The sequence below is a fragment of the Bos javanicus genome, chromosome 7 (assembly GCF_032452875.1).
Source record: "Bos javanicus breed banteng chromosome 7, ARS-OSU_banteng_1.0, whole genome shotgun sequence".
Taxonomy (NCBI): domain Eukaryota; kingdom Metazoa; phylum Chordata; class Mammalia; order Artiodactyla; family Bovidae; genus Bos; species Bos javanicus.
In genome coordinates, this window is record NC_083874.1 from 4,260,085 (window position 1) to 4,532,451 (window position 272,367).

The 272,367-nt window shown below is 54.6% G+C and overlaps 8 protein-coding genes, 2 long non-coding RNA genes and 1 other non-coding gene across 18 annotated transcripts; 6 read left to right on the top strand and 5 right to left on the bottom strand.

Moving 5' to 3' along the window:
* The first annotated feature begins 24,251 nt into the window (after positions 1-24,251).
* HOMER3 (homer scaffold protein 3) lies at positions 24,252-32,473 on the top strand. 2 transcript variants are annotated; one of them, XM_061421497.1, is made up of 10 exons: positions 24,252-24,373; positions 26,063-26,144; positions 26,230-26,386; positions 26,825-26,956; positions 28,618-28,725; positions 29,787-29,908; positions 30,391-30,547; positions 30,876-30,986; positions 31,096-31,179; positions 32,005-32,473. In XM_061421497.1, the coding sequence occupies exons 2-10, from the start codon at positions 26,131-26,133 to the stop codon at positions 32,194-32,196; spliced, it is 1,077 nt and encodes a 358-aa protein (XP_061277481.1). In that variant the 5' UTR covers positions 24,252-24,373; positions 26,063-26,130; the 3' UTR covers positions 32,197-32,473. The 2 variants fall into 2 exon arrangements, with proteins under 2 accessions (XP_061277481.1, XP_061277483.1); XM_061421499.1 differs by lacking the exon at positions 24,252-24,373 and adding an exon at positions 24,516-25,052.
* Positions 32,474-33,023: 550 nt separating this feature from the next.
* Positions 33,024-40,771, bottom strand: DDX49 (DEAD-box helicase 49). 2 transcript variants are annotated; one of them, XM_061421491.1, is made up of 13 exons: positions 40,493-40,771; positions 39,291-39,414; positions 38,568-38,653; positions 38,357-38,478; positions 37,597-37,784; positions 37,337-37,477; positions 36,300-36,375; positions 35,900-35,976; positions 35,655-35,752; positions 34,573-34,647; positions 33,875-33,963; positions 33,695-33,766; positions 33,024-33,596 (listed from the first exon to the last, which is right to left on the bottom strand). In XM_061421491.1, exons 1-13 carry the CDS (start codon positions 40,605-40,607, stop codon positions 33,408-33,410), a joined length of 1,452 nt encoding a protein of 483 aa, XP_061277475.1. In that variant the 5' UTR covers positions 40,608-40,771; the 3' UTR covers positions 33,024-33,407. The 2 variants fall into 2 exon arrangements, with proteins under 2 accessions (XP_061277475.1, XP_061277476.1); XM_061421492.1 differs by lacking the exons at positions 33,024-33,596; positions 33,695-33,766; positions 33,875-33,963 and adding an exon at positions 34,295-34,446.
* Positions 40,772-40,889: 118 nt separating this feature from the next.
* Positions 40,890-59,150, top strand: COPE (COPI coat complex subunit epsilon). The gene is made up of 10 exons (XM_061421500.1): positions 40,890-41,123; positions 47,969-48,031; positions 49,602-49,702; positions 53,403-53,555; positions 54,680-54,733; positions 55,192-55,273; positions 56,266-56,421; positions 57,616-57,684; positions 58,727-58,801; positions 58,950-59,150. The coding sequence occupies exons 1-10, from the start codon at positions 40,998-41,000 to the stop codon at positions 58,995-58,997; spliced, it is 927 nt and encodes a 308-aa protein (XP_061277484.1). The 5' UTR covers positions 40,890-40,997; the 3' UTR covers positions 58,998-59,150.
* Positions 59,151-61,737: 2,587 nt separating this feature from the next.
* Positions 61,738-81,016, top strand: CERS1 (ceramide synthase 1). 3 transcript variants are annotated; one of them, XM_061421494.1, is made up of 8 exons: positions 61,739-62,209; positions 64,397-64,556; positions 69,455-69,635; positions 71,733-71,894; positions 72,382-72,529; positions 72,746-72,855; positions 79,194-79,360; positions 80,944-81,016. In XM_061421494.1, the coding sequence occupies exons 1-8, from the start codon at positions 61,973-61,975 to the stop codon at positions 80,952-80,954; spliced, it is 1,176 nt and encodes a 391-aa protein (XP_061277478.1). In that variant the 5' UTR covers positions 61,739-61,972; the 3' UTR covers positions 80,955-81,016. The 3 variants fall into 3 exon arrangements, with proteins under 3 accessions (XP_061277477.1, XP_061277478.1, XP_061277479.1); XM_061421493.1 differs by lacking the exon at positions 80,944-81,016 and having other exon boundaries at positions 61,738-62,209; positions 79,194-79,744; XM_061421495.1 differs by lacking the exon at positions 79,194-79,360 and having other exon boundaries at positions 61,747-62,209.
* A 98-nt stretch (positions 81,017-81,114) lies between these two features.
* GDF1 (growth differentiation factor 1) lies at positions 81,115-83,499 on the top strand. The gene is made up of 2 exons (XM_061421496.1): positions 81,115-81,652; positions 82,270-83,499. Exons 1-2 carry the CDS (start codon positions 81,328-81,330, stop codon positions 83,052-83,054), a joined length of 1,110 nt encoding a protein of 369 aa, XP_061277480.1. The 5' UTR covers positions 81,115-81,327; the 3' UTR covers positions 83,055-83,499.
* UPF1 (UPF1 RNA helicase and ATPase) lies at positions 83,425-117,032 on the bottom strand. Of its 3 annotated transcripts, none has more exons than XM_061421490.1 (24): positions 116,544-117,032; positions 104,613-104,755; positions 102,885-102,974; positions 100,401-100,568; positions 99,828-100,008; positions 98,548-98,709; positions 97,839-97,923; positions 97,558-97,656; positions 96,999-97,107; positions 96,684-96,843; positions 96,462-96,580; positions 95,878-96,042; positions 95,670-95,784; positions 94,724-94,867; positions 94,136-94,349; positions 91,047-91,164; positions 90,495-90,651; positions 90,186-90,328; positions 88,623-88,797; positions 88,031-88,112; positions 86,679-86,840; positions 86,329-86,546; positions 85,868-85,990; positions 83,425-85,290 (listed from the first exon to the last, which is right to left on the bottom strand). In XM_061421490.1, the coding sequence occupies exons 1-23, from the start codon at positions 116,763-116,765 to the stop codon at positions 85,871-85,873; spliced, it is 3,351 nt and encodes a 1,116-aa protein (XP_061277474.1). In that variant the 5' UTR covers positions 116,766-117,032; the 3' UTR covers positions 83,425-85,290; positions 85,868-85,870. The 3 variants fall into 3 exon arrangements, with proteins under 3 accessions (XP_061277474.1, XP_061277472.1, XP_061277473.1); XM_061421488.1 differs by having other exon boundaries at positions 97,806-97,923; positions 116,544-116,864; XM_061421489.1 differs by having other exon boundaries at positions 85,847-85,990; positions 97,806-97,923; positions 116,544-116,864.
* An 80-nt stretch (positions 117,033-117,112) lies between these two features.
* On the top strand, positions 117,113-128,719 carry LOC133250363 (uncharacterized). The gene is made up of 2 exons (XR_009737316.1): positions 117,113-117,381; positions 128,326-128,719. It is a non-coding gene; the product is annotated as an uncharacterized LOC133250363 (long non-coding RNA).
* Positions 128,720-171,115: 42,396 nt separating this feature from the next.
* COMP (cartilage oligomeric matrix protein) lies at positions 171,116-178,950 on the top strand. Its single transcript, XM_061421510.1, has 19 exons — positions 171,116-171,232; positions 171,484-171,569; positions 171,992-172,043; positions 172,470-172,639; positions 173,335-173,472; positions 173,740-173,814; positions 173,908-174,066; positions 174,154-174,258; positions 174,345-174,452; positions 174,659-174,818; positions 175,352-175,470; positions 175,695-175,747; positions 175,844-176,025; positions 176,226-176,404; positions 176,526-176,574; positions 176,790-176,986; positions 177,696-177,868; positions 178,527-178,666; positions 178,750-178,950. Exons 1-19 carry the CDS (start codon positions 171,154-171,156, stop codon positions 178,794-178,796), a joined length of 2,271 nt encoding a protein of 756 aa, XP_061277494.1. The 5' UTR covers positions 171,116-171,153; the 3' UTR covers positions 178,797-178,950.
* A 3,523-nt stretch (positions 178,951-182,473) lies between these two features.
* On the bottom strand, positions 182,474-264,295 carry CRTC1 (CREB regulated transcription coactivator 1). Of its 2 annotated transcripts, XM_061421511.1 has the most exons (15): positions 264,093-264,295; positions 212,596-212,712; positions 211,403-211,450; positions 209,752-209,889; positions 208,616-208,677; positions 206,721-206,815; positions 204,691-204,776; positions 201,362-201,402; positions 200,683-200,903; positions 195,923-196,056; positions 193,454-193,765; positions 191,351-191,455; positions 187,217-187,303; positions 186,480-186,660; positions 182,474-184,677 (listed from the first exon to the last, which is right to left on the bottom strand). In XM_061421511.1, exons 1-15 carry the CDS (start codon positions 264,216-264,218, stop codon positions 184,466-184,468), a joined length of 1,965 nt encoding a protein of 654 aa, XP_061277495.1. In that variant the 5' UTR covers positions 264,219-264,295; the 3' UTR covers positions 182,474-184,465. The 2 variants fall into 2 exon arrangements, with proteins under 2 accessions (XP_061277495.1, XP_061277496.1); XM_061421512.1 differs by lacking the exon at positions 211,403-211,450 and having other exon boundaries at positions 264,093-264,280.
* LOC133250367 (uncharacterized) lies at positions 190,075-191,344 on the bottom strand. The gene is made up of 2 exons (XR_009737317.1): positions 190,419-191,344; positions 190,075-190,380 (listed from the first exon to the last, which is right to left on the bottom strand). It is a non-coding gene; the product is annotated as an uncharacterized LOC133250367 (long non-coding RNA).
* LOC133252185 (U6 spliceosomal RNA) lies at positions 204,225-204,326 on the bottom strand. Its single transcript, XR_009737815.1, has one exon. It is a non-coding gene; the product is annotated as a U6 spliceosomal RNA (small nuclear RNA).
* Positions 264,296-272,367: the final 8,072 nt, after the last annotated feature.

Here is a 272,367-nt window from a genome sequence, read left to right on the forward strand (position 1 = left end):
AGGTCATTTCTAGTCTCTTTTATTATCATGCACTTCCCACTCATCTCTTTGGACAAAATTCCTAGAAGTGGAGTTGCTGGTTCAAAGGATAGATGAACATGGGACGTTCCTGGTGGCCAAGTGGTTGAGAATCTGCCTACCAGCGCAGGGGACAGGGGTTGGGTCCCTGGGCCAGGAAGACCCCACGTGCCATGGGGGAACTAAGCCTGGGAACCACGACTACAGAAGCCCACATGCCTAGAGCCTGTGCTCTGCAACAAGAGCCACCACAATGAGAAGTGTGAATGCTGCAACCAGAGAAAGCGTGTGTGCAGCAGCAAAGTCCCAGAACAGTCATAAATTTACTGCATACTTCCACCATGCCATTATACTAGGCTACATCCCCACCAGCAATGAACAGAAGTACCTATTTCTTCACAGCCTCACCAAGGATGTAAGGTCGTGTTTCTATCTCTGTATATTTTCTTCCCCAAACAAAATGGAAATTTATTTTCTATCTTGTAAAAGTCCAGAGATAAATAGTCCAGGGCTGGTGTGGTACTGCTCTACAAAGTCCTCTGGAATTCAGCCTTGTTTCCTGGTGGCCTCCATGCCTAATGTCTCATGGTTCAAGATGACTGCCTCAGCTCCAGCCATCACACTTGCAGTCCAGGTATAGGAATGATGAAGGGATAGAGAAGGATAAGAGAAATTGAGATTAAAACTTTCCATTTCTCTTATGAGAGCAAGGTTGAGCATGTTTTCAGGGCCAGTGTATTTTTTTAATGGGATCTCTTGTCCATTTTTAAACATAGGGTAGTTGACTTTCTTCTTTATCTCTGGGAACTCTGTATTAGGTATATATTAACCCTTTGTCTGTGATATAAGTTGCAAATATTTCATCAGACTTGGAAACTGAGGCTTAGAGAGACCAAGGGGAGTGGGGCTCAGACAGAGGGTGGGGATCCCACTTCCTTGAAGAGCAGCTTAAAGTGGCAGCCCCTTCCCCACCACAGTGCCTGGACAACGTGGCCCTGCAGGTTCTTGCTGGAGCTGCCAGAGCAGACAGCACGGTCTAGGCACAGACACGTGCAGCTGCTCTGCCGAATCTCGCCCGCAGCCATTCAGCACACTAATGCCCTTCTATAGAACAGAGGGCCCAGCCCTGCCCACGAAATGGAGGGATCTGCCCCTCCCTCACTCCATGACTCCATCCAGCTGTTTGAATAGCCTCGCCCCACGAGCCCCTTTAAGCACATCCTCCAAGGGGCGCACAGGTGCATCCCAGATGACCCCTCCTGTGGGGAGCCCTGCCCCCGCCAGGAGTGCATCCTCAATGCTGGCATCTAGGTGTCCTCCGGCAGCCCACTGACCTCTGTGCCTCCCCCCTTTCCCCTCTGTATGGTGGCCTCAGGAGTAGTCTCACCTCAAAACCCGCTCCTGCACGTCCTTGATGTGTGACCTTAGGTGTGTTACTTCACTTCTGCACACCTCAGTTTTCCTCTCTGTACACTGAGCTCCCTCCTCCAAACCTAGACCCTCATTTCCCAGCTGGGCAAGGACCTTGACTGCTCTGTGCCCCAGTTTGCCCATTCATGATGGGCTGTTGAGAGAACTTTGAGGAGTCACACTGGGTGCTCAGCATACAGCTGGTATTCAATAAATGTTTGGAGTTGTTCACTTAGTTCTTCCAGGTAAGGAGATGTGGAAATAAGTGGTGGTTGGAGAGGGTCGTGGCTGAGGGAGAAGCCAGCAAGTGGAGGGGAGCCCAGGGTCAGCACTGAATCTGTTTACCTGCAAGGTGGGCTTGTGAGACTGGTCAGGTCAGGGGGGAATTACCAGCCTGGGCTTTGAGACAGAACAGAGTAGGTGGTTTACAAATGAGGGTTTGGGGACTTCCCTGGTGGTCCAATGGTTAAGACTCCGCACTTCCACTACAAGGAGACAGGGTTTGATCCCTGGTTAGGGAACTAAGATCCCACGTGCCGTGTGGTGTAGCCAAAAAAATGCCTAAAACAAACAAACAGAAACAAGGATTTCCCGCTGCTGGTAGCTACTCACTAGTGATAAAGAACCTGTCTGCCAATGCCGGAGATGTAAGAGACATGGGTTCGATCCCTGGGTTGGGAAGATCCACTGGAAGAGGGCATGGCAACCCACGCCAGTATTCTTGCATGGAGAATCCCATGGACAGAGGAGCCTGGCGGGCTACAGTCCACACAATTGCAAAGAGTTGGTCACCACTGAAGCGACTTAGCAAGCAGGCAGTAACCACTCAGTCGTTCCCGACTGATTCCACCCTTACTCCAGGAACATCTAGGAACATCTATGGCTGGTTTCCAGCAGACCCCAGATGTTCCCTTAGAGAACACTGCCCAAGCAAAGGCATAAAGCCTGGAATACGCCTTTGAAGATGAGATTGTTGAGGGTGGCTGGAGTGGGGAGGGGCAGGTGCCTGAAAGCTGAAGACAGTATGTGGGCTGGGGGAAGCGAGCCCAGATCCTCCTGTGAGCAGGACATGCTCTGGAGGAGGAGAGTGCATTAAACCTGTAGTTTCACCGGGCACGTGGCAGGGAGGGGCCAAGCAGCCAACTCTGGAAGTTGAGTCCTGGCCTGGAGTCTGCCTGACTCTCCTCAATCTGTCCCCCCTGGAAAGATACCTCACCCCACCTCACACCCCAAGCCCCAGACAAACTGAGCCACTGGGAAGAGCTGGGAGGATGGGAAGGGTTTGGAAGCCCACGTCTGAAGCCCTGCACTGCTGCTGTCTCTCCTGCCCTGTGGGCCCTTGGCCATGGCCATCACAGTCTTTGGGTTTGATTTCTGCATCTATGTCATGGAGATGATCACACTGAACTTGGGAGGTTCAAATACCCCGGAGGTGGGGAGGGTCTGGTCAGGTGTTGGGGAGTGCGGGGCCGGGGGCGGGGTGGTTCTCTTTAAATGGCTGTAGAACGAGCAAATCCAGTCCATTCAGTTCAGTCACTTTCATTATCAGTAGCCTGTTGGTGTTGTTTAAATCCTAAGTCATGGCTGACTGTTTTGCGACCCCATGGATTGTAGTGTGCCAGGCTCCTCTGTCCATGGGATTCTCCAGCAAGAATACTGGAGTGGGTTGCCATGCCCTCCTCCAGGGGATCTTCCCGACCCAGGGATCAAACCCATGTCTCCTGCATTGGCAGGCGGATTCTTCACCACTGAGCCACCTGGGAAGCCCCAGCGGCAGTTTGGGGGCCCCACAGACTGACTCTAAGACAAGGACTTGAGGGTCCCTGGATTACTTGGGAGGTGACCCCAGGAAGAGCTGGTAGGGAGTGAAGAGCTAGGATGCAGTAGCCGGAGGATGGAATCGTGCAGGCAGTGCTGTGGGCAACTGGGTCTTGTGTCCATTGGGAGTCTCGCAAGATGGCCTAGAGCACACCTCGGAGCCGTGCCACCCGAAGGCTGACGTCAGAGTGGCCTGGGCTGATCTGATACCAGGGGCCTGGCACTTCCAGCTGGCTCCCCAGGTAGGCAAAGAGAGCCATGGCCAGAGAAACGGTGCTGGGAGCTGAGCAGGAGCAAGGGGTACACAGGACGCCCCATCCGCAGTTTCTCTTCACATCTCATCCCAGTGAGCCCTCACCCAGCCCTAGAGCCTGGTGTCAGTGCCCACTGGTGTAGCTGAAGTGAGTAAGGCCCAGAGAGGGTGTGCACCTGCCCTTGTCACACAGGCTGGACAGCCGAGCTTCCCCCGGCCCATACTGTGGGGTCCCTATAGCACAGACTGGCTCTCAGCAAAGCCCTGGGCACTTCCTCACGGCTCTATCCTGCTCCCAGAGGACAGGTACCCGCACAAGCTCACGGCCACCATTCAGAGACCGTCATCATGGAAGAGCCTCCTTAATCCCCAGTCCATGGGCTCTGTGGAGCTGTCTCCCAGAAGAGAAGGCCACCCCCTCCTCGGTCCTTGGCTTGACCCATGGCCAGCTTCTCCCTCAGAACAAGTGACTCCTTCAGACACCTTATCCCCACAAATGTCTTATACCGTCAGCCCTCTGTATCTATGGGTTCTGCTTCTTTGGATTCCTCCAACTACAGATCAAAAATATTCAAGAAAAAAATTCCAGAAAGTTCCAGTAAGCAAAATTTGAATTTGCTTTGTACCAGCAACAACCATTAACATTTACATTGTATTAGGGATTATAAGTAATCTAGAGATGATTGAAAATGTACAGGAGGATGTGCATGACTCATACACAAATACTACACCATATTATATATGGGACTTGAGCATCCACAGATTTTGGTATCCAAGGGGGATCCTGGAGCCAATGCCCGCATGGAGACTGAGGAACAACTGTAAGACATCTTCTTATCCCAAAGACATCCCGAGTCAGCCTACTTCTCTCCACCCTGATGCCCCCACCCGAGCTGCCCCAGTCTCTTCTGGAAGGCCCCAAGCCCTGCTTCCTCCTCCTCCTCACTACTTCTGCTGCGTGGTGCTTCTCAAAATCCTCCTGTGTGCCCCCAGCCCGCTAGGGATAAAACCCCAGCTCCGCATCAAGACCCTGCCCCTCCTTGCCCCTCCTGATGGCCCCAGCCCGGAGAGTTCGGGCCACGCTCTGCCTCCCTCTGGTCACATTGACATCTACCTCATCCCCACTCCTAGGCCTCTGCACACGCAGCACCCTTCGTCAGAAACACCTTCCCCTGTGCCTGCCTCTGTCACTGAGTTCTCCTTGCCTGAACGCCAACCATCCTCCAAAAGCCTGCCCCAGCTCCCCAGCCCAGCTTAAGTCACTGATAAAGCTCTCATGGAGCTAATTCTTTTCTTTCCAATAGCTGCATTCAAACTTAGACATTTATTTCTCTGACTATGTCTTCTGTGGGCTTCCCCGGTGGCCCTAGTGGTAAAGAACCCGCCTGCCGATGCAGGAGACATAAGAGACATGAGCTCGATCCCTGGGTCTGGAAGATCCTCTGGAAGAGGCAATGACAACCCACTCTAGTAATCTTGCCTGGAGAAGTCCATGGACAGAAGAGCCTGGAAGGCTCTGGTCCATAGGGTTGCAGAGTCGGACACAACTGAAGTGACTTAGCACGCACGCACAAGTATCTCCTGCACTGAATTGTTACTCCGTGATAATAGACGCGGGTCTCTATTTGTCCCCAGTGGCATCCCAGGCTCAACCCAATAGGATTCAATGCATGCTGAATAAACCTCCTCTGCACTCCCCCCAGGCCTGGACTTCCCTGTGTATATAGCTCTCTTCACTGTCTCCCAGCCAGTGTTTATTGAGTAACGACTGTGCCCCACATGATTCGCAGGATTGCAGGCTGGGAAAGGACTTGCATCCCAGAATCCCAGGCCAGAAGTTCCCTGGATGTCCCTCTCCCGATGACATATGTCTCCAAAGCATCCTTGGTGTCAGGCCATCGTCCTCATCCACTCCAGGCCCCTGAGACCAAAACCCTTGATGCCTCTCATGCCCAAACCCACGTTCACTCAGACCTCTAGTCCTGACAACTCTCCCTCCTCAGTCCTCAGCTCCATCCTGGTGGCTGTGCCTCAGCTCCTCCCCACACCCTGCCTGGGCTCACCCTGGAGGGTCACGGCTCCCCAGCACCCTCAAGCATTAGAAGGGCGCTCCATCTCGGCCCTGCCTAGTGTGCAGAGCCTACTGGAGGCCGGGAGGCCCAGGAGGAAGCCAGAGAGGAGACTGCGGGTTCCTGCAGGCTATTTGTCACCCATCGACTTCATCCCAGGGCTGCTGGCTCACAGAGGGAGCTTGTTTTTGGAGGTCGGAGGCAGGCTGCAGCTCAGGGGCCCCCAGTCCTGGTGGCCCGAGGCCACCTATTTGCGTCCTTATGGAGTTGCACAGTGATTCGGAGCTGCTACCAACTCACCCTTGACTGAGTCCCCTCCCTACTGTTCCAGGGCCCTGCACTTTGCCCACTGCACTCCCCTGGCCTGGCCGCCTCCCCTATTCTGGTTGGCCCACGGAGGCAGGTACCAAGGGTATTCCTTGCTCCCTTTTCATAAGCAAGGGAATCGCGGTGTCATGGCACACTAGGATAGGAACCCTAAATTTAGGGTCCTCAGCTATCTTAACCACTCTCATATAAGCCCATCACAAGAATTCACAATTGCTGGGACTTAGCTGGTGGGAGAAGGCAACGGCACCCCACTCCAGTACTCTTGCCTGGAAAATCCCATGGACGGAAGAGCCTGGTAGGCTGCAGTCCATGGGGTCTCTAGGAGTCGGACACAACTGAGCGACTTCACTTTCACTTTTCACTTTCATGCATTGGAGAAGGAAATGGCAACCCACTCCAGTGTTCTTGCCTGCAGAATCCCAGGGACAGGGGAGCCTGGTGGGCTGCTGTCTCTGGGGTCGCACAGAGTCGGACACGACTGACGAGACTAAGCAGCAGCAGCAGCAGCTGGTGGAAGACTTAGCCTTTCAATGCTAAGGGTTTGATCCCTGGTCAGGGAGCTAAGAATCATGTGCCTTGGGGCCAAAAAACCAAAACATAAAAAACAGAAGCAATATTGTAACAAATTCAATAAAGACTTTTTAAAAAAATTCACAAGCATTCAGTTCAGTTCAGTTCAGTTCAGTTGCTCAGTCGTGTCCAGCTCGTTGCGACCCCATGAATCGCAGCACTCCAGGCCTCCCTGTCCATCACCAACTCCCGGAGTTCACTGAGACTCACGTCCATCGAGTCAGTGATGCCATCCAGCCATCTCATCCTCTGTCGTCCCCTTTTCCTTTTGCCCCCAGTCCCTCCCAGCATCAGAGTCTTTTCCAATGAGTCAACTCTTCATATGAGGTGGCCAAAGTACTGGAGTTTCAGCCTCATCATCAGACCTTCCAAAGAACACCCAGGACTGATCTTTAGAATGGACTGGTTGGATCTCCTTGCAGTTCATGGGACTCTTAAGAGTCTTCTCCAACACCACAGTTCAAAAGCATCAATTCTTCGGCGCTCAGCCTTCTTCACAGTCCAACTCTCACATCCATACATGACTACTGGAAAAACCATAGCCTTGACTAGATGGATATTTGTTGGCTAAGTAATGTCTCTGCTTTTGAATATGCTATCTAGGTTGGTCATAACTTTCCTTCCAAGGAGTAAGTGTGTTTTAATTTCATGGCTGCAATCACCATCTGCAGTGATTTTGAAGTCCCCCAAAATGAAGTTTGACACTGTTTCTACTGTTTCCCCATCTATTTGCCATGAAGTGATGGGACCAGATGCCATGATCTTCGTTTTCTGAATGTTGAGCTTTAAGCCAACTTTTTCACTCTCCACTTTTACTTTCATCAAGAGGCTTTTGAGTTCCTCTTCACTTTCTGCCATAAGGGTGGTGTCATCTGCATATCTGAGGTTATTGATATTTCTCCTGGCAATCTTGATTCCAGCTTGTGCTTCTTCCAGCCCAACATCTGCTGGATCATCAAAAAAGCAAGAGAGTTCCAGAAAAACATCTATTTCTGCTTTATTGACTATGCCAAAGCCTTTGACTGTGTGGACCACAATAAACTGTGGAAAATTCTGAAAGAGATGGGAATACCAGGCCACCTGACCTGCCTCTTGAGAAACCTGTATGCAGGTCAGGAAGCAACAGTTAGAACTGGACATGGAACAACAGACTGGTTCCAAATAGGAAAAGGAGTACGTCAAGGCTGTATATTGTCACAAGCATTGAGTCACCTCAAAACCAGGGACATCCTGTCTATTTAAAGAGCAAGCGCTGAGTGGGTTCAAAGACTGAGCACGGTTTTGCAAGGAGGGAGGGGAAAGGGCATTCCAAGTGAAAGGCAGTGCATGGGCAAAGGTCTGGTGGTGGGAAGGGCTGGGGGGGTTCTGAGGCCAGGTAATCGGACTCATGTCACTGCACTGGAAGAAACGGCAGGAGAGAGCAGAGCTGAATCACAGAGGCTTCTGAGACCTGCAGGATCCATAACCACTACCGGAACTGACAGCGCCCACTGCACACAGGCCGCTGGGCACTCAGTGCTGTTTGTATGTGACGACTTGGAAGCCTGTGCTCATCCTCACTTTTCCTTCCTCTTTCTTTTAACTTTTATTTATTAACCTTTGGTTGCCCTAAGTCTTCATTGCGGCGCCCAGGCTTCCTGTAGCTGCAGCGAGCCGGGGCTGCTCTCTGTTGCTGCGCTGGGCTTCTCGTCGCAGCGGCCTCTCTTGCTGCAGAACAGGCTCAGGGCACTCAGGCTTCAGTGGTTGTGGTGCCCGGACTTAGTTGCTCTGCGGCATGTGGAATCCTCCCAGACCAGGGATCGAACCTGCGTCCCCTGCACTGACAAGCAGATTCTTATCCACCGTGCCACCAGGGAAGTCTTTGTCCCCACTTTCACACAAGCCCACGAGGCTGGGAACACAGGGTGGAAAGGGCGGCCTGGCAATGGGGCCCTACCCCTCAGCCTGCTTCCTCCCTGTTTTGTGTGTGTGTGTGGGCAAGGGATTAATTCAGAACATCTAGCTGAACTAAGTACTCTTGCCTGGAAAGTCCCATGAACGTAGGAGCCTGGTGGGCTGCAGTCCATGGGATTGCTAAGAGTCGGACACGACCGAGCGACTTCACTTTCACTTTTCACTGTCATGCATTGGAGAAGAAAATGGCAACCCACTCCAGTGTTCTTGCCTGGAGAATCCCAGGGACGGGGGAACCTCATGGGCTGCCGTCTATGGGGTCGCACAGAGTCGGACACAACTGATGCGACTTAGCAGCAACAGCAGCTGAACTAAGGGAAGGATGTCTGGCTGTCCAACAGGTAGTACGGGACACACGACGGAAAGACTCCTCTGCTATCTCCACGCAGCTCTCTAAGCAGAGAGTGTAAGCTCTGCCCAGGGACCAGGAAAAACAATCAAGGTGCCCCAGGGCTTGGGCTTTGTGTGGGGGGGCCAATGTGGGCATCGTCTCAAGCCCTGGGAGAGGGGGACACTTCTCCCTCTGGCCACTGCCCCCTGGTGAGCCCCGCTGTCCAACCACTCAAGACCCAGCAGTCCCTCCCTAGGGCCAGGGTCCCCCAACTTGTCACCAAAGACACCGTCTTTCCTTCCCCTTTAACCAAGGGGAGCCACTCTAGAAAAATTTCTCCCATCTCCCATACTCTATGTGATGAAACACACACAGTTCGTTTTCCCTTTATAAAGACAGACATGCGGAAAATACATGAGACTTCCCTGGTGGTCCTGGGGCTAAGATTCTGCATTCCCAATGCAGGGGACCCAGATCTGATCCCTGGTCAAAGAACTATATCCCAGGTGCTGCAACTAAAAAATCCAATATGCCCCAACTGGACTCGGCACAGCCAAATAAATTAATTTTTTTTTAAAAAGAGGAAAGTACAATCAGGGAGGGCTTAGAATTGTGCGCGCCAGCACCTCCACTCCCTTGCCTCTCCCCCATCACCCCTCCTAGCCTGAATGACCTTTTTTGGGTGGATTGTGGTTTTTCTTGCCTGGGTGAGATTTCTCTGTAGTACACTGTGTCTGATCTTTTTGCCCGGCGGGGTGACAATAATTGGGTCATGGATACTATTTTCATAAACATTGATTTTTACAAATATTCCCTAAGGACCTACTGTGTGCCAAGCACAGGTAGTGAATGAATAAATGAATGCCAGGAAGTAATGAGAGCTATGAAGATAAAGAAGACAGATGGAAAGTGCTGGAAGAGGTGCAGGGGCTTGGATGTGGTCGTGAGGAGAGGCTTCCTGGAGGAAATTTGAGCAGGGTTTGGGGGACTTTCTGGAAGCCACAGACTCCAGGTTGGGGGTTCTGGTTTGTTGGCCAATTGGTTGGTTTTGATGTAAAATTCACATAACATGAAATTATCCATTGTGGGGCTTCCCTGGTGATCCAGTGGCAGGAATCCACCTGCCAGGGCAGGGGGCACAGATTCAGTCCCTGGTCCGAGAAGATTAACTATGCCCAGGCAACTCAACTACCGGAGCCCGTGCTTGGCAACAAAAGGAACCACTGCCATGAGAAGCCTGGGCACTGAAGCTAGAGAGTAGCCCCGGCCCTCTGCGTTAGAGAAAACACAAGCGCTACATCAGCAGACTCAACACAGCCAGAAACAAAGCTTAAAAAAACGCAACAAAAAAGAAAGCAGCCGTTATAAACTATACAATCCCGAGGCGTCTGGCACATTCACAGTGCTGTGGACCGTCACCTCTGTCTAATACCAGAACATTGCTGAAATCACTCCCACAAAGGAAACCCCATACCTATTAAGCACTCACTCCTCAGGTCCCCTTGGGTCCCATTGGGCGCCTCTGATTTTAATCCACATTTTGCAAAGTAAACGTCTCTAATATTTATTTGTAAATGTCAAATGTTCAAAGAAATGGACAATGTCTCCCCAAACACTGGCCAAATTTTGGACCAAGAGAAGGAACTGAGAAATGGACTGTTTCCTGTCAAATCAATCAACAAAGATGAGTCATCAGCCATTCCAGTTCTCCAATGTGAGCTGGTGAGCCCTGAGGGCACTCAGGAAGGAGAATACCTCCCAAACTCACATCCATTGAGTCGGTGATGCCATCCAGCTGTCTCATCCTCTGTCGTCCCCTTCTCCCACCTTCAATCTTTCCCAGCATCAGGGTCTTTTCCAATGAATGAGTCAGTTCTTTGCATCAGGTGGCCAAAGTATTGGAGTTTCAGCTTCAGCATCAGTCCTTCCAATGAATTTTCAGGACTGATTTCCTTTAGGATGGACTGGTTGGATCTCCTTGCTATCTAAGGGACTCTCAAGAGTCTTCTCCAAAACCACAGCTCAAAAACATCACTTCTTCTGCGCTCAGCTTTCTTTAAAGTCCAACTCTCACATACATACATGACTACGGGAAAAAACATAGCTTTGAGTAGATGGACCTTTATTGGCAAAGTAATGTCTCTGCTTTTTAATATGCTGTCTAGGTTGGTCACAGCTTTTCTTCCAAGGAGCAAGTGTGTTTTAGTTTCATGGCTGCATTTACCATCTGCAGTGATTTTGGAGCCCCCAAAAATAAAGTCTCTCACATACATAGAAAGCACTAAATTCCTTAACTTGGGATATCTGGTTTTCTTTTTTTTTTTTCAGATTTTCTTTTTTTTGTTTATGCTGTGCTGGGTCTTTCTCTCATTGCGGTGAGTGGGGCTGCTCTCTAGTTGCGGTACCCGGGCTTCTCATTGCAGTGGTTGTCTTGTTGCGGAGCATAGGCTCTAGGCACAAGGGCTTCGGCAGTTGTGGCTCACAGGCTCTGAGGCACTGGTTCAGCAGTGGTGACCCTGGGTTTGGTTGCCCCACGGCATGTGGGATCTTTCCAGACCAGGGATTGGATCCGTGCAATGGCAGGCAGATTATTTAACCCTGAGCCACCAAAGAAACCCCTGGTTTTCTTTAATTGGCAATAATCTTTTGACATTCAGACCACCTGCCCTTTGTTGCAAAACTTCTATATAACCTGGCTCTTCTCTTCAGAGCAGTTCTCTCAGGGTTACTTGAGATGCAGTCTCCTCAGCTTGAACTCCTAAAAATTTCTGCTGCATAAAACATAACTCTCAAGAAAAAAAAAAAGACACACTCACCCAATGGTATTGGAATGAGATATGGGTACCCCTATGGACATACGGAAGCAGGGTGGCTCTCAGTATCCATAAGAAACCCTGAAAAGTGTGCAACAGAGTGATTCCACTTTTAAGGCTTTCTCCAAAAAGCACTCATCGAGGAAGCAGCCTAGATGCCCAACCATCGGGGATCAGTTTAGTAAATCATAGATGAGCCTTCAGCTGGACAATGATGATGTCTTTCAATGTAAGAGAGTCTAATGGTACTGACTGGTGTGGGAAGTTGACTGACAAGACGTACAGCGTACATACACAGTGTGATTCCATTGTAGCTGAGAAAAAAGAATCTGGAGTGAAACAGACAATCATGTTAGTAACAATGGTTTCTGAGTGTTTATTTTATTTTTTAAATTTCATTCACTGGACTTTCCTGGTGGTCTATTGGTTAAGGATCCGCCTGTCATCTGCTGTATAGAACAGGGAACTCTACTCAATATTCTATAAAAGTTAAATGGGGCAAGAATCTGAAAAAAAATTCTATATATAATATATATGCATCTTCATCACTCAGTCTTGTCTGACTCTTTGCGACCCCATGGACTATATAGCCCACCAGGCTCCTCTGTCCATGGGATTCTCCAGGCAAGAATACTGGAATGGGTTGCCATTTCCTTCTCCAATATTATATAATCTACACATATACATAACTGAATCACTTCGTTGTACCACAGAAACTAACACAACATTGTAAATCAATTATACACCAATAAAAATAAAAATTAGAAAAATTAAAAAAAAATCAGCAAGTAAAAAAAGAAAAGGAATCCACGTATCAAACGGGGGACATGGGTTCGATTCCTGGTCGGGGAAGATTCCACATGCCGCAGGATAACTAAGCCCGCGAGTCCCAACTTCTGAAACCTTCGATCTCTAGTGCCTGCGCTCCGCAACAGGAGGAGCCACCGCAATGAGTTGCCCACCGCGCACGCGCACGGCAACCTCGCCCAGCAACAAAGACCCAGCGCAGTCAAATAAATAAATAAAAATGTCATTCACTCAACACTTTGCCAGTGTTTTTTTTTTTTTTAACGTAACAGTGAGCACTGGGCATATCATAGGCACATAATAAAAATTCACTCAGGAAATTAAATGCTATAACAAAGGACCTATTTAGATTATTTATGTTATGCTTGTTGCGTTTTCTGAAACTGTTTTTACACTGAGCATATTACTTTGGCAATCAGGAAAGAAAATACATAAAGCTAATTCCATTAGAAAACGTATGCTGACATCTTTCACCCCCTCCTCACCCAGCATAACCGTTGTTTATCTTCCCAGCCACCCTCTCCTTTCCTCCAGTCTAGTTCTTCCTGGCCTCTCATCCAGAGTAAAGTTGGTACATCCCAGCTCCTGGGGTCTGGGGCTGTGCTGGGACTTCTAGAAAATATGCAATTAAGATGATGGACATGGAATTCCCTGGCAGTCCAGTGGCTAGGCCTCTGAGCTTTCACTGCTGAGGCCTGGAATAAATCCCTGATTGGGGAACTAATACCCCGAAAGGCTCGGGTTGAGATGGAGAAATTTTCAAATGGGGGAACTGAGGTTCAGAGAGGTAGTCTGACCTGTTCAATGTCACACAGCACATAAGCGTCAAGGGAAGCTTCTGCTCCTAGAGCTCCTTCTCCCTGGAAAGGACTCAGGCCGAGCCTGGATTCCTTCCTTCCCTGCAGCCATTTTATTAGGCTTATATGATGATGGCTTTATTATTGATAGAGGGAATTGTAGCCCACAGGGAATTTGATTTCTCAGTGGGTCATAAGCAGAAATTGCTGGTCTTTTCCATCCCCGGTGTCTTAGTTGGTAAAGAATCAGCCTGCTGTGCAGGAGACCTGGGTTCAATCCCTGGTTTGAGAAGATCCCCTGGAGAGAGAAATGGCAGCCCACTCCAGTATTCTTGCCTGGAGAACCCCTTGGACAAAGGAGCTTGGACTGTAGCCCACAGGGTCGCAAAGAGTCGGACACAACTGAGCAACGAACACTTTCGCTTCTACTTTCCTTCGTCAACACCTCACACTGGTACTGCCAATTCCCTGAGAAGCCTCAGCGCCAGGCCTGGGGGTGCCAAATCAGATACATTTGCTCTCTGCTCCATGGGATCAGGCCTGGGCCAGATGCTCTGTCTGAAAAATCTGGAGGGCTGCATAGAGGAGGGGACGTAGAGTTGGGGCTTGAAGAATGAGTAGAAGTGTGCTCGACTGAGAAGTGGAAGGCTGGCTGGATGGATGTGTGGATAGAGGAGCAGGGGGTGGATCATGGATGGTGGATCATTTCTGGAAGGTAGGTAGGTGGATGGATGGATAGATGAATGACAGGATGGACAGACAGTGAGTGGATGGGTGGATGGATGAATGAGACAAGGCAGGCCACTCCCAACCACTGACTGACCACCTGGCCAACACTGTGGGGGTCACTCAGCCCCTCCTCTCTCATGTCTCTGCTCTTCTTCTCCCTGGAAGTTGCCCCCAGAACAGCAGAGACACCCCCAAGGACTCAGTCCAGCAACTAGACACATCCATGGTGGTGGTGGTTTAGTTGCTGTTGTGTTCAACTCTTGCAACCCCATGGATTGTAGCCTTCCAGGCTCCTCTGTCCCTGGGATTCTCCAGGCAAGAACACTGGAGTGGGTTGCCATTTCCTTCTCCAGAGGATGCACTGAGACCCCAAGTCTTTTTTTTTTATTTTTTTATTTTTGGCTGTGCTGGGTCTTAGGTTGCTGCACGCGTGATTTCTCTGGTTGCAGTGAGCAGAGACGACTCTTCATTGCAGTGCTCGGGCTTCTCATTGCAGTGGCTTCTCTTGTTGCAGAGCATGGACTCTAGGCACTTGGGCACTTGAGTGGTTGCCGTTCCCAGACTCTAGAGCATGGGCTCGGTAGTTGTGGCACATGGACCTAGTTGCTCCGCAGCATGTGGAATCTTTCCGGACCAGGGATTCAACTCTGCACTGGCAGGGGGATTCTTATCCACTGTACCAGCAGGGAAGTCTGAGAGACCTCAAGTCTTGATGTGGCAAGACCTCTTTCCCAGACTCTGAATTCCCCACTCAATTTGGGAATTGTAATAGTAGAGAATTAAAGGATTTTGAGAAGAACACCACATCTTTAGGGGTCTCCAAGATGTGACAAGAAGGCTGAGTCTCAACTGCCTCCGCTACACTCATCATGCTTGTTACCATTTCAGGAGGCTGAGGGGGTCAGCTTCCGAGCTTACGGGTCTGAGGTTACAGTCTTTAAAGATCTGACTAATTTTTTGACAAGGGGCCCTGCACTTCCTTTTGGCACTGGGTCCTGTTAAACCCCACAGGCTAACGTAGCAACGTGCTCCCGCTGCCTCAATCAACAAGCATTTAAGCTGTGCCAGGTGAATGCAAGCAGAGCCAACCCATGGTTCCCCTCCCCGGAAGCATGTGGCCGCTACTCTCAGGCCTCCCAGCCAGAATAAGACAGAGAAAGATTCGAACCCAGGCTTCCCAGGTGACGCTTGTGGTAAAGAACCCACCTGCCAATGCAGGAGACATAAGAGATGTGGGTTCGATCCCTAGATTGGGAAAATCCCCTGGAGGAGGGTGTGGCAACCCACTCCAGTATTCTTGCCTGGAGAATCCCACGGACAGACAAGCCTGGCAGGTTACAGTCCATAGAATCGCAAAGAGTTGGACATGACTGTGGGGGCTTCCCTGATGGCTTAGACGGTAAAGAATCTGCCTGCAACGTGGGAGACCCAGGTTCAGTCCCTGGGTTGGGAAGATACCCTAGAGAAGGGAATGGCAACCCACACAAGTATGCTTGCCTGGAGAATCCCATGGACAGAGGAGCCTGGCGAGCTACAGCCCATAGCATCGCAAAGAGTTGGACACAACTGAAGTGACTCAGCATGACACGTGGATTTGAACCCAGGCCCCTGCCTGCAGCCAGGAGGTAGTGTCTCCCCTATATGTGGTTGGTGTCCAGTGTGTGACCCTTTCTCTGTCCCTTAGTGGTCCCCCTTCTCCAGCCCAGGGTAAAGCAGGCCCCTCTGTGACCTCCCTTGGTACTAGAGGATCTGTATGCTCCGGAAACCAGATGTTTCCGGCCTATTGGAGGCCTGGGATTTCAGTGATAAGGCCAGAGCCAGTGTGAAGAGTTTTTGAGAGAGAAAGAGGAAGGCCAGACAAAGCAGAAAGGGGGTTGCTGAGATGAGCTTCCTCCTCAAGGACCCGGGAGGGACATGTGCTCAGAGCCTGTGGCCATCCCTAAAGATTTAGTGATAGCTGATAACAATGCCTCTTTTTATCAAGCACAGTCCAGGATGCCCTCTGCTTCATGATAAACGAAGAGGAAAGTATTAGAATCACCCTCCTCAGTCCATTTGTGGTGAATCTTATCTCAACCTATAAAAGCGAATCCTGTCCCTCTCCTGCTCAAAAGTCTCCCATGGCTCCCCAGTCTCCATTCTTCACTGGGGCCCAGAAGGCTCCTTCTGACGCCCAGCCCACACGGCCCCCAACTGTGCCCCCACTCACTCTGCTCTAGCCACACCTGATGCTGCCCCAAGAGGCGGAGTGCGTTCCCCCCTCAGGGTCTTTGCACATGCTCTTTCCCCTTGAATCATCATCTCAGAGCAGCCGTTGCCTACCAGCTGTCTTTGTCCGCTGTTTTGCTTGGTTTTCTTTCCTTCTCATAGTGCTGACTGAGGCCAGCCTGCTCTGCCCTTTGCTTGCCATCCATTTCATCCACCCGATGGCTCTGAGTCCCCGAGGGCAGCGCCTCCCAGAGCACTGGCATACAGTAGGTGCTCAATAAACATAAGTTACAAAGAGAAGGGACTTCCCTGGTGGTCCAGTGACTAAGACTCTGAGCTCCCAACGCTGGGCCCAGGCCTGATCCCTGGTCGGGAACTAGATCCCACATGCAGCAGTGAAGAGTTTGTATGCCGCAACTGAGACCCAGCACAGCCAAATCTATAATTTTTTTGGAAAAATGAAGAACCTCCTTCTTAAAGAGGAGGAAGCAGGGAATTCCCTGGTAGTCCGGTCCAGTGGTTAAGACTCCAAGCTTTCACTGCCGAGGGCCAGGTTCAACCCCTGGTCCAGGAACCAAATCCTGCAAGCTGCATTAGTTTAGTTCAGTTGCTCAGTTGTGTCCAACTCTTTTCAACCCCATGAATTGCAGCACGCCAGGCCTCCCTGTCTATCACCAACTCCTGGAGTCCATCCAAACTCATGTCCGTCGAGTCGATGATGCCATCCAGCCATCTCATCCTCTGTCGTCCCCTTCTCCTGCCCTAAATCTTTCCCAGCATCAGGTGGGAATGATTTTTCCAATGAGTCATCTCTTCACATCAGGTGGCCAAAGTATTGGAGTTTCAGCCTCAACATCAGTCTTTCCAATGAACACCCAGGACTGATCTCCTTTAGGATGGACTGGTTGGATCTCCTTGCAGTCCAAGGGACTCTCAAGAGTCTTCTCCTACACCACACTTCAACAACATCAATTCTTTGGCACTCAACTTTCTTTATAGTCCAACTCTCACATCCATACATGACTACTGGAAAAACCATAGCCTTGACTAGATGGACCTTTGTTGGCAAAGTAATGTCTCTGCTTTTTAATATGTAGTCTAGGTTGGTCATAACGTTCCTGCCAAGGAGTAAGCATCTTTTAATTTCATGGCTGCAATCACCATCTGCAGTGATTTTGGAGCCCAGAAAAATAAAGTCAGCCACTGTTTCCACTGTTTCCCCATCTATCTGCCATGAAATGATGGAACCAGATGCCATGATCTTAGTTTTCTGAATGTTGAACTTTAAGCCAACTTTTTCACTCTCCTCTTTTACTTTCATCAAGACGCTCTTTAGTTCTTCTTCACTTTCTGCCATAAGGGTGGTGTCATCTGCATATCTGAGGTTGTTGATATTTCTCCCGGCAATCTTGATTCCAGCTTGTGCTTCCTCCAGCCCAGCGTTTCTCATGATGTACTCTGCATATAAGTTAAATAACCAGGGTGACAAAATAAAGCCTTGACGTACTCCTTTTCCTATTTGGAACCAGTCTGTTGATCCATGTCCAGTTCTAACTGTTGCTTCCTGACCTGCATACAGGTTTCTCAAGAGGCAGGTCAGGTGGTCTGGCAAGCTGCATGGGTATGACCAAAAAATAAAAAAAAGAGAGAGGGAGAGAGAGGAGGAGGAAACAGAGGGCCAGGGAAGTCCCCAGGGTATCCATGGAGATGGGACGATTTGGAACGTTTGAGTCTGAGCCTAGATTATGCCAAATCTACCCATAGGCAAGTGAAAGCCCTTTGGGTAAATAAGACTCTGAAGGTTGCAGGGAGCAGAGTCTGGCCTGTCAGATTCAGGTTTCAGGCCAAGCTTTTCCACTCAGCTAGCTTTTAATTTGGGGAACTGGCCTGAGTCCCTTGAGCCTCAGTTTCCTCTTCTATAAAAACAGAGTTAGAGGATGAGATGGTTGGATGGCATCACCAACTCAGTGGACATGAGTTTGAGGAAACTCTGGGAGACAGTGAAGGACAAAGAAGCCTGGCGTGCTGCAGCCCAAGGGGTCGCAAAGAGTCAGACATGACTGAGCGACTGAACAACAACAAGCGGGACTTTCCTGGCGGGCCACTGGTTAAGAGTCAGCTCTTCCACTGCAGGAGACGTGGGTTCAGTTCCTGGCCAGGGAACTAAGATCCCACATGTCACACAGTGTGGCCAACAACCAAAAAAACGAAGTTAGAGATCAGATCAAGGAGGCAGCCTGTGGGGTCCTGCCTTGGGCTGCCACGGCCGGTGTCTCCCTTTCTCTTTGTACCCCACACTGGGGGACAGTGGAGCCCCTGAGAGCCCTTTGCTCAAGTCAAGACTCTGAGGGACTCCCAGTCTGGCGTAAGGGCAAAGCCAGAGAGAGATACTCCTGTGTCTTGGAGGGTCAGGCTTGGGGTAGTGGAGGGAACCTGGAAAGGCTTCCTGGAGGAGGAAGTTTAGCACAGCTCGTATTCCAGGCCATTGATGGGGTCAAGTACAAAAGCTCAGAAACGAGGCCAAGTGCAAAAGTTCAGAGATGGGGTTCAGCAGCTTGGCCAATGGAAACGAGGTGCTAGATTCTCTCTCTGAAACCTCCAAGAGACTCATGGAAGTTGCTGGAGCAGGAAAGTGAGCCATGCCACCAGTTAAGGGATCCTGGGGGTGGAGATGCTGGTTTGGGGGTGGCCCAGAGGGGTGAATCCTGACTCTAGCCTGTGCCTGGGGACCAGGAACGACGTCCCCTGGCAGACCGAGGGAGGATGAGGCATCTGAGTCACCCAGTTCCTGCAAGAACATTCGGCACCCAGCGGCCTCATGTGGGCTGTCACCAAGCGGGAACACGGCCCCCGGAGCCCCTCCACGCAGCCTTCCCCGAGGCCTCCCGCTCTCTGTTCCCGCAGCTGTTCCTTCACGGCCACAGAAGGCGAGTAGGAGGAGAGGGCAGGCGGAAGGGAGTCCATGTAGGCTGCTTGGCCGGAATTTGGGAGCTTGGGGTGGGGGGAGGTTCCCTGGCTGAGAGTCCAGAGTGCCCTGGGGCTGCCAAAGCCTCTGGACTCTGTCGGACTGGGAAACTGAGGCCCAGGGTCTGCCGCTGTTCTGCACACTGCATAATGTTCTGCATGTGTGCTAAGTCACTTCAGTAGTGTCTGATTTTTGTGACCCTATGGACTGTAGCCCACCACGTTCCTCTGTCCATGGGGATTCTTCAAGCGAGAATGCTGGAGTGGGTTGTCATGCCCTTCTCTAGAGGATCTTCCTGACCTAGAGATCAAACCCATATCTCTTGTGTCTCTGGCACTGGAAGGCAGGTTCTTTACCACTAGAGCCACCTAGGATGCCCATAGAGATACCTAGTTCTCTCCTAAGAGTTGAAACCCTGGAAAATTCTCCGGTCATTCAGTGGTTAGGATTCTTCACTTTCACTGCCAAGGGCCTGGGTTTAATCCCTTGTAGGGGATCTCAGATCCTACCAGGCTGCAATGCACATCCAATCACATCTTTCCCTCTCTGGCTCCAAACTCTCCCATGGCTCCCAAGTACCCTCAGAAGGAAACCCACCTACCTCACCACCACCCATGAGGTCCCACCTGGCTCCTGTGGCCTCCTTAGCCCTCAGCCTCCCCCTGCTTTCTTCCTACTCACTCTGTTCTGACCACCCTGGCCTCCTGGCTGTTCCTCCAACACACTAGTCCATCCTCACCTCAGGGCCTTTGCACATGCTGTGCACTCTGCCCAGAGCACTCTTTGTAACTTATGATCCCTGTTTTATCCCTCAGGAAAGATGCAAAGAGAGAGGGTCAGGTGCCCAGGAACACATATCAAGTGGGGATGACTCAGGACTTAAACCCAGACCTGTCTGACTAACACCCGCAATCCAAGCCCTCTCTCACCAATTATTTCACATTCAAAACAGGCCTCCAGACCAATCCACCATGGAGATGAATGAGTCTCAGCCTCTCCAGGTTTTGCTGCAGGTAAGTGCCAAAGATCCTCAGCTTTAGGCCCAAATCCCCTGCTCAAGGGGCTCCTAGGCCAACTTGACTCTCAACTCTCCCATTGTCTCTCCTGATGTGGTCCTGGTTTTTCTGCCCCACTTTCTGCCCTTCACACGAATGGATGGTAGAGCCTTCAAGGACGGCACAGCCAAAAATAATCGGGCCCCGACCTACCTCCCGAAAGTGGGGCAGCCCCGCCCAGCCACCTGGTACAACGGAGGTAATTAGTACATGTGGCAAATGAGGGTAATTAGGTCTGTGGGAACCAAACCACGGATCCAGGTTTGGAGTTTGGAGGGGGCTCAAGTTCTGCTTCCCTAACCCCCAACCCACCCTGGTCCTGGGAGGTCTAGTCCATAATCCAGTGCCAGAACCCCTGCCCCAGCCCCTTCGTGCCAGGGCTGGGGTGGGGTGGGGTGGGGGAGGTGGGTACCTGTCTTCATTACTTCCTGGGGGCTGTTGTTTAATGAATTAACCTTGGCCTTTGGCAGAAATTGAAATAGATCTGAATTTAAGGTGGGGTCAGTTTTTGTGTGTGAGTTGAGAATCATCAAACTTTCCTCTGCCGTGAATCCCATGCAGCTAACCCATGCTGGAAGATGCCAAATCCAAGAGATGCCACGGTTGAGCCCTTGAGATACCCTCGGGCTGGGGGAATCAGCCCTGAACACAGACACTTCCACCAGGAGGGAGGGTGTAAGGGAGGGTTTAGCAGGAAAGAAGCCTTCTTAGAGAAGAGGTCATGGGGGTGGTGGGTAGGGGTTTGAGGAATGAATAGGAGTTTGCTAGGAGGATATGATTCTGTGGCTGTCCCAACTGGCAAACTTGGGGGCATAGGAAGTAGGAGAAGGAGGGTGGTTAGAGAGGCACATGAAGGCCCCAGAGCTAAAGATTTAGAGGATATCATGCCACGTTGGACCCATTTCTGTCCTCAAGAGCTCACATCTGGTTGGGACCCTTCAAACCCTGAAAGTCTAAAGAACTTGGCTCAGTATCAAAACCGCCTGTCCAGATAGCCAAGAATAACTATGATGTTTATAACTAGCAGACACTTATTAAGCTCCTAGGGTCATGCCCTCTTCGTGCCAGGCCATATTGGAGCCTTACAGGAAGCCTCAGAAGTGGGTACCATTCTTAATGCATGTTTTATAGATGGGGAAACTAAAGTACAGGGAGGAAAAGTGATTTCTTTAAGGTCCTCCTGCTGGTAAGAGGCACCCTGGCTCCTGTGACATTGAAAGCCACCAAGGACCTAGGAAGGGCCCTTGGGATCCCTTCCTTCTGGCAACATTTACAGAGTTCCTGCTGCAGGTCAGGCTTGCTCTAGGTGGTGGGACAGAGGCTTGAACAAAGTAGGCAGTAACCAAATCATGACATAAACAGACCTGAGTGGTCCCTGTAATCCATGCCATGAGGTTGGGCATGTGGTTTGGGGGAAGAGTACAGACACTCTCCCCGCTTTGCTGCTGTGGTGGGACAGGAACCCTCCAGGGAAGAGAGACAATATAACTTCAGCGCAAAGTTTGGGTCGGATTTAATGAGACAGAGGCCCAGAGCCTCACCTATAAGAGCTACTCTGGAGTGCTGCAGTCGATGGGGTCGCAGAGTCAGAGGTGACTAAGCAACTGAACTGAACTGAGCTGAGAGCCGAATGAGCTGTTCTATTTCCTGCTTGGTTCCTCCTATGGCAGGAAGCGCATTCCCTCATGTCCTTCCTCAGCCCCAAGAGGAAGCTGTCGTTCCTAGTCAGCCACCTTGGGTTGGTGGCCTCTGTTCGCCCCTCAAGGACATTCCCAGTCCTTTGTAAGAGAGGCCCAAGGGCCACGCAGAAGAGGGCTCAGGCTGAGGTGGGAGTGGCCGCTCAAGGCAGCCTCCTACTCATCTATGCCCAGGGAACAGTGAGAAGTTGATGGTGTTGCCTGGATTCTTCCTGCCTCCTCCCCCCACCCCAGCACCATGAGCATCAGCCCCATTCTCCAGGCAAGAAGGCCCAGTCTTCACTGACAGAAATCATTCTTTCAGTTTGAACTGGACTAAGACAACTTCAGGTCAGGGCTGCTCAAGGCCAGCTCCATCCCAGTCCTTCCTGGAGACTTGAGAAAGGACCCCATTCTCCATCACGCTGTGGCCTCCTCGCCCACCCGCCCCCCCAGAACAGCCACCTGACCCCAGTTCTACATCCGGCCAGTACTCAGCACATGCTGCGTGGCCTCCAAAAGCCTCAGCCCTGCCAGGACCTTTCCAGTTACATTAAAAAAAAATTTTATTTTTTTTTTTGGTTATAAGGAAAAGTCACTCTGCACGGAACAGACGGTATTTTCTTTGTTCCCTACAGTGTTCAAGCGTTTTGTGGCTTCGGGCCTGAGAGCGAAGCCAAATCCTTTGCTTATGCAGATGCCGTGAAGTTAGAGGCAGGTGGAGAAAGTGAGTCTGTGGCTCTGTTTCCTGAGCTGGAGTGATAGTCCCTCTCACGCTGAGTGAGGTTCAGGCTCAAGGATGGGTCAGTTCTGGCCACAATCAAACCAGTAAATAAATCAGGGACCCCAAAGAAAGGGATAGGGTGGTGCAGCAGGGGTGTGCGAGGTCCCTACCAAGCTCAGGACAGTCAGAGAAGCATCTGGGAGGTGAGGGGGCAGTGGAGCTGAGCCTAGAAGGACAAAACAGAATATAGGACTTTGAGAAGGGCATTCTAGGTGGAGGAAACAGCTTCAGCAAAGGCTGGGAGGGAGGAAAACTCAGATCTTGGCCTGGGATGAAGGCTCCAGAAACAACGTGACCTAGGATTCACCTATAGGTAATTTGAAGGGAGCAACCAGCTCAGATGTGGGGAAACAGACAAGAACAAGCAAAGGAGACAGAGGAGAGAAAAAGCAAAAACCTCAAATGTGGGGTTCCCAGGTGGTGCTAGTGGTAAAGAACTCACCTGCCAATGCAGGAGACATAAGAGATGCAGGTTCCATTCCTGGTTGGGGAAGATGCCCTGGAGGAGGGCATGTCTACCCACTCCAGTATTCTTACCTGGGGAATCCCATGGACAGAGGAGGCTGGAAGGCTACAGCCCACAGGGTCACAAAGAGTCAGACACGACTGAAGCGACTGAACATGCATATACGTGAGGCTCAGAGCTTCATGGAAGTGCAGGCAGGCCTTCCTTGGTTCAGTGCCCCTGTCCATGAACTGATGGCACTGTGTGGCTCTGGAGGAGTTTCCAGAGAAAGGGTGGAGCTGGGACTGGCAAGGGGGCTCCACAGGCTTGGACCAGGAGATCCTGGGTCAGCTCTAGAAGGCCTGTCTCCCAGAAGTGTAGGAAGGAAGTAGTGACAAGCCCAGGCCTGTGGACCTCCAGGCAATTCACCCATTCAGTGGCAGGTGGACATGGACAGTCCCCCAACCTGGGATTTGGGAACACTTTAACAGCAATGATAATCCTAATCCAACCTCATCAACACAGAGACAGCTGTTTGGGGAGACACAGAAGCCCCAAGGTGGACAGAAGCCCCCACCTGGGGATCAGAGTGGGGTGGGAGAGCAGGCAGGAAGCAATCTGAGCAGCGCACCTGGGATCAAGCCCCATTAGCAGCAGCAGCATCTTCCAGCCTCCTCTCAGCCAAGGTCTCTTTCTTCATTTTCTGCATACGGGCACTGAGGACGAGCCACGCCTGGGCCCACCAAGGGGCAGATGTGCCCTGCACCTGGACTCCCTTCGGGTGAAGAGGGACCTGACTCCCCATGACAGACAAAAGCAGCCGTGGCCCAGAGGATCGGGGACACACCCCCGACATACACCCTTGAAAGGAGGATGAGGCCACATTCTCCTTTGTCCGCCTAGGTCTGTCTGCCTGTCGCCTGTGTCTCTGCCTCTCTCCTCCGTCTCTCTGTCTCTGGGTCCGGGTCTCTGGCTCTACCCTTTGACTGTCCCCCTCCGCACCCTTCTTAACCTCTTGCCCCCCACCCTCCCCCTCTTCCTCCCTGCTCCTGCCCCTCCCTCTCTCCCGCCCCCCCGCCGCGGAGGGCCGGCAGGGGGCGCTGCAGGGCGGCCTCGGCGGCCCGGGGAGGCGGGGCGGGCGGCGGCCGCGTCGGGACCCGCCGCGATGGGACCGGAGGCGGCGCGGGCGGCGGCGGCGGCGGCGCAGACAAAGGCGCGGGCGGCGCGGAGGGCGCGGGCCCCGGAGCCAGCGAGCGAGCGGGGCGCCGGGCTGCGGGGAGTCGGCGCCGCGGGGCGGCACCCGTCTCGCGCCCGGACACTTGAGGGGCGCCGAGCCGGCAGGGTGAGCCCGGCCAACCGAGCCAGCGCTGGGGGTGCGGGGGGCCCGAAGTTCGAGAGCCCTGGAGAGGGTGCTGGGGGGGTCGCCGAAGTTCGGGATACGGAGGCTGGGGGCGGCTGGGGGAGCCCCGAAGTGCCAGAGCTTGAGAGGTCAGGGGACCCCGAAGTTCCGGAGTCGGGGTCAGGGAGGGGACATTGGGAGGGGATCCCGAAGTTCCGGCCCCGTTGTTGGAGAAGGCTGTGAAGGTGTCTCCGAAGTTCCGGACCTGGGGTGGAGGGGCGACCCGAGGGAACCCCGAAATTCCCGACCTGGGGATGGAAGGGTGGCAGGGGGTCCCCGAAGTTCAGGAGTCAGGGACAGCGCGAAGGATCCCCTAAGTTCTGGACCTGCGGTTGCAGGAGGTAGATAACGTGTCCCCGAAGTTCTGGACCCGGAGTGTTGGAGGGCCGTGGCAAGGGATCTTGGAGTTCCAGGGCTGGGGGCGACACTTCCCGAAGTTGGGGCGTCCTGGTCGTGACGCGGGTGGGGTCTTGATCCCGAATGAATATCCGATCCCCTGGACTGGGGCTCGTGGGGTGGGGCTTCGACCACCAAACGCAGTGTTGGATCCCAGACACCGGGCGGGTAGGGCTCCCCTTGGGGAGCCCCGCGGCCGGAGGCGTCCGAGGCGCATGACTAGTTGGTGAGTAACTTGCCCCAGTGCAGCAAGTCGTGGCAGGAGCGTCCGGACGGGCAGGAGGGACCTGAGTGTCTGAGACCCCTGCGCCCCCGGAACCCCGGTTCGACCCGGGACCCACCCCCAAGGCCGGCCAAAGTCACCGCCCCTCCCCCAACCCGAGCTCCGGTTTCAGACCCTGTGACCAGGACAGCAGCTGCCCAGAAGGGAGGGGGTGCACTCCCCTTTCTGACCACGGGGGCTACGGAGTTCAGGCCTCTCTTCCCTCCGTCTGCCTGCCCTCCCCCGGGTCTCTCCAGGACCTGGTTCCCACCCAACCGCGCGCGTACTGGGATTCAGTGGTGATGGGTGGCCACCACAGTGGACCTGTGCAGCTGCATCTTGTCTCTTTAACTAGGCTGCAGGCTCCCTGGGGATTTTTGGACTTTGACTCCAAGGAGTGCCTCTGCTCTAGAGTGGAAGCTGAGGGGTTTCTTTGGCGGTCCTGTGGGGGACGGGTCTCCCAGTAGGCACCCAGTAACGCCTCACTCTTTTGGTGGCGGCCCTGCTTTGAAGAGTACTGGATGAATGTCAGAAGGTGCTGAACAGGAATTGGCCTTGGCCTCCTCAGCCTAGCCCAGAGATAGAGAAGACTTCACTGGGAGTCCTGTAAGCAGGAAGATGCGAGGTTTATGCCCGGGATGCCAGGTGCCTCCTGTCAGAGGCCATCTGCATCTGGAGGATGTTCCTGCAACACTCAGGACAGAGATGGCCTCTGGGGGCTCAGATGGTAAAGAGTCTTCCTGCAATGCAGGAGACCCAGGTTTGATCTCTGGATTGGGAAGATCCCCTGAAAGGGGGAATGGCTATCCACTCCAGTATTGTTGCCTGGTGACTTCCATGGATGGAGGAGCCTGGCGGGCTACATTCCCTTCACTTTGGGGTCGAAATTCTGTGAATGGTGTACATGGGGTTGGACATGCTTGGCCTCCCTCATCCTGGCCTGGGGGACACTCACAAACCCCCTCTCCCTCCAGAGGCCAAACCAGCAGTTCCCACCATCCCACTGGCTGCTACTTGGAGCCCACCCAGACCAGCCTGACCAATGTCCACAGCCAGGTGAGCCCCTGCTTCTGCCAGCTTGACCCTGAGTCCCTGGGGGTGGGTGTGGGTGGCCCCCACTGAGCACCCTCTCCCCACACAGGGAGCAGCCCATCTTCAGCACACGGGCACACGTGTTCCAGATCGACCCGGCCACCAAGCGGAACTGGATCCCCGCGGGCAAACACGCGCTCACTGTCTCCTACTTTTATGATGCCACCCGCAATGTCTACCGAATCATCAGCCTTGGGGGTGCCAAGGTCCTGGTGGGGCCTGGGTGGGGTGGCAGGTGCCAAGGATCCCAGGACAGGACTGGGTCCATTTGCTGCCTTGCTGTGTGTCTTGGGGGCCAGGGGATACTCTGAATGTTTCTGGGTCTCCATCTTCCTTCTGAAATGGCTCAAGCCAAGTGGTGCTAGTGATAAAGAATCCACCTGCCAATGCAGGAGACGTAAGAGACATAAGTTTGATCCCTGGGTCAGGAAGATCCTCTGGAGGAGGGCATGGCAACCCACTCCCATTCTCTTGCCTGGAGAATCCCATGGACAGAGGAGCCTGGTGGGCTACAGTCCATAAAGTTGCAAAGAGTCGGACAGGACTAAAGTGACTTAGCACAGAAGGACTAATAGAAGGCGATTTTCTCTGGGGGTTTCCTATTGATTATTACCAGTTCCATCACCCATGAACTTTTCTCCCAGGCCATCATCAACAGCACTGTCACTCCCAACATGACCTTTACCAAAACCTCCCAGAAGTTTGGACAGTGGGCAGACAGTCGCGCCAACACTGTCTATGGTCTTGGCTTTGCTTCTGAACAGCATCTGACTCAGGTGGGCCTGCGGGGGTACATGGTGGGAGGAGCAGGGCTGGGGTTGGGTCTTCTCTTGTGTGTACTGGGGGACCCTGGACAGATGCTGGGCGTCCATCTTCCCAGCTACAGAATGGGCATATAGAGTTGGACCAGCCTATAGCCCCTTCCCACTTCCCTGATCCACATCCCAGCTCAGTTGGCCACCTGCTTTCATTTTGAACACACCCTGCTCCTCTCTGGGTGCCTTTGATGGGCTGAGTGCTTCCCCACACCCCTGGCATTACCTTCATCACCACCTCCCTCCACCCTCTGCTGTTTCTAGAATTCGGCATTGTCTTATTAATTGTTTCCCTGTATGGTTCATGCTCTCCGAGATGCTTTTCTTCTCTTTTCTTTTAGAAGCATTAGTTTCCCTTTCAAATTTAGATCTTTAATTAATTTCCATGGGCGGTATAAAGTAGGAGTATTTTTTTCACATATGAGTATTCAGTTGCTCTTGGGACTTTTTTTTTTGGCCACGCCATGTAGCATATGGGATCTTTGTTCCCCAACTGAGGATTGCACCCCCCGCACTGGAAGTGTGGAGTCTTAACCATTGGACCACCAGAGAAATCCTGGAACAGTTTTTGAAAACACTACCTACCACCAATACCCCCAATGAATGGCACTGGCCACTTTGCACAAACCAAGGGAGTGTATATCTGTAAATATTTTTAAAATTACTTTCAAGCTAAGAAAATTTATTTTAAAATTTAAAAAGGTTGGAGGCTTCCTTGGTGGCTCAGTGGTAAAGACTCTACATGCCAATGCAGGAGAAACAGGTTCAATCCCTGGACTGGGAAGATGTTAGATGCTGCAGAGCAATGAAGCCTGTGCGCCGTAACTATGGGTCCTGTGCTCTAGAGCCCAGGAGCTGCAACTGCTGAGCCCACGTGCCCTAGAGCCTGTGCTCTGCAATGAGAGAAGCTGCGATGGGAAGCCTGTGCACCACAACTAGAGAGGAGCCCTTGCTCACTGCAACCAGAGAAAAGTCTAAGCAGCAATGAAGATCCATACAACCAAAAATAAATAAATACATAAACAAAAAAATTTTTTAAAAGGTTCCCTGGTGGCCTAGTGGTTAGGATTCCAGGCTTTCACTGCCATGGTCCAGGTTCAATGCCTGGTCAGGGAACTGAGATCCCACAATCCGCTTGGTGCAGCCAAAAATAAATAAATAAAATGAAAAAAAAAAAGTGTATCCTACTCTAGCTGGAAAACAGGTATGGGAGATTAATGTAAACTATAATATAACAAAAATGAGAACAGGGTGATTACTTTCCCACTGGCTGCAGGTGCCTGTCAGAGGCTCCAAGTGCAAGACCTGCTTTCTCTTTGTCACAAAGGATATTCACAAGCTCCCAGGCATGAAAGACAGATTAGCACCCACCTGAGGCTCTCCTTACTGAGATAAGCTGATTGAGAGGGAAAGGGGATCTCTTTCTCAAGGTGGCCTCCGTGAACATCCCACCCCTGCCCTCTAGCCTGATACCCACTCTGCTCCTTGGGCATCATTTTCCCAGCCTTCTTCCTTCTCTTCCAAAGTGACAGAGCTGGTGCTGGGTGGGAATCGTGTGGTGGGGCCCTGGTGGAGGGGGCTGGGAGTTTGTTGACTGTCTGTTCCTATCCCTCATCCCTCAGTTTGCTGAGAAGTTCCAGGAAGTGAAGGAAGCAGCAAGGCTGGCACGGGAGAAATCTCAGGATGGAGGAGAGCTCACCAGTCCAGCGCTGGGGCTCACTGCCCACCAGGTCAGCACTCCTTGTCCCAGGAACTCAACTGCTATGGAGGGGAGGGGTCTAAACACTCTGCCGGTGCTCAGGACCAAACGCTCACTGATGATGTAAAACTAGATCCATGGCAGGGACCATGGAAAAGGGTTGTGGGTGCCATGGGAGCATGTCACAGGCCTGTCTGAAAGTTAGATAAAGGAAGGCCAGAAAACCAGCTCACGTGGCAGAGGTGAAATGGCTAAGTAGCGGTGCGTGCTTGCATACTGTCATGCCCAACTCTTTGTGACCCAGGCTTCTCTGTAGTAGTCCGCCAGGCTTCTCTGTTCCTGGGATTCTTCAGGCAAGAATACCAGAGTGGATTGCCATGCCCTCCAGGGGATCTTCCTAGCCCAGGGATATTGAACCTGCGTCTCTTATGTCTCCTGCATTGGCAGGCGGGTTCTTTACCACTGAGCCACCTGAGAAGCCCTAAGTAGTGGGGTGGGGTAAAAAACTGTCCCTGAGCATTTCCCCCCACTAACTTATTCAACATCATTTATTGACCACCTACTGTGTGCCACACCCTGGACTGGGCACAGGGCTTAAGAAGATAAAAAAAGTAGGCTGGTCCCTGCCGTCGGGACTGTGGTCCAGGCACCAGGTGGATTCATAATGAATTTAGCCTAATGGAGTAGATTTCCCATAGGAATTTTAAATAGCTGTTGAAATTTGGCCCCAGGAGAGGTCACTGCGGTGAGGGAACAGCACCAAGGCATCAGATTGCTCCCCGATTTGCAGATTATGAGTATCTGTCTCCCTGGGTTTAGGCTAGCCTGCATTAGGTTTGTTGCTGGTGGGTTGGTGAGAGCCCAGCAGGCAAGGAGGCGGGACAGGGCGCCAAACTACAGCCCAGGGGCCATGTTGGGGCCACGGATGGTGGGTGAGGAGGGGAGAGGAACGATTGGATCCCAGTGCTGGGAAGGACCTCCTGCCCCCTCTCAGTCAGGACCCTTGACATCAGCCCTGACCCCAACCATGACCTAGCTGGCCCTTAACTGAAACCGCGCCCTACTTGACTTCACTTCTATCATTGCCCTTAGGTGCCTCCGAGCCCCCTCGTCAGCACCAATGGCCCCGGCGATGAGAAGCTATTCCGCAGCCAGAGCGCGGATGCCCCGGGCCCCGCTGAACGCGAGCGGCTCAAAAAGATGCTGTCCGAAGGGTGAGGGGGTAGCAGAGGGTACGGGGCGTGACGGGACGAAAGGTGGGGGAGGCGAGAGGAATTTCTCAGAAACTGTTGGGACTCGTTCAAGTGGCGCAATCTGACAGTGGATCCACGCCCGGGATCCCAGTACAGGCCTGGGTTGGAGAGGAGACACCCAGATTACGCCCCTTCCAGAGCCGACCCCGCTTGCCTCATCCATTCCTCGGGGCTAACCCTAGCCCGTCCTCACCTCCCCCAGCTAATTCTAAACCCACGGGTGCCTCCCCACCACCCGGTTCTGTCCACATCCCATGGGTTGATACTGCCCTCCATGCGGACTGTGTCTCGCGGAGCGTCCCTCCCCGGGACGTCCCCACCCCATTGTCTCGAGGTCTCTTGACCCCGCCCATAGCACCGCCCCAGACCCAGCACCGCCCTAGCCCCGCCCCCGGCCCAGTGAGGCCCCGCCCTGCCCTCTGCTGACCCCGGCGCTCTCGCAGCTCCGTGGGCGAGGTGCAGTGGGAGGCCGAGTTCTTCGCGCTGCAGGACAGTAACAACAAGTTGGCCGGTGCCCTGCGAGAGGCCAACGCGGCCGCCGCCCAGTGGAGGCAGCAGCTGGAGGCCCAGCGCGCAGAGGCTGAGAGGCTGCGGCAGCGGGTGAGGAAGCCCCACCCTCCCAAAGACCCTAAGTGGCCCAAGGGTCACTGTGAAGGCCCTGCCTCCTATTTGTCCTGGGTTCAACTGGCTGGATGTGTGATCTCGGCAGGTCACTTCCCAGAGAGTTTCTTGCTCTGTAGTATGGGTCTGAAGTAATGTCGGCCACACAGGGTCGTCAGACCCTAGAGTCCTACCTGCCAGAGGTGAGGTAGTGGCCCAGATTGAAGGGATGAGTTCCCAGTCACGGGCTTGACTGATCAGGAGGCATATCCCCAGGGTGAGGAGGGTACAGACTGGGTCATCAGGGACTGACCTTCTGTCTGCACAGGTGGCTGAGCTGGAAGCCCAGGCTGCGGCAGAGCCAGCTTCCGTCAGTGAGAAGGAGGGCCCCAGCCAGTCATTGGAGCAGCTGGAGGCACTAGTGGAAACCAAAGACCAGGTGTGTGAACGCCTCTGTGTGCCTGTGTGCTTCCTTGGGCCTTGCCTGCCTTGCTCTCCCCCAGGGGAGCCAAGGACCTCGGAACAGATTTTGGGAACTTTTCCATCAGGAGATCCAGACGCTGAGGAGCCAGACTAGTGGGTCCCGTGAGGCTGCAGACACCGAACGTGAGGAGACACAGCAGAAGGTGCAGGTATGTGTGGTTGCTGTGGGGTGGGGTGGGGTGGGGTGACTACCGGTGGCAGCCAGCCCCTGGTACGGGACGGACATGATCTTCCCTTCCCACGGGTTCTGGGCAGCCGTGGGCCTTCCTGAACCTCCGTTTCTTCACCTATAAATGGAGTCAGGAAGACATCTAAGGTTGTGAAGGATTCACATGACCAGGTGCATGGAAGGACTGAGTCAAATGATGGTTATTAGGACAAGGTCTCATCTTCTTCCATTCATTCAACAAGCAGTTTTTGAGTCTCTGTTAAATTTCCATTCTTGACCCCTATCAAATCCTCACACATCCCTGTCTGAGGCCAGAAGCTTGTATTTGTACCCAGATGTAGCTGGCCTGGCTTTCACTGAAGACTATCTGAGGAACGTTCATAGGGGCATGTCCTGTGAGTCCAGCAGGTGGAGAAGTTAAAGGATCTGGTGCCCCCAGAGAGAGAGTATTTGAGGGAATGCTCCCTGTTTTCTCCTGGGCAGCGTGCACAGCAAATGCAGAGGCCCTGAGGTGGGGAGAAAGTATTCAAGGAACCACAGGAAGCCAGAAAGGCTGAGCAGGAATGAGCAAGGAGAGGGAGGGGTTTGAATTTCATTCCCAGAACAGGAGGATTTTGAGGAGGAATGTGGTCAGTTCAAATTGGCTGGGGGACCAGGGAGATCTTGGGTACAGGTAGCTGGGAGAAAGCCAGCAGACAGGGAGAGCTTGGCCCAGAGTGGGGGCTGTGGTCCCCAGCACCCGCTTTGAGACGCTGGACCCTTGAGACTCGCTGGGGCCCCAACACCGCCTGCTCTCTCCCTGTAGGACCTGGAAACCCGAAACGCAGAGCTGGAGCACCAGCTGCGGGCCACGGAGCGCAGCCTGGAGGAGGCCCGAGTCGAGCGGGAGCGGGCACGGGCCGAGGTGGGCCGGGCCGCGCAGCTGCTGGACGTCAGGCTGTTTGAGCTGAGCGAGCTGCGGGAGGGGCTGGCCCGCCTGGCCGAGGGCGCGCCCTGAGTCCAGCCTCCGGGTCTGCATAGAGGAAGGGGCCTGTGGGAGCTGGTTTTACACAAAGGGTTCCCGCCTGGGGTACAGGCCAGGCCGCAGGCGGCACAGTGGGCCAAGCCCCCTGGCAGCAACTGGGGCCCGACTCAGCCTGGGGAGGGCTTGTCTACAGGACTCCAGCCAGCCCTGGCTGTTCACAGCTCAGAGGCTGTTTTTGAGCTTTTCATTGTGTAGAATTTCTAGACTCCCCAGGGCATGTGCTGATGCCCAAATTACATTTCTGAGCGTGGCTGTGTGCGTGGTGTCTGAGCAGCCTGGGTGTACCCAACCGCCAGCACTGGGCCCTCCGTCCATCTGCCCTCAGCCTGGTAAGCCACCTGGAGGGCGAGGTTCAGAAAGCCTGAGGGAGCGCGCCCAGGACACGTGGCTCTGCTTCCCTGTCTCCTTAAGCCCTGCCCATGTTGTCTGGACCACCTTGGACTAACGTGGACCCTGATTAATCCCCCCGCTTTCACTTCACTCTAGCCACAAACCCCAAATACAACCAAGTGGGCAAGGGGGAAAGCTCCTAGAATGTGGCTGTGTTCACTAGGCATGGAAACGATCTCTCCAAAACATCATGTCTACATCTGGGTAGTAGAGCGGTTGCTATACCCATTTTCCAGATGAGGAAACTGAGGCCCATATAAGGGACTTCTCCCACCCAAGGTCACTCGGCTGGAATGGTCAACACCACAGTCCAAGGCTTTGGGCCTGGCCCAACAGGAAAGGAGAACTAGTGGGTGGGGTGGTAGCATGACATTCCGGGGGACTTGAGAAGCACAGGCAGCCACACCCTCTTCTCGCTGCCCCTGCTCCCCAGAGCCAGGCTGCAGAAGCTAAAAGCCTCATTTATTAAGCACCTCCTGCAAGTGACACACCTCTGCTCATCGCACATCCAGGGTGAACCTGGGCTGGGGTCACTGCGTCCCAGGTGGACCGGGGCCCAACCTCACAGCCAGTGTTCTTTCTTCCTCAGCAGCCCGCCTCCCAGCCAAGGCTCTGAAAAGGGGCCACCAGAGGCTGCAGGGTGGAGGGCTGTGCGCTATACAGCGTGTGTGTCAGCGGGCTCTGCTGAGGGGCACTGGGCAGGCTGGCAGAGGGTTCTGTCCTCAGGGGAGGGCGCGCCAACCCTCAGCTTGATGAAGGAGTCCCAGGCTGGGCAAGTGGGTGCTGTGAGGAACTCAGGCTGGACCCTGAGCGGGTGCTAGGGACAAGGAGGCCTCAGGCCGGGCCCTGGGTGGGCGCCCCCTGCGGTCAGTCCTGCTGGCCTTCTGCCGCTGCAGTGTCTGCTCCACTTTCTCCTTAAAGCGCCGGTTCTTCTGCTTGATCTTGGCCAGCTCGGCCTTGCGCTTCGCCTCCAGGTCGGGGTCCTGGCATGGGCAGGACCAGAAGGTGGCTAAGCTGAGCGCCCTCCCTGGGGACCCTTGTGCCCTGCCCCTACCACATAGACGGCTCAGCCAGCCCTCACCTTCCCCTCCAGAATCATCTGCTTCCGCTTGTTAATCTCCTTCTTTTCATCGAAGTTGGCAGCCTCCAGTTTCTGGGCAGGGGGGGAAAGAGTAGGGGGAGGGAGAGACCATCACAGGGGTTGCCACCTTCAAGGAAGCACCCTGGGTCCCCGAGGACGAGCCCCTTCCCTGACACTCACAATCTCACACTCCCTCCGCACCACGTTGACCTGTGTGAGGATCTGTAGGACCTGGGCTTCCTCCACTGGGAACTCCTCCAGCTTCTTTTCTGTGGGGACAGCAGGGGCCTGGGGTTGAGAGGGGGCAGGGAAGGGCAGGCACCACAGAGAGAGATTTCAACCATGTAGCTCTCCATGCAGCAGGGCACGCAAGGCCATACAGAGTCATGTCAGATAAAGATCAGGTTGGCAAGAGCTGGGTACAGACTGCTCTCTCTTTCTGGTTGTTAACAACACTATGAATTTGATTAGGAGTTGTTTTATTTCTGAAAACAGTGTCCATTAAAGTCAAGACGTTTCTAAATCTCAGAACAGTCTGTGCAGTAGTTGGAGATGCCCCAGAGCTGGAGATCCCACCCAAGGGGATTTTTAAAAACCTGCCTAGGCCACAGCCCTGGGGCTTCTGACTCATCTGCAGGGACCACCCACACACTGTGGTCTGAGAAACCAAAGTCCCTTCCCATCAGATGTGGCTTTCGGCTGCTGGAGGCCACGACAGAGTTTCTGCTTCAATTGCTGGGCCAATGAAACTTCTATGGGGGTTGCGTAGGAAAGAAAGTGCAGTTTAAGCCTCCTCACATGAGCAGACAGGCAGGCATTGACAGGGTGAGTGGACGTCTCACCCGGAGGCATCACCCTCCCTTCCCCACACCACTCACTGATCTGCTCCTCGATGGTGTGAACCAGGTGGATGTCATACTGCGTCACCAGCGTGATGGCCTGTCCCTGCCGCCCTGTGGGGACACACCCAGATTGTGTGCTGGAGGCCAGGAGAAGGGGCCGATACAAGCAGGTCCTGACTGCTAGGCAGCTCAGAGCTCCTCCTGATCAAGGGGAACTGTACAGGAGCTCAGTGGGTGGAGGAATGAGTGGAAACGAAGGAAGCTTAGAGCGTCAGGTCTCAGCCCCCTGCTTGACCTCTGTGTGGCAGGCAGGTCTGTCCCAGGGGAGCAGCAGGATTCCAGGGAGAGGCAGCTGTCCTGCCAGCTTGGCCTTAATCAGGGGCTGGTGATGTGGCTGATTTCCCTTTTTGGTGTGGCTGCCGGGGAGCTCAAGCCCAGTCCTGTCAGCAGGAAGCCCAGACAGGCTTCAGCTCCGAAGCCTACATGCCACCTTCTCTGTTCCCGGCCTCCATGAGACAATGCGCTAGAACAGCCCTGGGAGCTGACCAGGCCTGAGGCCCTCAGAGCGGCCCCAAACAGGCGTCACATTCTTGTTACCCATTGTTGGACGGGGTGGTGGGGGCCCAGAGAGCTGATGTGACCGACCTGAGGCCACAGGGCAGGAGAGAAGGGCCAGTCTGGCCCCAGAAACCATGGCTCTGCCAACTCCAGGTGTGAGAAAATCTCCCGGATTCTGTGCCCCTTCCGGGTGGGGCTGAGGAGCAGACACAAGGCTCCTACCAGGAGTCACAGCAAGTGGTTGAACTTTAACACTGAATCCCACAGGGCAGCATCTTACCCATCAGGATCTGTATACCTGTTTGCTGCTGGGCTAGGACGGCCAGCCCTGACAGGTGAAGGGGGCTCGGGTGAGGCAAGAGGTGGTGGTGGGGAGGGGGTTGTGTGCCGTGTCCCCAGGGGACAGCTCAGTGCTGCCTGGGTCATGTGGAGAAGACAGCACCCGCACCTGTGTCTTTTTGGTTGTTTGGGGGGGGTTTGGCCGTAGTGTGCGGGATCTTCCCCAAGAAGGGATCAAACCCGTGCCGCCTGCATGGGTAGCGCCTGCCCTGTCTGCTCACCTGCGCGGGCTGTCCGGCCAACGCGGTGGATGTAGATCTTCGGGAGTCCAGGGGTGTTATGGTTGATGACCACCTGCACAGTGGGAATGTCCAGGCCCCTGGAGGCAGAGGTCACTCAGCGCCTCTGTCCAGGTGGGGAAACCGAGGTTGGGACTCACCCAAGGTCACTCGGCGGTGAAGCTGGGGCTGCCTGAAGCCACCCTCCCTCTCTGGCCCTTTTGTAGAGGCACCCTGGAGCTGCTCACCGGGAGGCTACATCTGTCGCAATCAGGATCCGGTAGATGCTGGACTTGAACTTGGCCAGGGCGGCAAAGCGTTCTTTCTGTGCCAAATTGGGAGAGAATTGGGGCGGGAGGATATCAGGTAGCATCCCAAGAAATGTTTCAGAGTGTATGCTTACTGTGTGAGGCCTGGAGACACGCACAGCAGAGGCCAGGACAGTCTCTGCCCTCAAGGGGCTCACAGTCCAGCAAGGGAGATGACCTTGAGGGAGATGACCTTGAGGAGGCCAGAATGGGGCAGATGGGGTGGCAGGAAGAGTGTTCCAGGCAGAGGAGAGGGCCTGAGCAAAAGCCCTGGGGCCGGGAGGGGTCCCCAGGGCGAGGCTGGTCGGGGAGGGCTCCGGGTGGCTGCCTGGCGCCTCACCTGTTTCATCATGGAATGCAGAGCCACGGTGGGGAAGTTGAACTTGCGTAGCATCATGCATAGGATCTGGCAGGTCCTGGTGGGAAGGACAGGCTGTTGGTCCATCTAGTGCTGGGGTCCTGGGAAGGTGCTCTGCCCCCGCCTTCCCGCCCCGAGACCCCGAACAGTGGCCCTGCGTGACTGGGGAAGGAGAAGCAGGGGTGCCGCGTCCTGCCTGCTGACCCCTTCCCTGGCCTAAGCCTACAAGAGAGTGCTCTAGGTCCAGCCTGTTTTCTTCTGGTAGCCCAAGAAATTCTTGGTGGGCAGTGGTCAGGAGGTCTCCTCCACGTGCTGTGGGCTGCCCTTCTACGCTGGGTCAGGCTAGACCGGCCTACAGCTCCTTGATGCTCTCCCCAAATACGTCAAAGGATTTTGAAATCCCTGGGTCTGTGGAGAGGACAGCCGTGGGGGTGATGTGCTGGAACTCAGTGACCCCCTGAGACCACAGCGAACTGGCTGCTCCAAGGCCTTCCCAGCTGCTGCAGGGGTCTCCTGGGGAGAGCCCAAGGCCCTCAGCTCTTCCAGTTAAGGGCAGGTCTCAAAAAGTGAAAGTGTTAGTCCCTCAGTCTTGTCTGACTCTTTGCAACCCCATGGACTGTAGCCCACCAGGCTCCCCTGTCCATGGAATTCTCCAAGCAAGAATACTGGAGTGGGTTGCCACTCCCTTCTCCAGGGGATCTTGCAAACTCAGGGAATGAGCCTGGGTCTCCTGCACTGCAGACAGATTCTTTAGCATCTGAGCCACCAGGAAAGGGCAAGTTTGAGGACCCCCAAATCCTGGCTCAGTCTTCATGGGAGTGACCTTATTAGCAAACTGCTTGACCTCTCTGAGCCTCCTTGAGTGAATCCTCTGAAACTGCTGCTCGGAGCAGAGGCCCTGGAGTGCCAAGACTGGCCGTGTGCCTGACCCCTCCAACCACAGACCACCTGCTGGACCTCCATGAGGCGCCAGGGGCGGGACACCCGGGGGACGGGAGCGGCAGGCCCGCCGTGCTCACTTGCACGTGTTGGTGAAGATGATGATAGACCAGTCCTCGTGCTCGTCCTGGAAGTTCTGGATCAGGTGGACCAGGTAGGCATCCTTGACCTTCTCAGGCACTAACAGGTAGCGCTGGTCCAGCTGTTCCACGGTGCGCACCCTGGGCACGGGCAGATTTGTTTCCCCTTCTGTTGAATGAGGTCAATGACCTCTGTTGGACACCCCCGCCTCCCGCTTGCCCTGCCCCATCCCCCTGCCAGAAAGTAGCTACGGACTCACGGGGCCTGAGCCTCCCAGAAGAAGGGCTGGTTGGTGGCCAGGCCCTGTAGCTCCCTCAGTGTGTCGGTCAGCGTGGCGCTGAAGAGCAGCGTCTGCCTGCGGGCGGGCACGGCTGCCAGGATGACCTCCAGGTCGACGGTGAAGTCAGTGCAGCCCTGCTCCAACAGCCGGTCCGCCTCATCCATCACCTGTAGCATCAGCCGCAGCAGGCAGGGGGTGGGGACCTGGGGTGAGGCTGCTGTCCGAGGCCCGACCACCAGCCCGGGGCCCAGCCTACCTCCTCCATGTGCCTCCTTTCTGGGCTCAGACGTGCACCCTGGAGCACTCTCCCTTGAGGTCTTGGAGGCCTGTTTTCTTGCCCATCTCAGCTTCAACGTTAACTCCTCAGAGAGGCCCTGCCCTCAACTAACTTTTTTAGTGTGTGCATGCACGTGTGCTCAGTTGTGGCCAACCCTTTGTAACCCCAAGGACTGTAGACCTCCGGCTCCTCCGTCCATGGGATTTTCCAGGCAAGAATACTGGAGTGGGTTGCCATTTCCTCCTCCAGGGAATTTTCCCCACCCAGGGACTGAACCCGCATCTCGTGCATCGGCAGGCGAATTCTTTACAACTGAGCCACCTGGGAAGCCCATCTTTTCTAGTACAGGCCCCCTTTCGTTGGTCCCTGAGATGTCACTGTCACCATTCCTAACTCGGTAACGGATGGCCAATGGGACGCACAGTTCCCAAATGGATGAATCAGGGCCCCAGGCTGACTCACCAGGAAGCGGATCTTCTTTATGCTGAAGGTGTTGGAGCTGCGGAGGTGGTCAGCCAGGCGCCCCGGTGTGGCAATGACTACGTGTGGTTTCCGGGAAAGCTCCAGGGCCTGGGCCACCATGTCTGTGGGTGGAATGCGAGAGGTGGGGCTAGGTAGATGGTCTGAGGCTGCAGCAGTCCCCTGCCCAGAGCCTCCTTGGGTTCCCCCATACCCATGCCGCCAACGATGATGCAGTCTTTCAAGCCCAGAGGCTTTCCCAGGACCCGGAACTGCTCTGCGATCTGATAGGCCAGCTCCCTGTGGGCATGAAGGGGCCAGCATGAGTCAGATGGGGGTTTTGTGCCTGCCTCCATCAATAGGGCCTCCTGCTTGCATCTTTCCTGTTGATACACCCTCCATGGCTCCCAGTCCCCTTTGGACAAAGGTTCTGATACTGACCGTTGGAAGCCCGTTGTGGCTCCTGCCCTCTCACTAGGCTGGGTGCCCGAACAGAGTATGGCTTGTCCTCGGCCAGTCCCACCCAAACTGGCCTTTCCTCATCCCACATCCTCAGCAATGGCCTTGACACCACAGCCATCAAAGCCCGAGACCCAGGTGTTAACCTGCCCACCACCCGCATCCCCCTGCTTCGAGGCTGGTCAGTGGGTCAGTGGCCAAGTCCCCTCCTCTCTGCCCCCAGCTCTGTCCAGGCCTTTCCTCTGCCCATATGCCTACTTCCTGGCCTTCCTGCTTGCCCTGAGTCAAGCCCTGTGCTCAGCACTTTTCACACACCATCTTGCTAATTCTTTAGCACCTCTAAGGGTTGGGCTAATTTCTGTTCCCATTTTGCACACATGGAAAGTGTATTCAAAGAGGTAAAGGCACATCCCCAAGACCACACAGCTGGTTCACTCACCCGAGAGGCATGTGTCTGTACGTGGGGGGTGGGACTCACCTGGTGGGTGTCAGGACGAGGCAGAAGATGCCATAGGGATCCTCAGACAGCTTCTGCAAGATGGGCAGGACAAACGCTGCTGTCTTGCCGCTGCCTGTCTTGGCACAGCCCAGGCAGTCCCGACCTGGGCAGAGAACACAGCAGCGTCACAGGTGCAGACAGGTATTCCATCAGGCACAGCTTACAGCAGCTAACATTTAACGAGCAATGACTATATGCTCAGGCTTCCCTGGTGACTCAGTGGTAGAGAATCCACCTGCTAGTGCGGGAGACATAGGTTCCAGGGTCGGGAAGATCCTCTGGAGAAGTAAATGGCAACCCACTCCAATACTCTTGCTTGGGAAATCCCATGGACAGAGGAGCCCAACGGGCTACAGTCCATGGGGTCACAAAAGACTCGGGCATGACTTAGAAACTTAACAATAATGACAAGAACTATATGCTTAGTACCAGCCTGTGCCCTTCCTGTTGAAGACATTACGACAACTTTCCATTTAGAGTAATCGACACATTTAAGGAGAGTGAGGCCATTATTGTCCTCATTTAACAGAAGGGGAAACAGAGTCAAAGGTTTGCCCAGGACATACAGCCAGTAACAGCCTGGACTGGAACCCACATCCATGTGACCTGAGATACTTGCTACGAACCACAATCTCATTTTGACTCCTTCCCTGGGATCAGAGCTTGGGAAACTCAGAATACCCTCCCCCAACCTGAATCTTATTCTCCCTACTGACTCTTCATCCCTGTTTATTTAATGCCTTAACTTGTCACATCCTAGGCTTCCTGAAGGCGTCTCTTTAATGGCAAAACTGGGCTGGTCCAAAGGGGTGGAGAGAAGAGCAGTCTAGGGACCAGAGTCCTGGAATTACCAATAATCTTGACAACCTCAATTGCCATTTGTAAAATGAAGACAGTAAAGCAAGTTCTATCGAATTTTCCCAGCACTATCTATTAGGTATTCATCAAACCCTCCCAGTGATGAGGCTACGAACGTTTCAGAGATTATATCACTTGTGCAGGCGAGTCAGTCGTACAGCCTAAACGCCAACATTACCTAGTCGTTCTCCGGAACCCAGGATCGCCCGTAAGGGCCAGGGCTGCCCCTTGCCTCACGGGACCCGCGTGGGCAAAAAGCTGAGAGAAGGCAAGAGAAGCGACAGTTGCGGGGAAGCCTCCTGAAGAGACCAAGCCACACTCACCCTCCAGGATGGCGGGGATGCAGCCCAGCTGCACGGGCGTGGGCTGCTTCAAACCCATCTGCCGACACTGTTCCACGAGCCACGAAGACAGCCCGAGCTCCGCGAAGCCTGCCATCCTCGCAGCCAAGGCAGTGTGAGCGCGCGTGTGAACGGTACTTCCGGCGCGTGTCGATGACGTCAGAAAGCGTTCCCGTTCATTGGATCTGCCTCCCGCTCGGTCCCACTTTCTCCAACTCAAGGTTCAAAGCCTCCACCACATCCTTACATCCTTACCATGGTTTCCCGGAATCCCGCGGGATCTCAGCATCGAATTAAACTACAGTTCCCAAGATGCCCTGCGAGACGCACTTGCGTCTCCCGCCCCTCTAGTCCGCTTTAAGAGTCTTCTATTGGCTCATCTCCAGGGAAGAGCCAGTAAACTACATTTTCCGGCGTGGCCGTAGGTGGCTGCCTCCTTCCGGCCGACGTGTCTTTCAGGAAGGGGAGCGAGTGAGAGGGCAGCGATATGGCTCCTCCGGCTCCTGGTCCGGCTTCTGGAGGCTCCGGGGAGGTGGACGAGCTTTTCGACGTGAAGAACGCCTTCTACATTGGCAGCTACCAGCAGTGCATCAACGAGGCGCAGCGGGTGAAGGTGCGGCGGCTCCGGGGCTGGGAGACGCTGGGGGCGGAGACGAAAGACGCTTCCTGGTGGCCGCGGGTCGGGTTCTGATTTTAAAAACCCTACCTTTTCTCCTTGCGCCGTTTCACCCCCTACATCTCTTCAGAGCGCGGTGAGGAATTGTCTTTGTCCCTTGACAAAACTCAAAGCAGTACCATTTCGTGATAATTCTTTGACCGCTTAGTCTGCACCTTAGTAGGCATTCGAGTAAGAGAGAGGTTCATGCTTCTATAGTAGTAGTAACAAATATAATACTACTCTGCGGTAGTAATAATAGTAACAACAATAATAGCTCTCATTTGTTTCCGCCATGCCCTCAATACCCCTAAAGTAGAGACTGTTATTTATCCTCATTTTACAGGAGAGAGAACAAGGAGGCTCAAGAGAGAAATGACTTCTCGCCTGTTACCCTGCCCCACTAGCCAGTTTATTTCTCCCCAGACTTGCTCATTCATTCATTCCTCACTGATCATCTGTATGGGCCAGGCCGTGTATCTGTGCTAGGCTCAAAGCTGTGACAAAATAGATAAACCTCCCATCTTTCTTGGAAACCTCAGCTCCCAAGGGAGGCAGATAAACAATAAGAAAGTAAATAAAGTATCAGGGGCATCCCTGGTGGTCCAGCGGTTAAGCCTTGGCATTTCCACTACAGGAGGCATGGTTCCATCCCTGGTTGGGGAAGTTCGGAATGCCACGCCAAATACAAATACAAATAAATAAAAGTAAGTTATTTAAAAGGTGTCAGGAAGTGGTGTGATGGAGAGTGGTGGGAGTGAGCCTGACTGAGAGCTAGAAACTGCAGCTGGAAAGACCCAGGCAGTGAGTGGGTGACAGGAGAGGGGGCAGCCGGGACTGCTAGCAGCACCTTTTGGGAAGGAGATGGATGGTACTGTCTGTCACTTTGAGAGTGAGCTATTGGAGACTTTAAAAAAAACTTTTTTTTTTGTATATTTATTTTTGGCTGTGTGGGGTCTTCATTGCTGCTCAGGCTCCTCTCTAGTTGCAGAGCACAGGGACTACTCATCACATGAGCTTCTCACTGCGGTGGCTTCTCTTGCTGCAGAGCACAGGTTCTAGGTTTAAGGGCTTCAGTAGTCAGAGCTTGCAGGCTCTAGAGTGCTGGCCCAGGGGTTGTGGCACATGGGTTCCGTTCCTCCAAAGCATGTGGAATCTTCCTTGACTCATCACTGGCAGGCAGACTCCTTCCCAACCACTGGACCACCAGGAAATCCCGAGGATTTTTAAGAGCCGTGAATGTGACAGGGTCTTTGCCTGCCCTCACGGTCTAGTGTTCTGAAGAGAGTAAACAAGTAAAGAATCGAGTGACTACGTAATTACAACTTGAGCCCTGCAGGGATAGGAGATGGAAAGTGCGGATCAGATATTGGGGGCGGGGCGGTGGTGGCTGCTTCATGTGGGAGTGGTCAAATCAGACCAAGCTTCTGTGACTGTCATCTAACCCTGTGACCAAACCTTGAGAAGGCTCTCACTCCATAGGTGAGAGTCCCAAAGGTACTGAGGCAGGGGTGAGCTCTGTGTAGTCAAGGCCTAAGAGGCTGGGATTGCAGAAGTGGGGCGAGCGCAGTTGGGGAGATGAAGGATGAAGTGAGCAGAGTGAGAGGGAGGGCCTGGGGGGGTGCGCACAGCAAGGGTTTGGAGTTTTTCCCGAAGGTCTGGGAGGCCATAGGAGCACCATGCAAGGGAGTGGCAGACGTCTTCACGGAGGCAGCCGAGGGGTTGGAAGAGTTTGGATTCTGAAGTGGAGAAGGCTTGCTTTCCCTTTTGGCCTTTGGCAGTGAGCCCCATGTCCCTGAGTGTCATCTGTGGTATGGAGGGTAAAACCTCAGACTTCAGTAAGAGGTTCGGATTCGTTGAAACCACGTTTGCATGATTGTATTAGTTTTCCATTGTCAGTGTGACTAAGGACAGCTCAAGGCAACACAAGTTTACTATCTTGTAGCTTCTGTATGTCAGAAGTCCAACCCTGCTCTCACTAAGCTAAAATCAAGGTATCGGCTCGGCTGTGTTCCTTCTGGACATTGTGGGGAAGAATCACTTTCCTTACTCATTGAAGTTGCTGCTTCTTGTCCAGGGGCCACCCTTAGCTCCTGGAGGCTTCTAGATGCTTCTCTCCAGCCCTCAACTTCCCACATCACCCTTCCATCTCAGAATCAGCCATGGAGGGACTTTTCTGGTGTTCCAGTGGTGAAGACACTATGCTCCCAATGCAGGGGGCCCAGGTTCAATCCCTGGTCAGGGAACTGGATCCCACATGCTGCAATGAAGATCTCCTGTGCCGCAGCTAACATCTGGTGCAGCCAAATAAATTAAAAAAGAAAAAGGATCCAGGCATGGGGGTTCTTGGAATCTTGCAAGTTTCCTCTTCCCCTTCATTCCTTTTGTCTAAAAGTCCTCTGTTTTTAAGGGGTTCTGTATTAGACTGGACCCTCCCAGATAACCCAGCATGGTCTCCCCATGTTCAGGGCCATAATCTTAATCACACCTGTGACGTCCCTTTTGTGACGTAAGGAAAGCTGTCCCAAGGGCTCGTGGACATCTCTCGGGGCCTTACTGTGCTCAGCGTCACAGTTGTTAACGTGCCTCCCTGCTGGGTAAAGCAGACCACAGGAAGGTTTAGACAGGCCTGGCTGCCTCAGGTTCTTGCTCTTCTGTGTTCTCCCTGCAGCCAGGGCTGTCACAGCACCCCTCTGAGCCTTGCTCTCCCCTCCTGTCGGACGGGAGCCGTGACTTTCATCTCAGCAGGGCCCCGTGAGGTTCCGCGTCACACTCGGCGACCCACCTTCTGCCTTCTGTTGTGTGTCTGTTCTGTTTATGTTACAGCAGTGTGTTCTTCGAGTCTTTCTGGGTCATAATATGCAGATTTTACCTCCCTGCTGAAGGAAGCAGCGCGAGCTGCTGTATGCAGAGAGCTGTGGAAAGCAAGGGAAACCAGATCGGCTGGCAGATCACTGTTGTTGGAGGCAAGGCTGTGGCGCAGCCTCTGAGCTGGGGCCTGGGTGCCCTCTCTGCAACATGGTAAAGATGCACTGGCACCAAACCAAGAGACCCTCCCTGGCACGGCCAGAAGCATGGGAGTCCTTTCCCTGCTGAGCCCTTTGACGTGCGTTAATTCTGGTCCACAGGCCACCTAAACCCTCTTCAGCAGCCTGTATTGGGTTAAATGGTGTCCCTGATGAGATGCGTCCACTCAGAACCTGTGACTGTGACTTATTTGGAAAGGGGTCTTTGCACACTGCCAGGTGGTGCATGGTAAAGAATCCGCCTGCTGATGCAGGAGACGCAGGAGATGGGGTTCAGTCCCTGGGTCAGGAAGATCCCCTGGAAGAGGAAATGGCAACCCACTCCAGTATTCTTGCCTGGGAAATTCCGTGGACAGAAGATTCTGGCGGGCTACATCTATGGGGTCACAAAGAATCACACACTTCTGAGCAAACACACATGGAGCTGTAATCCAGTGAAGGATCTCTGGATGGGATCAGCCAGGATTTAGGATCGGCCCTAGACAAACCTAGACAGCATGTTAAAAGCAGAGATGTCACTTTGCCAACAAATGCCCCTGTAGTCAGAGGTATGGTTTTTCCAGTAGTCATGTATGGCTATGAGAGTGGGACCATAAAGAAAGCTGAGTACTGAAGAATTGATGCTTTCAAATTGGGGTGTTGGAGAAGACTCTTGAGAGTCCCTTGGATTGCAAGGAAATCAAACCAGTCAATCCTAAAGGAAATCAACCCTGAATATTCATTGGAAGGACTGATGCTGAAGCTGAAACTCCAGTACTTTGGCCACCTGATGTGAAGAGCCAACTCACTGGAAAAGACCCTGATGCTGGGGAAAGATTGAGTGCAAAAGGAGAAGGGGATGACAGAGGATGAAATGGTTGGATGGCATCATCAACTCAACGGACATGAGTTTGAGCAAAATCATGAGATAGTGAAAGATAGGGAAGCCTGGCGTGCTACAGTCCATGGGGTCACAAAGAGTCGGACACGGCTTAGCACCTAAACAGCAACTAAATCCAGTGACTGGTGTCCTTCTAAGAGAAAGGCAGAGAGAGGCTTGAGGCAGACAGAAAAAGTGGAGGCGGAGGTTGGGGTGACACAGCCGCCGGCCAAGGATGACCCAGAGCCGCCAGCAGCTGGATAAGGCAAAGGCGGATCCTCTCGGCTTGTGGAAGGAGCACAGCTCTGCTGACACCTTGATCTCGGACCTCTGGCCTCCAGAACCACAAGAGAATGAGTTTCTGTTGTTCTGAACCCCACCCTAGGTGGTGGTTGGTTATAGCAACTTCAGACAGGCACCCCCAGAGGTGGCCCCAGGCGGAGCCCCTGGTGTGTTGCGGTGCTGGCACCGTTGTGATGTCTGTTTCCCTACTTGGCCGTTTCTCGAGTGCCCACAAGATGGCAGGCACCGCACAGGTGTTAAGGATGCAGCAGCTAAGAAAGCCTCCAGGAGGTGATGGTCTAGTGTGGTCAGGTGACACTGATGGCCAGTCAGAGGATGGGATGTGGTCCCCTTGCCCAACCCCACCCCTGGCCTCCCTGGACAGTTCCCCTGGCTCTCAGCGCTGGCTGCACCGCTGAGCCGTTTGCAGGCAGTTTGAGGCCCCCCTCCCTGTGGTTGGATGTCACTGGTGGACGTGAGCCTCCTGGCTTTTGGGATCTTTGAGCTCCCAGCTGGTGCTGATGAGCCGTCAGGACTAGGCACCAGGGCACTCCGCTGGTGGCATGCTTCATGGTTCCTGGGGTTCCCTGGTCTGTACAACTGTCTTCGTTCTTATGCCTCCCAGAAGCTCTTCTCTTTGGCTGCTTGGGAAAGTCCTGAGGTCTGCATGTGGGGTCTCAGTGACCCCCCCTCGGCCATCCTGCAGGGTCGGTGGTGTGCCTGTTTGACGCAGAGGGCAGCTGAGGCTCAGGGTGGCGTCTGGTCCCTCACAGGGCATCTCACTGTGTCACTGCTTCACAGATACCAAGAGCCAGCATTTGTGTCTCTCTTGTTTTGAAGAAGATAATCTTATTTATTTTACTTTTGGCTGCCCTGGGTCTTCGCTGCTGCACGCAGGCTTTCTCTAGTTGCGGTGAACGGGGGTACTCAGAGTGTGGGCCTCACTGCAGCGGCTTCTCGGGTAGAGCACGGGCTGTAGAGTTGGGGCTTCAGTAGCTGTGGCGCACAGGCTTGGTGACCTTGCAGCATGTGGGCTATTCCCAGATCAGGGATTGGACCCGTGTCTCCTGCATTGGTGGGCGGATTCTTTACCACTGAGCCCCCAGAGAAGCCCCTTGTCTCTCTCTCTCTCTCTTTTTATACTGCAAGTGGTGTGGGGACCCCAGCTGGGTTGTCCTCCCCAGTGTCCAGCTCAGGGTCTTTTGAGAGTCACTTCTTTAGGAGACACTGTGTTCCAAGTCCTGGCCAGATCCCGGACTGGGATCTGTGGCTGGAGCAAGCTACTGAGACCCCGTGGCGAAGCTGGCTGGAGTCCAGCTGGGGCCAGGAGCCAGGCTTCTTGTTAGCAGTCTCCGGTGGCCTGAGAGGAGGACACGTCCACCTCCCTCACACCCTCAGGCTGGGAAGAAGGCCTGAGCACTTGGAGTCTGGTTCTCAGCCTCGGGGGAGGGTAGTTCTGGCATGCGCCCACTGGTGGGGCTCTAGGCCATTGTCCCCCAGCTCGGGCAGCTTGGCAGGCCGTTCTCTCTGTGGGTCCCCAGGCCCCGTGGTTTGGAGTGGCGGCTCCAAGGTGGCCAGGCCCGCTTGCCTGGTCACTTTCCTCTCCCGGCCCCCGCGTGGCCTGTCGCAGCACCCCCACGCCCTCTGGGCTGAGTTGCTCTGTGCCTGCCTGCCCCAGGCACCGTGGGGCCTCCAGGAAGTCGGCCAGCACTCCAGGGCATGGTCCAAGGCTGTTCCCCCAAGGAGGGGCCCTCGCGTGCCCACAGCCGCACGGGGGCCCTCTTCAGGGTGCTGCAGTGAACTCTGCATGAGCGCCTTACAGCTGCTGCTGGGTTCTGTGCGGTGACTGGGCTGACTGAACGTGGCCTGTGGACCTCGTCCCCACGGACACGGCAGTCCCCAAGGACTCCCCCCGCCTGCTAGACCCCAACATTGCTGTGCTGGGGCAGCCAAGCTGAGCTCTCCCAGAAAGGTCCTCTGAGTGAGGCGAATCTTCGTCTCTCCTGTTTGTCACGTTTAAAGAGCATTTTGAAACCAAAGCAGCATGGAAGGATCCGCTGCAGACCGTAAAGTCTGCTTTGCACGTCCCGCACCAGGTCCCATCCCTTCTCCAGCATCAGCCATCCATCTCCAGATAGGAGTCTTCCCAAGCCTGCTTTCTGGGCTTGTACAGACTTAGGCATCAGTGCACGCCCACCCCCAACCCCACTGCAGGCGTCCTCAGACCACCCGGACTGTTGAGCTGCTTCCATTTTGGTCTGCTGCACTTCAGGGTCCTTCCCCATCGGCATGAGCAGCCGTGTCCCGTGATCAGAAACGTGGCTTCTGCCCTGGCCCCTTCTGTATGGCTGGGGCCGTTTCAGCATTGTTGTCTCCCTGTCTCTCACCCAGCCAGATGGGGGTGACAGTCGAGCCTCCTTTCCCAGGGGGATGTCCTGGGGAGGACAGAATGGGGTGCCCAGCATGCTGCGTGCCATCCGTGGCGGCTGCTTTCCTGCGGCCGAAGGTCCTAAGGCGGCAGAGAGCCAGGGCGGGGACTAGGGCCCAGGCTCCTGGGAAGGCTGCCCGCGGCTGGCCTCTGCGGGCCTGCTGGCTGCACGGCCCCCATGAGTCCTTACCTGCCTTTGCTTCTGCAGCCATCCAGCCCGGAGAGAGATGTGGAGCGGGATGTCTTCCTGTACAGAGCATACCTGGCCCAGGTGAGCGTGGGCCCTTGACCATGACTGCCGGGGCCCTGGGACAGGAGAGTCAGGAGCAGTGTCGGAGGGGGCGGGAGCCACGCAGCCCGTGTGGCCGCCCCAAGTCGGTGCAGGTCACTGAGGCCCTGCAGCACCAGCTCAGGAGACCTGCGTTGGGGTTTCTTGCTTTGCTTTTTTTTTTTCCCACTTAATCAGTAGATTTTACTTGTTCAGTATGGTTCTGGGTTTACAAAATAACCGAGCAGATGATAAAAAGAATTCCAAATCCCTAGCCCCATCCCACAGGCATTTTCTCTCATTAACAGTTTGGGTTCGTGGGGTGCTTTTGTTACAACTGATGCACTGGTATTGATACTCTTATTAACTAGAGCTAGCAGTTTAGATGCTACAGTTAAATTTTTAAAAGCATCATTACATGTTGTGCTCAGTCATGTCCAACTCTTTGTGACCCTGTGGACTGTAGTCTGCCAGGCTCGTCTGTCCATGGGATTTTCCAGGCAAGAGTACTAGAGGGGGAAGCCATTTCCTACTCCAAGGGATCTTCCCACCCAGAGATGGAACCCACATCTCTTGGCATCTCCTCCATTGGCAGGCAGGTTCTTTACCTGGGTCTTAAAAAGCAGCATTCCCCTGGGACATGATACAGTGAGAGTTCATCCCCCTGTTGTAAAAACAACCCGGACTCTGCAGAGGATTGAGCTGTGCCCGCCGGGTTCCCACCCCAGGCCCACAGCACGGGTGTGGCTGCCAGCCTCGTGCCCTTAGAGCAGCGGGGAGGGGGCAGGCCTGGGCTGCCGTGTGGGGGGCACGTGGCCTCACGTCAGGCCTCAGGTGGCTTCCCAGGTCTGTTTGCCTCTTTCCCTCTGCGGAGCATTCTAGAACCTGAGGGGACTTCCCCCTGTGGCCCAGGTGCTCCTCCCTGCCACCTCCCACCTCCAGGGTATGTGTGCCCCCATCAGAGTAGGGTGCCCAGTGCACTCCAGAGTCTCCTTGGATATGTTCACATATACGTGTGTGTCTTTAAAAGATAAACGTATGTAGGGACTCCCCCGGTGGCCCAGTGGTTACGGCTCTGTGGCTTCCATGCAGGGGTCACAGGTTTGATCCCTGGTCGGAGAACTAAGGCCCTACATACCATGTGGCAAGGCCAAAAAATTCTTTTTTAATAAATTTTTAAAAACTAAAGGTGAAGACATGTAGAAGGCAATGAACACACTGAAACTGCCTGGAAAGCAACAGGAAAATGGGTCCCTGATTGCGGTTTCCCTTGGCAGTGACCTCCCTGCTGGGTGTCTGTGGGCGGGGTGAAGCACGTGCCCAGATTCCCTGATCCTGGTGACCCCCTCCCCTTCACCACGGGGTGCTGCACAGTGACCGGCCAGGGTCTGCAGCTGGAGCAGCGGGCAGCCTGGCTCCCGAGGGTCAAGGGGCGTCCCTGGGAGCGGTAGGTACTGGGGCTTCAGCAGGGCGCTGCTGGCACCAAGCAGCCCTTGTGTGTTCCACGGGGTCTGGGACACAAACCGCACCGGGAGGGCGGGCGGGGCTGACAGCGTCCGTGTCCTGCCCGCAGAGGAAGTACGGCGTGGTGCTGGACGAGATCAAGCCCTCCTCCGCCCCGGAGCTGCAGGCCGTGCGCATGTTTGCTGAGTACCTGGCCAGCGACAGCCGGCGGTGAGGCTGGGGCACCGTGGGCGGGCCTGGGTGGGCAGGGGCTGTCTGGTCGGCATCCCTGCTGTGTCCCTTCGCCTTGCTGAGCCTTGGCTCCCCTTACCCGCACAGCGGGGGCAGTGAGGGGCCCTGCTTCAAGGAGGTCTCTGCAGGGGTGGGGGACCAGAGGTGGGGACTGCACAGCTGCCTAGGGGCTGCGGGAGCCTTGTTGCTCAGAGAGCTTCCCCGGGACACACTCGGGGACCCTCCCACCTTCCGTTGCTGCTCGCCTGCCTTGCGGGGAGGCGCTGGCAGCTGCACCGCCTGTCATTCATCTCTGCAGACGGGTGGGAGGGTGGACGCTATGTCCTCACTCTGAGCTGCATGTCCACCTCGTGCCGCTGATGAGCAGTCATCAGACTCCCTCAGGCGGTGGCCGGCAGAGGCGAGGGGCAGGGCTGTAGGGACCCGGAAGCGCTGGGTCTTCCAGGACCAGGCCCGCCTGTTCTCTGCTGCCCGGCGTGGGGTCTGAGACCGCTCACAGTCCGGCCATGCTGGCTTCGGGTGGCTCCTGCTCAGGCAGGTCTGGGCTGGGATGCTCACCCAGGTGCCTGTGAGCTCAGCCTCTGGCTGGGAGCTGTGTGGCCCTGCCTCACCTGTGCACGGAGCACCAGCCTGACCCAGCAGGCCCTGTGGTCCCCCTGCATCTCGGTTCCCCCTACCCCCAGAAATGGACTGCTCACAAGCCCCCTGGGATTTCAGAGGTGAAACACCCACCAGAGGGTGGCTGGGCTAGAAGGCTGGGGCAGCACAGCCCATGACACGGAGACGCTCTGCTCTGTGAGCCAACTCCAGCTGCCCGTCTCAGCGCCGGGGCCTTCTCTCACAGCACTGTGATGCTTTGGGGGATCTCAGGGAGGTCCTCTCCTGAACTCTGCCCCGTGGAGCTTGTTAGACCAGGATGAGGTCATGACCTCGTCGATACTAGCTTCCCTCATGGGCTGCTGCAGCCCTCTGTGGGTCCCAAGTGTGGATATCTCCTGTGACCCCCACTCTGCTCCTCATGGAGGGCAGCACCCTGTGCGCAGCCTACTTTGATCTGGCTCCTTGGTCCACAAAGAGACCTGAGGGGTTTCTTCAAAGAGGCTTAAGCGGTGGCAGCTGAATCAGATCAGATCAGATCAGTCGCTCAGTCGTGTCCGACTCTGCGACCCCATGAATCGCAGCACACCAGGCCTCCCTGTCCATCACCAACTCCCGGAGTTCACTCAGACTCACGTCCATCGAGTCAGTGATGCCATCCAGCCATCTCATCCTCTGTCGTCCCCTTGTCCTCTTGCCCCCAATCCCTCCCAGCACCAGAGTCTTTTCCAATGAGTCAACTCTTTGCATGAGGTGGCCAAAGTACTGGAGTTTCAGCTTTAGCGTCATTCCTTCCAAAGAAATCCCAGGGCTGATCTCCTTCAGAATGGACTGGTTGGATCTCCTTGCAGTCCAAGGGACTCTCAAGAATGTTCTCCAACACCACAGTTCAAAAGCATCAATTCTTCGGCGCTCAGCCTTCTTCACAGTCCAACTCTCACATCCATACATGACCACAGGAAAAACCATAGCCTTGACTAGACGAACCTTTGTTGGCAAAGTAACGTCTCTGCTTTTGAATATGCTATCTAGGTTGGTCATAACTTTCCTTCCAAGGAGTAAGCGTCTTTTAATTTCATGGCTGCACTCACCATCTGCAGTGATTTTGGAACCCAGGAAAATAAAGTCTGACATGGGGACCCCCAAAAGCTGTGAACCTGACCTCGTTAGAAACGGGGTCTCTGCAGATGTAAGTGGTTAAGGACCTTGAGCTCATCTTGGATGTAAGGTGGGCCCTAAACCTAGTGACGGGTGTCTTCAGAAGAGAGGGAGAGAAGATGCAGACGCGGAGGCCACCTAAAGACACAGGCAGAGATCTGGACAAAGGAAGACACAAGCCAAGGACTGCCACAGCTCTGAGAGCTGGCGGGGCGGTCCTGGACACGCTGTCCCTTGGAGCCTTGCAGAAGAAACCAGTCCTGCCAACAGGTTTAAAAAAAACCTTAAAAAAAACAAACTATTTGACTGCACTGAGTCTCAGTTGCCACATGCAGAATCTTTGATCTTCACTGCAGCATCTTTAGTTGTGGCATGCGACATCTTAGCTGTGGTACTTGGGATCTAGCTCCCTGATCAGGGATTGAACCAGGGCCCCCTGCCTTGGGGGCATAGAATTTTAGCCACTAGACCACAGGGAAGTCCCCTGATAACACCTTGATTGCAGACTGCTGGCTTCTAGAATTGTGAGAGAATACATCCTGTTGTTCCACTGCTTCCTGGCACCTGGTGCTTTGTGATGACCCCCGGACAGTTAAGACAGGCGCCCTCTCTGCACCTCACTAGCCTGGGTGATGAGCCCTTTGGGAAGGGGAAGGAGCTCCGGGACTGCTACAAGCATTACAGAAAAGAACCGACAGGAAGCCCAGGGCGTGGAGCTGGTGCTCACAGTGCGCCCGTCCTGACAGTGCAGACTGCCTGGGAGCAGGTGGTGGAGAAGGCACCAGAGCCCACGGGGTGACCACAGCACGTCCCAGTAACAGCCTACAACACCGATGTTAGGAGGACAAGTGCAGGCTGCGTGTTCACCGCCTGCGCGGGGAAGCAGGCAGGAAGCTTTGTGAGGTGGCCTTGGGGCAGCTCATGCCAGCCCCGTGGGATCCCTGCACAGTCCTGCCGCACGTGCAGTGGGCAGCACACTCAGCTGTGAAGTCACTGGTCCGTCAGGCCCCTCTCTGGTGGGCGTGGAGAGGCTGAAGACATGTCCCTGGCCTCCAGGGGCCCTGGGGTGCACAAACATTTGGTCACCACCCCCCAGGAACCCACGTGAGATGTAGGCGTTTGCTGAGACGACATCGGTCCCGAGCCACAACATTTTCCAGTAGTGACACAGGGCCCTTCTCTCATTAATTGCTCAGCAGCCCTTTGAAACAAGAATCCCAACTCCTCAGTTCAGTTAAGCACTTCATTTCTGTGACGTGTGGGTGCGCCCAGCTGGTCCTCAGGCCAGCCTGGACTCTGGCCTGGCGCCAGCACACCACCCACCTGTCGGAAGCAGTCAGGCTGGGGAGCCAGGGACAGCCACCTTGGCCGCGGGGCGTCCTCCCACACAGCCGCCCTCAGGACCCAGGCCCAGTGCTGACCGAGGTAGACCTGGACCCTCTGCTGAGACCACCAGCCTCCTGGGGAAGTTGGTGGCGTCATGAAGATGGAGTGCACCTGTGTAGCCTCATGTCCCTGCCGTGGGAGGTGCCCCCAGCAAAGCCAGCCCACCCCTCTGCACTGGGGTGGTGTGGACACCTCAGCCCTTGAGCACTGATGCCGGGGTAGCGCGGGGCCTGGGTGGTCATCTGCGGGCAGGGCCAGGCATGACCCTTCCTGCACTGCATCTCCCCACGGGGCCTGGCGCACCTGACCCCACTTCTGGCCTCGGTTTCCCCGTGTGTGTGAAGCCTGAGAAGTGCCTGATGAGGTGGGGAGCCTGGCACCCAGAGGGGCTCTTGGTGCAGACAGCTGGGCCCATCCTGCCTACTGCTGCTCTGTGCCCGCGGGGGCCTGACTCGCCGTCTCTGGGCCTGTCTGTTCCCCCTGGGGGTGCGGCCACCTCCTGCCCCTGCCTTGGGCCATGAGCAGCTGTGTCTCACAGGGATGCGATCGTGGCCGAGCTGGACCGGGAGATGAGCCGGAGCGTGGATGTGACCAACACCACCTTCCTGCTCATGGCTGCCTCCATCTATTTCTACGACCAGAACCCAGATGCAGCCCTGCGCACCCTTCACCAGGGGGACAGCCTGGAGTGGTGAGTGGCCATCCTACACGGGGGTTTGGGGGGTGCTGCCTGAGAGGCAGCTTAGAGCCTCATTAGCCGTTGTCATAGGAACGGCGAGGGGGGCTGCTTGGAAAGTGGGCCTGGGGTGGGGTGCAGGCCTCTCGTTCCAGCTCCAGCTCTTGTTCCCAGTCCCAGAGACACTCTCTTCCACATGGCTGGGCTGCTGCTCTGAGGACATGGCAGCCTCCGCTGAAAAGCCTCTGTTCGCAGCAGCAGAGCTGAAAGCACCTTTGTCTCCGCCTGAGGCCTCTGTGCCCGCCCTCCCTCCACGAAGCCTTGTGCTCCTCTGTCCAGGGCCCTGGCCTGTCCACCTCTTCCTTGGGCCCTCACCACCCTCCACTGAGGCCGGGCCTTGGGCACTGCAGGCCTGGGCCCTGAAGCCCCGTGCAGCCTGAGCTGGCTCCACCCCCACCCCAGGAGGCGGCTCTGGGCTGTGGTGTGATCCTTGCTCTGGCCAGGGCTCCACGAGCCCTCTAGTTGCTGCCTTGCCTTGGTTAGTCTTCCTTCTCGCCCATTTATACCCCACCTCAACCCAGAAGGGGGTTTGCAGTCGGCCCGGTACGTGGCTGCGGTGGCAGTGGACCCACGAATGTTCCTCATGCCCCTCCCCAGGCTCTTCTGGGCACGGGGTCATTCTGGCGGGAAGGCTCTGGAACAAGAGGCCACATTAGTGATCGCCGGTCCCAGCTGTCTAGGTCTAAGAGGGGCTGGTGGGTGTGGATGCTGAAGGCAAGGAGCACTTGCTTACCTGCAGCTCTTCCATCTGGGAAAGAAGCGGGTGCAAACCTGGTGGCTGGCCATGGGATGGGCAGGGAGCGGGCCGCAGGCCTGGGGACCCCGTGGAGCTCTAGGCCTGATCCTGCTCGACGGAGGCACGGCCTGGGAAGCGATGGGGCGCTGGTTATGGCGAGCAGTGCCCACAGAGTTTGATTCTACCGGGCTGATGGTCAGCTTCAGTTTTCCCCTCTGCAAAGTGGGACTGGTGGCCCGAGCACTAACAGGAAGTTTCGGGAAGGTGGTGCTTACACAGAGTGAGCTCCCAGTGGGAGGGTACGGTGGGGTGAGGGTTCACGGACCACATACCTTTCCTGCAGCATGGCCATGACAGTGCAGATCCTGCTGAAGCTTGACCGCCTGGACCTTGCCCGGTAAGCCCGTCCCCACCGGGGGCTGCTGGGCAATGGCCTGTGCCTGGGGGTGGGAGGGGAGGGTATCTTAGCCAAGGCCAGGCTGTGCTGGGACCCTGAATTCTCCAGAAACCAGTCCTCTGTCTTCAGTGGGGACCACCTCGAGCACGCACCCTGGCTCAGATCATCAGCAATGCAAATGTTTCTCCATGTAGTGCGTTCTGGTCCACAGGGGTGACGGCACCACTGCTTACCTACCCGTCCCTGCGTGGTGCTGCCTGGGACAAGGGATATCGCTGCCGGTGCCTCAGCTTCCTTCTGTGAGGCCGGCAGCAGGGCCCGGCCTACAGGGTGGGAGCAGGCTTCGGGTGTGTGCAGCCGCAGGGGGGTGCTAAGGCCTCATGAGCAAGGAACTCAGGCAGGGGTGGGGGACAGCAGCCTGGCCCCACAGCCACTGGGCACCTCTCCTCCGCCCCCAGGAAGGAGCTGAAGAAGATGCAGGACCAGGACGAGGACGCTACGCTCACCCAGCTGGCCACCGCCTGGGTCAGCCTGGCTGCGGTGAGCCCCTGCCCAGCCTGGGCCGGAGCACGAGGGCAGGAGCAGCCGGGTGCCCCGAGGCTGCTGCTGGGCTTCATGGACACCCCAGGCCTCGTGCTTTCTTGGGGGCCGGTCACCCGAAAGAGCGAGCCCAGCACGTTTTCCCCATCACTCAGCCTTGACCCCTTCTGGCTTCCTATAGGCCAATAGCTTGGCCAGACCCAGGGTGAACCGACTGGGGGGCTCCAAACCGGACTCGGCATGCTCTCCCTGCACGCACTCACACTCTGGGGCCTGGCCCCAGGCTTGGCTGCTGCTCAGCTTGCTCTCCAGCTCCTGGCACAAAGCTGGGGCCCAAGTCCCTCCTCGAGCCCAGCCCCCTACCCCCACATGCCCGGGCACCCCTCTCCTGGCAGCAGCCCTGTTTCGGTCTTGGGCTTTTGACTTCCTTTCTCTGAGTTCACGCTCTTGTCCAGGCTTTTTAAAGTGTGCTCCTTGTCTGCGTGTATCTGCATGTTGTTTTGCACGGCTGAGGCCTCACCCCATAGGATCCATTCAGTGCAGGGGACACACCCCAACAGTCCTCTCTGTAGCCTTGCATTTGTTCACAAGTGCATCTTCGTGTCAGGCTCCCCGGCCAGCGTGACACTGTGTCTCTACCAGGCAGACAGAACCTGCTATTCAGAATGCGGGTGGGCGGGCTCAGGACCGACCATGGAGCAGAGGCCGGTGGGCCCTGTGTCCCAGCCCAGACCTTGGCCCAGCTGCCAGTGCGTTGATTCCTCCTTGAAGCTGAGCCTTTCAAGTCTGTAAACTGAGGGCTTGAGGGAGCCGGGTTTGAGGGGTCTGCACAACGCCTCGGCCCCTTCACAGTACAGGCTGCTCAAGGGCTTCTGTGCGGAAGGTGTCGGTGTCCCCAGGGTGCCTGCCCTGAGATCCTCCAGGAGGGAGCAGGCCGGGGCAGGGCAGGGTAGCAGGGTGACAAGGCGGTGGTGTCCCAACTGTCCCCGCAGGGAGGTGAGAAGCTCCAGGACGCCTACTACATCTTCCAGGAGATGGCCGACAAGTGTTCGCCGACCCTGCTGCTGCTCAATGGGCAGGCAGCCTGCCACATGGCGCAGGGCCGCTGGGAGGCTGCTGAGGGCGTACTGCAGGAGGCACTGGACAAGGTAAGGGCAGGCCCAGCCCCACCCCAGAAACAGGTGCGGCAGGGACCCTACGGCCTGCCTGCTGGCCAGGTGGGGATTCTCACGCTGACGCAGCTAAAAGTCGGGATTGTGAACCACAGTCCTCATTCTGACTTCTTTTGAAAATGGGAGGATCCAGTCAGCCCAGGCCTGAGCTAAGCAAACACGCCCCGTCTCCTCCTCACTGATGCCGCCCCTACCTGGCCTGGGGCGTTTCAGGGTGATGACCCCTGACCTGGATCTGTGCTTGAGAGAGACCCCTGCCGTTGGCTGCTGAGGAGCGAGCAGAGCGCACACAGACGTGTCGCCTGTGCCCGTGCTCACCGAGCGGAGGGCCTGAGCGTGCCGCCCGCGGAGGCTGGGGGCCGCTGCAGTGGCCTGCCTTCTCCCGACCGACAGCTGAGGCAGTTTCTGATACAACGAGAAACTGACGCCACTGGGCAGCCCCTCCCTCTTCACCTCTGCGAGGGGCCGGGCTGTCACAGCAGGCTGTTGGCCGCACGGGGACAGGCCAAGGGCGTGGTGGGGTCATCAGGCTGCGTGTGTGGAGCTGTGACCCATGCCGGTGCCCAGGGTCCATGCGGCCCCTTGAGCCTGTGACACCCCGACTGGCATGTCGCCACCATGTCTCGCCCCCCATCAGGGCCTTTGGGCTGGGGTTCCTGGCCAAGGCAGCAGCCGAGCCCATTCCCAGGATTCCCCGGGCTTCAGCGCCCAGTGTGGGCGGGTGAGGGGAGGTCAGCTGCTTGGAGGTTCTGGTAATTTTCTGCAGTTTCCTGTCAAGTCCCCTGGGGAGTGGGCGGGCCCTACCCCACGTTCTCAGGCCTCACAGCTGCAGCAGGAAGACCAGCTCGCTGGGCTGTGATACGCTGAGGCTGCCTTGGCCTAGACTCTGTCACCTTAAGATTTGTGATAAATAAATAGGCCCCTCGGAAACTGCAGCAAGCGGAGTCTTCATGTCAGTCTGACCTGTTAAGGAAGCACCAAGCCCCTGGGGAAAGCAGCTGGTGTGGGGAAACAGAAGGGAAGGCTCCGAGGTCTCCACCTGGCCAAGCATCCAGTCACGGGGCACACTGCGTCTTGTAGCCCCAGCCCTGTCTGAGCTGGCCCACCCCTGTGAGTGGGCCAATCCACTGGCCTGGAGAAGCTGACCCTGCCCATCCCCTTTGTTGTCAGGACAGCGGCCACCCTGAGACGCTGATAAACCTCGTTGTCCTGTCCCAACACCTGGGCAAGCCTCCTGAGGTAGGCCCCTCCCCGCCCCCAGCAGGTGCAGCAGGGTTTTCTGGCCCTCGCAATGCCAGCCTGTGGTGGGCAGGGGTCTCCAGTGAGGCCCCGGCTCCACAGGGAGCTCGAGGTCACGGAGTCTGAACTTCAAGGCTAGCCTGGGGTTGCGGAAGGAACCTGCTCCCCATGAGTGGATGCGGCTGCCATTGACCCTGGGAAGTTGGTGGTACAGTCACTCCCCCAGGGCCCCCACCCTGCCCAGAGCTCAGAGAGTCCTGTGGACACGTGAGCTGAGGCTCAGGGCTCCCACGGTGGGAGCCAGCCTGTGTCATCTCACAGTCAGGAGCAGGCAACAGGACAGAGAAATGGGGCCCAGGGGAGCCATCCCAGTGAGCCTGTCTCATCTGAGGGTGCAGGGGGAGGATGCGGGGCACTGCCCATTAGGTGCCAGGCCCAGGCGGCCAGGGGCCCCCCACCCCAGGGCTTCATGGGGGTCTGTCCCCAGTGCCTGTGGAAGGGCCCCTGGCAGCCTCAGGGCTGGGGTGGTGTGGGACAGATAGGACAGCGCCCCCACTCAGCACAGAGACACCCCCAGACTACCAGTTTGGAAGAAGCAGAGCTGCATAGACGCCCACAGCCCCGTATGTCAGGGCTGGGTGCGAGGTTCTGTCTTGGCCCCAGTTCCCATCCCCAGGCCTCTGGGGTGTCTCCATACAGTGTGCCCAGAACAAACTCACCTCCTTTCCCAGCCCCATCCCCCTGACCTGCCGTCCACTCCGTCTGGCCCCCTGCCTCTCCCCGGGCCTGGGTCTCCACCCAGCCCCCATCCCTGAACCTGGTGCATCCCTTCAATCATGTGCAAGTACAGGCTCCCGGCCCCGCCCCCCAGGGTCCCCTCTAGTTCAGCATGATTCCGGGGTGTGGGGTGATGGAAAAACGGAGGGGAAATCGGGGCTCTTGCCTGGGTCTGGCTGGGTGGCCCTTGCTTCATCCCATTCTGCTTTCCAGGTCAGAGCCAACGTGGGTCCCCACGTTTAGCTAACCTTGCCTCCTCCCACAGGTGACAAACCGCTACCTGTCCCAGCTGAAGGACGCCCACAGGTCGCACCCCTTCATCAAGGAGTACCGGGCCAAGGTGAGCCCTTGGGGTGGCCCAGCTCTGCACCCCAGATCCCGCAGGCTCTACTAGGCAAGGTGGGGACTCGGGGCCTGGCTCACAGATTATCCCGTTTCTCTGTCTCTCTGCGCCCCCCCCACTCCTGCACCCCCAACTCGCATCAAAGGAGAACGACTTTGACCGGCTGGTGCTGCAGTATGCCCCCAGCGCCTGAGGCCTGCCCCAGATGCACTTCCGGAGGAGCCGTGGGAATGCGAGGCCAGGGCTCTGCTGCCCTCTCTGCCGGGCACTTGCCCTTTGGCTAGAAGTACAGGCTGGAAGCCCATCCCAGCCTGCCGTTTTTCAATAAATGTCTCCATTCCAGGAATCCCCACCCAATTTGTGTTTGCTCCAGCCACTTTGAAGGGGCAGATGGGAGGGACCCCTGCTGACCAAACAGCTACCCCCACGCCCAGTTGGCATCCAGGGAAACTGAGGCACAGGAAGGTCACAGCCATCACAAGGGGTACCAGGATTTAAACGCAGCACCCCTGGGGGGTCTGGAGGTGGTGAGGGTGCCGGAAGTACTCGGGTCTCAGCTCAATTGAGTGGGGAGGGGGCGTGCCGGGTCCTCATAGGAGGAAACATTGCCCTACCGCACCAGCCCCTGCTCCTTGCTGCCGTGTGGTGAGTCAGGACAGGCCCGCCATGATGGGGGCGTGGGTGCCAAAGCACCGCTGTGGCCGAAGCACTGAGCTCCTTGCCCAGAAAGGTGACTGCCTAGTGAGCACCCGTTGATAAGTAGAAGCTGGACAACAGAGGGAGGGGGAGTGGCCGGGGTCTCTGGGATGAGGTCACCGTTGAGCTGTGTCCGCCTGAACAAGAAGGATCAGTCAGCCCAGGTTCTGGGAGGTCAAGCCTCCTGGGCAGAAAGAACAGCCTGTGCAAAGATCCTGGGGCCTTACTAGAGTCAACAAGCCCGATGGGGCTTTGTCTCTGGGCCCTTGCCTGGGGAGGGAAAGAAAAACGATACTTGGCTTCCCTGAACCTGACCTCATCTGTCTCAGAGGTGGCCTTTGACTGCCGAGACAGGACAGAGAGCAAGGGACCCCCAGCCCCTCCCCGCTAGGTCAGCAGGGGATTGAGGTGGCAGAAGCCTTCCGGGGCAGGGGTGTGTATGAGGGTGAGGGCTGGGGTAAGCTCCCTGGGGAAGAGGAGGCCTGCTCTTTCAGGAAGGGCAAGGTACAGGTCCCTTTCTTGGGACTTCAGCAGCCCCCCTCAGAGCCCTCAGTGCCTGGGAGCTCTGGTTCCCAGCTGCCAGCACCAGGAGCCACCTTTTGTTTCTGCTCTGCACCCACCCGTTGGCAGCCTCCTACCTGGGCCGTGCCAAAATGAAACTTGAGGCTGGGCTGGGGCTGGTGTGGGGGGGCAGCTCTCCCCTTACTGATGGGTGCCATAGTGACCAGATAGTGCCTGGAGGGGTGGGGGCAGAGATGGCTGGTTGGGGCGGTGCAGGGCTACCCAGCTGGACTTAACAGAGGCATGTCCAGCAGCCTGGGACCCCTTAGCTCCCCTCAGCTTGCCAGGCTGGCTATGGAATTGGGTATCTTTAATGGACAGAATCCTTGCCCACACGGAGAGCACATTAAAAAATAGTAGGAGGCAGAGCAGGACAGATGGTGACATGTGCCAATAAGAAGGCTGATGGGGCAGGGGGATCCGGGAGGTGCAAGGACCAGCTGACGTAGGTAAAGCCTGAAGGGGAAGGAAGAGCCTTGCCAATACCTGAGGAAACAGCCAGTGCGAGGACCCTGGGGCGGAACTGCTTGCTGTTGGAGAGCTACCTCCAGCCATGAGGCCAGTGCAGCTGGAATGGAAGGAGCAAGGTGAAGAGAGGAGGCCGTGAGGGTGGGTTGTGAGTCACAGTGAGAAGGTGGGCTTTTACTCTTGGTGATGGGAGCCATGGAAGGCTGTGAGCAGCGGAGGAGCAGGTAGGTTTCCTCTGGCCTCTGTGTGGGGTGAGGAGGAGGCACAAGGGTGGCCAAGGGTTCAGTAAGGCTGTACAGATGCAGAGACTTGACTGGATTCTGGAAATGTCTGAAGGTGGAGTGAATTGGATGTGCTGGAAGACTAGGGGTTGGGACAGGCAGTAAGGGAAAAGAAGAGGGATGGGGGTCCTCTTGACCCCTCTCTCCTCCATTTTCACCTGTGTGCTTGAAGGCCAGGTCAGGCTAGTGGCTGTATGGAACCCAGCCAGGCTCCTGCAGGGCCCACACTGATTCCTTAACTCTACCTTGAAAGGTGGTGGGAGGACTCCTAGGTAGGGGGAAGGGAGGGGCACAAGTGTACAAGAATCCCCGGGGGCTGGAATGAAGGCTGTCAGTGGCAGAAGAGACGATGTCCTCAAGAGGTGACCTTTGGGGGCTTTGGACACAGGGCCTGGTGGGTGGATAATGGAAGATCACCAGGGGTGGTCCCAATGAAGCAGTGGTTTGGATTCAACCCAAGTGGCCCCCCACACACCTTGGGGCACCCACTCCCTTGGCCTCCCTGAAGGTCTGTTAACCTGCTGCAGTGGCCTGCCGGGTCCTCAGGGGCATGGAGAGCAGCAGGTGGCCCTCAGGCCAGGACGTGGTGAGGCGTGAGTGTGGGACAGGGCAACAGAGACAAGCTGGAGGGCCTGGGAAAGGGAACCGCGGGTCCCGGGTGCGGCCTGCTGGTGTTCGCTGTGCCCCATGTCGGGGACACAGCCTGGTGGGGTGAAGGGGCCCAGGGTGAGCAAGGGCATGCGAGCGGGGACGAGAGATGGGGGCACAGGGCCGCTCCGGACCTCTTGGGTTCAGGCCTGGCGGGCGGCAGGCCAGATGCCCGTTCCATCTCTACCCCGCCCTCCCGCGCCTGGGTTTCCTCCACTGGAAAATGAGCCAGAGCGCTGGCCCGCCTCCAGGACGCGGCGCGACAACGCCGGGACTTGTACACCGGAGGTCGACGCCGCCGCTGCCTCCGGGGGACCCAGCTACCGCGCGCCCCGAAATCGTAAACGCCGCGCCCCGTCCCTGCGGGGCGGAGCTAGCGCCGGTCCCGCCCCTTCGTCCCAAGAACTCCCGCCAGCGCGCCCCCCGGCCCAACTGCAGCGCGTGACGCGGGGCGCGCGGCTCCGGCGGCCACCGTGGGCGGGCGCAGACTGCCGGGGCGTCCGGGAGTGGCGGCATGGCGGCGGCGGGGTCGGCGGGGCCCGAGCCCATGCCGAGCTACGCGCAGCTGGTGCAGCGGGGCTGGGGCAGCGCGCTGGCGGCGGCGCGGGGTTGCGCGGACTGCGGCTGGGGGCTTGCTCGCCGCGGCCTGGCTGAGCACGCGCACCTGGCGCCGCCCGAGCTGCTGCTGCTGGCCCTTGGCGCGCTCGGCTGGACCGTGCTGCGCTCGGCGGCCACCTCGCGCCTCTTTCGGGTCAGTGCTGCTGGGGGTTAGGACATGGGGGCCCCCGGGCTGGAGGAGCTCGGGCCGCGGAATCGTGGGCCGCCGCGTGCCCTATCGGTCAGGAAGGGGTGGGAGTGGGGGTGGATGCGGGGGTGTGACTGGGCCGGGGAAGCGTGGGACGTGGGGACCCCGAATCGGGTAGGGTGTTCAAGATGGGGAACCGATTCGGTCAGTGAGGCACAAGGAGGCCCCGGGAGGTGGGAGGGCCTTGGCTGCTGCGCAGTCTTTCGGACCCGGTGGAGCCGGAGACCGAGGAGCGGAGGACACAGGAGGAGAAGGTTCGGCGCACAGGGGCCTTCTGCGCTTTGCTTCTCCGGGTCGTGGGGGGTGCTCTCCGAACCGTATTGGTGTCCTGGGTCGGTGCGGCGGTGGGACTGGCTTGTCCGCTGCTACGGGGAAGAGGCCGGAGCTGCCCGGTCGCTGTAGCTCGTCTCTCTGGAATCAGCGCCACCCTCTGATCAAGGGCTGCAAAACCCGGGGCTCCCTGACGACGCCGCGTTCTCAGTCTTTGGGAGAGATCGCGCGGCCTGGGTCCTCAAAGCTGGACTGTATGGCCCCCAAGGGGTCGCGACCGAACTACTGAATTTCCGGCGAGCCTGGGAAGGCCACCTCCCCCACCTGGAGAGTGACCGGGGGTGACATTGGTGCCTGGACTCCCTCCCTTCCTTGGGGAGGGGTCGCTGCTGTGGGAGCTTGTGGGAAGGCGTTTGGACTCATCGCTGGGCTGTGACTCCCCTGAGGACCAGCTAGGATCACTCCGCCCGTCTGACCAGAGCTGGCAGGGGGTGCAGGGACAGAGTGCCCAGAGCCAACAAAGGGGCCTTTCTCTGCTGGCGGGGAAGAGGCTGGCCCTTGTTAAGTCAAGGCTGCTTGTCCCCACCCCCATCTGACCCACATGATGGGTAGAGACCCCAGCCACCACCCTGCTCCAGGGAGGGGGCGGCAGGCATGACGAGAGCCCCTCCATATGTAAGCTCTGGTCCCAGTCTGGCTTTGCGGCTTCCCCCACCTTACTAGTTTCCAGCTGGGAGGTGGGAGGTCCAGGAACACCAGAGCCTGGGAAGGGGATACGGTCCGTTTGGGACTACCAGGCTGGAGCAGGCTTCCTCCTCACTTACTGAGGGAGCTGGGCAGGGGACAGCAAGGTCACAGCGCCCCCACTTTTGGAATCCCCGGAGGTCTGGCACTCACTCCAAATTTGTGGCTCGCCCTTCCCCAGAAACGGGTGGAGGGGCTGCCTTGTCCTCCAAAGCTCATCTTTTTGGCAGTTGTCTGGTTGCCAGGGGTTACTGGAGCTGGCTCCAACTGTCTCCATGGCGACTATTGGTGCTCCAGCCCCCTCAGCCTCGCCTCCGGGAAGGGGGCGGGGCTTGGCCGGCCGCTGTGGAGCCCCGCCCCCAGGGAGATTGAGGCTCTGCTCCCAGGACTCCAGGGGCTCTGAGCCCCTTAGATTCCTCCACGTCTCACCGTTGCATGCCCCCACTTCTCTTGTGCCTTCCCCGATGTCCCTTCAGGTCCCATCTTTGATGTCCTTTCCCTCACCCTCTTTCTTCCTCTCCTGCATCCTCCCTTCCTTTGTCGCCCTGCGTTCCCAGGTCTTGCCCCACATCCCTACGCCATCTTCCACAGCCCTTTGTTCCTCTCAGGTCTCCCCAGATTCCACCTCTGAGGCACCTCCTTCCCCTCAAGTTTCTCCCCCTGGCGGTCACTGGATTCCAGCCTCCTGTGTCCCCTACAAATGCCCCCAAATTTGCCTCCATGCTCTCTTCACAGGTTCACCCCCACCGCCCCTTCCAAATCTTCTCTTTAATCCTCCCTCCTCCCTGTCATACCTCCAGCTCCTATTGAGACCCCCCCACCCCCAGTCCCCTGGACTGACCCCACGATCTCCCTGGCTTTACACCTACATGTCCCCTTCCTCTGCTCACAGCCTCCCCTCACGTTTCCTCTCAGGTCTCCCCCATCACTCCCCTCCCCAGGCCACTGACTGGACAGCTGGGCACTAAGTTTAGCTCTTGGCAGGCACTCATGGGCTCTGGTTACGTTCCAGGAGGCTGTGGGGACCTGGCCTGGAGTCCCTGGGCTTCGGTTTCCCTTTCCTGGAGGAGTGGACCTGGGCCCCCAGTGCTGATGGCCCACCCACCTTCTCACCCATAGCCCCTAGCCAAGCGGTGCCGCCTCCAGCCTAGAGATGCCGCCAAGATGCCTGAGAGCGCCTGGAAGTTTCTCTTCTACCTGGGCGCCTGGAGCTACAGCACCTACCTGCTCTTCGGCACTGACTACCCCTTCTTTCACGACCCACCCTCCGTTTTCTATGGTAGGGCCCCTCCCAGGGTGGGGCAGGTTGGGGGAGGGCTCTATTCGGGACATGGACACTCATGAGACTTCCCATACTGGACATCAGCCCTGAGACAATGGCGATCAAGGGGCCTGTGGGCCAGGAAAGGGGGCACCTGACCCTGTGTCAGGACACAAGGAGACATCCTAGAGGAGGGGTACCCCTTGTGTGGGCCCTGGCAGTCAGTCCGGCAAGTGGAAAGGCCCTGGGGCATGCATGAGCTTGATATGTAAAGATGAGAGGAGGATGGGCAGGAGCTTGAGTTTCATCCTAGATGGGGTGGGTTTGTGGATTATAAGAAACTTCTGGCTCCCAGGAGATGAATCCTGGGTAAGAAGGGGAGCCGGGCCCAGAGGGCAGGCGAAAGACCAGTGTGGCTTGGACCAGCTTGGCAAGGAGGTATAGGTGAGGAGAAGTGGCTGCATCCATTGGGTGGATTCGATATGGAAGTCTGCTGGCCTGAGCTCTGGGTAGGGGGTGGGCAGGAAGGTGACTGCAGTGTCGTCTGTCACCAACCGGCAGGCTGATAGAGAACAGTCTGCAGTGAGGGTCAGACTTCGCTCCCCTTGTGCTGACCACACAGGCCATGTGTCTGGGACACGCATGGGTGTGTTTCCTGCCGTGTGATATAAACATCCTGAGAGGGTTCCTGTGGCACCAGGGAGCTGAGCATGGAAGACCCTGCTGTCCACAGGGCCACTTTTCCCATGTCATGCATCCCTGGGGGGAGGTTTTAGTTGTCATTTGATTTTCTGAGAATGAACTGTAATTGAACTCTCTCAAAGTTTTGGGCATGGACTTGCCTCTGGCTCCTCCTCATAAATTATTCTGTGAGACCACACTTGCAATTTAGCTACTTGTTTGGGTGCCCATTTATTGAGCACCTACTGTGTACCAGGTGCTGTTCTGGCACAACTGGGCAGGTCAGAGAAAGGGCCCTACCCCTGTGTTTTGGGGTAGCAGACCATGAAATAGCAAGTCTGTTAATGGTGACAAGTACAGACGAGAAATCTTGAGTGAGGAGAGGAGAGGGGATATGGGGTGTCTGGGAGGTGGGAAGAAGGGCATTTTCTACAGGGATGGGGAAAGCGTTAGCTAGTGTCCAACTCTTTGTGACCCCATGGACTATATATAACCCACCAGGCTCTTCTGTCCATGGAATTCTCCAGGACATTCCCTTCCCCAGGGAATCTTGCCGATCCAGAGACTGAACCCAGGTCTCCTGCATTGCAGGCAGATTCTTTACTGTCTGAGCCACCAGGGAAGCCACAGGGATGGGAATGGTCCCGCCAAAGGTGACTTCTGTGTGGGGACTGGGAGGAGCCGGGGGCAAATAGGAGATGTAAAGGCTACTGTCAGACAGACACGCTACTGGCTAATCAGAAACAGCAAGGAGCCCAGTCAGCTGGGGCAGGGGCACTGGGGGCCTTAACCAGAGGGCGGAGAGCAGAAGCGGGGGCATCGAGGATGCCTTGAGGGGCTGAGGGCGGGAGCTGGTGTCTGTGGCCAGAACAGGGTTGAAGCAGGGAGAGAAGTGGTTAAGAACTGTTTTAAGGGGATTCCCCCTGGTTGCCCAGTGGTTAGGACTCTGCTTCCACTGCACAGCGCACAGGTTTGATCCCTGGTCGGGAACTAAAATCCCGCATGCCGCTCAGCATGACCAAATCTAAAAAAGAGAGAGAGAGAGAGATCATATCATTAAGAAATTTTTTGAAAGCAGAATTGATAGGATTCACTGCCAAACTGGAGGTGAGTGTGAGAGCGGAGGAAGGTGGGGCTGATGCTGGGGTCTAGTGGGGTGGAGGTGGGGCAGGTTTGGGGAGACCAGGAACTGATCCTGGAGATCGAGGAGGGGGATGAGGCGAGGGTGATGTGGAGAGTCCAGAGCAGCAAGGGAGTGTGTGTGAAGACAAGGTCAGAGGTCCCTGGACTGCCCCCCTCCAAATGTGCCAGGAGGTACAGACGCAGCCCGGATGGGGAATTATCTGCTTCCCATTTCCCTCTACCCCAGATCCGGGGCCCAAGGCTGGAGAGGGGATACTCGCTCCCCACTGTACCAGTCTTGCCTATGCGATAAGTGGAAAAGTGGGTGTCCAGTTTCCACAGAGGGCGCCTCTATGTCCCTTCCTTCTCAAGAGGGACAGAGGCACCTGGCAGGTGCGGGGTGGGGGGCTCCCTCTGCTGACTGCAGCGCTGCTACGTGCCTGCACCCACAACGTGCTGAGAGAGCCTCCTAAGACTGTGAGTTCGGCTGCCGAGTCTCGGGAGCCCTGGGCGTGTTAAAGTTGAGGGTGAGTGATCTGTTGGGTGTTTGGCATTCTTTTAATTAGTTACACATAACAAAGAATCAACTATTTAATTTTATTTATTAATTTATTTGGCTGTACCATGTGGCTTGCAGGATCTTAGTTCCCTGGCCAGGGATTGAACCCATGCCACCAGCAATGAAAGTGTAGAGTCCTAACCACTGGACTCCCAGGGAATTCCCAGAATCAATGGATTTTAACCAGTCACAGAAAGACAAATATTGTGTGATTCTACTTATATGAGGCACTTAGGGCTTCCCTGATAGCTAGGTTGGTAAAGAATCTGCCTGCAATGCAGAAGACCCCGGTTCAATTCCTGGGTTGGGAAGAGTCCCCTGGAGAAGGGATAGGCTACCCACTCCAGTATTCATGGGCTTCCCTGATGGCTCAGATGGTAAAGAATCCACCTGCAACACGGGAGACCTGGGTTTGATCCCTGGGTTGGAAAGATCCCCTGGAGGAGGGCATGGCAACCCACTCCAATATTCTTGGCTGGAGAATCCCACGGACAGAGAAGCCCACCAGGCTCCCGGGCTCCTTTGTCCATGGGGTCACGAAGCATAGGACACAACTGAGCAACTAAGCACAGCACAGGATTGTCAAGTCCACAGAGACAGAAAGTAGGATGGTGGGGGGCAGGGGTTTGGGGGAGGGGAAGCAGTGGGAGTGTGCAGTGGGAACAGAGTTTCAGTTTTACAACATGGAAAGAGTTTGGGGATTGGTTGCACAACACTGTGAATATACCTAGTGCTACTGAAATTAAAAGTGGCCTAGATGGTACATTTTATGTTATATATACTTTTAGCACAATTTTTCAAAATTCACCATTTTGAAGTGAGCAAGCAATTCAGTGGCAGTTACACAGTCAGTGTTGTGCAAGCACCATGTCTGTCCAGAACATTCCATCTTGCCCCAAAGGAGACCCATCCCCATTAGCAGCTCCCCATCCTCCCTCTCTCAGCCCCAGGTAAGCACTAATCTGCTTTCAGTCCCTACGGATTTGCCTGTTGTGCTCATTTCTTCTACATGGAATCATTGGTTTGTGATTATCTGTGACTAGTTTGTGTCTGGCTTCTTTTACTCAGCATAATGTTTTTGAGGTTTATCCACATTGTAGTGTGTTAATGTTTCTTTCCTTTTTGTGGCTGCACAATATTCCACTGTGTGAATTTATCCCATTTTGTGCATCCCTTCACCTGCTGATGGGCACTGGGGCTCCTCCCCTTTCCTGCCATGAACATGGGTATAAAGGGCCCCTGTCTTCATTTCCCTTGGCCGTAGGCCGAGTGGGCTTGCCAGGTCATGGGGTCTGTGTATTCCCAGCCATTGAGGTGGCTGCGGGGAGAACGGACCGTCAGGCAGTCAGGAACTGGCTCTGGAGGCCGGGAAGCTGGGGCAGTGCTGGGAGGAGATGGCAGTGCCTGGTCCAGGGCGGGGGTGGGGGCAGGGACCAAGGAGGGACCCTCCGAGAGGGGCCCACGTGGATCTCTGTTGCACGAGGGGCTGGGGCACAGGCGAAGGCTTGTCACTGGAGGAGGCAGCAGAGGAGGCAGCTAGGGGATAGGGCTCCAGGGGGACCTGAGTCTAGCTCCAAGTCATGGAGGCAGAGGGTGGGAACAGGAGGCCTGGGATGGAGCCCGCGGTGGCCATTTCAGGGGTGCGGTGAACAGAGGAGGAGCTGCAGACAGCACGGCACAGCCCGGAGTTCTAGGTCAGATCAGGCAGAGACTGGTGATGGGCTGAGGAGGGGAGGAGGGAGCTGGTAGAAGTAGCTGAGGGTCGGAGTCACCGGGAAGGCTCAAGACCGGAGTGTGGGTGGGCGCATGTGTCGGGGGTGGGCGGGGGGTACTACAGGAGGAGGGGAGGTGGAGCCGGGCCTGCTGTGCGGGAGCACCCACACTCACAGGCACTGGCCGGCACAGCGAGGCAGGGGCACCTCCATCAGTCTGGATTTGCTGAGAGGGTCTCGAGCAAGCCTGGTGAGTAAGAGAAACAGGAAGGGGGCCTGGGGCAGAGTTGGAAATTCTGCACAGGACTGATTCCAGGGCTGCAGTTCAGTCGGTCAGTCGTGTTCAACTCTCTGCAACCCCATGGACTGCAGCACACAAGGCCTCCTTGTCCCTCACCATCTCCCAGAGTTTGCCCAAGTTCATGTGCATTGAGTCGGTGATCCCATCCAACCTTCTCATCCTCTGTCACCCTCTTCTCCTCCTGCCTTCAGTCTTTCCCAGCATCAGGGTCTTTTCCAATGAGTCCGTTCTTCACATCAGGTGGCCAAAGTATTGGAGCTTCAGCATCAGTCCTTCCAATGAATATTCAGGATTGATTTCCTTTAGGATGGACTTGTAGGAGTCAATTTGAGGGTAGGAGCACCTTTTTCTGTAGATCTAGAATTGGTCTAAAGCGTAATGCCTATTCTTAATGACGGGTGGAGAGTGCGTAACAGAAGGCCAGTGACCAGCACACCTACAGAGACACGTGGCACCCCCCTGGCGTGAGGGGGTGCGTGGGGTCACTTGGGGGTCCCAGAGGCCCTGTGAGTCCCTGACGGCACGGTGCGGCCCTCCCCAGACTGGAAGACGGGCATGGCGGTGCCACGGGACATTGCAGTGGCCTACGTACTACAGGGCAGCTTCTACGGCCACTCCATCTATGCCACACTGTACCTGGATGCTTGGCGCAAGGACTCAGTGGTCATGCTTGTCCACCACGTGGTCACCTTGGTCCTCATCGTCTCCTCTTACGCCTTCCGGTGAGTCCAGGGGCAGACAGGAGGGTGGAGGGTGCTGGCGTGAGCAGTGGCAGGAGGCTGGCACAGGACAGAGGCTGATCCTTGGGTCAGGCATGGGAGTGTCCATGGGGGAGGTTTCTGGAGAGAGGCTCTAAAGTGATGGGGTGAGACAGGTGCAAAGAGGCCCCCCTGCCCCCACCCCATCTGTGCCACTCTGACCTCTCCTAGATGGCACCCTTGGCCAGGTCACAAAGCAAGTGTTTACTGAACACCTGCCATGTGGCAGGTGCTGCTGGGGGTGCGACCATGAGCCCGACAGACAGACCCTGATCTTCCAGAACCCGCTGTGGCCACCACATGTGGTCACGGTGCTTCAAGGCAGAGCCTGTCCAAGCCACAAGCTGCTGTATATGTAAAAGCCACTCTGATTCCAAGGCAAAGGAGAGTGAAAATACCTTGCAATCCCCTTGTTACCTCATTTACATTTTGAATGACAATATTTCAGATATACTGAATTATTTAGAATATATTATTAGAATTCATTTTACCTCTTCCACTTTATTTTTTTTTAACGTGGCTGATAGAAAATTTAAAACGAAATTGGGATTAGCAGATGTAAATAATTACATATAGAAGGATTACTACTGTATAGCACAGGAAACCATATTCAGTACTCTGTGATAAATCCTAATGGAAAAATATGGAAAAGAATACACACACACACACACACATACACATATATATGTGTAAGAATGTGCTTAGTCACTCAGTTGTGCCCGACTCTTTGCCACCCCATGGACTGTAGACTGCCAGGCTCCTCTGTCCATGGGATTCTCCAGGCAAGAATACTGGAGTGGGTTGCCATTCCCTTTTCCAGGGGATCTTCCCAATCCAGGGATCGAACCCAGGTCTCCTGCATTGCAGGTGAATTCTTTACCAGCTGAGCTACCAGGGAAGCCTTTATATATATAAAAATACATATATATATATAAAACTGAACCACTTTGCTGTACAGCATAAATTAACACAATATTGTAAATCAACTGTACTTCAATAAAATTAAAAAATGACGACATATACAGCTCATATTCTATTCCTACTGGACTAGCCATGCCCTCCAGCACAGTAGCTGCTGGCCACAGGTGGCCTTGTTAATGTTAATTAAACAAATAAAATCACACATTCTGTACTTCAGCGCCAGTATGTGGCTGGTGACTCTGTAGCTGGTGACTGGGTCTCAGACAGTGCAGGTTTAGAACATTCCTATCATTCCTGAAAATTCTATCAGACAGCCCTGCTCTAGAGGGTAGAGTCAGATAACATCCCCTCACCCCCCAAAAAAGCCCCACATTTATCTGAAGGTGATAACTGGAAAATTCGAGTGGAAAGATGAGGACTGCTGAGGTGGTGAGGTTAGGTGCAGGGGGTTGGGGGTGACAGGTGAGCAGAGACCGAAGGGCGGTGAAGGAAGGCTCCAGGAACACCAGGGATGTTAGGTGGTGAGCACAGCCTGTGACTGTCGGGAGCCTGAGCTGTCAGGAGGACAGAGTGGGGACAGAGACGTGACCGAGGCACACGGCCACATCCAGGCTGGACTCAGGCTGCTGGGCCACGCAGCTGTGAGGGGTTGGGAGTGGGGCTCCAGGCTTCTGCAGATCCTGGTGGGGACCCAACCCGTCTTAGGCAAGCCTGCAGATTGTGGCCGTGTTCAGGTTAAATGTGTAAACCTGGGAACATCAGCGAGGCAGTCGTGTTTAAAGTTTGAGGGGTCCTGGACATGTGAGGGTTAGGGGTTACAGAGGGGTCAGGGGTCACGGGTGAGGTTACCCGTCAGGAGGTGAGGAAGGATCAGAGAAAGTACTTCCAGAGAGGTTCCTGAGTCACGAGGGATAGGGTGAGGGCCTGGGTGGGGCTGCCACAGGGTGGACTCGGTCTGGGTGCTACTGCTGACCTAGCCCCGTGAAGGGATGGGCAGGGCAGCCGGGCCAAGGAGGATGGCTCTGAACCCGCCCACAGGAAGCCTGAGGGGGGCGGCCAAGGGGGCCTGTGCTTGGGAGCCTGGGTGTGGGTAGGATCCTATATAACTGGTCCTCTCTGCTCTCCCGCTGTCTTCCCCAGGTACCACAAGGTGGGCATCCTTGTGCTCTTCTTGCATGACATCAATGACGTACAGCTGGAGTTCACCAAGCTCAATGTCTACTTCAAGTCCCGCGGAGGCGCCCACCATAGGCTGCACGCCCTGGCTGCCGACCTGGGCTGCCTCAGCTTCTGCCTCAGCTGGTGAGGGGAGGAGGCGGGCGAGGTCAGGTCGGAAAGGGGGTGGGGTTTAGATGAGTGGGCGTGGCCAAGCCAGAAGAAAGCGGGTCCCAGAGACGGGGTGGGCCCGGCAGGGAAGAGGGTGGGGTTTAGAAGGGTGGGCGTGGCCGAGCAAGGAGAATGCGGGTCCCAGAGACGGGGTGGGCCCAGCAGGGAAGTGGGTGGGGCCAGTTGGGGACTGGGTAGGGCTTGTGGGAAGGGACAGGGCCAGGCCGGGGAAGCAGGTGGGGCTTGGTGGGGTGGGCAGGGCCTGGCAGGGCAGTAGGCGGTGAGAGTCGGGAAGAAGCAAGTGGGCTGGAAAGGACAGAGCAGGAAAGGAGACAGATGGGCAGGAATGAACAAGGGTGGGGTAAGGAGACAGGGACAGATGGATGATTCCAGCCGGGACAGGTCAGGCACGGGGTGGGGCCATCCTCCGCTTCTCCCCCACAGCCTCCCCTCCCTCCTGCAGGTTCTGGTTCCGCCTCTACTGGTTCCCGCTCAAGGTCCTGTATGCCACGAGCTACTGCAGCCTGCGGTCGGTGCCTGACATCCCCTTCTATTTCTTCTTCAACGTGCTCCTGCTGCTGCTCACCCTCATGAACCTCTACTGGTTCCTGGTGAGTGGACGCCCACAACGCCTCCCCACCTGGCCCTCCTCAGACGCCTGTCCTGTTCCGGTCCCCGTCCCTGAGGAGCCCTCCAGGTGCAGGCCCTTCTCACACAGGTCCAGTGAGAGGGCCACGTTAGGCAAGGGGCAGAGGACCTGTGGCAGGAGCAGACAGCGGTCAGGAGGCGCAGGGCTCTCTTTTCACCTCTGCCTTCCCCTCCCACAGTACATCGTGGCTTTTGCTGCCAAAGTGCTGACGGGCCAGGTGCGGGAGCTGAAGGATGTGCGGGAATATGACACGGCAGAGGCCCCGAGCCCCAAGCCCCGCAAAGCTGAGTGAGTTTGGAGGGGCCGGCGGCCCTGGTTCATTCCTTTAGCTACTACCTCTGTCTGACAGAGCGCGCGCTGAGGGCGGGCCCTGGAGACGCGGCGGCGGATGAAGCCCAGGTGGACGCTGCCCCCCACCGGGAGCCTCCATTCAAAAGAGAGACGGCAATAAAGGCATGGACCATGTAGCTACAGAGTTAGACGCTGTCGGAACAGACAGCGAGGAAGGTGGGGGCAGAGAGGTGCCTGGTCGGGGCAGAATGGTGAGGGGTGAGATCAGGGTCTCAGTGGTGGGAGCTGTAAGGGCCAAGCCCAGTGGTGAGGGGCAGCCGTTGGCCAGGACTGACAACAGCCTCTAAGCAGGTGGCACTGGAGGTGGGGGCAGGGGGCGCTGTGGGCGCCAGAGCCTGCACTCTGTTCATGCTGATACTCCCTGGCTTCAAGGTCCCTTGAGGCAACCACTGGTCAGCCAAGCAGATGGGGCTCAGGGTTTGGACCCAGGTGGGAGCCATAGGGATGGAGAGCAAAGGGGACCTCTTGAAGCTTTCTGGAGGTGGGCCTGGGGACTTCCAGCCCTGGGATGTGAGCCAGATGGCACCCAAAGCCCCTGGCCTAGAGGGGCCCCAGGGGTGAAATGGAGGCAGGCTGGGGTGACTAGCCAGGTCAAAGGCATGCAGCACCCCACAGGCAGTGTGAGGAGTGGTTGAGCAGCAGTGAGGTGGGGGAGAGGGGACCGCTGAAGGCCCCCAGGGTGCTTCCCAGCAGACCTCTGATTTGGCCCCTGGGAGATTGTGAGGGACCAGGCTGGGGAAGATGGTTCCCAGGAAGCAGTGGGCTCAGAGTGCAGTGATGCATGGGTCAGCATGGGCAGTGAGGAGAAAGAGAAAAACAGACCTGAGAAGGGGAGCAGAGAACTGGGGGATGGTCAGAGCCCGGGGTCGAGAGAGGAGTCAGGCCAGGGAGCGGGGATGGTGGACACGAGAAGGCTGGGCAGCAGGTGAGGTCATCCCAGTGGTCAGATCCCAGCTGTGTTGGAGAACTCACCAGACTTGCTCTGGATGTAGGTGAAACAGAAATAAAAGAATCAAGGACGATCCAAGACCTCTGGCTTGAGCTACCGTTTACCGAGATGGGACTCAGGGCAGGGCCGTATGCACCCATCGGGGTGGGAGCTGGCAATCTAGTTCTAAGGGTGTTGGATTGTCTGTGTCCAGCAAATTTTAGTTGGGAATTACACATAGAGATCGGTGAGGTCTCACCAAGCAGTCTGATCAACCCTCAGAGGCTTCTGGAAGGAAAGCACTTGCTTGGCCAAGTTTGAAACTCTGAAAGCTCTTTCTGCTGTAGGACAGTGAACTCCTGGAGAGCCCAAGGCAAAGGGAAAGTCAGACCCCCTAGCCACACCCCATTCCCTGCTCTGTTTCCCCCAAGAATGTCCAGCCAGAATGTGGGTTGGGAGGCTGGCACCTCCAGCCCCAAATGACAGCATTCCCACTAGGATGGCAAAGAACAAACTCCATACAGAGATGACAGGGGACCCGGGAATGCTGCCTGAACCTAATCCCTAAGGATAACTAGAATTAGCACAGTTGAGTACAAAACAAGATGGGATAAAAAGCAATGAGAATGTGGGATGTGCCACAAAAGAGCTGGTCGGGACACCTCAAAACTGTCAGGTCATGGAAAACAAGAGACAGGAGCTGTCCTAGCTCAGACTGACTGAATGCAGTTGTGGAATCCTGGACCAGAAGAGACATCTGTAGAAAAACTGGTGAAAGTCAAATAAAATCTACTGTTTAGCTCATCGCAGTGTCCCCAGCGTTGGTTTCTTAGCTGGGACAGATGCACTGTGGGGATATGAAATGTCAGCATTTGGGGAAGCTTGGACAAGGCCTGCCCTGGAACTCCTGATGCTATCTCTGCAAATCTAAAAATTATTCTAAAGTTGAAAGTTTATGAAAAATGTAAAAGACCCGAGAGACCAGTCAAAACAGCATCGGACGTTCTGTTACTTTCCTGGGTCTGCTGTAACAAAGTGCTGCAGACCAGGGGGCTTAGAACAACAGAAGGTTCTTCTCTCACAGTTCTGGAGGCCAGACGTCTGACATGAAGGTGTCAACAGGAACCACAGACTCTCTGAAGGTCTAGGGGAGGGTCCTTGCTCGCCTCCTGCAGTTTCTGGGGCTCCTCTTGGCTTGTGGCTGCATCCCTCGAGGGTCCATTTCCTGTCTCCACAAGGTCTCTTCTCTCCAGCTCTTCTCTTCTAAGGACATTTGTCATTGCATTAGACCACTATCATCTCTTTGCAGTTTCCTTCACTTAATTACATTTATAAAGACTCTTTCCAAATAGTCACATTCACAGTTCCAGAGATTAGGATGGGAACTTTTTATCTTTTTAGGGACCACTGTTCAACCTACTGTAGAAGTTGTCTCCAACAATTAGATACAGCTTAAAGGAGAATCAGTAAATTGAAAGCTGTGGAGAAATTATCCAGAATTCAGCTAAACACATGGAAAATATGACAACTCGAATGGTAAGAATTACCTGGCTGAGTTCTAAGACAGACAGGGAAAGAGAACAATGAGAAGACACAACGCTGAGAATTCTTCCAGAAAGTGACAAACCATAAATCATCAGCAGGATGAATAAAAAAGCGTCCTTGCCCCAAACATGGGGCTTCCCTGGTGGCTCAGATGGTAAAGAATCTGCCTGCAGGGTGGGAGACCTGGGTTCAATCCCTGGGTTGGGAAGATCTCCTGGAGAAGGGAATGGTTACCCACTCCAGTGTTCTTGCCTGAGAATCCCATGGGCAGAGGAGCCTGGGAAATGTGAAACAGCCACAGAAAAGAAGAGATGACCTACAAAACAGTGACGGACTAAAGCAGCAAGGGAAGCTGGAAGACTGTGGAGTCAGATACCACCTCCAGCGCTGAAAGAAAGTAACAGAAAACCAGGGATCTTGTGTACAACTTGAAAAACAATTACTCAAGAGAAAAGATACCTGTTGGCTTGAATGAGATCCTGGGTTTTGTCCCCAGCATGCCCATCAAGAGAGAGAGAGAGAGAAAAAGAAAGAATATCCACAGGAACAAAAATTAAGAATGCTTACCACTTGCAGATCTTCTCTACAAGAATATTTCAGAAAACAAGAAAACTATACCCAAGAGATACATCAGCAGAGAAACTGACACATATCTGGGTAAAATTCTTTTAAATGCCTAATCTCAGAGATTTAAAAGAATTAGAGCTGGGACTTCTCTGGCGATCCAGTGGTTGGGACTCTGTGTTTCCACTGCATGGTGTGAAGGTTTGACCCCTGGTTGGGAACCAAGATCCCACATGCTGCACAGCCAAAAATTAAAAAAGAATCACAAAGATGCCATGTTTGGGTCAAGCTTAATAAAATAAAAATAAATGCCATGCCCTCCTCTGGGGGATCTTCCCAACCTAGGAATCAAACCTGCATCTCTTATGTCTCCAGCATTGGCAGGTGGGTTCTTTACCACTAACGCCACCTGGGAAGCCCCAGGGGATTACCTTTGGGTTATCTATGTTAGTCGCTCAGTCGTGTCCAACTCTTTGCAACCCCATGGACTGTAACCCATCAGGCTCTTTGGTCCATGGGATTTTCCAGGCAAGAATACTGGAGTGGGTTGCCATTTCCTTCTCCAGGGGATCTTCCCAACCCGGGTGTGCTACATTGCAGGCAGACTCTTTACTGTCTGAGCCACCAGGGCAACCAACTATAGTGAGTACTTATGTTAACACTCTTAGAGTGTAGAGGGGAGAATGGAACAAAAAACAGGCATAACAAATACAGAAAAGGAAAGTTAGAAAAAGCAGAATAAGTAATGCAAAATAGAGCTCAGAATCTCAAATAATAGGCATCCAAATAAACCCTTATGGACTCATCAGGACAGTTACGAGACTGGGCTTTTAAATAAACCCACTTCTGACCTGGTTAAAAGACTTCAACTCCAGGATAAAATGCAAGTTGCAAGTAAAGGACAGGAAGAGACATTCGGGTGTAACCTTTGATCTGGAGGAATCTGCACAGTGCAGCCCTAAACCGTGGCGAGAGGGGACCCCGGGAGGTTAAGTCCGTGCTCCCCAGCAGGCAGCTCAGAAGCAGGAACAGGCGTTCTTTTCTGTATTTTTAAACTTAATGTTTATGATGTATTTTTGTCCGTGCTGGGTCTTAGCTGCTGCTCGGGCTTCTCTAGTCACGACGAGCAGGGGCTAATCTCTAGTTGTGGTGCTTGGGCGCTCGTTGCGGTGGCTTCTCTTGCTTCAGAGCGCGGGCTCTAGGGTGCACAGGCTCCGTAGTTGGCAGTTTCCAGGCTCTAGAGCACAGGCTCGGTAGTTGTGGTGCGTGAGCTCAGTTGCCCTGAGGCATGTGGTATCTTCCAGTTCAGGGATCGAATCCATGTCTTCCTGCACTGGCAGGCGGATTCTTTACCACTGAGCCATCAGGGAAGCACAGGGACAGATGCTCTTTTAAAGCACAGAACACTGATCAAAATTCAAAACAAAACAAAACAAAACAGGCCACAGGAGCAACCTCAGTTACTCAGAGCCGGGATCACGCAGACCACGTATGATGAGAAAATTCAGTTAGGTCTGAAAACAGTAAGAAAACGGCGACTGAGAAGCACTTTGAAGGACTCCGGAGTGGAAGAGCAAATCATGTGGCAGGGTGGCACCGATGCCTCCCTTGCTCCTGCTGGTTCTCTCTTCTGACCCGCCTCCACGGGACCCCTCCTGGGCCTCCATCTTCGGGCCCCTGCAGTGACCCCCGCTCCCTGGGCACAACCTCGGCCTGAAGTCCCCGTCATCCTCTCAGGCTGCTGGGAACGCCGTTCATCCAGGCCCCTCGCCCCACTCTGGCTCTGCTGACTTGCCAGCCCCACCTCCCCAGACATTGGCCTTTGCCGCACTCTCAGCAGGCCCTGCTGTATCTTAAGAGCTGAGACCCACGTGTCTGGCCGCAGCAGCCACATGGGCCAAGGGTCCTAGTGATGCCGGGGTGGTGCCTGCGCTCCTGGGACTCTCCCTTCTCGGCCACCAGTGTCTTCACCATCGTCCCCTCACCTGATGACTAGCCCCCGTGTCCCCGGGAGGAAGATGTCCACCCTCTTGCCTGGCTGGCTGTTTGGTAGCTGGTCCGTCTCCTGAAGCCACCGTCTGGGCCACCGATGTCTACCCCCTTGCCTGCTCAGGGACATTCTGATCAAAGAGAGAAGCCGCCTCTCTGCCCTTCTCTGCCAGTCTGGCCAGCATCTTCCCCACCCCATCCCCCTTTACAGCACAGCGCCCCCCTCCTCTCCCTTCCCGAACCCAGCTCCCTCTGGGATCTTTCCCCCGTCACCTGCTGAGACCACTCCTGTCTGCTCCACTGATGCTAAACAAACCTGGTGGTCCCTTAAACCCCTCCCCTTTTTAAAAACAGTTTTATTGAGATAGAATTCACACACCATGCAGTTTGCCCATTTATTATGTAGAATTCAATGTTTTTGGTCCATCCACAGGGTTGTGCAACCCTCACCGCGGTTTTAGGACATTTTTGTCAGCCCCCCAAAAGAAACCCCATACCCAGCCCGACCCCTCCTTTTGCAATCACCAGTCTGCTTTTGCTCCCCACTTCACTTTCTGCCACCTTCCTGCTCATGTGCCTGGCTTCTCCCCCACCAGGGTCACTGAATCCAACCCGACTTCCCAGTGCCTCTCCCAGCTCCCAGTGCTGCTCTGAGCGCCATTCTCAGCACCTTCTCAAATATCCAAAATCAACCCCCAGCCCCACTCCCAAACTACCTCTCCTGTACATTTGCCCATCGCAGCTGATGGCAACTTAAAGTGAAAACCTTGCAAAACCCTCGAGAGATCCCCTTCTCTTCCTTCTTATCCGCAAGGAAATATCCAGAAACCCCCTGGGTCCCTGCCTGTCCACATCTCCCTCCAGCTTCCACCCTCACTCTGATTTTTTCTTTCCCTGCAGTGTTGCACTGAGACTAAAAAAGTGTAAATCTGATACTGCAGAGAGGCCATCCTGCCAGAATTGGGTACTCCCCTCCCCCCACAAATACTAACACTGTTTTTGAGGAGGGAGGGGACACTTGGAAGCTTGCGCAGAAAAACAAACCTGAATCACCCCAGGAAAGCTCTGATAAAAAGGTCCAGGGCAGGGAATACAGATCCTTGGAGGTATTAAACCTTCTATAAAAGTATAGGAATTAAAAACAGCAGGAACAGAGCTGAGGCTATCAAACTTTAACAAAGAAGGAACCCCGGGAGGGAAGAAGTGTCAGTGGGACGCTTCCTTGGTAACCATCTTTATCTCACATCAGCCCCCAGCACAGACTTCCAAAAGGTCAAAGATGTCGGTGCAGAAATGAAGGCTGTGCAATCGAACAAGAGCAGAAACGAGAGACTGTGTCGTCCAACAACGAAAAGAACTATGAGAAGACTCGAGAAGCCAGGAATCCCACCTATGCTCTGTCTGAAGGACCAACAGGCAAAGCCAGAAGCTATGGGACAGATGGGCGGTCCACAGGGGGCTTATCTCTGATCTCCTAGATAAAGGACTCCTGCGGTGGCAGTGAGAGAGCAGCAACCCACGGAGAAGTGGGCTGAGGGGGAGAGACGTGCTCCCAGGAAGGGCCAAGGGAAGAGCGAATCACAGTGACTGAGACCATCTCCTCGGGAAAGTGCTCATATGAAAGGGTCTGTGGGCTAGGGTGCTCCACACACCAGAGAGCTGCAGGGGACAGTAATCCACATATGTCTGTGAGGATTCTCAGGAAAACTGGTGGATTGTTAGGAGTCATCCAGTCAAACTGAGTTTGCTGTGCTTTCTGATGTCTAGATCATGAGAATATATTTGTTGTTTAGTTGCTAAGTCGTGTTCGACTCTTTTGCGATCCCCTGGACTGTAACCCACCAGGCTTATCTGTCCATGGAATTCTCCAGGCAAGAATAAAGTGGCTTGCCATTTTCTTCTCCAGGGGATCTTCCCAACCCAGAGATTGAACCCACATCTCCTGCATTGGCAGGCAGGATCTTTACCACTGAGCCACCAGGGAAGCCCAAGAATGTATTACTGGCTCAAAAAAATACATTTGTGTGTAAGCTGGACTGTAGAACTCACTTCAGCAGAGACTGATGGATCGATCACGTGCAAAGGCATGAAGAGTTCTCATGCGTGGGGACAGGAATGGCCAATGGCCATGACCATTAGGCTGCAGTGAGGTCCATCTTGGCATCAGCAGACTGGCAGTTAAACAGGGTGTAACTCTAAGCAAGGGCTGGCAGGAGCAGTGAGGAGCAGGGCAGACCTGCTGGGTCCAGTAAGGTGGGCCTGGGTAGACCCCTCAGAGCACAGGTCCCCTCCCAGTGGGGAGCCCAGAGATCTACCACTAACACAGGCAGGGAAGATGGAATTAAGGAGAGTGCCAGGGCACATGGGTGCCATCTCAGCTGCACCATTTGGAAAATTGAAGTGCAGGAGCACACATCTTTCTAGACAGTTCAAAAGATGCAAACCATGCACATTGTTAGAAGCTAGGGGTCTTTCTCTGGGATCTCAAGCTGGGTACTTATAGTATTGAATCTTTTTTAAAACACTACATAACTTGTTTTAAGGACATGGAAGCAAAATAGGGGCTGTGGCAGATGTAGACAGCAGGCAGTGGGTGGAGAATCGTGGCCTGGGAAGCCTTTCTTGGTAAGGCTCCTGGAGGTGGGTAGGAGCCTGCCCCACTCCAGTGGGGTCGCAGGGGGCTGTGGTCAATTCTGCCTCCTGTGGAGGCAGAGGTCCAGGTCCTGGTTCAGGCAGAGTTGGTGGGTAACTTGGCCTCCAGCAGCCGCGGGTGGCTCAGGAGGTGGGGAGGGGAGAGAAGGGTTTAATTGTGGGGAGGAGCGGGGACCACTCGCCCAGCAGGCAGATGGCAGGGTCTTTTGGCCTTGTGGGCTGGGAGGAAGGGTGGAGGCGGAGCTGGGAAAAGAGATGTGAAAGGCCAGGAGGGCGGGACAGGGGTGGGGGGCGCTCCGCAAGGGCGTGGGGTCCCCAGGCTAACCTGGGCCGGTTCTGGCTCGCAGGAAGCCGCTGAGGAATGGCCTGGTTAAAGACAAACGCTTCTGAACCCCTTCACCCCGGCCTCGCCGCCCAGGACCCAGTCCCGCCCAACCTCGCCCTCGGAGACAAACCACGCGGCTCCCCAACCCGCCCCAAGGACCCTAGCCCTACCAGGCTCCGCCCCCTCTCCCACCCACTCCTCCTTGGCCACTCCCTGGACCCCTGCCCCGCCCCCTGGGGACCCCACCCCCGCAATTGGTCCCTATTCAGCTTCAGGACCGCGGCCACACCCCCCGGGACCCTGACCCAGCCCAGATCTCTCCAGGGACCCCGGTCCCGCCCCCAGCCCACAGGTCAGGGAGCCCGACAGGCCCTGAGCACTCGCCCGGCCGCTGCCTGTGAGGAAGATGCCACCTCTGTGCCGCCGTCCGGGCCGCCGAGTCCTTCTCCTCCTACTGGCCCTGCTATTGCCCTCATCACCCCCGGCCTGCGCTCCCGCGCCCCCGGGCCCCGCCGCCGCCCTGCTCCAGGCCCTCGGATTGCCCGACGTGCCCCGGGGCGCCCCCGAATCCCGGCCCGTACCCCCTGTCATGTGGCGCCTGTTCCGGCGCCGGGACCACCAGGAGGCCAGGGCGGACCCGCGGAGGATGCCCCCGGGGGCCACCTTGCGGCCGTGCCACGTGGAGGAGCTGGGGGTCGCCGGAAACATCGTGCGCCACGTCCTGGACCGCGGTGAGTGGGGTCTGCGCTGGCGGCGTGGGTCTGGGAGGCCGAAGAGCCCTGAGAATCCCCACCCATCCCGTCCAGCCTGCAAGCAACCTGGGCTTCAGTACTCCATGCGGTCCTGGGCGTGGACACCTGTGGGGACAGGGGATGGGGGACAGCGAAGGGAGCGGTCCGAAAGCCAGGCTCTTCTACTCAGAGCCGGGCCCCCTGGCTTGCAGATGAAGCCCTGCCCCCACTCCATCACAGCCCCTCTGCCGCTTCACACCACTTGATGCCTTCCTGCTGATGCCACCCCGCCCCAGCATCGGTTCCCCTGGCCCCAGGCGGGCTTTCGTTCATCCCCCACTCGCCGATCTCCACCCCCCGCCCCCGCACGCGGCCTCCTGTCTGCCGAAATCCCCAACCGCGGGTTGACCCAAACTGGGTAGGGCCTCTTCCTCGTAAGTGATGCCCTGCCCCCACCCCCTGGCGCTTCACAGCACTTGACGCCTTCTAACAGACGGTGCGCCCCCACCTTCGGACGCTCACCTTTCTCTGCAGTCCCCAACCCAGGCCCCCCTCGTGGGCCAGCCAGCACCGCGAAGGGACCCAGCGCCAGCCAAGCCCTCTCCCTTTCTTCCCAGGAGCCGCCGCCCGCCCCCCGGAACCCGCCTCAGCTGCAGGGCAGTGCCCTAAGTGGACCGTCGTCTTCGACCTGTCGGCCGTGGAACCAGCCGAGCGCCCGAGCCAGGCCCGCCTGGAGCTGCGCTTCGAGGCTGCGGAGGCGACAGCGGGGACGACTGGCGGCTGGGAACTGAGCGTGGCGCCGGCGGGAGCGGGCCTCGGGCCGGTGGGGCTCCGCCAGGTGGTGCCCACTCTGGGACAGCCGGTGCGTGCTGAGCTGCTGGGCTCCATCTGGGCCCGCAACGCCTCGGCGCCCCGCAGCCTCCGCCTGACGCTGGCGCTGCGTCACCGGACCCCCGCGGCCTGCGCGCGCCTGGCCGAGGCCTCGCTGCTGCTGGTGACCCTCGACCAGCGCCTGTGCCACCCCCTGGCCCGGCCGCGGCGCGAGGCCGAGCCCCCAGTGGGTGGTGGCTCTGGGGGCTCGTGTCGCGCACGGCGGCTCTACGTGAGCTTCCGCGAGGTGGGCTGGCACCGCTGGGTCATCGCGCCTCGCGGCTTCCTGGCCAACTACTGCCAGGGCAAGTGCGCGCTGCCTGCTGTGCTGTCTGAACCTGGCGGGACTCCCGCGCTCAACCACGCGGTGCTGCGCACGCTCATGCACGCGGCCGCCCCCGGCGCCGCCGGCCTGCCCTGCTGCGTGCCCGCGCGCCTGTCGCCCATCTCCGTGCTCTTCTTCGATAACAGCGACAACGTGGTGCTGCGGCACTACGAAGACATGGTGGTGGACGAGTGCGGTTGTCGCTAAGGGGCGGGCGGGGCGGGGGGGGGGGGGGGCGGCGTTAATAAACACTCCGTGGTCCGCACAGCTGGCCCCTCTGCTCTTGTTACCTGGCCCGGAGGGTGGGGGCTGGCAGCCACTGACCATCACCATTGACCACGAGGGTAAAGGGTGGGGGTTCCCAACAATGATGCCATGGGAGAAACCATCCCGGAGCCCAACATCTAACGTGCCCGAAGCCTAGGAACCGCCGGACCCAGGCCCAGGCCCATGCTCCCCTTTTCATGCCCTGTCTCAGCTTTGTCATCAAGGTGGCTCTGAACCCCACATCCCCAACCAGCCAGACCCCCAGGGCAAGTGCTCTGCCACACACCCCTGCAGTTATCCAGCCCCAGTGTGAAAGCAAGAGATGTTTATTAAGATTTTATTGGTGACAAAAGAGCTTAAAACAAATTGACCAAAAACCAAAAGTTACATTGCCTTGGTACAGATGTTTTTCTAATTTGGGGAACTTATAGTAACTGCTGCTAAGAAGGTGGAGAAAAAAAGCAAACAGCACAAAGCAGAGGCAAAGCATTCCAAGGAACAGAACAGGGTGGGTGTGTCACCCGCGGGGACGGCGCACAAGGGGTCACAGCAGAAACCTATCCGAACTATGCAGCTACCAAAAGAAGTGGGGGCCGAAGGCCCTGCAGCGAAGGTGATAAATAAGAGGCCTGCCAGACAAGGCGGCCTGTGCCCCCAACCCTGTGTGCCAGAGGAAGGGGGCCTGCGTTCCCTCTCCCCCGTGTGCCAGCTGGAGGCTGTGGGATAAGGCACACTGGGAGGGGGATGGTGGGGTCAGGGGCACCAGGGCCTGGACAGGCAGGGTTAGGGCTAGATGGTCCCCAACCAGGGCCGGCCAGGGAGGCCAATACCCCACCGTGTGCAAAGAGCTGGGCGTGGGGGCCTCTGCCAGCAACAGTAACTTCAAGTTGCAGTGCAGACCCAGGCAGAGGCCCTGTGTAACGCCTGATGTGACAAACTCTTTCAAGCCCTTTAGCACAAAACCAACGTATTTTGGAAACTTACTCCCTTCTCCCCCCACAAATGACCCCAGCTCATCGAAGCTGTGCCCACGTGTAGAGTGGCTCCAAACTAGTGGGGCAGGTGAGGAACAAGGTGGGGGTGGGGGGCGTTCAGTGACTCCCAACTGGCCTCAGGGTGGTGGGGGCCTCCCTGGGGTCGGGGACGGGTCCGCCTGACTGCCGCCTTTCACCAAATCCTCAGGAAGGACCCTGGGGAAGAAGCAACTGGCCGGGGAACAGCCACCTTCCGGCCTTCCAGCCTCACGGCCAGTCCCGCCCGAAGCCCCTCCTGTGGGGCCAAGTCCATGGCGCACCGGAGCGCTCTGCTTCGTGGGAGTCCAGCAGGGCCCTCGGAGCTGCCTGCCCGGCCCAGGACTGTGCTCCCTCACTGCCCTGATGCGCTGGGAGAAGCTGCTGGAAGCTAAAAACTGAAAACAATCCTCGTCCCATTGCAGGTGTTGATTCTAATCTTGAGTTTGTGTTGGCATGTTTAAACTTCGTTTCTGGAAGCTTCTCACATCTCCCAGGCCCACCATTAAGATTTGAGAGACAAACTCAGGAAAGTATATTTTTCAGTACTCCTTAGAAAGAATTTTTAAAAAACAAACAGAAAAACACAAACCACCATATTTTCTTGAAATGAAAACCCTCCTAGAACGCAGGCAGCATGAGCGCGGCGGTATCAGAGCCGGTGTGGACAGAACCCACACTCTGTGGGGCTCTCCCGGCATGGCCACCACTGCAAGCAGCCTGCTCAGCACAGAAACGCGAAGTTTTTTCCTGCTAAAACGTAGTCCCCTTTCAATAAAAGAGAAAAAGAAAGAAAAGAACAGAGGAAAGGGCTACTCTGAGATGAGGGTCTTCCTCCCTCCGCCCTGGTCGCAGACCCAGGTGTGGATGCGGCGGGCGAGCTGGGCTCCTCGCGAGCGGGGCTGGCGGGGCTCGCTGGCGGCGGTCCTCCGTGGCCGCCCCACCTCCCGCTCTCCCTTCGTCTCCTTGCCGCCACGTGCCAGCAGTGGGCGCTCGCTCTGCCTCGGGCTCCTCTCTCCCTCGGGTGCTCCTCTCCCTCTCCTGTTGCTCACAGTGGTGCTTCAGTTTTAGCAGTGGAAAACAGGTATCCATTTATTTTTATTTTTTATTACCCAGAATAAGATGCTGATGGACTAAGCCACATAGCTTAGCTCTTCCGCTGCCACCTGTCAGGGAGAGAGGGAGGGCAAGAGGCTTTAGAACAGGTGGGAGCCAGGGCAGCTCGTGGACCTGGCCCGGAAGGCTCCCCCATTCCAGTGGCCAGCTGGGGGCCCCGACCACCGACTTCCCACCCAGAGACAAGGTGGCTGAGAGTCACGGCTGCTGGGCCTGTGCAATCAACAGCCCTGCCCCTGCTCCCAGCATCGCCAGCTCCCGCAGCCCCTGGTCACGGGCGGGTGGGGCAGGCCCAAGGCCTTCTAACTCCACTCTGGCCTTGTTATGGGCAGACAACCATGACACAGGGCCCCGGAGGGACCGAGACGCACACCCAGAGGCACGCAGGCACCTAGGGGCTGGGCCCTCTCCACCCTCACGACCGGCCTCGTCAGGGTGAGGGGACCCTCTGCCTCCTGGCTGCCCACCAGAAGCAGCGCTAAGACCCTCTGGAGAGTGGCAGAGGAGCGCGCCTGAGGCTCATATCCCCCGCAGCTGAGCAGAGGTACCGGGACCCAGAGTGGCAGGGACAGGGTGGGCGGCCCCTGGAGGACTCGAGACCCACACCTCCTCCAGAGGCCAGCTTGCCTTCTAGTACTGGGACAGCCCCGTCACTCCACCGTGCTGGTACGCCCGCTCGCCCTGGTATGTGGAGTCTTGCGACAGCGCCACGTCGATCTGTGACTTAAACTCATCTCCAAGGTAGCTGTCCTGCGAGACAAGGTTGGAGAGATGAGCACTGAATCAAGAGGTGTACTCGTCCTCCCGGCCGTGAGAACCTGCTCTGTGTCCTACCCGTTGCTACCCCCAAGGAATCATCTGGAAACTTACCTCGAAGCCCACGTGGCAGGAAACCTACACCGGTTACCTCGCCACTGGATATGTGCTACCCAGGACAGCACTGCATGTGGGGTGTTCTAGACCCACAGTCCCTATGCTGAGGTCGTTAGGGGAGAGTGTCACCGGGCCTGGGTGTGCCAAGAGGGCTCCCTGGGCTGCTCTGACCCCACCGTGGGTGTGCTGCTTCACGCTAAGGGGCCAGGGCTCACCTGGGACAGCTCAGGCTGGGAGAGGCCGGGCTGGCTCATCTGGGAGGGCTGGCTCATGGAGATGTAGCCTTGGGTCAGGGCGCCCTGGGAGAAGGGCTGGGACGCCACATCCTGGCTGGCCTGGCTGTTGGGGAGATTCGTCTGACTGGGCCCAGGAAGCCCAAAGCGGTTCTTCTGGCGCCCCCCACGACCAGTCTTGCCTTTCGGGGTGCCTCGGCCTGAAAGACAGCAGTCCAGGGTTCCCTGAAAGAGGTTCTGAGCCTCACGGACAAGCACGCCTGCTCAACCCTAGGGTGTGAGTCCAGCCCAGGCGAAACCGGCTTCCCACGGGACCCCGGCTCAGCGCTCACCTGCGGCTGGCCCATTAGCTTGTCCAAAATACCCCGGTGGCGGCATGGGCGGCATGACCAGGTTGAAGGGAATGGGGATGTTCATGGCAGCCACGTGGCTGGGGCCGGCGCTGATCATGCCAATCTGGTCGTGGGTCTGGAAGTACATGTTCGAGGGCCGGCCTGTAAGACACAAGGTGAACGGCAGGCGTCACACCGCATCCAAACGAGCCCTGCTCTGCCCACAGCGGGAGCATCTGTCTTGTCCTCTCACTGCTGTCTGTCCCAGCGTTGCCTGGTGTGCTCCGACAGCAAAGTCACCTGATGCCGAATCGTACAACACATCCTCCCCACCCGACAGCCTCCTGGGGCTGGTGTCTGGGAGTGAACTTTTTCTCCTGGGGGATTCTGGGAACCACTGGCCTACGGGGATGTGAAAAACGGAAACCATGCTGCATTTCTGATTTCTTTCAATAGCCCTTTTTACTGCAAATGTTACATTACATGCTCCCACCGCCACCCCTAAGAAAAAGCCTAAGCCTGATACACCAGTGGATCTCAGGGAAGACAAAAGCCCCCAGGGCAACCTTCGGTCAAGGCAGATCCACGGGGGCCTCAGGGATGAAGGATGGACCCAGGACACCCTCAGCTACACAGGTACTCATCAGATATGGTGACAAGATCTGTTGTTATTTAAGAACACAACCCCCAGTCTGAGCCTAACGACCGGAAGGACACTGCAGCAGGGAAAGGGTCTCTAACAATTTCCTGTGGAAGAGGAGCAGCTGGGGTCCACCTGCCCTGGAGGGGAATGGCAAGCATGCAGAAGGCCAAAGGCAGCTGCGAGACTTGGGCAGGTGGCAGAGCACATGGGCGAGGTGCTGGCCCTCCATGACAGCTGGCTCGGGGAAGGGTCCCGGGAGGCAGGGACCTTAGTACACAGTACACAGAAGCCTCACCCAGCTAGAGAGGCGGGGTGCCCAACCCTGAGGTCTGACAGATGGAGCTGGAGTTCAGGGAAAGCAGCAAAACCTGAGACGAGGCTGCAGGTGTGCCCCTCCCACGGAGAAGGAGAGCAAAGGGCAGGCAGGGTGGGGTGAGGGCGTAGAAGCAAACTGACCGAGCTACAAGATTTGCTGAGACACCACTGCGTACGCAGAGCTGTATTATTTTAAAAACATTAGTCTTTTGAGAAATTGCCCAAGACCAATTATTTGATTTCAAACAAGCAAAGCTGAGAAAGAACGCTCACTGCCAGGCAGGTTTCTGTGGACAGAGGCATGAGAGGTCAGGCAGGAGTGACAGGGCTGGAAGGTGTGGGCGTGGGAAGAGTCAACAAGTGCGGGGCCAGGCGGTCCCCCGCAGAGACTCACCCTGGCTGCTCCGGTCATAGACCGACCCTGGGATGATGGCCTCCCGGGCATCATACATGGCTGTCGTCATGAAGCGGGCTCCCTGCAAAGGGTTTAGGTCAGTGAGGAATTTATCATGCTGACACAAGGAAGAACTTTCCAAACATCTGGTGGCCTGGGAGGTGGCCAAGCTGCACACACAGAGGCTTGCCATTCATGCGCTCTGGCCTTTGCCCACCTTTCCTCTCCTGACCCTGCCTTTGATGCCCAACAGCTCGGGCAGCACCCACTCCTTAAGCCCCAGAGCACCATGGGTTTACCACGCTCCCAGCTGCTTGGGTCTGACTGCGAGCTGCTGGGTGCCACCGTGACACCGTGCTCCACAAGGGCCAAGAAGAGAAAAGCCTCAGAACAACCGAGACGCCTGGCGTGGGAGCTCTCGGGGACAGGCTAGCATGCACCGCTCGTCTTCACACACTGACGCGCTCAGCCCACCCCAGCTCGTACTCGTCACAAGTCCCACCTGCCATCACGCACTGCCACAGGCCCAGAACACCGGCCTGGGGAGGAGGGGGTTCCCAGCAGTCTCTCCCCGCCCGCGGCGGGCACTCACCGGGTTGATGGTGTTGACCAGCTTCCTGGGCTTGCTGAACTGCATGAGGCTCTCCCGCAGGTTGTTCAGGGGTCCCTCCACCAGCACCTTCTGCTCCTTGTAGTAGTTCAGCAGGTGGTTCCATAACGGCTGCTTGGACAGGGCCTTCGGGTTGCCCACGATAATGACCCCGTATCTGCAAGAGGTAGAAACCAAGAGTTTAGTCAAAGCCATGGCTTTCCAGTAGTCATGAATGGATGTGAGAGCTGGACCATAAAGAAGGCTAAGCGCTGAAGATTTGATGCTTTTGAACTGTGGTGTTGGAGAAAACTCTTGAAAGTCCCTTGGACTACAAGGAGATCAAAACAGTCAATCCTAAAGGAAATCAACCCTGAATATTCATTGGAAGGACTGATGCTGAAGCTCCAATACTTTGGCCACCTGATGCAAAGAACTGACTCATTTGAAAAGGCCCTGATGCTGGGAAAGACTGAAGGCAGGAGGAGAAGGGATGACAGAGGATGAGACGGTTGGATCGCATCACTGACTCGATGGACAGGAGTTTGAGCAAGCTCTGGGAGTTGGTGATGGACAGGGAAGCCTGGCGTGCTGCAGTCCATGGGGTCGCAAAGGGTCAGACACGACTGAGAGACTGAACTGAAAGTGCAAGGTACCCAGGCAGCTCCCCTGGCACCCTGCCCACCATGCCCGTCTTCTCAGCACACAGGAACATTGAGAGCCACCCTCAACCTCCTTGCCTAGATGCCCGGCCTGCCTATGCAGCACCCTCTGGGAATGCTGGGGATGGCTGGGTAACTGCAAACTGAGGTGACTTTCACTGGAGCCCATCCTGTAAGCTGCCAACCCTGCACTTGGGTTTATTTGAGGGCAGGTTTCTGTTGAGCCCAGATGTCAAAACATCTCTGTGGGAAGATGTACTCAGAGACGAGTCTCCTCATTTGCAGACCTGAGTCAGCCTCCTGGGCAACCAAGTCACACGTGGCAGAGGCAGATTCCACAGCTGCCTCAGGCATTCTGACGGGCTGGGCACGCCACTTGGTGCCCAAGCCAAGCTTCTGGGGAAAGTTTACATTCATCAGCTGTTTCAGGGCTCCCCTGCCTATGCTGGCTACCAAAGGAAAACCAAGGTGCCCTCAGTGGGGAGGGAACCAACATGTGCACGTGAGTCCCGCTTCCAGCTGGCACAAGGGTGGCTGTTGCTGGTTTCCTGTGGGGGTGACATGGGGTCCAGCTGATTCTCTGGGTCACTCACTACTTCAAAAGCTGTATTCCACAGCTAAACAAGGCAACCGGACAGAAAGCCACCAGGACGCAGAAGCAAAGACAACTCACGGGCCAGAGGTTCTCTCCAGACTGCTGCTGGGAGCCCTCTGCCCTGGCACTGCCGAGGCCCCTCTACCGTGCCCCGTGCCACAGCCCAAGGCGCGGCTGGGGTGCGAGAACTGACAGGAGGAGAAGCAGGCAGGGAGCAGCTCTCGGGCTAACCCCTCCCAGCATCTCAGAAAGCCTCCTATGCAAGAGGGGCCGCCTCTGCAAGGCCCAGCGAGACTCAGCTCTCCGTACCGTGCTCTGGTCAAGGCCACGTTGAGTCGCCTGGGGTCATTCAAAAATCCAATGCCTTGGTGCTCATTGGCCCGCACACAGGAGAGGATGATAAAGTCCTTCTCACGCCCCTGGAACGCGTCCACGCTGGCAATCTCCACCTCCTACAGGTGCAATAATCACGGTCAGCCCGCAGGCTTCCTTCAAGGAGCTCTCCGCCCGCACACAGTGTATCAAAATGCACCACTGAATCCCACAGATGGGCCTGGGACCTGAAGCTGGCAGAGCCCCCTGCTGCCAGGCGGTGGAAGGGCAGCGCCCGGGGCGTACCTGGTAGAGCTTGGTGTGCAGGGAGCCGCTGAACTGCATGTACTGCACCAGGTAGGAGCGCTGGCCCTCGTAGGGCGTGATGATGCCGATCTGGTCCGGCTTGGCGCCCGCCTTCAACAGCTTCGTGGTGATCTTCTCCACGTTTGCAGCCTCCGTCCTAAGAAGGTCAGGCTTTCACTTCCCAGGCTCCATCTCTGGGCTCCTGAGACCCCCCCAAGGCTAGAAGCTGTGGAAGGCTCAGGGGCAGCCTCGCCTCCAGTGCAACCCTGTGGAGGCCCTGCTTGGCACACCCATGGCTGGGCAGCCCAGCATTTACCAACGGAGTCAGGAGGGACAGAAAAGGCTCACATGGGGGCTCCTAAAGGATCTGCTCAACAGGAAACATACACTGAGAAGATGAGGTTGGACCTATGCTGCTGGTCTAAGTGTGTGGACAGAATGAGCACAAGGAAAACAAGGACAAGTCTCACCACGTTAAACAAGACCACAGGTGCGCAGCCGCTGGGAAAGCTGTCACCGAGGCCAGCAGGCACCACAGACAAGTCTGCTTACCTGTTCAGGTAGGAGGTGCCTGAGCTGGCAATCTCCTCTTGGCCCTGGGTCACATAGAAGAACATTGGTTTATCCGGTTGGGGCCACTGAAAGTCAAACCCCTTCTTTACACGATCCGCTGGCATCGTGGAAGAGAAAAAAGAAAACATCCTGTTAGAGAAGAAAAATGCAGCGGGTCTGGGTGAGCTGAGGTGGAGAGCAGAGTGGAGGCCATTCCATCCTGGGTGGAGGCACACGGCAGAGCAGGAAATGACAGGCGCCAGCAACTGACCCAGGTCTGTGGGTCCCAGGGGAGGCCATTGGCGGGGGTCCTCTGACCGAAACTCCCAGCAACACTTAGCACTATAGCTGGTACAAAGCTGGCTTACTTGCGGAACAGATCTCACTGTTAGTGTTTCCTGCGGCCTATGTCTGCCCCAGGGTAAAGAAGACATTCTACCTCCTTCCAGAAGGTTTATGATGTACTTTAAGGGACTCGTGTGTACCCACACCTGGCCTTTAACAACGACACTGCTGACCCCCACGCCTTGTCCCGACCAGGGCGTGCGGACAGGTGCGTCTGCCTCTCAGGCCTGTGAGCAGCGCCTCTGGGACTGCAGCTGGACAGCAACTCGTGACATCCCCGAGTAGGAGCTGCCACCGTCCTCAAGCTCTTTTATGTTCATCTTAGGTGCTCAGCCCTCTGCAAGTCCTTACGATGCTGAAAATCAGTCTGTCCAATCAGACAGTCCATCCATTCTTTTGGGAATTTCTGACTGGAGTTACGCCTAATCAGATTAATGTAAAAAAAAAACTGGAATTTTTGCACCAAAACAGACTACCATAGATGAAGGAAAAGCCTGAGCTGTGAGGACACATGGTATGATCCCTTTTATGTCAAGCTGAAAATGAGGCAAAGACTCAATGTTTCAAGTGAGGGCAGTGGCTAGAGCAAGCTCGGGGCTGGCAAACATTTAACCACCTGCGAGGGACAGGGCAAGGGCTAGCAAACAGTGCCGGCTAATTCCCATGCTGTAGACACGCCCCCACCACTGACATCGGCCACCCTGGGGCGGGGCGCCCGCACCATCCCAGACAGGGCTCGCTGCTGGGCTGCAGGGTGCTGGTGAGGCGGGGCTTCCAGGTGCAGGTGCTGGTAAGACACGGTCCCCTCGTGAGAGCTCACTAAGCCTGGGCACTTCTTTACACTTCCTCAGTTTTTAAAAAACTTACTTCGGGGGTGCCATGTCCCAGACAGTGACAGTTCAGCAGTGAACCACCGCCAGCAACCTGTGGAGCCGATGCCATGGAGAAGGTGGAGCAAGGCCAGCGGGAGTCTGTACCAGTGCTGAGTGGTGGCTTTCCCAACAAGTGTCAGCTGCGTCACCAACAAGCTCCTCGTGACCTGGCCTTTTCTAGTCTTACCACCCGGCAGACCAGCAGCTCCAAGGGTCAAGACTGTATTGCACAGCAGCCGTGTGGCCGTGGACAGGCACTCACACTTTCCGCCTCAGTCTCCTCATCTACAAAGTGGGCTAAACAAAGCTGATGTGATAGGCTGCTGGCATTAACAAGACTCTAAATCAGCAGCTCTCAAACGAATGCTGCTCTCAGCGTCTCTTTACACTCTGAAAGCGGAGCAGTCCAAACAGCTATTATTTCTGTGCATTACATCTACCGATATATATTGTATTTTAAAACCCCAAAATTTTAAATAATTTAAAAAATTCATTGAAAGATGAACATATTAACTTAAAAATATTTTTATGAAAAATAATATTTCACTAAAATATATATTTAAGTGAATTTTATCAACTCACTTCACTCTCCAGCTTACTCGAGTCCTGCTCCCAGTCTCCTGCGAGCCCTCACAGCATGTGAGGCTAGAAAGGCCTCACAGATGCAAGTGGTTGGAAAAGGGACGCATGTTTGTTTTCAAACATTTATTTCGCTGTGCTAGTTCTTAGTTGCAGCACTTGAGATCTTTAGTTGTGGCACATGAACCCTTACTTGCAACGTGTGGGATCTTAGTTTCCTGACCAGGGATTGAACCCAGGCCTCCTGCACCAGGAGCACACAGTCTTAGCCACTGGACCACCAGGGAGGTCCCAGGAAGCATCTTTTAAGACCTTTCCCACTACTGTGGCATTATCTCAATTCTATCTGAAAACCAGATGGGAGGCTGCCCTGTAGCTCAGGGACGATGGCCTTTCTGCTCTGCCCTGACTTGCATGGCCTCTGACCCCCAGTGACATGGAAGCACCTTTGCTGCCTGTTGGAATGGGATGTGCTGCTCACCCTGTCAGGCAGGGCTTCCAAAGGCTGACACCCCTGACACATGTCACCACCACGATCTCATCAGAAAATTTACTCGGCACCCGGAAGACATGGTAAGCTCATACTAGGGGACACGCGTTTTCCAAAACCCTCATTTTGGAGTGAAGTCTCATATTTTATCACTGGTGATGAATACTGTGAGTTGTTTTCCTTGAAGCCACAGGCCAGCTTTGATCCCTCTGAAGAAAATGCCTGTGAGCTGTCCAGTCTGTGTAACTAGCGTGTAGGTCCTTCCTTCAAGCACCTCACACACCTGCCAAGCGTCTCGGGAGACCATCCTCTCCCACCCCACACAGAATCCCAAGGATGCGCCTCAGGGACCAGTAAACGGAGGACTCTTCACTTTGAACTCAGGACAGGGCCTGCCACAGGTGTGTGGCGGTGCCAATTCACAGCAGCCTGGTCGCACCGCAGGTGTCAGCACAGCCCGAAGGCGCCCGACACCCCAGGGCCACTGCCGAAGTCTGCTCTCGGGCGTACACAGGCCTTGAGAACCGCTGACAGAGGAAGGAGTGGGGCAGGCAGTTGTCTCACCGCCTCTTCTGTGTGTGATGCACCACTGGCGGGAATCCTCACAGCTGACTCTGCAAATCTTACCAAGATGCGGGCTCCCCTTCTCCCATGCCCAAGAATGTCCTGCACTCTAGAGCATACGTTCTGCCCACTGCACCTCTCTGAGGGGCCCCTACACACACAGTCACCACCTAAGGCCACTTGAGAAGGAAGCGAGACCAGGCACTGTCCCCAGACTCCCAGCACTGGGCCGAGCTTACCTGCGGTAACGCCATTCTGGAGAGAGCCCTCGTAGAAGATGTTGGACGGGAAGGCGCTGAGCGCGGGGTGCATCCGGTACTGGACCTGGAGGCGGATGGGGCGGATGCCCAGCACCACCAGGCGTTCAAAGAGCGACTGCGACAGCCCGGCCTTGGCCGCCTTCTTGCACATCACCACAGGGCCCAGCTGGCAGTGGTCACCCACAAGGATCAGCTGTGATAAAGAGGCCCGCATCACAGTTCAAACATGGACAGCCTACATGTCCACTCAGGGACTAAGAGGACTGGGGTCCATACAACCACCCAACTACACTAATTCAAGTGGCAAGACACTGACCTGGAGTGGGAAAACTGCCCACCATACACATGGAACATGCTCTGAACCTTCACGAAGGCACTCTGTGCCGCACCCACCCTTGGAAGACCCCCTCAAAGCCTGCTGTGCACCCCTCTGTGCTCTGCCAGGGCAGGAAACAGAGCCTAGGACACTAAAGCAAACCTCCAGCACTAAGTACCACACAGAACTAGAACAAAAGAGAGTGTACCCAAAACGTCAAATAAGACTGTGATGGACGTGCTCTGGCCCACCTGCTTGGCTCCAAGGACCACAGGGACCATGCACTCTGGCTCGGTGGCCTGCGTGCTTTCGTCGATTAAAATGGAGCGGAACTGCATCTTGGCAAGCCTCGGGTCTCCTGCGCCCACACACGTGCAGCAGATGACATCTGCGTTCTGGGGAAGAGAGCGCCAGGCCTCAGGGCACCTGCAGGTGAGGGCTCCCAGACCCCAAAGGGCAGGCAGGACGGGACGCAGATGCCACTCTGGTCCACACCCTTCCTGACAGAATCTACAGTCCAGGCTGTGGTGATCCTAAGTGCTTGCGAGTCATGCCTAAGAAAGGGCGTGGTGCCTCACGACAGCCTCTGAGGGGCAGTGCCGAGCCAGGGAAACCATGGTTTCAGTTGGTTCGTCACCTAGAGTAGGAGACAGTGCTCTGGACCTGCCCCGGGCTCCAGGCACAGACCAGGACCAGGCTCCCAAGAGTCCAGCCACAGGGAGGCTGGCAGGGAGTGGACTCTACCGCAAACAATTGTCATTTCAGACAATAAGATGTCTCTGTGTGACCTCAGAGGAAGCACACGGAGGACGGTATCAGAGTTCTCTCCTCAAATAGAAAAGAACCCACTACAGGCGCTACACATGGACTTAATGTATCCAAACTGTTCCTCTGGCCCAAAGAACATGTGAAACTCCAAGTGTTGCTCAGCCGTGTCCCACTCTTTCCAACCCCATGGACCGTGGCCCGCCAGGCTCCTCTGTCCATGGCATTTCTCAGCCGAGAATACTGGAGTGGGTTGCCATTCTCTTCTCCAGGAGAATCTTCCCAACCCAGGGAGCAAACCCGGGTGTCCTACACTGCCAACAGATTCTTTACCGTCTGAGCCACCAGGGAAGCCCAAAGTGAACAAGTGAGGAAGATAAAGCCCAAAGGCCCAGACCCGTTCCCGGGCAGCAGGGCAGGTGAGGAGCTCACCATGAGCAGCTCCCTCTCGGCAGTGCGCTTCAGGGCTCTGTAACGCTTCTCGTCCGCCGACGACAGCTCCCCAGTCTCATCCTTCAGCTGCTGCAGCTTTTGGAGCTCTGGCATGCTGCAAACACAGCGTGTGAGCAGGAGGTGGGTGCCGCCAGGGCCTGCCCCGGGGAGACGTGCCTAGCCTTAAGGCCAGGGACCCGACACCCACCTGTCCATGTTCCTGATCTGGTTGTGCAGGGCCAAGAAGGACACCGGGGAGTCTATGGCCTCGCGGCTCTTGGCGCAGAGCCGCACGACTTTCAGCCCGGTCTGGTGGATCTTCTCAGTCAGCTGATCCACGGCTATGTTGCTTGGAGCACAGACCAGCACAGGCCTTCAATAAAATGTGAGCGCAATGTCAGTGCTCGCCCAGAGAAGAGCCCAGAGCAAGACCACTGTTTGGATCACAGGTGGCAGGGGAGCCGACTCAAGCTCTAAGACTAAAGCCAGGAGTGACATGGTGCTGAAGGAGCAACAAGGTGGATGGTCTGAACTTCCTGATCTTCACACTGTGCATGCCACTCCCCACTAACTCCTGATTCCGGCGTCATCACCTCGTGACCACACTGCTGAGACTTTCCAAGCGCTGAGGTGCACACAGGCACAACACAACCGAAGATGAGTCTACCCTGTGCAAGCTCACTTGTTAAAAGCGGCCACAGAGGCCAGACCTACTACCAACGGCGTAGGAAGCAGCACGCCAGGTATGCTGGGCCCCTCCGTTTCCCCACCCTGGGCTGCACAGAGCCCTACCCGTTGCCTTGCCGAGCCAGGTGGTAGACGATGGTGGCTGAGGTCACGGTCTTTCCTGTGCCCGGTGGGCCCTGGATCAGACTCAGTGGTCTCTGCAGCACAGTCTTCACGGCGTAAACCTTCGGATACAAGTAGCCGTTAGGGGTGCAGACAAGGCGGAGGGCCGCTCAGCACGCAGGCCCTGGGGCCTGGGACCCTCCTGCCCGCGGGACAGGTGAGAACCTGAGAGTGGTTGAGGTCGGGGAGCCCCTGTGCCGTGAAGCGCTTGGGCAGCTGGCACTTGATGATCACATCCTCCACCTCATGGCCAAGCAGTTTGTGGTAGATGTAGCCCGACACGGAGGTCTCATCCACGGCAAAGGTTTTCAGTGCACTCTGCATTCTGAAGGGGAAGCTCCAGCTCAGTGGCGGGCACACGAAGCTGCCAGGCAGCCTGGCTCCCCACAACACGGAGCAGTGGGGAGACTGCAGCCACACCGAGGGCCAGGGCCTGCCAAGCAGACGCAGGCAAGCGCGGGGGGAAGGGGGTGGGCATACCTGTCGAATGAGGTTGACTTCCACACGAAATCCACCTGGAAGTTATGAGTCACCTCCACAGGGGCGCCCACGCTGCTCCGAAGCTCAATAGCAATCTCATCGCCATAATCTACACCGCCGAGTTAAGTCTCATCCTTGTCAAAGCCTTCACTCACTGAGGAGACAGCCCCTCCGCACCAGACACAGGAAGCACAGCGAGAGGCCCGTGTTCTCCATGGCAGGTTCCGGCCACTGCAGCCAGGGGCGTCTTCCCCACGAGCCTAGGGTGGCATCCAGCAAGGAACAGCCAAGCCCAGGGCCCAGGCTCCACAGAGCCCTCGGGCACACGGTTCGGAGTACCCTGGTTTCTGCCTAAGCAGCTCTGTATCAGCTAGGACAACTAGAGCCTGATGGCTTGAAACAAACCAGAGTCAAAGGGGCTGCACACAGCCTTCCCTGCATTTGAGGCCTCAAGACCGCTCTCCATGGTGGCCCACACAGGTCTCTTGTACTCGGGACAAGCCCGTCGGAGACTGGGGCAGAGGGTGCCTGGGCCGGCCCTTCTTTACACAAAGGATACTATCAGGGACCTTGATGACGTGGCCGATCCCTTTCCAGAGGGGCGCCAGGTCCCCTTTGTACCGCAGGCATATCTCATCCCCTTGCATGAGCCGCATGTCTTACAGAGAGAAGACAACAGGAAACCGGCGTTTGCACACGCATCACAGACACCACCACCAACAGTTCAAATTCAGGGACACTTTACAAGGGTGAAACTAGGAATTTTATGCTACTTAGAGTCACAAATATTTTAAAACTTAAAATCACCTCTTAACCAAATTATGACTAAATCCTCATTACCAGAGTCAGTCTTGGGCAAAGTGAAGTAGGCGATTCTCTTCTTGTTAAGGCCCAGGTCCCACCTGACCGTGATGTTATCTTGAGTCTGAGCATATAAAAAATAAGAGCCCTGTTAGCCTGCAACACAGACACGGGTCTGGGCTCCTCGTGTCTGTTTTCCATAGGTAGGTGCCTCTAGGCGAGCAGCACCAGACAGCCTGAAACACCAACCAGGGCACATCCGGGAGAGAAGGCGTGAGGACCCCAAAACCTGCAGAGGACAACCAGAAGACCCCCCCACACGACGTTTGTTCTTGGAGACAGCTGCTCTGTGGGTGGTGGAGGGAGAGAAGGAAGCTGACGGCTGAGGACATGGCCCGTGAGCCTCGGGGCTCCCGATTCCCGTGCAGTTTCCGAGGAATGGGCACAGGAGCGTCCTCAGGGTGCTGCGGGCTCCTGGGGTCTGACTCTCCCCGCTGAGGCAAAGGCTACAAACCCAACTGGAAGCAATGTTTGTTGGACTTTAGGTCAGACAGCACCTAGATGGATGTTTGGCCGTGAGTGGCAGGGCACCTGCCCACAGGCCTGTCCTTATCCACGGCTCCGCCTCTCAGGGGCTACACCGAGGCCCAAGTCAGCATGTGCAGTCTGCAGAGAAACCCACCCTCCGCAGACCTGAGGAGAGATGCTCTGTTAAAATGAACAAGCCCTCGTGCACACACCACATCACCTGCGACTCTTTCAGCTTCTTGTCGTAGTCAGCCTCCAGCTTGACCAGAGGCCCAAATATGTTCTGGTACTGGTAGGCGTCCTCGTAGCGCAGGAGGACGTGCTGCGGCTCCTCGTCCACTCCGGGCTTCTCCAGGTCCTCCAAGGTGGCAGAAGGGTTCTCCTAGAGACAAGAGCCGGCACCACGCTCTTCCCCATTCTCACCTCTACTTAAGACGCCCTGTATGCGAGTGCACACCCGTCATCACTTCTCAGGACGAGCAGGGCTCCCAGTGGCCCAGCCCTCTCATCAGGAAGCCCACGTGACACACAGAGGGGAAAGCCCCAGGAACACAGCCTGACACACTTATCCCACCAGGTGGGCACGTTCCTCAACCAACACCTAGCCCCTGACACGGGAGAGGTTATTCTCCCCAGCTGCCAGAAAGAGCACTGGATTCCCCAAGTGTGTAAACAGAAAGGAAGGCCCGCCTCCCCGTTTCCTCCTGATCCTACTACGCTGCACCAAAAGGAGAAACACACTCTCTCTTGGCAGGTAAGTGGGCTGTTTAGATATAAACAAGAAGAGTGAGATAACTGCGGCAACCTGAAAATCAAGGTGGAGAGGGTCCCTGCTAGCCAATGCTTCACAAATATTTTGCCCTGCAGCTGAAGAGAAGATAAATTCACATTTTTTAAATTATATGGGTGCCTAATTAAAATCTCTAGCCTAATTAATTATAACAGCAATTAGGAGTTCTCGGCTGTTCACTAGTTAAGATGCTGAGCTTCCATTACAGGGGCTGCAGGTTCAATCCCTGGTCAGGGAACCAAGACCCCACATCCTGCACCAAAAATAAATAAAATGTGTACATGTGTGTGTGTGCAAGCAGCCAGAACCAGAGGAGGGCTTCCCTGGAGAACGGCCTGTGGGCAGGGCAGGAATCTTGCGGGCCCCCAGCCTGGTGTCGCCCTGGCTCCAACATGTCACACGTCTCAAGCCCAACCAGGTTTCACACAGTATACCGCAGTCCCGGCTGTCTGCTCGGGCCCGGCTCCTCCTGGCGTGTCCAGCTGCAGTCGCTGACCACCAGCTCCCATCCTCCTCCTTCCCACCAGCCACCCCTGCCCTCAACAAGAACAGAAAAACTCCACTGGCCAGAGCTTTCCTTTCCCAGAGGCCTGGCAGGAGGCATCCCTGGCACCCTCCTTCCTGTTTCTGAGGACCCCAGCCCCGGTCCCAGCCCCCTCCCCCACCAACACGTGGCACGGAGCGGGACGTGCTTTGCCACAGGCCCTCACCTTCCAGAGCTCCTCCAGCTTGTTGATCTGCTGGGCGGTGATCTGCCGCGCCCGCAGCTGCTCCTGCTCAGAAGGGATCTTGACCAGCCAGGACAGGAAGCACCGGTCCTGGATCAGGGGCTGCCACTGGGAGCTGTCCCAGTTGATGTCCTTGAGGCTGCTCTGACTGGCACAGGGCTGCCTGCAGAAACCCCGAGGGCGGGGAGAGCCCAGGTGAGGATGACCTCTGCCCCTGCCCCAGGCTTATTACCTCTTACTTCAGAGTGGTGCTCCCTACATTTTACTGTATGATCACAGTGCCTTTAAATTGTTAGCAATAAATGCATCTCCTCATGCACTTCAGGTCTGAACTCTTAAAACTTTTATGATTTAACCAGAAGACACCCCAAAAGGGTCATATGACATTCCTAGCTCTGTAACAAGCCCCAACCCTCCAAACCTCCTTAGACCTCGCCAGTTGGCAGAAACCACTTAAAACTATTTTAAAGCTCCAGAGAGTTGGCACTGTGGAGAGACTGAGTCTTCGCCTGAAAGGCACCCCCCCAAACAAGGGAACTGGGGCCCTGCCCTCACCTGCACAGCAGCACCACAACCGAGTCGGCCTTGGCAGGGATGAAGCCGAGGAGGAAGACGTTGCGGCAGCCGCAGTTATAACACTCCAGAACCGTCTCCCCTAGGGGCCCATCCTTGTGCAGAGTCACCTCTTTGCATTTTGCCCTCACAAGGTGATTTACAATGTGGCTGAAACCAGGAAATGATCAATAGTTAACACCCAAAGTTTGGCTTTTCACCACTTCCAATTTTCGAGCTCCGTTAAAAGTTCCGGTACCGTTCACGGTCCATTAGCAGGAATGGTCACACCTCATCCATCTGGCATCCAGAGGGACCGGCCTGCCCCTGAACTGGCTCCCCACTGAGCGCAAAAATCGATCTGACTTGAACCATTTCTAAGGAAAACTTCCCTAACATGCTTCACACAGTTCCCTCTTGCCCCATTCCTGCTTTCTTAAATTCAGCTTATTGGGCCTGACTGAATCTAACTCGGGTGCCAAGGCTGCTGTCTTGGAGAGGAAGGCTCGCCCCTTCACTGCTCCTATTCACTCAACGTAGTTTCTCCGCTGCTCCTTTCAAAGTCACTTCTGCTGGCCCCGCGCCTGCTTCCAGGAGCAACACCCCTTCTCATTTGCTGCAGGCCAGGAAACCTGATAACCAAATGTACCAGAAACCTGAGGACAGCAAAAAAATACGGAGCAGGGGGAGGTCAAGGCTACTCTCCGGAAGCACAGGGCCAGCTCTGAACTGTCTGGAAGCCCCGCTGTCTCAGCTCTTTCCTTGTTGCGCGTGGCCAGAACTCTTGACGCCTTTCTCATTTCCGGGACACGGCTCACCTAAGCCAGGCCCTGAGTCCCTGGTTTAGCGCTGAACTCGCCCTCCCCAACACCAGCCTCACTCGGGGCCCCAGGTAGTGCCTGCTCCTGCCTCAGCTCTCCCAGCCTCCCCAGCAACCCCCAGCCTTGCTGTGCGTGTGTCACACGCTGAGTGCGCCTGCTGGGCCTCCAGCCTTCCCTGCTGCTCCCCTCGCGTCACCCTGGGAAACCCCTCCTGTGCACGCTTTGGCTCAGAGGCCAACATCCTAATCCTCTCTGGCCCCACAAAGATTGTCAGATTACCCAGCTAATCACCACTACTCTCTGTACCTCCAAAGCCCCCACCCCTCCTCCCCTCCTGGAGCTGCCACCCCTAGGTATTCTACCGGAATCAGTGATTTCCTCCTGTCTTTTCTAGGCCCACCACGCTCTACCACATTGGAAGCTTCCTGAAGGCGGGTTCATCACCTTCACAATTTGACCTTGCACAGAACACAGTGCTGGCTGACCAAGTCTGTTTTCTCTCAGAGGTTCTCTGCTCACTTCCCTGACCTTGGCTCTGCTGACCTGAAGATGGGGTTGCCCACTAAGGCAAGTTTTATTTAATTGCTTTTCCTGCAAGAGAGGAACTAATGCAAACACAGTAACACTTAAATTACCCAGAACATTTGGAAAGTGAGATACCAGCCTCTTCTGGGTACCCTAAAGACGCTTCTCCTTTCATATCCCTAAAAAACCCAGCTCCCTTTCTTGCCTCACTCAGAAGCCCATAATTTGCATTACTGACTCCAAGATGACATGAGATGTGAGCACTCTGCATCCTGCACGAGGTCGTGAGCCCGCGTCCGGCTGCCGAAGACATAGGAAGGGGGCTATGTATGAATAAAGCCGCCTACGGAATTTCGTCACTTTATTTCTATAAAACAGGAATCTCAGAGGAAGATGCTGCTTCCGTGCTGGTGACCTGGGAGCCCTGTCCCACGGAGACTCTGCTCTGCTTCTCTGTGGCAATGGCCTGAGTCCTCACCTCACGGTAGCCTCAGAGAAGCCAATAGAACTAGACCCGTGCCAGTGGTGGGGGCTGAGGAATCTCACCACTCGAGCCTAGATAAACGGACTCTCCCTGGAATCTGAGTACCCGCATCATGCTGGTCTCACCTAAACCCAAAAAAAAGGGACCTAGTCACAGCTGCTGCTGATCAACAGCAGGAAGGGAAGCCCAGAGTCGACGGTCAAGTGAACTTAATTTAATCTGATGATTCAGGATCTGGCCCATATTAGCCTCAGGACTGCTCCAATGAGCTAAGGCCAGAGGGAGCCTTCTCAGGAAGCAGCTCCCATGGATGCCCATGACTGTCTTGGGAACATCCTCCCCAGGCACCCAGTAATGAAGATGAACGGGCATGCCAGGAGCTCATCTTGCAGAAAAATATAAATAAAAACTGGGAATGAGAATTAAACCAACCCTACTTGCATAATAAAAAGAACCGCAGAGAATAAATCAAGGGTAAATACATTAAGGCATTCACACACCACCATCTGTTTCAAGTTAAACCAGTCACAGAGGAGGGGAAAAAACCAGGTTTGTTAGCGTGATTTTATATTGTGCTTCGCTTCAACATTTCCATAATTTACACACAAATCTGAGCACAGCACTGATTAAAGACACATGCGCGGTTTGATTATCTACCTGCCAGAAGTATTTCCACGTCCATTACAGAACCACTTCTTGCTGGTGTTACAGTAAACCACGCAAGCAGGATCGTGTATTCCACAGTAACTAAAAAAGTCAAAACATCAACAGTTAAAGTTGGAAGATTGCTCTCTGGTTTTAATTTGGCAGGATGTAAAATTCTTTCCTCTTACAACATTTTTAAGTTTTTCATTAAACACATACTCAAACCCAACGATCCCACTAACAAAACCCAATCAGTTAACTGCAGAGGCTTCCTGACCCTGTGAACACAGGGAAGTGGTTAGGGGTGCTGTGGAGACCCCTCAGATGGCAGCAAAGACCCTTGCAGGCAGCGTTGGGGGTGTGGGGCACGAGAGCAGTGCAAGGTGCCAGGTGAGCCCAGCAACGTAGACCTAACACCCCCAAGGTGACAGAGTCATTTCCCTCGGTCTCAAGTTTCAGGAACTGTGACTTGTGAGCAGGGAAGTCAACATCCCTGGCTCTGGGCACACAGAAGGTAAGCTGAGACCACGCTGCATTCAGAGCCTCACACGCTCCGGCAGAGGGCGCCATGCTCCTGGGAACACTCAGCTCAACCCAGCAGTGGAGGGTCCCGCAAGGAGCACCTCGGGAGAGCCCCCGGACTCCCTTTTCTGAAAATCAATACACCAAAAACAAAAGCACTGGCTCTGGCTCTGCACAGAGTAAAGTTCTGTATGTGAATAAAGCCAAGACTTTGTCTCAAACCAGAATGTGCTCTGGCCAACAACCTTCCCCGCGGCACCTCGTGCCAGGACAGCTCTCCCTCCTCCGCTCCAAGCAGGCGGCAGGAGTGCGAGGGGGTGTGCAGACTTTAACCACTGCAGCTTCACTAGGCCACTTCACAGGCCTGTTGAGAACAGGAACACTACTACAGATGTAAAAATGTACTGGGAATGAGAGGGAGCACAGAACCAACAGAGCAAGACAGTCTGCCATCAAGCAGGGAAGCAGCAGCCCTCTGTGCCGTCACGGGTGCTGATCGCGGAGGGCCGCGCGCCCGAGGGTGGGCAGGGCCGAGAGGCCCAGTGCGCTGACTGGCAGAGTGCCCCGAGCAAGATCATTTCACCTCTTTTGGTCTCAATTTCCTTGTGTGTATATAACAAAAAAGCAAGAGAAAGTCCAAACACAAGGGATGGGTCCTCCTCTAGATCAGAATTCCAAATTTGGTCAACACGCAGGTCTTTCTATTATTATTATTTTTCTTTGCTGCCCAACACAGCCTGCGGGATCTTAGTTCCCTGACCAGGGATGGAACCCATGCCCCCTGCTCTGGCAGCATGGACTGCCATGGAAGTCCCCAAGGCAGCTATTTTAAAGAAGCCTACAGGAACCTCGTTGTGAGCGAAGTCTCAGATGCTCTCTTCACCCTCTGGACTCAGATGCTCAGCCGATGTGCTGAGTTCTTTCGGATGAGTGAGGGGGCAGGCTCCGGGGAACAACCTTAAGGCCCGAGGAAGGCAGAGAAGGGGACTCTTTCTCCTCCAGCTGAGAGAATCAGGGATGACAGAGGGTGCTGACCCCACTCTCCTGCCCAGGATGAGGGATTTATGTGCGTACAAGGGCTTGAGCAACCTTATTTCCAAGGACAGTGTTTCCAAGTGTCACAGTCCATGGTCTTAGACGGGCCTCTGTAAAGTTGGAACTTCCATGTGGAAGGTGGATGCTCTGGGAGGCGAGTCCCCCCTCTGCTGAAGCGCTCACCTGCAGGCATGTACAGGCAGATCCTTTGTGTAATAGGTATCTTCTTCATCTTCTTCAAAGTTCAATTCGGCCAACAACTGGCTGGTCTTGGCCACGCTGTCGTCCACGGCCCCGTTCTGCAGGATGCCCTCAGGGCCACCAACCTACGGCAGAAGGGCAGCATCACCATGAAAGGCCGCAGCTTCTGGGTCTCAGCCCAGGCACCTGGCGTCTCCCCACATGAGCAGCCATGGCAACCTTCCCGTGAAGCACTGGCCTGCTCTCCACTGTAAGACAGTCCAGTTTCTTCTGCTGTGACTTTTCATACTCTCCTATCAAACCTGCCTGGCCAGAAAGAGGGCACGCGCAGCAGAGGTCACCCGCCTCGCCACGTGCATACCCCAGCAAACCCCATCTAGCCACAAAGCCACACCACCACCAGGGTGCGGAGGGCCACAAGGAGCAAAAGGACCGCTCACAAACCAGGCATGGTCCCCCCGAGGACAGATGTGCAGCGCCAGACCAGAGGGCCTGGAACCCCACCACGGTGAAGGGGTCGCCCCCCCATTCCTCTGCCTAGGCACCAGAAGCAAAGGCTGAGACTCCTGCAGACGTAGCAACGTGGTTCTCTTGCTAGTCCACAAATGTTCTTCACTGTCAGTTCCCCTCTCCGGAAGGCAGCCCTTAAGCAGGAATTAGAAACTGAATGTTAAGACAATCTTCTAGTTTCAGGATACAATCGTACTAAATATACTACCTTTTACATGTTGTAACAGCAAAAACATACAAACAGGCAGCTTTAAGTAACTAAGCAGTGAACTTCAGGCACTTCTGCTGAGCTCACACATCCATTCATGGGTACACGGACAGCTCATCCGAGGGGAAGAGATGCTCCCCTCAGATGGCAGCCAACAGTCCCCATCACCCCCAGGGGCCACAGCCCACACGAAGCTGGGTCAAGCAGCAGGAGCAGCCCGTGACGAAGGACAGGGAGTGACAGGAGCCCTGGGTTTCTCTGAGCTGTGAGACGGGTCAGACACTGGCCTGGCTCCCTTGCAGAACCGCTGCCACGCACAGCTGGCAGACTGAAGCTGTAACCCACACCCACGCTGTGCAGGGTCGGCCAGGCCAGCCCGTCCACTGCTCGTCACCCATCTAAGCCGGAGAGCAACACGTCTCCTGAGAAGGGCCCCCCAGAATTTCAAAGATGCATTCGGGTTGTCAAGAAAGCCAAGAACCCAGCACAGGAATCCCTGTCTCTGTAATGGTCTCACCCAGATCAGAACCCCATTTCAGTTTCTGCCACCACTTTAATATACTTTCATTTTCAGAACGTCCAGGTTAAATATAAGAAGACTGTATCCTTTGTTTGGGGGAATTTTTTTTTAAACGAAAAATCAATAACAACTTTTGGGTTTTAATGTCATGAAGATAATATTATTAACATCACCACAAGCACCTCTTTGTGAATCCCTGATCGCCTTTTTTTTTTAAGACAGCGATGGAGACGATTTATTGCACACGTTACACTCAGCCACAGCTGAGAAGAGAGCTAGTCCATAGTTGTCCCAGGTCCAGGGCAGTGGGCCAAAAGGGCCGGCTTTGATACGAGCAAGGTAGGTCTCGCAAAGGTGGTCAAGGCGATCAGAATGGCCATAGGTGTTCCGGATCCATTGATGAGTTCTAGCTAGGAGGCATGCAGTCCACACTTTGTACCAGTGTCCCTGGCCTCTGGCTTCCCTTGTTTCTGCTTCTGTGGCTTCCATGGGTGTACAAGTTTACCTGGACCTCTGCCTCATCTTTCTTCTTTTGCGCTTCAGCCTGCGCATTCGCTTCTTCCTCCACTTTGCTCTCATGGCGCAGAGGTTTCTCAAAAGATGGCGCTAAGGCCGAGAGCCCTGATCTCCTTTTTAAAAAAATTTAAATGGTTCTGTGGCATTAAGTACATCCACACAGTTGTTCAAACACTACCACCATCCACCTCCACACCTTCCTCATCTTCTCAAACTGGAGCTCTGTCCGTCTTCCCTCCCTCCGTCCCGGGCAACCTCCATTCTACGCTATTTCTATGAATCTAACTACTACTACAGGGACTTCACACGGTGGAATCATACTGTATTTGTCCTTTTGTGACTGACATTTCACTCAGCGTAAGGGGTTAAAGGTTCATCTACGTCATACTGTGTCTGAATTTCCTTACTTTTAAAGGCTGAATGATATTCCATTGTACGGACACAACATTTTGCTTATCCATTCATCTGAAAATGGACAGTTGGGTTGCTTTCACCTTTTGGCTGTTGTGAATGATGTTACTATGAAGCCCAAGTCTTTCTTCAAGTCCCTGATTTCAATTCTTTGGGGTATATACCCAGAAATGGAGTTGCTGGATCATACAGCTATTCTATGCTTAACTTTGTGAGGAAGTTACTACTGTTTTCCACAGCAGCTACGCCATTTTACTTTCCCACCCACCAGAAGTGCACAAGGGTCCTGATTTTTCCACAGTGTTGACAACACTTGTGATTTCTGTTCGTTCTCGACAGAGGCCATCCTGCTGGGCGTGAGGCAGTAACTCACCGTGGCTTCGATTTGCCTTTCGTGGCTTCTAACGATGCTAAGGATCTTTTCCTATGCTTGTTGGCCGTTTGCATATCTTCTCTGAGGAAAAGTCTGTTGAAGTGCTTTGCCCGCTTTTCATCTGCTGAATTCCTTGTGGTGCTTTGTTCGTCCAAAGTCGCCTCTCCTGCCGGCAGCACTCCCCCCGCCACGCACAGCGGCAGCACCGAGGTGAGGCTGCGAACAGAGACCAATGCGTCTCTCGGGCTGACCGCTCAGCACACACACGCTGGTTTTCTCAAAGTGTGTGGCCAGATTACGGTACCTGGATTTCACTTAATGGCAGTGGAACAGCCACATATATCATGCTACAGGAGATCGAAGGATGTGGGCCACAATCTCAAGCTCAGAACGGTATTTACATTTTAAAATGGTTGAATTAAGTACCTAATAGTAGGTATTTGCTTCTTGTCCCACAAAGTCTAGAACATTTAGTACCTAGCACTTTAAGAAAATGTTTGCCAATATTTCACCAAAGACATATAGATGGCTAATAGGTTCATGACAAGATGCTCAATATCGCTAATTATTAGAGAAATGCAAACCAAATAAGGTATCACCTCACATCAGTCAGAATGACCATGACTAAAAAGTCTACAAATAATAAATGCTAGAGAAGGTGTGGAGAAAAAGGAATCTGCCTACACTTGGTACACTGGGTAGGAATGTAAACTGGTACAGCCACAATGGAGGGTCCTCAAAAAACTAAAAATAGAGTTATCATATGACCCAGCAATCCCACTGCTGGGCATGTATCCCGAGAAAACTCTAATGTGAAAAGACGCATGCCCCCCAGTGTTCACAGCAGCACCACTCACAGCAGCCAGGACACGGGAGCAGTGTCCACTGACAGATGAGTGGGTGAAGGTGTGGCACACACACAGTGGAATACCACTCGGCCATTAGAAAGAACGAAACGACGCCTCTTGCAGCAACATGGATGGATGAGACAGTATCGTATTAAGTGGAGTCAGACAGACAAAAACAAATATCATATGATATCACTTATATGTTGGAATATTAAAAACAGACAAATAAATGATGAAACAAATGAACTTATTTACAGAACAGAAAGACTCACAGACACAGAAAACAAACTTATGGTTTCCAAAGGGGCTGAGCGGGAAGGTGTTAACTAGGATTCTGAGACTGACACATACACACGGCTGTGAATAAAACAGATAAGCAATAGAGACCTATAAGGAACTGTAACAGAATAGAATCTGAAAAAGAATATACACATATGTGTGTATAACCGAATCATTTTGCTGTACACCTGAAACGAACACAGTACTTTAACTATACTTCAATTTTAAAAATGGTTAATTTAAAGAAAAGAAAAATGAAAGTCTCACCAACTCCTAGAGGAGGAGCCTCTAAAATGTGTCATCAGGGTGCATAAACTTTTTTGTTCAAGGAAACATTAGTGATGTGAATCTTTCTTTACTTTCCTGAAATGCCAAAATTAGTATGTAGAGTAATACAGAAACCTGCATGCCACCAGGGGCCCCCAAGCTACCCATCCTGCTTCATCCAGGCCTCAGACCCCACACTTCTCCCCTCACAGAGGGAGGAGAGAGCCAGCATCGGGAATGTGTGAGGCTCTTGAAAGCAGTGATCCTTTCCCTGCATCACTGTTATGAACCCTTCCGGCTTCATAAGGAGCAGGAAATCTAAGTCTGCTCTAGGAACTCTCTTGAGAGACAATGCAATACAGACGAGACAAAGTTAGATGGACTCTCCCTCAGCCTCTAAGGCAAGGAGACCAGAGAGAGCATTCCAGATTCCCCGACAGGCTCTCAGCTTTGTGGCTGGGAGTGTGGGTGTGACCCTTCTCACAAGTACTTTTGCACACGCACACGTGCATGTCCAGCCCCTGCCCAGCCCGACTCCTGCCCTGCTGTGACCTGACCACAGCACAGACTTCCATAGCTGGGTTGTTAGTTTCTCTCTCTACTTTCTGGAAAGTTTTAAGATAAACATTAACTTCAAAAATACATTTGACCTTAGAAACTATAATTAACTGAATTAAAGCACTAAAGAGTGCCTGGCACAGAGAAGGCACACAACCCAAGCCAGGCAACATAACAGGAGGAGGGAGGGGAAGGTCCCTGTCTGGCACAGGACTGACTGAAGTTAACAACCCCTCAACTACAGCCAGGAGCCCTGGGTCCTGCTGGGCTCAAGAGGGGAAAGGCCTCCCCAAGCCTCCCCCTGCACTCTCTGAGCACACCCCCAGGCACCAGGTCACTGGGTCTAGAAAGCCAAAGAAACAGTTTCCTCTCCACCCCTGATTAAGGCCTTGCAGGGATTTTCTGCCAAGAGAGTTTCTTATGACCCACTGCAGAATTCTGTGCACATCAGAGCAGCAGGAAGAAAAGTCACTTCATTCTCACAGAGGAAACGCACGTTAATTAAAAATTACCACCAAATGTGTTGGTAAGAACTTTTAGACCACACATTACCCAAACCTTGTAAGCGTCAACCACTCACCATAAAACGGACCTTCCTCGGTCCCTGAAAGGGTCCACTCCCCAGGCCTTTGCACTCACTACCCCCTTGGCTTCTGCACAGACAGCTCCTGGTCCTTCAGTCTCCATCCACCACTGACCCCATCCGAGGGGTGCCAGTGGGGCCAACTCTGCCTGTTCTGCTTCCCGCCATGACCCCAGCACCTAGAACTAAGCCCACACCCCAGTATGCTCTCACAGGACAGGCTCAATGAACACATCTTCTCATCCAAAATATAAAGGTTGTGATGAAAAATGACTCATCATTTATTCTTTTCTTCCACCGTCTAAAAAAGAGTGAATGGGAAACTGCCTTTCCTGAGGTGGCCTGAGGCAGAGAGGAGCTGCTGGGTCTCTGAGCCCTGAGGAACAGCCTAACAGAAGATCCCTCTCCCTCAACTTTGAAAAAGTTTCAAAACTACAGAGAATGAATGACCACTCATCCCCCATTTGGATCTACCAGCCACTCACATTTTACCAGGCTTGCTCTCTCCCTCTCCTGCTCTGCACAAGCACGCACACACACAGATACTTTTACTTTCCTGATCCATTTCAGAGTCACAGGCCCCAGGACAAGGGCTTTCTCCACACAGCCACAATATAAGCATCACACTCAGGAATAATGCTAATATAACACTGCTATCCAACACACATACACACATGTCCCCAGTGCCCTAAAACATCCTTCATAGTTTTTTTAATTCAAGATCCAGTTAATGATTACACACTGTGATACAATCTCTTAGCCCTCTTTAATCTGTTTTAATCAAAAGAAACTGTTACGATTTGACCATTCTGACCTGCAACAAAGGGGACTGCACACGGCCCCACCCAGCACAGCAGCCCCTACGCTTTGAGTTAAACGGGCGCCACCTGCCTCCCCTTTTCTTGTTCTCATCGAGAGCTGAGCCCACCCCAGCTCTGGGGTCAGCCACTTTTCAGAGGAGCTCACAGACTGAAACGGGATCCACCCACACCTGCAGGGAGAAGCCAGACTGTGATGAGAGGTTCGGTCCAGGAGGCAGGACCCCCTCACAAGACAGTGACCTGGACAGGATCCTGGCTCGTGGCATGAAAAGGAGAGAGGAGCTGCCCGGGAGAGCAGGGCTGGAGACACGACAGGCAGTCACATTAACACTAGCCCTTGCAGGGGTCTGGGCCAGGTAAACAACATGACTGTGGAGAAAGGGAAGTCCAGTGTACTAGACGATCGTGGAAAGACTACCGTTGGTGCTGTTCATTTGATAACAGCAGTGAGGCTACGAAGACGCCCTTTCTCTGTTTGTAGAAATGCATTCTAAATACCGTAGGTCTAAACAGCTAAGTATTACTAACTCATATGGCTCAACCTCAGAAGAGCGAAATAAGTTGGATTTGCTTTAAAACACATCAGAGAAGGAAAAGAGAAAGGAAAATCTTCACAATCATCAAATCAAGAAGAAAGAAGGGCAAGGTTCGCTTTATTTACTTATACACGAGAGAATTCGTAACGTCCATTTTTATACAATACAGGTGGTAAAGCGCTGCCCGGACACTGTGTCAGCCCTGCAGAGCCATGCACTTGAGAAGAGGGAGGGGAGACAAGCACAGCCAAATGCCTTCCACCCGGGCACGAGCAGTGGCGCCGCCAGGCTCATGTCACCCGCGGCTGGTGAGCTACGGGAGGAGCTGGAGTAGACAGGAAGGGCTATCCTCAGTTGTGACAAAGGTCCCCAAAGCTCCACAGGCAGCCTGAGCCAACTGGAGGTCTAGAGGCCATCACAGCCCAGTCCACAGGGATCCTGAGACGCCGGGTTTGGCTGTCCAGCTCGCAAGCTGCTACTGGACCAGCACACGTTTAAAAAGGCACAAGAGGATGTGATGCCAGCCGTGGGACCCCAGGAGGAGGAAGGGCCACCTGGTACCATGAGCGTTCTCTGTCACACACACAGAAGGCCACACACCTAACCCCAGCACTCTCTACCTGAATCCCCCTTCTAGCTTCAGCCACACTCTGCCGGACCTCCCGCCATCTGAGGGCCCCGCTCACCACACTCTGCCGGACCTCCCGTCATCGAAGGGCCCCGCTCTCAAGTGAGGTCACAGCACCCTTCAGCAGCAACACAAGGCTCCCAGATTGAGCTGGGCCCCTCGGTGTAGACACTGGCCCTTGCCTGCACTCGCTAGCCCTCCATGCCAAGCCCTGTGTTCCCTGCCAAGTGGACACACCTTCCTGAACGACTCAAGGAGCACCACTCGTAAAGGCTTTCACTTTGCCGGGCAGACCACCCCCTCCTCTGGACCCTCACTGTCCCCATGGCCAACTGCAGACTGGGCAGCACCTGCCATTTCTAACACAGCAGCTTGACAAGGACTCACTCTGCCCCCCAGCAGGAGCCACCGCCCACAGCGCTCCTGGAGCACAGCAGGACGCGGAAAGGGAAGTACCGAGGGGCAGCCGTCGAGAATCAGGCCAAGGAGGGCAGCCTGGGAGCCTGTGTGGAGGGAACCGAAGAACCAGTGAACAGACACACGGGGCGCGCGGGCTCCTCACTGAGCGGGTGGCCAAGCCTCCGCACCCCGGTGCGGAACCCACACAGGCCGCACACATCCCCGATGGGCCGGCTGAAGTGGCCAAGTGTGGGCTCATCCGATTCCCTACCTCAGGGCTTTAACAAGAGACTACCAAGATCAGCAGGAGCAAAACAGAAGAGGAAAGAGCGATGGCATGAAACAGAAGATAGTGAGTGGCTGTCTGATGGCTGCACAGCTAAAAAAAAAACAAAACCCACTGAATCAAACACTTAAAAACAAGAGGACTCCACGGTGTACGACCATACCTCAGTAAAGCTGTTTGCAAGGTGTCTCCTTTTTGGCTGTGGGACCTAGGCTGATAGAGAATTTTGCTATTGTGTTAGAGTTAACTTCCCCCTCAATCATGCTAAATCTGGGTAAAGAAATTAATTGGGTAAACAGAGTTAAAAGCTATTTCAGCTATTCAGCACTAAGCCACATAAGTCCTCCCTTTTGGTTTTCAAACCCCGGAAATCCAATGAAAGACAAGTGCTACAGAATACTTGCCAGAGCTGTGAAGTTCGCAGCATCTTATCTCCAATTTTCTCAAAGCGCACTATGTCACAGTTGTACTAACCGAGTGTTCACACAACCAAAAAAGGTCCACACAAATTTTCAACTCACCACTTTCAGGAACCCTGGGACTGTAAGGAATTCAGTCCTCATCATAAGCTAAGGGCCAGGAATCAGAAGACGATCTGTTTACCTAGATAGTCAAGGATGTGTCAGAACAACCTTCCTGGACTTCTGAAGGCAGCCAGCGTTTGAAGACAAGGTAGCAGCTCTTTAAAGCTTTTAAAATCGACACACACTGATGTATGTAAATACTCATGAATCCATCGATCAAGATAACAAGCACATCCATCACCCCCAGTCTCTTCCTGCCTTTGTCCTCCCCTCCCTGCTCTCCTCCCTTCCCCGCAGCCACTGTCCTACCTTCTGTCACCACAGGCTACCTAGTCCCTTCTAGAGTTTCATATGAGAAGAATCACAGAGTATATACTTTTTTTTCAGTGCATTTTCCACCCAATGTGCTTGTTTTGAGACGCATCCACGCTGCCGTGTGCATCAGTGGTTCACTCCTTCTTTTGTTTGGTAGTGTTCCCAACTCAACATTTTCATCATCCTAAGTCCGATGTTTGGAGGAAACACGACAGCAGCACCAAAGGGAAATGTAACAACTAAGCAGACCAGAAGGCGTGTAACGCCAGCTGTCACACAAAGGACTTCTGAACTCACCTTTCCCTGCCCTTGGAGACGGTAGCAGACAGGCCCAAAAAGGGTCAAATACTTAGAAGAAAACTGTTGCCTTATCTTAGGGACATTTGACAGGGCTGTGACAAATATCAGTTCATTTCATAAATAAGAAAACAAGTTGTTACCTGAACCAACTCAGTTCAACTCAGCGTGCCATTCTCCCCGCTGCCCCAAGACACACATGTGTTACCTAAACCTTCAGGCAAAACCAAAGTTGGCAGTCAAGAGTGATATTAAAGGTGGTATCAGTGATATAGCTATACATTAGAAAACAGTCTGGTAGCCCCTGAAAAGGTAACAGGCAGCTGTTACCAGACCACCCAGAATTTCACTGAAGGCTTACACCCACACAGAAATTTGTACACAGATGTTCCCAGCAGCGTTTCCACAGTAGCTAAGCCAAAGGTGCAGCAGCAGGCAAGCGGATAAACAGAACGCGGTCTGTCCGTGCTGTGGAGCGCCATTCAGTCATAGGAAGGATGCAGCGACGCACGCTACAACGCGGATGAACCCTGAACACACTCAGGGAAAGAGCAGATGACACAGGCACAGTATGGCCACATGCAGTCCGTTTACATCAAAGGTCCAAAGCAGGTAGAGAGATCAGTGGTTGCCTGGGGTTAGAGAAGGGAGGACTGGCAGACTGAGGGGCACCCGGCTTCTTTTCATGGTGACAAAAATGTCCTAAAACCGACTGTGGGCGAGGCTGCACACTCTGCACTAAAGCCACTGAGGAGCACACTCCGATTGGCTGAAGTGTACGGGATGTGAGTTCTATCTCAATAAAGCTGTGAAACAAAAGGAGCTGCACGGCACTTGACAATTCACAGCCACTCATCCAAAAAGATAAAATCAAAAGGCACTCGGAACAGAAGCCCCACCATACATTTGGTTATACAGCAAGTCTTGAGGACAAATAAGGGAAAACCTCCCAAATGTCATAGGCAGCCAATGCCACCAACACAGGAGATAATCAACTTTTCACTCCCCTTCCCCAAACACAAGTCCAAAGTTAGGCTACAGGTGGGTGGGTCATCATCAGAGTTACCTAAAAGTGAAAAAGGACAAACCCTTTTGATGTCATAACAAGTGAGCTCAACTGTAATGTTTCCCTCTGCTGGAGTGTTCTAATGCTCTTATGCAGTACAGTTCAGTGTTCAGGTGCAGTAAAAGAAATCAATTACTGTAAAGCAATTATCCTTCAATTAAAAATAAGTAAATTTATTTTTAAAAAAAAGGAAATTAGTTACTTCAACAGAAAGAGAAAGACACGCCCCCACAATTAATCAAAAACAGAACCCAAGGGACAAAACTAGAACTCAGAGCTGACCCAAGTTTGCTGTTTTACAGTCTACAGTTTAAAAAGGATTTGCAATAAAACGATAAGGTTCCACAAAGCCTCCCTGAACTGCCACGGATCATGGCACACTGCTCAGCCAAGAGATCTTCAGCCTCCGTCTTCTGGACACACCGGACACAAATCACAGACAGCACTGTATGCTCTATTCATTCAAACGTGAGTCCAGATTTCAGGTATGTTTAAAAATAACAAAAATACAGCTGTTACTCCCATGTTATAGCTGTGGAAACAGCATCCACAGAGCATGAAACCACTCTGATAACAGGTGTTATCATGAGCTTACAGCAGCTCACTTATTTCCCAAGCACACTCTCCCTTCCCCCATGATATGTCAACAAAATGGAAAAAACAGATATGTGCACACCTGTTCTCCCTGATGCCCCACCCATTAAGCTTCTATTTTTAAGGAATCTGGGGTTAGAATGAGTCAAATGCTTTCTGCTTCTATTAGGGGCTAAAAGAAAGTCCAAGTGGGTGGTCTACCCACGGGAGTGACTCAATCAACTAGAATGCAAGCCCCCAGGAGACAGTTTCAGCTCACGCTGGCTGAGGCTGGGTTGGCTCCCCCGACTCTGGCAGTGGGTCCTCACGCCAAGGGACACCTGCGACAAAGTGAAGCCTATAGCTCTTCTGTGGCTGAGAATTCAGGAAAATAAATGAGGGAGGTGCCAGGCACAGGAATGGAATTTGAGACCCACAGGATGATGGCTACATTCCTGGGGAGCCTAGCCCAAGACCATAGGCAGCGCCCTCTCCCATCCCGGGTCAGGGACTCAGATCCAGGAAGTGTATGCCGGATACACTCTCATAACACAAACCCAAATTTAAAATAACCAAGCAGCCTTTGCTAAATGTTCACATCATTAAGAACAAAAGTTCCTGACGTGGCAAAGCCACATATATAAAACCCACTACCACTCACCCACTGGAGGAACAAACTCAAAACCAACTTTTCCAAGGCAGGGCTGCGGAGTTACGTAACAGGTCGGTTTCAGCAACAGGCAATGCAAGAAGAAAAAACAAAACGCAAACTGCCTCCTCAATAATCTTAAAAGTCTGCGAGCTTGGGGTTCTCTACTGAATGCAAAAATTCCGTTTCTGCTAGAGGAGCCTCAGCCCTCCTCTCGCCAGCGTCCGTGGGCCCAATGAAATATAAACCTACCGCACAGTGGGCATGAACGAGGGCAGGGGTGCCAGAGACTACAGGTAAGGGGGTGGGGCAGCGGTCAGATGAGACTGAGGGGGGAATCGGCGCAGATCAGGAGTTGGCTTGAGTGGGGCACTGACCCAGCTGAAGGAGAACTCGGGGACAAGTCACTCCTGCCCAGGCCAGAGACGGACACTTCGGACAGGCCCGGAAGGGGACTTGGGACCGATCAGCTAAGACTCAGTCTGGAACTAAATCCTGAGATCACTCGGGAGAGACCAGAGAAGGACTTGAAGTAGGTTTACCCGGGTCGGGCTGGAGAGCAGAAACTGGAGGCAGGTTACTCCGGACCTGTACTGAGCGGGAGATACCCGGCCGGGTCACTCTGGACCAGGCGGGATTGCAGGAGTCGAGCAGATCAGCCCCGGCACGGCCGGAGGGGAAACCCGAGCAGGTCCCCCGCCGCCGAGGCCCGGCCCCGGCTTCCGGCGCCGCCATGTGCCGCTCACCTGCGCGTCGAGCTGTCCGGCCGCCGCGCCCGGGCCGGCTCCGACCGGGGCCCCCGAGCCGCCACCTCCGGGGCCGCCGGGGGGCGTCTGCGTCTGGCTGGGGAGGGTGAAGTCGGTAAACTCGAACTCGGAGCCCTGGGTGTCGGCGCCGAGCAGCTCGGCCTCCTCAGTGTCCAAGAAGGTGAGCGTCTGCGAGCTGGGCCCGTACGCCTCCACGCTCATTGTGCCGCCGCGTAGGGCCCTACGGCCGGCTCCGCGCCGCACTCGAGCCCGCCGCCGCGCTGAGGCCTAGGCCGCAGGCCTCGGGTCGCCGCCGCCGCCGCCGCGTCCGCGCCCCTGGACCGGCTCAAAACGCCCGCCGCGGAGCGAGCCGGGTTGAGAGTCACGCGCGCCTAGCCGCTGAGCCCCTCAGCTCCGTCGCTTCCTTCGGGGCCGCCCGCCCTCGCAGCCCCCGGCAGGAACCGCCGCCACCGCCGTCGTCGCCGCCGTGCGCGTGCGTGAGGCCGGCGCAGGTGCGCGTGCGCGAGCCCGACGACGGCGCAGGCGCGCGCGCTCCTCGAGGATGCCTTCAACCGCGCCCGTACCGCCGGAGCCGAGCGGACAGACGGGACGCGCAGCGCGCACGCGCGGGGGCGGGGCTTCCAACCGCCGTCCCGGCGACCACGCGAGTTCATGGGTCCGCCTCAACCGCTGTCTGTGGCACTCGGGCAGCGGGTGGTGCGGCTGTGGTCGTCTGTGCCCCTAGAAGCGGCGATAGTGCCATGGGGTAATTGAACGCCAGCTGGATGCCTTACCGAGGTGGAACACCCAGCTGGGGAGGCTTGGCAAGGAAAGTGTGGTGCGTCCCCTTCACTCGGAGAAACTCCCTGGGCTAATTTCTCCAAATCTTTAAGATGAGGGCGCAGGGCACATAGTAGCTGCTCAGTGTGCACTGGTTGAATAAGTGAATGGGGAGAGTCCTTTCCACAGAGCCTAGCACACAGAAAAGGTGGTTGCTGCTGCTCTGGACAATGGTGTTATTCAGAGGCATGAAATAACAGCGATTGGGAGCACTGCTCTGGGTTGAAACCCAAACCTGGCCACCTACTGGCTGTGTGACTTTAATTATACAAGCGATTTTACCTCTCTGAGCCTAGCGTTTCCTCAGCTGGGAAAGGGAAATAATAGCCATTAAGATGGGATGAGGGGAACTTTCCTGACGGTCCAGTGGTTAAGAATCTGCCTGCCAATGCAGCAGACACTGTTTGATTCCTGATCTGGGGTGAGCCCACATGCTGTGGGGCAACTAAGCCCCTTGGACCACAACTACAGAAGCCCAAACCCCCTACAGCCAGTGCTCTGGAACAAGAGAACCCACTGGACTGAGAAGCACGTGTGCCACAGCTAGAGAGTAGCCCTGCTAAATCGTGTGAGGAGCATCCAAGACCCAACACAGCCAAAAATAAATAAAAAGGTGGGATGAGGAATAAATGAGCTACTCTTTACTCCCAGGTATTTACAAAGAAAAGTTCCATGTGGACAGGGGCTGACTTACGGGAAAGGTGCACAATAAAAGTTTAATTACTAGTTTATGAGCCTTAATCTCCTAACTCCTAGCCCAGAGAACCACGCCTCCCCCCCACTTCCCAAGATTCTGGGACTAAATACTTGAAGTCAGTTCACAGGGCTCCTGGTTTGCATGGCTGTTCCTAAAGTTCCAGCTGCTGCATGGTTCCTCATTTTCCAGTATTCCTGTCATGACATGATAAAAGATTCCTTTTTTCCTTCTTCACATCTTTTTTGGCTTCCTGTGCACAAAAACGTGGGAATATAAAAAATGAATAATTGGGTCCCCCCCACCCCTACAGGAAGACACAGTTTAAGGGAGAATCCTAGCAAGCTAACAGATGCTTTCAATAAAATGCAAAGCCCTCTATGGAAAGTATCCAATCGAATTGGTAGTATCATTTAAGACCAATCTGGTAAAACTTAGCAGTTTCAGTGCATGCCCTGCCCTGCCCTTGACCTAGTAATTCCACTTCTAAGGATCTCCTCTTTTTTCCTACAGAGCCTCACATTTGCAAAATGACATTGTGGATGATACACTGCTGCTGCTAAATCGCTTCAGTCGTGTCCGACTCCGTGCAACCCCATAGACAGCAGCCCACCAGGCTCCCCCGTCTCTGGGATTCTCCAGGCAAGAACACTGGAGTGGGTTGCTCTTTCCTTCTTCAATGCATGAAAGTGAAAAGTGAAAGTGAAGTCGCTCAGTCGTGTCTGACTCTTAGCGACCCCATGGACTGCAGCCCACCAGGCTCCTCTGTCCATGGGATTTTCCAGGCAAGAGTACTGGAGTGGGGTGCCATTGCCTTCTCTGGGATGATACACTAAAACATATCAATTTAACACAGAAGAAGTTAGTAATGGAAGAATTGAAAAAAGACATGACATACAGAAAGCAAATAGCAAAATGGCAGAAATAAGTCCTTATCAGTAATTACACTAAATGTAAATGAATTAAACGCTCCAGTTAAAAGGTAGAGGTTTTCAGAGGTGTTTTTCTTTTTTTTTAAATCATGGTTCAGCTATGCTGTCTGCAAAACAATCACTTTTTTTTTTTCTCTTTGCCACTTGGCATGTGGGATCTTAGTTCCCTGACCAGGGATCAAACCCATGCTCCCTGCATTGGTAGTGCAGACTCTGAACCACCAGACTGCCAGGGAAGTCCCCAAAGACTCACTTTAGATTCAGAAACAAAAAGGCCAAAAGTAACTGCATGGAAAAGGATACTCCAGGCAAATAGTAACCGAAAGAGAGCTATATTGGCTATACTAGTATCAGATTGGAGAAGGCAATGGCACCCCACTCCAGTACTCTTGCCTGGAAAATCCCATGGATGGAGGAGTCTAGAAGGCTGCAGTCCATGGGATCACTAAGAGTCGGACACAACTGAGTGACTTCACTTTCACTTTTCACTTTCCTGCATTGGAGAAGGAAATGGCAACCCACTCCAGTGTTCTTGCCTGGAGAATCCCAGGGATGGGGGAGCCTGGTGGGCTGCCATCTATGGGGTCGCACAGAGTCGGACACGACTGAAGCGATTTAGCAGCAGCAGCAGGAGCAGTATCAAATAAAACAGATGTTAAGACAAAAATTGTTACTTGAGACAAAAAAACATTAAATAATGATAATGATAAAATTTCAATCTATCAGGAAGAAATAATAATTATAAACATGAAAGCACCTAACAACAAAACCCAAAAATACTTTAAGAAAAAATGTGATAAATTGAAAGAAATAATTCAACAGTAACTATAGTTTACTATCAAGGAAATGAGTCAAAAGCTTAGGGAGATGAAAATGTCAGAGTAGATTTATCATTTAAGACCTACTCACCCGCCTAAGCTTTTGAAGACGGATGTGGTTACCATAATGGACAGCAGAGTCAAAGTAGCAATCCGGAGAGAAAAAAAGCAGCAATCAGAAGAGTCTGACTTACAGAGCCCTATGGCATTGACTAGCTGATCATGGCGTTCTTAGAAGTAAAATACTTGGGAAGCCTACTAAATTCTTACTTGATCTGTTTAAGCAGAAAAGTTTTAGGTCATGTGAATAAAAGTCTAATTTGAATCTTAAAAATGGAGTATCATGGCCCCTCAGCCTGTCACTTTCACTTTTCACTTTCATGCATTGGAGAAGGAAATGGCAACCCACTCCAGTGTTCTTGCCTGGAGAATCCCAGGGACAGGGGAGCCTGGTGGGCTGCCGTCTGTGGGGTTGCACAGAGTTGGACACGACTGAAGCGACTTAGCAGCAGCAGCAGCAGCAGTCAATTCTGACTTGATCCAATTCACAAACCCAGAACATCTTTAATGAAGAGGCTGAGTCCCCTTGAGGAAGGAGCCAGTACACTACCAAAAATTCTTATGTTAAGCTTTCTCCCAGTCTTCTCCAATGCCAAGGTGAACATGCACTAGGCTAAAGGAAATACTTGAGTCTTTCACAGATTACTAGACAGTGGCTCTGAACCAACACAAATTTCAGGACACCCCAAACATCACTGTGGTCCATCAGTCAGAGTAGGGAGTTATGGAAGTCAAGTTATTATTGGAAGTTTATCTGGTTCATTTTTCAGTGGATCCCTGAACTCATCTTGTGTTATATCTCCAGTTCTGGAACGCGTAATTGGAATAGATACACTTAGCAGCTGGAAGAATCCTCACATTTGTTTCCTGACCTATGGAGTGAGAGCTCTTATGGTGGGAAAGGTCAAGTGAAAGCCACTAGTACTGTCTCTTCCTAATAAAATGGTAAACCAAAAATAATACTGCATTCCCGGAGGGGTGGAAAAGTGTCAATTAGGGGTGGAATTAGTGTCACCATTAAGGACTTGAAAGATGCAACTGATTGCACATCCCCATTCAGTTCTGCTCCTGGGCCTGCGCTGAGGACAGATGGAGCTTGGAGAATGCCGGTGGGTTATCACAAGTAACTGGGTAGTGGACTCCAGCTGCAGCTGCCCTACCAGATGTGGTTTCATTCCTTGAGCAAATAAACACATCCTCAGTGTCTGCTATGCAAGCTATAGAGGTGGCAAGTGCCTTTTCTCCATCCTTGTCCAAGACCAGAAGTAGTTTGCTTTCAGCTGGCAAGGCCAGCAATGTTCCTTCACTGTCCTACCTCCAGGGGTACATCAGCTCTCCAGCCATAAGTCATACTTTAGTTTGCAATATCTTGATCAAATTACCCTTTCACACGATGTCACATTGGTCCATTATATTGATGACATTATGCTGATTGGACCTAGTGAACAAGAAGTAGCAATGATTCCAAACTTACTGGTAAGACATTTGTATGTCAGAGGGTAGGAAATACATTCAGCAAAAATTCAAGGCTCTTCTAGCTCAGTGATATTTTTAGAAGTCTTTCTTATATTCAGTTGACCCAAGATTTCTCTTTGGGCCTAGATTCCAGAAGATTCTGCAAAACATGCAGATCCACCAGGAGTGGACAGCTGGAAAGCTACAGCCTCTCTGTGACAGCCCTGAAGGGCAGCCATGAAGGGGAGTGCTCCCAGTGGGCAGAAGTTCAACCAGTGCACTTAGCTGTTTATTTTGCTTGGAGGGAGAAATGGCCAAATGTATGAATGCACACTGATTCATAGGCTGGATGCTCAGGGATTTGGAAGGACTGGAATCTGGGGGACTAGAAAGTCTGGGGAAGACGGTGTGGATAGACCTCCCTGAATGAGAGGGTGGGGAATGTGAAGAGATTTGTATCCCATGTGAATGTTCACAAAGGCTGAACTCAGCAGAGGAGGAGTTTAATAATCCAATGGACAAAGTGACCTATTCTGTGAATACAAGTGCGCTTCTCTCCCCAGCCACTCCTGCCACGATGCCATGGACCACATCAACAAGTGACCGTGGTGGCAGGGACAGAGGTTATGCGCAAGCTTGGCCATATGGACTTCCATTCATTAAGGCCAGTACAACTATCAGTTCATTTCGGTTGCTCAGTTGTGTCAGACTCTGCAACCCATGGACTGCAGCACACCAGGCTTCCCTGTCAGTCACCAACTCCCAGAGCCTGCTCAAATTCATGCTCATTGAGTCGGTAATGCCATCCAACCATCTCATCCTCTGCCGTCCCCTTCTCCTCCTGCCTTCAATCTTTCCCAGCGTCAGGGTCTTTTCCAATGAGTCAACTCTTCGCATGAGGTGGCCAAAGTACTGGAGTTTCAGCTTTAGCGTCATTCCCTCCAAAGAAATCCCAGGGCTGATCTCCTTCAGAATGGACTGGTTGGATCTCCTTGCAGTCCAAGGGACTCCCAAGAGTCTTCTCCAACACCACAGTTCAAAAGCATCAATTCTGCGCCACTCAGCTTTCTTCACAGTCCAACTCTCACATCCATACATGACCACAGGAAAAACCATAGCCTTGATTAGACGGACCTTTGTTGGCAAAGTAACGTCTCTGCTTTTGAATATGCTATCTAGATTGGTCATAACTTTCCTTCCAAGGAGTAAGCGTCTTTTAATTTCATGGCTGCAGTCACCATCTGCAGTGATTTTGGAGCCCCCCAAAATAAAGTCTGACACTGTTTCCACTGTTTCCCCATCTATTTCCCATGAAGTGATGGGACTGGATGCCATGATCTTTGTTTTCTGAATGTTGAGCTTTAAGCCAACTTTTTCACTCTCCACTTTCACTTTCATCAAGAGGCTTTTTAGTTCCTCTTCATGTTCTGCCATAAGGATGGTGTCATCTGCATATCTGAGGTTATTGATATTTCTCCAGGCAATCTTGATTCCAGCTTGTGTTTCTTCCAGCCCATCGTTTCTCATGATGTACTCTGCATATAAGTTAAATAAGCAGGGTGACAATATACAGCCTTGACGTACTCCTTTTCCTATTTGGAACCAGTCTGTTGATTGAGAAGCTCACTGCACAGCAAATGAAAATGAAGTGTGGCAAGGAATTCACTGGTCTTACCATATTCCCCATCATCCTGGAGCAGCAGGTTTGATAGAGTTATGAATGGCCATTTGAAGACTCAGTTACAGTACCAGCAAGGTGCAGGGCTGAGGCACGGTTGTCCAGGAGGCTGCATGTGGTCTGAATCTGATAACCAAGATTCACGGACCCAGGAACCGAGGTATGGATGTGGGAGTGGCATCATCCACTATTACCACTAGGGAAGCCTAGCAAAATTTTTGCTTCCTGTCATTGTGACCTATGCTCTGCTGGCCTAGAGGTCTTTATTTCACTTTTGTATTTATTTTTTGGTTGCACTCATGTGGCATGTGAGCTCTTAGTTCCCCAACCAGGTATCAAAGCCTCAACCCTGCACTAGGAGCACAGTGTCTTAACCACTAGACCACCAGGGAAGTCCCAAGGTCTTTATTTCAAAGAGAGGAGTGATTAGACTGGGAGAAAAACAATGATTCTATTGAACTAGAAGTTACAGCTACCTGGCCACCTGGCCATTTTGGGTTCCTCAGGCCCCTGAATCAACAGGCAAGGAAGGGGGTTACTGTGCTGGCTGAGATGATGGATCATGAAGTCCAAGAGGGAAAGTAGCCTGCTACTCCACAATGGAGGTTCGGAAGAATATGTCTGGACTGCAGGAGAGCCATGCAGGCATCTATCTGTTACTATTGTCGTTTGTCATTGTTCAGTCACTGAACTGTGTTCAACTCTTTGAGACCCCATGGACTGCAGCACACCAGGCTTCCCCACCCTTCACTATCTCCCAGAATTTGCTCAAATTCATGTCCGTTGAGTCAGTGGTGCCATCCAACCATCTCATCCCCTGTTGTCCCCTTTTTCTCCTGCCCTCAATCTTTCCCAGCATCAGGGTCTTTTCCAGTGAGTTAGCTCCTTGCATCAGGTGGCCAAAGTATTAGAGCTTCAGCTTCAGCACCAGTCCTTCTAGAGAATATTCAGGGTTGATTTCCTTTAGTTTCCTTTAGACTGGTTTGATCTCCTTGCAATTCAAGGAACTCTCCAGAGTCTTCTCCAACACCACAATTTGGAAGTATCAATTTTTCGACACTCATCCTTCTATATGGTCCAACTCTCACGGGAGTATTATCGTGGTCGTGTGATTAAGGCCAATAAAGAACCACAACAACCCAGTTCAGTCAGGACTACTAATGATCCAGACCCTTCAGGAATGAAGTTTTGTGTCACTCAATGAGGTAAAGAACCATGATCGCTCAGGTGCTTGCTGAGGGCAAAGGGAATATGGAACAGGTAGTAGAAGAAGGTAGTTAATACCAGCTATGACCACATGACCAGTTACAGAAATGAGGACTGAAATCATCATGAGTACTTCTTCCTTTCTAAAAAAAAAAATTATTGATTTTTAATTGAGGTATGATAATTGCTTTACAATATTGTGTTGCTTCTGCCATACCCTTTATTTATTTTTTTTTGCTGTGAATGTGTGTGTAATATCTATATAGCAAATATCTTTGCTTTCCTCATCTTATCCTCTGACCACGTAATGATATATTTCTTTATTTATTTGACTGTGCTCAGAGAAGGCAATGGCAACCCACTCCAGTACTCTCGCCTGGCAAATCCCACGGACGGAGGAGCCTGGTGGGCTGAAGTCCATGGGGTCACAAAGAGTCAGACAGGACTGAGCGACTTCACTTTCACTTTTCACTTTCATGCATTGGAGAAGGAAATGGCAACCCACTCCAGTGTTCTTGCCTGGAGAATCCCAGGGACGGGGGAGCCTGGTGGGCTGCCATCTCTGGGGTCACACAGAGTCGGACATGACTGAAGCGACTTAGCAGCAGCATCCAGGTCTTAGTTCTGGCACACGGAATCTTCAAACTTCATTGCTGAATGCGAGATCTTTTATGTAGGATCTTCTCACTGTGGCATTTGAACTCTTAGTTGCAGCGTATGGGACCTAGTTTCCTGACCGCATGGAATCCAAGCCCCTAGCATTGGGAACGTAGAGTCTTAACTGCTGGACCACCCGGGAAGTCCCAACGTTCAGTATATTGACTATAGCACAACGTCTAAGTAGTCCTGAATATTCATTGGAAAGACTGACGTTGAAGCTGAAGCTCCAATACTTTGGCCACCTGATTCGAAGAGCTGACTCATTTGAAAAGACCCTGATGCTGGGAAAGATTGAAGGCAGGAGGAGACGGGGGTGACAGAGGATGAGATGGTTGGATGGCATCACCGACTCAATGGACATGAGTTTGAGGAAACTCCAGAAGTTGGCGATGAGTTGGACATGACTGAGCGAATGAACTGGACTTCACATCGTAGTATTTAACTTACAGGATATCAAGGACAAAAGTAAATATTACCCAAGGACTTTGTATTCTCTGCTAGAGAAAGGGTTAGTACATTTTCATTGTACACAGGAAAGTTGTAATTGTGTTAGGTAAAAGGATGACCTGGTTAGCATCTTTCTTTGAAAATTAAGTATGGTTTAAGGAGATGTGTATGATTGCCAAGTTGACAAGCGGTCGACTTGTGATGGTTAATTTTGGGTGTCAGTTTCACTAGGCCAGATATTCAGCCAAATATTATTCTAGATCTCTATGAAGGTATTTTTTGATGAGATTAACATACAAATATTAACACTGAACTGAGTCAGGCCAAGAAGGACAAATACCATATGATTCCACTCCTGTGAGATACTGAGAATAGGCAAATTCATAGACAGGAAATAGAATGATGGTGGCCAGGATATGGGGGAGGGGGGATTGCAAAAGATACAGGGTTTCTTTGGGAGATGACGAAAATGTTCTGGAATGAGATAGTGGTGGTGGTTGTGTAACATTATGCGTATATGAAAATTCAATGAATTGTCGTATTTTTTGTGTGTTTTGTTTTTGTTCTGTTTGTCTGTTTTGGTCACACTGCATCGCTTGTAGGGTCTTAGCTCACCAACCAGAGATCAAACCTGTGCCCAGAATCCTAACCACAGGACCACCAGGGAATTTCCAATGAATTGTCTACTTTAAATTTTATGCTTCAGGATTTGAGTTCAATTTAAAAGTTGCCCTCTCAACATTTTGAAAGTTTAAAATATGTCCTCAAATTCTTTGACACTTCTTTTTGATTGCCCTCCCTTTGAGTGTAACTGGACTTAGTGACTTGCAGCTAATGAATAGAAGGCAATATAGAAGGTGACAGAAGTAATTGCATGATGCTGGAGGAACTGGGGACTCTGCCTTGCCCTCTCCTGGCCACTTACTCTAGGTTAAACAAGCCACCACGTCCTGAGGACCAGGGAGAGGAAACTAAGACCCCTCAAGTGGCTGCTAACTCACTTCAGTCGTGTCTGACTCTGTGTGACCCCATAGGTGGCAGCCCACCAGGCTCCCCGTCCCTGGGATTCTCCAGGCAAGAACACTGGAGTGGGTTGCCATTTTCTTCTCCAATGCATGAAAGTGAAAAGTGAAAGGGAAGTCGCTCAGTCGTATCCGACTCTTCTCGACCCCATGGACTGCAGCCTACCAGGCTACTCCGTCCATGGGATTTTCCAGGCAAGAGTACTGGAGTGGGGTGCCATTGCCTTCTCCGTCTCAAGTGGAGACAGACTTTATTTTCTTGGGCTCCAAAATCACGGTGGATGGTAACTGCAGCCATGAAATTAAAAGACACTTGCTTCTTGGAAGAAAAGCTATGACAAAGCTAGACAGCATACTAAAAAGCGGAGACATCATTTTGCCAATAAAGGTCTGTATAGCCAAGGCTGTGGTTTTTTCAGTGGTCATGTACGGATGTGAGAGTTGGACCATAAAGAAGGGTGAGCGCCAAAGAATGGATGCTTTTGAACTGTTGGTGCTAAAGAAGACTCTTGAGAATCCCTTGGACTGCGAGGAGATCAAACCAGTCAATCCTAAAGGAAATCAACCCTGAATATTCACTGAAGGGACTGATGCTGAAGCTGAAGCTCCCACACTTTGGCCACTTGAAGCAAAGAACTGACTCATTAGAAAAGACCCTGGTGCTGGGAAAGACTGAGGGCAGGAGAAGGGGGCTACAGAGAATGAGATGGTTAGATGGCATCATCAACTTGATGGACGTGAGTTTGAGCAAGCTCCAGGAGATAGGGGAGGACAGAGGAGCCTGGTGTGCTACAGTCCATGAGATGGCAAACAGCTGGACACAACTGAGCAACTGAGAAACGTAACTGTCAGCCAACACCTGCAGCCCTCCGCGTGTGGTGGTGAGCTCTGCAGCCTCAGGAGAGTGTCCTTTAGCTGAAGCTCTAGCCGCCATCTTGACCTCAAGCTCCTCAGAGACTCAGAGCCAGAAATGCCTGGACAAGCCACTTCCTAATTCCTGACCTATGCAAACTATGAGATAACAAGTGTGTGTTATTTTAATTACAACTTTCGGCGTAATTTGTTACATGGCAATGGATAACTGATACAGACATGTAAGGTGTTCACATGTGCATGTGCTCAGGCACACAGTCATGTTCCTCTCTTTGCAACCCCAAGGACTGTAGCCCGCCAGGCTCCCCTGTCCATGGAATTTTCAGGCAAGAATACCAGAGAGGGTTGCCATTTCCTATTCCGAGGGGTTTTCCCAACCCAGGGATCAAACTCACGTCTTCTGTGTCTCCTGCATTGGCAGGCAAATTCTTTACCACTGCGACACCTGGGAAGGCCCTGCAAGATATTTAATTGCAAGTTAGTTGGTAAAAGCAAAAGATTCAAAACAACTTAAGTGTTTGTCACTAGTAACAAATGACTTGTCCCAACCTCAGATTGGGATGTTACATCCCTAAGGGTAGGTCAGCCCCAGCTGTCATGGGCTGGAAGATATCCTGGCTGAGGTGCCTCAGGAAGGAAGCCAGCCCTAGAATGTGGTCTGGAGCAGCTGAGCCTCAAGCCCTTCCAGTGCACTTTAGTTTTCTAGGCTTTTGAGAGACATGGTCACCAGAATTCCAGACCCATGCCTTATCCATCTTTTCCCAGTCACCCCAAGACCTTCCTTTCCCTTCCTCTGATGGAGCTCTTTTCACAACCAGAGTTTGTAACTGAGCAGTACCCTATAGGACCTTCGCAGGACAGACCTCACTTCCCATGTCCTTCACCTGCCTCTCCTCTGTAGAAATAACTTTAGCCTCCTAGGCCTTCCCCAAGTTCCAAACAAATTTAATCAGAGAAGTGAGAAAATGTAGCGAGAAAGGAAGACAGTCAAGTGAGATACATAGTAACAGTTTAAGTAAACAGACTCAAGAAACTTTAGTTCTTCCTCAAGGACTATAGATAATATTCTGAGTCCTGTCCTTTGACTTATTTTGCAGATATTGAACCCCCGACCAGGCAGAAGATGTTAACTGCATGCTGCCCACAGGCACATAGACCCCAGAGCTATTGAAACCAGGAGGTTGATGATGTTTACTTCCAGTCACCTCACCACCAGCCAATGAAAAGAATGTCCACACGCTGATCACACACCCCAAACTCCCCTCCCTCACTCTGTCTTTAAAAACCTCTCCCTGAAAGCCAACAGGGAGTTCAGGCCTTTTGAGCTCTAGCTGCCTGGACTCCTTGCTTGGCGCCCTGCAATAAATGCTGCACTTTCCTCCATCATAACCCAGTGTCAGCAGATTGGTTTTACTGTGAGTGGGCAAGTGGACCCAAGTTTGGTCCCATAACACATTGATTATAATTGTGATTAAATTATTGTCAGTGTGATTTTTTGATGTACAGTATCTCTTTGGAGAGGATGCTGTAGGTGCCTCACTCAGAGCTCCTCTACTGGCCGGTGCACCCAGCTCAGCAGTTGCAAATATTGTCTGCTAACAGCTCACATTCACCCACTGTGAATGGCCCTCATCCTGACTGCCCAGTGGGGAGGTTACGCCTCCCAAAACACACACACCCTAGGCAAGCCCACACCAGTGACCAACTGGCAGGGGAACCAGCAAAATGAGACCAACTTTGCTGCTCTTCACGCTCTCGGGTCCACCCTAAAGAAGGGGAGGCTTGACTCCAGCTGAGCCCAGTTCCTTGCCTGCTCCTTCTCTAACTTGTCGTGCATTCTCTTCTCCCTCACTGGTTTCTCCCAAACCCACCCAACCTTGAATCCCTATCTCAGGCTCAGCTTCTTGAGAACCCAACCTAGGTGGGAGCAAAAGTCAGTTCTCTGAAGGCAGGAACTGTGTCCATCTCATTCACTGTTCATTCACTGCTGTATGCTCAGGGCCTAACACAAAGCTGGGTACACAGTAGGTAATCCGTAAATGTTCCGGTGGTCAAGTCACAGCCCACATTAGTGCTCGGGGAGAACAGGGAGGAATCCTCTTACCATGGTTATAGGGTAAAGGGATCAACATGCTTTGTCAAGATCTTCCATTCTCTGTTATCTCTGGCACGTTTCTCCTGCAAACTCAAGATCCACCAACACCTTCACCTGCTTTGAGGGCCCCTCAGAAAAGAAGGCGGAGAAGGCAATGGCACCCCACTCCAGTACTCTTGCCTGGAAAATCCCATGGACGGAGTAGCCTGGTAGGCTGCAGTCCATGGGGTCGCTAAGAGTCGGACACGACTGAGCGACTTCACTTTCACTTTTCACTTTCATGCATTGGAGAAGGAAATGGCAACCCACTCCAGTGTTCTTGCCTGGAGAATCCCAGGGACGGGGGAGCCTGGTGGGCTGCCGTCTATGGGGTCGCCCAGAGTCAGACGCGACTGAAGCGACTTAGCAGCAGCAGCAGCAGCAGAAAAGAAGGCACGTTGATCTACTTGTTTCCTCTGTTGCTTGTGCTGTGGGAGTCATTTCCAAGAAACCATTGCTAATCCAAGGTCATGGAGATTAGCTTCTGTGTTTTCTTCTAAAGAGAAGAAATTCACTGCAAGGAGATCCAACCAGTCCGTCCTAAACATTGGAAGGACTGATGCTGCAGCTGAAACTCCAGTACTTTGGCCACCTGATTCAAAGAACTGACTCATTGGAAAAGATCCTGACGCTGGGAAAGCTGGAAGGCAGGAGGAGGAGATGACAGAGGGTGAGATGGTTGGATGGCATCACCAACTCAATGGACATGAGTTTGAGCAAGCTCTGGGAGTTGGTGATGGACAGGGAAGCCTGGCGTGCTACAGTCCAAATGGGGTTGCAAAGAGTCGGACATGACTGAGTGACTGAACTGACTTTCTTCTAAGAGTAGTATGATTTTAAACCGTATGTTCAGGTCTTTGATCTATTTTGAGTTAATTTTTGTGTGTGGTGTGAAGTAGGGGTCCAACTGCCTTGTTTCTACACGTGGATATCTGGGATATCCACTTGTCCTAGTGCCATTTGCTGAAGAGACTACTCCTTCCCCATTGAATGGTCTTGGCACCTGTTATAAGCTGAATGTTTGTATACCCCCTAAATGTGTAATTGAAGCCCTATCCCCCAGTATGATGGCTAAGAAGTGGGGCCTTTGGGAGGTAATTAGAGTTTAATGAATTCATGAGAGTGGGGCTTAATAGTGGGGATTAGTACCCTTATAAGAAGAGATACCAGATCTCTCTGTCTCTCTCTCTCTTTCTCTGCCAGGTGAGGACACAGCAAGAAGCCAGCCATCTACAAGCCAGGAAGAGAGCTCTCACCTGGAACTGACTTGGCTAACATCTCGATTTTGGACCTAACAATTTCCAGAACTATGAGAAATCAATGCCTGTTGCTTAAGTCACCCAGTCTTCTGTTATTTTGCTATAGCAGCCCAAGCAGACTAAAATAGTACCCTTATTAAAAGTCAATTGATTGGGCTTCCCTGGCGGCTCAGTGATAAAGAATCACCTGCCAACGCAGGAGACATGGGCTCGATCCCTGATCCAGGGAGATTCCACGTGCTGCAGGGCAACTAAACCCATGCACCACAGCTACTGAGCCTGTGCCCGAGAACCTGCGTTCTGCAGCGAGAGGAGCCACTGCAGGGAAAACTAGGGAGCAGTTCTAGTTCAACTCCCAACTAGGGAGTCCCCCCTGCTCACCGCAACTAAAGAAAAGCCTGCACAACAGTGAAGACCCAGCACGGCCAAAAATAAATATTTTTTTAAAAATCAATTGATCATGAATGGAAGGCTTTATTTCTGGATTCCCAATTCTATTCTATTGATATATTTGTTTATCCTTATGCAAGTACCATGCTGTCATGATTACTGTGGCTTTGGAATAGTTTTTGAAATCAGAAAGTGAGGTTTTCCAACTTTGTTCTTCTATCTCAGGTTGGTTGTTTTGAGGAAGAAATGTCTACTCACATCCTTAGCCCTTTTAAAATTCAGTTATTTATATTTTTGTTATTGAATGGTTAAAAAAAGTTATTTTTGTATACTAAATGTAAGCCCTTTGTCAACTGTATGATTTGTGCTTGTTTTCTTCCATTCTGGGGGCTGTCTTCTTCATTTTCTTGACGATATCATTTGCAGCACAAAACTTTTTAATTATGATGATGTCTAAATTACCTGGTTTTCCTTTTGTTGCCTTGCTTTTGCCATCACAGCTAAGTAGCTAGCTAGTAGCTAGTAGCTCAGTCGTGTCCGACTCTGCGACCGCATGGACTGTAGCCTATCAGGCTCCTCCACCCATGGGATTTTCCAGGCAAGAGTGCTGGAGTGGATTGCCATTTCCTTCTCCAGGGGATCTTCCTGACCCAGGAATCGAACCCGGGTCTCCCGCATTGCAGGCAGACGCTTTACCGCCTGAGCCACCAGGGAAGCCCTGTTGCCTATTCTAAAGTTCCAGGTGGCTCAGTTGGTAAAGAACCCACCTGCCAATGCAGGAGATGCAAGAGATGCTAGCTCAATCCCTGGGTTGGGAAGGTCCCCTGGAGTAGGAAATGGCAACCCATTCCGGTATTCTTGCCTGGAAAATTCCATGGACAGAGAAGCCTGGTGGGCTACAGTGCATGGGGTCGCAAACAGCCGGACCCGACTGAGCATGAGCCCAACCCACTCCATTCTAAGGTCATAGATATTTCCCCCATATACAGCAGGTATCCAGCTCTATACTTTCACATGTAGGTATCCAGTCATCCCAACACCTTTTGTTGAAAAGACTGTTTATTTCTCACTGAGCACCCTTGTCAAATGCCTTTTTAGTATAATTGTATGCCATGCAATAATTGGACAAATTAGGCTAAAATTTTTTCTATGTTTATCTGAAATTCAAATTTACCTGGGTCTTCTGCATTTGTGTTTTCTGAATCCTGCAACTCTATACTGGCATCTAGTGGGTAGAGGGCAGGGATGCTGCTAAACATCCTACAACACTCGGGCCAGCTCTCCATAAAAAAAAAAAAAAAAAAAATGAAATCTTATCCAAAATGTCTGTAACTCTGAGGTTGAGAAACCCTGGTGTGAAGCAGACACAGGGATAGCATTGCTTGACAACCAGCACCTCAGAAATTCGAAGAGTAGGAGGGCTGCCCATCTTCCAGGAGTGGAAACAGGTTCAGAGGAGGTGAAGCAAACCCAGGGGACCCTAAGGGTGGGATTCATTTGTTTTTTTTTTTTTTATCATCCAGGATAATCTGTCCCCGAAGGGACAAAGGGGCTTTTCAAAAGGACCTGGGGTACCCGCTATGGGTGCAGGCATCTCAGATCAGTCTCCAAGGATCCCACCCACCACCTCTGATAGACACTTAGCCTGAGAAGAATGTGGGCAGACGCAGGCATTTGCATCTTAACACAACTCCAGGAATTCTACTCAATATTCCGTAATAACCTATATGGGAAAAGAATCTGGAAAAGAATGGATATATGTATATGTATAATTGAGGCACTAGGGCTTCCCTGGTGGCTCAGTGGCAAAGAATCCATCTGCCAATGCAGGAGACAGGAGCTCAATCCTTGATCCGGGAAGATCTCACATGCCTCAGAGCAAGTAAACCAGTCTGCAGCAACGATTGAGCCAGTGCTCTAGAGCCCACATGGTACGGCTACTGAAGCCTGCATGCCCTGGAGCCCGTGCGCCACAAGAGAAGCCACTGAAATGACACACCCATGCACCGCAACTAGAGAAAAGCCACTTGCCACAACTCAAGAAAAGCCTGAGCAGCACCGAAGACCCAACACGGCCAAAAATAAATCAATAAGTAAAAATTTTTAAAGATTAATCACGTCACTGTACATCAAAACCAATACAACATTATAAATTAACTATATTATAAAATAAAAACACACTCCACCAGAGCACTTCTTTACAATATCACACGAAGAGGATTAAAAATAAAATAAAACTTGACCTAGCCACATTCTCACCACTGGAGCATCCGTGGCCACTTTTGGTTATTAGGTTATTAGTCATTTTTAAAAGCCTACCAAGCAGCCATTGGTATTTGCCCCTCCAGCAGGTTGTCTGGTGTTCCCACAAGAGATATGTCCAAACCTTCACCTCCAGAATCTATGAATATGCTCTCATTTGGATAAAAGAGTCCTTGCAGATGTAATTAAGTGAAAGATTACAAGTGACATCATCATGGATTTAGAGTGAGCCCTAAATCCAGCGACAAGTATTATGAGAGATAGAAAAGGAGAAACACAGAGGAGAAGACCATGCAATAATGGAGGCAGAAGTCAGAGTGATGCAGCCACAGGCTAAGAAATGCCTGGAGTCCCCAGAAGCTGGAAGAAGCAAGGAAGCCTCCTCCCCTAGAGCCTCTGGAGAGAGTATGGCCTGCGACACCCTCATCCTGGACTTCTGGCCTCCAGAGCTGCGAGAGAATAGAAGTCCTATTGCTTTAAGCCATCCAGTCTGTGGTGGCTTGTTATAGGACTCCCAGGACAGTACAGTCTCACCAGATGACCCTCGTCTCAAACCCCCTATTCAACCTTGTACTGTATTTATTAATACAGTACCGTATTTATTAATAATCTAATAATTATTAAAATACATACGCACCTTTATTTTAATTGTGTAAAAGGCGTCAGGCTGCCTGTGATCTTGAGGTCACTCTTTTTCTCATGGTGATTCTATTTCTGAGCTGTGGCCATATTGGTGCTCATCCCTCTGAGTATACTTTTTTAAAAAATTATTTTTATTTATTTACTTTTTATCTTTGGCTACACTGGGCCTTTGCTGAGGCACGTGGGCTCTTTGTTGCTTCATGGGCTTTCTCTAGCTGAGGCGAGTTGGGGTTACTCTAGTTGTGTGTGGGCTTCTCAATGGCAGCTTTTCCTCTTGTGAAGCACGGGCTCTACTTGCAGCTCACATGCTTTGTAGGTGCAGCTCTAGAGCGTGGGCTCAGTAATGATGGCACACGGTCCCAGTTGCCCATATGCCCAGGAGCATGTGGGATCCTAGCTGCCAGAACGGTGACTGAACCCACATCCCCTGCACTGACAGGCAGATTCTTAACCTTTGGACCACCGGGGAAGTCCCCCTCTGGGTATGATTTTTGATGGCTGTATAATATTCCACCACCACTATCCAACATTCAGGCAGATTCCAGGTGTGGACACCTTCAATACATCTAGCAGTTTCTCCAGGATGTGTCACAAGGCATGTGAGTATTCCACTTGAGGAGGAAGAACCAGGATGTCCACTACAACATGACTGCCCCCTCAAACCTGTCTATGAGTTTCCTAGAAGCCCCATTCCCACCACGCTGGGCAATTTTTGCCAACTAGCTGGATGCAGCATTATATCTCAGGTTATTCTAAATTTTTAAATGCAGTTCACTTAATGTAAAATTCACCACTTTGGCTATTTTTCCTAAATGGCATTTAGTAGACTTACACTGCTGTGTGAATATCAACTCGTTCCGGAACATGTTCATCACCTCAAAACATACCTTCAATGCAACTTTAGAGCAAAACTAAGTAACTGTTTGATTGGTATTTAATTCTCTTTTTATACTTGCATTTCTTTCTTATTAGTTTATTTCTGGGTGTGTGGGGTCTTCATTGCTGCACAGGCTTTTCCCTAATTGCAGTGAGCAGGGGTTACTGCTTGTTGCAGTCCACTTGCTTCTCATTGCAGTGGCTGCTCTTGTTGCAGGACACAGCCCGTGGGGCACATGGGTTCAGTAGGTTTGGCAGGTGGGCTCAGTGGTTGCAGCTCCTCTGAGCGCAGGGTCCATAGTTGTGGCACACGGGTTTACTTGCTCCAAGGAATGTGGGATCAAGGATCAAGAGCGTGTCTCCTGTATTGGCAGGCAGATTTGTTACCACTGAGCCACCAGAGAAGCCCAGTGTTTAATTCTTATTTGTTTTTCCTATTTGGGAAAAAACAAAATGTATACATGCGGTAGAGGATCCTTGACTATAAAAGTATCGTATTATTGATGCTGGAAAAGAAGATAATCAGACGAAATAGAAAAGTAGAAAGCATATAAATCTACCTGGAGTCTCAGAACACAGTGCCTGCCATGACCCCCTCCCCCCAGTTGGCTAACATGAAAAAGGCTGACACCAGCAAGTGTTGGCGAGGATCGGGAGGAACCGAAACTCCCATCCAGGCGGCTGGGAACACAAACTGCTGCAGTCACTTGGAAAGGCGATTTGGCGGGTTCTTCAACAGTTAACTTGAGTCAGCCACTCCCTTTCCTCAGGATTTACCCTAGAGAAATGAAGGCAGGTGTTCATAGAAGACCTGGTGCATGAATGCTCACAGTGGCTTTATTTATTAGCAGTCGCACCAAACTGGAAATAACCCAAAATTTCACCCTCAGGGGAAGAGATGAACACACCGTGGAATACTTCTCAACAATGAAAAGGTGTGAACTGTCAACACTCAAGCAACCGGGATGTACCTCCAGCCCATTATGCTGAGCGAAAGAATCCAGATGCCAAAGGCTACATACTGCATGATTCCTTTTATATGCCATCCTCGAAAGTGCAAGCTAATGTAAGCTGACAGGAAACAGGACAGAGGTCTCAGGGGAAGGGATAAAAGGAAGTGAGCCTTTAGGGGTGCTGGCTGCATTCACTGTCTGAATGCAGAGACAGCATCACAGGGGTAAGCATATATCAAAGACATCAAATTGTACACTTTAAAAATGTGCAGGTTGTTGTATGTCCGCTTTAACTGAATAGTACTGTTTTAAATAGCAATGTCCTTGAGAGTATTATATGAAAAATGTATGTGGTAAGAAATGTGTATGGTAAGAAAAAAATTGTAACAAAGGAGACTTCCCTGATGGTGCAGTGCGTAAGAACCCACCTTCCAATGCAGGGAGCATGGGTTTGATCCCTGGTCCAGGAAGACTCCACATGCTGCAGAGGAACTAAGTTCAGCTGCCACAGCTGCTGAGCCTGCGCCCTAGAGCCCACAGGCGGAAGCTGCTGAGCCCGTGTGCTGCAACCGCTGATGCCCGCTCGCCTAGAGCCCCTGCTCCACAGCAAGAGAAGCCCCCCCAGTGAGAGGCCCGGGCACCACAATGAAGAGTAGCCCCCGCTCACTGCAACTGCAGAAAGCCCTTGCCAAGCAGCCAAGATCTAACACAGCCAAAAATAAATAGCTAAAAAAAAGAAAGAAATGTAACGAAGGAATTCAAAGTTGCGACTCACAGATACTTTCATGCCTATGTTCATAGCAGCCCTGTTCACCGTGCCCCAAGGGTAGAAATAACCCAACTGTCCATTAGTGGATGAATGGGTAAAGGAAATGTGCTCTGTCCACACAATGGAATATTACGCAGCCATAAAAAGGAATGAAGCGCAAATCCACCTTAAAAACATTGCGTTGAGTAAAAGAAGTCAGACCCTAAAGGCTGTGTGCTTGCGTGTTGTGAGATTCTATTTCTATGAAATGTCCAGAACAAACAGATCCACAGGGACAGAAAGCAGATATTAGAGATTAACTAGGGGGTTGGAGAAGGCAATGGCACCCCACTCCAGTACTCTTGCCTAGAAAATCCCATGGACGGAAGAGCCTGGTGGGCTGCTGTCTATGGGGTCGCACAGAGTCGGACATGACTGAGCAACTTCACTTTCACTTTTCACTTTCATGCATTGGAGAAGGAAATGGCAACCCACTCCAGTGTTCTTGCCTGTAGAATCCTAGGGACGGGGGAGCCTGGTGGGCTGCCGTCTATGGGGTCGCACAGAGTCGGACACGACTGAAGCGACTTAGCAGCAGCAGCAGCAGCAGAGGGGAGGGGAGGGGGTGATGGAAGTTATTGCTTAATCAGCACTGGGATTCTATTTGGGGAGATAAAAAGTTTTGGAAGTATCAAATGGTGATGCTTGCACTACAGTTAGTTCATGAATGTACTTAATACCATTGAATTGTACAGATAAATGGTGAATTTTTTGTTAGGTGTATTTTTCCACAAAAAAAAGAAGTCTGAAAAGAGGGCTTCCCTAGTGGCTCAGTGATAAAGAATCCACCTGCCAATGCAGGAGACGAGGGTTTGATCCCTCGTCCAGGAGGATCCCACATGCAGCAATAGCAACTGAGCCCGTATGCCAAAGCTATTGGACCTGTGTTCCAGAGCTTGGGAACCATAACACTGAGCCTACATGCCCTAGAGCCCGTGCTCCGCAACAAGAGAAGCCCCCACAATGAGAAGCCTGCACACCGCAGCTCGAGTGGCCCCCACTCACCTCAACTACAGAAAAGCCCACACAGCAACGAAGACCTGGTGCAGCCAAAAATAAATACATTAAATTTTTTTTAAAATTTAAATTTAGGTAATTTCAATTACCTAGGGTAATCGAACAAGGTAAATTTCAATTCAAGGTAAATTCCAATTAAAAAGAATAACACAGGGACTTCCCTGGTGGTCCTGTGGTTGAGACTCCATACTCCCAATGCAGGGGGTCCCAAGTTCAACCGTGGTCAGGGAACTAAATCCCCCATGCCACAACTAAGACCCAGCACAGTCAAATAAATAAATATTTTTGAAAATACAATACATGGCTGTGTTGATGGGTTTGGGTTAATGAAAGCAACTCTGGATTTACATTCCCACTCTGCTCTCGGTTTGCTGTGCGACCTCTCCTGAATGTCCTGGCCTCTCTGCGCCTCACCTGTGGAATGGGATTCTAGTGGCTCCAACACCCCCACAGTGTTTTACTCAAAGGGCATAAGGCAATATCTGGCCAGCAGCCATCCAGCACCAGTTCTCACTTCTTTGCTTTGTCTACATTTTAACAATTCACCATTGAAAATTTTTTAAAAAGGGACTTCCCCGGTGGTCCAGTGGTTAAGGCTGTGCAAAGGATGCAGGTTCGATCCCTGGTCTGAGAACTAAGAACCCACGTGCCCCGTGGTATGGCCAAAAAAAAGAAAAATTTTTTAAAATTTATTTCAGACCATGCCAAAGTCCTCACAGGCCTCCACCACAGCCCAGGATGGATTCCAGGTAGATCTCAGCCAATCCCAGGGCTGTCCCACTCAGTGACTTAGCCCAGCACAGATCACACTCCGGAATTCACTCTCCAGTCCTGAATTCACAACTCTGCCCCACATCTCGGTCAAGCTCCTCCTTGAGTTCCATGCCAGCCTCCAAGTCCAGGAAAATGGAATTCTTCTTTCATACCAAGAGAGGTCCCTCGAGGGTAAGCAGCTGCCATGGCTGCTCCAGGGAAATTCCAAGACTTTGGGGAAAAAAAAGACATTTAGGATCTTAGCTTTCCCCCAGCCCAGCCTCTCTGAAACCCCATCTGCTGGGGTCTTGGCCCCCGCAGAAGTGGCCCTCACCAGCCGTGCCTTGCTGAGTTGTGGCCAGCCCGGGCTGACTGTGGACCCCACTGGGGGCTCTCCCCAGGAACAGTGGGTGCTTGTGGGTTTCCCTGGGCACTGCCTTCCCCCGCAGCCCCATTCTTGCTTCAAAGGAGCCTCTTGTGGGACACGGATCTGTGGCCAAAGCCCCGGCAATGCTGGTAGGGAAAGAAAAATAGGCATGTGTGCATATTTTATGGCCTTCCTCTGCTCTCTGAACAGCCTCTTTGAAGGTGACGATGGGTCACAGCAGGCCTTGGGTGGAGGGGACAGCAGGCGGCCACCTTGATTCTAACTCAACCACAGGCTGCTTTTTTGGGGGATACACTGGGATGTCTGGAGAGGTGGGTTTTGGCCTGGCCTCAAAGGTCCAGTTCCCAAAGAGAGACTCAAGGCTGCTATTGTGGGTGGCAAGGCTCTGGGGAAGAAGGCAGCCTCCGGGGACCCCCATCCCTTCTCACACCAGGCTGCAGGCTGGGATATATTTGGGGTGGAATTTCACTGTGGCTCTTTTAGAAGGTGCTGGGGTGGGAGACTAAATAACATCTCCCAGTGGGCCCCGAGCCTGGTCACTCTCCCCACTTCACAGATACAGTGCGGTTGCTGCAGAAAAGTTCGGCTGTTCCTCAAAAAGATAAACACTGAAATGCCGTATGACCCAGAAATCGCACTTCTGGATATATATGCAAAAACACTGAAAGCAGAGTCTCAAAGAGGTGATTGTACACACGAATTCACAGCAGCACTAGGCACGATCACCAAGAGGTGGAAACAATCCAAGTGTCTGATGAATGGATAAACAGAAGGTGGTGCCTCCATACTGTGGGATATTACTCAGCCATAAAAAGGAGCAAAGGTCTGATATGTGCTACAGTGTACTGAACCTCGAAAACATTATGCTAAGTGAAAGCAACCAGACATATGACTGTATTTCTATGAAATGTCCAAACAGGCAATGTCATAGACAAAGCAGATCAGTGGTTGCCAGAGGCTGGGGGAGCGGGTATGAGGAGTGACTGCTTAGTGGGTACAGGGTTTCCTTTTGGGGTGATGAGAATGCTCTGGAACTAGAAACAGATAATGGTTGTACACATAGTTGATGTATTAAGTGGCACTGAATTGTCACTTTCAGTTCAGTCGCTCAGTCGTGTCTGACTCTTTGCGACCCCACGAACTGCAGCACGCCAGGCCTCCCTGTCCATCACCAACTCCCGGAGTCCACCCAAACCCATGTCCATTGAGTCGGTGATGCCATCCAACCATCTCATCCTCTGTCGTCCCCTTCTCCTCCTGCCCTCAATCTTTCCCAGCATCAGGGTCTTTTCCAATGAGTTAGCTTTAAGTGGCTAAAATGGTCAATTTTCTGTCATCTTTTTTGATCTGATTTTACCACCAGAAAAGAAAGAAAGGAGGTAGGGAGGAAGGAGAAAAGAAAGGGCTTCCCTGATGGTCCAGTGGTTAAGACTCCGAGCTTCCAGTGCAGGGGCTGTGGGTTCAAACCCTGATCAGGGAACTAAGATCTCACACGCAGCACTTTTGTGACCAAAAAAAAATTTTGTTCAGAAAAGAGAGAAGAAATTAGGTCCCTGAGGGGTAAGGTGGATACCTGGAAGTAAGCTAGGTGCAGAGCCAGTTTCAGATCAAATGTGTAACTGCAAATCCCTGCCCAGATGTGCCCAGAAGGTGAGCACGGAAGAAAACCCACCAGATGGAGTTAGAGGAGACTGCCTGAGTTTCCTGCAGCTCCTGTAACAATGTATCATAAACTGGGAGGGGGTGTTTAAAACAACAGAAATTTATTCTCTTGCAATGAGGGAGGCCAGAGGTCCTATTCTAAGCAGCAGCACAGTCACACTAGCCTTGAGGGCTCTAGGGGTAGGTCCTTCCTTGTCAATTCCAGCTGCTGGGGGCTCCAGGCCTCTTGGCTTGTGGCTTCATCAGTCTCGTCTCTGTATCTCTTTACATCACATCCTCTTCTTCTTCTGCCTCTTATAAGGACACTTGTCACTGGATTTAATGGCCACCCAGATAATCCAAGATGATCTGATCTTGATATCTTCAACTTAATGGCACTTCCAAATACCTTTACTCCAAATAAATTCACATTCACAGGTTTTGAATAGACATGTCTTTGGCAGCGGGACCACCATTCTACTCTCTAAACTGATTATTGCTTGCATTTACAGAGGGATATCCAAGACTCAGAGGATAGAAGCTATTTCCTTGGGGTCACTCTGAAGTGTCTCACTCAGACCTGGGCAACATCGAAGTCCCTAGGAGGTGAATCCAAGGCCCGGTGACATTCACAAATCCAACGTGACTCTCCGAGGGCTGTCCACTGAAGCGTGAGGCCCAAGGGATCGGAGGAGTTTGAGGGCAACACAGTGGGTGTTTGCTGAGTATCTCTGCATGCTGGGCACCCTCACCCCAGGCTGGGCAGAGTCTGTGTACCGAAAGCTCAGATGGGCCCTGGGGCAGCAGCACAATGGGTCTTGTTAGGGCTAGGGGTTCTGGGGACTTCCCTGGTGGTCCAGTGGCTAAGACTCCATGCTCCCAATGCAAGGAGCCAGGGTTTAATTCCTGGTCAGGGAACTAGATTCCACATGCCACCGGGAAGATCCCACATGCTGTAATTAAGCCCTGGCTCAGCCAATTAAAAAAAAAAAGGATGAGGTTCTGAATTTGATTCCTGATCCAGGCTCTTCCTGATTTAGGACCCTGTCTATACTCTTTTCTCATCCATCAAATGGGGAAAAATCAAATCCTTCGTGTATGAGTTAAGTTTCCCGCAGATAAACAGAACCAATCAGTTATATCAATATATAGATATAGAGAAAGAGATTTATCATGAGCAGTTGGCTTATGTGATTATGGAAGCTAAGAAGTGCTGCAGTCTGCCCTGGGCAAGCTAAGGCCCAGGAAAGCCAGTCATGTAGTTCAGTCCAAACCCCGAGACCAGGGGCGCTGACAGTGGAAGTCCCAGCTGAGTCCCAGAGATCAAAAACCAAGGTGCTGATATCTGGGGGCAGCAGAAGAGGCGGAGTCCAGCTTGACAGGGACAGAGCAAGTTAGCCCTTGCTCCATGCTTTTTCTGTATTCAGGTGCTCAGTGGGGTGGGTGATGCCCACCTGCACTGGGGACGGTGGACTTCCTTACTCAGTCCTCTGATGCAAATGCTAGGCTCTCTGGAAGTGCCCTCCCAGATGCAGCTAGAAATAATGTTTTCCCAGCTCTCTGAGGATCCGTTCTCTAGACAGATTGACACTTGAAATTAACCATCAAGAGCTAAAGGGGATACTGTGAATGCCTGATGTCACACTCACAAGTTCTCTTGTTAATTGCAGTGACTGCTAATTGACAGGTTGTTATTTCTCTACGCTAAGCACATTTTTTTCCTCTTTTCTTATTTTAAGCACATTTCTCTACCCTAAGTTATAACAAACTTCAGTTCAGTTCAGTCACTCAGTCATGTCTGACTCTTTGCTACCCCATGGACTGCAGCACACCAGGCTTCCCTGTCCATCACCAACTCTCGGAGCTTGCTCAAACTCATGTCCATTGAATCGGTGATGCCATACAACCATCTCATCCTCTGTCATCCCCTTCTCCTCCTACCTTCAATCTTTCCTGGCATCAGAGTCTTTTCCAAGGAGTCAGTTCTTCGCATCAGGTGGCCAAAGTATTGGAGCTTCAGCTTTAGCATCAGTCCTTCCAATGAATATTCAGGGTTGATGTCCTTTAGGATTGACAGGTTGGATCTCCTTGCAGTCCAGGGACTCTCAAGAGTCTTCTCCAACACCACAGTTCAAAAGCATAATTTCTTTGGTGATCAGCTTTCTTTATAGTCCAACTCTGATGACTACTGGAAAACCATAGCTTTGACTAGATGGAACTTCTTGGCAAAGTAATGGCTCTTTTTTTTTTTTTTTGTGGCTCACTGTTTAGGATCTTTTTTTTTTTTAATTTAATTTTTATTCTATTTTTAAACTTTACATAATTGTATTAGTTTTTTAATATGCTGTATAGGTTGATCATAGCCTTTCTTCCAAGGAGCAAGAGTCTTTTAATTTCATGGCTGAAGTTACCATCCATAGTGATTTTGGAGCCCCCCAAAATAAAGTCTCTTACTGTCTCCATTGTTTCCCCATCTATTTGCCATGAAGTGATGGGACCAGATGCCATGATCTTAGTTTTCTGAATGTTGAGTTTTAAGCCATTTTTTTCACTTTCCTCTTTCACTTTCATCAAGAGGTTCTTTAGTTCTTCTTCGCTTTCTGCCATAAGGGAGTGTCATCTGTATATCTGAGGTTATTGATGTTTCTCTCGGCAATCTTGATTCCAGCTTGTGCTTCATCCAGCTGGGAATTTTGCATGATGTACTCTGCATATAAGTTAAATAAACAGGGTGACAATATACAGCCCTGACGTACTCCTTTTCCTATTTGGAACCAGTGTGTTGTTCCATGTCTGATTCTAACTGTTGCTTCTTGACTTGCATACAGATTTCTCAGGAGGCAGATCAGGTGGTCTGGTATTTCCATCTCTTGAAGAATTTCCACAGTTTGTGGTGATTCACAAAGTCAAAGGCTTTGGCATAGTCAATAAAGCAGAAGTAAATGTTTTATTGGAATTCTCTTATTTTTTTGATGATCCAGTGGATGTTGACAATTTGATCTCTGGTTCCTCTGCCTTTTCTAAATCCAGCTTGAACATGCGGAAGTTCACGGTTCATGTTGAAGCTTTGCTTGGAGAATTTTGAGCATTACTTTGCTAGCACGTGAGATGAGCACAATTGTTCAGTAGTTTGAACATTCTTTGGCATTGTCTCTCTTTGGGATTGGGATGAAAACCGACCTTTTCCAGTCCTGTGGCCATTGCTGAGTTTTCCAAATTTGCTGGCATATTGAGTGTGGCACTTTCATAGCATCATCTTTTAGGATTTGAAATAGCTCAACTGGAATTTGCCTTTGGAGGCCAGTGGGATTTGATTACGGAATTTACACAGGACTGGGGAAACAGACTCTTGGAGGGCACAAACAAAACCTTGCGTGCACCAGGACCCAGGAGAAAGGAGCAGTGACCCCACAAGAGACTGACCCAGACTTGCCTGTGAGTGTCCAGGAGTCTCTGGTGGAGGCGTGGGTTGGCAGTGGCCTGCTGCAGGGTCGGGGGCGCTGCATGTGGCAGTGTGTGCCCTGGAACTTTTGAAGAAGGTTGCCATTATCTTCATTACCTCCACCATAGTTTGGTCTCAGGTCAAACAACAAGGGGGGGACACAGCCCATTTTCAACAGAAAATTGGATTAAAGATTTTCTGAGCATGGCCCCGCCCATCAGAACAAGACCCAGTTTCCCCCACAGTCAGTCTCTCCCATCAGAAAGCTTCCATAAGCCTCTTATCCTTCTCCATCAGAGGGAGACAGAATGAAAACCACAATCACAGAAAACTTATCAAACTGATCACATGGACTACAGCCTTGTCTAACTCAATGAAACTATGAGCCATGCCGTGTGGGGCCACCCAAGACAGATGGGTCATAGTGGAGATTTCTGACAAAACGTGGTCCACTGGAGAAGGGAATGGCAAACCAGTTGAATATTCTTGCCTTGAGAACCCCATGAACAGTATGAAAAGGCAAAATGATAGGACCCTGAAAGATGAACTCCCCAGGTTGATAGGTGCCCAATATGTTACTGGAGAAGTGTGGAGAAAAACTCCAGAAAGAATGAAGAGGCGGAGCCAAAGTGAAAACAGTGCCCAGGTGTGAATGTGTCTGATGATGGAAGTAAAGTCTGATGCTGTAAAGAACAATATTGCATAGGAAACTGGAATGTTAGTTCCATGAATCAGGGTAAATTGGAAGTTGTCAAACAGGAGATGGCAAGAGTGAACACAAACCTTTTAGGAATCAGTGAACTAAAATGGACTGAAATGGGTGGATTTAATTCAGATGGCCATTATAACTATTTCTGTGGGCAAGAATCCTTTAGAAGAAATGGAGTAGCCCTCATAGTCAACCAAAGAGTCTGAAGTGCAGTACTTGGGTGCAGTCTCAAAAATGATAGAATGATCTCTGTTTCCAAAGAAACCATTCAATATCACATTTATCCAAGTCTATGCCCCAATCAGTAATGCCAAAGAAGCTGAAGTTGAATAGTTCTATGAAGACCTACAAGACCTTTTAGAACTAACACCCAAAAAAGGTGTCCTTTTCATTATAGGGGACAGAAATGCAAAAGTAGGAAGTCAAGAAACACCTGGAGTAACAGGCAAATTTGGCCTTGGAATATGGAATGAAGCAGGGAAAGTCTAATAGAGTTTTGCCAAGAGAACACACTGGTCATAGCAAACACCCTCTTCTAACCACACAAGAGAAGACTCTAGACATGGACATCACCAGATGGTCAACACTGAAATCAGATTGATTATATTCTTTGCAGCCAAAGATGGAGAAGCTCTATACAGTCAGAAAAAACAAGACCAGGAGCTGACTGTGGCTCAGATCATGAACTCCTTATTGCCAAATTCAGACATAAATGGAAGAAAGTAGGGAAAACCACTAGACCGTTCAGGTATGACCTAAATCAAATCCCTTATGATTATACAATGGAAGTGAGAAATAGATTCAAAGGATTAGATCTGATAGACAGAGTGCCTGAAGAACTATGGATGGAGTTTTGTGACATTGTACAGGAGGCAGAGATCAAGACTATCCCCAGGAAAAAGAAATGCAAAAAGACAAAATGATTGTCTGAAGAGTGCTTACAAATAGCTGAGAAAAGGAGAAGCTAAAGGCAATGGAGAAAAGGAAAGATACACCCATTTGAATGCAGAGTTACAAAGATATTACAAAATATAGTTACAAAAATAGTAAGGAGAAATAAGAAAGTCTTCCTCAGTGATCAATGCAAAGAAATAGAGGAGAACAATAGAATGGGAAAGACTAGAGATCTCATCAAGAAAATTAGAGATACCAAGGGAGCATTTCATGCAAAGATGGGCACAATAAAGGACAGAAATGTATAACAGAAGCAGAAGATATTAAGAAGAGATGGCAAGAATACACAGAAGAACTGTACAAAAAAGATCTTCATGACCCAGATAACCACAATGGTGTAATCACTCACCTACAGCCACACATCCTGGAATAAGTCAAGTGGGGTTTAGGAAGCATCACTACAAACAAAGCTAGTGGAGATGATGGAATTCCAGGTGAGCTATTTTAAATCCTAAAAGATAACAAATTTAGACAGCGTTTTAAAAAGCAAAGAAGTCACTTTGCCAACAAAGGTCCATCTAGTCAAAGCTATGGTTTTCCCAGTAGTCAAGTATGGATGTGAGAGTCGTGCCATAAAGAAGGGTAAACACCAAAGAATTGACGCTTTTGAACTGTGGTGCTGGAGAAGACTCGAGAGTCCTTTGGACGGAAAGGAGATCCAACCAGTCAGTGCTAAAGGAAATCAACCCTGAATACTCATTGGAAGGACTGATACTGAAGCTGAAGCTCCAATACTTTGGCCACCTGATGTGGAGAACTGTCTCGTTGGAAAAAACCCTGATGCTGGGAAAGATTGAAGACAAAAGGAGAAGAGGGAGGCAGAGGATGAGGTGGTTGGATAGCATCACCGATTCAATGGACATGAGTTTGAGAAAACTCCGGGAGATAGTGAAGGATAGGGAAGCATATCAAATGTGTTATTGCATTCACCCTCCTTGACCAAGCAAGGACTTGCATAATCAGCATTGTATAGACAGACACTGAAGCTCAGAGAGGCAAAGTCACTGAGGCCACACAGCTGGGAAGTGTCTAAGCTGGGAAATCAATGCAGATCTGTTGGATTAAGAATGCCTTTCACTTCCAGAAATTTCATGCTTGTCAAATGTCTTGTGGAAACTACAGTTTCATTACCAGCTCCCTTCTGTTTTCCCCAGAAGACCTTATTTCTGTTCTTCAAAAGCACATCTAGTCTCAGGGCCTTTTCATAGGCTATTCCCTCTGCCTTGAATGGTGTTCCCCACATCCCTGATTTACTAACACCTTCAGATCTTGGCTCGGATGTCAGGTTTCAGGGAAGCCTTCGCTGGCTTTCCCAAGATGATCAAATCACCCTTTTTTGCTTGTGTCATTGAACTGATTCCCTCTTCTCCCAGATATAACTTTATGTGGTGTGTCTATCTATCTTTCTCCTGCCTCCCTTCCCCTTGTGAAGTATTGTGAAGCTCTAACACGAAGTCTGTGAGTTTCTGGAGGCTGCCATATAAAAGACCACAAATGGTGGCTTCCAACATGAGAAATTGATTCTCTCACACTTCTGGAGGCCAGAAGTCTGAAATCAGCAAGTCAGCACGGGGGTGGTTCCCTTTGAAAGTCCTAGAGAAGGATCTTTCCTTGCCTCTCTCTGATTCTGGAGGCTCGAGCATTCCTTGGCCTGTGGCTGTCTCGCTTCAATCTCTGTCTCCATCTTCACATAAAGTTCTTCTCTGTATCTGTGTCCTGTCCTCCATTTTTAAAAATTTTATTTATTTATGGCTGTGCTGTGTCTCCGTTGCTGTGTGTGGGCTTTGTCTAGTTGCGGTGCATGGGCTTCTCACTGCAGTGGCCTCTCTCGTTGCAGAGCACGGGCTCTAGAGCACGTGAGCTTCAGTAATTGTGGCACATGGGCTTAGCTGCCCGAAGATACGTGGAATGTTCCCGCAACGGGAATCAAACGCGTGTCCCCTGCATTGGCAGGCAGATTCTTAACCACCGGACCACCAATGAAGTCCCTCCCTGCATTTTATAAGAATAGCAATCATTGGATTAAGGTCCATCCTGCTCCAGTATGACCTCATCTTGATGACAACTGCAGATTCTTTTTCCAAATAAGGTCACATTTGTAAGTGCCAGGGGTTAGGATTTCAACTTATCATTTCCCAGTCAAGTTCAATCTATAAAGAGGTCTACCACACAGTCAGGCTCTCTGAACGCTGGTTGAACAGGTATGTAAATGATATTATATTAAGACTCCTTTCCAAGTTCCCACTAGTCCGCAGGGCATGGCCTTAGAGTTTGTCTCTGTGTGTGAAACTCAAGGGCTGCTCTCTCCCCAGCCTGAGTGAATTTCATGAATATCTGAACTATTTCTAGAGGGCAAAAACTAGCCCCCACTCCAAAGCAGGAAAGGCTATGAACCAATACATCATAGCAACAGTAATAATAATGAAAAAAAAAAGGGCTGAGATCTAAAGCAAGATAAAAAAGCATACAAATTGAAAGGTCAGTGAGAGGCATGACTGACTTTCACATTAGCCCTCTTCTAAGTGTGAGAGATAAAGCTGAAGGGATGAGGATGCAGTGATCAACTCTGTGTGTGTGAAATTCCCAATGGGCAATGTGGGAAAAGGGACTCAAGGTAGAGATGCACAAATCATTTAGCTGAGGCTTTGCACATCCAGCAATTTACTCGGATGAAGTCACACGGGCACCCATGGGGTGCAGTTCTGGGATCTCTGCTGCCATGTGGAAAAACCAGAAGCTACGTGTGCAGAAGGTACTTAATCAGAAGGGTCTGGTGAGTCAACTGCTGTGTGCCCTTATAATAGAATCTTATGTAGCTCTCAAAAAGGAGGTAGAGGGACTTCCCTGGTGGTCCAGTGGCTAAGACTCTGAAATCCCAATGCAGGGGGTCCAAGTTCCATCCCTGCTGAGGGAACTAGATCCCAAAGGCAGCAACTAAGAGACTGCATGTCACGACTGAAGTCCCAGCACACTGTAATGAAGATTGAAGGTACTGCATGCTGTAACTCAGAGCCGGCGCAGCCAAGTAAATAAAACAAAAATAAATATTTTTAGAAAGGAAGTAGAGAGACTTCCCTGGTACTTTGGTAGCTAAGAATTTACCTTCTGCTCTTCTCTGGTGAAACAGTGGGTAAGAATTTGCCTGTCAATGCAGGGGATCCAGGTCCAATCCCTGAGCCATTAAGATTCCACCAGCCAAAACTACTGAGCCCATGTGCTGCAGCTACTGAGCCTGTGTGCCTAGATCCTGTGCTCCACAGCAAGAGAAGCCCCCCCAGAGAGAAGCCCATGCAATACACCTGGAGAGTGACCTTCACTCTCCACAACTAGAGAAAGCCCCCGCACAGAAACGAAGACCCAGTGTGACCAACAATAAAATTAATTATTAAAAAGAATGGAGAAGGTGATGGCACCCCACCCAGTACTCTTGCCTGGAAAATCCCATGGATGGAGGAGTCTGGTGGGCTGCAGTCCATGGGGTCGTGAAGAGTCGGACACAACTGAGCAACTTCACTTTCACTTTTCACTTTCATGCACTGGAGAAGGAAATGGCAACCCACTCCAGTGTTCTTGCCTGGAGAATCCCAGGGACAGGGGAGCCTGGTGGGCTGCCGTCTATGGGGTCGCACAGAGTCGGACATGACTGAAGGGACTCAGCAGCAGCAGAGAAGATAAATAAATAAATAGGTGGCAAGTTTCTAAAAATGTTAAACACAGTGACTGCATACTAAGCCATTTAAGTTGTGTCTGACTCTTGTGACGCTATGAACTTGTAGCCCACCAGGCTCCTCTGTCCACAGGAATCTCCTGGCAAGAATGCTGGAGTGGGTTGCCACACCTTCTCCAGCGGGTCTTCCCAACCCAGGGACTGAACCTACATCTCTTGTCTCCTGCATTGGCAGGCAGGGTCTTCACTGCTAGCACCTCCTGGGAAGCCAAACAGAGTTACCAGCAATTCTGCTCCTAGGAATAGATTCCCGAAGAACTGGGACCGGGGCTCTGAGAAAAACCTGTGAACAAACATCCATAGCAGCACAAGTCGTAATAGCCAAAAGTGGAAACAGTCCAAATGTTCATTGACAGACAAATGAGCAAACCATGATGTGTCTGTGTGTGAGATGATAGAGAATATGTAGACAGATTTCTGCCACCAGTTCCTGGCACAGGAACAGCAACAAGAAACTCCTGTTACCCAAGAAGTGATAGAAGCACCAGGAGCATCTTTTGTTCAAATGAAGTGATTCTTATTGGGCTCCTGGATGGCAGCTGATCACCAGAAAGATGGAGCCATGAGTAGAAGATTGGAATTTTCAATCTTACCTGCTATGCTCCAGAAAGAGAAGAGGGGCTGGAAATGTAGTTAACAATTGACCACGCTTATGTGAGAAAGCTTCCATAAAAATTTCAGTAGTATGGGGTTCAGGTTTCAGGTGTGTGAACACATCGGCACAGAGGGAATGATGCATCCCAACTCCACACGGACAGTTCCTGGGCATAGGACCCTCCCAGACTTCGCCTATGTCTCGCTTCATCTGGCTGTTCATCTGTGTCTTTTATCATATCCTTCAATAAACTGGTAAATGGACGTGTTTCCCTGAGTTCTGTGAGCTGCTCTGGCACATCATTGAATCCAAGCGGGAGAAGGTCACGGAAGCCCCTTCTCGTCAAGTCAAACAGAAGTTGTGGGTAGCCTATTACTTGTAACTGGCCTCCAAAAGGAGGGGCAATCTCATAGGACTGAGCCCTTAGACTGTGGGATCTGATGTTTTCTCCAGACTGACAGTGTGAGAACTGAGTTGAATTGTAGTACACCCAGCTTGTGTCACAGAATTGCTCAGTTTGGGGGGAAAATGACGCATAGAGCTAGTTATCAGAAGTGTTGTATGACTGTAGTGTGTGAGTAAAGGAGACACACAAAAGGACTGGGTTTTCTTCTTGTACAACGTACAATCCAATATTATTCAGCCGATAAAAAGGAGTGGAGACTGACACGTGCTGCAACATAGATGGAAACATTACACTGAGTGAAAGGAGCCAGACACAGACGGCCACATAGTGTGCTGTTCTGTGTGCATTAAATGCCCAGAACAGGGATGAAAAGCAGGTCAGTGGTTGTCAGAGGATGAGGGAAAGGAGGGAGTCAGGGGTGGCTGTTCAAGGCTACCAGGTATTTCGTGGGCTTGATAAAAAATGATTAGAAAGTGGAGAGAAACAACTTCCCACCACACAGCACAGGGAATTCTATTCAATATCCCGTGATAAACCATAATAGAAAAGAATATATATATATATATATATATATATATATATATATATATATATATGTGAATCACTGCTGCACAGCAGAAATTAACCCAACGCTGTAAATCAGCTATACTTCAATAAAACTAAAAAGAGAAAGCAGAGAGAGCGGGTGATTGCACAGCATTGTGGATGTACTAAGTGGCCCCCGAATCATCCACTTTAAGATGGTGAATTGCATGTTAGGTGAATATCACATCCATGCAAAGGGGAGGAGCAGTGATAAGGACTGACCACCTGGATATGTTGTAAGTGAAAAAAAAAACTCACAGCACAGAACAGGGCACAAGAGGTCTACCCCTGTTACCCCACACATGCGAACAACAGGGAGGTGGACATGGGTCCCTGAGAACATGGGTATTTGTGGAAGGAGCATAATCCAGGTACATCTAGAAAGGATTAGATGTGGTAGAGGTTTGTTGGAGCCCACGGAGGCCAGCAGGGCCATCCCAACAATGCAGGTGTCACCCTGAGAGAAGAGAGGGAAGGAAAGGGAATGAAGAGAGGATTGGGTAGGAGCAAGGAGAATTTTCCTGCCAGGTCAAAGTTCTCTTCCCTTTCTTAAAGATTTTATCTTGATGTGGGCGATTTTTAAGTCTTTAATCTGTTACAATATTGCTTGTGCTTTAATTTTTGTTCCCTGTTTTTGGCTGTGAGGCATGAGGGATCTTAGTACCCTGACCGGGGATTGAACTTGCATCCCCTGCATTGGAAGGTGGAGTCTTAATCACCTTGCAAAGTCCCAAAGGACTCTTCCTGATCCAGTTCAGTTCAGTCCAGTTGCTCAGTTGTGTCCAGCTCTTTTTGACCCCACAGACTGCAGCACACCAGGCTTCCCTGTCTATCACCAACTCCCGGAGCCTGCTCAAACTCATGTCCATGGAGTCAGTGATGCCATCCAACCATCTTATCCTCTGTCGTCCCCTTCTCCTCCTGCCTTCAATATTTCCCAGCATCAGGGTTTTTCCAATGAATCAGTTCTTCGCATCAGGTGGCCAAAGTATTGGAGTTTCAGCTTCAGCATCAGTCCTTCCAACGAATATTTCTGATTTAGGTCCTGCCTGATGTCAGCGTTAATCTCTGTTGCTGGAGCGTTCCAGATCATCACAGTAAATGGCATGAACCACGCATCACTCTTCTCTGACCCACGGTCCTTCTTGTCACTTGCCTACCACGTGACAAATGACGAAGGCGGCTGGCATTGGCTGGCTGGGTCACGCGGTCCACATGGTTGTGCCAAGCCTGCATCATGGTGGGTGATTTCCGTGTGCCGTTCATGCCGATACAGGGATTCCTGTGCTTTAGTCCACTCCCGATTGTCCATCAATGCCAGACCTCCTTGACTTTTTAAAAATTAATTAATTAGTTATCTTGGCTGTGCTGGGTCTTTGCCGCAGTATGTGGGATCTCGTTACGTTATGCAGGATCTTTCACTGTGGCACCGGGCTCAGCAGTTGTGGCTTATGGGCTTAGTTGCTCTGTGGTGTGTGGTATCTTAGGTTTCCTGACCAGGGATCAAATAGTCATCCCCTGCACTGGGAGGCGGATTCTTAACCACTGGACCACCAGGGAGGTCCCCTCATTGCGGTTTTGATTTGCATTTCTCTGATGACCATCGAGCACCAATAAATTTTAGGTTAAGTATTTTCCACGTAGGGGCTTCCCTGGTGGCTCAGCAGTAAAGAATCCAAATGCAATGCGGGAGACGGGTGTTCAAACCTTGGGTCTGGAAGATCTCCTGGAGAAGGAAATGGCAACCCATTCCAGTATTCTTGCCTGGAGAATTCCATAGACAGAGGAGTCTGGTGGACTAGAGTCTGTGGGGTGGCAAAAAGTCAGACGCGACTTAGCAATTAAACCACAACCACCAAAGAGAGACTGAAGGGAAAGTGAAGTGAAGTGAAAGTCCAACTCTTTGCGACCCCATGGACTATACAGTCTGTGGAATTCAGGCCAGAATACTAGAGTAGGTAGCCTTTCCCTTCTCCAGGGGATCTTCCCAACCCAGGGATCAAACTCAGCTCTCCCGCGTTGCAGGTGGATTCTTTACTAGCTGAGCCACAAGGGAGGCCCGACTTAAGGGAGATGACAACCAAATACAGACTTTGTTTGGAACCTGATTCTAACACACCAGCTGTAAAATGTCATCTTTTGAGACAGCTGGGGAAATTGGGAGATGGGTGATGCATCGTGGGAGCCTATGAAAATTCCCATTGTTTTTCGAGCCAAGTGGCAGAGAAACAGAGAAATGACTCAAGGCCTGGGAGCGCTTTAAAATAAAGTAAAAATGCATTGAAAATAGAGTAACCTTGAAAACATCATGCTGAGCGGAGGAAACCAGCCACACAACCCCGTATCATGTATGATTCCGTCGATCCACAGAGCTAGAAAGCCAATTAGCTGTTGCCAGGGACTGGGGAGGAAAATGGGAGGGATTGCTCATGGGGATGGGGTTTCCTTTCGGGGATGAAGGGAGTGTTCTAGAATAGAACTTAGAGGTGATGGCTGCACAACACTGTTTTAATATATTAAAAATGATTGAATTGTACACTTTGAAGGGCTTCCCAGGTGACACTAGTGATAAAGAACCCACCTGCCAATGCAGGAGACATTAGAGATGCATGTTTAACCCCTGGGTCAGGAGGATCCCCTGGAGGAGGGTATGGCCCACTCCAGTATTCTTACCTGGAGAATCCCATGGACAGAGGAGCCTGGTGGGCTAGAGTCTGTGGGGAAGCAAAAAGTCGGACACGACTGAAGCGACAGCACACACATACACGTTTTAAAAGGATACATTACATCAAAATGACAGTGACGTATCACCTCATACTGGTCTGAATGGACATCATTAAAACGGCTACAAATAACAAACGCAACAGAAGGTGTGGAGACGGGAGCCCTCCTACACTGTGGGAGGGAATGTAAGTTGGTGCAGCCACTATGGAAAACAGTATGGAGTATCCAGAAAGCTAAAAATAGAGTTGCCGTACAATCCTGAAATCCCACACCTGGGCATATATTCAGACAAAACTCTAATCCAAAAAGGTACATGCACCCCAATGTTCATTGCAGCACTTTTCACAATACCCACAACGTGGAAGCAACTTACATGTCCATAGCCAGATGGATAAAGATGTGATACATATATACAATGGAATATTACTCAGCCATAAAAAATGAAACAATACCGTTTAGACCAACATGGATGGATGCAGAGATTATCATCCTAAATGAAGTAAGTCAGAAACAGAAAGGCAAATACCATATGACATCACCTATATGCAATAAAATATGACACAAATTAACCTGTCTATGAAACAGAAGCTTCCTGGATATACTTTCACTTGTAGCTTGTGTGAAAGGTGTTTTAAAATAATGAAGAGGGTAAAGGAAGCCTGTGAGGCCAGTGCTTGACAATTTGGAGTCTGAGAAATGGGTCCATGGAGGGGGTAATATGTGATTCTCTCAATTTGGCGGTATGTTTCAACATTGCCTGGAGAATCCCATGGACAGAGGAGCCTGGTGGGCTATAGTCCATGGGGTTGCAAAAAGTTAGACATGATTGAGCAACTAATACTTTTACTTTTTCACTTTGAACATTTTTATAATGAACAATGGGAGTACTTCACGGAGGATGATGGACATTATTAAACCAGTGGTTCTCGCCTGCTCTAATAGAGCAAGATCCAAGTGGCTGGCAGCCCTCAGTGATATGTCCTGGTGGGAGGTGGACCAGGGGCTTAGTCAGGGGCTCAGGTTGGGCTGACTACAACCTGGGGCCAGGACCCAGACTCCGGTCAGTAGGACAGGACAGCAGTCACTCAGGCCTGAGAATTCCCTGTGCCAATGGAGTTTCAGCAGAAGGTTTGCTGAATCATGGAGAGAATTAACATGGACAGTTCCTGGGCACACGGTCCTGGGGCACTGTCAGCTGATTTCCTGGCTACCTGGTTCTGGGTGGGTCAGAGTGGCTTCTTGGGTCTGAATTGTCCAAAGAAGGGTTCATGTGTTCCTGGTTTACCAAACTCAGCATAATGAACCCAGCTTTGCTGCAGAAAATGTGGCTTCCCTGATAGCTTAGTTGGTAAAGAATCTGCCTGCAACACAGGAGACCCCGGTTCGATTCCTGGATCAGGAAGATCTGCTGGAGAAGGGATAGGCTGCCCACTCCAGTATTCTTGGGCTTCCCTTATGGCTCAGCTGGTAAAGAATCTGCCCGCAGTGTGGGAGACCTGCGTTCAATCCCTGGGTTGGGAAGATCCCCTGGAGAAGGGAAAGGCAGTATTCTGGCCTACAGAATTCCATGGACTTATAGTCCATGGGATCACAAAAGAGTCAGACATGACTGAGAGGTTTTCACTTGTTGCAGAAAACAGGTTTGAGGTTTATCAAACAGTTCCACATGGAATTTACATATGATCCAGCAATCTCATTTACAGGCATAGACCCAGGAGAAGTGATGGAGAAGGAAATGGCAACCCACTTCAGTACTCTTGCCTGGAGAATCCCATGGACAGAGGGGCCTGGTAGGCTACAGTCCATGGGTCACTAAGAATCGGACACAACTGAGGTGACTTAGCAGCAGCAGCAGCAGCAGCAGGAGAAGTGAAGACACCTGTTTAAACCAAAATTTGCACACACATATTCAGAGGGGCACTAGTATGGAGACTAAACAACATCTACTAAAAAACCAGTGGGTCGGCCTTCCCTGGTGGTCCAGTGGTTGAGAGGCTGCCCACCAATGCAGGGGTTGTTTTTGTTGTTCAGTCGCTAAAGTGCCCAACTTTTTGTGATTTCACGGACTGCAGCACACCAGGCTTCCCTGCCTTTCACTATCTCCCCGGAGTTTGCTCAGATTCATGTCCATTGAGTCGGTGATGTCATCCGACCATCTCATCCTTTGTCGCTCCCTTCTCCTCCTGGGACACATGTTCAACCCCTGATCTGGGAAGATCCCACATGCTGCGGGGCAGCTGACCTGTGAGCCACAGCTACTGAGCCCGCACATGGCAACTACAGAAGCCCGTGCTCCACGGCAAGAAAAGCCACCACAAGGAGAAGCCCAAGCACAGTGGCCCCTGCTTGCAGCAACTAGAGAAAGACCATGTGCAGCGACAAAGACCCAGAGTAGCCAAAAATAAATAGGTTCATAAAAATAAAGAAACTAGCTTATAAGAATACTTTATTAAAACCAAAACCAATGGGTCAGTGATGAAATCAAAGAGGAGATCTTAAAATATCTTGAGACAAGTGATTATGAAAACAGTCATACAAAATCCATGGGATGCAGCCAAAGCAATTCTCAGAGGGACGTTCATGGCAATACAGACGGTAAAAGGGGATGAAGCAACACATTGTGGATGAAGGTCAAAACCATTACAATGAGTAAAAAAAAGCCAGACACAAAAGGCTGCATGTCGTATGACTCCATTTATGAGAAACATCCAAACAGGTAAATCCATAGAGACAGAAAGCAAATTAGTGCTTGCCAGGGGTTGGAGGAGAGGGGTGGGGAGCTCTTAATGGGTACTAAGTTTCTTCCTGGCATGATGAAAAAGTTCTTGAATGAGGCAAAGGTGGTGGTTGCACAACATGGTGAATGTATTAAATGCCACTGAATCGTTCACTTTAAAATGGTGATTTCTACATTTTGGGAATCCGGCCTCAATGAGACAAAAGCAAGGTGGCTTTGGAACTGCTCTGCCTGTGTTGGGTGCTATGCCTTCTCCTACTTCCTGTATCATCTCAAGACAGCTGCCTCCTTCCCTGACCTCCTTTTGTAAGTTTTGGCCATGCCACGCGGCGTGCGGGATCCCAGTTCCCTGACCAGGGATTGAACCTGCGTCCTTTGCATTGGAAGCTCTGAGTCTTAGTCACTGGGCCACCAGGGAAGTCCCCTGGGCCCCTTTAGAGCCCTGTGACCTGGGGGTGCTGTAGCCCCCTTTCCCAGCTGATTCTGGTCCCCACTCAAGGACGGGTCGGTCTCCCCTTCTTCCTATGTCCCCAGCACCCAGCAGACAGCAACACACAGTAGGAGCTATGAATAAATGTTGGGAAAAGCATGAGCTCCCAGCTTTACCCTGAGCCTCTGCTTTGCTGGGGAATTTCTCCTCCGTCTGGGGGACAGGGGTGAAGGGGGGCTTTGCTTGGCGAGGAAATCCTGCCAGAACCTGGGTGTCTAAGGAGGGCCCAGGGGGCCAGCAGGGTCCGAGCCGCTCTGCCGAAGGAACAGCGTCATGACACGGCCTTTCCACTCTGCGGTCAGCCTCCCAGCCCCTAGAACCATAAAACAGCCCTGCTCGGACTGGAAACATTTTCTTTTTAATATATTCCTGGAGGCGTTGGCAGGGCCTGCGAGGAAAATTCCAGGGGAGTAAGGAGAGAGGTCTTTGGCGTCCACTGAGGGCCTGGAAGGGGTAGCCAGGCCTAGGGCCTGGGGGGCCCAGCTGTCCTCAGGGAAGGCCGAGGGGCCCCAGCAGGGCCATGATGCCGTTGGGGTGTTATCTGGGCCTGGAGGCTCCTGAAGACCAACAGACCTCCCCGAGTCCTGTGGTGGCGCAGATGGCAAGCGGCCTGGCCCGTCAGAGACAGTTCTCCACAGGAATTCATATAAAGCTGCTCTGAGATGTTCCCAGCAAATATGAGCAACCCGCAGGGTGCTGACGTCTAGGGAAGGAGCCTCCCAGTGCCCAGCACAGCGCAACGGGGTCCACATACCTCCCATGTCTCCCTGTTGCCCCAGGATGAAGTCTAGACTTCATTGTCTGGCCTGTCTCCCCAGCCCCCTGCGCTCCACCACACCCAGGTCTGGAAACACAGCCTTGTTCTCACCACCCTCAAGCTTTTGCCCACACGGGCCCCCCAACCCGAGCACCCTTTGCGGACTCTGACTAGTTTATTCTCACAGCTCCTTCAGCTGGAGCTTAGATGTCCCCTCCTCCTGGCCCCCCATGGCTGTACCCCAATCACATGTCCAACCATTCAGCCATGTATTGAGAGTGAAGTTCTTGCTTCTAAATTCTGGGGCATTGCTGGGAAGGTTAGGGGGCCGCAGAGGGGTAGATGTTTCTCAAACCTTGACACTGGGGCTGGTATATCCCTTCGTCCTCGAGAAGACAGCACTCCGTTTACTGTGTGCTGGGAGTGATGGTGCAGGCTGGGGGTAAAAGACTGTATTTCTATGAACACACACACAAAGAAGATAATTTCAAAGAGTGAAGAATGTTGGAAGAAAGTTGAGTGAAGGTAATTTTGCTCGGGAGTTGAGGAGGCCTCCTGAGGATGGTGATATTTAAGCTGAGATCTGAAGGGCAGGAAAGTACCTTGTAAATATGAAGAATGAGAATTTCAGACAGAAAGGATGCCTCGTGCAAAGGTCCTGGAGTGGGAAATGGTGTGGCTGTTGGCAGAACAGTGAGGAGGCCAGTGTGGCTGGAACAGGGCAAGGGAAGGAAGAGATAGGCGGGAGGGATGGGTGAAGTCAGATCAGGTGGGGCCTTGCAGGCTACAGACAGGAGGTGAATTTATTCTGAGAGTAATAGGGAGCCATGGAGGGTGTGTGAACCAGAGAGGAACAGGATCTGATTTATGAATCGGAGACATCCCCTGCGGCTATGCTAGGGAAGTGGGGGCAGTGTCCAGGTAGGAGTCAGCAGGGAGGAAACCAGGGCCAGGCTGCAGGGAGGAGCAAATTGCTTGGATTTGTATGTTTTGGAGGCTGAGGGGACGAGGGCTGGTGACAGAGCGTGGCGGGGGGCGGAGGGAGGAGTCTCAGACGCTGCCCAGGCCTTAGGCCCAGCGTGCAGTGGATGGGGAGGCCGCTGGGAGACAGACGGCCTGGGAGAGATGACATCAGGGTACCAACAGCCGTGCCTTGGTCATGCGGTCAAGGTGTCTGGTTGGCACCACATGCTTGGGCCAGGCTGGTCGGGCTCCAGGTGGAACCGTGGGCCTTGTGGGCCAAGAGTGGCCTTTGACATCAGGCCTGGAGCGGCTCCACCTGGGAGAGGCAGGCAGGGGCACGGACCCGGCCCTAAACCCCCAGGCTTTGTGCAAGCAGGCAGGGCTCGAGTTTTCTCCATGCGGATCCTTTTGTTCCAGCTGGAAACCGGGACCGAGTCGAGAAATCCAGACGTGGAGTTGGAGGCAGCCCCAAGACCGTGCGGTCTGGGGAGGCCTGGCGTCCAGGCCTCCAGCAGGTCAGGCCTCCGTGTGGCATCACTGGCCATGGCCCGGTCGGCTGTGGGGGGCAAGAGCGTTTCAGCTTTGTGTCTCTGGCTGCAACTGCAAAGGTTAGAAAAATAATCACCAGCGCTGAGGCCTCACCCCTCCTGGTGTCAACCTAAGCGCCTGGTGGAAAAACAGGCTGCGGGCCCCCCGCCAACCCACAGAGCTGAGACCCGCCCAAGGGCCTGTTTAGGAGTGGTGACAGGGGTCAGGAGGGCAAAAAGCTAGGTCCCAACATTTCTCTGACCGTGAAAGGTGACTCAGTTTCCCATCGGAAATGGAGGCATTGCTCTGCACTTCCAAGGCCTCCTGAAGCACCAGTTGCATGTCCTGCCCAGGACCATGCGCTGGGGACCAACCCCTCAGACCAGCCAAGGCCCACCCTGTCCAGAGGCCCTCCCAGGCCCACGGGACGGGGTTTGAGATTCGCTAGACGTGGGCTGTCACGTGCCTGGGCCTCAGTTTTCTGTCTCTACAATGAGGAGAACAACAGCCCCCACCTTAGGGAGTCAGCATTATCCTCATGACAACTTCCTCAGGTCAGCCCATTCACAACTCAGTTTGGCATCCAGTGGACAAGACCCCAGCAGTCCTAAACCTTCCAGAACAGGGGCACAAGTCAGCGGCTTAAAATCAGATGGGGTGAGAACCAAGTTGAGTCGCTTTCCAGTCTTCTGATCCCAGTTGGTAGGAGGAAGTGGTTCAAGTGTGGCTTAAGAAGTGGGGAGAGGGGTTTCCCTGGTGGCTCAGTGGTAAAGAATCCACCCACCAATGCAGGAGACACAGGTTCAATCCCTGGTCCCGAAAGATCTCACATGTCACAGAGCAACTAAGCCCGTTGCGAGCTGTGCTCCAGAGCCCGGGAACCTCAGCCAGAGAAGCCGCTGCCTGAGAAGTCCGTGTACCGCAACTAGAGACTAGCCCACACTCTAACCCAACTAGAGGAAATCAGGCCATCGGAGCAGCAAAGACCCAGCACTGCCAAAACTAAATTAAATAAATACAATTATTAAAAAAAAAAAGTGGAGACAAGTGGCGGGGGCTGGGGAGTTACTTGATGGGGACAGAGTTTCAGGTTTTCAAGCTGAAAGTGTTCTGGAAATGGATGGCAGGGATGGTTGCCCAACAACGTGAACACATTTCATGGCAGCGAACTATACACTGATTATAATGGAAAGTTTTATGTTATGTGTTTTTTTTTTAATTATTATTTTTGGCTGTGCTTGGGCTTCATTGTTGTCCGTGGGCTTTCTTTAGCTGTGGCGAGCTGGGATTACTCCCCAGGTGTGGTGTGTGGGCTTCCCATTGCAGTGGCCCCTCTTGCAGGGTTCTGGGGCGCAGACGTCAGCAGCTGCGGCACGTGGGCCCTCGAGCACGTGGGCTTCGGTAGCTGTGGCTAGAAGGCACCGCAGTTGCAGCCTGGGGGTTTAGTTGCCCCATGGCACGTGGACTCTTTCCAGACCAGGGATCAGACCCGTCTCCCCTGCATTGGCAGGCAGATTCCTAACCATTGGGCCACCAAGGAAGTCCATGTTATATGTTTTTACTACAATAAAACATAATTTTAAAAACAGAGAGGGTGGGGTGGGGGGTAGGGGGAAGGAGGCTGAAGACAAAGAGGCCGTATATAGTTATGACCGGTTCAAGTTGCTGTATGGCAGAAACCAACACAACAATTATCCTCTGGTTGGAAAAAAAAGGTGAAGACTGAATCAGATCTGCTTCTTCTTTACTGTGTGGCCCTGAGCAAATGTCTTGTCCTCTCTGGGCTCTGTTTGCTCCCTGCCTCCTTCCTTTTTCTGCTCTGGATTATGGTCACAAACCCGATCTTCATGATTCCTTGTGATTCTGTATTTCCCCCATTTCAACACCTCAGGGCTTGAAGTGGGGCTGGGGGAGTGAGGGAGACAAACGTCAGGTGAGCAGCCTTGACATGAGTGATGGGATGAGAGATCAGTGACCGTGGGTTCCTCTGCCACCCGCCAGCCATTTGGAAATAATAAGACTATTGGTGGCAGCCATTCCAGGCAAAGCCTGTTTCCTTGTGATGTTCAAGGTTGCCTGGTACCCAGGGGAGGTCAAGAGGCCAGCACAGGAAGGAAGGGCCTGGGCTGGGCCTGGAGCTGCCCCCAGTGGCAGGGTTCCAGGGAAGCCTGGGTCAGACCTGGGACCGCCACCCTCCCCACAAGCGGAAGGTAACAAGAGGAGCTTTGAACACAGCGTTTGGAAATGGAGGCAGAGCATGGAGGCTTGGCACACTACCAGGGTCACCTCCCTTTCAGATGGCATCCGACAGCCTGTAATCCCAGGATGGCCACTGAGGCAGGAGGCAGGGAGGGGGTCCAATCTCCACTGTTCACCTCTGGTGGCGTCCAGGAGGGTCTGACCCTTTCCCCCCACCTCGAGAGGATGACTTCAGTCTCTGGCCTCTCCAACCAAAGCCCTGCCTCTACAGACAGGAACCTGAACTGGGCCAAGAAGCTTCAGTCCGAAGATCTCTGCTGGGCCTCGCGGGAGAAAGGTGCTCTGTTTCTGCTGGATCATGGGGATGGAGAAATTTAAGCCTGACCTGTCTTCGCCACTCCAAGAAGCAGGAAGAAGGCTGATGAGGGAGACGCAAATCAGAACCATAAGCAGACATCACCTCACACCCGCTAGGATGACCGTAATCAAAAAAATCTAAAAACCAGGTGTTGGCAAGAATGCGGAGAAACGGAAACCCTTGTGCATCGCTGGTGGGAGTGTCACGTGTTGCAGCCGCCGTGGAAAAGAGTGCGGCGCTTCCCCAGAAAGTGAACACAGCCCATCATAGAACCATAAGATCCTGCGGCTTCATGCGCAGGTATACACCCAAGAGAGCTGAAAACAGGTGTTCAAAAAGTTGCACACACATGTTCACAGGGTTCTTTATTCACAACCGCCGAAGGGTGGAAATCACCCAAATGTCCATCACCTGGTGAACGGATAAACACAATGAGGTGCGTGCATCCACTGGCACAGTAAGGAACGTAACTCTGATACTCGCTGCAGCGGGGATGAACCCTGAAGACAGGCTGAGTGAGGGAAGCCAGACACAGAAGGACACATGTGTGATTCAATTTATACGAAATGTCTAGAACAGGCAAGTCCACAGAGAAAGCGAGCAGAGCAGTGGCTGCCAGGCGCTGGGGGCAGGGGGATTGGGAGTGACTGATACTGGGGACGGGTTTTCCTCTGGGGAGAAGATGAAACTGTTCTGGAACCAGATAGAGCTGATGATTGCCTGATACCCCAAGCGTACCAAAATCTACTGAATTGTACGCTTTCAAATTTGTTGAAATGATAACTTCCATGTCATGTGTATTTCTTGACAATTCTTTGAGGAAGAAGACAGCTGATAGAAACAGATCTTGAAGGCATCAATTGGGGTTCTGGATCCAGCCATACCTGAAGGTAACCCTGATGCTAAGGTAAGGCAGCAAGGGATGAGCTTTCTCCCCCTGTAACTTGGTGTTTCAGAAAATCAGCTGTTTTTGTTCATACCCATGTCCCCATCATGATGAGAGCTGCCCTCCCTGCAGGTGCCTGGGACCTTGGGAGGGCTGGAATCCCCTCTCCCTGGCCCTCTGCTTCCCTGTCTGTAAGATGGAAGCACGGGAAAGTTCTTTCATGACAGCAGTGCCAGGTTCAATGAGCACTCACTATGATTGTGTTTCGTCCCCACAGCAGCCCCGTGAGTAAGAGGATCCGAGTTCAGCAAAGGGAAGGAATTGCCGAAGCCCAGGCTCCCGCCTTCCATGCTCTATCACATTTAGAAACAGGAGGATGGGGCTGGGGAAGCCCGAGAGGAAGCCCGTTTTGGTGGTGGCAAGCTCAATCTTAGCATCCAACAGGCTTGGGTCTGGGTCTCAGCTCTCACCCTCATGATCTGGGCCAGCAGTCTTCACCTCTGGGCCTCAGTTTCCCCTCTCCAAAACAGATTCGTTATGCTGGGCATCAGGTGTCAGGTCTGCTGGGTGAACAGTCCCTGGAGAGTTCATTAATGCACGGATATGTCTGGTGCAATCCGAGCTGGGCTGTGACTCCTGGCGTGGGCAGAAGCAGTGCTGGGGGGCTGCTTCCTGTCGCCGCCATCCGGAGGCGATGCAGCCAGGGTACAGCCTCCCCCCCGAGTCATGTTGCTGTTGGCTTTTAAGAGGATGTGGATGTAGAAGGAACCCGTTGATTCTTTTTCCACTTGCTGCTGAGCACTCGGCGTCCCGGCGCGCCTGGCCGGAGGCTGGCACTGTTTCTCGGCACCTGGACAGCCTCACTTGGCCCTGGCAACAGGGGACTCGCTGAGTGTTTGGCGGCTGGCTGGCTCCAGGCCTTGATGACGGCGTGGTCCTTCTCTCCTGTGGCTGCCCCAGGGATGGAGAGAGAGTGCCTCCGAGCTTCCGTGGCCTCTGAGAGCCTCCCTGGCCAGCCAACAGGTGAAGGTGGAGCCGAGGCGGTGTTTCTGATGGGCTCAGTTCTGAGACTCCATCTTATGGCACCTCCTATGTGGGATTTCTGGGTGCTGTGTCTCAGGCCCCCCAAGATTCTGTGGCTTCCACCATCCCATGGTTCTGAGCTCCTGTTGACTAGAGGCCACATTCCCTGAGTCTGTGGGCTTCTAGCACTGTGGTCCTGTGGCCCTAGGATCCCACAGTGCCATGGCTTGAGCATACTGCGGTTCCATGGCTCCATTAACTCACAGTGCTGTGACTACATCATTCCTTAGTTCTGTGACTCCCTGTCCTTTGCTTCCCGTTCTGTGGTCCTGGGATGCCTGGATTCACAGGAACTTCCTGACTTTAGAAAAGAGTAAGTCATTCAACTCAGCAGGAAACAGTCAGGAAAACTCATGGAGTGGGTGTTCCAGTGACCCCTCTCCCAGCACCCTGTGGGCCAGCAACAACAGCGGCACACCCCTTTTCCAGAGGGCTCCATACACTTCTCAAAGGTTACCCCAAGAGTTGCTGTGGTTTGGCCATTCCTGGGAGGGTTTGGGGCTTCCCAGGTGGCTCAGTGGGTAAAGAATCCGGCTGTGACCAGGAGATGCAAGAGACTCGGGTTCAATCCCTGGGTCAGGAAGACCCCCTGGAGGAGGGCATGGCAACCCACTCCAGTATTCTTGCCTGGAGAATCCCATGGACAAAGGAGGCTGGCAGGTGACAGTCCATGGGGTCGCAAAGAGTCAGATACAACTGAGCACGCACGGACACACATGCAGGAGGGTTTGATTGAACACTCAGTCCCCCTCCGTGGGGTGGGAATAGACACACAGGCTGGCCAGCCTGGTCTGGCCTGAGGGAGTACCATTTAGGTCAGGGTAAGTAAGGGTCAGTCAGGTGAAGAGCAGAAGGAAGAGTGCTCCAGGTGGAGGGCAAAGCCTGTGCAGGAGTCCTGAGGAGAGGACCCGAGGGTAGGAAGTTCAGAGGGAGCGAGTCAGCGTGGCCCGAGGGAGCCGCGCCCGCTGCGTTTGTCTCATATGAAAGGTGAGGGAGGCAGAGAATGGACAAAGGCAGCTGCTGTGTGTTTCACCTTCTCTCTGGGTTGACTTCTCCAGTGACTCTGAGTGGGGCTGCCACATAGCTCGAGAGGTTCCAAGGAGGGGTGTCTGTCCATCCATCCATCCATCCTCCCATCGGTCTGTGAAACATCCATCCACCCAGCCACCTACCCATCTATCCCTCTGTCCACCCATCTGCCTGCCTATACATCCACCTATGTGGTCACCCCATCCATCCACCCATCCGTCATCTATCCATCTCATCTGACTATCCATCCATCCCCTGATCCAGCCTGTCAGGTTATCCTCCATCCAACTATCTGTTTATCTATCCATCCATCCATCGTCCACCCATCCATCCACCCATCCGTCATCTATCCATCCATCCACCCATCCATCATCTACCCATCCATCCATCATCTGTCATCTACCCATCCATCCAGCCAGCCGTCATTTATCCATCCATCCACCCAGCCATCTTCCATCCATCCATCCATCATCCGTCATCTACCCATCCATCCATCATCTGTCATCTATCCATCCATCCATCATCCATCATCTATCCATCCATCCACCATCCATCATCTATCCGTCCATCCACCCAGCCGTCATCTACCCATCCATCCATCATCCATCATCTATCCATCCATCCACCCATCCATCATCTATCCGTCCATCCACCCAGCCGTCATCTACCCATCCATCCACCCATCCATCCATCATCTATCCATCCATCCACCCAGCTGTCATCTACCCATCCATCCACCCAGCCGTCATCTATCCATCCATCCATCATCCGTCATCTATCCATCCATCCACCATCCATCATCTATCCATCCATCCACCCATCCGTCATCTATCCATCCATCCACCAGCTGTCATCTACCCATCCATCCATCATCCATCATCTATCCACCCATCCATCATCCATCATCTATCCATCCATCCACCATCCATCATCTATCCGTCCATCCACCCAGCCATCATCTACCCATCCACCCACCCAGCTGTCATCTATCCATCTATCCATCATCTGTCATCTACCCATCCATCCACCCATCCGTCATCTATCCATCCATCCACCCAGACGTCATCTATCCATCCATCCATCATCCGTCATCTACCCATCTCATCTGATTGTCTATCCATCCATCCCCTGATCCAGCCAATCAGGTTATCCTCTATCCAACTATCCATTTATCTATCCATCCATTCATCGCATCTGTCCATCCATCTATCCTTTATCAATCCATCCACCATCCATCCATCATTGATTTATTCTAATACGTTCATAATGCAGGAGACATAATGGGACTCAGTGGAGGCTCAGTGGAGGACGTAGTCACATGGCCATGTCATTCATCTGTGTCCCTGTAGCATGGTAAGTGCTGTGATGGACACTTGAGGCCCTTTGGAGGCCAGAGGAGCTACTAACCCAGGTGGGACAAGAAGGAGTGCATGATCTTAAAGGGGAAACTGCGCTCGGGAGCAGTCACTGTCCAGGTCAGGGCCTGGAAGGCAGAAAGAGATGGGGTTGAGAGGTCCATGGATCCCAAACATGGCTCAGGGCTGTGTCTACACAAGGCTCCCATCACCACATCACTTGTGGTCCAGCCTTCTCCCCTCCATCATCCCCTTGACCCTCTGCTCCAGCCACACCTGCCTCCTCACTGAATCTCCTACGTATCAGGCACATCCCCCGCCTGACCCTGGAGGCCTCCATCCCTGCTCTGCTCTCAGCCCTGGATACTCCTTACCATCTGGAACCCGCTCACCCGTTCAGGCCTCAACACTAACATTCCCTGGCAGAGCGGTCTCCCTGATTCCGGGGCTCTGTTTCCCAGCCCATCCTGCCGCAGCTGGTATGCACTTGTCCACCTCCAAGGTCCCCTACTGCCGGGCTGAGAGGCTGAGACCACCATCGTCCCATCTGCTTGTGCAGTGGATGACGTTATTTAATCTTACCCTATTGTCTGCGAAGCATTTTGGGGCACCTATTGCAGGCAGGGCTCCCCCTTTGGGGCTGGGGCTCCTCCCTGCCTGGTAGCCTCCCTCCCACACTGGCCCGTGCACCTCTGGGCCTCTGCCTGCCAGGTGGCCAGTCGGTAAACACACCCCACCCTCAGCCTCCTGCCGTCACTGGCTTGAACAAGGGCCTCCTGTTGATGAGCTGAGGCGGCAGCTGGAAGCAGACGAGGAGGAATTGGGGGCAGGGCTCTGTTTCCTGTGCTCTCTGCTGCCCACCCACCCACAGGGGCCCCTCTCCCTGCAGCAAGGCTGTGTACCTTCCCTCTCTGAGCATTCCCCAAATCGAGGAAGCATGCTGAGACTGCCATGCTGAGCCTCAGTCTGCCCATCTGTAGAGGGGGGACGAGAGCAACCACCAATATCGAGAAGTGCCAAGTGGGCATTCACCCTCAGCGATGGCCCATACTCTGTGGAGTGTGTTTCTCTCTGAATAAATCCACTTCTCACCTATCAAAAAAAAAGGGCCGAGTGTAGTTTTCATGGATTCATGTATTCGGGTTTTATGATGAGCCTCAGAGGTTGGGGCTCTCGTTGTCCTTATTTCACTTGGATTTTTAGTGCTGCTGATAAACTGCAAACAACCTCAGGCCTTTTCATGTTTCACTTCATTAGACAGAGAGAAACACAGACAGACTGAGGGAGAGAAGTAAACTTCTATAGTGAGCCTGTAGGCAGTCTCTCTTCATGCAACACAGACACTGGTTTGTTTTGCTGTTACCCACAAAACTCTCATTAAATGTGAGAGGAAAGGAGAAAAAAGTAGGGCGGTCATTTGTCCAGCCACAGTTATCCCTGGAAAATTCTGAAGATAATAGTGGTGTAAAACCATTCTCAGAAGTCAATGCCCATTGAATGCCGCATCGTTAAATTCCAGTTGGTTCCTAGTGAAGTCCTTTCTCCCCTGAGGCGACTCTGCAGTCCATTCTCTAAACTGGAGAAGTAAAAATCTACATTATTATTAAAAGTAAATCTACTTTTGAAGGTACCCTCCCCTACCCCATAAAAAAAAAAAGAAAGAAAGAAAAGAGGCACAGAGACGTTAAGCAACTTGTCTGAAGCTGCACAGCAGAGGTGGGATATGAAACTCAGGGTCCTGGTGCCAGAGACCGAGACTTCTTGGCAGTCTCCTGCTGCCTCCCATGATGGTCAGTTCCTGCCCCCTGAGGCTGTGAGGAGAGGGGACAAAAAGGGAAAACCCACAAAAGTGATGTGGCAAGGTTTCGAGCATTTGGCACTTGCTCAATAAAATTGTAGCCATTATATTTATTGTTATTTTCCTCTTTATTATATGTTTTGGAGAGCCTGAGATAAATGACGACACAGTCAGGGCAAATGGAGGATGGGAAAAGAGTCAGGGCTTGCCAGAGTTCACAGAGCAAGTCAGGGTGGGTCTGCCAGACTCCAGTGCTCAGATGGCACCCCTTCTGCCCCACTGCCCCGCTCCCCACTGCTTGGTCTTTCTGGAGAGTGGGGTGCAGCCGGGCCATCCAAGGCAGGCTGGGTCAGACTCCTCAGCTGCAGATCCAGCAGTGGCTAAGTGGCCTCCCTCGCTGCTCTAATGAATTCCCCAGACCCTGAGCCTGTGGCTGGGCCCGCCCAGGGCAGGGCGGCTGCCTTCCCGACATACTTTCCCTCTGGATTCACAGGAGAGGCGGCTGGGCAAGCGGGGGGCGCCCACATGTCTCCTGGCCCAGCAGAACTCTGCCAGGGAGGGCTCCGAAGCCTCATCACACAGGCACCAGCCCCTCTGCTCGAGCCTGGCCAGGCTCCTGGAACCGCTGGGTCTAGCGTGGTGGGAAGGGGGGCTGGCTGGGGCGCCAGCCAAGGGCTCAGGCCAGGAGGTCCCGGGCAGCAGTCTTCACAGCTAATGAGGGGCCTGGGTTAGCATTTCTCATCTGCAGTCTGTGGCCAAGAGCAGAGAGGGGTGGTGTGAAGGCCTCAGGGGTCCTGCCTTCTCCAGGTCTAATCCTGGCTGTGTGAGCTTGAGCTGTCTCATTCCCTCTCTGAGGAAAATGTGAGTAAGAACAATCTGAGGTATAACTGACATCGTGTATAAGTTCCATATTGTATAATGAGGCTAACACTGGAGAAAGACACTGAGCTCATTCAGTCCTCTCAGCAGTGATCACTCCCACTTTCTAGGTGAGCCAACTGAGTTACAGAGAGGTCAAGCCACTTGCCTTAGGTCACACAGCGAGGCTATGCCCAGCTGACATTCGAACCCAGGCCGTGTGGCTCCTGAGTCTGTCATAAAGTACAGCGGGAGCAGGGGTTACTGTTATTAATAGTAACAACGGTACACAAATTATAAGAGACAATAACCATGTGCTACTCATAGTGGCAGGGCTCTCTGCGGGCCCAGGGGCCCCTGGGAAAGGAGGAACAGAACAAAACACAGACATCCCCAGTCCCCTGGAGAGGTCACTGTTTCTCTGCCAGAAATACTCTGTCAGGCATCCTAGGGGAATGTCACACAGCCCCTAAGCCCTGCCCGAGAAGATCAGGGAGGGCTTCCTGAAGGAGGGGGCATCAGAGCCAGATCTTGGAGGAAGGAGAACGGTATTTGGGATGGTGGGGAACAGCAGGTACAAGGGCCGGAAGTTCACCCAGAGTGAGTGAGTGTGTAATGTGGGGCTGCCAAGGTGTGCGAGGGAGGAGGGGGCTGCTGCCTGGAAGTGGGATTTCAGAGCCAGTGGGATCCAGGGAGCAGGAACATTAAACCCAATTGGCCGGCTCCAGTCCTCTGTTGTCTACTCTGCAGACTGGGACAGCCTCAGGACTGCCATCTTCACCATTCCCTCTGCTGAGAATGCTCTTCTTCATAACTCCTCATGGCCCAGCCATGAACACGGCCATGCGTGCCCACGCTTCTAGCCCCGTGCCAAGCCTGTGGCAGGGGCCTGGCTTCCATGTGTCCTCATCCTAGCTGCATGAGGCACACGCAAGCCCAGAGGCCCTCCTGGAGCCGTGGTTTTCCCAAGAATCCCAGCACCAGCCGGGAGTGGCCCCCAGGTGTGCCGGATGCCAAGGGAAACAGGAGGTGAGCTCATGGTCCTGCCACAGGCATCAGGGCACAGGCTTCACCAGAAGTGCCCAGGTTGGGATTGACTCTTAAGCCTCCCCACCACTCCTCACTCACCCTCTGTGGTTCCCCATTGCCCTCAGGAGACAGCCCAAGCCCTGTACCACCTGGCACCAGTTCTCCTGAGCCCTAAGATTTCCCTACCCTGAGATCAATCTGTCCAGCAGACCAGACTCACTTTTGTCTCAGGGCCTTTGCACATACTGTTCCTCTAGCTAGAATGCCTTTCAGCCATCTCTTTATCTGGCTGTGGTCTCTTCACCTTCCTGGTCATAGCTCTGTGTTCCCTCCTCTTCTAAGAAACCTCCCTAGACTCCCCCTGATGCCCCAAGATGGGTCAGGCACCTTCTTGGAGCTCCCACTGCTGCCTGTCCCTTGGGACGATTATGGTGGGCTCCCCATGAGGGAGGAGCCCAATCTGGTTTGTCCACTTCATGTCCCCAGCCTCATGGCACATAGCAGATGGTCAATGCGTTTGTGGAATGAATGAATGTGGCTGAAATATCCCCAACTTCAAGCTTCACATGTTTCTCTCTGCCAGAATTGTCACCTTTTTTATCCCCTGAACTGAGTCTTCCTTTCCTTTAGATTTCTTGCCACCTCCTCCAGGAAGCCCTCAGTGACTTCTCTGCAACCTCCCACTAGAACAGATCTGGCAATGACCCTATCTTGGCTTCATCCCTGCCTCTCACAGTGGCTTTTGGCTATTTGCTTCACCTCTCTGGACCTCAGTTTCCCTGCTTATAGAATAGAGGCTGCAAACACTGAAGGGTAGCAGTAGAGAGTGTTAATACCAGAAAACAGAGGTGTTTTGTAGCTTAAGAGCATGGCTGGGCTGGGAGGATTTTCCTGATTAGCAATAATTTCTATTTTTATTACAAGCTGTTCCCACAGAGCTGGACTGGAGCTCCGATGGTATGGGCAAAGTCTCGACAAACAGAAGCACAGGGCTCCCCTTCAGACCTCCTCCAGCCGGAGTCTCTTAATTTGCTAGCCCTCCTGCGGGGAGGGACACACACAGGCGGGTGCACAGACTGGGTGACTGAGTGGGCTCTGGCCTCTGGGCGACCAGGTTGTCACCACCACCTACCCATCAACCAGAGAACGGCAAAGAGGAAAGACCAGAAAGGGGTTGGGGGAGGAGGTAACTCCTAACCTTAAGCCACTCTTGACTCAGTTTCCCCAAGTGTGAGCTGAGCGGAGCCGCTATGGGGCTCGCTTCGGTTCCAGCTATGGTGGAGGCTTGGCACGCAGCCGTCTCTCAAACAAGTGAATGAGAGGGCTGGAGGGCGGTCCTGACTGATTCCCCGCCCCACCAGGCTCAGCCCAAGCCCCCGCTGACTCAGTTTCCTCGCCCGATCCGGGTTCAGCAGCGCTGGGCGGGGCCTTGAACGTGGAGGCCAGCGCCGTCTGTTTACCTTGTGGCTGGACGCTGGGCAGGGCCGCGGTGGGCCGTCCCCCGGGCCGGCCGCGCCGCCGGGATAAATAGGCCGCTCGGCCCTCGTGGGCGGCAGAGAGCGAGCCGCCGTCCAGCTCCCCGCCGCCGTCATGGTTCTCGCCGCCGCCCGCGTTCTCTTGCTCACGCTGGCTGCCCTCGGCGCATCAGGCCAGGGGCAGATGCCGCTGGGTAAGCCGCTCCTCCCCCACGCCGTGCCTCTGACCCCCAGAGGGACAGGACTCACGGGAGGCCTGGGGTCGCGCGCGGCTCCTTGATGCTCGGGGAAAGTTCACCGGGGCGTGCCGGGTGGAGACAGCAGGCAGTGGGGCAGAAGCTCAAGTAATTGGGTGGGCGTCAGGGATCCCTGCGACGGCGGGGTGAGGAGTGGTGATGGGGGTCGCCGGTTCCCGACGCCCCACCAGCGCCCCCTGTCAGCGCAGGTGGGGACCTGGGCCCGCAGATGCTACGCGAACTCCAGGAGACCAACGCGGCCCTGCAGGACGTACGGGACCTACTGCGGCAGCAGGTGCCGGCCGGGGTTGGGGGGTTGGGGGTACAGGGGAGAAGACAGAGACTTGGAAAAGGGGAAGTGGGTCTCGGAGGCAGGGGAGGGTGGGGGAGTGGGAAGGGACCGGAGAAGTTGGTCCTGATGGAGGTGAAGAGGGGCCGGGTTTATGGAAAGGAAGAGGGAGAGGAGGCGGGGCGGGGGGGTCCCAAGGATGAGGCGTTCTACGGGAGAGGGTACGGATCCTTGAGGGGAGAAGGAAATCCCAGAGAAGGAGGAGAAGGGGCTGGGAGAGTGCGGATCTGGGGGTAGGGAGTCCGTGGGGAGAGGGTCCGCGACGGTGGTGCCATGGGGAAGGAGTCTGAGAGAGGGAGAGGGGAGACCGGCGAGGGAGGAGAATAATGGAGCCCCGCTGACCATACCCCATCTCCCTTGCACCAAAGGTCAAGGAGATTACGTTCCTGAAAAACACGGTGATGGAGTGTGACGCGTGCGGTGAGCGCAGCCGGGGCGACGGAGACGGGGTGGCTGGGGAGCGAGAAGAGATGGGGAGACAGAAACATATCCAGAGAGCAGAGGACAGACCGGGAGCAAAAGAGACAGAGAAGAAGACAGAGGTTGACAGAGATGGAGAGATTGGATGAGAGATGGAGAGAGAGGAACAGAAAGGAGACAGAGAGACTGTGGGAGGGGGACACCCCCAAAAGAGCCAGAAACCTTGCGAGAGACGCTGGGAGGTGGAGTCGCGGGGGGAGAAGCGAAAAAAAAACGGTCGGGCGCAGAGATCCAGAGACTGCAGAGACCTGGAGAGCGGAGCACTCAGTACGGGGCGGGGTCGCAGAACAGCCAGGATGGGAGCTCTGTCTCGATAGGCTCCACCCCTGGGCGTGGCCTTAACCACTCGCGCCCCACTCCCTGCAGGGATGCAACCCGCGCGAACCCCCAGACTGACGGTACGGCCGCTAAGCCAGTGTTCGCCCGGCTTCTGCTTCCCCGGAGTGGCTTGTACCGAGACAGCCAACGGCGCGCGCTGCGGACCCTGCCCCGAAGGTTTCACGGGCAACGGCTCGCACTGCGCCGACGTCAACGAGGTGCGTCTGCCACCACCGCCCCGACGAACCCCCAACGCTTGCCCCACAACTCCCCACCGCCCCGCCCCGACGACCTCCTCGTCCGCTGGGGGTCCTCCGGGAGAGGACCCCCTCACCTCCGGGGGCGCACGTCCTGACGACCTCCCCACCGCCGGGGGACAGTCACCCCTACCACGCCCCTCTCCACCTAGGACGCCCACCCTGACGACCTCCTCCATAGCCAGTGACGTCCGCCCCGACGACTCCCCTACCGCCGGGAGTGGTCCCCCTCAACGACCCCACTCACCGCCGCCCGGGGTCGCCGACCCCAGCGACCCTTCCACCACCGGGGCTCCCCCGCCCAGGCAACCTCCTCACCGACGGGCACGCACGCCCCGACGACCACTTCCCCGCTCCGCTGGAGACGCCCGCCCTCAAAATTTCTTCCCCCGTCCATGAGCATCCAGCCCACCGGGTCCCAGAAACAGCCCCACTCCAGGCAGGCCTTTCTCCTCGCCTGGTCTTGCCCTTTCCCACATCAAGGCAAAGCCGTGTGTGACCTCTGGGACAATAGCCTCTGCCCCACATGGCACCCCCTCCCTCCTATAGCTAGCTGATGGCCCTTGAACTTTACAAGTTCAATAAGCCCTAAGGCGCCTCTTTCTGGGAGGCCCAGCTCCTCATCCTCTGATCCTCCCCGGCCCTTCCTCCTCCAGTGCACTGCCCATCCTTGCTTCCCTCGCGTTCGCTGCATCAATACCAGTCCGGGCTTCCGCTGCGAGGCTTGCCCACCTGGGTTCAGCGGTCCCACCCATGAGGGCGTGGGGCTGGCCTTCGCCAAGGCCAACAAGCAGGTGAGGGCCGTCGGGGGTTGGAGAGCAGGGAGGAGCATTTCGGGGTGGGCGGCATTTTGTTAAGTAAACTCCAGCCTTGCAGCCTGCTTGGCTCCAGGTGCAACAGATGGGGACAGGAGTCTGGGGAAGAGGAAGTTAAGGGTTTCCCATCAGGGATGGTCGGGACTGGAGGCAAGATGCAGGGAAGAGGTAGGATTCAGAGCATTCTTGAATCGGGTCTGGGGGTATCTGCCTGGAGCGTTGACCAGTGCGCTCTCTCCCACTCAGGTTTGTACGGACATTAACGAGTGTGAGACCGGGCAGCATAACTGCGTCCCCAACTCTGTATGCGTCAATACCGTGGTAAGGCCTGGGAGGAGAAGGAAGGATTGAGAGATGGAGGGTGGGGCGGAGGTGTCAGGCGGCGGGGGCTGACCTCCTGTGGCCTGGGCTCAGGGCTCCTTCCAGTGCGGCCCGTGCCAGCCCGGCTTCGTGGGCGACCAGGCATCAGGCTGCCGTCGGCGGCCACAGCGCTTCTGCCCTGACGGCACGCCCAGCCCGTGCCACGAGAAGGCCGACTGCGTCCTAGAGCGTGATGGGTCGCGATCTTGCGTGGTGAGTGCGAGCGGGCCAGGAGTGGAATGGGATGAGGGTGCGGGTGTAGGGCCACGCTAGAGCACCCACTTACTACCCCACCCGCAGTGCGCCGTCGGCTGGGCTGGCAATGGGCTCATCTGCGGCCGCGACACAGACTTGGACGGCTTTCCGGACGAGAAGCTACGCTGCTCTGAGCGCCAGTGCAGAAAGGTGGGGGCGGTGCGGAGGGCGTGGCCTGGTAGAGGGTGGGCGGGCCTACTGGCCACGCCCCTAATGCCCGCAGCGCCCACCCCTAGGACAACTGCGTGACGGTGCCCAACTCAGGGCAGGAGGATGTGGACCGGGACGGCATCGGAGACGCCTGTGACCCGGACGCCGACGGGGACGGCGTCCTCAATGAGAAGGTGGGGCAAAAGTGGGGGCCTGGGCGAGACCGGGTGGGGGGCGTGTCTCCGGGTGATGGGTGTGGCCTCAGAGGCTGATCTCGGGGTCCCAAAGGACTGGGGGCGGGGTTCCATGCAGAGGAGGCGGGGCCTCGGAGCTGGACAGTCTGGGGAGTGACTTTTGACTCTCTAGGACTGCCTATCCCCTAACCGGCCGTCACCTCTAGGACAACTGCCCGCTCGTGCGGAACCCAGACCAGCGAAATACGGATGGCGACAAGTGGGGCGATGCGTGCGACAACTGTCGGTCCCAGAAGAACGACGACCAGAAGGACACAGATAAGGACGGCCGAGGCGACGCCTGCGACGACGACATAGACGGCGACCGTAAGTTCTGGGCAGGGGAGGAGAGGAGAGGAAAGGGCGGGCACCAAGGGGTGGGGTTTGGCTGGAGGCGGGGCTCAGCCTCTTCTGGAAGCCGGGGAGCGGGTGAGCTCGCCTAGGGCGCCATGGACCGCTGATCCTGCTCCGCGGGCAGAAATGCAAGCTGGGAGGCCGAGGGAAAGAGGGAAGACCTTTTGGAGGAGGGAAAGGGGGACCGTGCGTTAGATGCTGCAGGGGAGAGGACAGAGCCGTGAGCATGGGGGACAGGGCCCCATGGAGGAGGTACCATTTTTACAGCCGGGAGAGACTCAAGGTGGTGCACATACTGAGCCAGTCCCTGCACCGCTCCATTTAGTCTCTAGGAGGCTGGGCACTGGGCACGAATACTTGGTTTAACTTTGTAGTTATTGGGAGCCAGCCAAAGGTGGAGTGGGGACTCTATCCCAGACTAATCCCAGGTCTGCACCTGCTCTGCTGAAGTCAGCCTGGCCCCGGCCCCATCTGGGGATCCGGTTCTGTTCCTCTGCTTCTCACAGGGATCCGCAATCCGGTGGACAACTGCCCCAAGGTGCCCAACTCAGATCAGAAAGACACTGATGGTGATGGTGTAGGAGATGCCTGTGACAACTGTCCTCAGAAGAGCAACGCAGACCAGGTGAGTGTAGGCCAGACTCCAGCTGGGGCAGACCCCCAGGTGAGTCCCAGACTGGTTAACAAGACTCCAGCCCAGTCTGAACAACTTGGGGTCGGGGCGGGGGTGGGGGTTGTTGCTTGGGCACAGGAGGATCTTGGCTCTGGAACTGCGGGTGGGGAAGAGGCTTCTGAATTCTTCTGCCATGATTATGAACGTCTGTATCCTCCCCCTCCTCTGGCCCCCAGAGGGATGTGGACCACGACTTCGTGGGAGATGCTTGTGACAGCGACCAAGACCAGTAAGCAGGCCATCTGGGGCTGAGGTGGGGACCCAGGGTGGGCAGCACCTGACCCGGCTTTCTGGGGTCTCATTGTCCCTGTTCCACCCACTCTAGGGATGGGGATGGGCACCAGGACTCGAAGGACAACTGCCCTACAGTGCCCAACAGTGCCCAGCAGGACTCAGACCACGATGGCCAGGGTGACGCCTGCGACGACGATGACGACAATGATGGGGTCCCCGACAGTAGGGACAACTGCCGTCTAGTGCCCAACCCGGGCCAGGAAGACATGGACCGTAAGGCCGGACGCAGGTCCCGTGTGGGGGATGGGGCCAGGGTGAGGTTAGGGGTGGGCACGGTGGGGGCAGTGGCATTTGTGAGCCGAGCTGGAGGCGTGGCCTGGGCAGGGCCAGTAGCTTGTATGGGCATGGCCAGGCCTGGGGCGGGGCCTGGAGCTCATTCTATCATTGCGGGGGGGCCTCCCACCTCCTCTCAGGCGACGGCGTGGGTGACGCGTGCCAGGGCGACTTTGATGCGGACAAGGTGGTAGACAAGATCGATGTGTGTCCGGAGAACGCTGAGGTCACCCTCACCGACTTCCGGGCCTTCCAGACGGTCGTGCTGGACCCTGAGGGCGACGCACAGATAGACCCTAACTGGGTGGTGCTCAACCAGGTGGGGGCGGGGACGAGGCGGGAAGTAGGGGGAGCCCAGGACCACCACAGCGGGTCCTAAACTGGGGGCAGGGAGCCCAGTCCTTCAGGCCTGACGCCCTTCTTCCTTTGAATCTCACCAGGGTATGGAGATCGTACAGACGATGAACAGCGACCCAGGCCTGGCTGTGGGTGAGATGCGGGGGTGGCCAAGCCATGCAGGGAGCTGCTCGGGGGGCGGGGCCGGCGGAGAGGCGGGACAGGGGCGGGCTTGGACTCGGGAAAGGCGGAGCCAGGTTAGGTGGGCTGGACTCTGGGCTTGGGCATTCTGTACTCCGAAGGGGCAAGGTTCAGGGACGGATCCGGATCCCGGTAGGACAGAGGCTAGCGTGCCTTCCTCTCCCCAGGTTACACGGCCTTCAATGGCGTGGATTTCGAAGGCACGTTCCACGTGAACACTGCCACGGATGATGACTACGCTGGTTTCATCTTTGGCTACCAGGACAGCTCCAGCTTCTATGTGGTCATGTGGAAGCAGATGGAGCAGACGTACTGGCAGGCGAACCCCTTCCGTGCGGTGGCAGAGCCCGGCATCCAGCTCAAGGTGCCAGGCCCTTCCTGAGCGCTTGGTTTCAGGGCCTTCTCTGAGGCCCCCTACCCTTCCACAGACCCACAAGCCTTGCAGTCCCCGGCATTATCCTACGGACCTCAAAGGCTTTCTACCGAAATCCTCCCAGTTCCTCCCACAGGCCCTCAAACATTCCCCCAGGACCCCCTGGTCTTCCTGTGGGCACCCAAACCCCCTCACAGAGCCCCAAGCTTTCTCTCAGGTTCTAAATCCTCCTGCAGACCCCCTAGAATAGATGCGCTCAGGCATGTCCGACTCTTTGCAACCCCATGGACTGTAGCCTGCCAGGCTCCTCTGTCATAGGATTCTCCAGGCAAGAATACTGGAGTGGGGTGCCATGCCCTCCTCCAGGGGATCTTCCAGACCCAGGGATGGAACCCCCATCTCTTGCATCTCCTCCATTGCAGGCGGGTTCTTTACTACTAGCGCCACCCGGACCCCAGTATTTCACTGAAGCCCTGAAATTCCCTAAGTCCTCTAGACTCTAGTTTATCCTACCGACCACTGCTGCCCCCTATAACCTACCTGTAAACCTCCACGTGGCCAAGGCTTCCTTGAGGGTCTCCCATCCAGGCGTACCAGGGGCCCCCACCACCCCTCTATGACTCAAAGCTCCTTGCCCGTCTGGGGGCCTTGGTGGCCTCTATGGTCCCTGACCCCACTCCCCTCTTCCTGGATGTGGTAGGCCGTGAAGTCCTCCACAGGCCCTGGGGAGCAGCTTCGGAACGCACTGTGGCACACAGGGGACACAGCGTCACAGGTGCGGCTGCTGTGGAAGGACCCCCGGAACGTGGGCTGGAAGGACAAGACATCCTACCGCTGGTTCCTGCAGCACCGGCCCCAAGTGGGCTATATTAGGTGGGAACCCACCCTCCGCCAAGGGGCCCAGAGTCCCTGCTCATTCCTGGCTCTTGTGGGAGAGGGTTGCTTTGGGGGGCCTTGGTCCCCTAGCCTGTAAAATAGGAATAATACAGGCAGAAATAACTGTTTGGCCCTGGGGCATGATACCCCTCCGAGGACATGGGGAGGGTTCAGGTCCGGCAGATGAGCTGCTCATTGGGCGGGGCCAGAGGGGAGGCGGGGCCAGAGGGGAGGCGGGGCCAGAGGGGAGGCGGGGCCAGAGGGGAGGCGGGGACAGGGGCGGGCCTGGACTCGGGAAGGGCGGGGCCAGGTTGGGCGGCCTGGACCCAGGGCTGGGGGTTCTGAACTCCGCACATACATAGCAGAAGGTGGGGTCTCACCCACTCCCCGTTTCCCAATCCCCACTCTGCGCTGCCAGGAAGTCTAGGCGCTATGTTTAGCATCTACTGTATGCGCGCCCTGCACATCCGTCGTCACACAGGGGAACTGAGGCTCACATCAGGAGCCCCCTCTGCCCTGAGTGTGGCCCAGGCAGGGAGACACACAGTTCCCTCTCCTAGAGAAGAGAAGCTAGTTCACTGGGCAGGGTGCTGACGCTCTGAGAGGGGAGGGCCTGGCCTAGGGCCCCGAGTCACGGTCCCCTCCTCCCCTGCAGAGTGCGATTCTACGAGGGCCCAGAGCTGGTGGCAGACAGCAACGTGATCCTGGATACGACCATGCGGGGCGGTCGTCTGGGGGTCTTCTGCTTCTCCCAGGAGAACATCATCTGGGCCAACCTGCGCTACCGCTGCAACGGTAAGAGGACCCTCATCAGGGAAGGCGGGGAGTCTGCACCCCCACTCTCACCCGCCTCTCACCTGCTCACCCTCTCTCCACAGACACCATCCCCGAGGACTACGAGGCCCAGAGGCTGCTGCAGGCCTAGGGATGGGGTTGGGGACCTGCCACTAGGTGACAGCCACCCGCACAACTGCCCTCAGCGTGGGAAGTCATCAGCACCAGGCCCCAGGAGGCAGTCGGCCTGGGGGGGAATGAGAGGGGCTCAGGGAAGACAAAATAAAGTGTGTCTGTGTGGCGGAGGGGCTGGCTGTGGTCTCTGCTTCGGGAAGATGGTAGGGTCAAGTCTCTGAGGGGAGGCTGGCCCAGAGACCCCAAACTTAGGCAGTGGGGGTGGGGACTGCCACTGACTCCCTGCTGACTGGCTGGGGCCCTAGCAGCCTGACTAGGAGTGTCGGGCCTCGGTTTGCAGGCCCCAGGCCTGCTGCTTCATCTCCTTGGCGCCCCTGGAGCATCTGGCCTGGGATCCTGCGGTGTGTGTGTGAGGGGCTCAGGCCTGGGTGCCCGTGTTCATGGGTGCGTGGTCTCTGGGCAACTCCCACCTGGTGCGCCTGCAAAACCCACATCTCATCCTTGAGGCGGGAGAAGAGGGGAGGAAAAAAAGGGAGGAGGCAGAGACGAAAACAGTGAATTTTTATTACGTTTCATTACAAAGGATGCAAAGGTACAAAGACGATAGTGCCCACGCCAGAAATGACGGGCAGGGGCTGGCCGAGTGCGCCCTGAGCGCCCGCCCCCGCCCACTGTGGGCACCCACGCGTGCAGCCCACGGGACAGCCACAGCACAATGTGCATGCTGGGGAGGGCAGAGCCAGCCTGGACAAAGGGACACAGGTGGGACGGGGCCGGGCCTGGAGGGTTTGCATATATCAGTGGTACTGCCCAGCTCCTGGAAGGGGAAGGGCAGTTTCCTATGGAGGGCGTGGCAGGGTCAGTGGACCTCAGCTGCCAAAGCCCTCCCTCCCGAAGTCTGGTGGCAAGTGCCACAGCTGTGTCCCCTTGTCCCCAGTTGGCAGGAGGTCAGAAATGACAGGCTGGGCATCGACTGCCCCCAGATTCCACAACCCTGTGAGAGGAGGGCAACCCACGTGTCTGGCTCCTGGGGACAGGGTGCTGGGTGCTGGTCAGTTGGGCAGAAGGTAGGAAGAGCTGCCTGGAATCAGCTCCTGACATCTAGCCCCTGCCTCCTTCCCTGCCTGGGACGAGCCTGGGACCCGGATACCATGGACCTGAGCTCCTAATGACAAGAGGGAACTGAGGCCTTGGTCACAAGAGTCTTGCCTGCCCCGGGTGCCTTCAGAGGTACCCCAGTCAGTGCCCAGGCCTGGGAGTGCAGGTCACCCCACCTCTGCTGGGGAGAATTCGTCTGTGGCCAGGCGCCTGTGGCACACCCATGGTTACGAGAGGTGCCTGAGCCCCACCAGCCAGGACCCCCAAAAGCTGAAGGAAACCACAAAGAGCTGGCTCAGGCCAAACTGACGAAGGAACGTCCCAGGGACCCCGTCATACACCGTGAGACTCCCCCAGGGGTGGGGGCCCAGGGCCCACAGAGAATGGAACAGGGCAGAAACAAACCAGGCTGCTGACTCACCCCAGGCAGGCCTCCCAGAGCAGGAGGCACCCAGTCCCCCCGTAGCTCTTAAGGTCGTATGGCCGGGGTGCAGGCTCAGGTGGCCACAGACCCCTCACCTGAAGCATCATGCCCAAGAGCACCAGGTACGCTTGACCTGGCACCTCTGTGCCCCAACCCCACGCCAAGGGTACCCCGGGGCCTCTGACCACAGCTCCCTCAGAACCCAGGGAGGGTGGGGGGTGGTTGCTCCCGTTTTGTCACAACTAGGGTGGGGGCAAGGGAGGTGGAGGGTCTTTCAACCATACCAGGCCTCACCACCCCTAGCCCGCACCCTGGGGTGGGGACACCTTCTTTGGACATGCAGGAAACTCAGAAGCTGGAGTGGGGGCAGGAGGTTGGCAGCATGTCTGGTTATGAACTAGCTCAGGGTTGGCCCAGGCGTGGAGATCTGGGGAGAAGTGTAGCATCCCAGGAGAACTCAGCCCCCGGGAGGTCTCTGGGTCCACAGAAGCCCCTCAAGGAGCAGTGATCGAAAGGACTCTTCAGGCCCCGGCCTCGGGAGCCCTGCCAGCCCCGCCACGGGCCTCACACCATCCCCCATCTCCCGTGAGCAGGCCGCAGCCAGCTCGCACCCGGCACGCAGCCCCTACAGCGGACAGCTACCCTGGCAGGATGGACAGACGACACGGGACCTCTCACCCTCCATGCAAGGGTCTCACCAGCATCTGATGGACAGACAGATGGACAGCCACTCTCGCCCACCCGCATGTGACACAGGGGCCTCATGACGGCCCCATGTGGCCAGCCATCCTCCTCAGAGGTGGGCCGCCCGAAGCAATCAGGCCCAACACACCTAGGATGTCCTAACTCTGCTGGCTCAGCCCTCAAAATCCACAAGTAGGTAACAGTACACAAAAGCCAGCCAAGCACCCAAAGCCGGGCTCCCAGCCCTGTGCACACCCGCTAGGCAGGCAGGTGGCCCTAAGGCCAGTGGAGAGGCTGGAGGTTAGCACAGAGGTGGCATTCCACACCCACCTGACCCTGCCTTCCGGCCTTGCAGGCCTGGTCCCAGGGAGCTCTGTGGACCGCGGTTGGGGTGGGGGCTGGACCCAATGCAATCAGGGTCCCTTCTGCTGTGCACCTGTCCCCAGCAGGGAGCCTGGCCAAGCTTCTGGGTACTACTGGCTGTGGGTCCCCAAATTTTGCTGAAGAACAGACCTGCCTCCTAAGCTTTCCATTGAGGGGGTCTCAGGGCCCTCTACCCCAAGGGGCTGGCCCTCACCCTTCTTGCCCAGGATAGTGCTGGGGGGAGCAAGGTGAGCCGGGAAAGTGGAGGGGGCGCTGCAGTCTACCCCAGCAGTGCTGCTGTCTCCCCTCTGGTAACGGCACGCGTCCTCACGGGTACCTGTGACGGGGTGTGACCCCCAAAGAGACCCGCCTTCTCCTCCCCCAAGTCCACCCTGGGCACTGCAGGGGGTGAAGCTGAAGAGCGGAGGGTGGGGCAGGGATACAAACTCTCCTCTCTGGAGAACACAGAAAGAGGCTGACCCCAGGTCTCATCCTCATGGGGGGACATGCTCCCCACCCTGGGGGCTCAGAGGACAGGGGGCAAACCGAGGCATGGCGTGTGCTCCCGAGGGACGGATGAGGGGAGCTTAGCCGCAGCGAGTGAGGGCGCGGTGGTGGGTCTATGTACATGACGCAGGGGCCCCGGCTCACCCCTCACGGCGCAGCTTGCCTGGAATCACAGTATTTTCACATCACGAGTCAAAGGGCTGATTCCCCTAAGCTGTCCTGTTCCTAAAAGTCTTGGCAATTCAAGAATACTTAGTAGAGAAGTGATATATAAGAAAAAACCCAAATCCCCTGTTGTAGACCCCCCGGCAAAGGCCTGCCCAGGGCTAGGAGGGGGCAGCGAATCCTTTGAGGATGCCTGGCCGCTGGTTTCTGGCTGGGTCCCCTCCCCAGGAAAGCTCTGCACCCACGCCCCTCATGGGCCGAGGCTGCCGTGTTAATACAAAGTCACCTGTGCTCCTGGCCAAGGGATGCGAGAAACGGGCCACGGGGCTGGACACCCCTCCTTCCCTGCCCACCTGCACCAAGAACCCAGTGCTGGGCAGATGGGAAGTGTGGGCTGACGGGGTTCCCTCATGGGGTCCCCAGTGCCTTGTTTGAAAGTTGCATCCAGGAAGGTTGTTTGTAATTTTATTAAGGCCATTTTTTTAAAAAGTTCTACATACAAGTCTAATGGTAATCAAACCCTTCTATGTACATGTAGTTCTTCTTAAAAAAAAAACAAAAAACAGTCCCCATTCTTTGCCCCCAGCCCCTGCCACGCAAAGAGGACAGGTCCCTGACCTGGATGGACTGGCACTGTGTCCCCCAGCCAGACAACAGCGGTGGAGGCCAAGTGGCAAAGGACAGGGGGCTCCCCGTGGGTGTGGCCACCTGGCCACTTGGCTATGTGCTAACAGCCCAGCTGGGGAACAAGAGAGGGACGGTCACTAGGATCTGGCTCCCACAGACATGAGGCGGCGCTCCGGAGACCCTGATGGAGGTGGAAACGCACCAGGCAGGAGGGGCCAGCCCGGCTGGCAGGCAGAGAAACAAGTAAGAACTCAAGATGCGGTGTTGGAGGGAACCAAACAGAGGCTCCGGTTCCAGGGCAAAGCAGAATTCGAAGCCTGCCCTGCTGCCCGCTCGCAGGGCCTGGAGGGCTGATGGCCGGCCTCTGGCGCACCAGTGAGCCCGACAGATGGTCACCTGGGCCTCCTGAGGCACTTTGAGAAGCACCTGGAAACCAGCCTCTGAAACACACACTGCTCTTTGCCTCCAAAGCCAACCCTGCCGGGAGCGGCCACCAAAGAGATGGTGGGAGAGGATGAATGTTGGCTGGTTCTCGGGGCGGGCTTGCTGAGGACAGGCTCATCACTGGGGCGCCTCAGAGCAGAGGGGCCGCAGCTGCCGCCAGCCATGGGGTCTGGGATGGACCCGCCCTGAGGACTGGCTGGCACCTTCAGGAGACCCTTAATGCAAGCCGGGGCTCCTTCCCGGAAGTTGGTTATGGGACTGGAGGCGAGGCACTTCCGGCCGCTGCCGCCAGCTTTCACCAGGGTGTCCGCCCAGTCCAGCCTAACCTCACGTCCTTCTGGTTTGGGATAACGGAGCAAAACTAAAAAGACAGGAGATGCAGCTCAGACCTGGGCAGGCAGCAGGCTGCTTCCAGTTAGCTCACAAGTATTACAAGATTGGATTTCTAGAGTTAAAAAAAAAAAAACATGCTCTCAGGCAAGTGTTGGCTTGAAGGAGTCAGTTACTCATCCACAACCAAAATGTAAATACAAACCAAAAGAAACAAACGAAAAGAAACACAACAAAAAATGCCCTGGCCACCCCCTCCCCACCCCATTCATTAAATAATAGTAACAGTGACCACAGTACAAAGAAAGATGGAAACAAGTTGCACCCCGCCCCCAGAAATATCTGCCTCCACATGAGTCCCCGACAGGCTGGGGTTGGGGTTTCACAGCACAGGTGGCCGCAAAGGGGCCTGGCCGGAGGGTGGGGGATGGGCAGGCGAGGCAGGGACCCTGGAGGAGACTCAGCTGCTTCCCATGCTGTTCACATGTTCGCATCCCACCTCCATGTGATGGATGCTAGCGTTCTGTGTGTGCACAGAAATATAAAAGACAGCAGTCCAAATAGTGTTTATTTTGCTTCACGTCCGCCCCCCTCTCTCTGGCACTTTCTCCCTTTGGCAGGGTGGGGCTGGCTCGCTACCTATCCAAGGGCTGGGGGTGCGGGCAGGTAGGGGGCCCAGGGACAAAGGAAGGCAGTGAGAGCTGGACAACAGTCGCAAGATGTACCTCAGCCCACCACCGTTGCAGAGCATGGTGCCCACCGAGGCTGGGAGCCCTGCCCAGCATGCTTTCCGCATCTTACAGGGGATGAGAGAGCAGGGAGGGTCCGCGGGGGCGACGACGCGCGGCCTCACGCGGGAGGTGAACGACCGGGGCGGGGTGGGCAGGGGGCGCTTGGCGGCATTGCAAGCTCAGAATCACAAGCTCGGCCGTTTGCGAGGGACGGAGCGCCGCTGTCCCCAGGCTCGGGGTGATGCCATCGGGACCACTGGCCGGCGGGGTGACAGAGCCGGGGGCTGGGCGGCCATGTGCCACGCGACCCGCTCACAGACGGTCCATCCGGAAGGTGTCCTCGGTGGCCGGGTCGGCCAGGACCATATCTGGGTCATTGAGCATGTGCAGTCCATCCAGGGTCAGGGGGTCAATCTTGAGTTCGTCCAGGGGGAACTGGTTGTCAGAGTCGAAGCTGACATCACCAACCCCGGCCAGTGTGCTGGTCAGTTCTTTAGAGAGGCTGGGAGGGGACTCTCCTGTCACTGGGGTGGGGGGTACACACAAAAGTCTCAGCTTTGCCCTGGCCCCCGGCACCCCCACTCTGTACCTCCACAGCCCCAGTCGACGCTCAGGCCGCACCAGGAAGCTCGCCTGAGTGGTCTGTGCTGCAAAGGACACCTGCAGTGTCTGGGGACATTTTCAGTTGTCACTCCTGGAGGGAATGCTACTGGTGTCGGGGTACAGGCTGGGGATGCGGCAACGCTGCTCAGCACCCCACAGTACACAGCGTGGTGCCAGCCCACATGTCGGGGTGCCAAGGCCAGGACGCCCGGGATGAGGTTTGTGACACAAACTTCAGCATGACCTGAAGGGAGCAGGGGGCCTCTCCGACTCTGCCAGGCAGTCTGCTCTGTGTGCATCGGGGACTTGGCTGTGGGCAGGAGGGAAGCCCAGGTTTCTCCGCAGAGACCCAGGTTCAAACCTGGGCTCCTGTGAGATCATGGACTTCCGTTTCCCACTCTGGCAAATGAACACGTAAGTTCTGGTCTTTCTGGGCTACTGGACAATCAGAGGCCTGATCCTCTCATACAACCTCCAAGGCCAAGGCTTCTGCACTCAAGAGTATCTCCTGCAGACCCTGGGTCCAGGCAGGTGGCCCTGGGTCTAGTCCAGGCTGTGGGGGGCTCTGGAGAGAGAACCCTCCCATTCTAGAGATGCCAGAGGGACTGCAGAAAGGGTCTCATCCTCAACCCCAAGTCAGCCCTGGCTTATGAGGAAACTGCTTCTTCTTTGATAATACCAAGAACCTTTAGGGGCATGACAAAGGGTGGGGAGAGGACTGGAAGGTCTGAGCATGGCTGGGTGGAGACGTGTGTGTGTGCGCACACGTGCCCAGGCACTGTGTGTGTGTGTGTGCATGTGCACATGAGTGTGCCCGGGCAGTGTGTGTGTGTGTGCACGTGCTCATGAGTGTGCAAGGGCACTGTGTGCGTGCGTGCATGCGTGTGTGTGCGCGCGTACACGCACGTGTGCCCAGGCACTATCTGTGTGTGTGCACGCGTGTGTGTGCCCAGGCACTGTGTATACGTGCGTATGGGTGTGTGCCCGGGCAGTGTGTGTGTGTGCACGCGCGCATGAGTGTGCAAGGGCACTGTGTGTGTGTGCGTGCGTGTGTGTGCCCGGGCAGTGTGTGTGTGTGTGTGTGTGTGCACGTGCACATGAGTGTGCCCGGGCAGTGTGTGTGTGCACGCACTCATGAGTGTGCAAAGGCACTGTGTGTGTGAGTGCGTGCGTGTGTGTGCCCGGGCACTGTGTGTGTGTGCACGTGTGCGTGTGCCCAGGCACTGTATGTGTGCGTGCGTGCCCAGGAACTGTGTGCATGTGTGCGTGTGTGTGTGCGCGTGCCGGGGCACTTGTGTGTTTGCATGCGTGTGCCCAAGCAGTGTGTGTGTGTGCGCACGCGTGTGTGCGTGTGCCCAGGCACTGTGCTTAGGCTGCTTGGGGATGCCCAACACAGTATGTGTGAGCTCTTATGTGTCTGTTGGCTGCACAGGACAAATCCCACTGGGCATGTTCAGCTACTGGGGCGCGCGCGCTGGGCAAGGGGTGAAGGGCGAGGTGAGTGAGTGGCTCCGTCCCGTCCCTACTCTGCACCCGGGACACTGGACTGAGTCCGGGCTCAGCATGTGCACCCCGGCCTGCACCCCGTAAGCTCCGCAGGGAGTCAAGGTGGGGCTCTGGCCTCCATGGTCTGCACTGAGGCAGGGCTCCATCTCCCTCTAGGCTCCCACGGGGACACTGACGTCAGGACCCGCCCCGAAGACGCCCTGACGGGGGGCCTCACCTGTGAGGATGATATTGGGGATGCTGCTGTGGCTGGGGTAGCCAAGCTGCTGCGTGTCCGGCAGGCTCCCGTGGCTGCCCGTCAGGCCCATCATGGCCGCCTGGGAGTAGTTGAGCGTCGAACCTGGGCTGTACAGGCTGCTGGAGCTGATGGCGTTCTCCATCATGTTGAACTGCTCCAGCTGGAGAGGAAGCATGGGGGTGTGAGCCAGCTCCCCCAACGCTGGCCGGCCTGCCTGTAGCCACCCGGCCCTCCCGCCCCACGGGACGCCCAGCACACTCATGCTCGGGGCTGCCAAGCACAAGTCGCCCTGCCTTCGGGTCTCCCCGTCTCTGAACCTGCCTGGGCTGGCCAGCACACGGCCCTGTCCGAGCGTGTGGAGATGGATGGATGGATGGTTGGTGAAATGAGTGAACAGCTCTGAGTAGCAGTCCACCCTTCCCATGCACACACCCCCTCCACCCCGGGGTCCACGCAAAGCCAGTGCAACCCCTCCCGGCAAACCCACGTGCATGGCCCACACCAGGGCACTGCTGTCACAGCCACGGCCCGTCCCCGCCAGCGTCCACCGCCTGCCCTTCCTCCCCCTCTGTGGGTGGCCTCGTTCTTCGTGAAGGGTGCAGACGCAGGGGGACCAGGCCAAGCCACCCCCTCCAGGGCCGGGGCCGCCGCAGCCCGGGGAGCGGGCCGAGGAGTGGGCGGGGTCTGGCGAGCGTCTGCGGTGGGCGCCCGCTCACCTGGTGGGACAAAGCATTGGCCTGCCTGGCCGCCATCTGCTGCTCATAGAATGAGTCCCCAAACACGCCGCCCAGGCTGGAAGAGTGCTGCAGACAAAAGAGAGGCCCGCTGTCGTCAGGGCTGCCCGAGCCAGGCAGGGGGGAGGCCGTCGGGGGGCGCTGTGCCCGAGCCAGGCAGCGGGGGAGGCCGCCGGGGGCGGTGTGCACGAGCCAGGCAGGGGGTGAGGCCATCGGGGGCGCTGTGCCCAAGCCAGGCAGGGGGTGAGGCTGTCGGGGGCGGTGGGAAGGTGTGCCCACAGGCGGGCTGCACCCAGACCCTTCCCCCAGGACCTCACCGCTGGCCTGGGCTGGGAGAAAGGGGAGGCCTTTGGAACTTCCTGGAAGATGCTCGGAATGTGAGAAGCTGACCCCGTCCATCTCAGGGCTCCTGGGAAAGCCCATGCCCCCTGTGATGGAGGGGTGCACGCCTAACCTCAGGACGATTGCTCCTTTCCACCACCTGATCCTGGGGGGCCTTTGCACCCCAACTTCCCTCAAAGTGCCATCCCATCTCCTCTCTGTGAGCCCATTTTCATCAGATGGAAGCCAAGGGGCCACAGGGTCCAGGAACCCCATGTGACAGCCCAGAGGAAAGTGTGTGATTGGGGCAGGGCGGGAGGGTCTCTGGGTGTCTAGGATGCGATAAGTACCTTGTCAGACATGGGAGACACGGGACAGGAGGCAGGCCACACACGCGGGCAGGAAGGCTTCACAGAGTAGGACGAGACAGGCACACAGAAGGCCCTGCCCCCTGGCCCCCACGGCTGAGAGGCCAGAAAGCCCCACTCCTGTTTGCCCAACGCCAGCTGGGGCAGAGGGATGGGGCTGCTGGGAAAGGAGCAGGGGGCTGGGGGTCCTCAGAAGCAGCGGAGATGCCAAAGAAGGAGCAGGGAGCTCCTGCCCACTCCTGAGATGCTGCCAGCGAGGTGGCAGGAGAGTCTGGGGGGACGCAGAGGGGAGCAGAGGCGGAGCTGTGTGCGTGGCCAGCTCACAGCACAGGCCAACAGACCTGGGAAAGCAAGTCCCCAGCCCAGCGCGCATCCAGGTCAGTCTTCACAGACCACAGACCCTGGACCTCCTCCCTTGGAGCGCCCTGTTCTAGAAAGGTCCCCATGTTCTCCGACAACTGCCAAAGCTTCACTCTCAGGCCTCTACTGCAAAGAAGAGTTGGTCACAAAACCAGCAGCCACTCTGAGTATCTAGTGGGCTGACCACAGAAAAGGGACAGCCAGCCAGGTGGAAGGCGGGGCGGCTCCTGGGGACGGACAGGCCACTAAACACCACAGAAGAGTTAAAAGCGCTAACGGAGCAAGAAGGGAGAAAAGCTAACGTGGCAAAAGGCCACCTCTGCCCTAAAAATCGCCAGCTGCAGGTTTGGAAAAGGGGGTGGCGAGGCTGCTGGAGGCGGCAGGTGACCACCTCGGCTGAGGCCGGGGGCATGTCTCTCCGGGGCACCTGACCCTGCTCCCATGGCCTTGGCCCCAGAGAGCCCCAGCGCACACACAGGAGACCCCAGCTTCTCGTGTAAAGCTGCCACAAGGGTCTGCCAGAAAGGTCTGCGCAGAAGGAAGCAGGGAGGGAACGCAACGGGCCCAATCCCAGCTGCCTCAGGTTCCGGCAGCAGCTAGACAGATCCATGCGAGGGCAGGCGTGGCAAGCCGGCTGCCTCGTGCCTCCAGGGGAGATGCTGGCTGGGCCGGGAAGGTAGGGGCTGACCCGGGCCCAGGGGGCTGATGAACGCATCCTCTGAGATCCAGCTTCAGTGGGAAGCCCCATCTGCCTTCTGCCATGGTTTGCCCCCAAGCAGAGCCCTCCCAGGGCCATCTTCACATCTGAAAGGGCAGCCTTCTTCCCCGCCGGCGCACAATGGATGGACAGACAGACACACACACAGACACGGGTTTGATGAGACAGCAACATGCTCTCTGCTCAGGATGGACCGCTCTGGTCCAGGCGAACCTCTCCCAAGAGAGATCCACTCCACTGTAACCTTCCTCTGCCACCTCACGCATGAGAAGGGCCGTTACTCAGAGACCAGCCCAGGCAGGCTGCCCGCCGTGGCTTCTTCTGCCTGGAGCAGCGTCTCCCATTCCCACAGCCCTCCAGCTCACGTGATGAGACCAGACACAACTGCACAGAGCCCACAGGATGGCCGGGGAGCGCGCAGACACCAGGCTGGCCCTCGGCACGCCCTGAGCTCACTGAGCCTTTCCTGTCTTCTGCAGAGCCGGGGGAGAGTCCCAGCCCCTGGTTGCCATGGTTGGTGGAGCAAAAGGCCCTCTTGTGTCAGTGAGCCTCAAGAACAGCCTCCGGTCCCCCCAAGGGGAAGGCCACTGTCCTGACATGCAGGGCCTGGCTCGGGGCACGCTGAGAGCCTGGCAGACGGGGAGAGCGGGGCATGCCCCCCACGGCCCTGCCTGAGGGTGAGACGTCCTTGGGTGCTGCAGTGACTCCTGAAGTCTCTTGACTTGGTGACATTTTGGGGATGGGGTGGCAGGGTGCTGGGGAGGCTTCACTGCTATGGCAAGAAGCTTTGGGCCCAGACGTCAGCTTTTCGGGAACCCCCTCTCTGATGGAAGGTTCTGAACAGAATGCAGCCAAAGGGGGAGCAGCACCAAGGGGGATTCTGCGGAACCTGCAAAGGTGTGTGTGCATGTGTGAGACTGGGGACCTATGCTGTGCGTGTCAGGGAAGCTGTGTGTGTGTGTGCACGTGTGTCACAGATCGGGAACCTGTGTGTCAGGGAACCTGTGTGTGCGTGTAGTCAGGGACCTGTGTTGTGTGTGTATGTCAGGGAACCTGTGTGTGCGTGTGGTCAGGGAACCTGTGTTGTGTGTGTGTGTCAGGGAACCTGTGTGTGCGTGTGGTCAGGAACCTGTGTGTGTGTCAAGGATCAGGGTCCTCTGTGTCTGTGCATGTGTGAGACTGGGGATCTGTGCTCTGCATATGTCAGGGAACCTGTGATGTGCAGGGACTGGGGACCTGTGTTGTCTGTGTGTGTCAGGGAACTTGTGCTTTGTGTGTGTCAGGGATCAGGAACCTGTGTGTGTGTGTGTCAAGGAACCTGTGTGTGTGCATGTGTGCATCAGGGATTGGGAACCTGTGCTGTGTGTGTGTCAGGGAACCTCTGTGTGCGCATGTGTGTGTGTCAGGGATCAGGAACCTCTGTGTGTGCGTCAGGGATCGGGAACGTGTGTGTGTGTGTGTGTGTGTGTGAGGAAACCTCTGTGTGTACGCGTGTATGCATCAGGGATCGGGAACCTGTGTGTGTCAGGGAACCTCTGTGTGTGCACGTGTGTGTGTCAGGGATCGGGAACCTGTGTGTGTGTGTGTGTGTGTGTGTGTGTGTGTGAGGGAACCTCTGTGTGTGCGTCAGGGATCGGGAACCTGTGTGTGTGTGTGTGTGTGTGTGTGTGTGTGTGTGTGTGAGGGGCCAGGGTCCTCTGCGTTGCCTCGTATGAAGGGAAACCTGAATCTGACGGACACGCTCCAGCCCTGCCTGCTGTCGAGGGTGAGCCTCGGGCTCTTCATCCATGCGAAGAGGACGAGGACCTTGGACAGGCCGCCAGGCCACTCAGAGAAGCTTCCCAGGCTGGAGGCCTGGAGGTGAGAGACACACCTTCACGAGGGGTGGAGGGCGCTGAGGAGCAGAGCCCCCGCACAGGCTGGCTGTCACTCAGCTGTTCCCCAAAGCGCGGGGAGCACCCCCCCACCTGCAGAAGCCTGGAAGCACGAGGTCTCGGGGAAGACATGGGCAGGGACAGAGCACAGGCTGCTGGAAGCCTGCTCCGAGCCACACCCTGGGGTGAAGCTGGCACCGACACCACTGACGTGAATGGGGAGCCTGCCACCCTGAGCAGGGGCTCAGCACAGACTCCAGAGGTGCTGTGGGAAAGTGACGGCTCCGGGGGGAGGGTGCCTGCTCCTTGGCCACCGCGTAGGGTGGCTGCGCCTCACCAGTCCCCACCCCAATGGAGTGAACAAGATGGCGTGGGGTGAGACAGGAGGCACAGATGCTGTACAGGTGCACAGGGGCCACGCTGGGGGCGCCAGCCAGGCTGGAGTTGGGGGGAGGAGGGGGGCGGCGTCCCTTACTTGTGGGGAGCTCCCGGGGGAGAAGCCTTGATTGGAGACGGGCGAGGTGGGAGACTGGTTGGCTGGGGAGCCGGCGCTAGTGCGGTACTGCTGCAGAGCCGGTGCCTGCGATGACAGACAGGTCAGGACGCTCGCAGGGCCCCGGGCCTGGCCGCTCCCAGCCCAGCCACCTGGCGAGGTCCCCACCCCTCAGGTAAGCAGAATACCCGGGCATCTGTAGGAGGGCACCTGAGCCTTGGGCCGTAAAGGGGCCCGGCCTCCAAACCCAAGTCTGGGAGGGGTAGGAGCACATGGTCAGTCCAGAACCCAGCCTCGCAGAGTTGCCCTGGGGGGCTACGGAAGGGCAGAGGGGTCGGCCTCTACTCAGCGGGTTTAGAGCACTCACACGAAGGCACACCAGTACCCACACACACATACGCACAGCCATGCACACACCAACACACACGCTCGGGCAGGGAAGGCCTCGAGCGATGGCAGGATTGGGTGCAGAGCAGCGGTCCTGGTGCCCGGGGTCACTATCACCAATGTTGCTTGGGACCAGCCCTCTGGGTTATGCACAGACTTCTAAAGGGCAGTCACCTCTTCACTTGAATGACAAAGGCTCTTGGCGTCTCACCAGAACCCTGGGGGCCAAGACCCGCTAGGCCAGGACCTGAATCTAGTCCCTGCTCTGGTCCCGCCCAGGGCAGCCCTGCTGCGTGTCTCTCAGCAAGCTGCTTGACCTCTCTGACCTGCCATTTAATGAGACCCAGCTGGCCGGCGCAGGGCCCCCTAAGAACTACGTCTCCTTCGTTTCTTCTGTGGCCTGAGAAGTCTGGAATGGGGGTTGAGCCCCATAGGGCAGGAGGTTCCGGTAGCAAGGCTTGAGTGTCCGAGACATAGCATGGTCGCTTGGCAGTGACTAGCTCAGGTCTTCTCGGGGCTGGGAAGATGAAAATGACCAGAGGGACATTCTCCTCGCTTGAGCGGGTGTGCAGAAGCTCACACAGGCTGCCCCTGGAGGCCGAGCCCTGAGACCGCCAGCTCCCGTGGGGGTGGTGGGTGCATTACCCCACCACAGGGTCCTGATCCGAGAGCTTGGCTCGGACACCCCGTGCCTCCACTGTCCCTCCAGCTCCACCGTTAGGCTCTGCCACTGCAGAGTGTCATGGGACTGGGTGCCCCGGGCGGCTGCACTGTCAGAGCCTCCCCTGGAACTGCTGTGTCTCTGCCAAAGGCAAGGTTTGGGTGCAGTCCCATCCCGGGGAGCCCTGAGGTCTGCCCTCTGAGGGATCAGAGCGGCTTGGACATGTGAGCCGCCCCCTGTTCGGGGACCTGCTGGCCCTGTCCGGCCCAGGAGGGCTTGTTCTTTACAGAACACACGGTGTTCTGATGACATGTACCCTGGGGCTGGTGGCCATGGGCCAAGTGAGCAGGGAGGGCTGGCTGGGCCCCCAGCATGCGTCTGTTTCTCTGAATATGGCCAAAGGTAGCTGTGACCACTCCCTTCCCACCAGGGCAACCTGGATAAAAGTCTGAACACACAGGAAGGTTTGCAGGTGCCATCAAACCGCCCCCAAAGCTAGCATTTGTTACCGAGCCTGGTCCCAGGCAAGGGGGTCCCACGGGCTGAGCTGCAGGCCCTGGGCCCAGAGCACTATGCGCTAAGAACCGCAGAACTGGTTTCACCCCTTCTGTTCCTCCTAGGTCATCTCCATCACTCTGGCTCCTGGAAGTCCATTCCCTAGCTCCTGCGAGCTGTGTGCTCCCCACCTCTGAGGAAGCCTTGGGTGGGAAGGGCTGAGGGGGGGATCCAGGCCCATGGGAGAGGGACACAGGTGGCCCATGCTGCATGAAGTCTGGGGCACCTGACCCTGCTCATGAATCAGTTTCCCCATCTCTGTGGGGAGGACAAACTTGGCTTGAGGACTTCAGGCAGGATTCCTCACTGAGCCCCTGGCTGCAGACAGCGTTTGCCTCTGCTCCGACCCCTGGCCAAGCTGGCCTCAAAGGAGAGCCTCAAGGTGGCTGCAGATAAAGCCAGGAGCCCTGATGCTCCCCCCAGCCCCCAGGTTCCTCCTGCACAAGCCCCCCTGCCCCAAGCCAGGCCCCTTCCCGCCTTACCGAGGCAATGTCGATCCCCATCGGTGGCTGGCCCGCGTTCTCTGGGGGGGACTGGGGGAGAGAGGACGGTACTGTGACCGCGAGCGGGGGCAGCTGGGGCCCCCGTGTCAGGCTGGCACTTGGCATCAGGGAGCCGCCCTGGGGGAGGCCGACAGGCACCTGCGGGGGCTGCGGGGGCGGCTGCTGCTGGGAGGCCGGCGGCGGGGGCGGCGGGGGCTGAGGCTGGGGCGGCGGCGGCTGCTGAGAGCCCGCCTGGGTGAAGAAGGCGTAGGGCAGCTGCTGCTCCAGAGTCAGGGCATCCATGGCCACGGCCTGGAGGGAGAGGAGGGCGTCAGGCAGGAGGCACGCTCAGAGGTGGGGGCCCCCACGGCCTGGTGTGCGTGGCAGCGAAGTGATGGACAGACCAGAGGGTGTCCCGACCCTGGACTGGGACAGCAAAGGCTGAGCGGGAAGGCCTCCCCCAGGGCCCACAGAGGACGGGGCTGCAGCTCGGTGGGCCTGCCCCCAGCGAGGTTTTCTCCCCGCATGCCAATAGGGGGCACCAGTTTCCATATCTGCAGACTTAGAATCCTCTCCTCCTCTGCCCCTTTGAGCTGGAGATTCCCCGCTGTAGGCAGGCACGGGGCGTACACTCGGGGAGCTCAGTGGGGAGCCAGCACCTAGCCCCTGTGGAGTCCTGTAAGGGGCAGGAACACCCTCACCACCTGCAGCCAAGGGGAGGCTGGTGAGGAAGGCACTGGCGTGGTCACTGGGCAATGACCAGCTCTGGGCTCTTAAGAGTTGGAAAGAGGAAAACAACCAGAGGGAAGTTCCATCTACACGGGCAGCTCCCCAGGCAGGCAAGGGCTCCTGCCTTCTGAGGGAGACTGGAAGCATCCGGGAACTACAGGATATAAACACTAAGCAGAAAGCCTGGCCTCTCATTAGCCGGTAGGCAGTTTGTGAACAGAGAGGAGTTTTCAAAAGAAGAAGGCAGGCCTCAGGGGTGGCGCGTGGCGGGGAAGGGAGACGAGGCTGGGGTCCCCCAGATGGAGAGACCAAAGGCAGTGGCATCAGGAACCATCCACGGCTCTGGCTCCTGATCTGAACAAGAACTGGATAAGAGGTTCTTAACCTGGTGGGGGAAAAGGGCCCAGGCCAGGCATGGGAAGATGTATTAACAGAACTATTGTTAAATTTCATCTTAGGTGGATAAGATCAACAAGGTCATGTTAAAAAACAAACAAACAAACGTTATCTACTAGGGATTATAAAACAGTCAACAGGGACAAACTCCTCAGAGCGCACAAACTACCAAAACAGACCCAAGAATCTGGAAAAGGAAGTCTGAGCAGATTGGTATCAAGGGAGAAGTCAGATCAGGCACCACAAGCTTTCTAATGCAGATCCGTCGAGACTGTGGCACCTATGCTGAATTCTACCAAACATTCCAAGAAGTAACATAGATGCTTCTCAAACTCTTCAAAAAACACAAGAGGAGAGAATACTTCCTAATGTATTCCAGGAGCCTGGGCTAAGTAAAAAAAGATTAGATTCCAACTGTGGAAATCAAAAAGGAAAGGGGGAATGTAACTTTACAGAAATTAAAAGGATTATGAAAGAGTGGGCTTCCCTGATAGCTCAGTTGGTAAAGAATCCAACTGCAATGCAGGAGACTCCGGTTCGATTCCTGCAATGGGAAGATCAGCTGGCAAAGGGATAGGCTACCCACTCCAGTATTCTGGCCTGGAGAATTCCATGGACTGTATAGCCCCATGGGGTCGCACAGTCAGACACGACTGAGCGAGTTTCACACACACCGCCTACAAACGAGCTTCCCAAGTGGTGCTAGTAAGTAAAGAATCTGCCTGCCATTGCAGGAGACTCAAGAGATAAGGGTTCAATCCCTGGGTCAGGAAGATCCCCTGGAGAAGGGAAATGGCACCCTACTCCAGTATTCTTCCCTGGAGAATCCCACAGACAGAGGAGCCTGGTGGGCTGCAGTCCATGGGGTCGCAAAGAGTCGGACACGACTGAGTGACTTAACGCACAGCCACTGCCTATGAACAGCTGTGTGCCAGCACAGGGGACAACCTTGATGAAACGGACCAATTCCTAGACACAATCTACCAAAGAAGCAGGTGAAGGAAACCTGGTAAAGTATTTTACCAGGTTTTCTTTTAACAGAAAAAGACTCTCAATACTGTATTTTGAGAGTTGGGACATGCCAATGAGATCCTAAAGAAGAGACTAGCATACTGAAGAATGGCCAGTCACACGGGCACAATCTATCAGCCGAGATGGACCCAGGGGACTCCAGGCCACTTGATTTCTACATTCCCCATGTCTTTGAGAATTTGACCACAAAAAAACAAAACAAAAACAAAAAAAAAAGGAAGCTTTTTAGAATTCTGCTCCCTGGGAGGAGCATAAGGCCTCCCAGAGAGGCACACTCGGGCCCACCTCCCCTGCCCCACTGAGCCCTCGCACCTGAGTGATGGGAGACAACGGGGACAGAGTGGGCGACACCTGCTGGGCCTGCTGCCGCCTCGCCTCTGTGCTCAGCGACAGTGGGCTGACGCCGGCCGGCCGGTGCTGCGGTGAGGAGCCGGGCGTGCTCATCCCTGAAAGGGAGAGGGTGGGTGTGACGCCAGCCACTGGGACCAGGGCAGGAGGCACTCACACACGAAGGGTCACTGCCGAGGACAGCCCATTCATTCACAGGTACCAGCAGGCACATCCTGATCGCCAAACCCGGGGAGCCCCCTCTGAGGCCCTAGTACCCTGACGGGAGGCTCCCCCAGCGCTGCAGGGGCTCCCACCTCCAGTGCTGGCCAACATGCTCCCCAGTGATCCTGCCATCCCCCCAGAAGGGGCGTGTCCCATAGGCCCAGCCAATCAGCACTTCCCCCACTCTGGGCTACCACACGATTGTCCCCTGGATGGACACCTGACCAGGCTGGCCAAATGAGATCCTGCCCAGGGGATTTTGATGGAATTCCAAGAAGGAAGGTTCAGAGTTGTGTGAGGGGTAACCACAAGGGAGCTGAGGGGCAGAAATAGCACCTGAGCCCCAGAGGCAGCCATGCTGGCACTTCTTGGTTTCAGGAGACAATGAATCCCCTCCTTTTTCTTTTTGCCTAAAATAGCTTGCATTTGATTAGCTCCAAAACCAAGTTGGTCTTGCCTGATGCTGCAGTTTCTTCCTGAACCTCATCGTTCTCCTCACCCTCATCCCTCCCCAGGACTGCTCCTTCGGCTAGCTCTCCTCTTGGCCCCTCCCAGCCAGGGGCACATCCACAACCTTCGCCGCCGCCTCCCATGCACTTGCCACACTGCAGCACCAACCCCACTAGTGACCGAACTGGAAACTCAGTTACTTCATCTTCTTCCTGCCGGAGCTCCTGCTGGGGCGCTCCAGGTCGCCCCTTCCTTCCCTCACCCTGGCCTCCTCCCCCAGCAAGCTGATCCCTGATGTGTCTGTTGTGAAGGAGCCAAGAGAGGTCAGGTTCAGTGTGGCAGCAGTTGAGGCCTGCTGGCTGATCTTGGGGTACAGGGCCAGGAAAGCACAGGCCCCCTGACGCTGGGAGCAGGAGGGGTGCCCTGGGGGCCAGGCTTGATGCCCCCCGACTTGGTTTCCTTGTCCCTTCCAGTTCACCGTGAGGCCCCAGTGAGGTGCTGAGCAGGCTTGGAATAGAGTCTGGCTTGCAGTCAAGGCCAGGTGAAGTTGCCTGACTCACCAGGGGAGCTGGGCCCAGCCTGCGGAGGGCACCAGATCAACTTTATTCCAGCGGATGAGGTGGCAAGTTCAAGGGTGGACGAGGGTACAGCCTGCACACACTCCGGAAGGGAGATGACAGGCAGCCTTCCCTCCACCCCGAGGCAGCTATTTGCTGGGGCCGTGTCATCGGTGCTGGGCGAGCCCAGTCATGCCTGCACTTCCCTCTCAGATGCCCTGGCGGCTCCACTCAGCTGGACACTGAGGTGGGGGGCGGGGGCTGACACTGCAGCAAAGCCCCTGAGGGCCAGTTTCCACACAGACCCTGGACCCAGAATCAGGCTGCTGCAAACACAGCAAAGTCAAGGGAGCCGTCGACAGAGGCCTAGGTGGGTGGCGTCTGGAAGACGCCCGCTGAGGGCACCCTGGAGTCGGGACCCTGCACTGCTCCCTTGTCTTCTCTGAGCATCCAGCGCTCCACTCGTCCAGCAGGCCAAGGGATGCTTGCCGCCCACAGCAGGCATGGATGTCGGGAACTGATAAGCACGAGAGGCAGATGCCAGGGGTGAGTAGGCTGGAGGGGCGACAAGGCCAGGAGAGGCCTGCCGCCAACTGGAGAGCTCGAGTCCCTCTGAGGTGGAGGACCTTGGCCCACCACACTGGGCCTGATTCTTCCAGTGAGGACTGAAATCCAGGTTTTTACATGCGTGTTTGAATGTCCATTCAAAACATCACACACAGTCGGAGGCCAGCCAAAACACACTGGGCGGTTAGGCTGCCCGCCTCTAACGTCTGTGCTGAACACAAGGGAGGTTTTTAATCCTCTGCCTGGCTGCAGTGAGCTCCAGGCCTCACAGGCGGGCAGGCACCACCCCTGAGACACCGGCTGGGCCGAGGGAAGCCTTGCTGCCGAATTCCTTCGGACAACCTGGATCACCTTTGGGAAAAGAAGTGGGGCCAGCTGGCAGGGAGGCCAAGCGTGGGCAGGGAGAGCTGCCAGGGGAGGGCAGGCCAGGTGGCGGGAGCCTGGCCCGGCGGCATGCAAGCCCTCTGTGCGGGGCTGGCTGGCCCCAGAGGTGTGCTGCGAGGAAGGACCCCAGCCTGCCCACCTCCCACGCCCAGGAAACGACTTTAGCAAACGTGGAAGGAGAGAGAGGGGCCTCCCTCTTCCTCCTCGTCCTGACTGCAGGGTGGACTGGGCAGGCAGGGGGAGGGGGCGGGCTCCATGTGTGCCAGGGGCCGGGTGGCGGCTCTGCTTGATGTAAAACGCGCCGGGAAAACGAGGCCCCGGCCAGGCAAGCTGCCGTGGAGTGGCAGGTTCGCAAACAACCGAACACATGTCAGACATTACTGGGCCGATGCGCCGAGCCAGGCAGGCTGGGGTCTGGGCCCCCGCCTGGGGTCTGTGCTCAGTCCTGCATCCATGGTTTTCACATGTGTTGTGTTTTCCTGTGCTTGTTTAGACTCGGCTCGGGCTGGAAGTGCGTGGCTCCTAAGCGGCCGCTGGGGCTGCGGGTGGGGGAGGGGCTGCCAAGGACCCTCCGGCAGAGGGGGTGGTGCTCTGGAGGCTGCTGCAAGGCGTGAGGAGAAAAACGGGGGCCAGGAAACAGTGACTTGGCGTGGGGGGGCCCTCCCTAGCAGCCCCAGAGGCGACCCTCCAATTTCTCACTTGCACAGGCCTGTGGACACTGCCCACCCACTGGTCTCTTGGCGGGCCCAGGATCTTGGGGTCCCCTGAAACTGCTTGTTTTGTGTTCTGGGCCTTCCCTGGAAGAGGGGGACGGGGCATGGCCAGGGCAAGTGTCTTCTGCCTGATGGCTGAGCCAGCTTTTCACTTGAACACCTAGGGAGCGTGCACCGCCCTCAGCAACCCTCACCTGCCCCCAGCCCTGTCCACATCAAAGCCAGTAAGGGCTCCGGGTTCCTTCACTCCCAACTCCACCTGGCTCCAAGGCTGGCCCACTTCACCCTGAAACCTCTCTGCACAGCTGCCCACGGGGCTCCGCCCTGGCCCAGGGGCTGCTGCCCATTCTTTACAGTCGGCTTCCCCAGAGGAATTGCGGCCAATACTAATCTGAGTGTGTGATTCTCAGAAAATTCTGTGTGGCACCGCCCAGCAGGGGGAGCACAGGGTGGAGGTGCTGTGGGTCCGTGGACCAGGTGAGCATGGGGCCCAGGCTGTGGCTCCAGGCTGAGGAGGGCATGATGAGGTGGTGCTTATCAACCACTGAGTCCCAACACACGTGGGGACACATGCGAGTCCCCATGGCCCCTCTTGCCTGTCCAGGCTGCTGGGGGACTGCCCCTTTTCCCTGTATGCAAACCCACACATCCCACAGTCAGCATGGGTACAGCGGTCACAGCAAGGATGTGTGAGACCAAGGCCCAGCCCAGGGAATGATGAAAGCAAAGCAGTGACTTGACAGCAGCTGGGTGTGTGCAGAAAAGCCACTCGGTGTGAGAAGGGGCAGGTCATGGGCAGGGGGTCAGGAAGCCTGCAGAAGGGAGAATGGGTGTCTGAGCAGGGAATGGGGTGAGGAGCCTGGAGGAGGGGGGTCTGTGGGGGAGGGGCAGCATGTGCCAGGGTGCCCTGTGTAAGTTCACTGGCTGGCGAGGAGTCGGGGTGGGGAGCAGGATTAGGGGGCTCCCGGGGGCCTGAGCAAAGGAGAGTGGTGAGCTGATGGCCATTCTGGGTCGGGGGAGGGGTGGGGGGACCCAGCACGTGGGGGCCAGAGAGGGGAGTCTGGGGTCCTGTCTAAGTCACAGGGGGACGGTGCCGCCGGGAGTCCTCAGGACAGACAGGGCCAGGGTGGCACTGAGGGTTCCTGGGACACTGGGACCCTGAGATGTCCTCAGGGATGGGTGGCTGCGCAGTATGGGGAGGGGGCCGGGCTGGAGTGGCCTAGGCTGTCAGTCACAGTGGGGCACGGGAAGGGCAGGGAGATGAGAAGGGGGAGGGGAGTGGGCGGGGCGGGACGAAGAGCAGGTCAGGGGGGCGCATGGGGAAAGCCTGGGCTACCCCAACTCCCTGAAGCCCCCAACACCCGGTAAGAATTGTGCTCTAATCCCTGGGGTCATGCGCCTTCCCGGCCCCGGGCCTCTGCCCAGATGCCCTTCCCCTTTGGTCGGCCTGGCAGCCCCAAATCCCCACGGTGGACTCTGCCCTCACTCACACACACACACACACACACACACGCGTGTCATCCTGTCGGGCAAGGGCGCCTGGGGCCCTCCACCCCCGGGAGCTGGCTCAGCCCTCACTCACACACACACGCACATCATCCTCACTGGAGGGGCAGTCCTGTCGGGCAGGGGCGCCCGGGGCCCTCCACTCACCGTGAGCTGGCTCAGCCCTCACTCACACACGCGCGCGTGCCCTCCTCACTGGAGGGGCAGTCCTGTCAGGCAGGGGCGCCCGGGGCCCTCCACCCGCCGTGAGCTGGCTCAGCCCTCACTCACACACGCGCGCACGCCCTCCTCACTGGAGGGGCACCCCTGTCAGGCAGGGGTGCCCGCCGCCCGGCCGGCTTACCCTGGCCGGCAGCACCGATGCCCAGGTGTGTCAAGTTGGCTGCCAGGTTGCCGGTGCTGCTGGAGCTGCTCAGCGCGGGGAAGGTGGGCTCCTCGGGGTCCAGCGGGGTCGGGAGGGGGGAGGGGAAGTGGATGTTGGTCAGGTCAGGCAGGGAGCCCCCCGTGTTGTGGGTGGCGGGGATCAGGGCTGTAGTGTTTTCCTGGTCGGCGGATGGAAAGATGCTGGGGGGGAAAGGCCAGACAGAGGGGGAGGTGAGCTCTTAGGATGGCAGCTGGCCTATTCTCCCCCAGAAGCTGTGGTGGGGGCAGGAGAAGGCTGGTTGCAAAAAAAAAAAAAATCAGCAGGTGCAAAATGACACCCCACAGTGAGGCGCTGCTCTGCTGGAGAAACAGCTACCAGCACCTCCAGTGGAAACTGAGAAGTGGCTGGTGGCTCGGGGCTGGGGGGAGGGGCTTCCCACTGACCAGGAACGGGGTGTGTCTGAGGTGCAAGGGGGCTGGGGAAGGGGCTCCGTCATCTCAGGCAGGCAGGGGTAGGAGTGTCCCCCAGCGTGGGGCTTGCTGGGTGGCCGCCAGCGGCACAGAGCCCTTATCAGGAGGTGTGGCCTCATGAGCGGACGGGAAGACCAAGCAGCCCTTGGTGGCCTTGGGCACACGGGGTGGGCCCTGCTGAGACTTACTTGATTCCAGGAACCTCGCAGGACTTGGGCCTGGGCCCCGTCTGAAAGAGAAGACAGCAGAGCCTGAGCCAGCCTCCTCACATGCACTGCAACCCCTCACAGTATGGCTGACCTCCCTACAAGGGCTAAGAAGTACTCCACAAGAATTGAGTTTACTGGGACTTCCCTAGTGGTCAGGTGGCTAACAATCCAGTGGCAATGCAGGGGACACAGGTTCGATCCCTGGTCTGGAAACTAAGATCCCACATGCCATGGGGCAACTAAGCCCATGAGCCCCGGAGCCTGTGCCTCGCAACAAGATAAGCTATTGCAGTGAGAAGCCTGTATGCAGTGACAAAGACCCAGCACAGCCAAAATTCAACAGATTAATTTTAAGAAAGAAGAAAGTTTAGTCTCGGATAAAGAATATGTAGCCCCAAAGAACAGAAGGAGGGGCTGCCCCAGACACACCCGGGGCAAAACCAAGAACTGTGTGGAGATGGCTTTCCTACAGCCCCTCCCGGCTTCACTCCACCTGGTAAGGTGTGCATGGGCCAGGGGTGGTGTGGTCCCGTCAGAGCAGGCATTGGGGAAGTAGAGGAATCCTGTCCACTCTTCACATCCGAATCCCCTGGGGCTGTACCATGGCTGTTGGTAGCCAGCGGGGGGGCAGGACCACTGAAAACCCACTCAGGTGCCTGGAGGCTAACACCCTATGTCACTCCTGAATCAAAGCAGGCAGGGCTCTGGTGGCAGAGGCTCCACTGCTCAGAGTCCCTCTGTCCGTGGCAAGGAAGGATATCACATGGAGAAGCCTCAGGAGGCTCAAACCGGATGCCACAAATAACACGGAAGATGCTGACCACGCCCCCTGCTGACCTGCTTCCCATGGCGTGGGGGCCTGAGCTGTGATTCCCAAGGGGACCCTGCTGCCGGTGTGCTCCCTGGCCCACGCTGCCCGGGGACGGACACTGTGGCTGCCCTGCAGACCAGCCCCGGGGAGAGGGTCCCAGAGAAGCTCTGCTTCCTCTTCCTCTTCTGTGAAGGGGGACACTATCGCCATCCAAGAACCACAGGCTCCAGGCAGGGTCCCTAGACTCTCGTCCGAGGACAAAGAAGGGACTCTCTTCCCCTGGCAGCGGACGTGACTGGGCAGAGCCTCGCATGCCAGCAGAGGGCTCGGCTGAGTCATGTCCCCTATTCGTCTCTGCCTCTCAGGCCCTCAGGCACACACTCCCCGTATTCTTTAAGGATTATCAGACAAGAACGTGGACACACCGGCAGAGGGCTAGGCCTGCCTTCCATGCGCACAGCCAGTGAGCTGGGGGGTGGGGACGAGGGAAGGCCCAACTGGCAGTGATTGGGGCACCGAAGGGGTGGCATGTGACCACCAGGCGTTTAGCCCCTGCAGGGAATGCCAGAGGAACGGGTTTCTACTTGGCCATAGGCTCCTTAATTCCGTGAGTAAACACTCGCTTCATTACCAGATTATTTTTTGCAAAGCACTTTGACAATGACTTTTTCTAAAGAGTCTTTTCAAACGCATTCCACGGATGTTATGGGATCCTAATGGATTTCTAAACAGTACGAAGAATTCACCCATCATCCCCCATCCCACCCCCAACGAATCCACAGGAATTCCTTTCCTGACATCCTCACAGATGTATCCTTTAGTTTCGAGTGGCAGTTAAAAGGAGTCTCCCCCAGATGCTGGGCTCTGCCACCCTCCTCTCACTCCCATGATGCTGGGGCTCCTTCCCTCCCCAGTCGTGACTCTTGCTATCTTCGCTGGCTTTGCAGCAGCAGCACACTTGGGCAGGTGCAGGGACCCCGTTCCCCTTACTGACGCACCTCTCTGCAACTGGACATTTCAGTTACTTTTTCCTTTGGGTTGTTAAGAGTTTCAAAGGTTTTTACCGAGTAGGAAAATCACATGTGTTCCTCAGGCAAAACTGGAACATGCGGACCGGGTCAAGAGCGCTGGCCACAGCCGCACGTGCGTCTCCCCAGGGCCTGGCCCAGCACACCCAGGGATCTGTGGGCGTCTCTGTGCATCTTCTGCCTCTCTAAGCAGCTTCATCCTCCTCTTTCTGCGTACCAGTTATCTCACAAGTCTCTCACGCCTTTAGATCCCAACTCACGCACACACAGCTTTCTACCCGAGGGCCTGAGGACAGTTTCCTTGTAACTCCCCCACTGGCAAACATTCAGGCTGTTTGCAGTTGATTCAGAGGCTCTGAACACACGCCTTCCTGAGCGCAGTGCTGCCTGCTTCATCATCCCCCTGAAGGGATGAGCGGTTTGAGTTGCTGCCCCCTTTCACTGCAGCTGGACCAGCAATAGGTGTCAATTCTTCTTTTTTTTTTTTTTTACATTCAAAATCGCCTTAGTGTTAAACGCATTTTTGTTCTATTCAAATTCTTTGAAATCTATTCACGGCACAAATTCTATCTTATCACCAGATCTTTTTGTAGGCGGAAACTGGGAAATTTGTTTCGGGACCTAGAAATAATACAGAAATCTCAACCCAACTGGGAATTCCAAGCAGACTCTGTACTGCAACAAAAACTCCAATTATTGTGCAAATAAACGGAAGTTTATGTTTAAAGAAGACGACAAATGACCATAGTTATCCAACACCATGGGTTAGGAGAATGACCACAGGCTAAGAATTAGGTAGTGTAGGTTCTAAACCCTAAGTGTCTTCACAAGCTTGTGCACATCACCTAACCTCCCTGTCTTCCATTTCTTTTTTAATTGAGATATAACTGGCATATAATGTTGTATTAGTTTTAGGTGTACAACGTAATGATTCTATATTTGTATATACTGTGCTGATCACCATAATAAGTCTAGTTAATAGTTAACATTCACCAGTACATGTAAAAACATGGAATGCTTCATGAATCTGCCTGTCATCCCTGAACAGGAGTCATGTTAATCTTCTCTGCATTGTTCCAATTTAATACATGCTATCAAAGTGAACATGGATTTTAATTCTTTACATGGTTTTTCCCAGTGTTAACAGGCCTTCCATTAGCATTCAAGGCCTAACTGGTTAAAGCTAAATGAGGTTTGGGGAATTCCCCGGCAGTCCAGTGCTTAGGACTTTGCGCTCTCACTGCCAAGGGCCTGGGTTCAATCCTTGGTTGTGGAACTAAGATCCTGCATGCTGGGACACACAAAAAAATAAATTAAAAAAAAAAAAAAAAGAATGAGGTTCATATTTCAGGAAAGGGGATGTTCCCCCAACATACTATTTCACCATCTTCACTTGGGTTGTGCTTCTAAAAAGAAATTTTTAAAAGATCAAGAAGGGAAACCATTTTTAAAAGCGCTTAGGCTCTTACCTTCTTGGTGTCCCATCCTTGCTTGGAAAGATTCTTGTCCGTCTCTGACGCGGTCTCCTCCATACCCGGGACCGTTAACAGCAAGACTGGGGTGGGGTGGGGTTGGAGGAGAAGCAGAAAAGGGATCTTTGCAGCTTCGCAGTGGTACCAGGTGGTCCCCGACACACAGAGCCACAACCGTGACATGACTGTAACTGCCCCAACAGTAACTACTGGGGATTGTACTAAAGAACAAAAGAGCTTCATTTTTTAAAAGAAAAGTTAAAAAAAAATCAGAGGACCTGTGATTTTAAAAGAAATGAAACTGAAAGCGCTGGAGCTCAGGGCGTGTGTGGTCTACTCAGGCTTCAGAGGCCTCGGGCCGCAGAGGACCGCCAAGCGTCTCTCCCAGGAGTGGCTGTCTTGCCTCATGTGCCCCACCTGCAGCCCTGTGGCCACCGGTCACCTGGGCTGTTAGCACCCAGAGACTGGGCCCCTCTTGGGGTCTTGGCACCAAGCCACAGAGCTCACCAGAGGCTGAGGTCCATCCACCATGGCAGCTACGGCCCCATGAAAGACCTGCAGTGCTAACCAGTCCCAGGGGGGGAAGGAGGGGAGGAAGGGGCTAGAAGGCATCACTCAAGGCCCTGGAACTAGCTGTACCTGAAGCCCCTTTCCTTAAACCTTTCAGGCAAGGTGAGAGTAAACACTTTATGAGATCCAATTTCTTTATGCCTGTTGAAGGTTGCTTTTCACCTGGAATAGCGGAATTAGGAACCTAGCCAGACGGGTTAATTCCTCCTTCTCAAAACCTAGACGAGGGCATGGGAAGACAACCAGGCTAATCCTAGACTCTGTTACTGCCTGGGCCCCTCCTAGACGAACAGGAGAGGTGTTATGTTTCCCGCCCCTGACCCCAAGGCCAACAGGACTCGGAGTTGCCAGGGGTCACAAAGAGTCCCTGGGAGGGCAAAGTCCACTTGTCCACGCCAAAAGCCCAAGCTTCTGCGGGGACCTCCCTCAGGGTAGACCGTGCTAAGTTCCCTCCAGCATCAGGACCAGGAGGGCCGCGACAGGTGCACTCTCATCCCCCCAGGAGTCTGGAATCCTCGCTTTATTATGGAGACATTCCCTTCCGCGATCTCGCTGCTGGTGCCCAATGAGCTGGAAAGCTCACATAAGCAGGGTGCCTGCCAGCCGAGGGGTGAAGCTCTGGTGCCCATCCTCCTCCTATCAGCACAATCTCCCTAGTGTGTTCACATACTCGCACAGTGAAATGCTACCAAAAGAGTGGGAAGCATTTGGACATCGGCGTACATGATTCATTCTCTGGTTTCAGGGTCCTGGAGCAGGTCAGGCCCACGTGGGTTTCGAGGGCTGGCCTAACAGCATCACACTGCCCTCTCTGGGTGTCGCTGCCCCAGTTTTTAAGATGCTGTGTACCTCCCTGGAAGGTCCCAAGGACACTGCGTGGGCCTGGCTCCAAGGAGGGACCAGGGCCTGGGTACAGATCTGCCCCAGCTACAAAGGTGTGTGCACGACCCAGCTGTAAAGGAGGCTCTGGACAAGAGTTAGGCAACAACTGGCCTCTCTTCCACTCACTGTTTCAGGATGGACCTTAGGGACCAAGCGGGTTCTGAGCATCAGAGCCAGGAAACGATCCAGTGTGAAGCCAGGGATTGAATGGTAGCTGAAGATGAACAACTAGCCCCAACTGTTGGTCATGAGCTGATAAAAGCCCCTTCTGCTTCGGCTTGCGGCTCCCAACATTTGAAAGAATCTGCAAGGACCCCTAGACTGTGAGGTCTTACCCTGAGTCCATCAACAGAAGCCAGTGTGAGTTCACAGGGACTGTTTTCTCTGCCCAGAAAACCCCTACGCATCCCTCAAAATCCAGCTGAAGCAGTGCCATCTCTGAAAGTTTCTCTGAACTCCTCATGTTACAGGCATTGGCTGAGTCTTCCTTCTTAGGTCTGTGACCATGAGGGCACAGTGGCCACCTACTGGACCTGCCTGACCCTAGGAAAAGTGCCCGTGGGCTCTGCCAATACCTCTTTTCTGGTGCGCGTCCTGGGACCCCCCGGTAAAGGGCTCTGGCTGGGTGGGCGTCATCGTGCTCTGGTGCAGGGCGGAGTCAGAATTGGTCCTGGGGAGAGGAGAGAGACAGTGAGCCTCAGCCCCAGAGGGGACAAAGGGGTAATCTTGGCTCCACTCCATCTGGGACCCACACGACAGAAGAGGGTGACAGCTGTGGGACACTTTTGTGAGCTGAGACCTGAGCAAAACCCTGAAGAACAACAAAGCCCCTGCCCGTCCCTGCCCCTCAGATGGGCGTCTCAGCTTTAGGCAAAGGGTGGTGCCTTCCTGCCGAAACCCTGAAGAGAGCGGGCCTGCCAGTCCCACAGCGGCCATCACGGAGTCCCCTACCAGTGACAAATAAGCCAAGGAAGGTCTTGCTCCAACCAACCCAATGCTGCCCAGCACCCAGGAGGGGCTCCAGTCTCTGCCCCAATGACATAATATTCCCTGAGCTGCAGAGGCCTGGAGGGAGGTTGCCTAAGAAACCAGAGGCAGCCTTGGGAAGCTGGGCAGACACACAGAGGGCAGGACCAGCTGCACAGCCAAAGTGGGGGTGAGAGTAAGAGCCATGTGCGCCCAACAGGAATGTCCAGATGCTGAGAGTGAGGCGGAGGAAACCTGGTTCAGGGGCAAGAGCAGATGACAAAGGGCGGGGCTGTCTCTGACCCTGGGGCTGGGTGAGCAGTGAGGCACTGGGGGATCCTGACCCCCCTGCACCAGCTGTGTGTCCCTGAGCAAGTGTTCTGAACTCTGTGCCTAAAGACGGGGAGAGTAACAGCCCCGACTCTATGGAGCTCTGAGTGTCTTACATCAGTTGACGCCTTACTGACTGGAGACACTATCAACGCCACAGGCATTCGTCTGTAGAAATCCCCTGGTCAGTAATGTGTTAACGTATGTGATGGTTGAAATAGGACCTAGGCTATGACTACGTGCTTGGTGGGCATTTAACTGTGTTACTCAATTACATATATTTTGTGGGTTTTTTTTAACAGCTTGCTTACTTTTGATCTTTGTTTCCTGAAATCACCTACGTATATTTTTCTGTGTGTAAGTACTAAAATAAAGTTTGCCTTTTTAACCATTTTTAAGAATACACGCCTGTGTCATTAAAGTATATTCATGTGTGTGCACATGGCTATGTGCTAAGCAGCTTCAGAACTGTCTGACTCCATGCGACCCCATGGACTGTATCCGGCCAGGCTCCCCGTCCGTGGGGATTCTCCAAGCAATAGCAGAGTGTGATGCCATGCCCTCCTCCGGGGGATCTTCCTGACCCAGGGATCAAACCTGCGTCTCCTACGTCCCCTGCACTGGCAGGCAGGTTATCACTAGAGCCGCCTGGGAAGCACCAGGTACGTTAACACTCGTGTCCAACTATCAACTGTGTTATTGTAAACATTTGTATTAGCTACATTGTCGTTGCTGTATCTCCCTAGATGATGACATTATGGGTTTTTTTAATCTTCTGCATGTATTTATGTATTTCCCTAATTTTCTAGTAATATATAATACTTTCCAATCACATTTTCTATGGCTTTTTGGGAATGTGGGAAACAATCATAATGGCACATTAAATGAAATAAAGAAAGTGACGACACTGGATATTCCATACAATCCCAACTTTGGTTAAGAAGAAAAGAAAAAGAAAGTCATAAATCAGAGAAAGGAAAAAAAAAAATCCCTGGAAGACCCCAAAACTGTGACCTCATTGTTACAGGGATAGAGCTGATTTCTAGCAACTTCTGGATGCTTCTAAGTTTTGCCATTTTTAAGGGACTACATCTTGGTTTTCCAAGTACGACCATGATGGAAGTATTGCTTTGTTTCCAATGAGAGGACTGGGGGTTGGTTCTGGGTCACTGACCTTCTCCAGCTGGTGTCCGCAGGTGGCGAGAGGTACACGGTGCCATATGGGCAGCTGTCCACGTGCATGTGAGTTAAGGGGATGGTGCTGCTGGCTCAAGCCCTCCCTGAGCCCCGGGAACCCTGAATGGGCCAGCCCAAGGAGCCAGGCTGCTGGGAGGCTGCGAACAGCTGGGGCCTCGGGGCGGGGGGCCTTTCCTGCCTGGCTGCGAGCAGCCCCCAGGGTGCAGCCCCGTCCACCTAGCACTCAGCACTCACCCCCTGCAAGCGCACGTGCGGGCTGCGCCCCTTCCAAGAGAGGCCTCAGCCGTGAAACAGGGGCCCGTGGGGGCGGGGGGGCTGCAGGGAGTCTAGTTCAGCTGACCCCGGCCTTGACTCTTAATTCTGGGCTGACGGGGTGGCTCCCGGGGCCCCGAGCGCTAGGTCTGGGGCCCATCTGCTCAGGCTCCCCCAGCCCGTGGAAACAAGAGGCAGGAAAGAACAGCCTTCTCTGTGCTCGAGAGCTGGGCTTCCCAGGGGCAGCCACTCGGACGCTGGGGGCGGGGGAGGCTGGCTGGCGAAGCACCAAGGGGCAGCCAAGTCGGTGGGGGGTTGGATGGGGGGATTCTTGACAGTCTTCTCTTCTTGGCCAAGGTGCAAAGGCAAATTTTGTGTCTTCCGATAGCCTCCCTCTGATCTGTCTGGGTCTGGCTCAGGCTCAGATCCCCCTCAACCCCCCTGCCTCGGCTGGGCTGCCCTCCGTGTGGCCCCCGGAGGGTTCACCACCATGGCCCTGATGTGTGGATGCCTGGCTCACAGCTTTCCTGGGCCCCCCTGCCCAGGCAGGCATCTGAGTGCACCCTCCCAACTCATCTCAGGCTGTGTGCTCCAGGGGTCTCTTCTGTATCACTGTTTCCTGTCCCCTAATCCCCCGCCTGGCTAAAGTCTCCTCAGCTTGCACTGCCTCCTCCAGGAAGTCTTCTGGGGTTGCCATGTGATTGTACGCCCTTCCTGGTGCTGCCCAGTAGCCCTGGAAGACTGGAGCAGCCCTGATTCTATCATGGTGTGGGTAGCAGGCCGCTCTGTCAGCTGAAAGCGGTCCCCGCCTCAACCCCCACCCCCCAACCCCGCTGCCCACATCCTCTGGGAAAAGGATATCTGCCTTCCGTGTTTGTCCACTGACAGCGGTCGGCGATGCGGGGAGCCCAGCCGGCCACGCTCCCGGTACACTCTGTCCACTAGCCCATGGTGCCGGGTAGTTCGGCTGGTGTCCAGGCCTGAGGACTGGAAGGGTGTCTGGGGGTGGGGAGGGGACCGATGCGGGGAGGGAGGAGAGGAAGAGATGGAACAAGAAAAGAGAGGAACCCACACCACGGTTATCCGCTGTGATCCGAGATTTGACCCCCCAGAATCTGACCTCAAGGTCCCCCCAACAGCCCCCACCGCCCAGCTCTGGAGACACCCTCGGCTATTCCAGATGGGCCTCCTTTCCTCTGGGGCCCCTGCCCCCAGCCTCCGAGCACTGTTGGTGGGGGGGGGGGGGGGCAGCGGCGAGCCGGGGGTCCCAGGCTCCGGGGCGGCAGGCGTGCAGTGCGGCCGGCATGCACGGGCCAGGCAGAGCGGCGCAAGCTCGGGGCCCGGTGCTGGCTGGGGTGCCAGGGTGCAGAGGGCCCCCCTCCAGCCTCGCCAGGTGCAGACGGGCCTCCGCCCTCTCTCTCCGGGCCTGGCCGACCTCCTCTCCCCACCTACGTCATCCCTGGAGGGGCCTGCCAAGAGACAGCCCCAGGGCTTCCAGGCCAGGACGTCAGGGGCCCACCTGGCCAAGTTCTGGCTCCCCAGAGGCTCCTCGGCGAGCCTGGGGCTGCTCTTGATTGAGGCTCGACCCCCGCGCACCCTCCCCCACGGCCTTGTCCCAGCTCCACCGGGAGCCAAGTGCAGGCGCTACTTTCCGGAGCCCTGGCCCACAGCTTGGCCGGACGGGGCTCCCTTCCAGAACCTGGGGCTGGCATGAGGCCCCCGGTCAGGCCCTGCTCCCGCCCCGGAGGTCCCCAGGAGCCTGCTCTCCGCCTGCCTTGGCGCCACGGGGCCCCCACACCATCTGATGGGGGCAAGACTGGCAGCTGTAGCCTAGCTCTGGATGCAGCTACCGGCCCCTACCCAGCCATCGGGCCCTTGGGCCCTTCTCTCTTCTCTGCGCAGCCAGGCGAAAAGCAATTTCCTTGGGAAGACTGCTCCTGGCGGCCTCATTGCTCTGCCCCACCTGTCCAAACACCTCAGCTAGCACTCGGGGCTGACTGCTCTCCCTGGCGCCCGGGGACCTGTCTTTCTTGGACCCTGCCAGCTTGGGTCTTTATGTGTTTCTGCTTCCAAAAGGCTGCAGGCCCGGGAGACGGCAGCGACCTCACCATCCAGGCATGGGTATCAGAGGGCACAGGCCGTTCATCTCCTCCCAGAGATGTCTGGAAGCCCAGAGGGGAAACTGAGGCAGCTGAAGCAGAGCCAGAGGCAGAGAGCAGCTCAGACCAGCCACAGCCCCGCTCGCCAGGCCAAGTCTAGGACCTGAGCACACGTGTGTGCGTGTGTCACAGGAACGAACCCATGCAGCGTCGGCGCGCATGCTCGGATCCCCAGGGCAGGGGTCTCTGGACGCGCCCACACGCACTTCCCCAGACCAGGGGGTGCAGGGCAGATCTGCTTCCACTGGCAGAGGGGACACCTCCCACGGGGCCACAAGGGCGGCCGCACAGGAGTACCTAGCGCCCGCGCACGTGCCAGGGATGCCGAGACCTCAGCCCAGGGGCTCATTTACCAGAGAGACAGGAGCCGCTGCCAGAGCCTCCCCCAGAAATCCGCTGGGCTGAAAATGCAAAGAACCGAGACTTTGAGACACTCCTGCCTCGCCTGGTCCCCCAGCGGGAAACCCCTCTCGGGGGCCCTATGGTAGCCCCAGACCGGGCCAAGCTTGGGGTGCCCAGAGAGACACAAACCTTGAGGAAGGAAGGGATGGGGAAAACAGAGGAAGGGGTGAGCAGGGAGGAGGGGAGAAAACCCACCAAGGCGGGGCCCTGGCCAAGATGAGCAAGACCGCCTGGTGCGTGTGCTCTGACGTGGAGGCCGTCGGAGGAGGCCCTGGGGACTCAGAGCTGAGCCAGCCGGACCCCGAGCCAGCCCGTGGGATCCGGGGCCCCGTCACATCCCCACAGTGGTGTGGGAGGAGCACAGCTGGGGAGCGAACGGGACTGAGCTCCCTGCGGGGCCGACCCAGCTCCGCCTGGCCTGTCAGCACACACCCGGACGTGGCTGTTTCTGGGGCTCTGTCCCAGCCATGGGACAGGTGTGTGGCTGCTCAGTGGACTTGTCGCTGCAAAGCCCAGACACCACGCTGGGGGGGCGGGGGCAGGCAGCTCTCGGCCTGGCTCCTGGGTCCACCATGCCCCCACTTCCACTGCAGATCAGGGTCGAGGGACGGGGCCCGGGGAAAGAGGCGGGCGGTGGGCCTTATCTCTTATTTACGATAAGGATGTGCGCGGCAGCTACGCGGCCTGCGGGAGCCGCGCTGTGTGCGTCTCTGCCAAGAAACGTTTGCAGACAAGTGGGGTCAGGCCGCGGGGCGTCCTTCTGAGAACTGCTGGGCGTGCGGATTAGTGAAGCGGGACGGAGCCAAGCCCCAGAGGCCCTGAGCGGTTCCCGCTGCTGCACAGCCGGCCAACAGGTGTAGCGGCTGCCGAAATGCTCACCGCCAGACCTTGGCCTTACTGCGGGTCTGCTGACAGGGGACGGGCGGGGGGATCCAGGCGAGGCCTGGCCAGGCCATCCTAGGGGAAGGAGTGGGCGGCGGGGGCGGGGGGAATGTGTGGCAGGGGGACAGGGGGCAGCAATTGCCTGGGAATCCCCGACGTTCACAGGCTGGTATACAGGTACTCTCGTGCAGTGGACAGGGTGGGGCCCGGCCTGGAGCACACCCCAGGGGGGAGGTGGCGTGGGGGAGGGAGGGGGGCTCACCTGGAAGGGCAGATCCACGGTGCTGCTCCCAATCTGGTTCACGTTAGGCAGGGACCCCCCGTAGTACTGGCCACGGCTTGGGCCCAGCTGCAGGTACTGGGACTTCTGGAGCTGGAGCTGCAACAGAGAAGCTGACAGCTATAGTGGGGGAAGGGGAACACACCTCCGGAGCACACCCTGCGGAGTGCCATTCCCAAGGGCCCCACGCGAGACACCAGGCGCAGAGGATGTGGGACTCCCGTGACTCAGATTCTCAAAGAAGCCATGAACCAGCAGAATCAGAGACCCAAGATGCCCCAGGTGGCCCACCCCAGGCAGGGAAACTAGCCTCCCCATCCGGGAGGGTGCTGCCTCCGTGAACTTGAGGGAGCCTCACCGGCTGCTTCGAACAACTGGTGAATAAGCAAGAGTATCAAGTGGACCTGGAGCCTGGAAGCCTGAGCAGGAGGCCCCTCACCCACCCGGGGGAGCCATTTCTTATCACGCCAAAGGCTGTGTTCCTGGGGCGCGGGCCAGAGGCTGCGAATTTACGCCCGGACACGGGAGAAATTGTCTTTCCACTGGTCTGAATCAGAGGGGCCGGCTCTGAAGTGCAGCGCTGGCTTTTCAAAGTACAGCATGAGCTGGCCTGCCAGATCCTGCCTGAGTTCTAAGGAGACTGGCCCAAGCCCCCAGGCCCCCTCTGCCTGTCCCGCCAGTCTCACCCACTGGAGAGCCTTCATCCGGGCTGGCCACATCCCTGCACAGTCCTCTGCCATTCACTCACATGTGGATTTGTCCCCTGGGCCAGGACTCAGAATCAAGAGCCCGGGGCTCCCTGACCGGTCACAGCTGCCTCCGAGCAGGGCTGGGACCTGGCCTTCCCTCGCCAGAGCATCCATTCCACTTCGCCAGGAATAGCAGATGCTCCTGACCCGGCTGACACCACCGGTGGCCTTCGGGCAGGTCCCTGAGGCCCATCAATCTGCCCTGGGATGCAGTACCGTGACAGAGGGGCGGCCGCTGGGCACCAGGGGAGGGGTGGGCGTCCGCCCCGGCCGGCTGGGATGGTTGCTAGGGTCGACATTGTGTACACAACAAGAGCAGCTCACGTTCCCTCACAAACAGCTCCTGGCAGCGCGCCGCGCGCTGGCCGCCCACGCCGCCCCACTCTCCCACGCCAGCCCCAGCTTCCTGGGGGGCCTTGGACACCGGAGGTGGAAGTGAAGCTCAGGAACTGGCCGCTGGCCCGGCCGAGCACCTCACCCAGGTAAACAGCTGTTTCCTGTGAAGGGCGGTGGGGCCGGGAGGGAGCCTAACCCCGCTCCATTCCTCCACGGGTGGCTCTCAGGCATTTGCTGGACCCAGACCCTGACTCCAAAAGCTGGAGATGCTTGCCATGAACACCCTGGGTCCCTCCTCCCCAGGGCCCGGGGGCACGCAGGATGAAACAGGCCAGCCCCTGGTCAGGAGGGGTCAGGTGAGGCCAAGCAGGGTGGGCTCGGGTGTCCTTGGACCTGAGACCCGCCCCCCAGGCCCTTCTTGTGTCTGAGCCACAGGGCAGGAACCCACATTTATCCCCACTGCTCAAGTACCACGTGGCCCTGGAGGCTGCAGCCCCCTCCTGGGCCTCAGTTTCCCCTCCCATAGAGTGGGCTGTCCAGACTGAGTGTGTGTGTGCGCGTAAACACCAGGCGTGTGATACTGGAAGTGCTCACATCACACCTTCCGGGCTGAGGGAGCCCAGAAGGGGAACACGCCGCTCACGGCTGTGTGTCTGCAATAATACTGGCCCTCCAAGCCATCTTGGCTGAAGCCTCTCCTTTCCACAGGGGCCCCCGAACCCCACCCACTTTGTTGCGGGAATGTCAGGCTTTGCGGTACGGCCTCCGGAGTGGACCCAGTGTGGGCCCCTCCCTGCCTCTGGGGAACCCCCGTACTCATTCTTGGTTGTACGTGGAGCGCCACAGGCAGGCCTTCCCAGGCGGCTCAGCTGGTAAAGAATCTGCCTGCAGTGCAGGAGACCTGGGTTTGATCCCTGGGTCGGACCTGAGTTGGGAAGAGCCCCTGGGAAAGGAAATGGCAATCCCCTCCAGTATTCTTGCCTGGAGAATCCCATGGACAGAGAAGCCTAGTGGGCTATAGTCCACTGGGTCACAAAGAGTTGGAAAAACCAACACTTTCACTTTAAAGAGTTAACCTGGCCCAGGGCTGTTTGACCTTTGCTCCCAGCTCCTGGGAAGAGAAGGTCCTGCCACAGAAAAGTGTGCTTGTTTGCCTAGGGCCCCGGGCCACACTGGGTATCTCTGCTAACAGTGTGGGCAAGGGTGGGGGGCTCAGGCCACTGAGGTTCTCAGCTCTTCCTCTGCTGGGGCTGCATCTGAATGGTGAACCCCAGGAAAAACCCTGGACCCCAAGGCTCGGGGAGACCCATGGCTGCCAGCCCCGGGCGTGCCACCACACACTGGTGCTGGGAGAAGCAAGCGCTGTCCGCGTGACTCCACGGGGAAGGGAGTCCTCCAGCTGTGTTCGGAAGTCTGCTGGCCACTGCCCCATTCCAACTGTGACCTGCATCCTCTCACTGTAGCAGACCATGACCGAGGGTGTCCCTGGCGGTCCAATAGTTACAGAATCCACCTGCCAATGCAGAGGACATGGGTTGGATCCCTGGTCCAGGAAGATCCCACACGGCACGGGGCAAGTAAGCCCGTGTGCTGTGCTCCAGAGCTCATGATCTGCGATAAGAGAAGCCACCCCAACAGAAAGCCAGGCACGGCAACTAGAAAGGGCCCCCGCCTGCTACAACTAGAGAAAGCCCACGCAAAGCAACAGACCCAGTGCAGCTGTAAATAAAAACAAATGAACAGATAGAACTCCTAAGAAACAGACCATGACCGTGAGTAGGAAGGTCTTCAGTGACTTCTGAGTCCTTCCAGTGAACCGTTGAGCTGAGTGTAGTGTTGTTTTTTTTTTCAGTCACTCAGTCGTGTCTGACTCTGTGACTCCATGGCCTGCAGCCCTCCAGACTCTTCTGTCTGTGGAATTCTCCAGGCAAGAACACTGGACTGGGTTGCCATTTCCTTCTGCAGGAGATCTGCCTGACCCAGGGATGGAACCCAGGTCTCCCACATTGCAGGCAGGCTTTTTACCATCTGAGCCACCAGGGAAGTCCCAGTATAGTATTAGGAACCCTCAGTCTCTGTAGCTGGTGTCAGAAGTGAAGGTGGTCTTAAGGGGCCCTGAACTTTCGCAGGGGCTGACTGCTGTCCCATGCCTGGCCAGGAAACCCCAGGAGTAAGCAGACGCTGGGGTGGGGAGGTGCCAGCCTGGGCTCCACCCATGGGCCTGATGCCTCCAAGGGTGCCCAAGGAGGACAAGAGAGTGATGCCACTGGGCAGGGTCTGACCAACTGCTGGACACAGAGCTCAGGCCTCTTCCCCCGTCAAACCACAGTCCCTCCTCCTGCATCCCTCTGCCCAGAGAGAGGTTCTTGAAGGCACTTCCTGCCCTAACCCCCAACCTCTCCATAAACCCAGCATCCAAGCCAGGGTCTAACCCTCAGCAGCACCTGCTGGTGGAACAAAGGAGCACAAGAACTCGGGGTGAGTAACCGAGTGAACGAGTGAACGAACATCACGGCTCCCACGCTCGGGAGCAGACTTCCACGAGCCAGGTGACAGCCCCACTTGGAGGCCACGCAAGAACCTTTCAGGACACTGACACAACCCCTGCTGCCCTGAGGCTTGGGCCTGCCCCTCCCCTTGCCCCGTTCCCGTGGGTTTTGGCGGAAGGCAGCACGGCAGGGTGGTGACGCCTGGACAAGACCTGCTGGCACAGAGGAGCTGCGCCTCTCTGGCTCCCCCTTAGCTTCTGGCCCAAGGGTCCGACAGCCTGGGGTCCAAGACCAGGCTCCCCCACTGTGAGAGCAGACCCCACTCCAGATGCGGAGGGTGGGCAGGTGCCCTGTCACTCACTTTCACAGGTGCCTCCCTGCCCTCTGCTCTCCCCATTCCTCACTCCCTCCAGACATCCAATCCCAAAGCACCCTGAGTTTGTGCTCCCCCTACCCCAGGGAGCCGCCTGTGACAGCTCCACCTCCACATCCACCCTGGAGGGGCCTCCCTGACACCCCACTCAAGGAGCAGGCCCCCCAAGTCACCTTCACATTGGCCTATGGCTTTGTTGTTATTGCTATTGTTATAAGGCATGTCGGATCTTAGTTCCCCAACAAGGGACTGCCTCTCTAACCCTGCATTCGAAGCACAGAGTTCTAACCACTGGACTGCAAGGGAATTCTCACTGTTGTTGCTCTTAACCTCCATTTTCATTATCAAAGGTTTAGGTTCACAGAAAAACTGCGAAGATGGTAGAGGGAGTTCCCGAATCGCCCACCCAGCTTCCTCTAAAGCTACCCTCTTCCTCCACTGAGTTAAAAGGAAGAGAATCACAACAGTAAGAGCAGCACTGACCCAGACTCTCCCCATATGCCCCTCGGTTTGTCTAGCACATCTGCACGATCCAAAGTGCCTGGCCCTCGACTTCCCCACTGCTGCAGTGGCTGAGACTCTTCGCATCCAAGGCAAGGGGGTGGGTGCGGTCCCTGATCAGGGAACTAGATCCCACAGTTCAGTTCAGTTCAGTCGCTCAGTCGTGCCCGACTCTTTGCAACCCCATGAACCGCAGCACGCCAGGCCTCCCTGTCCATCACCAATTCCCGGAGTTCACAGACTCACGTCCATCGAGTCGGTGATGCCATCCAGCCATCTCATCCTCTGTCGTCCCCTTCTCCTCCTGCCCCCAATCCCTCCCAGCATCAGAGTCTTTTCCAATGAATCAACTCTTCGCATGAGGTGGCCAAAGTACTGGAGTTTCAGCTTTAGCGTCATTCCTTCCAAAGAAATCCCAAGGCTGATCTCCTTCAGAATGGACTGGTTGGATCTCCTTGCAGTCCAAGGGACTCTCAAGAGTCTTCTCCAACACCACAGTTCAAAAGCATCAATTCTGTGCCACTCAGCTTTCTTCACAGTCCAACTCTCACATCCATACATGACCACAGGAAAAACCATAGCCTTGACTAGAGACGAAACTTTGTTGGCAAAGTAATGTCTCTGCTTTTAAATATGCTATCTAGGTTGGTCATAACTTTCCATCCAAGGAGTAAGTGTCTTTTAATTTCGTGGCTGCAGTCACCATCTGCAGTGATTTTGGAGCCCCCCAAAATAAAGTCTGACACTGTTTCCACTGCTTCCCCATCTATTTCCCATGAAGTGACGGGAAAGAAGATCCCGCATGCCGCAACTAAAGATCCCCATCTGGAGCCCGCCTGCCAGTGCAGGAGACACGGGTTCGATCCCCGGCCCGGGAAGATCGCACGTGTGGAGCAACTTAGCCCACGCACACCTGCTGAACCTGCGTGCTGCGACTAGTGAAGCAAAGCAGTGGGAAGTGTGTGCGCTGCAATGGAGAGCAGCCCCCATTCGCTGCAGCTAGAGAAAGGCTGCTCACAGCAGTGAAGACCCGGTGGGACCAAGAATACATAAATACTAAAAAGAAAAGATCTTGTGTGCCGCCACTAAGACTCAGTGCAGCCAAATAAACAAATTCAGTATTAAAACAAAACAAACAAACGCCTGAGCCGAGAGCCTGTCCACCGTCCCCTTCCTGCCCCTCCAGGAGGTGGCACCCGGGATGTACGGTCTGCCAGGCACAATGTGTCTGGTGCCGACCCTGCATGTGGCCACACGGGGCCCCAGGCGTGCTGTCATATATCTGGCCTGGCCTCCCACCAGCACTCTGCAGCCCCAGATCTTTCCACAACAGTCCAGTTCATGCCTCTCAAACCTTCCTGCTCTCAGGTGTGAACCAATCAGCCAAGCCCATGGGGCCACACCCTAGGGTCTGAGATGGGGCCGATGGGGCCACACCAGACAACCAGAAGCACAGCGCTGACCTCAGCCTCTCCTCTGCTCAGCATCTCCCCACCCCATGTGCCGCAGATGGCACCCCAGAGCCCCCCGCCACCATGGGGCACAGAGCCCTTCTCTGTATCAGTGCATTTAAGCATCACAAATGCCCTGTCTTAAGTATCCTGGGCTGACTGTAACAAATTCCCATCAAGTGGGTGGCTTAGAACAACAGGAATTCACTCCCTCACAAGTCCAGAGGTGAAGTCCAAGATCAAGGTGCGGGCAGAGTTGATTCCTTCCAGAACCACAGATGGAGGATCCACCCCCGGCCTCTCTCGGCCTGAGGGGGCTCCGGGCATCCTTGGCTCATGGCTCCGACCTCTGCCTCCGTCTCCACACAGCCTTCCCCTCTGTGGCTGTGTCTCACACCCCCTCTCCTTTCTCTCAGAATAATACCTGTCATTAGATTTGGAGCCCATCCTATTTCAGAATCGTCTCATCTTGGGACCCTTAATTACATCTGCAAAAGTGTTCTTGCCAAGTAAGGCCACGTCCCCAGGCTACGGGTGAGCATGTGGACATATCTTTTGAGGGGACACAACTCAATCGAAGACAGGACCTTTGAGAGGGTTCCCAGCATACTCCACTTTCCAGATGGGAAAACTGAGGCTAAGCAGGCAAAGGAACGGCCTAGGGTCACCCGGCTCAGAAGTGGCCAAGTAGGGCAGAGACTCCACTCCTGGAACCTGACTCCTGGATAACCTTGTGGACCAGTGGGCGGCTGGGACCACAGAGCGTCACAGAGGCCACATCACATCACAGATCAGAGCACACCACCTCGTCTGGAAGCTTCGAGTCAGAGCATCAACTCGACCACGTCAGCTCTATCGAGGCGGGGATGCGGCACGAGTCTCACTGTAAAAAGCCTCCTCAGGGGGACTTCCCTGGTGGTGCTAGTGGTAAAGAACCCCTCTGCCAATGCAGGAGACATAAGAGACATGGGTTTGATCTCTGGGTCAGGAAGATCCTCCCTGGAGGGGGAAATGGCAACCCACTCTTGTACTCTTGCCTGGAGAATCCCATGGACAGAGGAGCCTGCGGGCTACAGTCCACAGGGTCACAGAGAATCGGATCTGACTGAAGGACTTAGCCCGCACACACGCATGCAGCGCTGGGCTGAGGGTTCGATCCCTGGTCGGGGGAACTAAGGTGCCAAGTGCCTCCGGGAAACCAAGCCCACGTGCCGCAAGCTACTGAGTCTGCGCAGCACAGCCAAAGGCTCCACGAACTGCGACAAAACGTTCCGTGCGCTGCAACCCAGGCCCAACATGGCCAGAAAGTAAGCAGATTCTTTAAAAGGCCACCTCAAGTCCTGCCTCAGCCCTGGGGCCCTTGTTTTTAGGCAGGAAAGCCCCTCTGGTCCCTGACCCAGCCTGAGTCAGGACCGACCCCCCACACCCATCCCCACTGCCCCTACAGAATGGTGGGGAAACGGTGACTTCTCCAGCTTCCCCCAACCCCCTTGCTGGAGGGACCCCACGGGGACAGAGCTGCCCTGCAAGGCGTGTATCCCATTTCTGTGTCCTCACCCCTACTGGGCACGATCGCGGGCCAGTGGCCCTGAGAGGCATGGCAGATGCAATCACCTCCCCAGGGCAGTCCCAATCCTTTGAGACCCCACAGGATGCAATGAATTCCCATCTGTCAGCTCCTCCCAGGCCTCGCTGTCTGGAAGGAGCCAGCCCTGCTCGGGCCCATCACAACCACCATGGCAACTGGCCAGCCTCCTAATGAGATTAAGGGGAGTGGCCACGCTGAAGGCTGAGCTCTGTCCTGCAAAGCCAGGGCAGGCGTGGGGGCCACAGTAGAGGGTCCGGGAGGAGCCTCGAGCTCTGAGCAGACCTGCTTCCCCCTCTCGCCACAAAGGCCTGCACTATCTGGCCCCTTGCTCCCCACGAGTCACAGCACTTCGCCCACCGAGGGGGCTGCCTCAGGGCCTCTGCACTGGCACTCCTTCCTCCAAGAGGTTCTTCCCGCTGGGCCGGCCCAACACGGTGCACCTTTCCTCTGTGGGGTCACCTCCACGGCTCACTCTCCAAAGCCACTCAAGGTCTAACTCTTGCCATCAGACTGTCAGCCCTGCGAGGACCCTGGCACAACAGTGCGGCATGGCATCCCTGTGGGTACTGAGAGACCAGACGCTGGAAGAACCTGTGCGTGCAGGAACGATGACTCGGTGTGCTCGGAACCCCAGGTGGGACCGTGTGCCTCCCGTGCCCACGTGGGACAGAGCACCCTGTCTCTGGGGAAACTGAGGCCCAAGGATGAAGAGACAGCTTCCCGGGCACACGGGCAAAGAACCACTCATGAGAGGGAGGTGGAGAGCAAATCCATCGAGAGGGCATCACCGTTTGGGGACCTGAGTGCTGAGCAGGACCCCAGGGGATTCTCACACCCTGGCCTGAAGCCCTGCCCACTGGGCTCCCCAACGAGGAGTCCTCAGGAGGTGGCTGACGTCAGAGGGGCCCTTGAAGGGGCCACTTTGGAGGCTGTCCCCAGGAAGGGAGGAACCTGGGCTTTGCCAGGTTCTCCAAGCGTTCCAGCAGCCAGAGGGGCCTTTGGAGGGAGGCCCTGAGAGCCCCTCAAAGGATCTGACTCTGAATCTCGTGGAGCTGCAGCTGCGTTTTCCAGAGCCAGCGTTCCCCACGGGTGCCTGTGCCCCACTTTTGTCTGGCTGTGTCCCTGCAGGTTCTTTCCAAAGAACCGGCCCCAAGTGGCTGCCCGGTCTCAGCTGCTCCAGCACCAGACGAGAGTTTGAGGAGGGGAGGCAGGCCCTCCCAGGCTGCATTCACCACAGCCGTGGGACGACCTGTCTCTCCCCACACCTCTGCTGCCCACCCTGGGAACAAACACCTGGGGCTCAGGCAGACCGCTGCGCCGGCACCGGCGCCCAACCAGGAAGGCCTGAGGGCGCTTTTTTCTCTTTTTAAACTTTTTCCTTTCTTCTTTATCAAAGTCACGCAACAGAATATGAACCATTTTAAGGTGCACAAATCAGTGTCATCTAGTACATCCAGAGTACTGTCCGATCATCACCTTTAGCTAGGTCAAGGGCATTCTCATCACCCCAAAAGAGACCCAGTGCCCATTAACAGTCGCCCCTCAGGCCCCTCACAGCCCCACAACCACCAACTTGTTTCCTACTTGTCTGCATTTGCCTATTCCTGACATTTCATACAAAGGGGATTGGGCTTCCCAGGTGGCACTGCTGGTAAAAAACCAACCCACTGACGAAAGAGACATGAGAGATGTGGGTTCGATCCCTGGGTCGGGAAGATCCCCTGGAGAAGGAAATGGCAACCCACTCCAGTATTCTTGCCCGGGAAATCCCATGGACAGAGGAGCCTGGCGGGCTTCAGTCCGTAAGGGCTGCAGAGTCAGACACGACTGAAGTGACTTTAACACGCACAAAGGGGACCACACACTATTTGTCTGTGTCTGGCTTCTTTCTCCTGGCATGTTTTCAGAGTTCATCCGCGTTGTGTCAGAGCTTCACTCCTTTTATGTCTGAATCAACATTCCGCCGCATGGATGGGCCACGCTGCGTTTATCCGTTCGTCTGCTGATGGCCGGGTGTCGCCCCACCTCCTGGCGACTGTGACTATGCTGCTGTGGACGTGCGTGTACAAGCACCTGCCTGAGTCCCTGCTTTCAAACCCCTCAGGAACACACCTACAGGGAGAACTGCTGGGTCATATGGTAATTCCATATTTATCTTATTGCGGGACTACCAGACTGTCTTCCACAGCTACCACACCATTCTACGTTCCTACCAGCGGTGCACAAGGGTTCCCATTCCCCCACGTCCTCACCAACACTGGTTTATTTCTGCTGTTTTGACAGCAGCCATCCTGACGGGCGGGAGGTGGTACCTCATTCTGGCTCTGATTTTCATTTCCCTGACAACTATTGATGCTGAGCATCTTATCACGTGCTTACCGGCCATTTGTGTATCTTTGGAGAAATGCCAAGTCCTTCGCCCTTTTTAAACACCGAGTTGCATGTTTTTTTTCCTTATTGAATATATATTCTAGGTCTTTCTTTTTTTTAATTGAAGTATAACTGCTTTACAATATTGTGTTCATTTCTGCTGTACAACGTCAATCAGCTATAAGTATTAGTTGCTCAGTCGTGTCCAACTCTTTGTGACCCCATGGACTGCAGCCTGCCAGGCTCCTCTGCATGGGATTTCCCAGGCAAGAACACTGGAGTGGGTTGTCATTTCTCTTCTCCTGACCCAGGGATCGAACCCGGGTCTCTTGCTTTGCAGGCAGACTTTAATGTCTGAGCCACCAGGGAAGCCCTTGGTTAATCAGCTATATGTATACCTATATCCCCTTAAGCCTCCCTCCCAACCCCACCATCCCACCCCTCTAAGTCATCAGAGGACCCAGCTGAGCTCCCTGTGCTATAATGCAGCTTAACATCTGGAATCTTAACCTCTTATCAGAGCCTGGTGGGCCACAGTGCATAGGGTCGCAAAGAGCCGGAACACAACGGAAGCGACCTAACACACATGCACAGCTCTACGGTTGCAAATACTTTCTTTCTCTGTCTTTTCATTCTCTTGACAGTCTTTCGACGCACAGAAGTTTTCAACGCTGACAGGGTCCAATTCTGTGCTTGTACTTGTACTGCTTCCTTCTAGGAATTTTACAGGTTGCTCTCTTCCACTTCAGTTTTTAGTTCATTTTTAATTCACTGTCATTGGGAATGCCCTGACACTCCGATGGTTAGGACTCCACACTTTCTCTGCCGAGGCCCCTGTTTCAGTCACCAGTTAAGGGGACTTTCCTGGTGGTTCAATGGCTAAGACTCCCTGCTCCCACGGCAGGGGGCTCAGGTTCGAACCCTGGTCAAGGATCTAAGAACAAGTGCAGCCAAATAAATATATTAAAAAAAAAAAAATCCCTAGTTGGGGACCTAAGATCCCACAAGGCACAGTGCAGCCAAAAATAATAAAAACTCACTGTCGTTAACTTTGTTGCTACCCCAGCCCCACCCCAGCATGGGCCCCCACTCCAAGGGAGGGCTCCACAGTGGGGCGAGGCCAGGCTGACCCCCCCGAAGTGTGCCTGGTACACTGGAGTTTCTCATGACACGTCTGCTGAGCACAGGAAGGAATAATGAATGAATCAGGGAATGAATGAAAGCGTCACAGGCATGTGGCCGAGCTCGGATTCCAGGCTGAGTCACTCCAGCCCCCGGCCCCTGGCCGGTGGAGACACTCCCCAGCTGCCTCCTCGCTCGTTCCCAAAGTGTAAATACAGAACCAGATACACAAACACCGAGTGTGCCTCGGAATGCCTTTAATCAGCCTCGGCTGCCGCTGCCAAATCCCCAACCCTGGCGGAATCAGAGGGTCCGCTGTGAGCTCGTTTTGTTTCCTTCGGCGGTGGCGGTTGTTGAGCCCAGACGCTGGGGCTGGGGAGGAGGAAGGGTCCCTCGAGGTCTGAGTGCAGCACAGCTGGCGCCTGGGGGCCTCTCCCCCGGCCCGCCAGCCAGGCGCCCACTCTGGGCGGGACCCTGAAGCAGCCCTCAGAGGGAGAGGGCTCCCCTCCACTTGACAAGTAGGGAAACTGAGGCCCTGGGGGAAGGACAGGCTAGCGCGAAGGCCGCCTGAAAAGGGAACGGGGCCTCGGGTACGATCTAGACTCTTGCCCTGGCAAACTGCAACTTCCTGGTGGCCCAGAAGGCCCTCCCATGCCTCCCGCCTCTGGGCCCTTGCACCCATCGCCCCCTTTTCTGGAACCTTCCACGGAGTTCCTTCTCATTCTTTGGGTTTCAGCTCAAACACGACATCCTCAAAAAGCTTTTCCTGACCCCTTCCTTCCAAAATAACCCTCCAGGGACTTCCCTGGAAGTCCAGTGGTTAAGACTCCGCATTTTCAACACAGAGGGTGAGGGTTCGAGTCCTCGTTGGGAAAGTAAGATCCCACGTGCCATGTGGTGAGGCCAAAAAAAAAAAAAAAAGGATCAAAATAACCCTCTGTATTAGCTCAGGCCACCATAACCAAATCCCACAGAATGGGCGGCTTTTATTTCTCACAGTTGTGGAGGCTGGAGTCTGGGAGGAGGCTGCCAGCACGGCCTCCGGTGAGCGCCGTCTGCAGGCGGCCGCTGTGGCCCAGGGTCCTCGCGTGGCCTTTCCTCGGGGTGTGCTCAGGGGCAAGTCTCCCTCTCTCCCCCTCTTAAGAGAACATCTGCCCTATGGACTCAGGATGCCTCCCTATGACCTCACATCACCTCAAGCACCTCTCAAAGCCCCATCCTCCACCTCTGGTCACGCTGGATGCTAGGGCTTCCACACAGCAATCTGGGGGCCGAAATCTGGCCCACAGCCCCCTGTCACAGGCAAGCAGCTGGCCTGTGTCTGGCTGGTGGGCCAGCCAGCCTGACAGCTGGGGCCCTGCGTGCCCAGCCTCCGTGAGCGCCTAGGGGACCAGCTCTCGTCCCCAGGAAGGGACCATCGACAGCTGTATCTGGAACTGGGAAGCCCAGAATTGCCCCACACCCTGCGTCCTCTGGGATCACCCTCGGCTGGGCAGGCCCAGGCAAAGCCAGGGAGCCTAGGACTCTTCCAGCAGAAGCCCCCAGGCTACAGGATGGGGTGGCCTGCAAAGAAGGGTCTTCTCTGGGCCTGGGCTTGGAGAGGCCGGAAGTCAGTGAGGCAGAGGTGACAAGAGATGCGTGCTGTCCCCGGGGCTGCTGGCAAGAGAGACATGATGGGTGGAAAACCACAGCTGGCGTTTCTGCAATCAGCTGCCTAAATGTAAAGTCATGTGCCTGCTCACCAGGGGCATGTGTGAGGCAGCAACCAAGGCGCAGGACCAGCCTGGGGTGAATCCGCTCAGCCCCTCAACTCGGGCTGTAGGCCCATATGGAACTTCAGGATGGAGACTTGTCTGAAAACAGTTTTTGCGGTTGTAATTAGTTAAGGCTCTTGAGATGAGGTCATCTTGGATTTGGGGAGACCCCTAAATCCAGTGACTGGTGTCCTTACAGGAAGAGAACACGGAAGGCAGGAAGGAGGCCAGGTGAAGGTGGAGGCAGACATCGGGGGGCGCAGCTGCAGACAAGGGGCCTCAAAGGCTTACCAGCAGCCCCCAGAGCTGGGGGAGAGGCCTGGGATGGATTTCCCCTCGGAGCTCCGAGAAGGATCCAACCCTGCCCACATCTGGATCCACGGACTTCCTGTCTCCAGAACCATGACGAAGTAGACTTCTGGTTTTTGTTTTTTCCTGTTTTTGTTTTGAATCTCTGTTTGCATGTGTGCTCTGCATGCTCAGTCACTTCAGTCGTGACAGACTCTTTACAATAACACGGAGTGTAACCCTCCAGGCTCCTCCACCCATGGGATTCTCCAGGCAAGAATACCGGAGTGGGTTGCCATACCCTCCTCTAGGGGATCTTCCCGACCCAGGGATCGAACCCGAGTCTCCTATGGCTCCTGCAATGCAGGCAGATTCTTTACTGAGGAGCCACTGGGGAACCTCTGGTAGTATTTAATCCTTTGATTTTTTTTTTTTTTTTTTACTACACTACGCAGCATGTGGGATTTTCCCTGATCAGGGATCAAACCCGTGCCCCATGCACTGAAAGCATAGAGACTTAACCACTGGACTGCGAGGGAAGTCCCACTATTACTGAATTCTTACATCATTATTAAATTCATTTCTTCCCCAAAGCAGACAGCTTTTATTGAAATACAGCTGACTTACTGTACTAGTTAGTACAGTAACTTACTTAATTACTTAGTGTATTAGTTTCAGATGTATAGCAAAGTGATTCAGTTATACAAATAAATACACACACACACACACACACACACACACACACACACATCCATTCTCAGATTCTCTTCCACTGTAGGTTATTACAAGACACTGAATACAGTTTCCTGTGCTATGTATCAGGAGTAGGTCCTTGTTGTTTATTTTATATAAAGTAGTGTGTATCTGTTAATCCCAAACCCCTAATTTATCCCTCCCTGCCTACTCCTTTGGTAACCAAAAGTTTGTTTTCTATGTCTATGGGCCTGTTTCTACTTTACAAATTCATTTGTACCATTTTTTTAGATTCCATATATAAGAGATGTCATGTGATATCTTTGTCTGGTTTACTTCATTTAGTGTAATAATCTCTAGGTTCATCCATGTTGCTGCAAATGGCTTTATTTAATTCTTTTCTATGGCTGAGTAATACTCCACTGTATAATTGCACCACATCTTCTTAATCCAGTCATCTGTTACTGGGCACGTGGGCTGCTTCCACATCTTGGCTATCGTAAACAGTGCTGCTGTGAACACTGCGGAGTATGTATCTTTTCAAATCAGAGTTTTCATCTTTTCTGGATACATGCCCAGGAAGAGACTTCAGTGGCTTCAAGCCTCCCGGTTTAAGGTTTTTTGCTGTAGCAGCCTCAGGAAACTAACTCTGGGGGCCCAGAGAGGAGGCAGGGCCTCTCAGAGCCCAGCTTGGGAGAGGCAGGGACCTCGAGAATGGATGATCGGGGAAGGCTGGATGATGGGAACCTTCAAGTTAACAGTCCACGGTGCAGACTGATATAGTAAGTGTCCAGGCAGAGGGAATATTAAGGACAGAAGTGGAAGCCCAGGCAGAGAGGGAAGAGAAGGCCAGGCCAGCTGTGGTGGGCCATCACTGCAGAGTGGTGAGGAGGGCAGGACTGATGCCCAGACCAGCAGGGCACAAGGAGGCCATGAATGCCCAGGTGGAGACCCAGGGGAAGGTCCACCACAGTGGCCCTGACAGGCTGGATCGGGAGGTCTCGGCACACTGGGGGCTGCAGAAGAGCCTCTCCCTGAAACACGCTCCTCCTGGGAGGTCCTCGAGGTGTCCTTCCCCAACTCTACACCAACCCCACCCCAAGGTCTGAGGGGCTGCACTGAACGGGGCCGCAGGGATGTGGGGTCTTAGCGGGCGCAGAGCTCTGCCAGGACTACACGCCTGCCTCTGGCCTGCATGCGGGCACTGCCCCCAGGGGCCTGGACAGTGTGGTGGCCGCCAGCCCCGGCACCACACACTGATCTGGGGCCACAGCACGTCACGGTCAGGCCCACAGGGGGCCCGTGTGCAGCAGGCTGGAGGGCCCGTGTTTGCTCACCCACCCCTGCCCTGTACACGCCCCGACAGGCTCTGGAGAGGTGGGAGGGGCCCCAGGTGGGACGCAGGGGAGCCACGCTTTACAGGCCCAAACGCAGTGCGGAGACAAAGCCCAGTGTGCCAGCAGGACAACTGGAGGCGCTTCTCCCTGCTTCCACAGCCCGGTGTCCGTGGGAGAGGAGGCCGACTACCCGACAGGCCCAGGAGGACCTGCACGTGAGCGCCGGCCCCGAGCCCATCGGTCCGGGCACCACGTCCCCAGTGCCTGGCTGAGCAGCCCCCAAGGCAGGCGGCCGAGCCCCGCACACGCTGAGCTGAGGCCCCTCCCAGACGGCCAAGCGCACAGGTTGCACATGTGACCTCAGGAAGCTCTCTCGCCTCCATGGGGGCTACTCGGCCCTGGCCCAGCCGGAGGGTCTGGGGGAGGCCTCGGGGCTGGGTGGGAGGGAGACTGGAGGCCAGAGGGGCTTCCCAGAGTTAGACCAGTAGAATGGAGAGCATTTCGAAAGCAGATCAGGCTTGAAGAGCTGCCCGTTTCTATTCTGATTATGGTCTAACTAACATAACTCAATTTCTGGAGCTGATAAGATCTAGATTTCTGATATTTTTAAGTTCAAATCCCTTAGACATTGCAGTTCTCTTCTGGTTTTGCTTATCCACAATTCATTCCATGCAACTAAAGCTGAAGAAGCCTGGGAATGAAGTTTGGAACAAGGCTGATAAAGTTCCTTGCCTGGTAACTAACAACAAAAGGACAGAAAGAGGGGGGCACTCCGGACAGTGCCTGCTCCCGAGCCCTGGTGGCCGCACTGGGCGGCAGGGCCCAGTGGGAGGGGTGCGTCTATGGGGGCGGGAACCCTGACCCCAGGGCCCTCTATGTCTACCCCCTCCTCTGAGGCACGACACAAGCTTCCTGGGGCAGACCTAACAAATGGCCACAGATGGGGTGGCCTAAAAAACAGGAGTGTACTCCCTCAGCGTTCCGGAAGCCACGAGTCGTAATTCAAGGTGTGAGCGGGGTGGGACCCTTCAGGACAGAGAATCTGCCCCAGGCCCCTCTCCTGCTTCGGGGGGCTTTCAGCAGTCCCTGCTGCCCCCGGGCTTGGAGCCAGGTCACCCTGATCTCTGCCTCTGTCTTCACAGGACTTCTCCTTGTGTGACTCTGTTCTCCCTGGATTCAGGGCCCACCCTGTTCCAGGATGGCCTCACGCTGACCTGATGAGGTTCTTTGTTGTCTTCGTTGTTGAGTCACCAAGTCGTGTCTGGCTCTTTGCAACCCCGTCGACTGTGGCCTGCTAGGCTCCTCCGTCCATGGGACTTCCCAGGTAAGAGGACTGCAGCGGGGTGCCATTTCCTCCTCCAGGGGATCTTCCCCACCCAGGGATCGAACCCACGTCTCTTGCACTGGCAGGCGGGTTCTTTACCACCGAGCCGTCGAGGAAGCCCGAGAATGAACTAGTGGGCTAATAATTAATAAAGACCTGGGAGTTCAGGCCAAGAGCGGCTGGGAAGCACTGTCACAGGGCAAGAGAACGGCAGCACCACTCATTTCCTCGTTTTCCCTCTGGACGGGACGAGAAGGGCAGAGACCCTGTTTCCAAACAAGGTACCACTCACAGTTTCTGGTTAGATGTGAACTTGGGGGGCATCACTGGTGGTGCAGTGGCTAAGATTCCACAATCCCAGTGCAGGGGGCCGGGGTTCAATCCCTGGTCAGCGAACTAGATTCCACATGCTGGAACTGTGACTTGGCGCAGCCAAATAAAGAACTAAGTAAATGTTTTTCAAAGTGACAATAAATATACTTATTTTTAAAAAACTAAAGATTAAAGATGAAGTTGAGGGGGTGGGGCCGCTCTCTGACCCCAAAGTCACGCGGTCCTGTGTCCCCGTGAGCCCCACACTGAACTCGGCCCCGCAGCGGCAGCCCCTGAGAGCTCCAGCCCCGGCCAGTGTGACCTCACACACGAGTGGCAGCTCACAGACGCCTGCCCGGTGTCCTTGGAGGGCGCAGGGGGGCACCTCCAGCTCCAGGCAGGCCCCCCAGAAGGCTGTGGGAGGAGCAAGCGTGCTGGGGTGACGTGAGGGGATGCTGGGTGGGCACTAGGGTCAGAAGCCCCTAAGTGACAAGGGCAGCGGAGACAGATGGTAACAGCAAGACCTAAGTGGCATCTTCCCGCATCCCAGCCAGGTGTGGCCTCAGCCCCCGACGCAGGTCAGCTTGGGCACAGGTGGCGGCCCCACTTGTGCCCCTAGAAACTTAAGTTCCCATCCTCACCCCAGAAACCGGAGACTCTGACCTCATTTGGGAAGAGGGTCTTTAGAGATGGAATTAAGTACCTTGGGATGGAGAGGTCTTCCTGCATTATCCAGGTGGGCCCTAAATCCAACAGCCAGCGTTCTTACAAGAGACAGAAGAGGATGGCGCTTCCCTCGTGGTCCCGTGGCTAAGACTCCGTGCTCCCAGTGCAGGGGGGCCTGGGTTCGATCCCTGGTCAGGGAACTAGATCCCACCTGCCACAACTAAGACCCGCACGGCCAACAAACGCGGAGACAGAAGAGCTAAGACCCCGCACGGCCAACAAACGCGGAGACAGAAGAGGAGACACACCAGGAGCAGGTCTCAGGGAGAAGAGGCCGAGACCCGGGAGATGCAGTCAAAACCAAGGAGTGATGGAGCCACCAGAAGCTGGACGAAGCCAGAGAACTCCTCCCCCAGACCTTCAGAGGGAACCACGTGCCTGCTGACACCTTGATTTCAGGCTTTCGGCCTCCAGGGCTGTGAGGGAATAAACTGCTGGCTTAAGCCCCCCAGCGTGCAGAACCTGCTTCAGCAGCCCCACGACACTAGGAGCCACGGCCGGCCCAAGTCAGGACAGGCGCAGGCATCTCCTGCTCCCAGGGGAGGCCGGGTTGGGGGAGGGGGGGTGTGTGTGGGGGCAGACCTTGAGCCCCTCCCCCACGCACAGATGGTGACCAATTACCTCTTTCTTTCAACTTGAAAATGAACCTGAACTCCAGCCAGCCCAAAGATCAGCATGCCACATATGCCCACCTCAGTCTAACAGCTGTCACTGCTCTGTCACCTCGGGCTCTCACTCTGCCAGGGGACAAGGGGGCCCTGATGATGCGGCCAGGGTGCCCACATGCCTGCCGGGCTTCCCTCTGGGCCACACTGGACCTATCACCCTGGGTGCAATGACTCACAACCTGACTCCTGGGGGGCTCCGAGGGGACAGAGACCAGGAGGAAACCATCTAGCTCCATCAGGCACCACCCGCCTCCTGCTCACAGGCCCCTCTGACCATCCAGGGCACAGGGCTCTCTAGGACACCCACCCCACCCCCGCACACCGCCAGCCACAAAGGGCCCTGAGGCAAGAGACAAAGCGGACAAGCACGCGCCCCTGGCCTTCCAGAGCTCCCCACGGGCTCCTCCATACAGCAGGCACCAAGCCCACTGCTGGGAGCACTGCCCTGAACCCGACACCGCCAGGAACTCCTGACACTTGAAACTGTCAGGAGGGCGCTGCCACATGTCCCAGGAGGTCAGGCAAGCCAGGCCCAGACCCAGCTCCGCACCTGACGACCCCAGCAACGTGCACGCCTGCCCTTCCCAGGGGCTTTCTCCTCCATTCCTCGCCACGGGTACTTCCTGAGCTCCAAGGGGCAGGAGCACCGTGGAGGACGGAGCCAGGAGTGGGGAGACTTAAGGGCAGATGCACTGCTCACAACTGCCAGAAAGTGGACACAACCGACCCGAAGAAGGGATAAAAACAGACGTGCTCCAGCCGCCCCATGGAATACTACTCAGTCATAAAGAGGCCTGACGCGCTGACACGGGACGTGACGAGGATGAACCTTCCCAGCAGGCTGAGTGAAAGCAGACAGACGCGGAAGGCCGCAGCGTGCGAGACTCCACTTCCATGCAACATCCGGGGCAGTGAATCCAGAGAGACAGAAAACAGATCCGCAGTTACCAGGACCTGCCAGAGGGGTGTGGGGAGCAACAAGCAACTGCTAACAGGGGCCGGGTTTCCCTCTGAGATGATAAAAACGTTCTGGAACTAGACAGATGTGACAGCCATCCAACACTGTGCATTTACTAAATGCCGTTTTATTCACTTAAAAATGGTGAATTTGGGGATTTCCCTGGCAGTCCAGTGGTCGAGACTCAGCACTTCCTCTGCAAGGGGCACAGGTTCCACCTCTGTTTGGGGAGCTAAGATGTTACAGGCTGCGCAGTGCAGCAAAAAAAAAAACAAGTGAATTTTATGTTTTGTGAACTTCACCTCAGTTTAAAAACCGACAGCTGCTGGCAGTCCTTGGTGTTCCCTGGCTTATGGATCCATCGCACCCATCTCTGCCTCCACCCTCACATGGCCTTCTTAAAAAGACACTAGTCACTGGATTCAGGGCCCCCTCAACTCCGGACGATCCTAAGATCTCTGACACGGTCACACCTCCTAGGATCCTTTTTCCGAAGGTCACAGTCACATGTTCCAGGGGTTAGGACTTGGACATACGTGTTCGGAGGACACCATTCAGCTTACCCCACGAGGGTTGTCATAAGGCTGACAGCCTGTTTCTGTGCCAATCCCCTCATGCCCCAAACCTGTGGGCTGCCATGCTCCAGCCAAGAGACCACAGGCAAATGCATAATCTCTCAGCCTCAGTCTGCTCATCCACAGCATGGGGCTGGGCGTGCCTCCCTGGCAGGATGGAGGAGGGGTCAGGATGGTTCTCACAGGGAAGCACCTCGTGCTGGGACACGGCGAGCCTGCACAGGGACACCAGGGGTCCACAGCACACGCACACAGACCCCCAGCTCTGTGCCCAAAGACAGAAGACCCCACTCACCCCTGGGCACCCTCGGCCTCACTGGGACCCAGACGCCCCCAGCACTTGACTGTAAGGACAGGCAACGTCACTGTACCTCTCAGGAAACTGGGACCTCACCAAGAGCCAGTGGACCTACCTGGTGGAGGGCTGCTATGAACTGAATTGTGTCCCCCGTCCCCCAAGTATACAGGCTTCCCTGGTGGCTCATATTATAAAGAATCCATCTGCAATGCAGGAGACCTGGGTTCACTGGGTCAGGAAGATTCCCTGGAAGAGGGCTGGGCACCCACTCTAGTACTCTTGCCTGGAGAATCCCATGGACGGAGGAGCCTGGCGGTACAGTCCATTGGGTAGTGTCCGACAGAGCTGGACACGACTGTGGACCAACAGTTTGAAACACGCGTCTGCAACCTAATGTCGGAAACCTGGGAACGTGACCTTGTCTGGAGACAGGGCCACTGCAGATGTCCTCAGTTAGAGCGTGGTCATACTTGAGTCGGATAAGCCCTAATCCGATGACAGATGTCTTCTTTTTTTTGACATGTAGGATCTCAGCTCCCCAATCGGGGATCCAACCACCAGGGAAGTCCCAGAATCCTTTTTTTTTTTTCCCATTAAAAAAAATTTTTTTGGCTGCGCTGTGCAGCATGTAGGATCTTAGCTCCCCAACCTGGGATTGAACGCAAAATCCCCTGCAGTGGAAGCGCGGCATCCCAACCACTGGACCGCCAGGAACAGTCTCAAACTGGTGTCTCTGCGAGATGAGAAGTGACACAGACACACGAGGGGCCAGGCCGTGTGGAGACGGAGAGGCTGGGGTGACGCAGTCACAACACAGGAACGTTGACGGCGCCAGCAGCTGGACCGGGCGAGAATGATCCCCCAATTAAGAACCTTCGCAAGGAGCACAGTCCTGCCCACGCCCTGCTTGGGACCTCTGGCCTCCAGAACCGCGAGAGGATCCATTTCTGCACTTGATTCACCTGGGTGGTAGTGCTCTGTTATAACAGCCCCAAGGCTATCATAAACGCACCCAGATAAGGCTGAGGTTCCACTCGTGCACGTGTGCTGTACACGGAGAGAGAGAGAGGAGTCTGGAACTCAGAGCTTCTTCACCTTGACCCTGAACACACATTGCATCCAGAACATGTGAACACGTGTCTCTGTTTGTAGCCGGAAAAATGGACCCTTTGCAACTGAATCTTTTACAATAGCTATCATTTATTTGGCTGCACTGGCTCTTAGTGGCAGCACACAGGATCTTTTGCTGTGGCCTGCAGGATCTAATTCCCTGACCAGGGACTGAACCGGGGTCTCCTACACTGGGAGTGTGGCGTCTTAGCCACCCGACCACCAGAAAAGTCCTGCAGTTTAACCTTAAATCTCATCACCAACAGGAGGACACAAACCCCCAGCCGGGATGCCGGCCCCTGGAGACCGGGGCTGCCTCTCAGCAAGCAGCCCCTCGGCCCAGGTGTGGAGAAGAGCCTGACTTTACACTCGGATGGGCCACGATGGGTCCCGCGCCTGCCTTTGCCCAGTCTGCCATGAAAACCTCAGGCTGAGTTTATCACAGGTGCCTCAGCCGCTTCGGGGCAGTGGGGCCCTGGTTGCAGGGGAGAGCGCGGCCTTCTGCACGCCGTGGGGGTCAGTACCCGGATTCCGGGCGCCGCAGGGCAAGCCGCCAGCAGCTGCTTCGGGCCGATGCCAAACAAATGACTTCTGAAAATGGCTTCCATGCAGAACTCGGGTTCTGGGTTGAAACTGCCTCCCCCAAGCAGCTCCTTCAACGTTGCCTCCCCGCCCAGGATGGCAGGGGCCACAGGAAGATAAGACAAAAGCGAGATGCCCTCATTACCACGGGCCCAAAATAGCTTTTATGCTCCATTTTTTTAGACATAGCACAACTCTGGAGTTACATAACAACACTCCATGTCGCTGTGTGGTCCGGGAGGCAAGATCCTGGACCTCTGCAGGCCCACCCCGTGCCCCTCGGGCCCTGCCTGAGCCCCTAAGACCTCCAGCCGCCAGCAGGCCCCTGGGTGGCACCCACTCCACCCAAGAAAATGGGCAGGGTCAGCCCCGGGACTGCCCCACTGCCCTCAGGCCACACTCTCGGCCTGGCGGACGTGGTGTCCAGGGGCCATGCCCTCCAGGGAGAAGACCGCAAAGACACAGGCCCAGAAAGGTGACAAGGGTCCCCCTCAAGCTTGTGGGGACAAGCAACTGGGCAGGCAGACACGATGGGGAGGTCATGAGATGGTCAGGCCAGAGAGGCGGCCGCAACGGGCTGGAGAGGCCTGAGTGCAGGCCGAGGAGGCGGGGGTGGACAGGGAGCAGGAAGTCTCCACGGCTTCTGTCCCTCTCCCCCTGTCGCTTCCAGGAGCAAGCCCCAGCGGCGTCCCCAGCAGGGCCCCTGCGCACCCCCGCCCCAGCCCCCGCCCACATCCCCCCACACCAGGACGCCCCACCAGCTCCTCCCCAACCCCCCACCCGGAGCCCCCCTGCATCACTGCCACCAAGAGCACCTTTCTTTCCTGCTTTAATTCAGTTCAAACCGCGTCACGCTCCTGTTTTAAACACGCCAGTAGGTTGCCATCCCATTTAGAAATCAAAGCCGACCCCGGTTCGGCGGCTCCTGGACAAGCTAAAAAAGAGTTACCACGGGAGGCAGCTGTTCTACTCCCTGGCACACACCCCAGTCAAACGAAGACTGACGCTTGCACACACGTGTTCACGACGGCCAAAAAGGTGGCAGCAACTCCCGGGTGCACGGATGAGAAAACGGATAAACAAAACAGGGTCGTCCACACGATGGACTATCACTCAGCCGTAAAAGGAGCGAGGGCGCTGACACAGGCTACGACGCGAATGGACTTCGAAAACACCATGCTGAGTGAAAAGCAGCTAGCCTTCGAAGCCCACGTAGTGTCTGAGTCCATTCATATGAAATGTCCAGAACAGGCAAACCCACAGACACAGAAAGCAGATCAGCGGCTGCCTGGGGCTGGGGCAGGGGGTCGGGGGGACCGCTCAGGGGGCTGGGGTTTCCTCCTGGGATGATGGGAATGCTTCCGGACTAGAAGGTGGTGGCTGCACCGTGAATACACTAAAAGCCATCCAACTGTTCTCTTGAAGATGGCTAATCTTACATTATGCAAAATCACCAATAATCAATCAGTCCATGAAAATGGATCCTGAACCTGTCACAGGCCTGGCCCCGCCATGCCACCTTCTCCCTGCCCCGCCACCAGGGTCTTCTTTCTGCTTCCTGGGATGGCCACGTGCCTCTCCCCTCGGAACCTTTGTCTGTCCAGCCCCTCCTCCTGTCCATGCTTAACCCCCCAGCTCTGAGAAGAGCTGTGCCCCAACCTGGGTGGGGTCACAGGCCAAGCCCCCTCCTCCCAGAAGCCCAGCCTCACCTCAGAGTCCTGATCTGCTTCTGGCCCAACCCTTGGCCCTGCCTCCTTTACTGGGCCCAGGACAGGAGGAGAGTCTGCAGGCCTCCAAGCCCCCTGGGGTCACAGGGGGCTGCTGACGAGGGCAAGGCCAGGCCAGCCGCTGGACTCGGGACGCGGCCATGGCCCCACCCCTGCACGTGGCATGGGGCTGCAGCCCTGATCCTCGTCACCGTCCCGAGAAGACCGGAGCCGGGCCCTAGGGCCACGCTTGGCCCCCAGGGCCACCCCTCAGAGGCTGGGAAGAGGCAGGAGCCCTCCCCTTGGCCCCTGACTGAAGCCCACTTGGACCCCCAAGTCCCAAATCCAGCAGCGTCTTCTCAGCCTCCATCTCACGCTTATCAGGATTCCCTCAAAGCCTCCCACATTCACGACTTCCAGCCCAGTGCCCGCCCCCCTCCCAGAAGGGCCGCACAATCATCCAGGTGAGACAAACACGTGTTTCACTCACATGTGTGCAGAAGCAGGTACACACATCTGCACGCACAGGCTCACAGAAATGTACCCACAAACACCCAGCACTGAATGCACATACGTGCATGCACACTCACCCACACTACTCACGTGTGCCCACCCATCCACACACGTGTGTGCTCACCAACTGGTGCACACGGACCTGTGCACACACTCACACCCCTCCCACCAGGACTGCACCTGAGACACGCCCCCATCTCGCTCCCACACCTGCAGCAACAGCACGCCAGGCCCTGCCACTCCCCGCCTCCCCTTCCCTCACCTCCTCTGTCCACACCCAGCTCCAAGTACCCCCCCACCTCTGGTCCCACAAATGCTGAAGCTTCCTGCTTGGGGCCCCAAATCAACCCTGCAGCCCCCGAGCCTCTGTGCAGGGGGACACCAGAGTCACGCCAAACTGCCCACCCCGAGCAGGTAGGGCCTAGAGTGCCTTTCCTCACCCGGCCTCTGACACTGACCTTGGGCAACAACCTCTCCCAGCACGTGGGCACTGCCCCTACACACTTGCCCCTGCCCCCAGCTCTGCGGGAGCCATGGGTCAGCACCACCTCCAGCACTGACCCTCAGCCCCGGGTCCTGCTCCCGTGAAGGTGGGAGTGGGCGCTCTGCACACAGTGGAGCCCCCAGAGGTTGCTGGGAGCCCCCAGGATCTCCCCACCCACAGGCCAGCAGGGGGCTTGGCCCTTGGGGTCACCACTCCCACCAGCTCAGTTGCACAGGCCTCAAGCTACGAGTCTGAGAATGCAAATGGAGCTCCAAACAGCAGCAAATCGCAAAAGGCAGCAGGAGGGAACACTAACCCACGCCAAACTCAACCAGGGAACTTACTACAGCACTGAGCAGGGTGGGAAGAGCAGGGCACACTTGCCCTTTAGCCAACTCAGAGGAAGGCCAGCCCTGGGGGTCTATCTGCACACATAAACAGCACTTTATCCTGGATAGGAAAATACCCTAGATGTGAAAAGGATGCGAGCACAGGTGTGGCCCCCAGGGCTCTGCATTTGGGTCCAGGGTCTTCACTGTGGTGTTGGTCTTTAAGCCACATTCATATATTCCTTATCTTCCATTGTGGGTTGAGGGCGTCCCCGATGGTGCTACTGGTAAAGAACCCGCTTGTCAATTCAGGAGACGAAAAAGACACAGGTTCGATCTTTGGGTCAGGAAGATCCCCTGGAGAAGGGCATGGCAACCCACTCCAGAATTCTTGCCTAGAGGATCCCATGGACAGAGGAGCCTGGTGGGCTACAGTCCATAGGGTAGCAAAGAGTTGGACACGACTGAAGCGACTTCACACACACACACACACACACACACACACACACACACTCTGTGGGTTGAACTGTGTCCCTTAAAAAGATGTCCAAGTCCTAACCCACATACCTGGAACGTGACCTTGTTTGAAAACGGGATCATTACAGATGTCGTCAAGTTAAAATGAAGTCATGTTGGAATGGGGTGGACCCTAAAACAGTGACGGCAGTCCTCATAAGAGAACAGGGAGGACTTCCCTGGTGGTCCAGTGGCTAAGATTCCGCAATCCCAATTCAGGGGGCCCAGGTTTGATCCCTGGTCAGGGAATTAGATCCTGCATGCTGCAACCAGGACCCAAGGCAGTCAAACAAACAAACGTTTTAAAAAAGAGAGAGCAAGAGAGGAAAGAACACAGACACAGAGAAGGGGATGTGAAAGCAGGAGATGCCGTTTGGAAAGCTGTGGCCACAAGCCAAAGAACTCCTGACGCCCCCAGAAGCTGGAACCGACAGGAAGGATCCTCCTCTAGAGCCCAAAGAAGGAACCAACCTGGGTACCATCTTGGTTTTGGACTTTTGGCCTCCAGAACTCCAGAACTGTGAGAGAATAAGTTCCTGCTGTTTTAAGCCACCAGGTTTGTGGTTATTTCTTGTGGTGGCCCCAAGAAACCTGAAGGGGATGACGGGACAAGACGGTTGGATGGCATCACTGACTCAATGGACATGAGTTTGAGCATGCTCTGGGAGGTGCTGAAGGACAGGGAGCCCTGGCATGCCACAGTTCATGGGGTCACAAACAACTGGACACGACTGAGCAACTGGACAGCAACAGGAGGCTACTAAACGCAGCACCTGGACTCTCCTGGAGACTCTCAGGGGCCCCCCAAGGTCACCTCCAGCGGGAGAATAAAGGCACCAGAGCCCAGCAGCAGCAGGAAAGGCCCTAGAGAGGCACTGAGGGGAGCATGGAGGTGCAGGCAACAGGAGGCAGCCTGCAGGGGGCGCCCCCGAGGCCATCTCCACCTTCCAGATGCGCGAACAACACCCTATTCCTAACCCACCATCCTGAACACAAAAGCTCTGCAGAGACCCTTCTGCTGCGTGTGGGACAGGCCCGCCAGAAGTAACACGACCAGGGGAGGAGAGGCTGCTCCTGTTTGCTCACAGAATATCAGTTTCGCTTTGAACTTGTTCCAGGTCCGCACTGTGAAGCTACCCAGACCCCACCGTGTCTGCACAGGCCCTAGGCCACCTTCCTAAAGATGGAGCCAATATGATGCCCGTGATTTCTGGAGCACCCCTGACCCCTTCCTTCTCCCTGCTTCCCAGGTATGTGTGGCTTGCCTGGGAACCAGAGGGGGTTACTGTGTGAACCCCAGTGAGCATTGCTAGTCTGCTGCCTCTGGGTGGGCCTGGGAGTAAGGGGAGGCAGGCAGCATGGGCTGCCCACTGGAGGCACGTGGCTGCTATTTTCAGGGTGGGTTTCCACACTCGCAGGCAGCGCTGCACGGGCGTCCAGGAGCACCTCCCTGGGCTTGCAGTTAGGTGTGCATGAAGGGGTTCCCCGCTCTGGCCCACGCCCTGGGGCTCTGTGCCTGGTGTGTTATGCAACATCTCTGGGCCTTTATGTCTTCACATATAAATGGAACATTCCAGATGGACTAAGGCAGGAATCCCAGCCTGCAACGAGCCCCCAGACACTGAGCTAGGAGAAACTAGCAGTGAGCCTCACAGTTACAGAGCTGCAAGCAAACACCTCAAACCTCCACAATATAAAATAATATAAAATAGCTCCCAAGCTAGGATGCAACAGAGAACACGGAGAGGGTGCTTTGCAAAACCAACTGGCTCTTGGAAGACGGTCTGGTGGGTCCTCAAAAATGAAAGAGAATTACCACATGACCCAAAGATCAGAGCTCAGGTGTTGAAACAGAAGCTTGTACATCCATGTTCAGAGCAGCACCAGTCTCGATCACCAAAAGGCGCAAACAACACACGCGGCCACTGACCGGTGACAGGAGAAACAAATTCAACTCACCCGTGCTGCGGAAGAGCACTGACGCACGCCACACCACGCCGTAAACTCAGAAACACCATGTCGCCGCACTGGCAGAAAAACAGATACACAGTCCAGCGGAACAGAACTGAGAGCCCAGAATCAAACCCTGGCGTGTATGAACAATCAAGACAAAGGAGCAGGACTTCCCTGCGGGTCCAGTGGTTAAGGAGTCACCTGCCAAGGCAGGGGACAGGGGTTCGATCCCTGGCCCAGAAAGATTCCACATACCGCAGGGCAACTAAGCTCGCGCACAACAGTGAAGCCCACGCGCTCTAGAGCCAGGGCCACGAGGTAAGAGAAGCCGCCGCAGTGAGAGGCCTGTGCACCCCCCACCTGCCGCAACCAGAGGAAGCCGGCACGCGGCGACAAGGACCCAGCACAGCCAATAGTAAACTAATTTAAAAAAAATGTAATGTCTAAAAAAAGACAAAAGGGCAAAGAAGATACAATGGAGAAAGGATAGTCTCTTCCATAAATGGTGCTGGGAAAACTGGACAGCCACATGCAGAAAACAGACCACCATCTCATACCATACACAAAATATCATCTCCAAGTGGATTAAAGACTTAAATGTACAACCTGAAACCATAAAATTCCTGGAAGAAAACATAGGCAGTACACTCTGCGATATCAGTCTTAGCAGTACTTTTCCAGCTATGTCTCTAGATAGACAAGGGGAACAAAAGCAAAAATAAGCAAATGGGACTACGGGAGACTAAAACATTTATGCCCAGCACAGGAAACCATCAACAAGACAAAGAGATGGCCCGCAGAATGGGAAGAGACGCTTGCAAACAGTGTATCTGCTAAGGGGTTAATATCCAAAACACATGAGGAACTCACGCAACAGCAAAACATCATCATCAACGACAAAAGCAAAAGGAGCCCAGTTTCAAAATGGGCCGGGCAGCAGGACAGACGTTTCTCCAAAGAAGACACACCGATGACCAACAGGCCACGCGAAGATGGTCAACATCCCTAACCATTCAGTTCAGTTCAGTCGCTCAGTCGTGTCCGACTCTTTGCGACCCCATGAATCACAGCACTCCAGGCCTCCCTGTCCATCACCAGCTCTGGAAATGCAAAACTGCAGTGAGATCTCATCTCACGCCTGTCGGAATGGTTATCATCAAAAAGGCAAGAAATGAAAAGTGCTGGCCAGGATGCGGGGAGAAGGGCACCCTCAGGCACTGTACAGGGTAAGCTGGTACGGCCGCTATGAAAAACGGTATGGAGGTTTCTTTAAAAAAAATTTTAAGAATAGGGACTTCCCTTCTGGTCCAGTGGCTAGGATTCCCAACTCAGGGGGCCTGGGTTCGATCCCTGGTCAGGGAACTAGATTCTAAGAGCTCCACTAAAAAACCTCGCACGCCGCAACGAAGACGGAGGAGTGTGTGACACAACTGAGACCCGGCGCAGCCGAGAGTATAAATAAAAATATTCTTTAAAATTAAGAGTAAAAGCACCTTATGATCCAGCTATTCCACTTCTGGGCATTTATCCAAAGAATCTGAAAGCACTAATTCAGTGTATGAAATTTAACTGAACCACCGTGCTGTACACCTGAAGCAAACACAATGCTGTAAGTCAACCACACTTCAGTTAATAAAGATACACGTACATGTCCACACTGTAAGTTCACTGCAGTGTTACTCACAACAGCCACGACATACAGACAACCTAAGCTCCCATCAACAAGCGAATGAATGAATAAAAAAAGCTGTGGTGTATGCATACAACAGAATACTACCCAGCCACAAAAAAGAAGGAAATGCGGTCATCTGAAACAGTACGGACGGACCTTAAGGATATGATGCTAAGTGACATACGCCAGATGGAGAAAGACCAATACCATATGACTTCACTCTCACGTGGAATATAAAATAAATAAATAACCAAACAAAAACCAAACAGATACAGAGAGCAGAGCAGGGGTTACCAGAGAGGAAGGGAGTGGGGAGGGAGACATGGGTAACGGGAATCAACCCACTGGACGGTAACTAAATTTCTGCAGGTTCACAAACTACAGGGGAAGGCAGAAATAGGAATATAATGTTGTACACATTAAACTTACGTAAGGTTATAAACCAGTGTCACCTCAATTAAAAAAAAATTTAAAAGAAAACAATGACAGAAGCCAGACACAAAAGGCCACGTACCGTAGGATTTCACTTATATGAAGTGTCCAAAACAGGCAAATCCACAGAGACAGAAAGCAGATTAGTGGTTGCTGGGGGACGAGGGGAAGGAGGAGAGGGTGTCTCTCTTGGGGACGGGTCTCTTTCTGCAGTAATGAAACATTCTAGAACCAGACAGACAGAGGTGGCGGCTGCACGAACGCGAATGTGCTGAATGCCACTGAACTGTGTGCTCTAAAATGGTAAATTTCACGTGATGTGACTTTCACCACAATCAAACAATACACAAGAGAGAAGAAAAGCATTCCCAAGGCTCTGGCAATGAGCAAAAGGAACGTTAGTCAGGAGGTGAGCGGTGGATGAGACCCAGAGGCGCCTGTCCCGACCCCCCGCCTGCAGGACCACGGAGGGGAGGGAGGTGGTCACCGAGGACCACGGCGCAGCCCAGAGCAGCGTCATGTAACTGGGAAGCCACACGGTCCCACCACGGTCCCACACGTGTGCACAGAAGAGAAACACAGGCTGCCGATCGGAGACCCTGGGCCACGCGGCTTCTTGGCCACGGCTTGCCCCGTCTCAGGGCAGCCCACGGTTGACCTGCTGGGCACCCACTCCAGGAGTTGGGGCGCCTCGGCCCACGTCAGAGCCTGTGACCTGGCAGGCAGCAGCACCATGGCCACAGCTGCGGCCTTCCTGGGGTCTAAGAAGCATTTCAAAAAATGCAAAGTACTGGCCAACTTCTAAATTTTGGTTTTGAAATTAACTTAAACATCAGATATTTGCTGGCTCCTCCTGAAACGCTGAAAGCGCCAACAACTTGGGGCCTGGACTCTGGCTCACGATTCATTATCAGCCAGTGTAGGGCCGTTCCCCACACCGGGACGTGGGGCAGCATGGGCCCCCTCACTTCCCCGCACCGGGACGTGGGGCAGCATGGGCCCCCTCAAGCCCCACGTGTGAGCCTGGATTCTCAGGGGTCAGCCAGCCTGAGGTCACCCACTTGGCTGCAGACCCGGGCTGCCAAGTCCAGCTTGTCCCTGCTGTCCTTCCCTCCAGCTCAGCAGCTGCACGGACTGACTCAAGGCCTGGAGGGAGGAAGACCCCACCCCACCCCAGAACCAGGCCAACTGGGGCAAGAAGGTACAGAGATAGGAGGCTGCAGGTGGGCCAGGCGAGGCCCGGAATGCAGGCCTCACCCTGAGCCAAACCCCTGGAAATCCACTGCTGCCTGTCCAGCATTTAACCACTAGTGGCTCCAGCCAGAGTGGACACCGGGAGGTCGGCAAGGCCCCAGGGAGGGGACAGTGGCAAAGACAAGAGGCCAGCAGCCAGGCCCAGGTCCATGTCTGCTCAAGAGCCAGGGGTTCCTGGGGGAGAGCCCACTGGGAGGGTCCACCAGGCACTGCCCGGGGCCTGCAAAACAGGAGGCCCAAGCGGCAGCTGGAAATACGGGGAGCCCGTCGAACAAGGGTACTGGAAAGGTGACAGGCAGGGAAGCTGCCTGGGAAGAACTCTGTGGCTCACGCGCTCACTCATCAACATAAAGAGGTCCTGGGGGACTCCTGGCCCTGGGCTGGGCAGAGGCCGAGAACTTCTGAACGAGGGGTGGCCTGCAGAAAACAAGCAGGAAGTGGGGCGGGGGTGGGGGGAGCAGGTGGCCAAGGAGGTGACACTGGAGCTGGGAGGAGCACTCTAGGCAGGAGGCCCAGCGAGTGCAAAGGTCCTGGGGTCAGGGTGAGCATGAAGGGGGGGGGGCCAGTGTGAAAGGGAACACGGGGACAGGCCAGGCCTGAGCGAGCCGGTGGGGGAGGAGGGCTCGGAGCCTCACGGGATCCCACTCTGAGTGTGACGAGAAGCCACAAGCAGTACTAAATGAAGCCAGTGACCTGGGACTTCCCTGGTGGTCCGGGGACTAATATCCACGCTCCCGACAGAGGGGCTCAGGTTCGATCCCTGGTCAGGGAACTGGATCCCACACATCGCAACTAAGAATTTGCAGGTTCCAACCGAGAGTTCACAGGCTGCAGCTGAGATGTGGCTCAGCCAGAAAATAAATTAAGATTTTTAAATAAACAAATAAAGCCATGACTTGAGCTGTCTCCCCTTGCAGAGTGCCAGGCAGGGAGGAGACGGACAGAGGAGTCAGTCAGGCAGGTGAGGGGCGAGCAGACCGGCCTGCCATGGCAGGCAGGGCACAGGGCAGGAGGGCCTCAGACCCCCAACCCCAGCCCCCTTCCAGGACGGGGCCCACGGCGACATGTGGACAGATGAGAGGTCGTGGAGGCAGGAGAAAAACTGCCCAGGGCAGGCGGGACCCGGACACTCGCCTGCCCAGGGACCAAGCGCCCGCAGCTGGCACCCCTGGGTGCACTTGCAGCTTCCCAGCAGGTCCCAGCCGGGTGTCAACAGGCAAATGGGCGCCCCCCCAGTCTTCACCCAGAACCCCTGGCTGGCCACCAGGCTCTTTCTGTCTGTCCTGCTCATCTCCCCATGCAGATGCTGGCCAGCCTTCCTCCCAACATCTCCTTCCTTCCCACCCAGATCCCAACTCAGGCCACGCGACTGCTCCTTGAACGATTATGACAGGGGCCCCTGGAGTTCCCTGGTGCTCCAGTAGCTAAGACTCGGAGCTCCTGATGGAGGGGGCCCGGGTTCCACCCCTGGTCAGGGAACTAGATCCTTCATACCACAACTAAGACCCGCATGTTTGCACGCCAAGTCACTTCATCATATCCGACTCTGTGACCCTACGGACAGCAGCCCTCCAGGCTCCTCTGTCCATGCGCTTCTCCAGGAAAGAATACCGGAATGAGTGGAGTGAGCTGCCATGCCCTCCTCCTGAGGATCTTCCCAACCCAAGGAGCGAACCTGCGGCTCCCTCATCGCAGGCGGATTCTTTACCGCTGAGCCACTGGGGAAGCCCAACTAAGACCTGGCGCAGCCAAATAAAGCAAGTAAATAAAAATAAATTGAAAGAAAGAAGGAAGGTGCTCCAGGGGTCTCCAGGCCAGTCACCTGCCGGTCCCCTGCTCCAGCGGCTGTGCCCCTCACTGCAGGCTTCCTGCCACCGCCCTCAGGATGAAGTCCCACGTGCCTTCAGGAGCACGAGGCCAGGACGGGCGCTCTCAGGATCCTGTCTCCTTGGTCCCCACCTTCTCAAGTGTACCCTCCCCCCATGCCAAGCCTCTGCAGCTGCTGTGACCTCTGCTAGGGGAGCCCTCACCCACTCCCTGGGCAAACTTCACTCAGGGCACCACTGAGCCCCACGTGGCCCCACACCAGGAGCAGCTGGGGCCTAGCACCTCCAGCACCATGCAGGCTCAGAGCAGACCTATGGATGGGGGAGGGTCACCTCTCCAGCCTGATGCCCGTGGCTGCCCTTGCGAGGGGACCTCCTCCGCCTTGCTTCACTCCTCCCCCAGCCTCCAGCCTACGTCTCCTCCCAGCTCCCTCCCACATGACTTTTTAAGGACTCAGGGCCCCTGCTTCTCACGGGTCACCCCATCTGGGGAGGCCCTGGATGCCGAGTCAGCTGGCAACACCAGCGTGCCACCCGGTCCTGCGGAATGCTCTTCGTGATGCTCACGGGACCCTCCTCCACCCCAAGCACCCCTCACCAGGCTCGCGTCCCCCGAGACACTCCATTCCACTCCCCCGCGCCTCCTGCCTCTGGCAGACGACACCATTACCTTTCCCGTGCGGCAGCCAGAAACCCGAGGGCGGTCGTGTTCTTCTCTTCGGCCTCCCAGCTGTGGCTGGCCTGGTGGTCACTTCTCTGCCACAGCTCCTGGGCCCCCAAACCTCCCTCTCACCATGGTCATGTTCCAGGCAATCCCCCTCCACACCTCCATGCCTCAGGACATGCCGTTCCTCCTCCTCTCAGACAGTCACTCCCTACCCACTTCCTGTCCTACCACAGAGCTCTCCTCCTCCAGGCAGCCCTCCTGGCTTGGCCTCATGTTCTAGTAACCTCTGCTCCCTCTCAGTCAGTAGCTCCTCAGGGCAATTGGCAGGCACAGTGTGTGCAGAAACAGTCCTAATGGCTATTCACACACTGACAGGGTTGACCCCCTCCACAGCACATCTGAGGGGGGTCGATGGAGAAACTGACAGGGGCCAGTTATGTGATTGTCCTGGGTCACACAGCCGGCAGAAGGGGAGTAGAACTTCATATCGTTAGGATGGCAACGATACCCAAAGCAACCTTCAGAGTCAATGCAACCCGTATAAAAATCTCAACAATGTTTTTGGCAGAAATAGAAAAATCCACTGTAACATTCATATGGAATCTCAAGAGACCCCAAATAGCCAAGAGCATCTTTAAAAAGAACAAAGTTGGAGAACTCACACTTCCTGATTTTTTTTTTTAAGAATTATTTATTTATTTGGGGCTTCCCTGGTGCCTCAGATAGTAGAGACTCCGCCTGCAATGAAGGAGACCTGGGTTCAACCCCTGGGTCAGGAAGATTCCCTGGAGAAGGGAACAGCTACCTACTTCAGTATTATTCTTGCCTGGAGAATCCCATGGACAAAGGAGCCTGGTGGGCTGGTCCACGGGGTCGCCAACAGTCGGACACGGCTGAGTGGGTAACACACACACACATTTGTTCGTTTGGCCACTTTAGGTCTTAGTTGCGGCGTGAGGGGTCTTTGACCTTCACTGCTGATGAGAAATCTTTAGATGCGGCACGTGGGATCTAGTTCCCTGACCAGGGATCTAACCCAGACCCCCTGCATTGGGAACAACACTCTTAGCCCCTGGACCACCAGGGAAGTCTCCTGATTTTTAAACTTGCTGCAAAGCTCCAACAACCAAGAGAGTGTGATACTGACATAAAGACATATTCACCAACGGAACGGAAGAGAGAGCCCAGAAATAAGCTCTCGCGTATACGGTCAAATGATTTTTGACAAAGTTGCCAAGAACGTTCAATAAGGAAAGAACAGTCTTTTCAACAAATGGTGCTGGGAAAACTGGATGTTCACATGCAAAAAAAAAAACGAGGCTAAACCAATTCTTATATCATATACAGAAATTAACTCAACATGGATTCCAGACCTAAAGCTAAAACTATAAAACTATAACTTTATAACAAAAACTATAAAAGCTAAGACTCCGAAGAAAACAGAGAGTCTCATAACGTTAGATTTGGCAATGACTTCTTGGCTATGACACCAAAAGCACAGTCAACAAAAGAAAAATATATATAAATTGGACTTCGCCAAAATTGAAAACATTTGTGTATCAAAGGACACCATCGACGGAGTGAAAAGGCCCCATTCCCATGGAATGTGAGAAAATGCTTGCACATCAAGTATCTGATAAGGGATTAATATTCAGAATATATACATGGAACTCTAAAAACTCAACAGCAAAAAACAACTTAATTCAAAAATGGGCAAAGTAACACACACACAAAGAATTTGAAAAGATATATGCCCTCTTATGTTCATTTCCGCACTATTTACAATGGCCAAGATATGGGAACACTCTGAGTGCCCACTGATGGAAAAATGGATAAAGAAAACGTTTTATATATATGTATTTATATGTACACAGCACAACTCAGCCATAAGAATGAAGTCTCACCATTTGAGACAACATAGATGGATATGAGTGTTACGCTATGTTAAATGAGTCAGATGGAAAAAAAACAAATACTGTATGATTTCACGCGTATCTGGAATCTTAAAAAAAAAAAAATGAACAAACAAAACAAAAACTCACAGAGAAACGATCAGCGATTTCCAGAGGGAAAAGGGGCTGGGGCAGACAAATAGGTGAAAGGGCCAACTGTGTGGCGACGAACGGCAGCCAGACCTGTGCTGCGGGTCGCTCTGCAGCGAGCACAGGAATGAACGAAAATGCTGTCTGTTTAAAACTCACATAAAAAAAAATGGGCAAAGGACCCAAATAGATCTCTCTCCAAAGAAAACGTACAAATGGCCAACATGTGCGTGAAAAGATGTTCAGCGCTGCTAATCATTAGGGAAACGCAGATCAAAACCACAGTGAGACGCCACCTCACACCCACAGGATGGCTGTAATCAAAAGCTGCGAAACAAAAAGTGGTGGTGAGGACGCGAAACAACTGGAACCCCTGTGCCCTGCTGGCAGGAAGGCACAGCCCCTGTGGAAAACAGTATGGAGGTTCTTCAAAAAACTAAACATCGCGTGACCACATTATTCAGTGATCCTGCTTTTGGGCATATAACCCCTCAAAATGGGAGCAGACATTTGTACATTCGTGTTCACAGCAGCATTTCACACCATGGCCAAAAGGTGCAAGCGACCCAAGTGTCCACTGAAGAATGAACGGATAAACAAATGAGGTTCATTCATGCAATGAAGTATTATTCAAGTTTAAAAAGAAAGGAAATTCTGACACACAGTACTACACCACGGATGAACTTTGAGGACATTATGCTAAGTGAAAACAAGCCAGTCACAAAAATAGACAAGCATTACGAGTCAGTCCACTTACATGAGGTCTCTAGAGTAGTCAAATTCATAGAGACAGAAAGTGTTTAATATGAGAACAGAGGACCTCCCTGCTGCTCCAGTGGTTAAGAATCCGCCTGCCAATGCAGGGGACATGGAGTTCGATCCTCAGTCCGGGAAGACCCCGTGTGCCACAAGGCAACCGAGCCTGTGTACCACAGCTCCTGAGCCCACGTGCTGGAGCCTGAGAGTTGCAACCACTGAGGCCCAAGCGTCCATGCTCCGCAACAAGAGAAGCGCCGCAACCAGAGGCCGGTGCGCCGCAACCAAGAGCAGCCCCCGCTCGCCGCAACTAGAGAGTGCCTGTGCACTGCAAGGACGACCCAGCGCGGCCAAAACTGAAGCTGTAGACACAGAATCCACCTGGCAATGCACGGGTCTGGGGTTTGATCTCTGGTCAGGAAACTAAGATCCCACATGCCATGGACCAACTAAGCCCTGACGCAGATCAATAAACAAATCCTTTAAAAATAAACAACACAAAATCAGACTCTCTCAAAAGTGAAAAAAAATGAATGCTCCAGCCCCAACAAAACTGAATAGACAGTTTCTCAGCTGTTTCTTGGCACCTGTCACGTGTCTAGTCAGGGCATGTGGGGGCAAAGGGCAAGACCCTGCCCCCACAGCTGCCCCCCAGGTCACCCTGGTGCCCACGAGGTGTGAGGTCAAGTGCTTCAGGTGGGCACGTCATCCAACCTGTACAAGTCTACATGGGGGAAACTGAGGCACAAGAGGAGGTGTCATCTGGGGGAAGCCAGCAGAAACAGGGCTCTGAGCCACAAGAAAAGCCACTTTAGCCTTGCATGGGGAAGGAGAAAATGGGCTCTTGGGCACAAGTGACCCCCTCCATCCCTGCAGGCCCCTGTTACTGACCCTCAGGGCTCCTTCATCTGCATGTGCTGAGCCTACAGGGACAAAATGAGCATCTCCCCGGCACCGAGGCCGCTGGGCCCATAAATCTCTCTGGAGGCTGTGCACTGAGTCTGTGATGATGTAATGAGCTGCTCCCATCCTAATTACAGCCATCAAAGCCCTCCTGCCTGGGACAACAGAAGCGATCAAAACAGCACAGGGCTCCCGGGTACAAAAGGACCCATGGAGGAGGGCCGCCCAAGTTTTTGTCTCTCCAAGTCACTTGAGAAACACTGAACTTGACCTCTAAAGTGGAAGAGGCTCTTCGGTCGGCCTGGACCAGGACACCGCAGCCCCTCAGGGGCTCCGGCAGGGCGGACGGCTCTCGGTCTTGGTGGGGCATGCGCCACCTCCCCGTGTCCCCAGCCCGAGGACTGGCCAGCCCTGCAGAGCCAGCCCTGGGCACTCTGCCTGGCTAGGCCGACACTTCCTCCCTGAGATTTCCGGGCGAAGGACCAGCTGGCACGCACCCAACCACCCTCTGCGCCCAGGTGAGCTGCGTCAGATGCACAGAGGCAAACAGAGTGCTCAGGGTTTTCTGTTTTCAATTCTCATCAAAGTTTTGATATATAAACAATTTCTTTTTTTAATATAAAAAAAGAAACAAAAAACACGACAGAGTGCATCCCTGCAAGCCCAGCTGGCCAGGAAGGGCAGTCTGCAAAAACTCTCCTGGAGCTTCTCCCTGGGTGAGCATACTTGCAGGAGCAGGGCAGCTCAGGAGGGACCACCGAACTCCCAGGCTGGACCCAGGGATGGAGGCTCAAATGCTACACAGCCATCGGGGGAAAAGATCGTCCACAGCAGAGACTCACCGCTCTGGACAGGAGGCCAGGCCCCGGCTTTGGGAAGAAACCCTTGTGAGCTCTGGGCTATCAGCATGGGACCGCCCAACAGAGAGGAAGGAATTTCACATATGAAATTAGGACTCAAGTCTCTAATCTGTTGTGGAAATGCCTTTCCTCATTACAGGGGGCCACCAGAACATGAAGTGAAAGCGATTTCATATAAACCTCCCCCGTCAGCCCCCTTGGGAATCAGCTTCCTGATTCTTGGGTGAAAGAACTTTGCCAAGTCAGCAAGTTCTGGTCTGAAAGGAGCTGGGTGTTCATCCCTAGCACACAGTACCCTCCCAGGCCCCTGCAGCCCCTGCCCTCACTCTCCTCAGGCCTGTCCCCATCTGGTGGCTGGAGGGGTCTTGGCTAAAACTACATCACATGTCACTGCCCTGCTCGCCGCCTTCCTGCAGCACCCCGCCGCCAGACTCTGACCCATCACGGGGGCTCATGACACATCGCCCGCAGCTGGGCCAGACTCTCCCTAACAACGGGCCTCACACGCCTCCCCCACCTCCACGGTTCACTCCTGTGCCCTGTGGCTCAGCCCGAATGCCATCTCCCCCAGAGGGCCCCCCCACCCCCAGCCCATTTCCCTCGCACAGCCATGACCTCAGGGCGGGGACCGGCTAGCTGCTGGCATGGTTCCTCCCCAGGGCAGGGATCCCAGGTTACTTGTTCTGTCGGGTATCCCCAGGGCTCAGTACTAAGTAGGTGCTCAGTGACTACTGACTGAATGCATCGACTTTCCAGTCCAGGCCCTGGCCCCTGCATGGAGACCTCACTGGGGGCCCATGCGTCCCATGTCCCCCGACCCAGGGTCAAACAGGCACCCTCCCTCCAGCACCCACGGGGGTCTGCCAGTCCACCCCTAACACATCGTACACGGTCAACACAAACTCCAGGTTTCTCCCTCAAACTGTGCAGAAACACTGGAGTTCCGGGAAGACTTCACTATCCGCCTGGCTCCGTGGCCCCTCACCTTGGTACACAGACATTCCCCAGGGGAAACAGGACCTCACGCCACATTCCCACAACGTAAGGGGAGAAGCCGGACGGTGTGGTGGAAAGTGGCCCTTTCAGAGGACAGCTGCACCGAGAAGATTCCAGAATGAACTAGTGATAGGCCTGCCCTCGGAGAGGCCACAGTCCAGCGTCTGCTCAGTGCCTGTGGAGTCCCCACTCAGGGCCGGCTGAGTCTATCTGCCTGCAGCCTGCTGGGCACCTGCTGGGCACACCCTGTGCGCCTGCCAAGGGCCTGCTATGTGCCCGTCGGCTGTCCACTACTGCCTGCAGAGCACCTGCTGAGCACGAGCCAAGCGCCTCCTGCATGCCTGTCTTTGGACCACCCGGTGCCCGGTGGGGGCTGCCACGCGCTCCCCGCACACACGCCTCCAGAATCTCAGCGACAGCGAGGGCCGATGTGCAAGTCCCATTCCAGACACGCTCCACGGGTTAACCCAGCTCAGTGTCACCACAATCCCGGGAGGCAGACAGCACCATGACCCCCAGAGACCCCCAGGTCCAAACTCACCCAGGAGAGGCAGGAAGACACCCAGCGGCATGCCCACCGCGCACCCTCGCCACCGCCATCCCAGGCATTTTCTCTCCTCCGTGCCCAGCTGAGAACCCTGAGGAGGAAGCCCTGGCTACGCTTCACTTCCATCTGGTGAATAATAAATATTGACTCTCTCTGAATCCTTGGCCCACGAGGCACACGTGGCTTCCGTGTTTGCACACCTGGACCCCCAGCCAGCCAGCAGCAGCAGAGCCACACCTGGCCGGGGCAGGGCGGACCCCCGGGAGACCCCAGGGCAGACTCCTGCTCTGGGACAGGGCTGGATGTGGTGGAGGGAGGGAGGCGAGGAGAGGGGGTCAGAGACACTCCAGCCAGAAATGTGGGGAAACCCATCCAACGTGCTCCAAGGTGAGCTGAGGCTCCCCATCCCCCCCTTTCTCCTCGGCTCCCCCATCACGCTGGAGAGGCCCCACCTCACCCTCCGTGCTGCTCACCTCTGAATAAACCCTGTCTTCATTATCTCTTTTGTTGTTGCTTAGTCACTAAGTCGTGTCCAACTCTCTGCAACCCCATGGACTGTAGCTTTGCCAGGATCCTCTGTCCATGGGATTTCCCAGGCAAGAGTACTGGAGTGGGGTGCCATTCCCTTCTCTAGGGGGTCTTCCCAATGCAGGGATCAAACCTGCATCTCCTGCACTGCAGGCAGATTCTCTACTGCTGAGCCACAGACGGAAGCCCCCATTATTTCCTCTGAACTGCCCCAAACTGGCCATCCCTCTGTCCTCACCATGACCAAGTCCAGGGTGCTGCACCCCCTCCTTGCTGCAGGGGCCACGGAGACAGACGCAGAGCAGGACAGGCACAGGGAGCCCCCACGAGCCTCCCGGGCCGAGGAGTCAGAGTCAATATTTATTATTTGCCAGATGGAAATCAAGTATAGCTGGGGCTTCCTCCTCGGGAACACGATGAACCCCTGATTTGCAAAAAACCAGGGGAAACCTCCATGGTTCTCAACAGATGGATATGACTCAAAGCTCAGCCTTGGACAAGAGTCTTCAATGGCTGCCTTAAGAAAAATGTGAGCCCCGGATTCAGACCCAGGGTCAATCCCAGCACCTCCACACCCAGCAAACTGCCCAGTGCCCTGCCAGGCCCTGGCTCCTCCTCTGTGTGCCAGGGGAAACCACGGGCTCATCTCGGAGGGACCTCGACAAGTCGCTAGGCATTCACGTCCGGGCTCCAGCAAGTCTGGCCCCTGACACTCCCACACCTTCGTGTCACTCACGTCGCCATCCTGCTGGAAACTCCCATAACACTCCATGGCCCACCCTCAGGGCCTGGCCTGGGGTCCTCTTCCCCCTCGCCCCTGCCTTCCGCCCAGGCCCTCTGCCCATGCAGAGTCCCCAGCCGTCCCCTCCACACACAGGGTTCCAGCAGCCTGAAAGGTTCTGCCCTGCCCGGACCAGTGGGCCAACACCCGGAGCCACATGAGACAGGAGAAAACGTGTAAGGGGGTGGGGGACTTCCCTGGCAGTCCAGGGGTTGAGACTGTGCTCCCAATGTAAGGGGGTGGGGATAAGTGATTCCTGATCGAGGAACTAGGATCCCACATGCCACAAGACGTGGCCAAAAAAAAAAGAAAACATTTGGGGCCTGGGTCTGTCCGACTGGGGTCAGATCCCAGCTCTCCCGCCTCTAATGCTCTGTGACCTTCGCTCCCTGAGCCGCTCCATAAACCCAGGAGGAGGCCATCGGTCACCTAGGTGTTGTCAGGGCGCCAGGTTTGGGGTGTGCACCTCAGGGAACCAGGGGCCTCTGCCAACCCCTTCGCGCCTGCACAGCCCTGGCATGGGGGGCACAGGAGCAGGGCTTCTCCGCCTGAGCACTGCTGACATCAGGGGCCTCGTGGGTGCTGCCCAGTGCAGAGCGGCGCCCCCGGCCTCCACCCACCATGGGCCACGTGCATACCCTGCCCCGAGCCGTGACAACCCGAAACGTCCCCAAATGTGACCAAACGCCCCGAGGCAGAGCCGGCCGGGGCGCGCACCCTGTGGGACCCGTTTCTATGCCCCCCACCAGTGAGCTCTTACTGGGCTTCCCTGGTGGCTCAGACGGTAAAGGATCTGCCTTCCATGTAGGAGACCCGGGCTCCATCCCTGGGTCGGGAAGATTCCCCTGAAGAAGGAAATGGCAACCCACTCCAGTATTCTTGCCTGGAGACCCCCATGGACAGAGGAGCCTGGCAGGCTACGGTCCACGGGGTCACACAGAGTTAGACACGACTGAGCGATTAGCACACACACCACTGCGTCCAGCCAGTCTCCCCAGGCCAGACCCCAGCCCTGACACACACATGACGTTTTCCAAAAGGTCCCTGTTTAAAAAGAAATGCCCAACACCAAGGACTCTGCATCCCGACCCTCTCATGGACTGCACGGAAGGGAGACCATACCACCAAGCTGAAACCGGGATGCTCCCGGTGCCAACGACAGCAGAGAGCCAGCATACAGCCTTCCATGACATCCGCAGCGGGCCCGCTTGGGCCCGGAGCAACCTGAGCAACCCTGTAACCCCAACCAGGACCAGAAGGCCCGCAGTGTCAACAAGAGGCGCCGACACCACGCCCAGGCCAGCCTTAGGGAGTGACGGCAGACCCTCCCTGGCCGCATGGACCAAGTGACCACCACAGCACTCACCGAGGCCAGACAGCCCGCTCTCCCATGCGATGGAGGCCTGGCAAAGCCCTGGTGAGCCCGCTGCCTGGGCCTCCCAGCAAGGCCTGAGTGGCAGGGTCCTCAGATCCCACTCAGAACTCAGGGCCCCACCAGAACCTGCAGAAACAGGATCTTGGGGGAGCCCAGGAATCCGCATCCTTTAGCTCTGAGGTGGTTCAGCAACCCCTGAGAGTGGCAGAACCACTGCCCACCGCCTTCTCAACCTTCCTTGTCGCTCTAGGTCAGTGGGGCTCAAACTGTGGGTGAGACTCATTGGCCCAGGGCTGACAAACTCCTCTGAAGGGACACATGGTGGCTATCTGCACCTCCTCGGGTCAACAGGCCTCCGCCGCCTCCGCCGCAATGATTCTACGGCCACAAACAAGGCGTAAATGAATGGGCGTGCCCATGTTCTAATAAAACTTTCTTTACAAAAAACAGGCGTAGCTTGTTGAACCCTGGATCAACAGGTTATTAAATCAATTTAGTAGGTCCCTGCTGGCATTTTATAATAAACAGAAGGGACCCGATTATATTAATTTTCCATACACACAGGGAGGGCTGGGCTCCTTGGAGAAAACTGTGTCAATTGTATGTTTGGTAGTGGCTGCTGGTATGTCCTGAAACACAGATTTCTAACAGTGGGTCCCAGTCAAGGAAATGAGAAGGTGGCCTGGCCTTGGAACTAGGCCCTGGGCGCCCGTGCCTGACCCTCACCCAGCCACAGACATGTCTGGTTCCACAGCTACTGCAGGTCCAGGAAGCATTCCTGGATTACCCCCAGCACAGGGGTCCTCCTAGCACTACACACCCTGACCTGCGGCTACCACCTAGTCAATCAATAAGCCAGGCAATCCCACTTCCAGGCATATGCCCACGAGGTAAAAACAGGGGCTTGTGCAAACACTTACACACACACACGTTCACAGCAGCACCATTCGTGACAGCAAGAAAGTGGAAACAGCCCGCAAACCCACTAACAGGTAACCCACACACTAAGGGTGGTCCACCCACATGGCTGAATGATCATGTGACCACAGGAAGGAATGACCCTCTGACACAAGCTACAGTGTGGGTAAACCTCAGAAGCATCATGCTGAGTGAAGAAGCCAGAAAGGAAAAGCCACGTGCTGTAACGACTCATTTACATGCAAGAGGGCCAATCCACAGAGACAGAAGGCAGATTGGGGGAGGGGAGGGTGGGGAGTGACTGCTCATGGGGACGGGATTTCCTTCTGGGGTGACGGGAATGTTCTGGAACTAGAAAGAGGTGATGGCTGCACAACACTGTGAATGTCCTAGATGCCACCGAAATGTACATTAAAGTGGTTCATTTCATGTGAATTTCACCTGGATTTTTTTTTTTTTAAAGGTCACTCTGGGACTTCCCTGGTGGTCCCCTGGCTAAGATGCGGAACTCCCAGTGCAGGGGGCCTGAGTTCGATGCCACGACGAAGAGCTCACACGCCACAGTTAAAGATCCCACGTGCCGCAACAAAGACTGACTAGGACCCGGCGGAGCCAACTAACTAAATTAAAAATATATACGTATTTAAAAAGAAGAAGGCAAGGGCCACTACAGTTTTGTTTTGTTTTAGTTTTTATTAAAAAAAAAAAAAAGTCACTACTCTGCACAGTTCTGAGGGCCTGGGCTGGCCATGAGCTTCGGAAGGATTCTCTACACAGGACCCCAGACGGGCAGGGCCACTCATCAGTCCCCCGAGGATGTGTGAGTGGAAAGGTCAGATCAGAACCAGGGCTCCCCAAAGACAGCCTCCTTCCAAATGACCACTGGACAAACTTATCTAGAAGTGTGTCCCGTGTCGGCCACAGAGACTTTGGCAACCAGCCTGATCTGGACTGCGGCCTTCACGGGGAGAAGAGCAGCAGGCCTTGCACAGAGGTGTATGTGACAGCGTCCCAAGGCTGCTGCCTCCAAGGCAAGGACAACTAATGGCAGGAAATATGGATTCCAGGGTCCAAGTCAAAAGAGAAATGTGGGTGTGGCTGGAGAAACTGAGTCATCGTCCAAAGAAACCATGGCCCAAGTGGGGCCAAGTAGACTCTGGTGAGCAACAGAAGGTTCCAGTGTGTGTTCTTAATTCCTTGTTTCAGACATATCATACATGCTCATCCCAGGGCTGAACACCAGTCCTGTCTCTTCCCAACTGGGATGCAGCTCTGGGCCTCAGTGGCCTCACTGACCCACAGGCAAAGAAGACACCTCTACTCCATGGGCTGGCAGTGGGGGCGAGAGGGGGTGAGCAAAACCACCCAGTGCCCAGCGTGGAGCAAGAACCAAGCCTGCAAAGAGCAAACGTGACCCACCCACCCAAAATCCTCATCCTGCACCCTTGCCACACTCTAATATATATATGTATATTTATTTTTTTGGCTAGGCTGGGCAGCTTGCAGGATCTTAGTTCCCCGACCAGGGATTGAACCCAGGCCCTTAGCAGTGAAAGCTCATAGAGTCGTAACCACTGAACTGCCAGGGAATTCCCATCCCCTACCACACTCTGACTGCACTCTTGGTCAGCTTCCTGACAACAAGATGCCCTCTCCTGGGACTTCCCTGCCTGTCCAGCAGTTAAGACTCCACTCTTCCAATGCAGAGGGCACAGGTTCAATGCCCGGTCAGGGAACTAAGATCCCACCTGCCACTCGACACCCCCTCCTGCCCTAGGGCCCATGCTCCTGCTGTTGTCTTTCCGGCTTGTCCCCTGTCACTGCCAGGCCCAGTTCAGAGTGAGAGGCCCCAGTGCCTGACAATGGGTGAAATGACGGGTCCACTTGAGGCCTTGAGGAAAACATGACCAAGTGAGCTGCCAGAGAAAGACAAGCATGCACATCTGCAGGTGACCCCTAAGGCCCACTGCCTCAAGGCAGCTTCCGCAAGGTACTCAGACTCTGCAGCCCAGGGGAAAGTGTCCTGGGGCTGCCATCATAAATGACTGCCAATGGGGAGAAGGCAGGGGCATAAAACAAAAGAAATTTATTTTTACACAATTCTGGAGGCCAGACACCCAGAATTGAGGTGTCAGCAGGGCCACAATCCCTCTGGAGGATCCTGTCTTGCCTCTTTCAGCTTCTGGGGGCTCCACGCATCCTTGGCTCATGGCTGCAACAGTCCAATCTCTGCCTCCATCATGCACGGCCTCTCCCAAGTGAGTCTGTGTCTTCTCCTCTTTTCCTGAGGGTGCCAGTCATCCGATCACCCTAAATTCAGGACAAGCTCATCTAAAGATCCTTATTCTACTCATATCTGCAGAGGCTTTTTTCAGAAATCGGTCATACTCACAGGTTACTGGGCTCTGCCGGTGGCTCAGACAGTAAAGAACCCTCCTGCAATGCAGGAGACATGGGTTCCATCCCTGGGTCAGGACGATCCCATGGAGGAGGGCATGGCAACCCACTCCAGTATTCTTGCCTGGAGAATCCCATGGACACTGGAGCCTGGCAGGCTATATAGTCCATGGGGTCACAAAGAATCGGCCACGACTGAGTGACTAACACTTCACTTCACACGTTCTGGAGGGCAGGATGGGGCCTATCTTCTTCAAGGCCCCCATTCCACCCCCTATTGGGCAGGCAGCTCACAAGCTGGAGAGCAAGGAGACTGCCGGGGCCTTCTGGAGGCGGGCGATGGTGCATCCCATCCTCTCCACAGAGCAGCTCGGCGAGTCCTGCGTGCATGCGTGTGTGTGTCAAGGCTGCAGATGGCACCAGACACTCGAAGCAGCCGGCATAGAGGCAAACAGTGCCAAAGCCAGGACGGAGGCCAGGACTGGGGGCGGCCTCTATACTCAGCTAACCCAAGACACCACTGCGCGGTGGCTGAGGCCCAGGGGCCTGGTTTCCCAACAGCCTGTGCAGAGCCACCCCCGTCACAGGGTAGGACCCAGAGAACGCCCGCCTTCGGCACAAGAGCCAGTGGCCCCAGCCGGGTCCCCGTGGATCGCTTTGCAGGCAGGCTTTTTCTGGCCCAGGCGCTGCTCCCCAGGATGTTCAGTGATCGGTCACAGGCAGAGCCTCCTGTGTCCTGAGCCGCTGGCAACTGGGCGACTCGCCCACATCCCCTGCCCTCACCTCCCACATCCGATCCACCCACACATTCAGTCACCTCTGCTGCCAAAATATCACTAATACCCACTGTTCTGGGTCACTGCCATGGCCAACTTCTCCATTCTCCAACCCAAGGCTACCAGCGGCCTCTCACCATCTGCCTGCTTCCCTTCTCACCTCTCCTGCCTGTTCAGCTCTTGGCCATCTTTGCAAGACACGAAGCACCCTTAAATGATCAAATGGAGAGTTACCACTTGAGTGAGCAACTCTACTCCGTGGTACAGACACCCAACGGAAAGGAGGACCTACGTCTATACAGGCGATCGGACGGGAACGCCCATGGCGGCGCTACTCACAATGGCCAAAAAGGCAGGAACAACCCAAGCGTCCCCTGATGAACGAATGGATGCTCAAAACATGGCGTCTCCACACAATGGAGTATTATTCACCTTAAAGAGGACTGAAGCGGGGCTTCCCTGATGGCCCAGGGGTAAAGAATTCGCCTGCCAATGCAGGGCACACGGGTCTGATCCCTGGTCCCGGAAGATCCCACATGCTGTGGAGCAACTAGGCCCGTGCACCACAACTCCTGAAGGCCCGTGCCTAGAGCCCAGGCTGCAAAACAAGAGAAACCACCACAGCAAGAAGCCACACTCCGCAGCGAGGACCCAGTGCGGCCAGAGATGGATAATTTTTTTAAAAAGACTAATAAAGCAACAGATGGTGGAGAAAGCACATAACACCACCGAACTGTTCACGACGGCTAAGACGGCAAATGTATATTTTGCATGTTTTACCACTATTTTTTAAAAGGGAAGGAAGGACTGATATGCCCCACAACATGGATGAACCTCAGAAACATGCTGAGTTTATGTCTGAGACGTCAGACACATAAAGCCACATCTTGCATGATTCCATTTCTCTGAAATGCCCAGGACATGCAAACCCAAAGGGATGGAGAACAGATCAGTGGTCGCCAGGGGCTTGGGGAGTGACTGCCAGTGGGGATGGAGCTTTCTTTTTTTTTTATTCTCATTGTTATTTTCCCTTTTCGGCTGTGCCAAGCAGCATGTGGGATCCTAGTTTCCCGACCAGGGACTGAACTGTGCCCCCCACATTGGAAGTGTGGAGTCCCAACCAATGGAAAGCCAGCGAGGTCCCAGGGACGGGGTTTCTCTCTGGGGTGATGAAAACATTCTAAAGTCGACAAGTGATGGTTATACAACTCTCTTTATATGGTAAAAACCAGTGGATGGTACAGCTTCAATGACTGGTCGGAACATATTAGGAATGATATCTCAATAAAACTGCTACAAAAACAAGCAAAGGATCAGGCCGCTGACCATCACAAATCTTCCCAGGGCTCCTCGTTCAGGGGCCAGTTTCATCTCTCCTGTCTCTCAACATGCAGCTTCAACTGTTCCAAGCCCTTCTCACCTCTGGGTCTCTGCACCTGCCTCCCTCCCAAGGGACAACCCTCCCCGGCATGGGGGGCTCTGTCTCACTGTCCAAGCGTCAGCCTCCCGCCCTAGCCATTCCTAGCACATGGATTTGCTTCTCTCTGAGAGCATCTGCCTTGTTTATTGGAGCAAGTCTCTCCTGTCCCATGCTAAAACCATGCTGCCTCTCCAAGCACATGGTCCTCATGTGCCTCAATATGCTGCTGGCCCCACTGTGGTGCTGGGGAAGACTCCTGAGAGTCCCTTGGACAGCAAGGAGATCATACCAGTCAATCCTAAAGGAAATCAACCCTGAATATTCACTGGAAGCTGAAGCGCCAATACTTTAGCCACGTGATGTAAAGAGCTGACTCCTTGGAAAAGACCCTGATGCTGGGAAAGACTGAAGGCAGGAGAAGAAGGGGGGGACAGAGGATGAGATGGTTGGATGGCATCACCGACTCAATGAACACGAGTGTAGATAGTGGAGACTAGTGAAAGACAAGGAACCCTGGTGTGCTGCAGTCCTTGGGGTCACAGAGAGCTGGACATGACTTAGCTACTGAACAGCAACCACCCTAGAACCCAGCACTGTTTCTGGGATATGCTGGGCAAGTAAAAATGTCATTTTGTGCAGTAAGCACAGATCAGGAATCTGAGGCCCAGAGAAGTTAAGAAACCCGCACTAAGTCACACAGTAGAGTGTCACAGCCCTCCCTGCACATCAGGCTGCCCAAGTCCAAGGATGAGGAAGGAAGGTTCATGCACTCACCCCTCTACCCTGCTACTCGCAAGTGGACCTCACTCCCCGTCCCCCGACCCGACCTAGCCCTTGGGGTCAACACAAGTGGTGCCACTCGCTCCGGGAGCGGACCGGCTGACCAAGAGAGGAGGCCCCAGCTGCGCCGCGCCCCGCCCGTCTGCAGGCGAGGGGCAGCTCCTGGCGCTGACCCACGTGGAGGCAGCACGGCAGGCTGCGGCCACGGGGGGTGCGCAGCAGGAGACCCGCCCCAAGCAGGCCAGCTCCCCTGCGCCACACGCTGCAGCTGTACCGCGCCACAGGCAGTCGCGGGAACGGGTGGGAACCAGCCTGCCCAGCCCAGTCTCAGGCACAGGCAACGGCCCACCCACGGTGGGTGCAGAGTTTTGAACTATCTGCCCAGGTACGTAGCTCGCACTCCCCTGCCCACACAGAGTTTCCTCCAAACCAAAGGCTTCTCAGCCCTGGCACTGCTGACAGCTGCGGCCAGATCACTGTCCGTGCATTGTGGGGTACTGAGCGGCACCCCTGCTCTCTACCCACCAGACGCCAGTAGCAGCTCTTTGCCCAGTCGAGACAACCAGAAATGTCGCTGCCCAATGTCCCCTAGGACAGAACTACCCCCAACAGAGCACTGCTCTGTTTGTAAAAATCTAGTATAAGCTTACCTCTGCCCAGGGCCCAAGCCCACCCCACCTCCCCAACTTCCAATGTAAAGGAGGCCAACAGAGAGATGGGAAATGGTTACCAGGGGCCAAGGGAACTGCTGTCTGCAAATCTTAAAAAAGCTTTTCTAGGGACTTCCCGGATGGTCCAGTGGTTAAGAAGCCATCTTCCAATACAGGGGCTGTGAGTTCAATCCCTGGCCAGAGAACTAAGATCCCACATGCCATGGGGCAACAAAGTCCGCACACCACAACTAGAGAGCCCTCGGGCCCCAACGAACCCCCAGCGCAGCCAAAATAAACTTATATTTCAGAATCTCTAAATCCATCAACCAATAAATGGATAAACAAATGTGGTCTGTCCACACCCAGGAATACTACTCAGCCGTAAAAAGGGAAGAGGAGGACATGGCAACCCACTCCAGTATGCTTGCCTAGAGAATCCCACGGACAGAAGAGCCTGGCGGGCTACGGTCGCAAAGAGTCAGACAGAACTGAAGTGACTTAGCACATAAAAAGGAAAGAAGTTTCCCAATAATGCTAAAATGTGGATGAAACTCAGAAACATAACACTGAATGAAAGAAAGCAGATCCACAAGGCCACATCTGGTGTGATTCCATTTATCTGAAATGTCCAGAACAGGTAAATCCACAAAAACAGAAAAGTTGGTGGCTGCAAGGGGGCTGGGGGAGCAGCAAGTGAAAAGTGACTGCTAATGGGTGAGGAGCTTCTTATGGGGGTGATGATAACGCTCTGAAATTAGACAGCGGTGATGATGGCACAACTCTGTAAATATACTAAAAACCACTGAACCATACACTTCAAATAAGTGAATTATATGATACACAAACTATATCTTGAAAAAGCTGTTATTTTAAAGAAATGTTTTCAACGATAATTCATTTCCAACCTTACAGCTGAAACCTGAAGACTGCCACACATCAGTGTAGCCCCTTCTTCCTGTCATACCACATACACTGGACACCTACTGCACCCTAGGACGCACTGCATGCTGGAGACAAGATGAAGTGGACGCTCCTATCCTTAGAAATCTTGACGCATGGAGGACACTCAAGTTGCACACTGTCATTCATTCATTCACCAGTCACATCCTGGAGCAGGGACGGGCAGGACCTGCCCGACAGAGAGCACCCAATTGACAGGTGCTGAATAAATGCATGGAAACAGAGATACACATTTTAGTCTTAAGGTCATGATCTCAAAGAGAAACAAGCAACTTATTAAAAAAAAATAACATCACCCCAAAATCCCACCCGAGGAGTCAAAGACTGAAGCTCACATCACAAAGGTACAGTGGATCTGCCTAGAAGAGTCACATGTTAGTTGCTCAGCCGGGTCCACCTCTTTCTAACCCCATGGACTGTAGCCTGCCAGGCTCCTCGGTCCATGAGATTCTCCAGGCAAGAATACTGGAGTGGATAGCCATTCCCTTCAGGGGATCTTCCCGACCGAGGAATCGAACCCAGGTCTCCTGCATTGCAGGTAGATTCTTTACCATCTGAGCCACCAGGGAAGCCCAAGGACAGTCAACTCAGATGCCAAATCCAGAAACCAGTGAAGCAGGTGTCTGTAGCTCCCACTCAACCCCTCCCCAAGGACCCAGGGTGCAGCATGGAGGTCCCATCCCTCCACAGGATCAAAGCAGAGATTTACTGCCACCTGTGCAAAGCATGCTCCCCTCCCTCAACCACCAGGAAGGGCTTGCAAGACACATTCCACAAAGGAGGCCACCGAGACCCAAGGAGTCTGCACTTCGTGGCGGTCGCCAGAAAGCTGAGGCCCAGAAGGAGAGCCAGGCCCCTGAGCCCAGCCACGACCAAGCCCCTGCTCTAGGCCCACAGCGGCTCCCCAGGCGAGGCTGGCAGGCCATCTGGCCTGCCCCTGCACACCAAATGCACCTGCCATCTGACGAAGAACTGTCCCTCCACGCCGGTCCTGAGGGGCCAGGGGCCATCTGTGGCCAGCTGTCCCTTGTCCTTGTGGGAGGAACAACACCTGGTCCCCACCATATGGGCTGCATTGGGGAAGGGGCAGCTGTCGCCACTCCAAGCTCCAAGACTGAGTCCAATCGGCCTTCCTGACCCCACTCAGGTCCCCATACGCGAGGCGCCAGACCTTTCCCTCAGATATCCAGAAGGGAGAAACACCTATCCCACCTCAGGTCTGCAAGTAGGGACACCTGTCCTTCCCCCAGCACTCAGGGAGTGAGTGCACAGATGACAATGATGTGGAGACACCTGTCCTTTCAGGGAGCAAGGGTGAGGGGGCAGCTGTCCCCTTCAGGTACCAAAGATACAGGAGCACCTATCCCAGCTTCCCAGGTAACAGTGACGCTTGCAAGCAGCACCCAGTTCAAGCACCTCAGTCTCACTCCCCTAGGGAGCAGTGATATAAAAGCACCTATCAGGTAGCAATGTGGGGACACCTTCCCCCTCAGGTAACAAGGATGTAGTGGCACCTGTTTCCTCCAACTAGTAATGATGCAGAGGCTCCTGCTCATACAGGTAACCGTGATGTAGTGACACCTGTCCCCCACTTCAGGTAGCGGTGATGGAGAGACACCTGTACCCCTTCAGGTAACGATGATGTGGGGGCACCTGTCCCCGCCCACGACGCCCGGGGCGTGGGGACACCTGTCTCCTTGGGCCGTGCCAAGCCCCGCCCCCGCCGCGCGCCCCGCCCCCGCCGCGCGCCCCCCGCCCCGTGCACGCGCGGGACATGCGCCCCCTCCCTCCCTCTCCGGCCCAGAGGGGTCGACGAGGGAAGCCCCCTTACCCGCGCGGCCCGCGTCAGGCTCAGGTCCTTCATGACCTCCTCGAAAGCCGCTGTCTCCTCCGCTTGCTTCTGGTTGTGCAGCGCGATCTTCTCGCTGAATTTCCGCGGATTGTTCGAAGTCGCCATCTTCTCGCCGCCGCCTCCTCCTCCTCCTCCTCCTCCTCCACCTCCTCGCCCCCCCACTCGCCGGTGCCTCCACGCAAGCGCCGACCAGACCCGCGGGCGGCGGGCAGTGCGCAGGCGCGTCGGCGAGCGTGAGAGCGGCGCGTGCGCACAGGAGAGGCGCGCGACGCGGGGGCGATGGCGCATGCGCGCGCTCCGGCGGCAAGCTCAGAGGCCAGAAGGGGAGGTGGGAGAGGGCGGGCGAGGACTTCGGCGCAGGCGCAGTGAGCCGTCTCCTGGCCCGCTGGACAGCGGCTGTCTGGCTGTTGGCCATGGTCCGGGAGCGGACTGGGGCCCTGGACCCCCCCAAGAGAGTGACTCCTCGAGGCAGATCCTTCCAGGTCACCAGGTTGGAGCAAGCACCCACTCCAAGGACAGGTAGCTCTCGAGGCTGAGCCTCGGCTCGGACCAGTTCAGCTCAGACACCAGTTCAGGGCATTGCTCATCCATGCATGCATTCATTCATTTATTGAATGCCTATGTATGCCAAGCATATTGGGGAAACGGCATGAGCAAGGAGACGTGGTCCCTGCCCTCATAGGGTGCACAGTCGAGGAGAGCGGAACAAAACCCACCAACAAATGACCCAAAAATTTTTCAGATGGAGAGAAATGTGATGTGGAAAATAAAACTAGTAATGGATAAAGAGGAGAGTGGGCTTCCCTTGTGGCTCAGCTGGTGAAGAATCCGTCTGCAAAGCGGGAGACCTGGGTTCGATCCCTGGATTGGGAAGATCCCTTGCAGAAGGAAAAGGCTACCCACTCCAGTATTCTGGCCTGGAGAATTCCATGGACCGTATAGTCCATGGGGTTCAAAGAGTCGTACGCAGCTAAGCCACTTTCAGATAGAGGAGAATGATGTTAGGAAAGGAGGCTCCTGTGGCCACCATAGTTTGGGGGGTGTGATCAGTCACCAACCCCAAATCCCAGTGTCATCCTTAACACCTTTCTTTCCCTATTCCTATTCCCTCTCCAGTCCCTATTCTCTGGATCCTTAAGCTCGGAAAACTGGAACTACAGAGCTCCGGCCTCCTCTCTGTGAATTTCTCCAGTCCAGTTTTACTCAAGAAGTCCAGCTTTTTCATCAGGTGCTAAAGGACAGGTCCAGAAACCCCGCCCAGACCCAGCAGTGAAAGGGAGAGCAGAGTCTCCCCAATGACCTTGGGGTGGGGGGAGACCTAGGCAGTGGGGGGACTCTAACATCTACTTGTTCCTACCCAAGCAGAGGGACCAAAACCACCAATGTCGAAAGTTTATATTCAGGAGGCTCTAGGGATTTCAGGGCATGGGCAGGGCAGAAATCAGGAGGGGCAGCCAGCAGAATTTGGGGTACCTGTAATTTTATAACAAGCACACTTTTTACCAGGGCGAGGGATGACTGGAGGGGACACTGATGGAAATCATAGGGGGACACCAACGTTTTCCAAACATGCTTTTATTTACATCTGGTAGCATTTTAATGAAATGTCCACATTAAATACATACACATACACATCTTAATTTGGAGTGTTCTGGGGACTGCCATTTCATACTGTTAATGGGGTTCTCAAGGCAAAAATACTGAAGTGGTCTGCCATTCCCTTCTCCAGTGGACCACATTTTGTCAGAACTCTCCACCATGACCCGTCCGTCTTGGGCGGCCCTACATGGCATGGCTCATAGTTTCATTGAGTTAGACAAGGCTGTGGTCCATGTGATCAGTTTGGTTAGTTTTCTGTGACTGTGGTTTTCATTCTGTCCGCCCTCTGACAAGGATGAGAAGCTTATGGAAGCTTCCTGATGGGAGAGACTGACTGTGGGGGGTCGAAACTGGGTCTTTTTCTGATGGGCCGGGCCATGCTCAGTAAATCTTTAATCCAATTTTCTGTTGAAAAACGGGGCTGTGTTCCCTCCCTGTTGTTTGACCTGAGACCAAACTATGGTGGAGGTGATGAAGATAATGGCACCTCCTTCAGAAGGTCTCATGCATGCATTGCTGCACTCAGTGGCCCCGACCCTGCAGCAGGCCACCGCCAACCCACGCCTCTGCCAGAGACTCCTGGACACTCACAGGCAAGTCTGGGTCTGTCTTTTTTGGGGTCACTTTTGTTTGTGCCCTCCAAGAGTGTGTTTCCCTAGATCTGTGTAAGTTCTGTGGTCAAATCCCACCGGTCTCCAAAGACAAATTTTCTGGGAGTTCTCAGTCCCTTTACGAGATCCCCAGGTTGGGAACTCTGTTGTGGGTCCTGGAACTTTCTTAACTCGGCAAGAATTTCTTTGGTGTAATTGTTCTGCGGTCTGTGGGTCGTCTGCTCGGTGGCTCTTTGGTGGGGTTAATGGTGACCTCCTCCAAGAGGGCTTATGCCACATGCCATGTGTTTCAGGTCTGCTGCACCCGGCAGGCCCCTGCTGACCTGTAATTCCACAGGATACTCAAACACAGGTCTGGCTCAGTCTCTGTGGGGGCTCTAGGACCTGGTGCTCACAAGGTTTTCTTTGGGCCCTCTGAGCATCTCTGGTGGGTATGGGGTTTGATTCTAAATGCAACTTCGCCCCTCCTACCGTCTTGCTGGGCCTTCTCCTTTGCCCTTGGACATGGGGTATCTTTTTTGGTGGGATCCAACATTTTCCTCTCAATGGTTGTTCAGCAGCGAGTTGTAATTTTGGAGTTCTAGCAGGAGGAAACAAGCACATGTCCTAAGAACTGATGCTTTTGAACTGTGGTGTTGGAGAAGACTTGAGAGTCCCTTGGACTGCAAGGAGATCCAACCAGTCCATCCTAAAGGAAATCAATCCTGAATATTCATTGGAAGGACTGATACTGAAGCCGAAGCTCCTATACTTTGGCCCCCTGATGCGAAGAACGGACTCCTTGGAAAAGACCCTGATGCTGGGAAAGATTGAAGGCAGGAGAAGGGGATGACAGAGGATGAGAAGGTTGGATGGCATCACCAATTTGATGGACATGAGTCTGAGCAAGTTCCAAGAGGTGGTGATGGACAGGGAAGCCTGGCGTGCTGCAGTCCATGGGGTCGCAGAGTCGGACACGACTGAGGGACTGAACTGAACTGGGGACTGCCACTGCTCTGTTTTTAGTATTTATTTTTATTTATTTGGCTGCACCAGGTCTTCTTTGCAGCATGTAGGATCTAGTTCTCTGACCAAGGATCGAACCCAGACCCCCTGCATTGTAAGCTCAGTGTCTTATCCACTGGACCACTGGGCAAGTCCTCATTGCTCTTTTTATCCTTCTTGTTCATACTGTTTTGAGCACTGTCTTGGACTTCTGGCCTTTTTGCCTACTAAGTATCTGCCCCCTATCTGGGGTATTGACAACCAACTGCCCTTCACTTCCTAACTTTCAGTCCCTGATTTGTGGTAGAGTTGGTCTCATGGCTCACTCTCCCTACAAAGTCTCCCCCTAAAATTTGAAAGTCTTGGCCCATCATCAGAGCCACTGCTCTGACCATCATGATTGGATGAGGGTAGGCACGTGCCCCAGTTTTCCCAGTGAGATACAAGTCTGGAATTTTTGTTTGAAGCATGGGAAAGAGAAGCACTGTCTTTGCTTGGGTAGCTGATCTGAAGGATAACACAGACCCCTGGGCTTCCCTGGTGGCTCAGACGGTAAAGAATCCGCCTGCAATGTGGGAGACCTGGGTTCGATCCCTGGGTTGGGAAGATCCCCTGGAGGAGGGAAAGGCTACCCACTCCAGTATCCTGGCCTGGAGAATTCCACGGACTGTATAGTCCATAGGGTTGCAAACAGTCGGACACGACTGAGTGACTTTCACTTTCACTGCAGAGCTCTAGGTCACCACTTGAAGAGAGGAGGCCTGGGGATTTCCCTGGTGTTCTGGTGGTTAGGATTCCGTGCTTTCACTTGAACAGCCTGGGTTCAAGCGCTGGTTAGGGAACTATCCTGTAAGCAGCACACCACAAGTACAAACAAAAGCAAAGGAGAGAGAGAGTGCGGGGCTTCCCTGGTGGCTCAGTGGTAAAGGATCTGCCTGCCAGTGCAGGAGACATGGGTTCGATCCCTGGTCCTGGAAGATGCCACATGCCACAGAGCAGCGAAGCTCAGGCTCCGCAACTATTGAGCCTGTGCTCTGGAGCCTGAGCTCTGCAACCAGAGAAGCCAGTGCAGAGAAGCCTGCGCACTGCAACAGAGCATGCCCCGCTCACCGCAACTAGAGAAAAGGCCCGCACGGCAGTGAAGACCCATCACAGCCGAAAGTAAATAAATAAATAAAACAGAAAAACAGAGACAGAGGGAGGTGACCTGAGAGTGAACCCACACAAAAGCAAACAGGACCAGAGGGAGAGACCCTGTCTGAATTCCTGCATCTAGCTATTCCTGAAGCTAGACGCTCCTGCCTTTTCAGTTATATGAACCAATAACTCTTTCTCTCTCTCTCTTTTTTTTTTTTTTTTAGGCTGCACTGGGTCTCATTGCTGACCACAGGTTCTTTATTGTGGTGCACAGTCACCAAAGCATGTAAGTTCAGTAGTTGTGACATAAAGGCTCATTTGCTCCATAGCATGTGGGATCTTAGTTCCCTGACCAGGAATCAAACCCAGTCCCCTGAATTGGAAGGTGGATTCTTAACCACTGAGCCATCAGGGAAGTCCCCGTTCTCTTTTATACTGAAGTCGATCTGAAATCCATCTTCTCTCCATAGCACTGAGACTGGAGCTTCTGGGAGTCAGATAAGGGGCTGGGCATTCTATTTATATGTGACTTCTTGTTCCTGCCACCATCTTGTGAGGTTGGAGAGGAAATAGTGACAGAGAGCAGGGACAGCAGCTGCCCGTAGCAAGTTAAGTGCCAGACCAGGACTAGAACTCAGACCTGACAGCAGAGATCAGCTTCCTTCTCTACACCAGGTTTTGTAAGGTTTAAATGAGGTTAACATGTGTCAACTGCCTGGCTCATAATAAGTGTTCAAAAAATGCTGGTTACCCTGATCACTTACATATGGCTGTATTAAGCCTGTTTCTGCACAGAAAGATGCAAGAGAAAAGATTTGGGGAATAACAGCAGCCACAGCAAGGGGCCATGCCTACAGGGCAGAGGTGAGGGGCCTGTGCGTGCCCTCCTCACCCCCATTTACCCCACACCCCGGCGGTAACTTGATCCATCCGAAACCCTAGTGATGAGTCAGAGGGAGCCACAGGCTGCTTATTGCGCAATGGCCGGACAGTGACCCAAGCCCTCCTCCCACTCCACTGACCCCCAGCCCCGAGGAGGGTGAGGCCAGGGTGTCTGGTGACCCAGGCAGAACCCAGCCCTGACGTTTTCACTTTCTCCCTTCATCAAAGGCAGTTTCCACCACGCAGTGTGGCCCGGGCGGGACTTCTGGAGCAGCTCACGGTCTTTGTAAAGCAGGGTGGATCACATGCTCCATATCACATTCAAGGGGGAAGAAAAGTCCACCCTCTTCCCAGTGGCCCGCGGGGTCCTTGCACACCCTGGCCCTTCACTCCAGCCACCCCAGCTTCTGTGCCGTTCCACCTCCAGATCTTTGCATGCGCTGTTGCCTCTGCCCACACTGCTCTCTCCCCAGGTCCTTTCACGGCTGGCACCTTCTCATCTTTCAGGGCTCTCTTCTGACAGACCCTCCCCGAGGGCCCTATCTACAGCGTACCCTCCCTTGGATGTGCGTCTCACGACCCAGGAACATCACATTCTCTGAAGGCAGCTATGTCTTCGGGTACTGTCTACTCCCCTATAGACTGAGCAGAAATTGGAAGCTAAAAGCACGTTCACCCAGCTAATACGCTCCAGGGCTTGAATTTCCTGTGGGACGCAGAAAGAACACAGACACACCCAATTCACTACTCCTAAAGCTTGTTCTTTGTGGATGGCTCTGAGCACTTTAGGCTGCATTTTATATTCATCTGTGTTCATTCTGTTTCCCTGGATCCCCGGGGCTAACAGAAAACTAGGCAGAGTGAGGGCATTAGGAAGTGTTTGTTGAATGATTCGTTTTCTGACTAGGAAACTCCTATCTGTCCCTCAAAACCCACCTCAAATGTCCCCTTCTCCAGAAAGCCATTCCTGACCCCAAAGCAGACCTGTTCCTTCCTTTAGACTCACACAGCCATGGATCCTTCTCCAGCCAGCCCTGACCCAAAGGGATCAGGAGTATCCCATTGTTAAGAAGCTCCACTTGAGTTACAGAACACATCTGAATGTAAGCTCAGAGGCAAGTCAAATAAGCTACTTCTTGCTGCCTCCATGAAACAGTTTTCTCTCCTATGCTCCATAACTGCCTGGCCGCCTTTTTTCTCTGCCAGCTTCCTCTCCCACCCTTCCCTTTCTCGTGCTCTCCATTCAGCTTTGCTGATCTTGCCTCAGGGCCTCTGCACAGGCTGTCTTCCTGCCCAGAATGCCCTTTCCCCTGCATCCACACCATAGCACCCCTCAACATACAGCTTCTAGATACAAGCTGAATTAAAACCTAAGTTCCTGAGCATTTCTGTGTGGCCCAAGCCCTTCTCCAACTGTGTGACAACGGGCAAGTGACTTCACCTCTCTGAGCCTTGCTGACCTCCCGTGTGAAATGTGGATAATTGCGCTCCTCAGAAACCAAGTAGGGTCCTGTGGGGCTCCTGTACACAAAAGTCTTTCTGTGACCCCCGTTTGTCTGATTACAGGAAATAGGCTTCATTCAGTCTGCATGACCTCCCCTGAGTTCCAACAGGCAGATTCAAGCACATGTTAATTAGGAAAGGGAGGGGATGCAAGGCAAGGGAGAGAGAGTCAAGAGAAACAGTTGTGCAGGGACTTCCTGGGGGTCCAGATTAAGACACTGCTCAGAGTGGGTTCAATCCCTGGTTGGGGAACTAAGATCCCGTATGCAGTGTGACGCCACCAAAGAGTGGGGGGAGGAAACAGTACAGGCTTGGGGCAAGGTCCTGGCTCCCCTTGAAGGGATACACACAACCATACGTTTGAGCTGGGTTTTAGTTTGTCTATTTTTGCTGCAATGTGTATGGCAGAAGGAGTAAGGGAGCTCTCTAGGGTCTCTCTCTCTTTCCTTCTTTATTGGCTGCACTGGGTCTTCATTGCTGCACACAGGCTTCCTCTCCTTGCAGCAAGCAGGGGCTACTCTTCATTGTGGTGGCTTCTCTTGCTGCAGAGCATGAGCCCTAGGCTCACGGGCTCAGTAGGTATGGTGCATGGGCTTAGCTGCTTCACAGCATGTGGGGTTCTCCCTGACCAGGGATCGAACCTATGTCCCCCGCATTGGCAGGCAGATTCCTAACCACTGGGCCACCACAGAAGTCCCTCTTTGGAACTGTTTTGCAGATACTGAAACCCCTTCCAGGTGGGAGAAGCTAACAGCAGACGATGGTATGCTGCCCTCGAGCATGCAGACCCCAGACCAGTTGGAACCTGAAGGCTGATGGTGCTGACTCCCACTCACCTCACGACCAACCCCTCAGAAGAATGTCCGCAAGCTGATCACGCCCTCTTTGAACCGTTGCTGTAAAACTTCTCACTATCCTAAGTGGGGACATGTAGATTTTCAAGGCAGGAGCCCACTGTGTCCCCCTTTGCCTGGCAAAGTAATAAAGCTCTCCTTTTCTACTTCACCTAAAACTCTGTCTCGGAGATTCAATTCAGCACTGGTGGTAGAGGAGCTGAGCTTTTGGCATCAAGAGTAGTTTCTTGGGAAGATTAAATAGATAATGCATGTAAAGCACTTAGCCCAGAGCCTGCTTCCTTGCAAGCATTCAGTCACTGTTAGGGAAGCAAAACCCTACCTCGAAATGTTAGTTTTCATGGCTTGCTTTTCTGCACTGCCTTATATGGAATCTTAGTCAATCTGGGGTACCCACATTGCTGAAGGTGAACTCAGGCCATTTGGAGCAGGAAGACAAAGAGGAAAACCATCCAGGGCCTGTCTTTGACTTCCAAACCGGGCCCTCCTCAGACAGTTCTGAAAAGCAAAGCAGGAGCCAGGTTTGATTATGAAGCGAAAGGGAAGAACGTGGTGGGAAGTCAGAAACATCAGACGTGGAGCTCACTCCTTACGCAACTGAGTAAGAGGTTAGATGAGGACCCAGGCCTCTCGGCCTCCCACCCCAGGCTGAGTGAGGGGTGGAAGGCAGGGCAGGGCGGGCTG

Coding starts and splice junctions, on each gene's coding strand:
- HOMER3 (XM_061421497.1), top strand. Junction 30,548..30,875: donor CTGAGAGGCTGCGGCAGCGG/GTGAGGAAGCCC, acceptor CTGTCTGCACAG/GTGGCTGAGCTGGAAGCCCA. Junction 30,987..31,095: donor TAGTGGAAACCAAAGACCAG/GTGTGTGAACGC, acceptor CTTTTCCATCAG/GAGATCCAGACGCTGAGGAG.
- DDX49 (XM_061421491.1), bottom strand. CDS start 40,607: ATGGCAGGCTTCGCGGAGCTCGGGCTGTCTTCGTGGCTCGTGGAACAG. Junction 35,753..35,899: donor GCGACAGATGTAGCCTCCCG/GTGAGCAGCTCC, acceptor CTCTGCCTCCAG/GGGCCTGGACATTCCCACTG. Junction 34,648..35,654: donor TGGCCGGACAGCCCGCGCAG/GTGAGCAGACAG, acceptor GTGTCCCCACAG/GGCGGCAGGGACAGGCCATC.
- CRTC1 (XM_061421511.1), bottom strand. CDS start 264,218: ATGGCGACTTCGAACAATCCGCGGAAATTCAGCGAGAAGATCGCGCTG. Junction 201,403..204,690: donor AAGGATGGGACACCAAGAAG/GTAAGAGCCTAA, acceptor CTTCTCTTTCAG/ACGGGGCCCAGGCCCAAGTC. Junction 200,904..201,361: donor TGCGAGGTTCCTGGAATCAA/GTAAGTCTCAGC, acceptor TTTCCCCCCCAG/CATCTTTCCATCCGCCGACC.
- CERS1 (XM_061421493.1), top strand. CDS start 61,973: ATGGCGGCGGCGGGGTCGGCGGGGCCCGAGCCCATGCCGAGCTACGCG. Junction 64,557..69,454: donor CCCACCCTCCGTTTTCTATG/GTAGGGCCCCTC, acceptor GGCCCTCCCCAG/ACTGGAAGACGGGCATGGCG. Junction 69,636..71,732: donor GTCTCCTCTTACGCCTTCCG/GTGAGTCCAGGG, acceptor TGTCTTCCCCAG/GTACCACAAGGTGGGCATCC.
- COPE (XM_061421500.1), top strand. CDS start 40,998: ATGGCTCCTCCGGCTCCTGGTCCGGCTTCTGGAGGCTCCGGGGAGGTG. Junction 49,703..53,402: donor CTGGCCAGCGACAGCCGGCG/GTGAGGCTGGGG, acceptor TGTGTCTCACAG/GGATGCGATCGTGGCCGAGC. Junction 56,422..57,615: donor TGCAGGAGGCACTGGACAAG/GTAAGGGCAGGC, acceptor CTTTGTTGTCAG/GACAGCGGCCACCCTGAGAC.
- UPF1 (XM_061421488.1), bottom strand. CDS start 116,765: ATGAGCGTGGAGGCGTACGGGCCCAGCTCGCAGACGCTCACCTTCTTG. Junction 96,581..96,683: donor CCGACCTCAACCACTCTCAG/GTTCTCACCTGT, acceptor TTGTATCCGAAG/GTTTACGCCGTGAAGACTGT. Junction 88,113..88,622: donor TGGTCAACACCATCAACCCG/GTGAGTGCCCGC, acceptor AACCCTTTGCAG/GGAGCCCGCTTCATGACGAC.
- GDF1 (XM_061421496.1), top strand. CDS start 81,328: ATGCCACCTCTGTGCCGCCGTCCGGGCCGCCGAGTCCTTCTCCTCCTA. Junction 81,653..82,269: donor GCGCCACGTCCTGGACCGCG/GTGAGTGGGGTC, acceptor CTTTCTTCCCAG/GAGCCGCCGCCCGCCCCCCG.
- COMP (XM_061421510.1), top strand. CDS start 171,154: ATGGTTCTCGCCGCCGCCCGCGTTCTCTTGCTCACGCTGGCTGCCCTC. Junction 176,575..176,789: donor CGACCCAGGCCTGGCTGTGG/GTGAGATGCGGG, acceptor TCCTCTCCCCAG/GTTACACGGCCTTCAATGGC. Junction 176,987..177,695: donor AGCCCGGCATCCAGCTCAAG/GTGCCAGGCCCT, acceptor TGGATGTGGTAG/GCCGTGAAGTCCTCCACAGG.